General features: G+C 40.0%; 3 protein-coding genes and 1 pseudogene across 3 annotated transcripts; 1 reads left to right on the forward strand and 3 right to left on the reverse strand.

Annotated features, from left to right (window-relative positions):
* Positions 1-6,776: 6,776 nt before the first annotated feature.
* On the forward strand, positions 6,777-21,696 carry HHLA2 (HERV-H LTR-associating 2). Its single transcript, XM_052649683.1, has 7 exons — positions 6,777-6,840; positions 8,600-8,935; positions 9,914-10,183; positions 16,057-16,374; positions 18,707-18,832; positions 20,837-20,895; positions 21,646-21,696. Exons 1-7 carry the CDS (start codon positions 6,777-6,779, stop codon positions 21,694-21,696), a joined length of 1,224 nt encoding a protein of 407 aa, XP_052505643.1.
* Positions 21,697-23,567: 1,871 nt separating this feature from the next.
* Positions 23,568-177,604, reverse strand: MYH15 (myosin heavy chain 15). Its single transcript, XM_052644929.1, has 41 exons — positions 177,517-177,604; positions 166,578-166,684; positions 163,454-163,597; positions 161,688-161,844; positions 161,023-161,050; positions 159,404-159,497; positions 157,282-157,374; positions 154,225-154,288; positions 154,039-154,134; positions 145,648-145,751; positions 144,282-144,420; positions 133,481-133,599; positions 128,653-128,802; positions 127,895-128,065; positions 120,170-120,349; positions 118,967-119,099; positions 115,328-115,395; positions 114,431-114,518; positions 110,788-110,905; positions 109,729-109,852; positions 106,965-107,101; positions 101,343-101,598; positions 92,459-92,701; positions 91,257-91,433; positions 89,193-89,338; positions 85,705-85,795; positions 83,011-83,400; positions 72,665-72,791; positions 61,562-61,680; positions 58,801-58,997; positions 55,271-55,620; positions 53,049-53,173; positions 49,888-50,003; positions 43,785-43,977; positions 43,319-43,522; positions 39,155-39,280; positions 36,866-37,036; positions 34,264-34,368; positions 27,494-27,589; positions 26,516-26,659; positions 23,568-23,612 (listed from the first exon to the last, which is right to left on the reverse strand). The coding sequence occupies exons 1-41, from the start codon at positions 177,602-177,604 to the stop codon at positions 23,568-23,570; spliced, it is 5,823 nt and encodes a 1,940-aa protein (XP_052500889.1).
* On the reverse strand, positions 168,614-170,612 carry LOC128052742 (kinesin-like protein KIFC1; annotated as a pseudogene).
* A 36,611-nt stretch (positions 177,605-214,215) lies between the features above and the next one.
* On the reverse strand, positions 214,216-239,583 carry CIP2A (cellular inhibitor of PP2A). The gene is made up of 21 exons (XM_052643485.1): positions 239,482-239,583; positions 237,581-237,728; positions 236,643-236,755; positions 235,703-235,797; positions 234,362-234,458; positions 233,358-233,480; positions 233,061-233,206; positions 232,614-232,689; positions 229,636-229,854; positions 228,060-228,219; positions 226,669-226,810; positions 225,246-225,345; positions 223,689-223,807; positions 222,569-222,764; positions 221,824-221,898; positions 221,619-221,729; positions 219,758-219,954; positions 217,002-217,115; positions 216,682-216,764; positions 215,599-215,738; positions 214,216-214,386 (listed from the first exon to the last, which is right to left on the reverse strand). The coding sequence occupies exons 1-21, from the start codon at positions 239,581-239,583 to the stop codon at positions 214,216-214,218; spliced, it is 2,727 nt and encodes a 908-aa protein (XP_052499445.1).
* Between the last annotated feature and the right edge of the window lie 15,206 nt (positions 239,584-254,789).

Raw genomic sequence — 254,789 nt, forward strand, 5'->3', positions numbered from 1 at the left:
CTGATATAAAAATGTCATCTTGCATTGTCTGAGGTGAGAAGTCACAGTATCATTTTAGAGCTTTCATTATTTAGTTGAAATCCTTACATCGGACATAATCAACCCCAGCAGTTAGTAAAGTTGAAAAGAAGTGAGATACCCATATTACATATTTAATTTTTTTTTTAAGTTAAAATACACTGCTGTCCATTCATTTTCTAGATTTTTTGAGTGGAGGGCACCAAGGCCTTGCTCTGAGTATGGGGCCACTGTTTGATCTTCTATATTATCTTTTTTACACAAACTAATCAATAAATAACTCACCATCTGATATTTCCAGTTTTTGTTTCTTGAAAGTGACTGGAGAACTTTGTATTCAAATTGTTAAAAAGAATCCAACTCCTTCTAGAGCTTTACAGTTTGTTTTCAGTCTTTCTCTATTGACTCTCCCACACCTAATCCAAACAGCTGAATTTTCATGCCTCCTTTTTTGTGCTTTATTTAGCTCTCCGAAGCATTCATCTTATTTACCTTAGTTGTTGGAGAAACACCAAGTATGCCTTGTCCTCCCATGTAGTCAATTAACATAATATTTAGTTAGATTGTTTAGTGATGACAACATACCTTCTGAACTGAAGGGAGAAGAAGTGGACTGGCACAGCCAACTGGCTCCCCGAGGCCTTTGATGTGTCATGGACATCTATTCAGGGTCTGTTAAAGAGGGAGAGGTGACTATTTCCAAGAAGTTCTTGGACTTATGTCTGCACGTGTTCAAAACTCACTTTACTTAATGGAGTCTTGTTCAGTTGCTTACTATCTTTATGTGACTGACAAAACACCTGCTATCTGCCTTGTTAACCCTGCTGTTTTTTTTTTTTTTTTGCCTGTTGTCTTGGGTTTGCAGCCTTCTTGCTAAAAACAAAAGACTCCACTCAATCCAGCTGCATTCTTTCTTGTATAGAGCACAATCTAGGGGGATTTATAATCTGCACTTTTGGCAAGAAGAAACATTCCATGACAGAATTCTGAACTGGAAAATTGTCTTTGAAGGTTAGTAAGTGCCCTGGCCCCTTCGATGTAGTGTGTTTCCCTTACACGTGCTTTGTCTAGGGCTCCGCTTCTGGGAGAGCAAACCCTTTGGAGATGGGGGTTTGTGGACAAGTAATGAGGTGGTGTTTTCAAAAGAAACCTGTGAGGAAGTGTGGGAAGCAGGATGGGACAGAAGATGCTAAGCAAGGATAGAGCTTTAGGTGGAGTCTCAGCCATGTTCCCACAGTGGGGCTCTGGACCACACACGGCTGAGCGACTGAACTGAACTGAGGCCGCCACTAGGGCACAGAGTAGGGAAGGAGTGTGACTCCCAGACCGCAGCTTCCATTATCTCAGGGCGAGCCTCTGAAAAGGCTGCAGTGATGTGAACAGGTAGCACCAACTGAGCAACGTGTGCATGAAAACTGAATGGTTAAAAGTGATCCCAGGGGATCTGAGCAAATGCCAAATGGTCTTGTTGCTGTTGTTGTTTAGTTGCTAAGTTGTGTCTGATTCTTTGTGACCCCGTGGACTGCAGGCCACCCTGCTGCTCTGTCCGTGGGATTTCCCAGGCAAGAATACCGGAGTGGATTGTTACTTTCCTCTCCAGGGAATCTTCCCGACCCATTATACTTCTGTCTCCTGCATTGGCAGACAGGTTCTTTACCATGAAGCCATCAGGGAAGCTGTGCTAACATACAAAATATCAGATATTAAATATGTGGCATTTTTGATATAGCTACTTTCATTGGGCCTAATTTATGAGCCTCCCTAGATTTTCTCGGCCTTGCTTACTTCCTGAGCCTTCAACTGGTTGGACAAAGAGAGCCCCGTCCCCAATGCCACTGCCTCCAAAACATCAGCAGCCTCCCCTGGGGAGGCCAGCTTCAGCACATGCCCCACTGATGCCTCCACAGTGAGAGCTGCCACCATTACAGGGTGCAGACATGACCTAAGGAGACTCCCAGAGATGGTAGTCTCCTTTGCCCCATATTTCCATATTCAAGGTATGATACTGGGAGGCATGAGGTCTGGCTTCCTGAGTGGTAGCCCAAGGGGACCAGGAAAGAGCCTGGGGGTTAAAGCCCCATGGGGAAAATTTGGCTATGGAGAAAATCTATCGTGAATCCCTTTTGCTCTCTTCCTCTGATGGACTGTTCTGAGGTGCTGTGGTTCTGCAGAGGAGGCCTGGAGAGTGTCCCTTATGAGTGAGCGGGTGGCCTTGTGTTCTGTTCTAAAGCTGAGGCCAGTAGGGCAACCACCACCTAACGCCTGCTTTTCTTCCTTTCTTGTTTCGCTTCGCCTTTGCCTTCACTCTTGCTGCTCTGCAGCTGCACCTCTTCACCTCCCTCCCAGATGTGTTGAACACACTTTTAACCTGGTTTCCAAACAAACCAAGAGCTACTCCCTACACCTACCTGCACCCCGTACTCAAAAAAGGAGCTTGAAGCAAAGACAGTACATGTCGAGATTCAAAATTTCAACCCAATATGTAAATCCTCAAGTGGAGGATTTTCGCTATAAAACAGCAAGGGAGATTTCTTTTGAGTAAAGAGTGGGTAATCCTAAAATTGTTCTTTTGCTCTTTTTTTCTAACTAAACAAAGTCAATCCTTTTAAAATCTAAGTGGATGCTAAGGAGAAATCCCTACGATGCTGCAGAGAGTTTCCCCTTATTATGACTTCTTTCCCAAATTGGCGCAGTGCCCTGAGCATTGTGAGAGGCACTGAATTTAAAACAATGCAGAGGAGAGTGGAGCTCCCTGGAATCCATTTTTCCTGGAGGAATTCATAATGTGAATAGCATGATGCAAATGATGTGAAACATTCTTGTTTATTGAACAAGACAACTGACCTTCTGTGTGCGTCTGGTCATATCTAGGCCAGCAGTTATGAGCCAGGACCAGTCTTTAATGTTACTGATGTGCGGGCTGGAGAACCTGACCTGAACACAAGTAGAGTCTGTTGCTGTCACAATTAGTGCTGAAGGCCTCAGTCAGTGTGCTGTGCTGTGCTTAGTTGCCCAGTTGTGTCTGACTCTTTGTAACCCCATGGACTTAGCCTGCCAGACTCCTCTGTCCATGGGATTCAGAATACTGGAGTGGGTTGCCATGCCCTTCTCCAGGGGAGCTTCCCAACCCAGGGATCGAACCTAGGTCTCCCTTATTGCAGGCAGATTCTCTACCATCTGAGCCACCAGGAAAACCCTCAGTCAGTGTGGTCTGTAGCTATTAAGATGAGCACAGAGGTAGCCATTCTGTTCTCCTTATTTTATGCTTGTAGAATCGCTTCAGCTTTTTCCTCTGTCTTGATTAGTCTCAGCATCTGGATTTCTTTTTGCCATGTTTCATTACAGAGTCTGCTTCTTTGCCTTCTTCCCCCACATCTGGAAATCAGCCACAATGTATCAGAACAAGGCGCTTCTAACATTTGAGCCCTTTTGTAAGGGTGCTGATTGCAACTTGGGTAGCTTCAGTTTAATCCAAGGTGGAAGATTTCGGCTGCTTTGGGGGAAGAAAATAAATGTCTAAAAATAAAACTTAGGCATAAAAATAGGGCCAAATACTCATTAACTGCCTCACTTAGCTGAATGCTGAAATTATTTCAAAAGCACTAAATCAAGCATTTGTGTAGAAGAGGTTGAGTATGTTTTTTTATTCATAGTACTTCATCTTAGATGATAAATGAGTTATGGCAATTTGTCATTTTATCCAAAAGACATGAATTAACCAGTTTTCAAGGGCCTAATTTTCAGCTCATGCTGACCCTTGAATTGGAGCATTTGTGCTCACAAGTCTTTTGGAATGGATTTTGTGGGCTGTTATATGAGAGGCTGGAGAGGCAGGCAGGACCAGGAGCCAGAGAATCCATCCAAGGCTTGATAGGCTAGGGTTAAGAATTTGATCTGAGTGTGATGGGAAGTCACTGAAGTGATTTAATTAGAAGGCTATTGTAAACTTATTTATATTTTTAAGATAGGACCTTGAATGCTGCATTGACAGTAGATTATAAGAAGGCAGGGGTAGAAGAGTGGTAACCATCCAGATAACTGTTTTTGATATCCAGGTAAGAGATGATAATAGCCTTGGGGTAGAAGGTGATGGCAGAGTTGGAGAGAAGTGCACAAATAATGGGAGTTTTATTTCATTAACAAAAGACTGATTAGTAGATTAGATATGGGACCATGAGGGAAGGGAAGAATCCAAGTTGATTTCTAAGTTTCTAGACTAACCAGCATGGAGGATATTGAGATAAAAACTGAAGGAGAAATGGGGTAATTTTTGTTGTTTTGTTCAGGGTGGACCAGAGAACAACTGTAAAGGGAATGAGGCATAAACCAAAGGCTCATGTTTGTTCTGTGATGCCTATAAGGCATCTAAATGAACAGGTCAAATGGGCAAATATGACCTTGACTCAGTAGATAAATCTAAGAATCCTTGGTGTACAAATGTCATTCAGAGCCATGAAACAGAAGGACTTGTAAGCAGCTCTTTGCAGGAAACCACACTCAGCAGGAAACCCCTTGGTCTTGTCACCTTGCCTAACCTGGTGTTTCTTTCTGGAGATCAAAGGAGTAGAAATGTAGAATAAGTAACAGATGACCAGATCTCTTTCCTAGCTTCCCCTTCAGTAATCTTATAAACAAAATGTGTGAAGAAGATAGCATCTAAATAAAGATCACAGTGCACACAGTGGGGGATGGTGATGACTCTGGCCCCACCTCAATAATTAACTGAGATTGTTACTTTCCATTTTCCCTTTAAAAATTTTCAGGGCCAAGCAGAATCTTCGGAGTTGGTTTTGGGGGGATACGAGTCTGCCTTCTTCCCAAATTGATGGCTTTCTAATTAAAAGCAGATTTCTTTTCTACCAACACTTGTCTCTCTCTCAGGTATTGATTTTCAAATTGTGAGCAGCTGGATCTGGTGGGTAACAGGCTTACCAAGGGAGTGAGTACAGAGAAAGCCTAAGTCCTGAGAATGTCCTGTACAGAAGTGTCCCATCAACACTTACTGGTCATATCACTTGCAAATGTTTTCTCCCATTTGATAGGTTTTTTCATTTTGTCAATAGTTTCCTTTGCTGTGCAAAAGTTTCTAAGTTTAATTAGGTCCCATATGTTCATTTTTGCATTTATTTCCTTTGCTTTAGGAGACATCTAAAAATTATTGCTATGATTTATGCCAGAGTGTTCTACCTATGTTTTCTTTGGTCAGTTTTATGAGTCTTGGTCTTATATTTAAGTCTTTAATCCATTTTGAGTGTATTTTTATGTATGACATTAGAGAATGTTCTGATTTCATTCTTTTACATGTAGCTGTCTAGTTTTCCCAACACCGCTTATTAAAGAGTGTGTCTTTTCTCCACTGTGTATTCTTCCTTCCTTTGTCATAGTTTAATTGACCATATGAGTGTAGTTTTGTTTCTGGGCTCTCTATCTGTCCCACTGACCTACGTGTCTGATTTAGCGCCAGTATCATACTACTCTGATGGCTGTACGGTCTGAAGTCAGAGAGCATGATATCTCTAGCCCTTTTCTTCTTTCTCAAGATTATCCTGGCTACTCGCGGCCTTCTACATTTCCATACACATTTTAAAATTAGGTGCTCTAGTTCTGAGAAAATGCCCTCAGCATTTTGACAGGGATTGCAGTGACTCTGGGTTGCATTTGGTCATTTGAACAGTGTTCTTCCCACCCATGAGCATTGTGCATCTTTCCACCTGTTTGTGCCAGCTTCGGTTCCTTTCACTAGTGTCTTATAGTTTGCCACGCACAGGTATTTTACCTCCTTGGGCAGGTTCGCCCCTAAATATTCTATCTTTCTGATGCGGTGGTAAGTTGGATTGCTCCCTTCGTTTCTGACAGCTCGCTATTTGTGTACAGGAGTGCAGCAGACTTCTGAGCATCGATTGTGTCACAAGCTCCAGTAGTTTTCCGCTTGCTTCTTTAGGGTTTCTGTGTATGTACCAAGTCATCAGCAAATAGTGACAGTTTTACTCCTTCCTTTTTCGTCTCAGTTCTATTTCTTTGTCTTGTCGGATTGATGTGACTAGAATTTCCAGTACCATCTTGAATAAAAGTGGCCGGAGTGGGCATCATGATCTCAAAGGAAAGGCTTCCCGCTTTTCACCATTGAGTATGATGCTAACTGTGAGTTTGCCATCTATGTACTTTATTATGGGGTGGTATATTCCCTTAATGCCCAGTTTCCAGAGAGTTTTTATCATAAATGGATTCTGAATTTTGTCAAAAGCTGTTTCTGCATTTATTGAGATGATCATACAGTTTTTATTCTTCAAATATCCAAAGAACCACCGTTTAATGTACACCAAATCTTTATTCATTCAACAGCCATTTGTCAGAATCTGTTATATAGCCGGTACTGCCTTAGATGTGAAATCTCTTCTTCAGAATTAACATCCTGCTATACATTTAGTGATATGTCCTGTTGGCCTCCTATGTGCAGAAATGTGTGCACTTTTAAAAGGGGATTGTGCTACTTAAAAGTTGCCTTGTAATCTGATTTTTCTCCTATAACATTAGGAGCTTCTTTCCATACCATTGAACTGTCTTTTACAGTATTTAATTTTAAAGATTTAATGGTTGTAGAAGAATCACTTGTGTGAATGCACCAGAGTTAATTTAATGATTCTCCTATAGGCAGAGACATTAATTCTCTCTTTTCCAATTCCTGTCTGCACTTAAAATCTGTAACTTGCATATTTTGCTTCTCTTTGATAGTATCAGTAATATGGTCTCCACAAGACATGAAGGCACAGGCAGTGCTGTCTTTCTTCTTCACTCTTATACCATCTCTATGTGGATCTCAAGGTAAGAGCCTTTATACGACATCCAAGTGTTAGTTGTTTGTATCATTAGATAAGAACATGAGCCACAATACAAGGGGCCTGTTTCTTCTGTAGCCATAACATTGTCAACTTTTCTAAAAGATTAATTAATAATAAACGGGAAGCAGATGGAAGTCTGCATGAAAATTAAAAATGTTTTCTTCTGTCTACTCTGATTAAGGCTCTTTCTAATCTGTTATCTGCTACCAGATATAAAATCACTATAAAGGCAAATTTGATTGGTTGGTTGATTGGTTTTTAAGTGTTAGCTTGGTACTTGACACAACAAAAGATGCTACAGCTTTGCTAGGTCCTGTGACAGGCATTTTTAATTACCCAATAAAATATTAGAGATGTTTAGTAGAACAATTAGGGAAGTCAACAAAACCACTCCTTTTCTTTCCCACCTTTCCACATCTTTCAGCTTAATGCCACATTCCTCTAGCCTTTGGATAGACTGTTTCTCTGAGGCAAAGAGAGACATGGCAGAATGGAAAGAGCCCCAGAGGGCCAAGGAAAAAGACTTTGTGACCTGGCCACATGAACACCCAGTTCTCCCATCTCAGGTGGCTTTGGCCAAGGTCAATGGGGTTTACCTCATTATAAGTAAAATAATGTCCTTTCCAGTGAAAATATCACAAAATTCATAGATAGGGCATATGATCTACTTTTCTTTTTGTTCAGGGAAAACTGGATACTACCTGCAGTGATTATGAGATAATAAGTATATTTTCTTTGCAAAAACCTGATTGTGATGAGTCCATTTGCTTTTTAAGATCACCTTCTGAAGTTGACTATATGTGGGCTTCCCTGGTAAAGAATCTGCCTGCAGTGCAGGAGACCCGGGTTTGATCCCTGGGTTAGGAAGATCCCCTGGAGAAGGGAATGGTTACCCATCCAGTATTCTTGCCTGGAGAATTCCATGGACAAAGGATCCTGGCAGGCTACAGTCACAGACATGTCAGAGTCAGACATGAGTGAGTGACTAACACTTTAACTTTACTTCAAACACATATATAAACTTATATGTATTAGGAGGATTGGACTTCTACATTTATATCTAGAATAATATTTCTTAACTGTATTTTAACTGACTCATAGGATACCCTGTGAGTTGTCCTAAAGCCAAAACAAATGAGTCACTTCATGTCCCCTTTTGGACGACTCCTCTGTGTGCCATTTCTTGAAACTAATGTCTATATATTCCCAACAGATCCCTGAATGCAGCATTGTCTTTACATGTCCCAAATATTTCCTAACCCAACCAAGTTAAGATTTTTCTATTCTGTAAGAGTCTGCTGGCTCCAGAAGCTGAATAAACTATTTAATAATTTGTTATTGTATAGTAAGTATTAAAGGTATATGTTCAGGGATAAAAATCAACAGGAATCTTTAATTTATGTAATATAATTTCCAGCAACTGTGTAGGACAAGATCAGAGGAGAAATGAGACTGTTGATCAAGCATCAAGCAAGGTTTCTATGCTTTACACTGTTGTCAATTCTAATTGTTACATTGAATCCAAAAGATACTCAATTAAAATTGCAGGCACTCAAATACAGAGCTTCATGGCTTGTTTCTGAGAATTAGACTAGCAAAGGTTCTTGATAGATAGATGATAGATGTTAATGATCAGGCTGCTGACCTAGGATAGTTCTAGGTAGCCCTGATATAACCCTTGATAAGCACCCATCACTAATTCACTTCATAACTGCTCTTGTTTTTATATGGATCCTTTTTAGCTTCCTTCAGTCATGTTAGTATGAATGAGCAAATCGTCACTGGAAGACTAGGTGAAGATGTAATTCTCCCTTGCTCATTTGATAGTGGACCCAATGTTGTAATTCACTGGAAGACTCAAGATACCAATGTTTACTCATACTACAAAGACAGCGACCAGTTGGAAAACCAAGATCCCAGATATGTAAACAGGACATCCCTCTTCCGTGGTGAGATTCACAATGGGAATGCCTCCCTGTCTTTCAGAAGATTAACCCTTCAGGATGAAGGAATTTACGTATGCTATGTGGGAACATCACTTGGAAAAATCACAAAGAAAGTAGTACTCAAAGTGGGAGGTGAGTATACATGTAAGCTCTAACAAAACATGACAGTGGTACCATCCTATGTTGCCTGGAATGCCTTCTTGTTAATTTAATAAGCTGTGGACTTCCTTCTAAGACAACGTATACAAACTACGTCATTATTTTTAATGCATAGTATTTTAGAGTATAAAATTGATACACCCATTATTCCATTAATAGGTATTCAGGTATTCAGTGTTTTACATTACAAAAAAATGTTGTGATGAACATCCTTATATTTAATACTAGAAAATGGTCTGAAACAAAAGGGTCAGGAGTAAAATTATAATATGGCCCATATAGCAGCAGCATAAGAGTATCCATTTCCTCTTAAGTCTTATATCAGCACCTAATATTACCAATTTTAAGAAATTCTGCCAATATGATAGCTTAAAAATATTGAATTATTGTTTTAAATTACATTTCCTATTTTCTAAATTGTTATTTTTAATATTCTATGCTTTCCCCTATCTTTATTCACTTTGCTTATCGAATCATTTATTTGTTGGGGGGAGGGGCGTTTTCTAATAGGCTTTGTTCTTTCTCCCTCTGTTCCATTTAGCTGCTTCAAACCTTGACTCAGAAATCTAAGAATTATGGGTAAATGAAGAACCAAAAAGCCTCTGAGTCAGTACCTGAGGAGTACAGAGTGCTGCATGAGCTTCAGTTTATCAACTTCTGACACTCACATTTTAACTGCTCACTGAGGCCATTTTTTTTCTAGAATTCTTTCTAGAGTAGAGCTTGCTAGTTGCTGTGTAGCCATGCATACTTTTTTTTTCTTGTCGATCACCAGACTATATCCTAAGATTCTACAGAGTTTTTGTTGTTTTTCCTTTCAAAAACTGCCAAGTTTTACTCACAAAGCTTGGCTTTTCAGTTCATAGGTATTAAAATAATAAGTGTTCTGCACAGGTGGCCTAAAAAGAAACTAATGAGAGTTCCTCACATGCCCCTCTTTTTCCCTCATAGCTTTTGTCACACCTGTGATGAAGTATGAAAAGAACACCACCAACAGCTTCTTAATATGCAGTGTGTTAAGTGTTTTTCCTTATCCAATTATCACATGGAAAGTGGATAATAATACATTTATCTCTGAACACAATGGGAAAGAAGTTGGATCTTTGGGTCCTTTTCATATAAACAGCAGAGTAAATATCACAGGATCAAATTCATCTTATCAATGTGCAATTGAAAATCCGCTGCTGAAGCAAACATGGACAGGGAGATGGACAATGAAAGGTAGGCTTTCTGTGTGAACATGCTGTCGGCGGATGGGAGGGAATGGGGATTGATTTACAAATAAAGAAAGGAATACAAAAAGGACGGAAATGCATTTGCAGCAGTCAGAAGTCCAGACCAGAGTCCTAGGCCTACTATTAATGGCTCTATTGCCTCAAGCAATCATTTTTATTTGTGAATATTGGTTCCTTGTTGGTAAAATGGAAGTAATCCTTACCTTGCAAGGTGTTTATGAGTTAAAGGAAAACACGTGTGAAATGAAAAGTAGCAAATATATTTGTGTGTATTACTGTATTTCTCTATGGTTCTTCTACACAGAATTTTCTACCTGCATTGCACTTTAAAAGATCAGAGGAGAAGGAAAGGATGCTTATCTACTAGCAGGTCACAAACTGATTCTTGCCAGTTTTTCAACCAACAAAAATTAGCATTGCTTCTGTTTCGTCTCCTTAGTAGCATTAGCCCATTAATCTTTATCAACAATTCTACACCTTCCTCTCTATATTTGAACAAACCCAAACTCTGACCAATCTATCTATAGCATACTGTTTAAGAAGAGTTTAAAGAGAAGAAAAATTAATTTAACACCATTTATCTATTACTGAGGAAAATTATTTGTTTTATAGTTCACTAGAAGTAAAGCAAATTTTTTCTGTAAATCTCCATTATATATAGAGTGTAGAGGTCAGCTATCTTTTTTTGGCCTTCCCCTGGATTTTTTTAACTTTCAAATATATTGAAGTACAGTGGACTTACAATATTATTTCAGGTATAAAATATAGTAATTAGATATATTTATAGATTACACACCATCAGTTCAGTTCAGTCTCTCAGTCGTGTCCGACTCTTTGCGACCCTATGAATCACAGCACGCCAGGCCTCCCCGTCCATCACCATCTCCCGGAGTTCACTCAGACTCACGTCCATCGAGTCAGTGATGCCATTGAGCCATCTCATCCTCTGTCGTCCCCTTCTGCTCCTGCCCTTAATCTTTCCCAGCATCAGGGTCCTTTCAAATGAGTCAGCTCTTCACATCAGGTGGCCAAAGTATTGGAGTTTCAGCTTCAACATCAGTCCTTCCAATGAACACCCAGGACTGATCTCCTTTAGGATGGACTGCTTGGATCTCCTTGCAGTCCAAAGGACTCTTCAAGAGTCTTCTCCAACACCACAGTTCAAAAGCATCAGTACTTCGGTGCTCACCTTTCTTCATAGTCCAACTCTCACATCCATGCATGACCACTGGAAAAACCATAGCCTTGACTAGACGGACTTTTGTTGACAAAGTAATGCCTCTGCTTTTTAATATGCTATCTAGGTTGGTCATAACTTGCCTTCCAAGGAATAAGCGTCTTTTAATTTCATGGCTGCAATCACCATCTGCAGTGATTTTGGAGCCCAGAAAAATAAAGTCTGTCACTGTTTCCACCGTTTCCCCATCTATTTCCCATGGAGTGATGGGACCGTGATCTTCATTTTCTGAATGTTGAGCTTTAAGCCAACTTTTTTTCTCTCCTCTTTCACTTTCATCAAGAGGCTCTTCAGTTCTTCTTCACTTTCTGCCATAAGGGTGGTATCATCTGCATATCTGAGGTTATTGATATTTCTCCCAGCAATCTTGATTCCAGCTTATGCTTCCTCCAGCACAGCATTTCTCCTGATGTACTCTACATATAAGTTAAATAAGCAGGGTGACAATATATAGTCTTGACGTACTCCTTTTCTTATTTGGAACCAGTCTGTTGTTCCATGTCCAGTTCTAACTGTTGCTTCCTGACCTACATGCAGGTTTCTCAAGAGGCAGGTCAGGTGGTCTGGTATTCCCATCTCCTTCAGAATTTTCCACAGTTTATTGTGTAGAGTTTTTCTGAAACTCTCTTGCTTTTTCAATGATCCAGCAGATGTTGGCAATTTGATCTCTGGTTCCTCTGCCTTTTCTAAAACCAGTTTGAACATCTGGAAGTTCACAGTTCACGTATTGCTGAAGCCTGGCTTGGAGAATTTTGAGCATTTCTTTACTAGCATGTGAGATGAGTGCAATTGTGCGGTAATTTGAGTATTCTTTGGCATTGCCTTCCTTTGGGATTGGAATGAAAACTGACCTTTTCCAGTCTTGTGGCTACTGCTGCATTTTCCAAATTTGCTGGCATATTGAGTGCAGCACTTTCACAGTGTCATCTTTCAGGATTTGAATTAGCTCAACTGGAATTCCATCTCCTCCACTAGTTTTGTTCATAGTGATGCTTTCTAAGGCCCACTTGACTTCACATTCCAGGATGTCTGGCTGTGGGTGAGTGATCATACCATCATGATTATCCAGGTCGTGAAGATCTTTTTTGTACAGTTCTTCTGTGTATTCTTGCCACCTCTTCTTAATATCTTCTGCTTCTGTTAGGTCCCTACCATTTCTGTCCTTTCTCGAGCCCATCTTTGCATGAAATGTTCCCTTGGTATCTTTAATTTTCTTGAAGAGATCTCTAGTCTTTCCCATTCTATTGTTTTCCTCTATTTCTTTGCATTGATCACTGAGGAAGGCTTTCTTATCTCTCCTTGCTATTCTTTGGAACTCTGCATTCAAATGGGTATATCTTTCCTTTTCTCCTTTGCTTTTCACTTCCCTTCTTTTCACAGCTATTTGTAAGGCCTCCTCAGACAGCCACTTTGCTTTTTTGCATTTCTTTTTCTTGGGGATGGTCTTAATTCCTGTCTCCTGTACAATGTCACGAACCTCCATCCATAGTTCATCAGGCACTCTATCAGATTTAGTCCCTTAAATCTATTTCTCACTTCCACTGTATAGTCATAAGGTATTTGATTTAGGTCATACCTGAATGGTCTAGTGGTTTTCTCCACGTTCTTCAATTTCAGTCTGAATTTGGCAGTAAGAAGTTCATGATCTGAGCCACAGCTCCTGGTCTTGTTTTTGCTGACTGTATAGAGCTTCTCCATCTTTGGCTGCAAAGAATATAATCAATCTGATTTCGGTGTTGACCATCTGGTGATGTCCATGTGTAGAGTCTTCTCTTGTGTTGCTGGAAGAGGGTGTTTGCTATGACCAGTGCGTTCTCTTGGCAAAGCTCTATTAGCCTTTGCCCTGCTTCATTCTGTACTCCAAGGCCAAATTTGACTGTTACTCCAGGTGTTTCTTGCATTCCAGTCCCCTATAATGGAAAGGACATCTTTTTTGCGTGTTAGTTCTAAAAGGTCTTGTAGGTCTTCATAGAACTGTTCAGCTTCAGCTTCTTTAGCATTACTGGTCAGGGCATAGACTTGGATTACTGTGATATTGAATGGTTTGCCTTGGAGACGAACAGAGATCATTCTGTCATTTTTGAGATTGCATCCAAGTACTGCATTTTGGACTCTTTTCTTGACCGTGATGGCTACTCCATTTCTTATAAGGGATTCCTGCCCACAGTAGTAGATATAATGGTCATCTGAGTTAAATTCACCCATTCCAGTCCATCTTAGTTTGCTGATTCCTAGAATGTCGATGTTCACTCTTGCCATCTCCTGTTTGACCACTTCCAATTTACCTTGATTCATGGACCTAACATTCCAGATTCCTGTGCAATATTGCTCTTTAGCATTGGACCTTGCTTCCATCACCAGTCACATCCACAACTGGGTGTTGTTTTTGCTCTGGCTCCATCCCTTCATTCTTTCTGGAGTTATTTCTCCACTGATCTCCAGTAGCTTATTGGGCACCTACCGACTGGGGGAGTTCCTCTTTCAGTATCCTATCTTTTTGCCTTTTCATACTGTTCATGAGGTTCTCAAGGCAAGAATACTGAAGTGGTTTGCCATTCCCTTCTCCAGTGGACCACATTTTGTCAGACCTCTCCACCATGACCTATCCATCTTGGGTGGCCCCACACGACGTGGCTCATAGTTCCACTGAGTTAGACAAGGCTGTGGTCCATGTGATTAGATTGGTTAGTTTTCTGTGATTGTGTTCTTCAGTCTGTCTGCCCTCTGATGGAGAAGGATAAGAGGCTTATGGAAGCTTCCTGATGGGAGAGACTGACTGAGGGGGAAACTGGGTTTTGTTCTGATGGGTGGGGCCATGCTCAGTAAATGTTTAATCTAATTTTTTGTTGATGGGTAGAGCTGTGTTCCCTCCTTGCTATTTACCTGGGGCCAAACCATGCACAAGGGTTCCCTTTTCTCCACATCTAACCAACAGTTGTTATTTATTGGCAATCCACTCCAGTATTCTTGCCTGGAGAATCCTATGGACAGAGAAGCCTAGTAGGTTACAGTCCAGGGGGTCGCAAAGAGTCGGACACGACTGAGCGACTTCACCTTCACCTTGTTTGATAATAGTGATTCTGACAGGCGTGAGATGATAGCTCATTGTAGTTGCATTGATTTGTATTTCCCTGATGATTAGTGATGTTGAACTTTTCAGATACCTACTGGTCATATGTATGTCATATTTGGGAAAATTATTCATTCTCCTTATATGATGTCAATAGTATGGGCAGCTAATATTCACTGTTCATCAGCCAAGTAGCAATGGAAATGTGGGAAAGGGTTGAAAATATTAAACTGTAAGTATTTTATATGGAGAATCATAATTTCTCTTGTTTATTTCAGAACTGAGTATCCTGAAGTTCCAATGGTTCCTTACGCTTAGTGCTGTTTTGTCTTATTGAGGATCTGTTATGTGCCAAACTTTGTCACTCAGCCTGTGAACCTCAGAACTAGGTGTATATTAGATGCTGTGGACTCTTACTCACTTATGGATCCACAGTATCTAGTACAAACATGTAAAAATAAAACTAAACCAAGAAAGTAGCATACAAAGAGAGTGATTAAATCTGTTCACTACGGTTGGGTATAGATCAGGTTGTTATAGAATATATGCTTAAGGAGTTGCATACAAGCCAAATTTTAAAGGAGTAGTAGGAAATTTCAGGAGAAGATAGGCATTCCAGGTAAAAAACATACTAGATGCAAAAGCAGAGATGGAGGTAATTATTGCCTGAATTTCTGGAAGTATAAATGGTTGAGAGTGAAACTGAAGTATCAAGAGTTAAGCCTAGAGAGGAAGGCAAAAACCAGATGAAATGCCTTCATCTTGCTAAGGAGCTTGAGCTGGCCTGGAGGTAGTATGGTGCCAAAGAAGGATATGAAGCATTGGAGAGACTGGAAGTTGTATTTTAGATGGCTTCTCTGGTATCACTCTTTCACAGGTGGACTGTTGTGTTTTAGATAGCTTGCTTTGGCATCACTCTCTCGCAGGTGGACTGCAGAGTAGGTGAGTCTAAAACCAGGGAGGATAATCCATGGTGGTCCATAGAAGTCAGCTGGCAGAACAGGAAGGACAACGTGGTGCTAACTCTGGAGGGGAAGCCGAGAATACCCAGCAGACTCCCTGCTCTAAAAGATCGGTCCAGTGGGGAATTCCTGCCCATGGTTAGAAATATACTCATGTGCTAGAAAAAAGACTTTGTCCAGAAGAGAGATTAAGAAGTGGTTGAGACCGCGGACGCAGCAGAGACTCCTAGGTCGTACGTCGTGACAAGAAGGCAGCCTGGGTAACACCAGCATTCAAGAGGTCAGCAGAAGACTGCTGAGTTAAAAACGCTGGTAACTGGTAGCAGCACTCAAGCGATCATGCTCAGGTTGTAGGAGCTGAAAACCAGGTGTGTCATCTCCCTAGCTGGCCCAGGCTTGGGCCTCCTTGAAGCCTAAACTTAACCTTGGTGGGCGACTTTAAAATAGCGGTGTAAAGCTTTTAAGAAACTCCACAGCACAAATATCTCACTGCTTTCCAAAAAGTGTTTTCAAAGATATTTCTAAGTATAACTTAGAAAATTCATTTGAAAATGTTTTCATTTATCTTTACTTTTCTATCCTGTTGTTAGATGTCCTTCATAAAATGCAAAGTGAAAACGTTTTACTCTTGTGTAAACCTGAAAACAGTCTTTTCCCAGCAAATCAAGACTTCACAGTCACTTGGTCCAGAGTGGAAAGTGGGAGTTCCTCGCTCCTGGCTTACTTTAAGAACTCCTCACAAGAAACACTAATCAATCAGCCTCGACTTTCATGGAAAGAAGAGCTGATAAACTCACATGACTTCTCTTTAACTGTGAAGGATCTGCGTCTTTCAGACAGTGGGGAGTATTTGTGCAATATTTCATCAAACAAAAGTACCTTACTCACCACCCAAACACTGCATGTAGGTAAGTTACAAGTAGGGCTGGACATGGATTTCAGGTACAGCAGTAGAAATTGTGAACATCAAATAGGAAATTAGGTTGGCATTTCAAGAATACCTTTGAATAGAATTTCTGAAAATACTGTTTACAGGGATACTTCCAGTCAAAATGGTAGACAGTTTCCTTCCTTCAACCACATGAAAGCCTTGCACTGAAAAATAAAAGGAAATTACTCCCAGAAGATTTCCCTTTTAGGGTTTCAGAGCTTCAGAAATGAAGACGGAACCTCTATGTTTTATTACTCTGTGGGCTGAGCATCTTCAATTCCTGCTTACCATTGTGCTGATATGTGCCTTAGGGTCTGGGTTTGGGGAGAGAAAGCTGTGCAGACATGGTGGGAAGTTAGAATTGAAGCTTCTGCTGCAGGCTATTGAAGCATGGTCTGTAAACCTGTTGAAAACAGTCATCAGAGGACATTTGAAAAATTAAGGTTGTGCCTGATTCGGCTCATTTTTTACCTCTGCTGCTGCTGCTAAGTCGCTTCAGTCGTGTCCGACTCTGTGCGACCCCACGGACTGCAGCCCACCAGGCTCCCCCGTCCCTGGGATTCTCCAGGCAAGAACACTGGAGTGGGTTGCCATTTCCTTCTCCAGTGCATGGAACTGAAAAGTAAAAGTGAAGTCGCTCAGTCATGTCCAACTCTTCGCGACCCCATGGACTGCAGCCTACCAGGCTCCTCCGCCCATGGGATTTTCCAGGCAAGAGTACTGGAGGAGGGTGCCATAGCCTTCTCCGTTTTTACCTCTAGTGGTAGCTAATTGCCACAACTCATTGTTTAAAATATTTCTAGTTCAGTATCCATAGAGTCAAAGAATGTGTACTCATGAAGTTTACTGTCTAGGGGGGCTGATCACCCTTATCCTTCAGCAGTTGACATCATGGGAGACCATGGCACCTCTCTGTATTTATTAAAATGAGTCAGTGGAACATATGTTTTATAAATGTTCTTGGTATTCTAGTTTTGAATGTCACGTCCTTTAATACAAATTATAACAATTCTAGTTCCAATCAAGAGGCTGAAAAGAGTTCAGGCTCCAGTTATTCCTGAGGAACTCCAAGCACCATTGGTTATCTTGGTGGTCACCTGTCACTTTTTACTCAAGATCATGACTCCTAATGAGCTTTTCTCATCATCTCTGCACCTCTTATCTCTATTTCTCTGGGATCCTGCCTTTTCCAAGCCAAGGGTACACTGTGCCCCACCTTCATCCCCCAAGGAAAACACTAGGCTGCGGTTAGTTTGTAGTCATAATTACTCCTTTGTAAAAGGGCATGGCAACCCTTCTAGTACTCTTGCCTGGAGAATCCCATGGACAGAGGAGCCTAGTGGGCTACAGTGCATGGGGTCACAAAAGAGTTGGACACTACTGATGCGACTGAGCACACACACACAAAAGTATGTTTAATTCCCTTATTACAATATAAAACAAAGACTTAAAATGCATAAAAAACTCATTGCCTCTCAAGTTTTCAGAATTTTTCCTCTCTTGACTCCTATCCCCATTATGCCCCAAATTGTTTAATATCAGCTTTGACAGATTCCCCCAATAGATATATATTAGATGGGGTGATGTGCTAAGTTGCCTCAGTCATGTCCAGCTCTTTTCGACCCTATGGACTGTAGCCTGCCAGGCTCCTCTGTCAATGAGATTCTCCAGGCAAAAATACCGGAGTGGGTTGCCGTGCCCTCCTCCAGGGGGATCTTCTTGACCCAAGGATTAAACATTCATCTCTTATGTCTCCTGCATTGGCAGAAGAATTCTTTACTACTAGCACCACCTGGCGGAGAAGGCAATGGCACCCCACTCCAGTACTCTTGCCTGGAAAACCCCATAGATGGAGGAGCCTTGTAGGCTGCAGACCATGGGATGGCGAAGAGTCGACACGACTAAGTGACTTCACTTTCACTTTTCACTTTCATGCATTGGAGAAGGAAATGGCAACCCACTCCAGTGTTCTTGCCTAGAGAATCCCAGGGACTGGGGAGTCTGGTGGGCTGCCATCTATGGGGTGGCACAGAGTCGGACATGACTATAGCGACTTACCAGCAGCAGCACCACCTGGGAACTGGGAAGTATTATTTACACTCATGAAAAACACTGACCCAGACAGGGCTGTTGTTTGTATCTTTAATGGGTCTTTTCATTACGAAAAGTATTTTCACTAATACATCTGCTTCCCATGCAGAAAGCAGAAACAGCTACTTTGAATAAACATACTCACCCAGCTATACATTTTCTTTTGTTGTCTGGTAACTTTTCTTCCAGCTCATAGACTCTCTGTTTGTCTTATTTAGAAGCAAGCCCAAGAGCGCCTGCTGGGATAATTGTTCTAGTTTTGGTGGCCATCGTATCGGCAGTTTTGTTGTTGTCGGTGGCCCCTCAAGCTGTTAGATCACAAAGATGCATCGATTTCCACAAAGGTATCATCTCATGGAGGCTTTGGTCTCATGCCCAGGGGTTCAGGTGGAGGTGTATCCAAGATGACAAGTGAGTCCATGGAATTCTCCAGGCCAGAATACTGGAGTGGGTAGCCGTTCCTGTCTCCAGGAGGTCTTCCCAACCCAGGGATTGAACCCAGATCTCCCACATTGCTGGCGGATTCTTTACCAACTGAGCCATCAGGGAAACCCTTGTTAATAGTTGCTACTGCTCAAAACAGCATTGTCCTTGAAGGGCCATTTTATTTTAATCGTGTGAAGTTTTTAAAAACCTTTTTCTAAATTTTCTGCTAGAAAACTTACTTACAGTAATTTAATTACTTATAGTAATTCAACATGATACTAAGATTCCATGGTCACAGGACTTCTTAAAAGACTTTGCTTTTATCAACAAGTTTAGATCTGTGAAAAACTTAGATTTACTTATTTCCGCATTTTACAGGTCAGGAAATTAGAATCAAAAAAGTTAATGCAAATGCTAATAGGCATCTGAAACAGACTTACAGGCACCACCTAAGATGACCCAGCTAACTAGTGGCGGAGGTAGATCTCGGCCCCATGAAGCTCTCACTGATTTCATCATCTCTCTAAGAAGGCTCTGAGTGTCCTGGGAGGTTGAGACAGATTCAGTGTCCCTTCTTCTGATTGATATTTGCCTATTTCCCCTGCTGAAGTCAGGGTTATTTGGTCATCGTGGACACCATTATTGAAGGTAGTACTTTAAGGGTGATAGTGAGCAAGGATTTCATCTGTTGCAGCCCTGTGATTGTCTGTGTGGATAAGCAGGCCAGTGCCCCTGATGTTCCTGTCCCTTAGCTGCCGGAAGTAGGGAAAAATGGGAGGTTTCAGGTAGTCCAGTTTGCCTTCCACATGCAAACCCTAATATCATGGTGCTTGAGATTAGGTTCAAGTTCTAGGAGAGGGGGCACTACTCAAGAATGATGGCTTAGTTTCTCTAGTGGAAGCGTGCACAAGTGAAGTTCCAACACACAGCACCTGGCACACTCAAAACTCGAGAAAGGGGAGCACAGGAGAGACTGCACCCCTCCGAGCTTTGCTGGAAGCCCTCAATCTAAAGGGACGCCCAAAACCTGAAAGGAGAGAGTCACAGAACCAGCTGTGTTGTAAGGAAGGTGGCCTTCACATAGAGCACACAGCCAGATTAAGGTGGCCTGACACGGAAGGAGCTAGGAGAAGAAACACCTGATTTTGCCCCTCCTGCCCTCTGACCTCCACCCCAGATGAAAGCAGAGGGAAGGGAAGCCCTGCAGGAAGAACCCACCCAGGTCAGCATCCCATGGTAGAGAGCAGGATGGGTTCTGATTCTGGAGGAGCAGTCAGATGTCAGCAAAAACCACACTGGGGTGTGGGCCACTTAAAAAAATAAAACAGTGTGTTCCATAGTTTGTGGTCTGAAGCCTTCGGCGAGAAATGACATTATGCCCCCTTTTCCTGTCCATCACCACCTTGGCTCTTTCCTATTGTTTATCGTTAGTAGGCATCAGGCCAACCATCTTAGAGAGCCAGGAGCTGCTGGCTTGCTTGAACTGCCTTTATCCCTGCTTTGGAGCACCTGAATTTACTGCTGTGTGTTTCTGATGAAGTATTTCTACATTAAGGACATTTTTAATGCTGTTTGTTGGAAAAAGATACAAAGAGGGGAGTAACTAATGTGATTCTAATAACATAATCATACTCAGCTGGGGCATCCCTGGTGAATCACATGGTAAAGAATCTGCCTGCAATGAAGGAGACCTGGGTTTGATCCCTGGCTTGGTAAGATCCTCTGGAGAAGGGAATGGCAACCCACTCCAGTATTCTTACCTGGAGAATTCCATGGACAGAGGAGCCTGGCAGGCTACAGTCCATGGGGTCACAAAGAGGTGGACATGACTGAGCAACTATTTGTTGTTACTGAGGTGGGAATAAGGGAGAATTGGGGTTTGGCAAAGAGATGTCTTTTTAAGTTCTGTTTTTTTCCTGTAGAAAGGCATCCACCTACTAATCAGAACTCTAGCAGTGCTGGTACTGCAGAAGAAAATGTGGTAAGGCATTTCCTTTATCAAACTATTTATAAGAATGCTATGGTAAAAAGCTAATTGAACCTTTGACTGATTCACACATTATCTTGCAGGACTTTTACACAGAAAAAAGGCAGGAGGGGTTACAGGATAATAGAACAGGAAAAAATACACTTAGGCTCTTCCACTGTCTGTAATTAAACCGGTTCTAGTCACTTAAATAAGTGCTTGCTCATCTCATTTCCAACTGTTACTTGTAAAGATCTCAAATGGCACTATGCACCAATGTGCTTACTCTTCTGCTGGAAACACGGGGTTCCACAGAAGCGGAAGGAAAGACAGATAAAGTAGAGAAAAGCAAACTACAGTTTCTGCCCAGACTCAGACTACTGACCTTCTACACTTTTCCAGCCACTTCTAGGTTCCTTCCGAACTGATGATTCACTTACGAATTATAGCTTGCTTGTATACTTTTTTGCTGCACACCTTTTATTATTTATGACTTCCACTAATCAGGATACATAACAGCAAAGAGTGGGATAAACTTGTTTTTCTACTTGTTAAAATCTCAAGAACATCTAGCAGGGAAATTAAAATTGATAAGATCTAACTTCATAACTACTTATAACTGTCTCATGGATCTCTGATTACAGATGCAAACAGTAGCTTACAATTGCCCCCCTCCAAAAACACAAAACACTACCACCATTAATACTAAAATGGTTATTCTGACATAAACAACAACTATTTTGAGTCCCTGTTTCTTGGTTCTAGGCTCTTTCAGACTATCTACCCAATACAGAAAATGAAGACAGAAGTTTATAACAGAACACAAACATCCGTAATATCCTATGACCTCACCTCCCCTTTCTTCACTGTGATTCCAGCAATGGTTTGTCATGACCTGACAATTCTACCATTTCAAAAAGCTGTGATACTGTAAAGAGAATAGTCACATTGTCTCTTCAAAAACTAAGAATCATTCTCGGGCCCCCCACCTGCATCAAGATTATAAATGCCTGGATACCAAGGATTCCAATTCAGCTTGGATAAAAGAACTCTCTCATTTATTTACATTCCTGCTGCAACCAGCCCAGGAGGCTACAGTGAAGTTTCTGCCAAGAACTCAGAAGAAACAAATCACTAAGAGATGATTCAAAATCTGATCAACTAATGATGGGTGAGCAGTAGAAGCAAAAATCATCTGAGTGAAAAGGTGAAAAACCAGGGCCAAGAAAACAAAGCAATTGATGTGCTAAAGTATTGTACTCTAGTTTTACACGAATGGTTAATATCAGCCTAATCTACTAGATTTAGTATGGTGAATCTTAGGGATCCCAAAGAGTAAGAATGTCAGTGTCTCTAAGACAACCCAAGGTGCAAAAGGCCAAGGTGCAAAAGGTCAACTCAAGAATTGACATCCCAACACCAGGGTTTCATAGCTGAATGACCCCGGTTATTAAGATAATTTACTCTTTGGCTCAGTTGTCCTTTTGTTAATCAGATTTCTAATAAATTTAAATTTTCATATATATTTTTATGCAAGGAGAGAATGGATAACTCAGTTGACTGGATAATCTGTTCTCCTTAATTTTATTATCAATGTGTGAAAAAGGAAGCCTAACTAGGACTCTTATGACAGTCAAATTTTTAAGCCTATAGTTCATGGGAGAAAACCAACCCCAATTGTGTATTAATGCCACCTAGTCCAGTTTTCTGTATCAGCTGGACTTATTTCACAGTCTGTTTTGCACAGAGTTTTGTTGACCTCAGCTATTTGCTACAGTGTTGTGACCAGTGTTCATCACAAATTGTAGAGTACTAAGGACACACATGCGAAGAGCTGACTCGCTGGCAAAGACCCTGATGCTGGGAGGGACTGGGGGCAGGAGGAGAAGGGGACGACAGAGGATGAGATGGCTGGATGGCATCACTGACTCGATGGACGTGAGTCTGAGTGAACTCCGGGAGATGGTGATGGACAGGGATGCCTGGCGTGCTGCAGTTCATGGAGTTGCAAAGAGTCGGACACAACTGAGCGACCGAACTGAACTGACTGAAGGACACATAAAGAAAATCTTTAGAAAAGGACATAGGGCACTTGGTGAGGAGAACATGCTCAGAACTGTTCTAATCTTACTGTGATGAGGGTCACAAATTTAAAGACCAAAGCCAACACATTGAGGATGGCAGATAAGAAGGACCCTGTGTCTTTCAGCACTGCTGAGCTTAATCTTAGAGGCAGGTTGGATCGCGGAGGCAGACTGCTGAGAATGACAGATCAAGGATTTGTTATAGATGTTCAACATTGTATCACCGTGGGCAGCGGTGAAGAAGTCTGTGCCAGGCTGCCCCCTCCACATCTGGTGCTGTCCCTGAGGCCGCTGTTGGGCAGATGTGCCAGCGTCAGGAAGCAGAGCTGGACATGGAGTGAGGATGAACTGGAATTTATAAGAACAAACTGGATCCCGTGCTGTCCCTTGGAGCCTCTAGAGTCTATGCTGGGAGTGACCTGTAAGACAGGCCAGCGCCTACTGCCAAGGAGCCACAGGCCTGCCTGGCGAGGACTCTGACAGGAGCTGGGCCCATCCCAGCTAGCTCACCCTTTCAGCCTTGAGTAATATCTGCCAGCTATCACTGCACCTGGGACCATACATTGACCATACATATGAGCATAAAACAAAGCAGCTTCTCCTTCACTTCTGCCTCTCAAATCGGGTGCATTTTTCTTTTGTGACCAGCTGTAATCCAGAACCACACAGAGAAGGGAATTCTAGGAAACGTACCTCCAGCTTAGCCACATTGGTACAATACAGACAGCATACCAGTTATCACTAAACTGAGCGTCTCGCGTGGGAGGGTGCTTCAGTGTTGCACCAGCATGTAGCCTACATGGGTGTCAGGTAGGAGGGTTTTCCTGCACAAAGTGCCTAACTATGACTATAGGTAAATCGCCGTAGAACAGTAAGACTAGCCTGTTGTCTCCCACCATCAGTGGCTAAAAATAGACTCATGGATGTAGAAATGAGTCAAGCAGAACTCCCCAGGGACCATAACATAGCTCATGTCTTCTATAAATATTACTCATTAAGATGCAATATGGACAAAGTATTTTTTTTAACATCAAAATTTAAAAGATTCTTGCATCTATTTAATCTTTCCTGTGAAATGTTTACTTACATCTGAGGATCAACAAATTCCCCATTACACTTGAAAGCAACAATACTTCCTTTTATTATTACGTTTCCTGATCACCTTGTTTAAACTACTTTTGATGTAGCATGTTTTTAAAAATGTTTCCCAAATGAGTGGATACATCAAAACAGATTTTTAAATACAAGAACAAACTAGTGGTTACCAGTAGGGAGAGGGGTACCAGGGAGGGAAAGCGGATTAAAAGGTACAAACCACCAGGTACAAAATAAATGACACAAGAATGCAGTGTGCACCATAGAGAATATGACCAGTATTTTATAGTCATTTTAATGGGTATAATCAACAAATATTGAAGCACTATGTTATTACACTTGAAACTAATATAACATTGTAAAGCAACTATACATCAATCTAAAGGTGTATATTTCAAATGCAACTTAAGTTTCTGGTCAGAAAATAGTACCTCCTTGTACTTTTCCAGCCTCTGTCCTTTATAAACGAGGACTGCTCATTCTTCACGGACCTGAAAAATAGAGTATCAGCATGTTCTATGAGATTCCTGTGACTTTCATCAGTGGGACATACACCCAGAACGAAGCCCAGGCCTTTCCAGTCATAAGCAGGCCTTAGCCAACTCTTCATTAGCTTCAAAGGGAGGCAGGGAATTGAGGCAATTATCTGCATGAGAGAAAGCAGACCCCAGTAATTCACCGCAAGGGCGTGCTTAGTCACTCAATTTTCTGCCCGCCTTGCATTGCCAGTAAAGGCAGCACCCTCTGGAGAAGACCCCAGAAGGGAGAGATGACATGCATCACCAATTCGCTCCCCAGACCTGATGCACAATTCTATCAGAAAACCTTTTTCCTTTGGTTTATGACAGTGGAGAGATGTTCAGGCTCTCCTTCTGTGAATGGAAAACAATTAGTCATTGCATTGCCAAGGATGATTTTCCTATTCATCTCTGGCCTCTCAGAAGCAATTTCTGCTTCACTCATTTTATTCTTTGTTGGAAATAACTGTGACAAAGTCGAAAGCATTACATCTGTTTCCGAGGCCCTCCGACCTCATGCAGCTGAGTGCAATTGTAGCATGTGCGAAGCATTTCCCTAAACAAATCCATCACAGGGGGTTGCTGGGCAGCTTCCACACAGAAGACCCTGATCCCAGGCTGTAACACTCTGCAGATTGAGGCCAGAGTTCAAACCACTTAGCTGGACCTCTCAATATAGGCCTTCTCCCTGAGACTATTTGCTGATCAATAAGAAATGTATAGAGCCTGCAAAAGTCTCATATTTTTCATATTTGGATCCAAATATATTCACTATGACCAACTTTTAGTCTCTTCTTCAAGAGATCCTTTGACCTCCTGTAATTCATTTTTAAAACTTTACTAAAAAAGTTTACCAGTAATTCATTTTAAAAACTGAAATGGTGGTGCCTGTGCTAAGTGCTCTGTAGGCATTCTATGGAGTGTATACAACCTCTTTTAATTTGCTTCTCCTAAAGCCAGATCTCATTTAACAACTGTTTCTGGTAACAGTCTCAGTGAGGAAGCTGAGCTCACTGACATAGTATGAATGTTTCTGTCCCCCCACAAAATTCACATGTTGAATTCCTAACCCCAACCGTGATGGTATTAGGAGCTGAGGCCTTTGTGAAGGGATTAGGTCATGAGATTGAGTCCTCATGCCTGGGAGTAATGTCCTTAAGGAAAAAAGACTCCAGAGAGCTGCTTCCCTTCTTTCTACCATATGAGGTTACAGTGGGAAGAGGGTTGTCTATAAGGAAGTAGCCCTCACCTGATTCCAAATCTGCCAGCTCCATGACCCTGGACTTCATAGCCTTCAGGCCTGTGAGAAGTGTTTGCAGTTTGTAAGCCACTCCATCTCTGGTGTGACATCTCTGAACAGACTAAGATACTGGCCCTGCCAAGCCTACAGCTCCATGTTCTCTGTCACTTTCCAGGAAAATTAGGGCAGTGGCCCCTACTATTGGAACAGAATTTTCGTGGACACAGATGTAGACAGTTCCTTTCTCTGTTTTAGGGAAGAAAACCAGAAAGCAAGACTCTTGCATTTGTTCTTCATGGCCTCCACTTTAAACCTGTCCCCCTGGGATCTCCATATCAGTGTGATACTTGCCCACCACAGAAGAGTTTGCCTAGAATTTCAAGCAGATCCATCTGTGCTGCTTTAATCATCTTTTCCCCTTGGACGCCTGACTGTCCTGCCCACATGAATCTAGACCCAGGAGCTCAGAACCTGCACATTATCCTAGAATTAAGCATTTGAGAAGCGTAATGCAGTGCGCACCCCACTCACATGCTTCCTGTCTCATACTACCCAGACAAGTAGAATTGATAAACATGGGAAAATTTTATCAGAAGCTCTTTTTCAATGTTGTTAAAAGCCTCTGAAGAAACAATTTTCCATGTGATGACATGAGCCTGAAACACCAATGCTTTAAAAGTTACAGCAGAACTGAATACCTGACGCACCTTTTTCCCAAACTCTTTTGCTTTCATCTTGAGTTTAGTAACTTGAGATTCAGCTATCTCTGCTCTTTCCTTAGCTTCATTCAACTCGTGTTGCTGCTTCTTATACTTGGAAAGGTATTGACTAGCTTCTGCTTCCTATAAAAATAAAAAATGAAACAAATCCCTGAGCCTATATAATCATATTTTTTTTCTGCCCTGATGTGAGAAAGTTGAAAAATGTGAGAAAGGAATCTAAACTTCTGAGTATTGAATGAAATATCATAGTTTTGTATGATGTATATGGATTCAGACTTCCTAGCAGGCACCAGATCCATTTTATAACATTTTTTCCCCCTAGAAATTGAGAACATAGTCAGCACTTTCCACCAACAGGAGGTAGTCCAGCTTTCACAGATTTGGTATGTGATAGATTAAACGTAATTTGTTTTGTAATCAATTTAACATCCTATTCAGGGTAGAGGGTGTTTGTCTTTACTGTTATAAGGCTCCTCTTATAACAGGCTCCTCTGTCCACGGGATTTCCCAGGCAAGAACACTGGAGTGGATTGCCATTTCCTGCTCCAGGGGATCTTCCCCACTAAGAGTTAGAACCCACGTCTCCTGCATTGATGTTTCCTGGATTCTTTACCACTGAGCCACAGGAGAAGCCCCACAGGATGATTACCCAACCAAAATTTTCTATCTCTCCATGACACCATGCTCCTATTTGGCTCATATCGTGCCATGCATATGTTTGGGTGTAAGCAAAGGTCAAGGGAGAGAGCTTTGGCTCCCTGAAGGGAAAGTTGCACAAATTGTAACTATAGGTGACAATTCTAGCATACACATTAAAAAAAAAGAATGAGCAGACTGTAAGCTGAGCTGGTCCTCTCTGACAAGCTGCTTGTTTAGCTCAGGGCCACATATCTCCATTAATCAAATGTAAATGGCTAGGAAATCCATGAGGCTGCAACTGCCTCAGGTACTTACCACTGCCTCGATTTGCTGCTTGTAACTTTGTACTTTTAGCTGAAGATTATCCATCAGAGTCTGCATCCTGCTCATATTTTTCTTATCTTCCTCTACCTGCAAAGTACAGGTTTGTATGTGAAGGTGATTTGAAGGATCCAGCAGTTTGCACTGGGTGTAGCCTCACATGAGGAAATGAGTAAGGAAAATTCATTAAAGACCGTATGTAGAGCCATGATTTGAAAAATGAGTTTAACTCTATTCATCCCAAGTTCCAACAAATTAATAAACACAGCTCAGAGCAATGACACAGAACTCCCAGCCTCTGTTAAAATGGAAGTTAAAGCCACTAGTTTCAATTTGGTCTTCAGCCTTCCCAGCCCAGCCAAGCCACACCTGCCTGTGGTTTCTCAGTGCCCACCTGCAGCCCCCCATCAAACCAATTCTTTCCTTGAACTTTCTAACTGACCCTTGGCTTTAGGTAATGGAACTGTTAGGGGAAGCACACTGATTGAAACTGCCCACCCTGGCCAGGCACCATAATAACTATTTACATGAGTTGTTTTATGACAAGAGATCCTGATAAGGAATACGGAACTAATAAGCCACCACCAACCGGAAGAGTTTGGGAAAGGTCGAAAGGAGACACCGCATGTCCATCTACTTGCCAGAATCCCTCTTGCTAGCATCCATCTTGGCTGAGCGATGCGTGCGCCACCAGGAAAGACTCAGAATGATTGGCCAAAGACCACACGGAAACTAATCCCATCACCATGTGGCAGAGCAGTTCTCCTGGGTTCCCTTACCCTACTGCTCTCCACCCGGGTGCCCTTTCCCAATAAAATCTCTTGCTTTGTCAGCACATGTGTCTCCTCAGACAATTCATTTCTGATTGTTAGACAAGAACCCAGTTTCAGGCCCTGGAAGGGGTCCCCCTTCCTGCAACAGAACTATAAGAAAGACTAAGTTTACTGGAATTGTGGAGTGGGCATTAGCAGAGATAGAAAAATTCCATAAGCTATGGGGACCCTGTTTTGTGTGTTCTTATTGCTTCCATTGAAATCCAGGCTTGGGCTGGAAAAAGGAAATCCAGTGAGATAGTGTTTTTCAACCATGCTCTGTGATGTCCTGGGTATTCTGAGGAGGAAGGAGGGAAGAGACAGACATGCAGGAAGGCTCTGCATACCACCCCCTTTACCACACCCTTTTAACTAGAGTACTTCCACTTTGGAGCTGTTGAACTGCCCTGAAGGAGAGTATTTAGACTGATGGTTGAGATGAATGATTTAACCAAGACAAACACCTACTGCTCAAACATTTTTCCTAGCTCCATCTTACTTATTCCATCAAGTATCAACTTTTTTGGTGGCTTTCATAGTTTCCCCACTTATCTCCCTCAGCCCCCCATAAACAACCTTCACTCCAACCAGGCTCATCTCCTATGCCCCTATAGTTCTCCTGCTTGTTCCCTCCTTGCTAGGTTTAATGTTTAGCTCCCAGACACAGCACAGAGGCAGCAGACAGAAATGCTCAGTTTCCTTGAAAGAGACCTATTTGCTTATCTTAGTAGCTGCGGCCCAAGGGGGCAGTCTTCTAATTTAACACACATCTCTGGAGACCAGGGAGGCTGGTGGCACCATCTTCATACACTCTCTGCCTCACTCTAGGTTTCTGGTATCTCTTGGAAAGGAGCACATGTTTGGTGGCCCAGCTTTCATGGCTGCCACCCAGGGTACATCCCTTGCAAGCTTGGCTCTGGTGGTCAGCAGAACTTACATTCATGGGTCCTACAGGACTGCAACAGTTTTTAACCACATCCTCCCCTCAGCTTTGGCAGAAGACTGAAGTGCCTGGGAAAGCCAGTGGGTGCCATCTTCACATGCCCCACATAGGCTACCAGTATCTCTGAGAAAGGAGCTTCTGCACAGGTCTGGTGTACTGACTTTTGTAGCTGATGTCCAGAGGATAAATTTCTTACTCTGTCTCTGGGCTTGTGTTCAAGCAAGGGCTTGTGTTCACAAGTTCAATGAGATGATAGCAAACAGAGAAAGAGTTCTCAACTGCATAGCACATCATTCCCTGAAAGAGGTGTATTTGCATACTTTAAAAGCCCCTGCCTAAGGGTCTGGCCTCCAGTCAGCCCTGCATCTAAGTACTGACTGAGATCCTCCCCTTTGCAATATTATAGACAGTTTTTGAACTAAGCCCTAAGAACAAAGAAGGCTGCTTGGACAGTCACAAAGATTTCAGAGACAACTAACAGCTAGGGTAGATTGAACAATAAACATCTTTTACATGAGACTATTCATTTAAGATTGGGAGAGTTGTTTTATCTAATGGATAAACAACAACACAGAGATCAAAAGTTGAAGAAACAAAGTAATATGCTCCAAATGAAGGAATAAGATAAAACCCCAGAAAAGGATAAAGGGAGATGATTGACCTGATAAAAGGTTCAAAATAATGGTCATGAATCTGGTCACCAAGCTCAGGAGAACGATGCATGAACAAAGTGAAAATTTCAACAAAAAGAAAATATAAAAAAGCACCAAGCAGAAATCACAGAGATAAATATCTGAACAAAAATTCCAATATAGGCATTCAACAGTAGACTAGATGAAGAAAGGCTCAGTGAACTTCAAGACAAGGCAGCGGAATTCGTCCCATAAAAGTGGGGGGGGAGGGTGGGGGTGGGAAATGAGTAAATACAGCTTAAAGGACTTACGGAATAACATCAAGTGGACCAGCATTTGGATTACAAGGGTCTCAGAAGGAGAAGAGAGAAAGAGGCAGAAAAGTAAATTTTTAGGATACAAAATCATTATACAAAAATAAGTTGTGTTTCTGTATACTAATATAAACTATCAGAAATTAAGAAAACAATCCCATTTATAATTGCATTGAAAAGAATAAAATACTTAGAAATAAATTTAACCAAGGAGGGAAGGTGGAAAACTTGCACACTGAAAGCTATATGTGTGTGGTGGCCCAGGGGTGAAAGAGAGAGAACCAACCAGAGTCTTGGAATGCAGGAATGGAAAAACCAGACCCTTATGGTCCTTCCCTCCCCCATGTTGTAACTATTAATGGAAACAGTATAACTTGTCTCCCCTCCTACCCCATGCTGCTGCTGCTAAGTCGCTCCAGTCGTGTCCAACTCTGTGCAACCCCATAGATGGCAGCCCACCTGGCTCCCCCATCCCTGGGATTCTCCAGGCAAGAATGCTGGAGTGGGTTGCCATTTCCTTCTCCGATGCATGAAAGTGAAAGTGAAGTCGCTCAGTCGTGTCCGACTCTTTGCGACCCCATGAATCACAGCACGCCAGGGCACCCTGTCCATCACCAACTCCCGGAGTTCACTCAAACTTATGTCCATCACGTCGGTGTTTCAAGGGCCCCAATATAAGTGAAAGTCACTCAGTTGTGTACGACTCTTTGCGACCCCGTGGACTGTTCTGTCCATGGAAATCTCCAGGCCAGAATACTGGAGTGGGTAGCCTTTCCCTTCTCCAGGGGATCTTCCTGACCCAGGAATCAAACCAAGGTCTCCTGCATTGCAGGCGGATTCTTTACCAACTGAGCTATCAAGGAAGCCCCCCAAAGGGAGGCTAGCCCTCCCACAGGGAGGAGGTATTTGCCTTCCTCTTACCCCCACCCAGTATTTGTGCCCCATCCAGTCAGCAAATGAGCCACAAGACCCCAGTCCCACTCCTTGTAGCCTGGGTATAAAAGTGGACTAAGGACCCCTGTTCAACGTCAGTTTTCCCTTGAGCTGGCCCACTGTTCCAACAGTGTCTCCCACTCTAATGAACTTTATTTCCCTCTCATTTTGTCTTATGTCTGGAAATTCTTTTCCAACCTGCACCCAGAGCACGACAGTACAGCACTGATGAGAGAAACTGAAGAAGACACAAATTGGTGGAAAGCTGTTTTGTGCTTGTGGTTTGGAAGAATTAATGTTAAAATGTCCATACTACCCTAAACAATCTACAAAGTCAATGCACTCACTATCATTTTTCACAAAAATAGAATGGAACCACAAAAGGCCCTGAGTAGTCGGAGTAATCTTGAGGCAGAAGAACAAAGCTGAAGACATCTTGCTTTCTGATTTCAAACATATTACAAAGGTATAGTCACTGAAACAGTATATATTGGAATAAAAACGGACATGCAGATCAACTGAACGGAATAAAGAGCCCAGATATATATACATGGCCAATTAATGCAAAGGAGCTAGATATATAATGGGAAAAAGACAGCTAGTTCTTCAATAAGGTGTGTTGGGAAAACTGGGCAACCACAAGCAAAAAAGGAAATTTGACCACTATCTTATACCATACGTAAACGTGAACTCAAAATGGGGATCAAAACTTCAATCTAAGACCTGAAATCATAAAACTCCTAGCAGACAACACAGAAGGTAAGTACCGTAACATTGGTCTTGATGAATTTTTTTGACACCGAAAGCAAAGGCAGTAGAAGTAAAAATAAATCCGTGAGGCTTTCTCTGCCTCAGGCTGCTTGCTCTCCCCTGTATCTTTCCCAGGTGTTGCCTCCCATAAATCTCTTATACTTCTGACTCCACCCTGTCATCTGGTTCCTGGAGAGCCCACCTGAGACCAACTTTTTTTTTCTTATCCCTTGAAATGAAGATACTTTATCCATATTTAGATTACTAAGGATTAAATAACACCTACACACAGGTCCCTGAATATAGGAGGTACACCAATGTAAAGTAGAGCAGGTCGATAGAGGGTGGTGGTGGGGAGGAAAACTGTCTTTACCTCCTGTAAATAACATAGGTTCCTAATCCTATGTCCTGCTTTATAGCATACATTTCTAGAACTGGAGAGAGGAAAACAGGATGAATTTCCAAATGCTAGAGGGACATATGAGGGGAGATAAATTCTCAGTGGGGGACTGGCCTTAAAACTCTTGTGGATGAAGTGACACTTGGTTCCCTTTTCCAATGCAGTATGATTTTCCAAGAGGAATTTTTCCTAGGAAAGAAAAACCCTATTTATATCCCTTTCAAAATGACATTTTATAATGGCACCTATGATGTACTATCACAAAACACCCTGCCCCACGGTCCTGATGGTTATTTTGATGTTAAAGGAGAACAGATTGAATTGACTCAACATCTACCTTGAATATTTCAAAACCAGGTACTGATATCAAGGAATATGGAGGGCTCTCTAATGTCTCTTTAAAGTGACAGGGTCTAGCCTGTTATCTTGTAATAAAAGGTACTCAATACGTGTTACCTGAGTTGACGGCAGAAAATCATTGCATAATTGAATAGATATACTCTAAGCATTGTGCAGACACTTGGAAGAAATTAAAAAATACACTTCCATGCTAGTACAAGGGGAAGACAGATTATTGCTATAAAGAAACAAAGATAAAAGCACAATAGAATGAGACTGTATTCCTTGGGACAATGAAGAAAGTATAGCTTTAGTGCATTGTTGTATAATGAACCTGTTTACAGAAGAAAACTGTAAGAATAACCCATAGGAAAATAAAAAGAAAAAAGCAGACATAATTAACAAGCAGCATTTTGCTTCCTCATGTTTTCTTATCCTTGCTCAAAAGAAGCACAGAATAGCACATCGTTCACATTTCCCAGGTGTTTACTTCCTCCACCACACATACCATGAGTGCAGTCCCCAGTGGTTTTCATTATAATACCTAGCATGGTCTAAAGAAGTGTCAGACTAATTCGCCTTAGGAAAGAACTACTTATTCAGCAAAGAAGAACTGTACAAATAGCTCATTGCATCTTAATTAGCCCAAGATGGTGCTTCTGAAGCACTCTGCTGTCTTAACAATACCATCCTTCCTACTTTAACAAAGGAACACTTTGAGGTCTCTGACACCAACTCAGCCTCGGGGCCCACTATCAGGACTGGCAGATCTCGCTTGAGTGCTAAGTTGCTGTAAAGTGGGCACCTAGGGTGAGTTTGCCTTTTCACTGGAACAAGCTATATTGTGTGGCAGAGAGAGCTAGAGAGTAACCATTGGCATCTGTATTTAACAAACACACGCGTCTGCTCTGTGCCAGGAAGGTGCTGGGCCCAGAGGAATGAGCAAGACGTGCTATCGTGAGATATCTGGTTTTCTCTGTTTGAAGAAAAGGTAAGACAAGCTGGAAAATGAAAACACAAGTGAAGGAGTAGATTGCTACACTGGCAATGCATTAGTTACTGGTAACAAGTTTGCCCACTTCTTTTCAATTATTTGCTTAGACATGAAAACAGTCAGAAAGCTGCAGGGGGCCTCTCAGCATTTGCTGTATTTCCACCTGGCACCAACACCAGATAGAGTCCTCGGTGGCCTGGAGTGTGTGAGACCAGAAAACAAGAGTGGAAACGTCCCCTGCTCCAATTTAGCTAGCGTCTCATGCAACCTGCTGGCTGAGTCGCCACCCCAGTCTCCGCCAGTCACTTCATTTACACATCGTTCTCACTCAGCCTCTCACAGGAAGGCATCTTTCCAAAAGTGCTGCAGACATTACGTGAGAAAAAACAAGGATGGTATAAATAGCTCTTCGCTTCTAATTGCAACTTGTCACTCACATTGTGCTTCCTGAGCGCTCTAAAGAGGGACCGACCCAAATCAGTAATAGCAGAGGAGCTCTGGAAGGGCAAGTTGGTGTCTCCTGCTGAGGGAGAGGAAGGATGGAGAGAGAACTAGAGGAGTCCTAGGGGGTGGTTTCAGGCTTGAAGGAGCACATCCGCCTGAGGTAGGGTGCAGCCAGGCAAGCAGGGAGCGGCTTCTCAGAGTACCTGACGGGTCAGCTCCTTGATGCACCGCTCAAGCCTGTGGGCTCCCCTCTGGGCCTCCAAGTTACGTCGGACTTCACTCTCCAGTTCAGCCTCCAGTTCACGAACCTGCAAGCAAACCATGGTCTCAGATGACAGGTAGACAGCCAGCAAGCCAGGAGGGTATTGCAGTGGCCAACTGACACCATCACTTGGAACAGAGTGACACCATCAAGGGAAGATGTGTTTACTCTGGTTCCCATAGTGGTAGAACAGAACAAGCTGTCTGGGAAAACTGCCTGGCCAAGTGAGCTGGTCGAACTAGGTGAGCTCATAAAAGGACTGTTTAGACTCTGAAGGATGTGAAAGGCTAATCCATGCAGAGAAGATAAGTATGCCCTCTTGGATTACAACAGTACATACACATGTGCGTATCAGAAGGTACATAAGTATATATAGAGAATAAGCTATATATAGCTCTCTTTAAGGATTCAGCCAATATACTGCCTCATCATTCTCCATGTTCAGCTGTTTCTCTAAAGAAACCAGACCCTGAGTCTATGTCACACATATGTCACCCACAGCCCTGCTAGGTGGGAGAGCTGTAGTACAGATGAGCAGCTGGCCTGTAGCCTTATAGAATTACACGATCAAGGTTAACATAGCATTCATTCAATGAATATGATGCCTCCTATGCACCAGGGATACAGCAGGGAACAAAACACAAAAACCTCTCCCCTCTATAAGCATCCATTCTAATGCATGAAACACAAAGCAAAGTAAAATATAGATTATGTGTGCGGGGGACTGCCCGTGAAGGGTTAAGTCTTGGGAGCTGCTCGGCAGGTATGCAGAGCCTTAGGCATGTTCCTAAGCTCCCTGTCCCGCCACCCTCAAGAATTTTTATAGCCCTTAAGGCCCCAAGATGTCTTGTTCTTGCAACATGTCATAGAAGATAGATAATCTTATTGTGCTCTGTACACAATGGTAAGGGTCTGGTGATTGTATCCTGAGGTTAAAAAATAATCCTGTGCATGTCTTAAGTCACGTATTTTAGCCTATAAATATTGCAGCCTAATAAAGAAAGGCATCAGCCATTTGTGGTCTGATCCTCTCAACCCCATCTTTTGTCTCTATCTCTTATTTTTCTTAGCGGGGACACTCCGTTCTCTCCCTGTGCAGGTGCAACTCTTGCTTGTGCTGGCCGCGGCAGGATATAGATTATGTGAGATGCTGATAAGTGGAATGGAGAGAAATAAAGCAGGACACGGAGTAGGCGGTTGATAAGGAAGGGTGTCTTTCACACAATTTTGCAGTCAAACCAACTAAACAAGGTCCATTCAGAAGGCCTAACTTTCATCTCTGTGTTTTCCTCCTATGCGTAGTGGCTTTTATTCAGTCATTCAGTCATGTCCGACTCTTTGCAACCCCATGGACTGCAGCACGCCAGGCCTCCCTGTCCATCACCAACTCCCAGAATTTACTCAAACTCATGTACATTGAGTTGGTGATGCCATCTAACTAGCGCATTCTCTGTCATCCCCTTCTCCTCCCACCTTCAATCTTTCCCAGCATCAGGATCTTTTCAGATGAGTCAGTTATTCACATCAGGTGACCAAAGTATTGGAGTTTCAGCTTCAGCATCAGTCCTTCCAATGAATATTTAAGACTGATTTCCTTTAGGATGAACTGGCTGGACCTCCTTGCAGTCCAAGGGACTAGTGGCTTTTATTAGTCTTCATTTTATCCTGCCACCAATTCTTTTTGAAAATATAGGCAGATGTGTACATGTCTTCATATTTTCCCTCTTTCTTGCACAGAAGGTTATATACTCTCCACATTGCCTCTGCCTTTATTATCATTATACTACTAGGCATGAACTCCAGGACACTACAATGCTCTTCCTCACTCCTTTTTAATCAGTATGATTATACTGTCAATGTGTACTGGTATTCCATTATATAGATATATCATAAATGTGCAATAGCAATACTTTCTCAGAGGCCCTTCTGAGGCATGAAAATCCCAGTCAAATATTCTTTCCATCCTTATAGCATCTGTCACATGACCTGTAAATTGTCACTGAAATTGATTCAATAATTTAAAAAATCCTATTTTCAAGATAGGTCTTTCTAGTGTTCCTATCTTGAAGCTCCCTGAAGGCAGGTACTACATCAATTCTGTCAGTCCTCACTATATCTGCACTAAAGTCTTTTTGGTCCTTGATTTACTTGTTTCCCTCTGCTTTCTCTGGCTGTTAGGATATGGGCATTCTCCATAGAGCAGATAGTGGGAGCAAAGGCAGGGAATCAAGACTGTGAAAGAATGTTTGGAAACAGTGGGTCCCCTAGCCATAGGGAGCCTAGTGCCGGGGCGGGTGAAGCTCGGGGAGATACATTCTACTAAGCAGGAAGGCAGGTTTCACCCACTCCAAGAAGAGTCCTGTTTAGTGGCCCAAAGTCAAGAAGAATGAATGAATATACTGAGATCTGACACTCTCAGATGACTGCAAGTGCTACAAGCCCAAGTGAAGAGGGAGGCAGGACTATCTGCTGTGATATCCCAAGACATAAGGCTTTGAACTGGGAGTTGTCAAGACCCCATGATTACACAGGCAAACTCCTACCCTGGATTCTAGTTTCTGGATTTGCTTTCTGTTCCCCATTATGGCCGTCTGCTCAGCATCATTCAGCCTCTCTTGTAAGTCTTTAATGGTCTGCTCCATATTCTTTCTCATCCTTTCCAAGTGGGCATTAGTATCCTGCTCCTTCTTCAGTGCTTCTGACATGTCTGCTACCTAGAAGAGAAGGAAAGGGACCGAGGTAATCTGGCAGCCAACAGAGCTGAACATTTTTGTCCCTAGCCTTCAGTTCCTGATGTGACTAAAGGCCATGCCTCACCTCTGTACTTCATCTCTTCCCACCATGCTCTCCCTAACCTCTGTGGTCCTCGAGTTTGGTGACCATAAGGCAATCAAGATAGCAGCAGCTACTGGAGATCAGGGTGATGGGTGGTGGAAACAGACCAGAGATGAAACACCATGTGAACATTACTACACAATATCTCTATTCAAAGAAAGATGACCAGCTGAGGGCAGAGTTTTTAACTCAGTAAAGCAACAGGACATGTCCTGTGGCAGCATGCACCAGGAAAAGTGTGGTGTGCCTAGGAGAATCTTTTTCACATCTCACTTCTGTAATTCTATGACTTGCAACTGCAAACGAGTTTAGGCTCTAGGAATCTGGCAGCAACTGATGCTCTCGGTGCCAATAATCTGGCACAAAGATGGTTAATTCTTGCAAAGCCCGCTCTCGGCTTTGATCATGTATACAGGGGCTTGGTGTCTTGCTGCCATTATTAAGAACTGTTTCATGAATCTCTCAATGCCTTTAATGTAAGAAAACTGCCCTCTCAGCCAAAGTTTCTCTATCAGGTTACCAACCATCTGCATAATTCAAGTGTGAGACGTCTGTGCAGATGGTGAGGGCAAAGAATAAATTATGAAGGTAACTCTAGGTTTTGCTATGTGGGGCTGGAGCTCAGAGCTGAACTACTGGAGAATTAAGGCAGGGGAAGAGGTAGTGAGTTCATTTTTCAACATTGTCAAGAAGATCTTTTAAAGGTGAAGTTATGCAGATAGAATCTTCCTAACATGTGACTGCATAAATTTACCAAGCAGGAGCAAAAAGCTCTTTTTTCCCCACTTCTATGTAGATTTTCATAAATGTTTGAAATGAGCATATTATTTTTTCTTGGCCAAACACTTTCAAGCTTTCTCACGTCTCTTTTCCATCAGAAAGCGGAGTGTCTGCATTGATACAAAATGGCTGAATGCTAGGCATGCTTTCCCCATTCTTCTGGATTCTACAGTGACCTAGAGCTAGGATTTGGTGCAAGAGTTTTAACTACCCAAGTGCTTGATGATTCAGACAGATACAGACATAAGTTTTCCCCTTCTTTTGAATTTTAAAATGACTAATGTAAAACCTAACTGAATATCTTATCTCTTCGGCTCCCATATACTAGTTAGCAAGAGGATCAGCTTTCATTCTCAGGGCAAGCTCTGGGCTGCTCCATGTGTCTGTGCATCCGACGTACTGTGCAGAAGCACCTGATGGGGAAGCGGTGAGTGGAGGGTGAAATCAAGTCCAAGCTCTGCTCAGCAGATGCTGGGTCCTGCAAGGCTGGGGCCTTGACACACAGACTTTTCTCCCACCTCCCTCCTTCCATGGCCTTTTTTTTTTTTTTTTTTTGAGTACTGTCATCTGTTTGTCATGCCTTTTGAGAGAAATCTGCATCTATCCACAGTGCGTGTCCAGAGGGTATCCCTTTTCAGTGCCCACAAAGGTATAGTCAAGGCTGGCAGTCAACCCTGAGCTTGGTCTCATTCAGGAAAAGTACACCCATCAACAACTTTAAACTTGCAGATAAGGAAGGTACACCAATCCTGAAGGTCTTCCTAACCAACCTGATTCTGTTACTGAAGCAGCAGTATGGGCTGTAAAAAAGTAAGTGAAATAAGCATTCTTGCCAGATCATCGTCATGAAGCCATTAGAGGCCCCAGGAAAAATAGCTATGGGTAAGGAAACATAAGAAGAATTGTTTCTAGACACTAGATATATTGATTCACAAGTGGAAAGTGGTTTGACTATCTTAAAAAGTCTCTTGCTTTCAGAAGATTTTGCTTATGGTGATTCAGCTGCTTCTTTTCATTGTGTGGTTTGGGTGGAAGGGAGGAGCCGATTGGCCTAATTTCCAACATGGGGGCAGAGAGGCAGAGGGGTCAGTTAACCTCCCCTCTGGCTGTATGGAGAATCAATGGAATCCTTTCTGGCTGCAGCTTTGCCCCTGCCCCTTGGCTACTGCTCCTGTCAGCTCTGCAAGACAGGAGTGAGCATGCAGTTATGGACCCACCTCGGTGGCTGCCTTCTTGGCCTTCTCTTCCGCATTTTGACACCCCTGCATCGCCTCCTCAGTTTCCTTCTGCATCCTGGCTACATCCACCTCCAGTTTCTTCTTCTGGCCGAGGAGACTCGTGTTCTAAGGAAAAGCAGCATCCTCATTAGGCAAGTTGAGATCAGTGGTGAAACGCAAGCTGGTCTGTTCAGGACATGCAATGGGAGGGGCTCTGGCCAGGAGGTCACTTTCCTCTAGGCAGCCATACTCAGTGAAGCAGCACTTCCAGGGCCAGGAGACCACATTAGACTGAATGCATGGGATTTCATCTATGAGTGGTCCACGACTGGGGAGATGGCAGCCTGAATCCGAAAGGAGCAGTGGATCCAGACAACCTACGAGTCCCAAACACGTGTTTGGTTTTCCCCTTGTTGAGGAGTATGTTCTTCTGCCTTTTGCTCTTTGATGTGGAAAGCAGCAAGTGTCCCAGAGTAGAAGTCAGGGTCAAAAGCAGACATCTGAAAAGCAGGGGTCTGGGAAATAAAAATGAGCTTCCTGCATGCTGCTCCAGGGGGAAAAATCTTTCTCATCATCGACCTCCATTTCTATCAATTCTGCACTGATAGAGGCGGTGGGAAAAGCAATTCTGATGAGCCTCACCCCCCAGCCCTTAGAAAGCTCCATCACACGGGAGGGTTACATGTGTTCTTTGGCTGGTGCTGCCCTAATTCTTTCCTTCCTGGGTTGTGACATTAGAAACTGAAACTCCTTTTTGGTCTGTGTTTGTAGCACAGCTTTTCTGAGGGTGTGAAAGCTTAGCAGAGAGAATGTATTTAAAAGGCATCGCCTTCCTATTTTTAATTTCTCTTTTGTTTGTTCACTTTTCCTCTGGCTAGTGCCTCCCTCAGTGACAAGATTAAACCTTGGGAACAGGAAGAGAGATATTCCAGCCTCACAGGTTCTATCCTGCTTCCTCAACGGCAGGAAGCATCTTTGTCAAGGTTGCTATCCTCAGTCCTCATCAAGAGACAGGCTCTGTGTGCCCAGGGACTCCTACTGCCAGGGGTGTAGCCTGGGGGGTGGTGGGGGTGAGGGCATTTCCTGGAGTTTGTTGGGATGCTTACAGCACAAAACTCCATAGAAACTCTTTGTAAAGAAAGGTACAAGTGTAAATCTTGATTCATTTACACACAGAATCACTTAAAATCCACTAGGGAGTTGATGGTTAAAGTATTTTCAAGCTAAATGATTGGTTCTCTTTGGGAAGCAGAGGGTGAGGGAGTACTGTGAAGGGCAAGCTAGATGGTCACAGCTCAGGTTTGGAAAAGGACACGTAATCAGACAGGGATAACTTTGGCCTCATATGTCTGGTCTAGGTTAGAGGTCTATAAAATGCTCACTATACATCAATCAGAAGATAGCTGGTGTTCCCGGAATTGCAAGGGGTCCTACTTGCCCAAGGTAGGACCTCACAAGGGAGAGGAGTCCTTGTTAGCCACAGATCACCTAGATCAGAACTGCACCAAGGGTAGTTTCTGAACTGGCAGCGTCACCTGAAAACTCGCTTGATTCCTCTTATAGCAGAGATTCTGCAGTGGGTCTGGGGTGAGGCCTGAGAATGTACATTTTTGTGTTATTTGCTCTTTTACACATAAAGTTTCAGAAACTCTGCTCTGGAGGTCGAGTCTCTGTGGCCTAATTTTCTTTTTGTTGTTTTTCAGATCTATCTCCTCCTCTCTCTGTCTGCTTTTGCTCTGGTTGATGTCCTCATCTCTCTCTAGGCTAGTGCTTTATCATCATATGGAGACCCACCGGTGTATCATCAGTTATAACCATGCATGCAAATGATTTGTTACCAATAGCTATTAAGTACTACAGATTTACTTTTTAAAAATTCAATATTCTACTTTATAACACTTCTACTCATTTTATTTATTTAAGCTTTCCTGAGAGAGAAAGAAAATACTGAAGTGAGTTAGCCTGTCGGGAATTATGCAGAGCCTATAGCCTGTTTTATACATGTGGTATCCTAATAGGATCGTGTCATGCACATGGACACAAAGTCAGACTGTAGGCACAAACTAAATGCAGTGCCTTCCAGCTGGTGCATCTTTGGCTTATACTTCCTTTTATCCAGTGTTTCTCAGTTACAGTTGGCATCCCGGGAGGGGTAATTCTTTGTGATAGCGAATTACCTGTATTTTGCAGGAGCATTAGTATCTTTGGAACGTGCCTACTAAATGTCAGTGGCACTGCCCAGTCACTATGGCAACCACAATGATCCTACTTCTAAATAGCCCCGAGCATGGCACATCTGCCCCTAGCTGCATGAATCCATCCTTCCCAACAATCATCAGAGTAAACTTCTGAATATGCAAACCTAATAACTTTGCTCCCAGTTACTCACAATTCTTCAGCAGACTTCAAACTTCATCAGTTTCAAAATCAAGTCCCTGGGGACCTGGGTCTGTCTCCCTCTCCCTTAGCATCAATTCTGCTGATTTCTCCCACCCCGCCCCCACCGTATGCTGTAGTAAATATATCAATTTTTCTTAACATCCTAAATCCCCTCCTCTCCTCATGCCTCTGCCCTTGACTCTTCTCTCTACTTGGCTGACTTCTTACGTGTCCTTCACAGCTCAGATCAAGCAGACTGTGCACCTCCCTGCAGGGTAGGACCGTCAGGGAAGGCTTTCTATAGGGCTGTCCTTGCTCTGTCACTGTACTCCTGGCAGTGTGCTGCAGCTTGTTTACTGAGATCGTCATGTCTTTAGGATGATGGAGATATTCTGCATCTGTCTGCATCTATCTTCCCCAGTGGCTCAGTGGTTAAGAATCCACCTGACAATGCAGGAGACCCGGATTTGATCCTGGGTCAGGAAGATCCCCTGGAGAAGAGAATGGCTACCCACTCCAGTATTCTTACTGGGAAAATCTCATGGACAGAGCGGAGCCTGGTGGGCTACAGTCCATGGGGTCGCAAGAGAGTCAGACATGACTGAGCGACTAAACAATACCATGTACACCTGTCTAGGTTATGGTAGATGCACTAAGAATGTTTACTGAATGACCCATTTACTATATGCATTTGTCTAACCATTATGGTTTCTCCTGATTCCACAAGAATAGTAAAAATTCTAAAAATTCTTGTTTTGTGTCACTTACATAACCTTCCATGAGAAGCCAGACTCCTGACAATTCATTATAACTGTCAGGAGCCACTTAGAATTGTTTGAAATCTCTTGGCTGTTAGGCAGCTTTTTTTTTTTTTTTTTTTTTTTTCTGAATCCTGGGATTCTCAGGGAACACATGGCATAGAGGGAACAGGATAAACAGGCAAATGACTCTGGAACACTAGTGAATGGCTCCCCCCCAGCCTCCGCTCTCTCTCCCCAGCATCCTAGCTGTGAGTGTCCTGACAGTTCATTCTTCTGATAGGGCTTGATGTTATGGGTCAAATTGTGTCCCTCCCCACAAGAAACATAGGTTGAAGTCCTAACCACCAGTTCTCAGAATGTGACCTTGGAAACAGGTTCCTTACAGAGGCAATCAAGTTAAAATGAGGTCAGTCATGTCCAACTCTTTGTGACCCCATGGACTGTAGCCTACTAGGACCCTCTTCATGGGACTTTCCAGGCAAGAATACTGGAGTGGGTTGCTACACCCTCCTCCAGGAGATCTGACTGATGTCCTCATAAAAATTTGGAAATTTGGACAATGACAGATACAGAGAGAAAATTATGTTAAAACAGAGAAAATGCCATGTGAAGGCAGAGAATTGGTGTGACGCATCTACAAGCTAAGGAACGCCAAAGATAGCCAGTAAACCTCCAGAAGCTGGGAAAAGGCAAGGAAGGATTCCCCTACGAGGTTTGCAGGGAGTGCTCCCTGCCAATGCCTTTATTTCAGACTTCCAGCCTTTAGAACTGTGAGAGGTTACATTTCTGTGGTTTTAAGCTCCTCAGTTTGTGGACTGTGTTGCTGCAGCCCTAGGGAGCCCATGCATTTGGGGACAAATGAAGGATGCGGCCACCACTTTGCTGCCAAAGGCTCTCCCTGTCTCACCGGACACCCCCAAGGCTCCATGTGGCAAGTGCGTATGGTTCAAGACCAAGGCTGACTATGGGGAAACTGCTGCCTCCAACCAGCTGATGCGGCTAATGGGGAGTTTATGGGTCCCACCTGGGCATGGAAAAGATTGATTTTTTCTGTAGCTTCCAGGAGCTCCTCTTCTGCCAGCCTGCGACTACGCTCTGTCTGCTCCTGCAAGGACCTTAGCTCCTCGACTTCAGCCTGGAGAAGAGCATTGCGCCGCTCGGCCACCGCCACCTGTTCCTTCAGCTCACTGTTCAGGCATCTGCTGTCATCCACCTGCACCTGCAGGTCCTGGGAGAGAAAACTCCAGCCTGGGCATGGGTCCCTGGGAGTTCAATGGGACCTGAGTTTGTGTATGCACACTCAACAAAGTTAAACATAACATAAACCAGTTAAACATAAGCACATATTAATGTAAGCCAATTGAATGTAAGGTCTCCTGAAGGACTAGATTTGGTGTCCTCACTTTTATTATTGAACACAACCTGTTACTTGGTTTGCTCCCATAAGCAGAGGCGTCCCTGCTTCATCCCCATGTGACAATTGAAAATACCTTGATCTGGGTTTGGAGCTGGCCCAGGGACTTGGTGGCCTCTGATGCCTGCCGGCTGGCACAGCTAAGCTGGAGCTCCATTTCAGTGAGGTCTCCTTCCATGCTCCTCTTCAGCCGGGTGGCCTCAATTCTGCAACGAGCTTCGGAATCCAGACTGGACTGCAGGGAGTCAATAGCACACTGCTGCTTCCTCCTAATTTTAGAATACCATTCAGGGAGGAAATCATGCACCCAGGTTGAGAAAGGGTACCTTCTGTGTACACACAGCAGTTTAGGAATCAGGGGAAAACTTAAAATTCAATACAGATTCTGTGTAATTAACAAAATAAGTCTAAAGGGTCTTCATTTGGGAACCATGGAGGTTGAAGAGTTGATTAGATCAGTGAGCATTTGTACATCATATCAGATCAACTGTTTTCCACGTCAACTCCCCAGAAAAATCAAGAAAATCACTAGTGGGCTTCGCTGGTGGCTCAGTGGTAAAGAGATTGCCTGCCAATGCAGGAGACACGGGTGTGATCCCTGGTTTTGTAGGATCCCACATGCTGCAGAGCAACTAAGCCTGTGCACCACAATTGAGCCTGTGCTCGATAGCCCACTTGCCGCTTCTACTGAAGCCCATGTGTCCTGGAGCCCATGCTCCACAACAAGAGAAGCCACCACAATGTGAAGCCTGCACACCACAAGTAGAGAGTAGCCCCCACTCACTGCAACTAGACAAAAGCCTGCACAGCAATGAAGACCCAGCATAGCCAAAAATAAAAATAAATAAAATTTAAAAGAGAAAAGCACTAGAATATTTCTGAGATTCTTGTGGGACAGACTTTGCCTTGTCTAATACCTCCTCAAAGACAGTCTAAGGCAAATATCTGGATTCTCTATAGTGGCTAAGAGTGAAGGGAGGATGCTCTTTCAGATGGGCATAATATTTAAACACTTTCAATGGTGAAACATGTTTGAAGACAGCAAGAAACAGTCATCCGGGTTGAAACAAGTCCTGCACCAGCAATCCTGCTCTAATGGCCTGTGACAGCTAATTCTCCTAGAATAGCATGGTTATCTTTCTCTAGGAGTTTGGGAGTAAAACCAAGGATAGGCTGAGGAAACTAACTGCTGTGTGATATTGAATTTCTTCAACATGCCTTTATAACATCTATGCTGAAACCATTTTTGCTAAGTGCCAGAAGCTTACACAATAGATATGAGTTCAGGGAGACGAAGAAAAAATATGGGGAACCCAGAGAAATCATTTCCCAACCTTCCTGCAGAAAGTCTGGGACTGTGTCACTGAATTCTGACCAATGGATATAGGCAAAAGTGTTTCCAAGCCTCACACATACAACTTTTCACTCATGATTCTGTGCTCTCTTCCCCATCAATGGCAAACCTGATGGCCACACATGAACCATCTGGCATCAAAAGATGGAAGGAACCTGAGTTTTTGAATGACTTGGAAGAAAAGTGGCCCACTCTCCATCCTACCCAACCCTAGACTCTGACACAAAGTAAAAATACACTTTTAAGCCATTGAGACTGGGTGGCTGTGAGTTAGGACCATGTAACTGTTATAACTAACACAGGCCCTGTTAAGCTCACCCTATGAAGCAGGGCCTAATACTGGACAGATAAAACAAGACATACTCATAGAGTCTATCAGCCCAAATAGCAGACACATACTCATTTTGAGTCAGAATTAGGTTCCACACTGAGTTATTGCTGAGCCTGTGTTCTGAGCTCCGAGGCCAATCAGAAAGACACACAGCCTGCAGAGGAGTAAGAGTGTGGTCAGAGTTTTCAACTAGGTGACAGGTGGAGGTGCCACTTTTCATGGCCACACTTCACCCCGCTGATGGAAGGGGCATTCAGAAGTAATTATGCAAATGTATGAGAAAAAACTTCCTGGCCTCAGAGGCCAGAATTAGCACATCTCCTGGGCCTCCACATGCTGTGGTCAGCCTCTCCTGCCTGCCCTTAGGTCCTGGGCTTTTGTCTGGCTGCCAGAAGAGGATCCCACAGGGATGCCAGCATATAAAGTCACTAGAGACTATTATGACTGAATTGTGTCTCTCTCCCCACCCCAACCAAACTCATATCTTGAAGCCGTAAACCCCGGTACCTCAGAATGTGAGTGTATTTGAAGACAGGGCCTTTAAAGAGGTGATTAAGTTAAATGAGACCCTTAGGTGGTCCTAATCCAATCTGACTGATGTCTTTAGAAGGATAGGAAACGTGGACACAGAAACTTTAGGGATGAGTGTGCGCAGAGGAAAGAAAATGTGAGGATCCAGCAAACCAAGGAGAGAGGTCTCGGGGAACATCTCGATCTTAAACCTCCAACCCCCAGAAATGTGAGAAAATAAATTTCTGCTATTTAAGCCACCCAGTCTGTTTTGTTATGGCAGCCCTAGCCCACAAGTACTACAGGGACACACACTCAACATCACTGAGAGCTCTGTCTTACGTAAGGAAACTCATTTTTGCTGAACTGACTCTACTTATACAGGAACACTAAAGCATCACTAGGCTGGTGTCAAAATCCTCTGTACAGAGATATAATCTACTTAAGCAGACAAATGGGTGTTTCAACTGTACTTTTTCCACAGTTGTTTATGCAATTTCATGAGTACCTACAGACAAGTAGAAAGTGCTATGGTTTAAGAGGCTTCCATATAATACAGGCTTGGAGAATTGCCACTAAACAATCAGCACATTCCACGCAGAGTCAAGACATCTTCCAAATGAAAACTCCTCAAGCACATTTATTTTTAAAGAAAAATGAAGCAGTCAAGACCAAGGCAATATGGTAAAAGTTCCTTTTCTATTTTTCCCAAACTGTGAAATATAATTTGAGAAAAGAAAACAAATGCAAACAGAATCAGAATAAAAGCTTAAATTTTGAAAAAGCTAAGGATTTTAAACTGCCAATTCAATCAGCAATATTTTTCTCTTGCAACGTTGCTCATCTATATCACAGAAATGAAAGATTTTCCTTAATTCTAATACATATGATTCAGTTTTAAAATGATTAACAAGATATTTCACTAAGTGCCATGCCTGAGTTTGAGATCCTACATCTTGAAGTTGTGCTAAAATATTTTACTTAGACATGAGAAAAAATTTAAACATATTCTTCCAGAAGAGACTCAGACAATAAAAGAAATTAAGTTGGATAGTGCATGTAGATGAAGACCATGTGGCAAAGTTCAGTATCACTAAGTTCAGAGCAGTGAACCATATGGAAGGAAAAGATGATGGATCATTACTAGGAACCTGAGGTCACAGGCCAGGGTGAGCTAACTATGGGCTCTGGGCCAAAGTCGGCCATGTCATTTGATCTCTTATTATGGCTGCTTTCAAGCCATGGTTGCAGACTTGAGTAGCTGCAACTGAGACTCTATGGTCCACAAAGCCAAAAATATTTACCATCTGATGCCATAAATAAGAAGCTTGCCTAACCCTTCCATAGGTGATCAAAGCAAAGCAAACAAATGCATTTTGATAGCGTAGGGAATTTTGGTGCCTCACTCCCCAAAACTCCTTCCCCAGCACCTCTCTGGGTGTGTCTGGAGAGAGCAGAATGCATGCTGGGACACCCCAGTTTTGGTCCACTGAGAAGCCCCCACACATTTCAGCATGTTCATGAATACCGAGTTGGGAGGGTGATGTACTTAGCCAGTGGCCCTGGAAAATTCAGGACACACACCTAACTTATTTTCAACTCCGGCTGGGGCCTTGCAGCAGAGCCTGACTTAGATGGCAGTCACAGCCACCAGTTGGCCTTCAAGCTGGCCGTGGACATCACTCTTGCTTTCCTGGTAGAGGAAGGCGAGGATCAAAGCCCCTCCATCCATCAGTGACTGCATTATCACCTCTCTAACTCTAGCTCTGCTAATTACAACATTTGTAAGGAAACAAAAAAGCTGTATCGATTCATACAAGTTTGGGAAGCCCCTTCTAGAATAGCAGGCATAGCATGTTGCCAACAGGAAGTGCTCAATACTATGGAACAAGTGAAACATACAACGCACATACGAGCCACTCATTCTTTCACCCCAACAGGCTTCCAGCCCGGCTCATGCAGGATCAGCCCTCACCTAATGGAAGAACAGTTGGCTGGGAGGCAGAGAGTCAGTGAAGTGAATGAATTACCAGAGTTTGCAGCCCTACCAAGGGTTTTACCTTTGCCTCTGAGTCTCTCTCCTGTACTCCTGGTCCCTTCAGCATCCTGAGTCCTGTGTCCTATGCCTCCCTCAGTTTCTATGGAGTTATCCAAGGACTATGTGAAATAGGACCTTGAGCCTCATCTTTTCCTCAGGCAATATTTCCCTTGAGTTCTAGATTTTACCTGGCTTATCTCTGATTGCTCAAAATCCCATGTTTTGCTAGCATTTCCCCCTGGTGTTCTCTTCGTTAAGATCCCTTCCTCTCCTAGCCCTGAAGTCAGATTAGACCCTCTGATTAAACTAAGGGTTTCTGATCCAATCTCCACTGGCATGGGGCACTCAGACAGAAAGGGTCTACAAGATACTTGTGATATTTTGTTAAGATATACTCATCTTTCCTTTACGGATGTACCTATTACAGTTATTATGAATCATTAACTAAAACTCATGAAGAGCTCACTCCTCCTTCCAGCCCGCCCTTCTTTTTTCAGCCCCTTGACAGCTCCTGCCTCAGCTTCAATTCTTTCTTCTCCCAGCCCTAGCTGTTTGGATCTCCAGCTTCCTTTGCACTTAAATTATTATAATTGGTGAACAGCTCTCTCTACGACATTCAGAGGTACCTGACAAGACGCAGACTCTCTGAGGACTCATTTTTTCTTAGCTGGGTTTATTAATAGGCACAGGTTTGACGTTACCTGAAACAAGTTTTTTTTTTTGTTTTTTTTTTAATGGTACAAGGAGACATTCGTTTTTGTTCCTCATGGAAGGAAGTAGGGCAAATATCAAGGTCCAATGTTTTCGCCCTTTATCAAAAAAAAGTCTTTTAGGCACAGCCTCTTAAGTAGACCAGATTTCATCCCCACCGTCAGTCCTATAGAGGAAAGTGCTGGTGAGTGAGAGCAAAGATAACTCAAAGCATACAGAAGACCAAATTTGGCTTGACACCCTCATTAAAAAGATGACCCCCATGGGAGTTTTGTCTGAAGATGGGCTATGGGGAACAGGCCAGTTTAACTGAACATGGTAACCTTTTCTCTTAATGGTTTAACAAACATGTTGAAAGCAAATTGTCAGTTGAACCTCAGACTCAAAATTGCTTTTCCTTGCTGACATATGGCACTGACTTAAGGGAACAGATCAGATGGATAATACAATCATAGCTAATTCCATGTGTTTATAATGGTGCCTTTGATCTATAGAGTGTGAAGTGCTTTGCCAACATCGGCTTACTGATCTTCCTTGCCACCTTCTGTGACACGGATGGGGCTGCTTTCATCCCCTCACTTCACTGAGAAGCTAAGAAGTGAGATGTTTAAAATCATCAGCTTGTTATGATGAAGCTAAGAAAAGATCCTGCAACCCAGGATTCCTATTTAATTCAGTTTCCTGACTATTAAGACTCAGCTGCTTCAACAGGGATTCAATAAGCAGCTTAGCTCTTAGCTTCAGCCCCTCTCCAAACAAATGGCTACAGGTACAGTCATGGGGGAGGTGGAAACTTCTCTCTGATCTGACATTAATTTTAATGTCTAGCATCACTTTTTTTTTTTTTTTTTTTGGTTCTTTTCCTTCACTGTTCGGCATTATCAGTCAGTGTCTTGAATACTCAAGAAAGAAGCTTGTTGTAGGGAGACCCAGGCAGTATACACAGTTCTTGTCCACATACTTTGGCTTTTTTTGGTGTATTATCTTGAGTTTTGTATGCAAGCAGAAGGTGCTTGAATAAGAAAATCATAAACATTAATAGTAATCATGTTAGAGGTATTCCTTTATACTAACAGTGCTGTGCTGACTAGGAAGAGTCTAGTGTTGGGTCAGACCAGCTATCTCTGTGCTAATATTCCAACAAAGATTATAAAAGTAGCCAAACACAATGAATCCCTGTTCAGTTAAGGATCCTGAAATATGTAATTGTTGCTCATCAAAATAATTGTACATACCTAAAATTTTCTATTTCTTCATGTTTCTCTGAAAGCTTCCTTTCAAGTTCTGCTTTAGTTTCCGAGAGTTCAAGCTGCAAACGAAGAACCTTGCTTTCATTACGCTCCAGAGCTCCCTGAAATACACAAATAAAAAGCATTAAATGAAGCCCACTTTTGGACAAAAGTATTTTTTTCTCTAAACATATGTCACTAATGGAGCTCTCTTTAGAAGTGCTAGGAATAGTCAAAGTTCAAATCAGGTCCCTGAAGACTGGAACAGGATGAGAGGCAAGTGATTACCTTTCTTTGTCATGTTACTTACAGCTCTGGCATCCGGAGGGCTTTCAGCTGTAGTTCAAGAACTAGAATCTCAAGCATTTTTTTAAAATTTTCAATCTTGTCTGTGACTACATTTCAATTTTTAAATTTATTATTCTAGACTTTTTTTAGTGGTTCCATCTTTAGGATGAATCAATAAAAGTATGAAAGCTAAAACAAGGAAGGTGATAACTCCTACTTGGAAACTTCAATTTTGAGTATCACAGAGGGATAGAGAAAAAGTTGAAAGCATTTGGGGAGCAAGAAATAGAAGAGTGCTCAAATAAAGGAAACTGGGGTGTACCTGACACATAATGCTTGGTGTGAGCCATTATTATCATAACTATTACTGTTACTTCAAATGGATTGCTCTGACAGGCAGGGAGGGCTCCTGCTCCTTTGAATGTTAAATACAGGCAAGGCAATTACTTCCAGAAAGGTTATAAAGGTGTTTCAAGTTGAAAAGGGTAGGTCTGATTAAATTTGAAAGTCTGTTCCATAGATAAAATTTCATATAGAAGAAACAAACAGAACACTTGGAGGTGACAGAGGAGGATGTTTATAAAGGGGACAAGAGGTGACAACAATCTATTGGTCAGTTAACCACTGGCAGACAGTCCTGAGGGCAGAAGTCACTTTTGTAGCCTCTTCTGAGGAGTGCTTAGCACATAATATCAAAAGTGGAAAGTAAAACCAAGTAGCAGTTTCAAAATAAAAATAAGAAAGATGTTGGGAATTTAATATGGCTTAAAGCCTTGCTGCTGTTCTCACACAACTAACTTCAATATAGAAGAAAATTTTAAAAATGCTTGGACAGCAATTTCCTCTGCGGGAATGGTGCCTTTCCTTCCAAGGGAAACTGTCACCTCTAACCCTTTTGAATGCACTGAGAAAGTGAATCTTTGAAGGTGACCTGCAATAGTTTGAGTTTTGTGACTTCAAAAATAATCTGATAATGTTTTTCATTAAGGCTCACCCAGAAAAATAAATAACCCAGTGTTACAAATACATGTCCAAGTTGATGAAGTATTCATGGATGCAGGTGAAGACAAAACTTGAGAAAATGTGAATAGAATATAACGCCATCTAGTGCTACTAACGGAGAAGGCAATGGCACCCCACTCCAGTACTCTTGCCTGGAAAATCCCATGGATGGAGGAGCCTGGAAGGCTGCAGTCCATGGGGCCGCTAAGAGTCTGACATGACTGAGCAACTTCACTTTCACTTTTCACTTTCATGCACTGGGGAAGGAAATGGCAACCCACTCCAGTGTTCTTGCCTGGAGAATCCCAGGGACCGGGGAGCCTGGTGGGCTGCCGTCTATGGGGTCGCAGAGTCGGACGCGACTGAAGTGACTTAGCAGCAGCAGCAGTGCTACTAAACGGTATGAATGCTGTGGCCTTAACCATCTCCCTTCATTAAGCCAGTCAATTTAATTAAAAAGACTTCTACATGTTATGTAAGACTAAAATTAACCTTGCCCAATCATAGCTCTCATTGGCTTCTCATGTTGCTTGAAATTTCTACTGCAAAATTTACTTTTGGAGGTTAAGGTAGTGGCTTTAGAAAGTTCCTAGCCAAGGTGGCTGGAGAACCAAAGGAAACAAGTAAATGAAACAAAGTTCAACTGCTTTAGGGGACACCACACTGCCAACTGAAAGGATTCTATATACAATGGAGATCTCAGAAAACAATTTGCGTAAAAAGGCAAGTGCTCTGTCAAGAGCCATCCAGTTGACACATCTGCCTGGCAGATTTCTTACAGAAATGTGATGGTGAGATAAACTGACACTGCTTGACATAGAGCAATCCTTTGGGGTCTCATTTTTTCATTACAGCACCTTTCAAAAGGCCTGTGCCTGAAACTGACTGCTATGCCTTTTTAAAACTGATTGTCTCTGTTGGAAGGTAACTGGATGAGACGTGCATTTTGAATGCTACCTGGTGCTTGGTCAAAGGGTGGGTCAAGAAAATGCAATTCAACTGTGAGAACAGAAGCTTTGTAGGCCTTGTTAACTACTTAATGACCATGACAGGATAACTTCCTTCTAAGTTCAGCCTTTTTGGCAAAAAGGTTTTCTCGGAGGTCCCTTCAATTACTAGCTAGCACATGCCTAGGGATAAAGCCAGATATTCTTCCTGAACATTTAATCCATAACACTGAAAACACTATCAAACAACCTTCACAAAGATGAGTTTTCAGCAACAAATGAGAACAAAGCAAATGAGAACATTGCTTTGAGTTCATTTTTAAAACTACTCAAAGTTTTTTTTGGGAAAAAAAAAAAGGTTTTGACTGATTTCATTTAAAGAGAGAGTCAGGTATGAGGATATTTAGATATGAAACATGTAACAATATTTACTGAACTTCTCTTATACACCAGACAATGTTCTAGTCCAGTGCCTCTCAAATGTGAGGGTAAATATGAACCACTCAGGAATCTTGTTTAAATGCAGATTCTGATTCAACAGAGCTGGGGAGAGGGCTGAGAGTCTGAATTTCTAACAAGCTCCCCAGTGATGCCCATGCAACTGGTCCCCAGGCCACATTTAGAGCAGCAAGGGCCTAGGTACTGGGGAAAAGTCAGGGAACAAGATACACGCGGTTCCTGTTTTCCTTACAGTCAAGAGTCTTCATCACAATTGTTTATCCTGTTCTCTGAGCCTCAATTTCCTCATTTGCACAATGAGAACAACAGTCTGCTAGGGTGATTACATAAAATAGTGCATACAAAGCACTTGGCATAGTTCCAAGCATGCAGTTAAGCCTTAAGTGTCACTGTGGTGGTAGTGTTATTAGAATGCAGATCTTCCACACTGTCACAATGATAAAAGTCTTCTTTGCTCCCCAGAGGTAATACCTCAGCCTCTTCCAATGCCATCTGAACTTCAGTCTTTTCTTGTTCAATCTGTTTCTTGACCTTTTCCATTTTACTTAAGTTCTTCTTTCCTTCTCTCACGTGATTTGTCAGATTAGAAATCTCCTCTGGGGAGGAAAGAACGACAAAATTGGTGAAAGGAACCAGTCTCAGACCCATGCTATCAGGCACAACAGACTATTCTGGAAGGCCAGCTGGGACCCTGGTCATGCCATTCTTGGTAACTTGATGACAAGGCCACTGCTGGCACTATGGGATCTTTGTTTGAATTTGAAAAAAATGAATACCTTTTCAATATATTCTTTTAGAATCTGCCAGAAAGTTGTCGACAACCACTGGTGAGAATGGTGCTTCTTAGAATATTTGCATCAACCAATCTGTGCAACTGTACATGCCAACCCACTTGTCAGAGTCACACCAGATATTGCCTGGTGGGGCTCTAGGATATAGACCTGGAATCAGTATTTCAGTGGAAGAGCTTAGCTATCAACACCAATAATGGTGGCTGTCATGAGAGCGGTTGCAACACCAGGCTGGGAACTTACAGAGTGTCATTGTCTGCCAGGAGCCAGCGCATGAACCCTCTCATGAAAACAAGCCTTTGACAGAGCAAGGCATCCAGAAGTGATAAAACCTCCACCACCAGACACTGTTACTGTCAGTTCTGCCTTTTCATTAAGGAAGCCTCTGGAACCTAAGAGGAGCAGAGCAGGGCCAAGTGCTCTGGGAAAATTACCCACAGTCCAGAGGCAGTGGAAGGCGTTCAAGAGCCTGACTGCTTCTCTGGCTCTGAGGATATCTAGCTTAAGATGGGATGGGACAAGAAGTTTTAAGTTACAAAAACAAACCCAATAGACAATAATTCTCACGTGAATAACAGATTCTTGTCTGATATAGCCTGTCCAGAAGACAGGCTCCCAAGAGAAAACTCAAGGCAGTGATTCTCTACTCTGACCACACCTTAGAATTACTTTCAGAACTTCTGAAAAACACTTCTGCCCAAGCTCCACCCTAGACCAAGTGAGGTCTCCATTTGTATTTCTGGGAACTGACTAGAAATACAAATTCTCAGACCCCCTCCTAGACTTACTGGATCAGAAACTCTGAGGGAGGGGCCCAGCCAACGGGGTTTTAACAAGCCCTCTGGGTGCTTCTGACACCATCAAAGTTTTCTAACTGTTCCAGCACCCCTCACAGGCCCAGTCAGGGAGCTGATCACGGACTGTACAGATCAACAGAGAAAGCAGGTTTTATTTATGTCTCCAATAGTAATGAACTTATTCCCAGGGCACCTCAAGATTGTAACACATGTCACTGTTGGTGCTGCTATAAATTGGCAGCCCTCTTTGAAGGGCTGCTGGGAAGTATTTCAAAATTTAAAAATTCATTCCTTTAACCCAGCAATTTCATTTCTAGGACTTTATCCTACTGAAATATTTGTACATGTCCACAAATTTTTGTACAGGGATGTACAATATAGGATTATTTATAATTGTGGAAAACTGTATCTAAAATGACTAAGGTCTATTGAAATGTGTTAATTATCCTGATCATAAACACTCTGTTGCTAATAACAATCACGTGGTAGGCCTCCAGGTACAGGCCCAGTAGCAAAGCCCATAGTTAAGTATGTATGTGCCAGAGTCAAGCTGGCTGGGCTCAAATCTCATATCAGCTACTTAGCAAATGTGAATTTGGCCAAGTTCTTAACCTTAAATGACTCAATCTAATCTGCATTTTACAGACAGAGAAACTAACTCATAAGATTGTTCTGAGACTTAATGAATACTTGTATAAAGAACAGTGCCTGGCACACAGGATGGGCTTTTGAAGTATTTGTTAAATGATAAAATATATTAATAAATTTTTAAAAGGTACAGAATAATCTGCAATTTAAGTAAAAAAAAAAAAAAACTTGCCTGCATATGTCCATGGAAAATCTTGGTAAGGCTAGAGATATAAAGAAATTCTTAATAGGCTTACTTTACTGGGGAATTGGGGCTGAAGGTAGTCTTATTTTTAGAACTCATTTAATGAAAATAGTATCTGTCGTTAAAAATAAAAATCCAAAGGAAGTATTACAAATGGCAAAGTTAAGACCAGAGCAGGGCTGTGAAAATGCTGAGCCGTCTATGCCGGAGGTGGCAGCCAATTCCTCAGTGAGTGCACTTCCGGTGCCCCGCTGGCTTCTCAGCACAATGTACCTTTCAGGTGCTTATTCTCCCTCCGCAGGGCCTCCTGGCTCATGATGCTCTCCTCGTAGCTGTGCCTGAGCTCCAGGAGCTGGATGCTGAGGGCGCGGGCCTCCTTTTTTGAGGCATCCAGCATTGCCTGGGACTCCTCGTGCTTCCGCCTCCAGTCGTCCAGGCGCTTGTCAAAATGCTGCTGCTTCTGGTTCAGCGCGGCAGCTGCAGACCGCGCCTGCCCGAGATCAGACAGGGTGTCCCCGAGCTCCAGCTGCAGTCGGAGCCTGGCCCTCTCCAGGGAGGCGTTTCTGGCATTGGCCACCCCCATGGCTTCGGCAGCCTCCTGCAACCGAAGTGCCAGCTTCTTCCTGAGAAGAGGAGACCCAAAGGGCAAGTGAAGCCACAACTCTCATCCAGTGTGTCCTTATTAAACACAGCGCTGCGGTCCAAATAGGGGAGCCCCCAAGGGTGGTTTCATAGTATGAAGGGAAGTAACTTGTGTCTGAAAAAGACCTCCTTGTGCTGTAGAACCCAGATGTCTGCTGACCACCGCCCTCTGGCTCCTGTGTCCACAGGTCCTTTATGTTCCCCCACCCTTTGGCAACCTGGACTTGAGACTCAGAATCTCTGAATCCCTGTATCTGCTTCCCCTGAACCTTAAATAAGCAATACAGACATTATCCAGAACAGGAAACGGGAATAAGAGGAAGATGGTACTGAACGCCCAGCAGTAAGCAATTGTTAAAAGTTTCGTGCTCATCTAGTCTCTAAAGAGTTCCTTGGCTACCTTGCTTGCAAAGAGCCTTCTTCAGCTCGCTCCTGCTCACTGCCTCCCCCTCTCATCATGTGACTTTTAAACATGCCCAGATTCTCTCTTCTCTGAATTTCTTCTCCAACTGGGCTCCTCTTCCCCACTGTGTATACCCACATCCATCCCAGCGGTATGCTCACTTCTCAGGCCCCGCTGCTATTAGGGGTACTTTAGCCTCTGTCTATCCTCCCTTCAGCATACGCTGAGATGGAGCAGCTTATTAAAATGCTTCCCTTCCACCACACTTACAATGCAGTGCTCTTATGCTCCCTAATGGATGCAATGTGTTCTCTTGTTCACGTCTCCTGCAGGGACACTGGTAGTTCCATTCTTACTCATTCGTCACACCTCTTACATGAAAGGTACTGTATGTACCAAAGCTTTTTCCAATCTACTGTTATTAAACAGAAAATGGTCCTCAGGAAGTAATATGTGCCACATAACTAACCCAACAGAGCAATGTGGTCATAAAGCCCCCTTTAGGCAGAATCCTGTAAAAACCAGTCTGTGCTCAGTGTCCAGGAAGGACCTGGGCTCCAACAACTACTCCCTGCTCACTGGCTTTCTAGCCGTAGTCACTTCATGTCTTTGCTTCATTCTTCTTAACTGTTAAGAAAAGACTCTGATGTACTGCATGGTGACTGTTATTGATAATATTGTATTATATATGTGAGAGTTGCTATGAGAATAGAGCTTTAATTTTCTCACCGTAACAACAACAACAAAATGGTAATTCTGTGGGGTAAAGGAGGTATTAACCAACCATACTGTGGTAAAGATTTCACAATATATGCATATTTCAAATTATTATATTGTACACCTTAAGTGTACACCCTACACCATGGCATATGTTAATCATATTTCTATACAGCTGGATAAAAAATAGGAGATTCTGATGTTCTATCCTGCCTAAAACAAGAATCTTGTAAAATAATTACCCATATGTTAACTACTTTGGAAATGCTTCACTGGAACCAGAAAATAGGAATTTTACTTTGGGTGACCAACTGCTGAGGGACTGAGGGGTTGTACCAGGACACAGGGCTATCAGGGCTCAAATCAGGCAAATCCAGGGCAAACTGGACAACTGATCACCTTCATTTGACTGATAATGTTTTTCTACATTTACTGCCAACTGCAATTTTGGTCTTTAACTTGCCAACCATAAGCACCTACATGGTTGCCTAGAATATGCAAGAAGATGTGCGAGAAGAAGAAATCAAATCCCTCTCCTCGGGGAAACTCAGAGCTCAGAGGCACTAAACGGGCTCATGGGGGAGCTTGATTCCACTAAACTAACTCATCGTGTGAACCCAAGCCTGGAAATCTAAGCAGACAGATCTTCAACTTTCCAATTTAAAACAAAAAAATACAATCCTAAATTTTTTTGTAATTCCACCTCCCTGAGGGGATTTAGAGGCAAAGCACAATAGAGACAATGCTTTATTTATTTGATGTTTAAGTTTAAAGCAAAAAAAAAAAAAGTCTTCAGATATAATCACATTTGAAATTTCTCTCTAGTTGTCATCAACTATAAGACCATGATTTGTTAGTTCAAACAAATCTATGTGGTCATAAGCAACCCACATACTTTCTCTCTTTTCTGTCTCTCTCTCAGAAATCTTCAAACAGAATGACTGGTAGACACTTTCACTGGAATTCTTCAATTAGGAAAAAAAAAAACTTTAGAAGTAAATGCCATATTTTGGATATGAGGAGCTGTTTCAGTTCAAGGCCCCACTTTTCTGTGGTCCTGAGTTTTTAACACATTTTCCATGGGTATTTTTAGTATCTGTCATCACAAAGCCCTTTTAAAGTTATTGTGGCTACAGAGACAGATCTCTTGGTATCCCCCCTTTAGGGAGAGAACACAGCAGCTGTTCAGCACATGTACAACAATGTCTTTCAAAGATTTAGGTGAAGAACTGAAAAATAATATATTTGGTTGATACTAAAGAGAAACGTAATGATCTGCTCTGGATTTTTGCCACGCTACCAAGCCAGGGACATACTATTTTGAGTCAACTTTTAATGCTGGTTTGACACTGTTTCTCAAAGACAGACAGTTCTTTGACCTCTGAGCAAAAAGCTTTAGAACTATATCCTGGGACTAAGTCTTAATTCATGTAGGCCCCAAACTTCTGTAGTTCCCGGAAGAACTTCTAAAGCCTTTGTGTAGTGTTGGCTATAAAACCCATGTCCTAACCTTAGAGGTGGCCCAAAGGCGATTTCTTTTCAAAGGACACTTTGTCCCATAGCCAGGATGACAGATCCTAACACATTTCCAGCTGCCCCTGTCCATCTTCACAGACGACTTTGTAGTCTACAAGTTGTAGATCAGAGACATTTTTCGATAACTTTAATGTATGGAGATGTTTACAGACATGGACTCCATTATTCTGGTGTTCCAAATGTAACCCAGGATTTTACATGTTAGCCTGCTTTCAGACCATAGCTCAGTCACATCTGTGAAGACTTCTATCTCTAGAAAGAACCTCCTTTCCCCCCAGGATTTCTCTCTAATGTTTGTCACTCTGTATTATAATATTAATTTTTGAACCTTTCTAGAGTATGTGCTTCTTGCCAGTGGTGGCTGTTCCAGCTTTGGTCTTGGGCTTATTCACACAGTTGGTAAGGAGTTGCTAAGTGCACATGTGAATCCTTGAAGACAAAGCCACTATTCTCAGAGTCCTCTGCATAACTAATTCCAGGGTCAGGGTAGCCCTGTCCCACTCACTTGGCATCCTCCAAGTCCTCAGCATGCTGGATGGTGTCATCCTCGTACTTGGTCCTCCACTTCACCATTTCAGCATTGCCTTTGAGCAGGGCCTGCAGCAGCTCAGCCTTGGCCGCTTGCTCTTCCTCGTACTGCTCTCGTAGAAGGTCACAATCACGCTTGGCCGACTTCACAGCCTGGGCCAGGGCACTCTGTGACTGCAGGGGACACACACAGGTATAAAAAGGCACCACCACCATTAATGATGAAAGCTTTAGCGGTGACATCATCTTTTTTAGATAAGGTTAATAACCACCTGCCACAAATGCAAGCTGAACCTGAACCTAGTTAGTTAATACTCGGGAGAGAATTTGGGACAAGAAGAGAAAGGAGAGAGTATCTAATTGCTGCCATTAAAACAAGGAAGAGAGTTCTATTTAGGGAAATGCCAGCCTGACAATGTGGGCTTCAATAATAGACAGGCCTGGAGTTCTAGAAATAGTGCAGCATGCAAAGGTAGTAGGAACACTCACTATCACTTAGGTAGTAAGATTTATATTTAGCAATATACAAGACACTGGTCTTGTTTGGACTAGAAAGGACCACTGAGTTTAGTCTAGACTTTTCATTCCATTGATAAAGAAAACAAAATCTTTAATTTAACATGCAAATCTCTAAAATATTTATTACTTTAAAACAGTGCTATCCAATAGAAGTTTCCACAGTGATGAAAATATTCTATATATATATATATATATATATATAGTCCAATATGGTAACCACTAGGCATGTGGCTGCTAAACATTCAAAATGTGCCCAACTGAATTTCAATTTTATTTATTTCTAATTAATGTCAATTTAAATTCAGGTAGCCACCTGTAGCATAGTAGTGGCTTCTGTATTTATTGGACTGTAGAGCTAATAATTATTTGTCACTTAAGCATGGTGTGATTAACCTAGCAACATCATTCCCATGAGATAACCTAGTCTAGTGGGAAGAAGCAGGGTCTCTGCCAGTCCGCATGGGTCCTTAATGCAAATTAGGAAAAAACCTCTTCTCAGATAGATGCAGCTCTGAAAGCACAAGGCTTGATTAATGGTAGCCTCAGGCAGACACCTAGGGGCTATGAATGAGGAGCAATAATATTAATATATAGTTCCTTGGTGGCTCAGACAGTAAAGAATCTGCCTGCAATGTGGGAGAGCCGGGTTCAATCCCTGGATCAGGAAGATTCCCTGGAGAAGGGAATGGCAACCCACTGTAGTGTTTTTGTCTGGGAAATCCCATGGACAGAGAAGCCTGGCAGGCTATAGTCCTTGGGGTCACAAAGAGTCAGACACAACTGAGCAACTAACACTGAGAAGGACACAGGGATTGGAATCTTGGAAACTTGGCTTCAAATTGTGATCCTTCCTCTCATTTAATATATATTTAGTGAACACCTGTTCTAAGCAATAGTGTTAACCAAAGTAAATAAAATGGAGACAAACCCTTTGTCCAAAGAACCTAAATGGAGGAGGATATATGAAAACAAGTATGTACAAAAATTAATAAATAAAATCGCTGACAGCACTGAGATCATAAAACAGACTGACATGAGGACACATGTTTGGATTCTTCTCCTCATCCCCCAAAGGCCTCCAAGGGCCTTCAAACAGTAGGAATAGTCCTAATGATGCCGGCTTATTTAAGAGGCAGTGAGGCAGCCAGGGTGATTAGAAGTGAGTAAATGCAAGACGCAGCTATAGGAGGTAGGGTCACAGAAGGAGGCTTGGACTGAGAAAGGGGGGCTGGTATGCCAGTTGGAAGCCTGGCATACCAGAGAAGTCAGCCAGAGAGATCTTCTAAACCGTAAATCTAGTCATTTCAGAACCTGCTAAACTTCCTACAGTCTACTATTAGCTACATGACCTTGGATGAGTTATTTGTCTTCTCACAGCCTTGGTTACTTCATGTAAAAAAAACCAAAACTAATTCTACCAGTTTCATATGACTTAACATCTGAAGGTTCAGATGGCATGAAAGAAGCATCCAGCATGATGTCTGAAGCATGAATCATGGTAGTAATTTTTAAATGGACATATAATATAGAAAATAAGGAGAGTGTGGGGGATAAAAGAAAACATTTAAAAAGAGAAGTCTGCAGAGTCAATGACTTTTACCCTTGGAGTAGATGCCTTTGAAGTGAGATTATATACAAATGAAGTCCTTTGGGGTCTTAGAAGATGCCTTGAATATGAAATAAGAATAGACTTGAATACCAGGGCTCAAAGAATCCATCTCTCATTTTAGTCACTATGCTTTAACATTAAAGAATCACATTCACCGAGGTCACCTACTAGCAACATTATATATTCTCTTGGGAAGAAATAACTAATATCTATAATTCATTTGACAATTTAAAAGTAATATTGAATGAATCCAGTCCCATTCATTTTATTCTGGTCTTTTAATTAATTCCACTTCTTTGTGCAATTCAGAATCAAAAATCCATAAAGAACTTTGCTGACGTTCTGTTCAAGTAATAATGCAAAATGGAAACACATACTTTCCTTGCTCTCAATCTGACAAACTAGAAAAGCAATTTGAACTACTGAGGATGATCCTTCAGTGATCAGAGTCCTTTTCAGCATATCCAAGATCCAACAGGTCTTTTTCCCCTTAACTTCTAGAGCACTTACTCTTCTTCTTTTATATAAGAAGATATTCAAGCCAACCTAGCAAGCCCTATTAAAAAAAAAATACAGTGAAATGCCTGGTGAGAAATAATAGATGCCTTACTTTGGTTTCTTCTGCCAGTTGCCCTTTCAGGTCTTGAATCTGCAGAGTGAAGATACTCTTTTCCCTGGAAAGTTGGTTTATCAGAGCTTCCTTTTCTTCCAGCCTTTTTCGGAACTCACCTACAAAAAGATTTCACAAAATAAGTTAATCATGGTCTTTTTTCTCACCTACTCCATTTCCTACTTAACTTACTGAGTTTAAAAGCAACTAATATGATCTATATATATTTTATATTTAAAAGAGTACAAGAGTCCTTACCAGCAAATCATGACAATGATCCTTTCCAGAACTCACAAGAGAGCCCTAAAAAAGAACTAATTTTTGGTAATAAGCATGACTAGATAACATAATATTCAGTTGGGCAAAAAGCTTGTGCACGTTTTTCTGTAAGATGTTCTAAAAAAACTCAAATGAACTTTTCGACCAACCCAATATTCAGTTCAGTTCAGTTGCTCAGTCATGTCCGACTCTTTGCGACTCCATGAATCGCAGCACACCAGGCCTCCCTGTCCATCACCAACTCCCAGAGTCCACCCAAACCCATGTCCATCGAGTTGGTGATGCCATCCAGCCATCTCATCCTCTGTCGTCCCCTTCTCCTCCTGCCCTCAATCTTTGCCAGCATCAGGGTCTTTTCAAATGAGTCTGCTCTTCACATCAGGTGGCCAAAGTATTGGAGTTTCAGCTTCAACATCACTAACACCATTGAACACCCAGGACTGATCTCCTTTAGGATAGACTGGTTGGATCTCCTTGCAGTCCAAGGGACTCTCAAGAGTCTTCTCCAACACCACAGTTCAAAAGCATCAATTCTTCAGCACTCAGCCTTCTTCACAGTCCAACTCTTACATCCATACATGACCACTGGAAAAACCATGGCCTTGACTAGATGCACCTTTGTTGGTAAAGTGATGTGTCTGCTTTTTAATATGCTGTCTAGGTTGGTCAAAACTTTCCTTCCAGTTCAGTTCAGTTCAGACACACAGTCATGTCCGACTCTTTGCGACCCCATGAATCGCAGCATGCCAGGCCTCCCTGTCCATCACCAACTCCCGGAGTTCACTCAGACTCATGTCCATTGAGTCAGTGATGCCATCCAGCCATCTCATCCTCTGTCATCCCCTTCTCCTCCTGCCCCCAATCCCTCCCAGCATCAGAGTCTTTTCCAATGAGTCAACTCTTCACATGAGGTGGCCAAAGTATTGGAGTTTCAGCTTCAGCATCATTCCCTCCAAAGAAATCCCAGGGATGATCTCCAAGGAGTAAGCTTCTTTTAATTTCATGGCTGCAATCACCATCTGCAGTGATTTTGGAGCCCCCCAAAATAAAGTCTGACACTGTTTCCACTGTTTCCCCATCTATTTCCCATGAAGTGATGGGGCCAGATGCCATGATCTTACTTTTCTGAATGTTGAGTTTTAAGCCAACTTTTTCACTCTCCTCTTTCATCAAGAGGCTCTTTCGTGCTTCTTCACTTTCTTCCATAAGGGTAGTGTTATCTGCATTTCTGAGGTTATTGATATTTCTCCCGGCAATCTTGATTCCAACTTGAGCTTCCTCCAGCCCAGCATTTCTCATGATGTACTCTGCATATAAGTTAAATAAGCAGGGTGACAATATACAGCCTTGATATACTTCTTTTCCTATTTGGAACCAGTCTGTTGTTCCATGTCCAGTTCTAATTGTTGCTTCCTGACCTGCATACAGGTTTCTCAGGAGGCAGTTCAGGTTGTCTGGTATTCCCATCTCTTTCAGAATTATCCACAGTTTATTGTGATCCATGCAGTCAAAGGTTTTGGCATAGTCAATGAAGGAGAAATAGATGTTTTTTTCTGGAATTCTCTTGCTTTTTCGATGATCCAGCAGATGCTGGCAATTTGATCTCTGGTTCCTCTGCCTTTTCTAAAACCAGCCTGAACATCTGGAAGTTCACAGTTCATGTATTGCTGAAGCCTGGCTTGGAGAATTTTAAGCATTGCTTTACTAGCGTGTGAGATGAGTAGGTATCATTTATTGAGAATCTTCCACAGAGTAAGTATTTTATGTATATTATCCAGTTTAATTCTCATAACTATTTGATAATGTAGGTATTATATTACCCATTTTTCAGAAGGGAAAAAACAGCCGCCTACTTAAATGTGATTGAGACACAAATCTGCACAGCTAGTAACCAATGGATGTAGAGTCAAATTAAGCTTTTAATCCTGAAGAACACATTCTTTCTTCTGTGGCATGCTCTCTTGTTTATTATGCGTGATTCTACAAATCTCTGGCCATATAATTTTTAGATAATTACAACTTCTTTGCCTCATTTGTAAATTAAGGATAACAATAAAAGATTGTTAGTGAAAATTAATTGAGTGTGAATGTACTTTGTAGACTGAATTGCTAAATAAAGACTAGAAATTTTCATTAAAGAGTAGAGAATGTGATCAAGAGATGGGTAGATTTTATTTCACTCTAGTCTACCTTCCCAGCTTAGCTTATTTCTTTCATAATAGGTGAGAAATAACTTGGTTATTAGAAATGGCACTAAAGCAGAGCCAATCCTCAACAAAAAATGTTAATTCTATTATGTAATTAGTCCAACAATAAAAGCTCCAAATATTTATGACTCCCACTCCTCTTGATACAAAGAAGTTCTAAAACTCTCAGCATTATAAGAAAGCCTCTGTTTGGGTTAAAACTGCAATTGCCAAACTTTTTAGTCTTAGGAACACTTTATACACTTAAAACTCACTGAGGACCCCACAGAGGTATTGTGTATATGGGTTTTATATTAACAGTCTATTTGAAATTAAAAGAGAAATTTAAGATATGTATTTACTCATTTTAAAATAATAAAAATCTTAAAGACATGTTAACAGAAGTAACAGTTTTTAGAGGCAAAGCTATATATTCCAAAACAAACAAAAAATTAGTGAGAAAAATCAGCTTATTTTACATTTTAAAAAACTCTCTGGCTTAAAAAAGTGAGTTGGTTGAGGAATCCAACTGTTCTGGTTGAAGCATATGAAGAAATCCAGCCTCTCAGACATAAGTAGCTAGATATTTTGATAGTTTTTTCAGATAATTGTGATGCTTGTTTGATGCTATACCAAAACTCAACAAATAGAAGTTTCCTAAGGGTTAATGGTATAAACCAAACAAATGAAATTTTTTATTCTGTTCCATTAAAATTCATGGACTGGTCTTAAAAAACTTTGAATGGATCTTTTACCCATATATCATTTTTCAGCACCAAGTAGTGGTGATTTGAAAAATATATGTTTACTCAATTATGCAGATTTTTCAAATGTTAACACATTTCATCACACAATAAAAAAAAAATCATACTTGTTAACATCACTACTTATCTTATTTAAAAAAGCCTTTAAGGTTCAGATCAAGATGGAGGAGAAGGAAAATCCTGAGCTCACCTCCTCCCACAGATACACCAAACTACAACTAAATATAGAACAACTATCTCTGAGAATGACCTAAAGACTAGCAGAACAGATTTTCTATAACTAAGAATATAAAGAAAAGGTCATATGGGGAAGGGGAAGAGGGCAGAGACATGGTCTAGTCAGAACATGCACCCCCACTAAGGCCACCAATAAGTGAGAGGGATATCACAACTATTGAGGTCCCCACTAGGGAGTGAGGGGTCCAAACCCTCATCAGGCTCCCCAGCCCAGTGTACTTGCATGGGGAAGACAAACTTCCATAATTTCCGGCTGTGCAAATCAGCAGGGCTTAGGGCGGGGAAAGCCAAAAGGCAGTGGGAAACTCAAACACTGCTCACGTACAGACTCACTCCAGGTCTCAATGCAGAGGCAACAGCCTGAAAAACACCTGAGTCATAAAGAAGGAGATGGCCAGTATTGACTACTATTAGGATGTAGGAGGGCAGGATCTGGCAGAACTTTCCCCAGGGGCAGAAGCACTTGTGGTCACATTTTTATTCATTTATTTATTAACTCTTCTGCCACCTAGCTGGCCCAGAGCTGGTGGGCACCATTGCTGTTACTTTCAATCAACCTGGCTAACAGGGTATACTTGCACCCCAACATTCCCCTGAGGATCAGCACACCCCTCAAAAGCCACTCCATGACTGCCCCACCAAACAGGTGGCATGAGCTGCACCAATGCCCTTCCAAAGTGGCTCTTACACCAAATGACCTGGTGGGACATCTTGGCCAGCATCAGCACTCCTTTCAAAGGAGCTCCCACTTGGGGGTTAGCTCCATCCACAGCACATCTACAGCAGTCACAACCAAGTGATGCAGCCAGCCAGGCCTGGTACCAGTTCCCCCAACTAGTGTGCCCACAGCAGTTGTGGCCCAACCACAGTAAGAGAGTGAACACAGCCCAAAGAGGGAAAACCTCAGTAACAAGTGACTCTGGTGACCATGGGAATTGTGCCACTAAGCCCCACAGAAACCTTCCACATAAGGTCACTCTTTCAAGACTGGGATATGGAGCTGATCTATCTAATACATAGAAGCAAACACACAGAGTTAGGCAAAATGAGGAAAAAAAGGAATACTTTCTAAATGAAAGAACAAAACAAAACTCTAGAAAAAGAACTAAATAAAATGGAGCTAAGAAATATATAAGAAAATAATTCAAAGTAATACTCATAAAGATACTTACTAAACTCAGGAGAAGACTGAATGAACTCAGCGTGAGAACTTCAACAAAAATATAAAAAGAACCAATCAGAACCAAAGATTATAATAACTGATATGAAAGTACACACTAAGAGAATCAACAACAGATTAAAAGATGCAGAACAGATCAGCAGTCTGGAAGATGAGGAACTGGAAATCATCCAATGAGAACAGGAAAAAAGAAATAAGAATTTTTAACAGAGATTAGTTTAAGGGACCTCTGGGACATCAGGCATACTACCATTAGCATTAGAGAGGTCCCAGAAGGAGAAGTGGAGAAGGCAATGGCACCCCACTCCAGTACTCTTGCCTGGAAAATCCCATGGATGGAGGAGCCTGGTGGGCTGCAGTCCATGGGGTCACTACGAGTCTGACACGACTGAGTGACTTCACTTTCACTTTTCACTTTCATGCGTTGGAGAAGGAAATGGCAACCCACTCCAGTGTTCTTGCCTGGAGAATCCCAGGGATGGGGGAGCCTGGTGGGCTGCCATCTATGGGGTCGCACAGAGTCAGACATGACTGAAGCGACTTAGCAGCAGTAGCAGCAGAAGGAGGAGAGAGAGACAGAGAACATCATAAATATCATCTATGACAAAACTACAGCTAACCTGATACTCAGTGGTCAGACCTCTCAAAGATCAGAATCAAGACAAGGAGGTCTGTTTTTGCCACTTTTAGGCAACACAGTACTAGAAGTCCTAGCCACAGCAATTACAAAGAAAAAGGGTTTAAAGACATTTAAATAGGAAAGGGTGGAAAAAACTCACTATTTGCAGATGATATGATACTATGCATAGAAAACCCTAAAGCCTCCATCAAAAAACTATCAGATCTAATAAATGAATTCAATAAAGTTGCAAAATGCAAAATCAATATACAGAATCAGATACATTTCTGTACACTAATAACAAACTATCAGGAAAAGAAATGAAGAAAACAATTTCATTTACAATTACATCAAAAAGTATAAAATACCTAGGATTAAATGTAACCAAGAGGTTAAAAGACCTATTCTTGGAAGACTATAAAAAATTGAGGAAAGAAATTAAAGATACAAGTAAATGGAAAGATACTCTATGTTCATAGACTGGAAGAATTAATATCATTAAAAAATATTACTACTGAAAGAAATCTACAGATTCAATGTAACCCTTATCAAAAATGTTCTCAAAACTAGAACAGATAACCCTAAAATTTGTATAGAACCACAGAAGTCCCAGAAAAGCCAAAGCAATCATGAGAAAGAAGAACAAAGCTGGAGGTATCACACAACCTGATTTCAAACTATACTATAAAGTTATAGCAATGAAAACTACGATATTGGCATAAAAAATAGACACATAGATCAATGGAATGGAATGGAATACTACTCAGCCATGAAAAATGAAATTATGTCATTAGCATTAACATGGATGAACCTAGAGGGTATAATGTTATCAGACATGGAAACACAAAGACAAATAACATATTATTTCACTTACATGTGGAATCTAAAAAAAAAAAAAGAACAAACAAAACAATATAGAAACAGACTCACAGACACAGAGAACAAACTGGTGGCTGCCAGAGGGGAAGGGGATGGAGGAGTTAAGTGAAATAGGTTAAGGGGATTAAGAGGTATGAACTTCTTATTTTAGTTATAAAATATGGAGCTATGATGTATAACATAAGGGTTACAGTCAATGGTATTTAAATAATCTTGTATGGTAACAGATGGTTATTAGGCTTATTGTGTTGATCAATTTGTAATACAGAGAAATGCTGAATCACTATATTATATACCTGAAACTAATACTATACACGATAAAAAAAAGGGGGGGAGGGGAGTCTTCCATAATTGAGAGCCATCAAGCTCATGATGGCATATACATGTTTTCCAAAATCTAATTTTTACCTAAAAGCTCCACTTTTATTATTGGCAACAAATATTGTCAGTTGTTTTCCTTAGAGTGACAGGCTCACTTTGTACATTTTTGCAAAAATATCTGCCAAATATCTAAGACTGAATAAGCATAGTTTGTCAAATATTCTTTCAAGTAAATACGACTCTTCCTGAAAAATTGCTAGTTTAGCTCAGAACTTAAACAATCACACATCCTACTTTAGTATGAAATAGAAGTGCTTTATGCACACTTTGTTTTGTTACACAGAATATTAAAAAGATTATACTTGAGGTTTATATATAATTAATTTTTACTGTTTCATTAAGACATTCTTAAGTAAAACTGACTCTTTTTTAAACTTTTGAGAATATGCCAGCAAATACAATGATTAATACTACAGCATGGTGCTACTGCCTTGGTTTGTGATAAGGCTCCAGCAGTTTTAATCATCATTGCTTTTGCACCATCTAGAACAGCACCAAAAGAACTGAAAGAGCAAACAGCATCTTAGTATTGCATGAAAGAGCTCTAACCTCTCACTTAGTTCCCCTGAAAGAGCCTTGATGATTGCTGGGGTTCCATGGACCAAACTTTAAGAAACTCTAGGTCACACACCATATGTAAAAGTATTCTGAGGAAATGGCAATCCATTAAGGGATTGAGACTAACATTACACATATTTTACAGAACTAGGAGCCACTTAACATGGCTTAACTGATCATATCTACTGTTAGTCTCCTTTGAAAGCTGACTATAATCAGTGGACTGGACACGGCATGAGAAAGAAACTTTGGTAATAGTAGCTAAAAAGAAAAAAAGCAGCAAAAATCTGGACCATCGTCCTAGTGAGAGGAGGGGAGGTTTGGATAGGTATATACTTAAAATTTAATCCGTACACGAGCCAAAAGGTAAAGCCGAGAATAAAGGAGGACATAAAATGCCCTGCATCCTAAGCAGAATTATCATCTCAGATCCAATTTCATTTCACTTACCCACCAATTTCCTCATCAAAAAAGTGAATAGAAAATTAATACCAATAAGTAGAGGGAGGTAGGTAATGCCTATCAAACAAATTGTACATAGCACTTCCTTCAGAGCAGACATATAGTCATTCTGCAGCTTAGCCTCCAGACTGCATGGTCCCCACACAGACTATATCCTAAATGGCACCAAGATCAAATTAGGGGTTTTGTATTGAGGCCAGGTGTCACACACTCTGTCATCAGCATGAGAAGAGTCCTACTTAGTGTCGCTGCTAGAATCTAAAACACTTTCCTCTTTTGGAGTTCCAAATTGGTAGTTTGGATGGCATCATCAACTCAATGGGCATGAGTTTGAGCAAACTCCAGGAGATAGTGAAGGACAGGGACGCCTGGCATGCTGCAGTCCATGGGGTCGCAAAGAGTCTGACATGATTGAGCAACTTAACAACAACAACCAGATTTAGCATCTAGAAACAGAGGTGTCCACAGGCAGAATGATAAATGGTCTTCATTTGGAAGGATAGATGGCCTTCACTGTCCTTTTAAAGTGAGTGCCTCTGGGTATCAAGAACACAGTGTTTATTTTCACTGGCCTAGGAAGTCTATCTCTGGGAAAATATTACTAAAAATAATTCTAATTACAGACAAACAGCTAGCCACATGCTGTTCATAGCAGACAAGCCAGTTACAGGGCAAGATGAAGTAACCATTGTCCATCTAATTGATGGATGAGAAACACTCATAATGACTATACAAGATACAAAAAAGCTCATGATGAATTGAAAAAGAAAAACCTCAAATAGATTGCCATCATGTAAAAGATAGAGGGGGAAAACCTCATTAATAGTGGTTGATGGTTAAGAATAAGCCACGGAACATTGTTCTAATTTTAACTGGTTGAATGTTTGTGGATCCTCAATAAATGGCAGGCATTGCGCTAGATGACTAACATATCAGTGAACATAATAAAGGCCCCTGCCCTCAGGTAGCTTACACTGTGGCAGATGGAGACAAGACAAACTTTTTTATTATGTCAAGCATGTAGTTTCTTTGAGGGTATTAAATTCTATGAAAAAAGAAGCACATGGAGAAAACTGGTTGAGAGAACTCAAATGTCACCTTCTCAACAAGGCCTATCCTGACTTCCCCCAGATCTATTTGATTAACTCTCATCTTTAAGTTTTTTCTTGATGAGTAGGGTACTCTAGGCAGAAAAAATAGTCAGGGCAAGACACTAGGGTGGGAGTATGCCTGATATTTTCAAAACATAGCAAAGAGGTCAAAAGAGAGTAGGTTCACACTATCCAAGGCGTCTACAGATTCAATGCAATCCCTATCAAATTACCAATGGCATTTTCCTCAGAACCAGAACAAAAAATTTTAAGATTTGTATGGAAACACCAAAGACTCTGAGTAGCCAAAAGAATCTTGAGAAAGAAGAAGAGGGCTGGAGGGATCATGCTCTTTGACTTAAGGCTATACTATATAAGTTGTGTCTGACTCTTTGTGACCCCATGGACTACAGCCCGCCAGGCTCCTCTGCCCGTGGAACTGTCCAGGCAAGAATACTGGAGTGCATTGCCATTTCCTCCTCCAGGGAATCTTCCCAACCCAGGCATCAAACCCAGATTTCCCAAATTGTAGGGAGATTCTTTATTGTCTGAGCCACAAGGGAAGCCCCATATATATATTTTGCTGAGTCACATCAGTTGTGTCCGACTCTGTGTGACCCCATAGACGGCAGCCCACCAGGCTCCTCCATCCCTGGGATTCTCCAGTCAAGAACACTGGAGTGGGTTGCCATTTCCTTCTCCAATGCATGAAAGTGAAAAGTGAAAGTGAAGTCTCTCAGTCGTGTCCAACCCCATGGGCTGCAGCCTACCAGGCTCCTCTGTCCATGCGATTTTCCAGGCAAGAGTACTGGAGTGGGGTGCCATCACCTTCTCCGCATATATATATTACTTGGCCATAAAAAAAGAATGAAATAATGCCACTTTAAGCAACATGGATGGATATAGAGATACTCATGTATGGATGTGAGAGTTGAACCATAAAGAAGGCTGAGTACCGAAGAATTGATGCTTTTGAACTGTGGTGTTGGAGAAGACTCTTGAGAGTCCCTTGGACTGCAAGGAGATCAAACCAGTCAATCCTAAAGGAAATCAGTCTGGAATATTCATTGGAAGGACTGATGCTGAAGCTGAATCTCCAATATTTTGGCCACCTGCTGTGAAGAGGTGACTCATTAGAAAAGACCCTGATACTGGGAAAGGTGAAGGCAGGAGGAGAAGGGGATGACAGAGGATGAGAGGATTGGATGGCATCACCAACTTAATGGACATGAGTCTGATCAAGCTCCAGGAGATGGTGAAGGACAGGGAAGCCTGGCATGCAGCAGTCCATGGGGTCACAAAGAGTCGGACACGACTGAGCAACTGAACAACAACAACAACAACAAAAGCAACAAGGATGGATATAGAGATTATCATATTAAGTGAAGTAACTCAGACAGAAAAAGACAAATATCATATCAGTTCAGTTCATTTCAGTTCAGTCGCTCAGTCGTGTCCGACTCTTTGCGACCCCATGAACTGCAGCACGCCAGGCCTCCCTGTCCATCACCAACTCCCAGAGTTGACTCAAACTCATGTCCATCGAGTCGGTGATGCCATCCAGCCATCTCATCCTCTGTCGTCCCCTTCTCCTCCTGCCCCCAATCCCTCCCAGCATCAGGGTCTTTTCCAATGAGTCAACTCTTCACATGAGATAGCCAAAGTACTGGAGTTTCAGCTTTAGCATCAGTCCTTCCAAAGAACACCCAGGACTGATCATATGATACCACTTATATGTGGAATCTAAAAAGAAAAATGGTACAAATGAACTTATTCACAAACCAGAAATAGACTCAGACAGAAAACAAACCTGTGGTTACCAAAGGGGAGAGCAGGGATCAAAGAAGGACAGAAATTCAGAGTTTGGGATTAATATATATACACTACTGCATATAAAATAGGTAATCAAAGACCTGCTATATAGCATAGGGAACTACACTCAATATCTTGTAATAACCTTTCATGCAAAAGAATCTGAAAAAGGAATATATACACATATACATATATGTAATTGAATCACTTTGCTGTACACTTGAAATCAATACATTATAAATTAACTATTCTTCAATTTTTAGAAAATATAAATATAAAAAATAGGTGTGGGCTCATCATTGGAAATTAGGGGAAATGCCTATTTCAATGAGGCAGACATGATAAAGCAGCATGTCTTATAGACTGTGCGGACAGTCTCTACAATTCTTGGATCATGAAAGCTATTCCAGTCAACTGCATATTGCTTTTCCCCTTCATGGAACAGAGTTGGGCAAGGCCTTTCAAGGTGGCACAGAGGTGATCCTTCCCAGACAAGAGCATGTTTTGGAAAATATAACATCAAGGGCCTCACCATGCCCCTCGAATTTTTAAATTCCCACCCAGACTCAGTGATTGGTTCATCATTTCAGTGGTTCCTCCACCATTCTTCTGGGCTTGAGACTTGTGAGTGAAGCAACACTGAAAGTTTACTTACCATTCTCACTCCGTAGCTTTGTCTTCTGCGCTGTCACGTCGTTTGCTAATTGAGTCACTTCATCCAGTTTTGCATTTGCTTCTTTCAAGCGTTCCTCATACAGACTACAGAGCTTCTCAGCATTAGCCTACAAGTTGAGAAGGGAAGGTTGGACATGGTTTATAGAGAACATGCTGAATTAGCTGCATAAGGAAGGGAGGGAGGGGTGGTTCCTAGGATCCTTGTGCTCTCCTCTGCCCTGAAAGTCACAGCTAGCATTGGAAAACCATATCTTCTAATTTTAAACAGCACGATACACTCAGAGTCTGGGCCCCTAAGGGGCCCAAACTTTTCAAATTATAGGTATTAATGGAAAAACAAGTCTCTGGTATTGGGGAATGTCTCTTAGAATTCTTTGCTTTTCAGAAGAAGGAAATGTGTCAAACACTGATGAAGTACATAATTACTTCCTGACATTATATATTTAACCATCTTTCTTCTAGACTATAAGCTTCATGAGGATAGAGATTCCATCTGATCACAGATTATACCCCCTATGTCTAGAATAGTATCTAACACATATTAGGAGATCAATAAACAAGGGGGTAGTTCAGAGGCATGAGAAAGAAAGGATGGGAAGGATGGAGGAGGAAGGAAGGAAGTCCAGAGGGTTAACCAAGAATTATAGGAGAAAGCAGATGAATCTGAGATACAGTAGCATAGTAACAGAAGTTTGAACTGAGAAAACTGGACCCTCCCAATCACTAAGGTTGTAGGCTCATGATTACCCTGTTGGGTTATCATTTCAATCCCAAACTCCACCTTCTCAGAATTGGTTGTTCATGTTTAAAGAAAATGATATGCTAAGTGACCTATCCACTTTTACCTGGTTTAAGTAACCAATCTAATCATCAAATTTTTGCCACACTGAAAACTAATGCCAATGACTTTGAAATTCAATATTTTCAGGACCAAGAGCTTCCAAATGTAAGATGGTGCTGGCCCCTTTACATAGCTGTAATTTTCATTCTTATCATTAATATGGTCGGAAATCATAAAATGACACTGGCAGTACTTCAGAGTTCTATGGATTTTACATTACTGTTTTTGTGTTTTGTTCTTTATGTGTATTAACTCTCAGTCCATATGAGACTTTCATCTCTATAAAGAAATAGTGCTATGGAAAAAGGAGGGGAGATGTAGGGGAAGGGATAGCAAGAGAGAAGAAGGAGAGATGAGGAGATAACTTTGACAAAGAAAGGATCACATCAGTGGCATTTCAAGAAAATGGTGAAAACTGTGAAATCTGGTGGTAAGTCTGATAGTTTTCAACGTTAAACTAATTTTTATGATATAGCAATGGCCAAGGAAGAGAAACATCTCCAGGATGATGCCAGGTTTGGTCCTTTGGGAAACTTCTGAGTCAGCAAAGACTTTGGAGCTCTCCAGCTGGAGCCTGTGCTGTGATGAAGATTGTTCTCTGTAAACTTACACTATTTTATACTTAGAAATGACTATTCTAACTTTTTTTATGGAAGACTCCTAAATTACATCTTATATCCCCAAGGCCAAATACAGTGCTTGACACAAAATAGGAAACTCAAATTACTACAAACTTCAGTGAGAGGTTGGCAAACAGACCCACTAAAGTTTACTTAGAGGTCACATTCAAGCTTTCCCTATAAACCTCAACCCCCAAATTGTTTTTTTTTAACTGGGTTGGTATATTATCCACTGATTAGCAAACAAGGGAAGAGGCCATTTGGAGGCTGACAAGAAATATCAGTAATTTTACTCACAGATATTGCACACCCATGCCAGGTGGTGGATATGAAACTAGACCCGGCAGAGACTCAATCAGCTTTCTGTACATCACAAAGGTTAGAACAGTGATGTTCAATGCCAGGCACACTCAACTACCCACAATCTCCACTCATCACTAGAAGCTATAGAAACAACACAGGCAACAATTTCTAAATGGTCTGTAATTTCAAATATTTTGATTGTTGAATATGTTTGCTTTACTACTTCTGAAAGTAATCTGACAGTCAAAGTTGGCACACTCATTTTCCTCACAGTATTCCTCAGGAACTCAGATTGCCTCTGTTTTATAAATGAGGAAATGGTCAGAAAGGCTAAATACCTTGCCCAAATTTACACAGCTAGTATGTGTTGGGTTTAGGATTCGAACTGGTGCAAGAAAAGAGAAAGTCAGACACTAGATTCCTAAGCATCTGTTATATGAAGTAATAACAAAGGAAATGTTAAGGATTAATTGACTTAACATTTTAGTTGATTGAAATTGTCATGAATCCTGTGTGAAATTGGACTCCAGATCCAACTGATGGATTCTGGAAGAAACTGAATAAAAATATGACTATGTGAGCCATTTTTGCTTTATGTTCTCTCCAATAATAAATGACCCGTGAATTGGATCAGGAGGAAGACAGCCAGATGTGAGAAATGCCACTTCTGCTTATGACCAGGAGTGTGCTCTACGGCACACCTGCTTGCTGAGGGTGAAAGAACACAGATCTCCATAAGACAGCTTAGTCAGTGTTGGGGGAATGGCAAGCAAAGGAGCCAGAGAATCCCCTGGTTTCAAGAGAAGCCTGTGTGATTAAGCCCTGCATGGCCCTGCACAGCTGCAGAGTAGGCAGCTACTGGGCAGGCATAAGACATTCGCCCTCAGGCACAGCCATGGTAGTTACCCATGGGCACTAACATTGGCATTGTGTTTTCAGTTGAAAAAGTGTTTTCATAAGCAGGATCTGCAAAGGCAATGTGACTGTTTTTCTAAAGGTGGCCTGGACAGGGGCATGCCATTCAAAGGGTGGTACCCTCAAAAGTACTTCAAGTTTCAGCCTAAAATAGACACTAAATTTGATACCAAGAAGGAAGGGGTTAATGGAATAATGCATATTTATTCTGAAGCTGGTTCTTAAAATGACACATAAAAATGCTGCCTCCTAGAAATTCAGGAACCAATGGGAATTCAAAATAATCAAGATAATTGTGAGATTGCCTATAACTTCTAAATTGCCCTGGGCCTCTCTGTCAGCCTAATATGCTTTCGAAAATGCTTCGGTTTCCACTGTACCACTGAGTATTGGCATTTCTGGCATTATAATTCAGGAAAAGATGAAGTAAACAATTCAAGATAAAGTTCAGCAAAATGTATATGCCTATGAGAGTGAACAGAATCAATTTATCCCACCAAGAAATATGTAAGGCAGCAACAGAATGCCATCACCCACAGAAATACACAGGATTAGGGGTTGAGGCCCATCTCCGCCATATAATTTTTGTGACCCTGGACAAATGATTAAATCTATGAGCCACAGAAATCCCAAGAGGCATATGTAGGAAACTGATGCTAGTAACTGAGTGTACAGATTATGGAAAGCACTTAGTAAACATGAGTAAAAGAAGATCTAGTTTCTGCCTTAGAGATGTCTTCTACAGAAGCAAACTGAAAAGATTACAATGCAGCAATACAAAGGGGATGCCAAAAGGGCTACAAGAATTCAGAAAAGAATTCAGGTAAAAATTTCAATAAGGGAAGTTGAACTTGAGCACTCCAGAGAGACAGTTTAGTTTGGAAAAGGCATATTGGTGGGAAAATGGATATTTGATGGAAGGCAGGCATTCTAGCATGGCTGAAGTAGAGGGAATAGAGAGTCTAGGAAACAAAGTTCTAGAATCTAAAACTGGTGGGAGGAGTAGAGTCAGATCTTGGGCTGCAGGGTACCTTAAAGGGCAGAAGTGTGGATTTCACTCTGAAGCAGGGACATGATCCCACAGAGCCATGCATCTCTCAAAATATTAATATGGGCACTATTTTTAAAAGATTGGGGAAAAGAAGATAATTTAAAAAACACTGCAATAATCCAGTTAACAGATAATGAAATTTTTACATATGAGTGGGAATGGAATGAAAAATTACAAGACAGTACAAAATTGACCTTCTGTAAGAACTGATTGGAAAGCCAAGAACAGAGAGGAAACAAACAAACAGTTCTAGGCTGAGAGTCTGGGTGATGGAAGGAACAGGGTGCTGGTGGCAAAAATATCCATAGGAATTATATGTCAGCTTCAGGAGAGGCAAGTATGGCTTTAGACATGCTAATTTGAGGAAAGAGAGACATTACTGATCTTTGCAAGAACCAATAAAGAAACTACTTTTGAGATGTGTGCTTAGTCACTCAGTCATGTCCAACTCTTTGCAGCCTCATGGACTGTAGCCCACCAGGCTCCTCTATCCAGGGGATTCTCCAGGCAAGAATACTGGAGTGGGTTGCCATGCCCTTCACCAGAGGATCTTCCTGACCCAGGGATGGAATCCAGGTCTCCTGCATTGCAGGCAGTTCTTTACTGTCTGAGCTACCAGGGAAGCCCAATCAGGGGAAATAAAAGACATTGCAGGAGTTAAAGGAGTGAGGAGGTAGTGAGCTATACACTGACTTGTGGGAGCTAGTTTCCAAACAAGGCACAGCAATGAGCCACACTCTCTAGTATCCCCACCCATGTGTACACCCTATCCTATGACTCATCACTGTTGGGAGTCACACAGAATCACTCCACCATATTGCAAGCCAACCTCACAAAAGTCTTTGCAGTTTCTGGTCTCTTGGAATACTTGCTTTTAATGCCCTGAATTACCATGTAAGAAGTCTAACTCCCCTATGACTACCATGCTGTGAGGAAAGCCAAGCTAGCTTACATGGAGAGGTCACAAGGAAAGAGACATTTCCAAACAGCCCTCAACTGTCTAGCAATCCCAGCCCAAGAGCCAGACAGGTGAGTGAATAAACCTTCAGATGATTTGAGTCTCAACCACCATCTGCGCTAAGCCTGTCAAGCCCCAGAACCAAGAGAGAAAATGATAAATTACTGTTTTAACTTCAAGGTTTTGAGGGTGATTTGCTACATATCAATAGATAAACAGAACATTACTCTTTGGTCAAGGAGTCAGATTAAGACAGACATGGACAGGTTTTGCTTTTCTCTCAAAATACTACCCCTAATATGGAAAAGTCTGTTGTTGTTGTTTTTTTAATATGAGAATGATGGTTATGTGGAAGAATATTTTATTCTTTGGAGCAAGAATGAAAGAAGTGGCTGAGTGAATATCTTATAAGGTGAAGAGAGAAGTTATAATAAACGGTCTTAATCTTATCAGTTAAGTGTTAACAATTAGCAAAAGGATGGATTCAGGAAGGCAGGGTTGGAGTTTGAGGAAACATTTTTGTTTCTTTTTTAAAATAAAACAAGTTAGAAGAATAAAGAACTGAGCAGCAATGAAATTCCAGAGGAAGCTGGTAAGTATAAAATTAAAACATAATTAGTATGGATTTATGGTGAATCTATCAATGCTCTTATGATTTTATGACTGCTACTCAAATGTATAGCAACAGAAGAGTTCCTGAGGATGAATGAGAGGCAAAGAGTAAGGTCTTCTAGTACTCACTTGGACTGATAAAGGAAGATAAAGCCTACAAGGGCAAGGAGTGAGAATGTTTTCATTGCTGAGTTGAAGACAGAATCCAAACAAAATGCAGCATACAGGAGAGACAGAGGAAGAGAGGTCCGAAGTCCTCACTAGATTTATATTTTATGATAATTAAAGGTGTGATGGCAGGGACAGTGGAGAGGAAAAAAGAGAAGGAAAAGCAGGGTAGTTGTGCTTCTTTCTAATTGATGTGCTATTTAAAGGAAATTAATACTAAACATTTCAGGAGTCACTCAGTATCTCTGAAGAAATTGTACATTTTTATGGTTGCAGTCCTGAAAGATCAAGCTTTATTGTTGGTTTGTCTTCCCAGATGACTACAGATTCTGCTCACAGGAAGAATCTGGCACCAGTTATTTGCTCTGCATGGCCTCAATCAAGGCTCCTCTCAGCTGCCAGCAGGTAAGGAGGTTCTTACCTGTGAGCTGATACTAGTCATTTGAGATGAGAGCTGGCAGAGTAGAGATTAATGGGCTCGGTGAAGAAAGAACATGTGAAAATTCTCCTAATGTTGGCTTATTAAAGAGATGCCAGAGGACACAAAGGAGAAAAAGTTCTTAACTTCCCCCAAAGCTGTTTGTACCACCATTTGTTCGGATGGATTTAAAGTTCCTGAGCCCCGCTTGGAGTGCTCCCAACTCAAAGCCATCCCTCAAGAGAGAAACACCACTGATGAATCTATTTGCAAAGCAGGAATAGAGATGAAGACATAGAGAACAGACTTGTAGACAGTCACAGGGAGGGAAAGGAGAGGGTGGGATGAATTGAAAGAGTAGCACTGACATATATACACTACAGTGTGTAAAATAGACGGTTAGTGGGAAGCTGCTGTATGGCACAGGGAGTTTAGCTCAGTGCTCTGTGATGACCAGGAGGAGTGAGATGGGGTGGGAGGGGGAGGCACAAGAGGGAGGGGACATATGTGTACTTATAGCTGATTCTGGTTATTGTACAGCAGAGGCTAACACAACATTGTCAAGCAATTATCCTCCAATCGAAAAAAGAGAGACACACACACCACACACAAGTTAGTGGCATCCCTTGTCCAGCCTACTTACTGTGTCATCACCAGAAAGACCCACAAGGAACACAGACTGGAATTCCAATAAGGTCAGAAGCCATTGTCAGGCTACCTTCAGGGGATGGTCATGGGACTTTAGCAATGCCTGAGATTAGACCTGATCTAGAGAGGAGCTGCCCCACGCACGAGGTCAGAGGTGGCGGTCTAGAGGAGCTACTCCATGCCTGAGGTCAGGGCTGCAGCCAAGAGGAGCTACCACACACCCAAGGTCAGGGGAGGCAGTCGAAAGGAGCAACCCCACATCCAAGGAGCGGCAGCTGTGCAGGCAAAGGAGGGCCGAGAGGAGCTACTCCATGTTCAAGGTCAGGAGAGGTGGCCGTGAGGAAATGCCCCTCGTCCAAGGTAAGGAGCAGCAGCTGTGCTTTGCTGGAGCAGCCTTGAAGAGATACCCCACGTCCAAGGTAAGAGAAACCCAAGTAAGATGGTAGGTGTTGCAAGAGGGCATCAGAGGGCCGATACACTGAAACCATAATCACAGAAAACTAGCCAATCTGATCACATGGACCGCAGCCTTGTCTAACTCAATGAAACTAAGCCATGCCCTGTGGAGCCACCCAAGATGGGCGGGTCATGGTGGAGAGGTCTGACACAATGTGGTCCATTGGAGAAGGGAATGGCAAACCACTTCAGTATTCTTGCCTTGAGAACCCCATGAACAGTATGAAGAGACAAAATGACAGGATACTGAGAGGGGAACTCCCTGGGTCGGTAGGTGCCCAATATGCTACTGGAGATCAGTGGAGAAATACCTCCAGAAAGAATGAAGGGATGGAGCTAAATAAAAACAATACCCAGTTGTGGATGTGATAGAAGCAAGTTCCGATGCTGTAAAGAACAATATTGCATAGGAAGCTGGAATGTTAGGTCCCTGAATCAAGGTAAATTGGAAGTGGTCAAACAGGAGATGGCAAGACTGAAAGTCGACATTCTAGGAATCAGTGAACTAAAATGGACTGGAATGGGTGATTTAACTCAGATGACCATTATATCTACTACTGTGGGCAGGAATCCATTAGAAGAAATGGAGTAGCCATCATGGTCAACAAAAGAGTCCAAAATGCAGTACTTGGATGCAATCTCAAAAATGACAGAATGATCTCTGTTCATTTCCAAGGCAAACCATTCAATATCACGGTAATCCAAGTCTATGCCCCAACCAGTAACACTGAAGAAGCTGAAGTTGAAGACCTACAAGACCTTTTAGAACTAACACCCAAAAAAGATGTCCTTTTCATTATAGGGGATTGGAATGCAAAAGTAGAAAGTCAAGAAACACCTGGAGTAACAGGCAAATTTGGCCTTGGAGTACAGAATGAAGCTGGGCAAACGCTAATAGAGTTTTGCCAAGAGAATGCACTGGTCATAGCAAACACCCTCTTCCAACAACACAAGAGAAGACTCTACACATGGACATCACCAGATGGTCAACACCGAAATCAGATTGATTATATTCTTTGCAGCCAAAGATGGAGAAGCTCTATACAGTCAGCAAAAACAAGACTGGGGGCTTACTGTGGCTCAGATCATGAACTCCTTATTGCCAGATTCAGACTTAAATTGAAGAAAGTGGGGAAAACCACTAGACCGTTCAGGTATGACCTAAATCAAATCCCTTATGATTATACAGTGGAAGTGAGAAATAGATTTAAGGGACTAGATCTGATAGATAGAGTGCCTAATGAACTATGGATGGAGGTTCATGACATTGTACAGGAGACAGGGATCAAGACCATCCCCATGGAAAAGAAATGTAAAAAAGCAAAATGGCTGTCTGAGGAGGCCTTACAAATAGCTGTGAGAAGAAGAGAAGTGAAAAGCAAAGGAGAAAAGGAAAGATATATCCATTTGAATGCAGAGTTCCAAAGAAGAGCAAAGAAAGATAAGAAAGCCTTCCTCAGTGATCAATGCAAAGAAATAGAGGAAATCAACAGAATGGGAAAGACTAGAGATCTCTTCAAGAAAATTAAAGATACCAAGGGAACATTTCATGCAAAGATGGGCTTGAGAAAGGACAGAAATGGTATGGACCTAACAGAAGCAGAAGATATTAAGAAGAGGTGGCAAGAATACACAGAAGAACTGTACAAAAAAGAGCTTCACGACCCAGATAATCATGATGGTGTGATCACTCAGACATCCTGGAATGTGAAGTCAAGTGGGCCCAGAAAGTATCACTGTGAACAAAGCTAGTGGAGGAGATGGAGTTCCAGTGGAGCTATTTCAAATCCTGAAAGATGATGCTGTGAAAGTGCTTTACTCAATATGCCCCCAAATTTGGAAAATGCAGCAGTGGCCACAGGACTGGAAAAGGTCAGTTTTCATTCCAATCCCAAGGAAAGGCAATGCCAGAGAATGCTCAAACTACCACACAATTGCACTCTTCACACACCCTAGTAAAATAATGCTCAAAATTCTCTAAGCCAGGCTTCAGCAATACGTGAACCGTGAACTTCCAGATGGTCAAGCTGGTTTTAGAAAAGGCAGAGGAACCAGAGATCAAATTGCCAACATTCGCTGGATCATGGAAAAAGCAAGGGAGTTCCAGAAAAACATCTATTTCTGCTTTATTGACTATGCCGAAGCCTTTGATTGTGTGGATCACAACAAACTGTGGAAAATTCTTCAAGAGATGGGAATACCAGACCATCTGACCTGTCTCTTGGGAAACCTATATGCAGGTCAGGAAGCAACAGTTAGAACTGGACATGGAACAACAGATTGGTACCAAATAGGAAAAGGAGTACATCAAGGCTATATATTGTCACCCTGCTTATTTAACTTATATGCAGAGTACATCATGAGAAATGCTGGGCTGGAAGAAGCACAAGATGGAACCAAGATTGCTGGGAGAAATATCAATAACCTCAGATATGCAGATGACACCACCCTTATGGCAGAAAGTGAAGAAGAACTAAAAACCCTTTGATGAAAGTGAAAGAGGAGAGTGAAAAAGCTGGCTTAAAGCTCAACATTCAGAAAACTAAGATCATGGCATCTGGTCCCATCACTTCATGGCAAATAGATGGGGAAACAGTGTCAGACTTTATTTTTCTGGGCTCCAAAATCACTGCAGATGGTGATTGCAGCCATGAAATTAAAAGACGCTTACTCCTTAGAAGGAAAGTTATGACCAACCTACATGGCATATTCAAAAGCAGAGAGATCACTTTGCCAACAAAGGTCCCGTCTAGTGAAGGCTATGATTTTTCCAGTGGTCATGCATGGATGTGAGAGTTGGACTGTGAAGAAAGCTGAGTGCCAAAGAATTGATGCTTTTGAAATGTGGTGTTGGAGAAGACTCTTGAGAATCCCTTGGACTGCAAGGAGATCCAACCAGTCCATCCTAAAGGAGATCAGTCCTGGGTGTTCTTTGGAAGGACTGATGCTGAAGCTGAAACTCCAGTACTTTGGCCACCTCATGTGAAGAGTTGACTCATTGGGAAAGACCCTGACGCTGGGAGGGATTGGGGGCAGGAGGAGAAGGGGACGACAGAGGATGAGATGGCTGGATGGCATCACCAACTCGATGGAGATGAGTTTGAGTAAACTCTGGGAGTTGGTGATGGACAGGGAGGCCTGGCGTGCTGTGATATATGGGTGGCAAAGAGTCAGACACGACTGAGCGACTGAACTGAACTGAGCCTATCTGAAGATGTCTAGCTTCCTTTAGCAGGTACTCTGAGTCACCAGTTTACTTTAACTTTCTCTCCCCTCCTGTCCTCTGCTTACTTCCATGTCCTAAATCCTCAAGGAGGGCTTGTAAATATTCTTTACCTTAGCTCTGGTCATCTGTTCAACTTGGGTCAGGAGATCGTTCACTTCCAGCTGCAGGTCACTCTTGTCTTTTTCCAGTGTCTGCTTGACCTGTTGTAAATTTTCTACCTGGCTCTCCAGCTCAGCCAGGCTATCTGCGTGTCTCTTTTTCAAAGAGGCAGAGGTTGCCTCAAAGTGCAGTGTGGCCTCTTCCAGGTCTCGGCGGAGCCTCTGGAATTTTGTTTCTTGTTTCTTAGTTATCTCCAGCTGAGCCGAACTGACACCTCCTGCCTCCTCCAGCCTCTCATTCATGTCTTCCAGCTCTCGGATGAGGTTAGCTCTCTCCCTCTCTACCTTGGCTCGAGTGGTCCTTTCAGCTTCCAATTCTTCTTTCAAAAGTTGTATCTGAGTCTATAGCAGTAAATAACTTTAACTTTCACTAAGCACTTGTAGCATATTTTATATTCAAGAGCTCTACTGTATTTTTTTTTTATCACAACTAAGCAAAACAACATAACACTTTTGGTTCTCGTTTATAGCTAAAGAAGATAGAATACAGAGAAATTAAGTAATTTGCTCCAAAGCAGTACCGAGACCAGAATTAAAATTTGTAATTCCTCCCAATTTCCCAGACCATGGTGATGAGCAACCTCATTAGATTATATACATGAAGAGGACATTTTAATAAAAAGCTCTTTGCAAAGGACTAGAAAACATCTTTCATATAACAAGGAAACACTTTAAGGAAAGCTTATAAAAAATAACTTGATGAATTTTATATACACTACCTCATTTATCTGAAATTTATTTATCTGAAAACCTTAACTATCGCCAACTTGGGCAAAAATCTCATCAACAGATTAAATACCCCTGAGTTCAAGCAGCTAACTCATAAGAAACAGCATCAATTTAATTTTATACAAATTCTGACAAACTTGGTTACTTGTCTCTTAGTCTGAAGGTGATTTCAAGTAGCAGGAAAGTTGAAGTAACAAATTAAAATTGGTGGAGGAATGGGATTATTAATTGGGGTAGTAACCTGATATTATTAGAAGCAGAATTACAAGACAAAGAAAAGCAGTGATAGGAATTCTCAAGAGTGCAAAAGTCTTTCGGTGTAAGGGCAAAGAGCTTTACAAATCTTGGTAGCATCATTGTGGGACAGCACAGTAAAGCTGATGATGGTCATTAATATCACCTTAAACAACTGGGCATAGGTTAGGGCAGAAGGAAAAAGGAATGACATATTTTAGAATATACTTTTCTTTCCATTAAGTAAGAGTATGATTGCTAAGAGGAAGGTAATTTTTAGACCGAACCAAATAAATAAGGCTATCTAATCTGGATGAGTTGTGACAGAGGTGCTAAAAAATTTATGATTTCCACACCCAACTAATCATGATCCCCTTACAATTAGTTATCTTGAGATACAATACCTTCATTCCAAACAATACTCTAACCAGGTCAAACATTTCTGAAACATTTCCTTAGAAATAATCTTTGGAACATTATTTTAAATCATCAGGGTAAGAAAGTTTGTATTTTGGATTAATTGAACATTTTTTTGGATCAACTATCATTTGAAGAGAAGTCTGGTAAATATGATAGACAACTGCTTGAAGATTGATAATGTCTGAAAGCACATCCATAAAGCAGGGAGACTGGCTGTATTTGACTCAAATGTCTCAGAAAGTAATAATCAGGAAAAAATTCCAAAATTATTTTGAGTAATAGTTACATTAATGAGATAACTATCTAGCTCCAAAGGAAAAGAACCCATCTCCATGTATATGTGAGGAGTTATATGGTTTAAATTATTTTATAATGTGGAAAAGACTCTTGAGGATCCCTCAGACTGCAAGGAGATCAAACCAGTCAATCCTAAAGGAAATCAACCCTGAATATTCATTGGTAGGACTGATGCTGAAGCTAAAGCTCAAATACTTTGGCCAAAGTACTGAAGCAAGGAGCTGACTCAGTTGAGGGCAGGAAGAGAAGAGGGCAACAGAGGATGAGATGGTTGGATAGCAGCACCAACTTCCTATGAGTTTGAGCAAACTCCAGGAGAGAGTGAAGGACAGGGAGGTCTGGTGTGCTGTAGTCCATGGGGTCGCAAAGAGCTGGACCTGACTTAGCAACTGAACAACATAATATGGTAATATATAATATACACTATGTGACTGTGTATAAAACAGTCACATAGTCTAAACTTATAAATAGCTGCTCATTATCAAATAACGTTTTGAGGCTACAAGTAGCTACAAAACAGATTTTCAGTGTAACTGTCTTACAATTACAAAGGCTAATCATCATGAAAAATTAAATTGTTAATACTGAATGCTTACCATGGGTCAGGCACTGAGCTTACCACTTAAATGTAGTTTTCATTTTCGTTCAAACGTTGTCAGGAAGATTAATGAGTAAAAATACAGATGTCCTGTGTTTTAGTACAATGCCTAGTTTATGTCAAACATTCAACGTCTTAGCTATTTGTTTTTATTATCTTCATGATAAGGAAATCTAAGCTTAAGTAATATTCCCCAGAGTCACCTCTCTGTAGAATGCCAGGTTACCTTCTCAACCAGCGTTCTTTCCTGTTTCTGTCGATAGTTGGCTAGGGTTATGGCTACCTTGGCAGAACATTTGTCACCAAAGCACCAGTCATCAACCAGGGATTGAACTACAGATGCACACAGGTATTTGATAAATGATCACCTGGAACTCTTTAACCATCTTCTGAAGCTGAGCCACCAGGTTTTTCTCATTCTCCACCTTCGACCTCATCTGATTCATTTCCAATTCTTTCCTGTTAGGGAAAGAGTCAAATGAAATTGCTCAGAGTAATAACATTTTGTTTAAATAGTCTTCAAATTATTGTAATAATATATGAAGTCATGCATTGTAAAAATTCAACTATTACATCTAGAGCTGAAGTCTCCTTGGCTATTATACCCAGCCTCTGTTCCTTCCCTAGAGGTAACCACCATAATTAATTTGATGCGGCTCCTTCTGGACATTTTTCTAAGTATTGACATATGTTTGTGCTTATGTATCAGTAGGAATAGTTTCATTTTCTTTACTGTGAATGGTATAATATTATATACATTTAGATTTATAATTTCACATTTTTAATATTTATTGTATTTATTTGACTGTGCTGAATCTTGGCTGTGGCACTAGGAATCTTTTGTTGCAGTGCAGCTTCCTAGCTGTGGCTCACAGGCTCCAGAGCCCAGGGATCAGCAGTTGTGGTGCCAGGCTTAGTTGCTCTGTGGCATTTGGGTCTCAGTTCCCCAACGAGGGATCGAATCCACATCTCTTGCATCGCAAGGCAGATTCTTAACCACTGAACCACCCGGGAAGTCCCTGTACAACATTTTTAACCCAATAACACACGGAGATTTTTCCACTTGGGCCTACACATAGATTTGTTATTGTTTTGTCACCAAGTCATGTCTGACTCTTTTATAACCCCAAAGACTACAGCTAGCCAGGCTCCTCCTCCTGAGGTTATTTCTCTACGTGGGCTTTCCTAGGCAAGAAAACTGGGGTAGGTTGCCATTTCCTTCTCCAGGGAATCTTCCTGATCCAGGGATCGAGCCCGTGTCTCCTGCTTGACAGTTAAGATTCTTTACCACTGAGCCACCACAGAAGCCCACACGTAGATTACTTCACTTAGACATTAACTGTGAAATACTAGTCTATGACTTAAATATTATGTGGTTTTCTTATCCACTTCCCTATTAATAAGCACTGAGTTTTCCCCCTAAATTTTACTTTTACAAATAATGCTGTTCATCTGTGTGCACCCTTGTGTACATGTGAGTGTTTCTAGAGTGGGTACTGAGCAGGGAATTGCTGCGTCAGTTATAGGTATGTATCTAAAAACTGTTAACTTTGGCCTCCAATAGCAGTGTGAGGTTATTTCTCTACATTCACATTTAATATTAGCACATTTCTAGTGTGTCCTTGTTTTATTATGAATGTCCTTAAACAAGTGTCCTTGTTTACTAGTAACTAGCATGTTATCAACTATGAGGATTTTAAAATGGGCAATAAAACAAATGACCTCACCTGTGTCCTTTGTCCATTTTTCTGTTAGGTTGTTCATCTAATTATTGAATTACACATTTTCCTTTAATATCCTTGATATTTATTTTTTGATATCTGCTTCAAATTTGTTCCAATTTCATTTATGTTGGCTTTTGCCACTAAATGTTTTAGATGCTGATGTATTAACATCAAGTTTATCAATACAGTCCTTTTATGCCTTTGGATGGGGTTTGTGACTTATTCAGGAAGTCTGGCCTGCCAATTTCCTAAGACTTACCACCCATATTGTCTTAATTGTTTTTTTTTTTTAACTGAAGAACATTTAACATGAGATCTACCCTCTCGACAAATATTTAAGTGTGCAGCGCAATATTAACTATAGGCAGAACATCACACAGATCTCTAGGACTCCGTCATCCTGCCTAATGGAAGCTTTATAACCACTGAACAGCAACTCCGCATTTCCCCTGCCTCCCAGATCCTGGCAACCACCATTCTACTCTCTGTTTCTAGGAGTTTGACTGTTTTTAGATGCCTCCTATAAATGGAATCATGCAGCATTTGTCCTTCTGTGGCTGACATTTAATTTAGCATAAAGTCCTTCAGGTTTATCCCTGTTGTCACATAGGGCAGGAATTCCTTTAACAAGTGGCCGAATAAGAATCCATTAAATGTATACATCACATTTTCTTTATTCATTCATTCAATCAATGGGCATTTAGGTTGTTTCTACATCTTTGCTATTGTGAATAATGCTGCAACTTCTAATGATTTTATAGCTTTATTTTTGCATTTAATTCTTTAATGCAGTTGGATTGTGTGTGTGTGAATAGCATGATGAAGAAATTTAACTTTTATCTCATAAGATGAATAGCTAATAATCTTGGCACTATTTATTAAGTATTCTATCCTCTCATCATCATTTGAAAATGCCACATTTTCATATATTAAGTTTTAATATATACACAGGTCCATTTAAAGAAAAGGTTGTATAATAAATTCATAATTTCCTCAAAACACAGGTTTCTAAAATGCCAGAGCTCTTTGACCTGTGGCCTACAAGGACATGGAGTATCATTTCACTTTGCCAAACTGAAACACAATCTTCAAAATTAAATGCCGAAGGAACTGTATCATCATTTTGCCTTTCACTATTCCACTACATTCATAGGGTTACTTATTTCATCTTTTCCAAACACCTACCAAGTTCAATAAGTTATTAATAAGCTATTAATCAAGTCTACAAATACCTATCAAGTTTAGTAACTTATTGATAGGCTATTAATCCAGTCTGACCACAAGCATGTATCATGGAAACTTGTATACACAGATGGGAAAACCAGAAGCTCATAGCTGCTCATTGATTCTCTTCACCAGTATGCTCTCCACTTCAGACAAGTTTTATCTTACTCTTAGATTTCACTGTTTCCCTTTCTTATTTGATTTATTTAAAATAACTTGAAAATCCCTAGTTGTTAGAAGAAAGTCTAGCTAAACAGAGGGAGACAAAAGGGACAAGGTAAGAAAATCTGTTTCAATGAATAATGAAGTTCAACTGAGGGGGCCATCTTGCCCTGAGCTCCTTGGGAATCTGCGTGAACTGAAGGTCTATTCATTTTGATCATGCTTTCAATTTTAAAGTTTAATACTTAAAAAGTAAATTACTAGACCAAAAAAGTTGTATAAATGTCTAATGAAGTTACATCTGGCATATAAGTTTTGTTTTGTTTTTAAAAATGATCAGAGGGTATATGGGACTTCACATTAGAATTTACTTTTGATTTATTTTTTAACTTTAGGCCATTGATCTCATGAGTAAAAGAAGTGAGCCTCTTTTATTTTTTGACTTGTAACTTCAAATTTTAATAATTTGCATCTGCTATGTCTTACACCTTTCATTCACATCTGCTAGTCAGACTTCTCAATCACTTTCTTGTAGGCTATTATATAATTATAAAATGAAGAGTAATCTCATAAAGTCTAGCAAAAAATAAAAAACCCTCAACTTCCTAGGCTTGTTATCCTTCTTATCCTCCCCTGCAGGTCTTGAGATATCTGGCTCTAGGGTCACCAGGATAAGCACCATGAGAGAACTGTCTCCTTCAATATAAGATCTCCCAGAATCTTGTGTCCACAGAAAGGTGGCTCACCTCCTCAGCTTTTCTGCTAGTTGCAGTTGCCTGCTCTCCAGGTCCTCCATGCTCTCCTGGTTCAGCTTTAACTCGCCCTCCACTTTGCACTTTTCCTTCTCACAGTTCATTCTCGCTTTGCTCTCCTGCTCAAGGGCACCCTCAAGCTGACAAAAGGAGATGTTATTAAGCCCAATATATAGGTTAAGTTTATACTTTACAGATGTGTTCATTAACCACTTACCTTCTGGAAAAAGAAAGAAAAATATAAGCAGAGTCTGTAAACGATGCCCAGTCATATAGATACTTTAAAATAAATGTTGCACACATCAATGGGATTACAAAACAATCTAGAAGTCAGTGACAAAGGAAATCTTTAGAGATTAAGGAATATGTGCTCTAGAATACAGAAAAAACAAATAATAAATGCCTAGTGAGACCCTGTTTGATAGCTTTCCACTGATGAGAAGCTCACTTCTTCACATGGCAGCTCATTTCATGGGTGGATAAGTCCATTTACTCAGGAGTGCTTCTTTGTAAGAGGCCAAAATAGTCCCTGTAAATCCATCCCACAAATCTAGGCTCTGCTCCCTGGAGCAACACCAAGCAAATCTGTCTCCACGTGACTATTCATGAATATTAGGCAGCTGTCCTGAGTCTCCCAACTCAGCATCACTGACCATTTCAAATGCACCTCATACAACATAATTTCCATACTCTCCTTCACCACTCTGGTACCCTCTCTGGTCCATAGCATTATGTCATCTTCTGGTACCTCCAGCAAGGTGGCCACAATACTACAGTTCTGTCCAGATTAGTGTTGCCAACAATTATATTGAGGTCGGTTTAGCCGGAGGCAAAATAATAGTTACAATATGGCTATTTTCCCCTGATATATTAACTTTGCCACAATAGAAGCTATTTCCTGTAAGCAGTGAAAGATATAAAATTCAAATGGGGAGAAGGGAGAATTTCTGGAAGGTGTATGCAAAACCAAAAAATAAATGAACTCTAGGAGAGAACAAGTGTGTGACAATACATGTGTGAGAGTGTGTGTGTGTTGTGTACACACACCAACAAATTCCCATATTGAGGCTTTGTCTCAGTACTTTGGCCACCTCATGCGAAGAGTTGACTCATTGGAAAAGACTCTGATGCTGGGAGGGATTGGGGGCAGGAGGAGAAGGGGACGACAGAGGATGAGATGGCTGGATGGCATCACTGACTCGATAGACGTGAATCTGAGTGAACTCCGGGAGTTGGTGATGGACAGGGAGGCCTGGCGTGCTGTGATTCATGGCGTCGCAAAGAGTCGGACATGACTGAGCGACTGAACTGAACTGAACTGAAGATATATATCCATGGAAATAGGAAGAGAAGTGAGACAACTAATAGGTAACAGAGGAAAATTGATAGAGAGGCACGAGGAAAAAGAAGCAGATTAAAAAAAAAAGCTAACCACACTTGCCAGCAATTTTATAAAAACTAAGCTTTGAGGACTAATAAAACAGTGAATGCATACACTCTTTGTCAGCTGGGGAGGAGACAGGAAGAGTGATGAACCTACCCACTGAGACTGGTCTGAAACATCTTTATTTCACAGGGTTTTGGAAGCAGAACAGAAGCACCATCTCCAGAATCTTACAAGTATATTCCGATAGCGTTGGTAGAACACAGCTTGCGACTTACATATCTTTCTTCTATAACAAACCTCAGTGCACTGCTGGAGACATGGGGCCTTTAAGCAATCCTTCAGTGCTAGCGTCAGATAGAGCACCAGCACATTTGCGGGGCAAAACACCAGGTTCTGTGGGGAAGTCAGTCATGTAGAGTGCTCCCGCCTCACGATTCATCTCAGTATTCTCCCACTGCCCAGGGTTGTTATGAAAGTTTCATTTAACAACAGACAGAACACATACCAGGGCCTCTCTTCCACTGTAGCGGTTCACCTCTGTTTCTAAATGAGGGAAATGAACCATGCTACTAAGTTTTCATGAAAATGTCAAGATAAATTAACTAAGTAAAAAGTGAAAGTTTCTATAGATGTAGACAGGCAGCTAACTAGGCAGACATATCACTCCTGACCTCATTCACTCGCTGCTCCAGTGTCAACTTGGCCTTGCTCAGGGTGTGGAGTTTCTCCTCCTCATTGTGCAAGTCCTCCAGGGTCTGCTGGTGGGTCTCCTGTGCAGCCCTGGCTGCTCGATGCAGTTTGCTCACATCCTCATTGAGAGACTCCACCTCCTCAGTCAGGTTCTTGACCTGCCGGGAGAAAACAACAGCTCCATGAGAACCGCTCCTGGAAGCAGGGGCATAAATGCGAAGGGCCATCTCCTCTCTTTTCTAGGACCAAAAATCTCATGACATATCCACTGTCATAAGGAATCACATGCAGCCAAATTTCTGTTGGACGTTTTAAAACTCTAAATTCGCATTTTCTTTTACACACAGACACGAATGATCTGTTATCTCTCATAGCCAGGGAATGGGGTGTTCTGGTTAATCAAATATCAGCGTAGGTCCATGGATGGCCAGTTTTCAGTGTCATGCCATTGTATAACAAGAACACTACTAATTTTGCTTTCTTTTAAGTATTCAGGGCACACATTAATCTTGTTATGCCTCAGGATCCTAAGAAAGTGGCAGTTAGAGAAGAGGTCCAGCGGATAAAATAGGCAAAAATGAAGCCATTTATATCAGGCCCATTGGCTTTTTATGAAAGGGACCCATATACAAGAGTTGCTATTTAATCATCTGCCAAAATTACGCTATTATTCTGGATGCTTTTTTCAATCAAATGTTTGATACAGATTTCTTAGCTAACTTCAATCTATATACAGATACACAAGTTAAAAACCTCAAAGAAAATGAAAAAAGTTTTAGCTGGAATTAAAATGACATCTGAAGGTCAAACTCCAAGTCAACAACTGAGGTGGGGACTAAGATACATACCAAACCACCTTTCAGTAAGCTGCATCCTGCTCCCTCTCCTCCCAAAAAATAATTCTTAGAGGCCCAGTGAAACTGTTTTACTCTTTCTATCAGATTTCAGATGCAATAAGATCAGAACAAATGAAAATGTTTCATTTGGGAGATTAAGCAGGGTTCCATAAATTCAAGCTGGAAATTTGAATTAGGTCCTCATTCAATGCCAGTTCTGACTTCAAGGGCCATAAATTGCAGACCACTATGTTCATTAATTTAAACAAAGCAAGCCTGGTTCCAGAGCCCAGTTGGGAGTCTGGAATTGAGGCAGCTAGACCTTCCTGACATCGTAAGAAAAGTACCTTGAGCTCTGTAGCGTGCTTCTCCTTCTGTGACTTCGCCAATAGCGTTTCCAGGTCATCGATTTCTTTCTTCAACTCAGAACATTCATCTTCAAGTTTCTGCCCCCTGGCAGTCAGCCTGGAATTTATCTCCTCTTCTTCCTCCACCCGCGCAGACAGCGCCTTGACGCTGGCCTCCAGCTGGATCTTGGATTTAATCAGCAGCTCGCACTGCTCTTCAACATTTGCCAGGGTCTCTCGCTCCTGCCATGATGAGGAGAAAATTGTTGCCAACAGCTGGAAGTAATTTATCAGCCAGGAGAAATGCTGCTTAACACATAGCAAAGAGATAATTGCCTGCCCTCTGTCCAGCACTTTCACCTATCTTTCCTAAGCAGTTGAAATAATATTCCCAGTTCCCCAATCCTATTGTTGACAAGTGGAGGAGTTGCTTGTGTTTGGAGGTGCTTTCAATCTTTCAGGCCATTCAGTAGATTAGATTACCTCTTCTAAAGCACTTAATAGAATCCTAGTGGCCTAAAGGAGCTAACATGCCTCCAAAAATCAGCAGTGTGCTGATTAAATCACAGCTACTGGAAGCATCCCTGTGGGCATATAGTTTGAGGGTGGTACCTGCTCAGAATACAGTCTTTTTGAGGAAAGCTCTGTCCCCTCAGACAATAGAATATTTATCGTATTATTATAAGGGTCCGGATGCACTTGTTTAGTATATAAACATCTTCTAATAAATAGAGCTGGGCTGCATATTATTCATAGGTTGAATTTAGAATTCATGACGTTCCTTGCACATCACTAACTAGATTTCACTATTATTTCCAACTAAAATCTTTTTCTCAATGGTTCTGCCAGCAGTAAATTCCACAAGTTATATACAGAGAGTGCAAAATCCTCCTTCCTTTCATCTTTTCAAACATACTGCCTCCAACCCTTGCTGAGTGGCCCACTGTTTCAGTATTATGGACTAAGTCAAAAACGAAGGGGCTGAGTCCTTTTGCTACAAAAGCACCTTTTGTAACTTTGAACTCCTCTCATTTGTCTCCATTTAGAGGCTAAATGAAATCTCTTCTCTGTGAGCAAGTTCTTAATTACTGTAGGTCTTGTTGAGATATAACTTCACTCATATCTCTATCTTCCATCTCTAGACCTCATCCATCCTCTACAGTTTTGATAACCTATCACCTAACTAGTTGCTGCTAAGTCACTTCAGTCGTGTCCGATTCTGTGTGACCCCATAGATGGCAGCCCACCAGGCTCCCCCATCCCTGGGATTCTCCAGGCAAGAACACTGGAGTGGGTTGCCATTTCCTTCTCCAACCTAACTAGTTGCTTGGCATAAATTGTTGCATCTACTTAGACCAAGAGCAGAAAAAAAACAAAAATCCAGGCTACTGCTTTCTGGCTATCTCTCATCCTATCTGTCCAACAGGTGGGGCTCAAGGAGGCACAGATGGGAGACATATAGTATAGTGAATCTCCAACATCACTGAAGACCAAGAGAAGGGCTAAGTAAAAACAAAAATATGGAAGCAAAAGGATTCATGCGAATCAGAGAAGTTCCAATGCTTGAGCAACAAGGGGGACATTTGATCTCAGTTCACCCCAGTTGACAAGTAGAACAGCTGTTTGCTCTCTTCCATTCAGCATGTGTATAGGACCTGTCACCATCACCAAATGAAGAGGACAATCCAATCGACCATCATCGATCCCTCATTAAACATGACAGCGTGTCTGAAGCCAGCCAAGCAGTGGTGTAACAGTTTAACAGCAGGGACATCCTTTCCCCTGTAGTAATTTTCTCACGTACTTGCTAATTGAAATGGGTTCACTCAGTTTTGAGTTAGTGAATGATTTTAAAAGAATCTTTATTTCCTTGATTTGTACTGTATTGAGCTGTGTTTCTTAAAAATTAACAATAATAAAATATTTCATAGCCAATTCGGCTTTTTAAATTAATTACAATTTGAACCCATCTCAGCCTTCCTGGATTTGCCCTGGAATTGGCTTCATGTATTTCCTATGCACTTTGATCATATATCCCAGACTTTTACCCTCCACTCCCTTCAAAAGTCGAGTCCTTTTCTATTCCTACATCAGCCCAAGTAGCCCTGGCCACTCTCTTTGTTGAGAGGAAGAATGATGGAAACTAAGAGGCTGGGTCTTATTCAAACCTACCTTTCTCTTATTCAAACCTGCCTTTCTCCTATTCAAACTTACCTTACTCTTACTCAAAACTGTATTTCTCTTATTCAAACCTGCCTTTCTCATAAGCCAGACAAAATATGACATTACAAGCTTTGATTCTCACAGTATGGATCTTAATGTAGGTTTGAGTGGGGCCCAGGAATTTGAGTTCTAACAAGAATTCTAGGTGAGGCTGATAAACACAGAAGTTCTAGAACTACTGTTATGATAAATATGCATCAGAAGTGTGAGTCTGAGTGTAAATTCTCATATAAAACATGGCCTATTGAAACATCAATGGGTAGCACAGCCCCAAAGAAAAGAATGATTTTTAGTCTAAAATTACTAAATTTTCTGTTTTCAATAAGTCCAAACGGCAAGAAAAACTTCTATTTATATAGTTGTATTTGAACCCAGTATTTTTTTTTAACTTAGTACTGTTCTAAGTGGGGTGGAGAATACAATAAAGATGGATACAATTTCATACCTGCCTTTGGAATGTTTGGGGATAACAGTGGTCTGGGTAGCTAGAGAACAGGAATACTAATAAAAGGGGATGAGTAATGGCACTTCAATTTAAGTCTGAATTTGGCAACAAGGAGTTCATGATCTGAGCCACAGTCAGCTCCTGGTCTTATTTTTGCTGACAGTATAGAGCTTCTCCATCTTTGGCTACAAAGAACATAATCAATCTGACTTCACTATTGACCATCTGGTGATGTCCATGTGTAGAGTCTTCTCTTGTGTTGTGGGCAGAGGGTGTTTGCTAAGACCAGTGTGTTCTCTTGGCAAAACTCTGTTAGCCTTTGCCATGCCTCATTCTGTACTCCAAGGGCAAATTTGCCTGTTACTCTAGGTATTTCTTGACTTCCTACTTTTCCATTCCAGTCCCCTATAATGAAGAGGATATCTTTTTTGGGTGTTAGTTCTCGAAGGTCTCGTAGGTCTTCATAGAACCATTCATCTTAAGCTTCATCAGCGTTACTGGTCGAGGCATAAACTTGGATTACTGTGATACTGAATGGTTTGCCTTGGAAACAAACAGAGATCATTCTGTCATTTATGAGACTGCATCCAAGTATTGCATTTCAGACTCTTCTGTTGACCATGGTGGCTACTCCATTTCTTCTAGGGATTCTTGCCCACAGTAGTAGATACAATGGTCATCTGAGTTAAATTCACCCATTCCAGTCCATTTTAGTTCGCTGATTCCTAAAATGTCGATGTTCACTCTTGCCATCACCTATTTGACCACTTGCAATTTGCCTTGATTCATGGACCTAACATTCCAGATTCCTATGCAGTATTGCTCTTTACACCATCAGACTTTACTTCCATCACCAGTCACATCCACAACTGGATGCTGTTTTTGCTTTGGCATCGTCTCTTCATTCTTTGTGGAGTTAGTTCTCCATTGATCTCCAGTAGCATATTAGGCACCTACCAACCTGAGGAGTTCATCTTTCAGTGTCCTCTTTTTGCCTTTTCATACTGTTTATGGGGTTCTCAAGGCAAGAATACTGAAGTGGTTTGCCATTCCCTTCTCCAGCAGACCACATTTTGTCAGAACTCTCCACCATGACCCGTCCATCTTGGGTGGCCCTACACGGCCACTCATAATTCCACTGAGTTAGCCAAGGCTGGTCCATGGGATCAGATTGGTTAGTTTTCTGTGATTGTGGCTTTCAGTCTGTCTGCCTCTGATGGAGAAGGATAAGAAACATGTGGAAGCTTCCTGGTGGGAGAGACTGACTGAGGGGGAAACTGGGCTTTATTCTGATGGGCAGAGCCATGCTCAGTTCAGTTCAGTTCAGTCACTCAGTCATCTCCAATTCTTTGCGACCCCATGGATTGCAGCATACCAGGCCTCCCTGTCTATCACCAACTCCTGGTGTTTACTCAAACTCATGTCCATTGAGTCAGTGATGTCATTTAACCATCTCACCCTCTGTTGTCCCCTTCTCCTCCTGCCTTCAATCTTTGCCAGCATCAGGGTCTTTTCAGATGAGTCAGTTCTTTACATCACGTGGCCAAAATATTGGAGTTTCAGCTTCAGCATCAGTCCTTTCAATGAATACTCAGGACTGATCTCCTTTAGAATGGACTGGTTGGATCTCCTTGCAGTCCAAAGGCCTCTCAAGAGTCTTCTCCAGCACCACAGTTCAAAAGCATCAATTCTTCGGCGCTCAGCTTTCTTAATACTCCAACTCTCACATACATACATGACCACTGGAAAAACCATAGCTTTGACAAGACAGACTTTTGTTTCTGCTTTTTAATATGCTGTCTAGGTGGGTCATAACTTTTCTTCCAAGGAGAAAGGGTCTTTTAATTTCATGGCTGCAGCCACCATCTGCAGTGATCTTGAAAGTGAGGTCGCTCAGTCGTGTCCGACTCTTTGCGACCCCGTGGACTGTAGCCCACCAGGCTCCACTGTCCATGGGATTCTCCAGGCAAGAATACTGGAGTGGGTTGCCATTTCCTTCTCCAGGGGATCTTCCCAACCCAGGGATCGAACCCAGGTCTCCTGCATTGCAGGCAGATGCTTTAACGTCTGAGCCACCAGGAGCCCCCAAAATACAGTCTGTCACTGTTTCCACTCTTTCTCCATCTATTTGCCATGAAGTGATAAGACCAGATACCATGATCTTAGTTTTCTGAATGTTGAGCTTTAAGCCAACTTTTTCACTCTCCTCTTTCACTTTCATCAAGAGGCTCTTTAGTTCTTCTGCTTTCTGCCATAAGGTGGTATCATCTGCATATCTGAGGTTATTGATATTTCTCCCGGCAATCTTGATTCCATCTTGTACTTCCTCCAGCCCAGCATTTCTCATGATGCACTCTGCATGTAAGTCAAACAGGGTGACGATATATAGCCTTGGTATACTCCTTTCCCTATCTGTAACCAGTGTGTTGTTCCATGTCCAGTTCTAACTGTTGCTTCCTGACCTGCAAAGAGATTTCTCAGGAGGCAGGTCAGATGGTCTAGTATTCCCATCTCTTGAAGAATTTTCCACAGTTTGTTGTGATCCACACAGCCAAATGCTTTGGCATAGTCAATAAAGCAGAAGTAGGTGTTTTTCTGGAACTCTCTTGCTTTTTTGATGATCCAGTGGATGTTGGCAATTTTATCTCTGGATCCTCTGCCTTTTCTAAATACAGCTTGAACATCTGGAATTTCAGGATTCATGTACTGTTGAAGCCTGACTTGGAGAATTTTGAGCATTATTTTACTTTATTGAGCCATGCTCAGTAAATCTTTAATCCAATTTTCTGTTAAAGGGCAGGGCTGTGTTCCCTCCCTGTTATTTGACCTGAGGCCAAACTATGGTGGAGGTAATGAAGATAATGTCCACCTCCTTCGAAAGGTCCCATGCATGCACTGCTACACTCAATGCCCCCAACCCTGCAGCAGGCTACCGCTGACCCATGCCTCTGCCAGAGACTCCTGGACACTCATGGGTCAGACTCAGTCAGTCTCTTGTGGGGTCACTGCTCCTTTCTCCTGGGTCCTGGTGCACACAAGGTTCTGCTTGTGCCCTCCAAGAGTCTGTTTCCCCAGTCCTGTGTCAGTTCTGGAGGCTCTATGGTAGGTTAATGGTGACCTCCTCCAAGAGGGCTTGTGCCATACCCAGGTCTACTGCACCCAGAGCCCCTGCCTCTGCAGCAGGCCACTGCTGACCTGGATCTCCTCAGGAGACACCCAACACAGATCTGTCTCAGACTTAAATTCAGGCTTAAATAGAAGACAGTAGGGAAAACCATTAGACCATCTGGGTATGACCCAAATCAAATCTCTTACAACTATACAGCAGAAGTGACCAATAGATTCAAAGGATTATATCTGATAGACACAGTGCCTGAAGAACTATGGATGGAGGTTTGTGACACTGTACAGAAGGCAGTAATCAAGACCATCCCCAAGAAAAACAAATGCAAAAAGGCAAAATGATTGTCTGATGAGGCCTTACAAATAGCTGTGAAAAGAGGACAAGGGCAAGGCAAAGGAGAAAAGGAAAGATATACCCAACTGAATGCAGAGTTCCAGAGAATACCAAGGCAGAGATAAGAAAGCCTTCCTCAGGGATCAATGCAAAGAAATAGAGGAAAACAATAGAAAGGGAAAGATAGAGATCTCTTCAAGAAAATGAGAGATACCAACAGAATATTTCATGCAAAGATGGGCTCAGTAAAGGACAGAAATGGTATGGACCTAACAGAAGCAGAAGATATTAAGAAGAGGTGGCAAGAATACACAGAAGAACTATACAAAAAAGATCTTCACTACCAAGATAACCACAATGGTGTGATCACTCACCTAGAGCCAGACATCCTGGATATGAAGTCAAGTGGGCCTTAGAAAGCATCACTACGAACAAAGCTAATGGAGGTGATGGCATTCCAGTTGAGCTATTTCAAATCCTAAAAGATGATGCTGTGAAAGTGCTGCACTCAATATGCCAGCAAATTTGGAAAACTCAGCAGTGACCACAGGACTGGAAAAGGTCAGTTTTCATTCCAATCCCAAGGAAAGGTAATGCCAAAGAATGTTCAAACTACCACACAATTGTACTCATCTCACACGCTAGTAAAGTAATGCTCAAAATTCTCTAAGCCAGGCTTCAATAGTATGTGTACTGTGAACTTCCAGATGTTCAAGCTGGATTTAGAAAAGGTAGAGGAACCAGAGGTCAAATTGCCAACATCCACTGGATCATCGAAAAAGCAAAAGAGTTCCAGAAAAACGTGTATTTTTGCATTATTGACTACACCAAAGCCTTTGACTGTGTGGATCACAACAAACTGTGGAAAATTCTGAAAGAGATGGGAATACCAGACCACCTGACCTGCCTCCTGAGAAATCTGTATGCAGGTCAGGAAGCAACAGTTAGAACTCGACATGGAATAACAGACTAGTTCCAAATCAGGAAAGGAGTATGTCAAGGCTGTATATTGTCATTGTGCTTATTTAACTTACATGCAGAGTATATCATGTGAAATGCCTGGCTAGATGAAGCACCAGCCGGAATCAAGACTGCCAGGAGAAATATCAATAACCTCAGATATGCAGATGACACCACCCTTATGGCAGAAAGTGAAGATCTAAAGAGCCTCTTGATGAAGGTGAAAGAGGAGAGTGAAGAAGTTGGCTTAAAGCTCAACATGAAGAAAACGAAGATCATGGCATCCGGTCCCATCACTTCATGGCAAATAGATGGGGAAAGAGTGGAAACAGTGACAGACTTTATTTTAGGGAGCTCCAAAATCACTGCAGATGGTTATTGCAGCCATGAAATTAAAAGATGCTTCTCCTTGGAAGAAAAGCTATGACAAACCTAGACAGCATATTAAAAAGCACAGACATCCCTTTACCAACAAAGTTGCATCTCGTCAAAGCTATGGTTTTTCCAGTAGTCATGTATGAATGTGAGAGTCGGACTATAAAGAAAAGCTGAGTGCTGAACAATTGATGTTTTTGAACTGTGGTGTTGGAGAAGACTCTTGAGAGGCCCTTGGACTGCAAGGAGATCCAACCAGTCAATCCTAAAGCAATCAGTCCTGAATATTCATTGGAAGGATTAATGCTGAAGCTGAAACTCCAATACTTTGGCCACCTGATGCGAAGAGCTGACTGGTTTGAAAAGACCTTGATGCTGGGAAAAAGTGAAGGTAGGAGGAGAAGGGGACGACAGAGGGTGAGATGGTTGGATGGCATCACCGACTCAATGAACATGAGTTTGAGTAGGCTCCAGGAGTTGGTGATGGACAGGGAAGCCTGGTGTGCTGCAGTTTATGGGGTTGCAAAGAGTTAGAGATGACTGAGCGACTGAACTGAATGGCACTTTAGCATCAGATTGGAGAAGGAGGCTCAGATGCCAAGGCCGAGTTCAGATATTCTTTGATCTGAAGTTTGTTCATCAGGGAAACAACACGATATTTGTTCAAGGCAGAGGTTCTTAATCCTGACTGGATATCAGAATCCCCCATACAGATGATTTAGACCCACACAGGGCCTGTTTAACCCAAATATCTGAGATTCAAGTCTAGGAATCTTTCTTTTAATTGCTGCTGCTGCTGCTAGGTCGCTTCAGTCGTGTCCGACTCCCCCATAGATGGCAGCCCACCAGGCTCCCCCATCCCTGGGATTCTCCAGGCAAGAACACTGGAGTGGTTTGCCATCTGCTAGTGTTTCACAAATGAGTTTGAGCCAAAGTCAAGGTTGAACACTGCTGTTTTAAGAACTCAACTGATTATAATGCTGATTTGGACTGGGGAAGGGCAAATAGGGAGATCAAAATCAGGAAAACCAGTTAGAGGCATACTGCAATAATCCTGAAGATCTCAGTAAAGCTTTTCTCAGGACCTACTAAAATCCTACCTTTTGATTTGCTAATGGGTTTCCTGCTACCTACAGAATTTAAATTAAGATCAAGAGCTTCCTGGCTCCCAAGATAGATTTATATGTTTACACAGTTAAAAATCTATCTAATAAAATCCATCCCCTTTTCAAAGGCATCTTCCCAGTGAAATCACTTCACTATAAAACAGGGTGTCTTGTTAAGTGTTCCCATTGTCTGTGTTGGATGAAATCCTATAGTACTAGAAAAGCACATGTCTCTATTTTTTCAAGTCAACACTGCCTGCAAAACAAAGGAATCTAATTAGAAACTTGATTTGAAGAAGAAATGGTGGGGCCACTCACAGCCTGCAGCTGAAGAAGCAGGTCATTCTTTTCCTGGAGGAGGGAGACTTGCTTTGATTTCAGCTCCTCCCTCTGAAATTCTGACTTCTCCAAGGCTTTTTGCAGCTGCATACACTCTTCCTTCAGTCCAGCTCCCTCCTTTCCCATTCCAGCAGATCTAACAAGAGGCTTGATCTTGAAGAAGAGCCTCATCCAAGGCCAGCTCTTCACAGCCATGAAAGCTCTTATGTTCCACTGGATCAAAAGAAGTGCATCCCTAAATCGAGGGTTTGGGGGAAAAAAAGAACAGCAAGTTAACCTAGACTATAAGAGAGTTATTTTTCAAATTAAGATCCTTAATAAGCACATCTTTTTAGGAGTCATAAACTCTCATTAGTCTTCAAAGCACTTCTACATCCAAGCTCTCGTTTGATTCTAGCAAAAACTCTTTGAGGGACTTTTGGGGCCAACAATGTTGTAGACTAGGTGTCCTGAAAATGCTTCCACTACAAACATTCTATAATGAGAGGTGACCCTTAAAGAGGGTAAGAAGTATAAAGGGAGCTTAAAAAAAAGGAGCAAAAAGTGAATGCTTGTGCAGCCTGACCATCCTCACGGAAGGAGGAAGCCAGGCTTGGTATTGTAGAGTTTGTATTTTTATATCCTTGTGGATAAAGAGACAGGTTGAGATTTTCAAAGAATTTCACTCTTAATGAAAAGTAGGATTTAAAAATTCACCCACTGGCACAGAGAGAAGTCAAAGAGAAGTACATCTGATTTGGTCTGGGCTCAGGGTGAAAAAAATTTTTTTACACTAGGAATTTTTTTTGAAAACTATGAGCCAGCACCACTCAAGTGTTTGAAGTTTAAATCTGATTGGTGCAGAAATACACAAGAAATTAGCATAATCATTTTTTACACTGGTAATAAATACCCTTTGGGTCCCTGGGGGGAAAATGCAAAAGTGCACTGAAGAAAATACTCTAAAATCAAGCACTAGAGATTTTCTTAAAGTCCCCTTGAAGATTAGCTTACAATTCAAAATTACAAAACACATATAGAAAAAAATTCAACCATAAGTGAGGATTCAGTTCAGTTGCTCAGTCGTGTCCGACTCTTGGTGACCCCATGAACCACAGCACACCAGGCCTCTCTGTCCGTCACCAACTCCCGGAGTCCACCCAAACCCATGTTCATCGAGTCGGTGATGGCATTCAGCCATCTCATCCTCTGTCGTCGTCTTCTTCTCCTCCCCTCAATCTTTGCCAGCATCAGGGTCTTTTCAAATGAGTCAGCTCTTTGCATCAGGTGGCCAAAGTATTGGAGTTTCAGCTTCAGCATCAATCCTTCCAATGAATATTCCAATGAATATCCAGCCAGGAAGAACTGGCTGGATCTCCTTGCAGTCCAAGGGCCTCTCAGGAGTCTTCTCCAACACCACAGTTCAAAAGTATCAATTCTTCGGCGCTCAGCTTTCTTTATAGTCCAAGTCTCACATCCATACACAACCACTGGAAAAACCATAGCCTTAACTAGATAGACCTTTGTTGACAAAGTAATGTCTCTGCTTTTCAATATGCTGTCTAGGTTGGTCATAACTTTCCTTCCAAGGAGTAAGTGTCTTTTAATTTCATGGCTGCAATCACCATCTGCAGTCATTTTGGAGCCCCGAAAAATAGTCAGCCACTGTTTCCACTGTTTCCCCATCTATTTGCCATGAAGTGATGGCACCAGATGCCATGATCTTCGTTTTCTTCATGTTGAGCTTTAAGCCAACTTTTTCACTCTGCTCTTTCACCTTCATCAAGAGGCTCTTTAGATCTTCTTCACTTTCTGCCATAAGGGTGGTGTCATCTGCATATCTGAGGTTATTGATGTGGACACCCACAATAAAGAATTTAATTAAATCCCCAAGAATTTCAGAAAATGGAACCATCTAGTGGAGACCATACAGTAATTACTAAAAGTTCTTAAAGACATAAAAGAAAGAACTGAAAAAAAACAAAACAAGAAAAGAATGAGCCACTATGGAAAAAAAAAGGTAGACAGATTTGAAAGAGGTCCACATAAAATGTCTAGCACTGAAAAGTATAGTTGTTGAAATAAAATACTCAATGGAAGAATTAAGCAGCTGATTAAACACACTGAAAAAAAAAATTGTGAATTAAAATAAACCCAAGCAAGTGGAAGGAAGGATAGAATGAAGCTGAGATCAGAAACTAATGAACTAGAAAACAAACAAACAAAAATTTTAATTCTTTAGATAAACAATTTAAATGCTTTAAAGTATTTAAATTTTTAACTGAACGAAAATTTTTATTTTCTTCCCTTGTGGCTTAGCTGGTAAAAAATCTGCCTGCAATCTGGGAGACCTTGGTTCATTCCCTGGGTTGGGAAGATCCTCTGGAGAAGGGAAAGGCTACCCACTCCAGTATTCTAGCCTGGAGAATTCCATGGACTGTATAATCCATGGGGTTGCAAAGAGGTGGACATGACTGAGAGACTTTCACTTAAATTTAAATAATCTAATTAAATAAACATCAGACATGAATAATCAAGAAAAATAAAGAGCACAAATAGTATTAGGAATGGTAATACCTAAGAATCCTAAGAATATAATAATCTATGATTATGTTCTAGAAACATAATTATAGATATGACAGAGATTAAAAATTATAATCTAGCAAATTGGAAGATTTTTTAAAAATGTAAAATTTCTTTTTCTAGAGAAATTGATCTAAACTGATCTAAAACAGAATCTCAATAGGCTTATAACTATTAAATAAATTAAATCAAATCTGTAAAATCTATCATGAAAGAAATACCAGATCTGGACGGTTTTATAGGCAAATTTTACAAAAAACTCAAAAATAAATAATCAAAATAAATCATTTCATGGTTTGAAAAGAGGAAACACTGCCTAATTCTTTTATGAGATTAAGGTAACTTTGATTAAAAGTCAGATAAAAGCAAGGGAAACAATTACAGGCCAAACTTATTCATGAACATTGATGAAGAAATACTATAATGTTATAACCAACCCTACAATGTATGAAAAAGATCATATTTCATAAACAAAGTGGGTTTAACACTTTTTAATCTATTAATTTAACTTAACACATTTATGAGTTAATGGAGAAAGAGTGAAAGTGAAAGTGTTAGTTGCTCAGTTGTGTCTGACTCTTTGCGACCCCATGGACTGCAGTACACCAGGCTCCTCTCTCCTTGAGATTCTCCAGGCATGAAAACTGGAGGGGATTGCCATTCCACCCTCCATGGGATCTTCCTGACTCAGGGATCAAACCCATGTCTCTGGTGTCTCCTGCACTGGCAAGCTGGTTCTTTACCACTAGTGCCTCCTGGGAAGCCCAACCATGTAATTATTTCATAGATGCAAAAAAAGAATTTAATCATTTCTTGGTAAACATGATTAACAACATAAGATGGCACAAATGTCCTCTATATAACATTTCATATCTACGAAAAAAAAATATAGAAAACATGATATTGAGGAAAATTATATCTTCCCCCAAAGTCAGAAATATGACTCAGTCTGGCAAAAGTCTTTGAAATTGAAATGCCACAAGTTGGTGAGGATATAGAGTCATGGGACTTACATAAACTTCTGGTAAAGAGTAAAATGAAAAGCATTTTGGCAATATCTCATAAAGCTGGAACTGTGTATAGCCTAAAACCTAATATAATTCATACCTAGAGAAATGCCACTCAAAGTGTGAGCCTTGGCCAACTGCTACCTACATACTATCAGCCATTGCACCAGCATTTTGAGTCACACTACCCTCAAGAAGGGCTTCCCTTATGAGGGAAAGAATCTGCCTGCAATGCAGGGGATCCAGGTTTGATTCCTGGGTTGGGAAGATCCCCTGTAGAAGGAAATGGCAACCCACTCCAGTATTCTTACCTGGAGAACCTCATGGACAGAGGAGCCTGGTGAGTTACTATCCATGGGGTCACAAGAGTCGGACACAACTTAGTGACTAAACCACCACCACTACCACCATCACCACCACCCTCAAGAAACTCTTGCATATGTGCAAGGGGAGACATTTACAAAAATATCACTGCAGAATTTTTTGTAATATAAAACATAATAAATAAGTTTACTTGAGCTGGCAAGTGAATAAATAAATTGTAGTATATTCATGCAACAGAATACTGTCCAACAGTTAAGATCAATAATCTATCATAGATTTATCAATATCAACTAATTTCAAAACTAGTACTGAGTGTAAAGAACAAATTTTAAGATAACACACACACAATGTTTCCATGGAGACTAAAAACTTGCAGAATCATGTAACCTTTTAAGGATATCTGCATATCTCTGTAGAACTTGGATCAAGGGAGAAATACACAAGAGACTTCAACTGTGTCTGTTTATTTATTTTTCAGAATATATTGTGAGTAACTACAGAAAAATGTTATATGTTTTTCTGTTTTATATGTGAAACATGAATGAAACAGAGTGACAAACACAAATTCAGGATCTGGGGAGCTAGGAATAGGACCTGGATCAAGGAAGAAATACATGAAAGGCTTCTACTTTGTCTATTAATTTAATTATTTATTTTTAAGTTGTAAGGAATTGCAGAGAAAATGTTAGGAATTGATATACTTTGATGACAGCTCCATGAGTACACATTATAGTATTTTCTCTATTTTAAGTGTTTGAAATATTTCATAATAATTCTTTTAAAGTCATTCTTTAAATGTCTAAAGTCAATTAGACAGGATGGATAGTAAATACCTCATTTTAGAGATGAAGGAGGTAAACTGAGAAAATTAAGAGTCTCATACACGTTTACAAAACCTGTCACAGAAGTCATATCTCCTGATCCCTGAACTCTCATAAACTCCCATACCATGTTGGATACTATATGGGAGTCATGGAAAACTCTTAGGAGATGTCTCTCTGATATCTGTGATAATGTAACGGTTTCTCTCTTCTTTGGGGAAACAGAAGGAATTAACAACTTTCAAGTATGCAAATCATACCAAGACCTGTGGACCTATCTACAGTAAAAAGTGAATATGACAACCACAGAACCCCTTGCTCAAAATCCCTTTGTTTAGAGCTTGCTTTTCCATAATTCTACTAAAGGATTAACAAAACATACACTCAGTGTCCAGAGGTGGTGATAAATGTCCCTAATGAACCTGCCCGAATTGAAGTAAGAGAGTTATGGTTACATGTCACCAAGAGTCAGTTTCTGACTCAGGGGATGCTGTAAAGTGGTCAGAAAACCTACCTACTTGACAGCAGATTTCCCCACAGAGTTGGCTGTGAGATGCCTGCCAGCCCTTCTAGGTCTGCCTCTGTTTTGAATTATGAGTCACACCACTCTCAGAGAGCCACACTTTGCCAACTATAAAGAATCCCTCCAAAGGGAAGACTGGAAGCAATGCAAGAAATATCTGAATTATGCTTATTCTTAGTTAGGGAAATAAAAGCTGTTTGTGCTCTGTTTGGTGTTCCATAATTTTAAAAATTTCACATTAAGTCCCAGACTAAGCAAAGGTGGCAGAGCTCTTTACCCTGACTCATTATAAGGCAGTGAGAAGTCGCCTAGACTGAGGCACACTGTTGCTCTAGCAGTGGGGGTGCAGGGTTGGATGTCATACCTCTCTTCCAGGATCCTTTGGAATTTCATTTGCATCAGTTTTCCCCGTACTCTGGCTTGGAACAGTGTGAAGACTTTTGATAATCTCTCGTCTCTCATGGCTTCCAGTTTGCCCAGAAAACCAGCTTTTAAAAGCACCTAAAAGAAATGTCAAATGTCAGTTCCAGTCCTAGTGGGCATTCAGTAAATGTCTACTGAATGGCCATATGAGCAACTGATGTATTTGATGATCAGTTCTATTTCTTGTTAATTTTTCATAATGTGCAAAATGTAAATTCTAGAAAGTTTGGTTTTATAAACCTAAAGCTTGCCAAAGCAAAAAACTTCATTTAATCCTGTGGTTGTATTAGTTCCTTAAGAACTTAGACTCTCTTCCTCCTGATCTATTAGCTATGTCTAGGTTGTTTAAGGAACTTGGTTTTAATTTTAAGCTAGGCCCAGGCAGGTAAAGTGCCAGATAGTGAAAATTTTTAGGCTTTGCAGGCCACACTCAGTCTCTGTAGAACCTCTACTCCCACACCACTCCCTCCCTCCTCCCCGCCTCCTCTACCTGTGCCTCCTCCTCTTCGTTTATTTTTTTTTCCTCTTTAAAAATGCCAAATCATTTTTAGCAAGGGGGCCATATAAAAAATAGGCCTTTGATATGGCCCTTAGGCCATAGTTTGCTGACCACTGCTCTAGAGAAAGTCACCTTCATCTTAGACAATAAAAAAATATACACACAATTTTTTTTTTAAAGAATCATTAGTAAGGGTCAAGATGAGGTGAGTGAGGTACTTAAAGCACAAATTTTAAGGAAGCACTCACTTTCAGGGTTGTACAAGTCAGTACTTATACCACCCTACGAGTGAGTGCTGCCTCAGATTTTGTGCTTTAGGAGGCTCTCTCAATTCATGTTGTGTGATTCTTTGTGACCCTATGGACCACCATGCTCCTCTGTCCATAGGATTCTCTAGGCAAAAATATTGGAGTGGGTAGCCATGCCCTTCCCCAGGGGATCTTCCCAACCCAGGGACCAAACTCAAGCCTTCTGCATTGGCAGCTGGATTCGTTATCACTAGTGCTACCTGGGAAGCCCCTCAACTCGTAATAGTCCTAGCCTAGGTAAGTGGTACACAACAAAAATAACTAAACATACAAGGAAGCAAGGTACCAGGAGTGAAAATCAGCAGAAACAGGTACTCAAAAGGTAGGAGTTGAGTAACATTTTATAAGCATGTCCAACAGAGTTCTCTTTCTGTAAGCTCTCTATCATACATCCTGCAATTCTCCTTTAAGTAATCTGGCCCTTCTATGGCTTCCCCAGAGGCTCAGCAGTAAAGAATCTGCCTGCAATGCAGGAGACACAGGAGACTCGGGTTTGATCCCTGGGTCAGAAAGATCCCTAGAAGGAAATGGCAACCCACTCCAGTGTTCTTGCCTGGAGAATTCCACAGACAGAGAAGGCTGGCGGCCTACAGTCCATGGGGTCGCAAGAGTCAAACATGATTAAAGCAACTTGACACATGGATATCATTAGAGACAACCTGATACTGTCAGGTGGAAACCAAATGTGATAGAGGTTTCCCAAAACATGAGGATCGTGCCAAAACTGCCAAGATGGAGCAGAATTTAGCGAATCACATTTAAGGAAGTTAGCTTTGGACTAACTTTTTGGATAGTAGGGTTGCTCTTACTGTTTTTAGTTACTCAGACAGTCTTTCAGAATTAATTTCCTGAAAGCATTCTTATGGATGAATCCGTTCACATGCAGACAGGCAGTTATCTCCAGTAAGCTGATTCAATTTTGTCTAGCTCTGATGTGTATAAACAATTTTTATCACCCTAAAGGTGATTTATTATTTTATATCTTGGCACAAACTTGCTTAGATAAGTAATTATAAAGATGTATTAATAAATATAATCAAGGCCATCATTAAGAATCTACAAACAATAAATGCTGGAAAGGGTATGGAGAAAAGGGAGTCCTCTTTTGGGGTAGGAATGCAAATTGATATAGCCACTATGGAGAACAGTATGCAGATTCCTTAAAAAACTAGAAATAAAATTATCATATAGCCCAGCAATCCCACTACTGGGCATATTCCCTAAGAAAACCATAATTGAAAAAGACACATGTATCCCAATGTTCATTGCAGTACTATTTACAATAGCTAGAACATGGAAGCAACCTAGATGTCCATTGACAGAGAGGTGAATAAAGAAGTTGTACACAAGGGAATATTTCTCTACGACAGTCTAGAAGGGTGGGATGGAGTAGGAGGCAGGAGAGAGGTTCAAGAAGGAGGGGACGTATATATGTGTGTGTTCAGTCACTAAGTTGTGTCTGACTCTTTGCAACCCCATGGACTTGTAGCACACCAGGCTCCCCTGTTCTTTACTATCTCCCAGAGTTTGCTCAAATTCATGTCCATTGAGTGATACTATCTAAACATCTCATGCATATACCGATGGCCAATTCATGTTGATATATGGCAGAAACCAACACAATATTGTAAAGCAATTATCCTCCAATTAAAAAAAAATATATATATATACATGATAGAGCAAAAAATGTAATCAAGGCTAAGTTTCAAAGAGCATTGACTTTCAAATTTTCTCTCTCAACAAAGCCAAAGTTTTCACTCTCAACAGAGTTCTGTTTGTATTATTTGTGGTCACAAGAGCTGTAAAAGCCTTATAATTGCATTTTCATGGGTATTTTAAGATATACAGACTTTCCTCCCACTCTTTTCCAAATGCATTCTTTGTGGTTCTCTGGTTACCTTAGTGATTCCAAAGCGGTACTGGGTATGGTCTGTCTCTAAGGAGTCAAGTAATTCTTCAGCTGCTTTTCTGTTGCTTGCAAATTTGCTCTTTGGAAACACCCTTGGGTTCAGAATGTAGTACCTAATTTAAGCAAAAAACAAATCCAGGTCAGGGGTGCAAATAAAGAATAATTTGGACAAGTAAGGCAAAGGAAAGTGTGTGTGTATATATATATATATATATATATATATATATATATATAAACTTCCACCTCTCCTATCAATATGTTCAATTTTCACAAAACTCTTGGCAATAATAATAGGATACAAGCAATAATTCTTTCCTTTGGTATAATAGTTTATACTTTTCATTGTGCTGTCAAGACCGCCTCACTTGATTTTATGCTCAAGAGGAAGGAGGGAGAGAGTGGAGTAGGGATCAGAGGAAAGACAAACAGACAGGCTTAAGTGTCTCTAAGTACAGATAAGGACACTGAGAAGCAGAGACATTAAAGAACTTTTCCAGGATTCCCTCATCCTAATGGTGAGTTGCTGGAGAGCTAGAAATATGCTTCTTAATACTGACACAGGTACTCTTTCTACTCTACTCTACTTTGCTCAAATTAGCTTGATGACTTATAATTGACACTTTCAGAATTCAGGAAATAGAAAGTAAAAATGCCTGTCTTGCCTCCTGCCGCATACCCTGCTGGCTTTCTGCCTTTCACAGGCTCTGCTAGGAAAGAAATAGCCCACTTGGATGGCAGCTACGATTAAGTACCAACAACATTGCAGAGATTCAATTCAGCCCCTGTATCGTTCTTCTCTATATATTTCTTCTATATGTGGGTCTATTATCCAGTAACAGAGATTTAAGGATATTACAGCTACATGGATGTTGGATTTAAGGGGAAATAATAATGGAACTCTATCATCATATATCTCACCACCACCAAAACACATCGATCTGTTGTCTGGAGGATATCCACCAACAAACAATGCATGCCTAAGTACTCAGAAAGAGAGAGGGGAAAGAGAAATGCTCCAGGCTTCTTGAATCCCAGGATGTATGTTTACCTTTGCTTAAAATCAGCATACAGCAGTCGGTGTGGAAAACCTTCACGGCATATTCTGATCCCTTCTACGACACCATTACAGCGCAGCTGCTGTAGAACCAAATAAGGGTCCATTACACCTGAAAAATGAGGTTCACTGTGAGTCCATGTCTAAAATGATGGTTACCCTAGATTCTGTCCTAGCTGCTGCATCTTGAGTTAAAAGAGTCTGAATCTGCTGTTCTCTACACGATAGTTCAAAGGATTCAGTCACTGTCAGCCTGATGGCTCTCAAAGTCCCCACCTATAATGTAGGAGTCTCTAAGTAGGATTTACCTGGGATGAATCCTTTAGTTCACATTTAGTCAAGATTATATAAGCAAATACTCCTAGAAGGTGAAAAAATACATTTTTGTCCTAATGTAAATGGCTGGTATGATATCCATTTGCCAGTCAAAAATCAACTATAGTGGGGATAAAACACAAAAGAGAACTGGCACCTCCAAGTAGGAAGGGGAAGGGATTACAAAAAGGGAGAATGCAAATAAAGGGGAAGGTAAGAACAGCCACAAAATTCTGTTTACTGTTTGGCATTTGGGAAGAACTGGCCACACCCAGTCTACATTCTCTTCCGGTGATCTTGAGAAAACTTAAGTTGTGTTCTAAAGTATAAGCCTTCTCCTAGTACCCCTTTGTTCCTGAGATGAAGCCCACTAGAGCTGCAGCTGCAGTCTCTGATAGAAGCCTTTGAAAAGCCAACCAATAAGCCATTGTATCTGGCTCTCAGTAAGGCATCTGGAAGAAGCCAAATGGCACTCTCCTAACAAAGACCTGCTAGAATGTTATAAGGAAAATGGGAAAGAGATGATTTTTTGCTTCTGCCCAGGGTCACAGAAATAAACGGTAGGACATATATCCATAGTCCTGTACTCCCATCCCTGTCACAGACAGAAAGAGATCATCTGTGAGAAGGAGCGAAAGCCGAGTTCTGTGACACAATAGCATCAGGCATGCTTATTCCCTTTAAGGACATATGAAGAACTGTTCTGATTAGATCATGAAGCTTTTCTTATGACTTTGTCTTCAGAATTAAAAAAAAAAAAAACCTGCTGATATCAGAGCTGGCTCGATGGGAGGCAACTCTAATAGGTAACAGATTTGCTTCAAAATAGAGGCAGCTAATTAGATTCCTTGCTGGATGGAAGCAGTGTCCCTAGATGCATTCAGAAACCCAGCTGATGAGAAACAATAAGGCAAAAAACATACAGCGTGAATGAACATGAAGTGTTTGCATTGCAAAAACTCAAACTGCAGCATCACCGTTTAGCATCACATTTTCCCCAATCAGGTCACAGACTGTCAAGACTGGGGTCTTAATTATAGGATGTTAATAAAAATGCAAGGTTTTACAGAACCTCAGAAATCAGGATCAGCAACATTTGGCTACCTAATCCAAGGATGATTAGTGCTCTGAAGACAGTAACTGCTTGTCACATACACAGCTTCGAGGCTGACAGCCTCCGACCAAGCTCCATAAAAGCCAGTAATTCAAGAGAAGGCTGGGAATCTTCAAATCCAGGAAGTAAGGAAAGCAATCCCTGTAATTAATATCTGTAGAAACTTTGCTTTGTTAATTAAAACATAAATAATTCACCACCACCTATCTTTCTCATCACCCCCACCCCAGCACTATCCATTTATTAAAAAGTGTCCACTACAAAAGCCAAGAAATGGAAAAATCTAAGTGTCCACTGATGGATGAACAGCTAAAAGAGATGTGGTACATATGTAGAATGGAATGTTATTCAGCCATATAAAAGGAAGATATCCTCCCATGTATGAAAACATAAAAGGACCTTGAGGTCATTATGCTAAACAAAATAAGCCAGAGAAAGACAAATACCATACGATCTCATTTATGATTCTAGATATTTTCATCCTAAATGTCTTTCCTGAAAGCATTCTTGCCACTAGTGTTTTCATTGCACAACTAATTGGCCATGCAGCAATTTTGCCATAAAAGATAAAATAACTGGTTTCAACTGACTGACAGTTTGCTTTTATCTCTCCATTGACACAGTACTCTCATTCTCATATTACATGAATCTGAAAGAGGCCGAGGGCCTCCACAGTGCAGAGTTGAACCCACATTTTCCATAGAACTTAGAACATCTACCAACAGACATGTGACCATATGCCAAGAATAAATAGTAGTGTGGAAAGCTTTCACAACATGATACAAAGCTCAGTTACAAACATCTATTTTAGTACTTGTATTTAGTGACAGCTCTCTCACTGAGGCAAGAAATTTTTGCAAAAAATAAAAAGTGTAGTGCAGAACAAAAAGGTGAGTCAATAAGCCAAAAAAATGTCTAATGAGCTATGAACAAAGACTTGGAAGATAAATGGTTAGGGTCAACCCGCAAAGTAAAATCAGTCATGTGCACAGCGTCGCCATGGGTCTGTACACATTTTAAGTACATTCAAAGATTCCATATTTCACAATAAAGTGTTTTTAATTTTGTTATTCATTTTTCGTGTTTAATTATATTCTTTTAATGCCCCCTTTTTTTGTTGTTGTTTTATCTTTTATGACAAAATTGCTTGATGGCTAATTGGTTCTGTAGGTGAAAGTTTGCTGCAAAAATGCTTGTGCAAAGATGTTAATAGCAAAGAAGCTTATGGTGAAAATATCACTCACTTATACATGAAATCTTAAAAATACAAACAAACAAATGTATAAAAAAAGAGATTCAATTTTGTGGTCACTGGAAGTGGGGTAGGGGAGGTGAAACTGGATGAAAGGTCATCAAAAGGTGTGAGCTTCCATTTTTAAGATAAATAAGTCTTAGGGGTGTAATGTGCACCATGATGACTATAGTTAACATTGCAGTATGGTATACCAAAAATTATTAAGAGAGTAAATCCTAAGAGTTCTCATCACAAGAAATATTTTTCTCTTTGTTTTGAATGTATAAGAGATGATGGATGTTAATTAAACCTATAATCATTTCATAATGTATACAAGGCAAACCATTATGCTGTATACCTTAAATTTGTAGGTGCTGCATGTTAATTATATCTCAATAAAATAGAAGAAAAAAATAGAACATTTTAAAAAAAGTATCTACTGCCCCGGAGTACATAACTAAAGAGATGGGTACTATTAAGGAGAGGGAAGATAGTAATATGATAAAGTAAGACTAGAGGGAGTTCTTAACAATTAGAAATGGATTTAGAATCTCTCTTTATGGTCAATTTAGATAATTTAGACCAAATGATTTCCTTTTTGCTGAAATATCCACCTTAATCCCCCAACTGATTATTCAATCCCTTTTTTTTATACTTTGCCCTTGTAGACAATGGCACAGAAGCTCATCCACATTTTAGCATGAAATTCCAGGAGGAATTTAAATGATAATATCAACTATTCTAATGTTACCCAACTGAGTCTGCTTTGTGAAATCCTTCTGCATATCCACCTGAATCTTAATTCAAAGGCAATCTTGAGGAAGTTTTGAAAAACTCACTTTTAACTTATTTTAGTTTTCTTTATTAAAATCTACCCTTATATAAAAGAGACTGGTGAATGCTTCTTTGAAAGATGTTCAACACAGCTTAAATCAAAAGAATTTCCTAGTGTAGATTACAAGAAATCTACTTACCTGGTGTTTTGTTCACATTGGGATTTATGCATCTCACAAAATGAGGTGCAGTTGATTTCAGATTAGTCATTAATTTATTTAGGTTTTCCTAAAATGGAGAACATAACCAACACAAAATCACTTAGAAATCACTAAAAAGACCAATCCACCTCACAAGAGTCTCCATGATGATCAACTTAATCTTAAAACCAGATACAAACCAACAAAGAAATAATGAATTCAACATTTTCCCCTGCTTACCAAAGTATATTATTTCCTTCCTATGAGAAGTCAATATTTATCTAACTGTTCTGTTGTGAATCATATCTACCTGTTTGGTAGCAATTTGGTAGCAATAATTTATGGAAGGGCAGTAAAATAACTTGAAGAAAGAAATTGTTTCTCAAGTATTCTATCTGTAAAAATTTTATCTTCATCTGGAAGCAGAATCTGAGATGGAGCTTCTGGTTCAAGAGATTTATCTGGAGAGGGAGGAAAGCCAAGCAGGGCTGGGGAAGGAAAAAGCAATGGCATGGACTCAGTTTAGTCTGAGTCCTACAAAAGCTCTGAGCATAAATGCACCAATTATACTACAGTTGGTATCTCCCTGAGGCAAGGGAGGGACCAAAGTCTGGAGGGGCAGGAAAGGAGATTACTTAGCTTTCCATTCTGGCAACTGTGAGTTGTTATGAGCCTATACTTTCATCAGTGGTAAGATGAGTGGCAGGTTGATAAGTGGGATCTAAGTAGGAGATAAACATTGTCCACTAAAATCCATAAATACAAGATAATATTCAACTTTTCCAACTTGGTTAACTTCAGATACTTTATCCTCATATGAAGATGTAAAATTACAAATAAGTAATATATGCAGATTGTGAAGTAGCTAATATATGAATAGATAAAATTAAAAATTACTTTATGCAGAGATGCAACCATTTGAAACGAAGCTCCTTTCTTGCGTTTCTTCTCCCCAAACTGTAGAGCTAAAAAAAGAAGAAAAAAGTACTAAAAAGGCTCCTTTTGGTCACATTATCAAACCCTGGTGATGAAAGCATAAATGTGTCAAAGTTCTAGAAGCAATAAGGCAATGTCTACAAAAGCTTTAAAAATATTTATGTCTCAACACAAAAGTCTATTTCTCATGCTTTTTCTCAAAGAAATATCAGGCAACTGTGCAAAGATACTCACTGAAGCATTGTTTAGTCATTACAAAAATATTAAGCAAAATTTAAATGTCAACAATAGGAGATTGGCTAGTTAAAGTATAAAAAAAGAGTATGCATACAATGAAACACTGTGATCTTTTAAAATGATGATGCAGATCCATATTACTGATCTGGGAAGATTTCTAGGGTTTATTTTGAGAGGAAAAATTAGGTTACAAAATATCTGTATATTATGATCCTAAGTGTATATATATATGTATATATAAGTGTAGCTGTATTATGGCTGACTATATACATAAAAAATGTTGGGTACAGTGTATACTAAAATGTTAGCCATTGTTATCTCTCTCTGTGACATTAGAGGTAATCTTTATTTTCCTCTTTTTAGTTTCTCCATATTGTCTTTGGGGCAACACTCATGCATTATTTTTGTAATTTATAAAAAACAATCCATCCCCATTTTCTTGAAGCAAACAAATCTATGCTAAGCCAAATTGCTTTACAAACATTTATGTAGTGCTAATTCATTAAGAGGTACAAAACCCATAGGCAATCTGGAAAAAATGGGCCAGCTAACAACATAAAAAATTGATGAAATTGCCGAGGCAAGGATCAGAATTTAATCACTGACGTCCTCTTGACATGCTCCATGCCCTCTAAGGGAATCACTCAACTTCTTCGTACTTCCACTTTTTATCCAGGGAAAGGGAACACTACTACCTCCCATTTATTGTTTTAAAGAATTGTAGCTGCTTTACAGTACTCGGATTCTCCAGAAGAAAGTATGGTTATCATGAGTAATTCAGTGTTTGGATGAATCAGAAACTTGGAGGCAAGTGTTTTCCAGGGTCCTAAAAGAATTATGAAAAAGAATATTCTGGACAAGTCTTCTCTTCTAGTTCAAAAGAACACAGCATACCCTGAAGAGTCAGAAGATAATTTCCTCTCTCAAACCACTCTCTGATTTCTTATGATCAGAGAATTACTCATCTGGGAGCCATATATTTACATGGTCACTATTTATCAAACTTCTCAGGGGTACTTCAGAAGCTATTAGAATCAGGCAAATGCACTGCCTGAAGATTTTCAGGGTCCAAATACAATCGCTGCCATTTCTCAGTCTCCTCTTGAGGTGGGCCCATGGGACTTCAGACATGCTCCTAAATTATGTCATCATGTGCTTTCAGAGTCGGGAAGTGCTAAATTTCTCCATTCCCTGACTAAGTTGATCAGGAGTCCCAAAACAGGTGACAGGAGACACCTATTGAAGCTCGGAGTAAGACAACAGCAGGGTGAGAATGTCAGAAAGTGAGAGGACACCCCACACTTAAAGAACTCTTTGCCCCACTGCCACAGGGCATTTGAAATCAGGTTGGCCAGATTTTGTTGTTGTTGCTGTTCAGTCACGCGGTTGTGTCTGACTCTCTGCGACCCCATGGACTGCACCACACCAGGCTTCCCTGTCCTTCACCATCTCCCGGCGCTTGCACAAACTCATGTCCATCGAGTTGGTGATGCCATCCAACCATCTTGTCCTCTGTTGTTCCCTTCTCCTCCTGCCTTCAGTCTTTCCCAGCATCAGGGTCTTTTCTAATTGGTTGACTCTTCACATCAGGTGGCCAAAGTATTGGAGCTTCAGCTTTAGCATCAGTCCTTCTAATGAATATTCAGGGTTGATTTCCTTTAGGATTGACTGGTTCGATCTCCTTGCAGCCCAAGCGACTCTCAAGAGTCTTCAACATCACAGCTCAAAAGCATCAATTCTTTTTTCACAAGAGCATCTAAAACGAGGTTGGCCAGATTTTTTATTTTCCCATAATTTCCATTTTTCAAAGGAAAAAGGAAATACAAATGTGTACATCTGATTTTTTTAAACCAGTGTAGACCAACCATGTTTGAATTCTAGGTTCTGCTCAGGGACTGCCAATTTGGACCTTTGCTATGAACCATGGTGCACTTTCCCCTGCAGCAGGCAGCAGTCCAGATGTGAGGCTGATGGCAGCAACCTGGGCTTTGTGTCCTCAAAAGCTTCGTGTTACACTGCAGAGGTCTGAATCAGATCCTGAGTCCAGGGAGTCTGTCCATCTCTCTGTTTTCTTTGTTTCCAGAAGGCAGTGAGAGTGAAATAAGCATGAGGCTAGTAAGCACAAGTTCTGTCTCTGACCTCAACTTTGCCATTTAACAGTGTTAAATCAATGAAGCAAGCAGGCTGTCAGACTGAGGTGGCTCCAATGCTGTGGCAGCCTGTGTAAGCCAACCAAACTCTATGCCTCTGAAAGTCTCAAGGTTACAAAATTGAAATTAAGGACAACCAATCACAAACAGCCACGTGGGCTTTAGATATAGCTAATCACTAGTTTCCTCACTTTGCTTCCACCTTTTCTCTATAAAAGTCTCTCCTTGAGCTCCTGTGAATGGAATGCCCTTAACCCATTCTGGTTTGGTGCTGCCCAATTCAAATAGCTTTTTGCTCAAATAAACTCTTAAAAATTTTAATATGCCTGGGTTTATCTTTCAAAGTAGATTTGTGAGATCTGGGGGTGCTGTTTAATTCTTCTGTACTTGTTCCTGTAAGATAGGGAGAGATTTCTGGAAAAGAGTCATGACAAGGATTGAGTAAGATAACGTATCTAGAAGTGTTTGGAAACTGCTGTTGTTTGTTGTTTAGTCACTAAGTCATGTCAAATTCTTTTGCAACACCATGAACAGCAATCTGCCAGGCTCCTCCATCCATAGGATTTTCCAGGCAAGAATACTAGAGTGGGTTGCCATTTCCTTCTCCAAGGGATCTTCTCAGCCCAGGGATTGAACCCATGTCTCCTGCGTTGGCAGGCACATTCTTTACCACTAAGCTACCTGGGGGGCCCTGCTTTGTAAATTACAAACTACTAAACAAGATTAGTTATTAGTTGGTCAACAAGTATTTATGGAGTGCCTGCTAAACAGGCATCTGTTACATGCTTGAGGCCACACTTGAACAAGTGAGACATAATCTCTGCCCTCAAGAAGCTCATAAAAATTCCATTACTGCAATATAAAAGCACTGTGAAGGAGAATTCCAAGATATTTGGGGGATATGTATTAAAGGAGCTTGTTATTTCCCCAAAATCATTCATCAAAACATGGTTTGCTGCTCTCTCTTTGCAACTTGGTTGAGTAGAAGATAAAAGCAGGCTGGAGCAATCTCCTTGAAATCTATCTACCTTAGAGCACCGTTTCCCCGAAGAACCACCAGCCTGAGGATGGAAAGGCTAATAAGAGGGGATGACTCAGGCCACGGGGAGCAGACACACATCTCTCAGGAAAGAAGCCAGGATTTTTATAAGCGCTGAGGCAGACGTGGGCTCCATTCTAAGGCTGAAAAATTGAGGAAGAATGTCTGACTCACCAGTGTTGGTACTGATGTAATTTTCAAAAAGATTTGCCAGGAGTCTGTTGGATGACTTCTGAAATATAGCCACCACTGTTTCATTAAGAAAGTCTTTGTTCTTTTCAAGCCAGCCACTGATGTTATAAGGCACCTTTGGAAAGGCATGTAGTTCAGGTAACAAAAAAGGAGAATGCATAAGTTCCTTAGCAAATTATGTAATTCTTTTTAAAAAATCATACATTGTGTACGTCATTTGAATTTAAATCAGTTTAATGTAACAGTACTGAATAAATACTCCAGAAACCTGTGTGCAACCCAAAGAGCTTCTCAGGCTTTACCGTTTACATTGTGGAAAAAAAGGAAGAGAGAGGGAGGGAGCAAGAGGGAAGAAGCAGGGAGGGAGAGGAACACTAAACCAGAGTGGGTGGAAGAAATAGATGGTGTTTCCAGGACAAAAAATTCACATCAGCCCTCCTTCATATAGGCAAAAGTAGATGGAATAAAACAACTGCCTCTGACACAAGGTGAGCACTCCATAAATGCTATAGCATTTCACTGTAAATATTGTAATTAATATTCAAGGATATCAGAGAGTTACAAACATATCTAGGTATAATTGGCAGGTCGTTTTTAGGTCTAGTATTATTTTATCCTTTATCAGTTCTCTTTGTTCCACCCAGAATCACTGACCAGAATCATAAAAGCAGAATGAAAGAGCACAGCACACACACGTATGTGAACACACACACACACATATACCCCCAGTGGGGAAATGAGGAGAGGGAGTGAGGGGCATTAGGAATCTTTGTTGGTCATAGTTTAGAGACTATTACCTCATAGTGACTCTTTATGAAAGAATGAAAAAAAAAAAAACTTCAGTGAAAAGATCAGTTGAAATCACTCATTCACACAATGTGCAGTTGAAAGAAAGGATGAATAAGGAAAAGCCCATGCCTTTGATGGTCTCTGAGACTTTCTGAAACTGTCTTACTTTGAATTGGGTGAGAGAGTCTACTTTTGAAAATTTTGACCTCTGTTATTATAGTATGGTATTTCATTTCCTAAGTACTAAAAGTCTACACCAACTTTTTTGGGGAACTGAGATTTATTTAATCTAAACTTTACAGATATATTTACTTATATATTATCTAAAGATTTGGGCTGAGTACATTTGAAATAGAGGCAAGATAATTCAGGGCTGAGGGTCTAGAAGTAACTTACCACTCCTGCATAATGGACAAGTTCAAAGTGAGCTTCATATTTCTCCTTATTGTCAGCCTTGGGCTTCTGGAAATGAACCGACTTTCCAAAATGGTTGTCGAAAAGTTTGGTCTTGAAAGTCACATCTGTAGCCTGATGAAACATACATTCTTCTTCGAGGATGGAAAAGATGCCCATTGGCTGCTTGGAGATACAGATGAACAGTAGATGAAAAAACAAAACAAAACAAAAATACTAATAAACAGTATTTTCACTAGGGGATGAGTGTAAATCCTTCCCCACAAACCTAATTAGTTGACAAGGGATCTTCACTACATATAACTAGACCTTCATCCATTCAACAAATATTTATTAAATATCTACTAGGTACTAGACACCAGCAGGAGCTGTCAATGTAGTCATGAGCCACATACACAAATTATCTGTCCTCGAGGTGTTTACCTTTTAGTGGAGCTGACCGGCAATAGACAGATAAACACTAAATAAATAATTTAGTTTGCTATAAGCACCCTGAAGAAATCATGCAAAGTAAAGAGAGAGAGAATGACAGAGGCTATGTGAGAACTCTTTTAGTAGGAGAGTTCAGTAAAACCTTCTGAATGAGAAGAGCAAATCCTGAGAAGACATGTATACAAGTATTCTGGGCAGAAAAATGAAGAGTGCAGAGGCCCTGAAGCAGGAACACTCTTAGCAAGTTTGAGGTCCTGCCAAAGACAAATGTGGACTGAGCAGAACTAGTCGGAGATAGCGTGTGGAAAGAGAGGGATGCAGTACTGGAGCCTAGAGGCTTTCCAGGCCATGGTAAGACATTTGGATTTTATTTTAAAATGAGATGCCTTTGGAGATGTTTTACAATAAAGTGATTATGATTTAATTAATGCTTAAAAAGGATTATTTGTTTTGATTGGCAAAGAAAAGCCTATTGGCCAATACTGACTGTGGTTTCTATTGGAAAGCCAGTGAGCTAAAAATGGTTTGAGATACAACCAGTCCATCCTACAGGAGATCAGTCCTGGGTGTTCTTCGGAACGAATGATGCTAAAGCTGAAACTCCAGTACTTTGGCCACCTCATGCGAAGAGTTGACTCATTGGAAAAGACTCTGATGCTGGGAGGGATTGGGGGCAGGAGGAGAAGGGGACAACAGAGGATGAGATGGCTGGATGGCATCAGCGACTCGATGGACGTCAGTCTGAGTGAACTCTGGGAGTTGGTGATGGACAGGGAGGCCTGGCGTGCTGTAGTTCATGGGGTCGCAAAGAGTCGGACATGACTGAGCGACTGAACTGAACTGAACCGATTTAAAAAAGCAGACAAGAAAGGATATGTGATAGGAAATCGAGGACCCAGTCAGCAACCTTTGTCTCTTAAGGGCCTTACAGTAAAGCTCTTAGACTTTGTGGGCCATAGAGTCTCTGCTGCTCCCTGCCATCAACTCAGCCATTTCAGTCCTGAAAGCAGCAATTGACAATATGTAAATAAAATGAGTGTGATGATGTTGCATTCAAACTTTGTTTCCAAAAACAGGCTACAGGCTGGATTTGGCCTGCAGGGCCGCAGTTTGCTGACCCCTGATCTAAACAAGTGATAGCGTTGGAGACTGTGAACGGTTACTGAAACGTGACGTGGGTGTTAGTGGAGCTGGGTCACAACTTGCTGATGGATACAATGTGGGGTGTAGTAGAAAGAGGAAGGCTGACTGCGGTTTTGGTTTGAGCAAATGGGTAGTGGATGTTGCCATTCACTAACATAGGGTACATATAGGGAAAAAACAGCTTTGGAGAGGGAAAGATCAAGGATTCTTATATTTGCAAATCTACTTGTGTGTTTATATGTTCGTTTATCTCCTTCACAAATATTTTTGAAATGCCTTCTATGAGCAAATCACTGTACTAAACACTTCCGGTTAAAACAGGAAAATCAGACGTGGGCTCTGGCTGTAGAGCATCTAACTGGGCAGACAAGACATGCAGATAATAAATAAGCAGACTATAAAGCAACAGAAAATGTCATGAGAGTTCCAAGATAAAACCATGATTCCTTGGCCCAACAACATAAATTTCGTGATTCTCTACCAACCCATTCTACCCAAGAACCACAAACTCTCGGATTTGGGAGAGACCTTACAATTCTCGCCCAACCCACCTAAAAGCTCATTGAATTCCTTTTACAATTTCCCTCTAAAAAGTAGGCTAGCTTAGGCTTTAATATTTTCATGGAAAGAGAACACACCAACATCGAGTTAAGGCTCTGGCTGGGTGATATACAAGAAGAAAATTTGTTTGTAGTTTAAAATCCTTTGTTTGAAATTATGCCACTGGAGCCATACGAATGGGTCTAATTTGGGTGATGAGATACTTGAAGAACATGCTTTTGATCCACCTGAGTCTATTGTTCTAATGCATGGATTATGGTCTTCTACCTCTTTTGTCTAATCTCATAGACTTAGAACCTGCATTGTACAGCAAATGCATTCAACGACATTCCATCAACAACTCTTGGTCATCTGGCACATATTGTACAACTCTTGCACTCTAGCAGGGAAGATGTCTTCTTCCCTCCCAAGTATCCAAGTGGGGAATGATGCAGTGAGCAAATATGCAAAGGCTTGCTCCTGGCAGCATTGACCTGGTGGGTTCTTGACAAAATGATGAATGTGGAGGGGAACAAGAAGGAGGGAAAATCTGATAACACTAAATAGTCGAGTCACCAAGTCTTGGAGGTGTGGACTCCATTTCGTATTGCATATTTTCCTGCCACAGAAATAGTCAACCTTTCATGAAAACTAGAATGAATTGTTTAAAAAATGTAAGCATCTCCTGGGGTAGTTCATGTTAACAAGAAGGACATGCCAAAGCCTCACAGCAAGCAGCAGCCCATCTCCAGCAGAGCCACCTTCCATATATGAGGACTGCCATGTTCCTGGGACTCAAATGAAGCCATCTTCCATTTGGGGATGAACGGATGCTTTATGCAAAGCAAGTAGATATCACAGCTCAAAATGTAACAATTAAACCACTGAGGAGGGAAAAGCTCTATTTCTTCAGGGTCTTCTCCATTTCTCCAATGCTTAGGAAGTATAAAACTTCTAATAAACATCAAGCCCTCTAGCAAATTAATCTCCAAATAGGTCAGGGAAAGAAGTAATTATGTTCTGCCTCATAGCATCAATTGTCCTCTATTGCACAGTAAATGGTCTGAGTCAGTTGCCCTGACTCTGAACATTAATGCTATAACCTCTCCCTCTTTAAATATTATCAATTCAGCCCTCCTCTCTTTTACATCTGTCACTTTCTTGCTATTTCCATTTCCGCTATCCTGATTCAAGGCCTGTTTCTCACTTGCTGTAACAGCTTTTTAATCACCCTGACTGTAGCCTTTTCTCCCATTCCTGACCCCATACACAAACCCACCAGAGTAAACCCAAGCATCTCTGACTACCCCATTACCCAGTGTGGAATCCTCTCTGGCTCACCATCACCTAAAAATAAGTTATAAATTCATTAAAATCCCTTCACAGCCTGACTCCCTTTTTTCAAACTTCCAAATCCTTCCCTCTGATTATTTTTAACTATCATCAGATTTTTAAATGCATCCATTACTTTCCTGTCTCTAAGCCTTTGCTCTTGCCCATCCCTCCGCATGCTCACTGTCGTCTTCTTTTCACCTGTTGAAATCATGTCCATTTCTTCAGACTCAGCTGAAATTTTACCCCTTTCCCACCAGGCCTTCCTATATTCCTGCAGGCAGAGGTGACCTCTGCTCTTTTGAGTTCTGTGAGCCTTTGTGCCTTTACCACATTTATCCTAACGTATTTTTACATTTATTAGACTTACAAATCTCCTGTTTGACTGCATATGTCCTAAGGGCAAGTGCTATTTATAACAAATGCTTAAGTTTTACACAGCATTTAATTCAAAGTTTTATAATAGTAATGAGTTATTAGGCCTAAAATTAAGGTCCAACATTTTGTGGGCTTTGACATCTGGGGAACACCAGGAGAAACTAATCACAGGTTCCCCTCCCCACATGCTCCTGTGGGTTATGTCCTCCAGGCTTGCAACATACTTTCTCATGGGAACAGGCACAGAGCCCGCTGATTCTTGAGTAAGGGACTTCAGTTCCCTACCAGCCCATGGAGTTATTTAAACAAGCCAATCACATCCTCCAGTGGGAATCACTGGTCGCCTCACCCTATTATTACTACAAAGCCTGCTTCCCACAGCTCTCAATTATTCATTCTGCTCCTAAGTGCAACTGCTGTGCAGCCCCATATGGCGTGCATGTCCTCGTCCCCAGTCTGTGAGTATATGTGACTATTAAGCCGCTGTCGATCTCATCTGTCCACTGACAGGTGTCTTGTGGTCAGCCATTCCCATAACCCTAGGAGAGGAATCTCTCCCTCACCACTGGGGTAACAAGAAAGTGATCAAAACAAGTAGCTGCTGAATACACTTACTTGTTAAAAGCTGAAAACTAGTAAAAGTTTTGGTCTTCAGACCTCTTGCTAATTATATCCTCAGTTCCTTGAGTGCCAGGATGATGCCTCTGGTTTGTATTTCTCCCAACACTTAGTAGAGTAGGTCCTGAGGTGACTAAAATCTAGGTCCTCAACAAAGGAATTAATTGATAAGTGAACACTAAGACTTACAGGTTTGCGCTTTGGGATGGGCTGCTTTACTGTGGGCAATGGTTAGGCAGAAAGTAAAAGTTGTGAGCAAAAAGACACAATGCAATATGTTTAAAGAAAATCGTCATATGCATTCAAGGGATAACTAATGAGATATTAATGTGATTAATTTTATAACAAAAATACCAGAATTAGCTTATCTAAAGAACTCTGTTAGGGAAGTGGCAACACTCATTGCCAAGATGCTACCAGAATTCAAAATTATTTTAGAACCTACTGTGGGATATCTGACACCTTTGACTATTGGCACATGGAAATGACCTGTAGTCTGACTGTGGATTATTGCAAAGAAACAATTATGAGTTATTTAGCTAAGTTAGACAAATTATGTGAAAAATAGGTAATACAGTTAGGATTCAAAAACAGTTAAGATGATTGGTATTGAAGTCAATTTTCTCCTGAAGACAGTAAAAATCTAACAATTTATCCTAATCCCCATCCTGTGAGGGACTTTTTCCAAGATGGCTGAATTATTGAAAGAAGGATGTAGCTTCTCAAGGTGACTCCACTGCAGGGGAAACAGTTTCTAAACGTATAATTTTGGATGTATTTGTTTAAAAAAATTAAAATACTCTCTTTACCAATACCTATGTAAAATCATAAATATGTAATCATATGTTAATATTTAATATGTTGATTACTGATGTTCAAGTTCTAAACAAACTAGAATAATTCAAGTAATGAGGTAAGTGTAAGTTAATCCTATAATAGAACTGTTCACTGCATTTATATAAGGAGGTTACTGTATGCTTGAAGACCAAATTAACAAAGTTGGCATGAAAATGTGTTTTTTAGCTTGATATAAACTTTTTTATAAATATAAAAACTCAAAACTTATATGTATAAAAACTTTTTCCTTATAAACACACAGATGCATTCTTTATTTTATATGTAGTGATGTATTCTAGTTCCTTCAAACTTTGAAAAGTTCCCATGATGAAGTCTGTTTCAAGGAGAGAGTTTGATCATTAATATTTGAAAGGTCAGGGCGAGGTCAGGATGAAAGGTCAGGGCGAGGTCAGGATGAAAGGTCAGGGAAAGGTCAGGTGTGCTGAGGCATGCCTGGGCATGTTGGGACACGTCCCGGCAGAGGGTGCTGCAGACAAGCCCCGGAGACGGGCCAGCAACCAAGCCGACCAATCAGGAGCCGACAGGAAGCCCTCGCCGTCCAATCAGGAGCTGACACGGAGCCCTTGGACACCAACCACCGCTGAGCCCGCATTTTCTTCCTTATATGGGAGCCCCGGCCCGGGCTATAAAACCCCTTCCCCACCCCTCACACCTTGCAGACTCCACAGACTCCTTTTCCCCGGCAGACTCCCTTTACCCCGCTGACTCCCTTTGCTTCGCAGACCCCCCTCGCTTCCCTGCTTACCCACCCCCGGGAGTTCTGCCCGAGAGCGACCGCCCAATAAAAGGCCCTGTTCAACGGTCCATAGGGGTGGTTCCTTCTTCCCGCGGCGTTTCTTACAATATTTACTAAAAAGTTCCTTCATGTAGACTGAACAAACACAATGATCTTTTCAAAATATAGAATCATTTCAAGAAAGGTTTTAGTATTCCACATTTGCCTGACCTGAACCTTTGAAATAACTCACAGGAAACCAAACACTTATCTTTTCCTTTAATCATTTACTCATTTTTCCCCTTGTTTTATCATATCACTAGAAAGTACAACAGGAAATTATATCAATGTTGCTGGTGTCTTAGAATAAGTTTGATTGTCATAAATAAGATAATAGGCTTCAGATCAACTACAAATCTGTAACACTCACAGACGTATCAGGAGTTGAATAATGTCTGCATCCCACCTTCCTGCCTGAATACAGTGTTTTATCATATTTAGAGTAAGTAGATTTTACAGGTGACAACTGCCCAAAGTTAAAGCTGTCCCTTGAAGGAGCTCCAGTTCTCTTGTTTCGTTTCTAATTAGAAAACTGTAACTCTAATAATGCCATCAAACATTTCCCAGATCATGGGCGGGTCATTATTATCATTATTTTTAGTCAACTCAAGAGTTGGTTCATTATCACCATTTTTTGAATCAGCCTGTCCCCTCCCCAGGAAGTGGTTATAAAATAAATAAAATCAATGTGATGTCCACTCCTGTTAAGAACAATGGCTATTTTCAAAGAAGATTTAGTTTCATCTAAAGATCTAACATGTAAAATGGATGGGACAGTGATTGATAAAATCTGAGCCCCACAAAAGACAGTGAGAGGTTAGTCATCCTCACCCCTTTCTAAACAAGGTTGCTGAGAATCAAATGTGAGAGCAAAGCATAGTTGTCCAGACAAGTGCAGAATTCACTGCAATCCACAACTATTGCAAAAGATAAGGCCACATAGCTGCTCACACCTCATCATGCTTGCTCCCTTGGACAAAGCCACAGAAAAACCATATTGAATTCCCCTGGCAAATCTGGTTAATCTTTTCTAGAGCACATGGAAAGATTTCAGTGTATGGGAACATCACTGAATTTGGAAACCATACACTGCAGCTAATTTACTAATAAGCCATGAAGTATTGTCATAAATTACTTAAACTAACTGGTACTTGTCCAATTAAATGAACAAACTACATCCTGCAAGGTAGTGGCCTTGAGGATTTATGGCGGTTGTTTGTGTGCATGCTAATTTGCCAAATTTCGTTAAGCTGCTCTGGGTCTACTCATTCACCTTATGTTAATCAGCCAAGCCCTACAGTGGTCATATTTTCAGCTCTGTGTTTTTCCAGTCAAGAGCGTGACCATTTTTAATCTCAACAAGCTTCCTCACGCATTAACAGTGGAGGCCATGCATAAGCAGTAAATGTGTAGCGACAGTGTGAGTTAGAGATGATGGAGTAGGTAACTAATGTGGGAGTTTAGTTAGGATGCCACAGGGCTGCATAGAAAAACCACTAAGAGGATATGTGCAGAGCTCTTTACCCTATTTCCCATCCCCTTGACAGAGCCAGGGTCCTGACACGGATCAACACAGCAAGCAGGGCCAATTCTCCTTAAACAAAAATGGATGGGGGAGAAACATGCCTCACCTTCTCAACAAGATCCACACAGGCTTGCAAATCCAGGCCAGAGTCGATGGACACCCAGTCAATGCCTTCTCTCCTATATTCCTCTTGCTCCAAAACCAACGTATGCTGATTGAAGAACTGTTGTAACTTTTCATTGGTAAAATTAATGCAAAGTTGTTCAAGACTGTTATACTTCACGGTTGTGATCAGAAATAAAATTGAGAAAATAGTAATTATTGGAGGCGATGGATATGTTAATTAACTTAATTGTAGAGATTATTTCACAATGTATATGTGCACTGAATCAAGCTGTTCTGCTTAAATATATATTTTTAATTGTCAAACATACTTCAATAAAAAAAATAAAATAGAGGTTCACTTGGAAAATATAAAGAGAAAACCACAACCACTATCATATATTGGCAAATAAACCCAATAAGTAAAAATTGCTCAATTATATTCTTAACCTCCTTCATATATATCTGAAAATTAAGATTATGATAGGAAATTAACATTTAATGATATTACAATTCAAAATCATAAAAGATGTCTTAATTTACCTTTATTTAAGGTTGAATTAATTTCCTAGCACTATTAATCATAATGATTTTTATTGTTATTTGTTAATATTAATAACAGCTTTTTCCAACCAAAGTAGCTGTTTAAGTTTGCACAGAATGATTCTCATCATGCTCTGACTACATCTTCTGGCATTCAATTCACATAGTCTAATCCTCTTGTAAATATACATCAACTTCACTCTTACCAGATATACTTACATCAAGCATCTCAAAACCAGTGATGTCAAGAATGCCAATGAAGAATTGTCTTGCCAGCTTGGCCTCCAGGACCCTGTTGATACGTGCCACCAGCCACTTAAACATTCTCTCATAGATTGACTTAGATAAGGCACCAACAGCATAGGTCACCTGAAAATCACATCAAAAGTAGTCCTTTGCCTGACAACAGTGTTCATTTTGACCCTGGGCATTCTCTATCAGTAACCACCTTCTAGTAAAACCAGCATATATTTATCTGCTTTCTGTGGTTATAGCTTTATGCTGAAGATAAGGGGAAAGGAAGAAAGAAACAAGGACAAGAGTAAAGCGAGAAGGAAGGGAGAGAGGAGGAGAAGGGAGGAGAGTTACGGGAAAGAAGGTGAGCTGCCTGGTGCCTCCCCACCCAACACTCCTGTGAGAGATTCAAGTTCTTACCACTAAAGGACCAAACCTCCTGGGGTAGGGTGGCAACATGTTCTAAAACCTTGCTGTTTAGAGTGTGGTCCTAAGACCTGCAGCATCAGAATCACGTGAGAGCTTTTTAAAGATGCCGATGCCCAGCATCTCATCCCAGACCTATGAATCAGAATTTGCACTGTGGCACAATCCCCTCTGACTCCCACGCACCATAAAGTTTCAAAAATGCTGGTAGAGTAGGTTAGGAATATGGAATCTCTAGCTCTTTCCTGCTGCTGCTGCTAATAAATTGCATAACTTTTGGCAAGTGACCCAATCTCTCTACGGTGCAGTGTCTTCCCCTGAGTTATGCTCTTGAAGATTCTTTCCAGCCTCAGGTTCCACCTATTTTATTAGTTCCCAGGGCTGCCCTCAACTCTGCATAGGGAGAATGGCAATTTAGTGCATCGTTCTGACTCAGAGTCCTCTACTGTAAAACTGAGGCCACATTTCACCTCCCTGGAGGTGTGGGTCAAAGGCGCTCTCCTAACCTACTGGGGAGGGCTCCAACCTCTGCGTGTGATGCTGCTGCTTTGCGGATGTAGATCCTGCTGCCGTGTTGCGCAGGCGCCGCTGTCGCAGCAGCTTTCTGACAGACTCCAAGGAGGAGTGAATTTCAGCTGGACAGTCTCCAAGCCTGGCAGGGGAATGCGCTTCAACGACTTAACATTTAAAATAGGCCTATCACATCCATCCTTCGGCTGCCCAGGACAGTGCGCACAGCAGGAGCCAGTTGGTGTCTGGCGGTGATTTAGTTATGAGTCACCCACTCCCTGATCAGTTATCTTGAGTCATTTCCACAGTAATCCATAAGCCGGATGGCATCACAGTTTTTTATTATTGGCATCAAGAGCAGACATGCACAAGTGAAGCACTGAGAATGATTTTTATTCTTCAGCGCATCTAGGAAATCACTCTATGTCTACAGCAGTCACTTTGAAAGTTTAAAAAGAACGTGACTAACTTGCTTCCCCCCCCCCCCCCCCCCCCATTAATTCCCTAGATACTTGAGAAGTTTGAGTGAGAGAGAAACTGGCTGCAGCTGGGGAGTAGTGAAAAACAGGAAGAAAGCCTGAAATTGTAGCAGAGGTTAAACAGACTCATGACTGAGCTCTTTTAAAAATAACCTCAAAGACTTTGATTACTTGGGGGTCAATAATATAGGATAGAAAAAACAAAACTGAAAAGGAGTGGAGTCAAATAGCTGTATTTTTAACCACCTTGATCCCTGCCTTCCTCATTTGCAAAATAATATTAAAATGTGCTTGTCTCATGGTTGTTGGAAGAGATTTAAAGAGACAGAAGATGTAAATATACATAGCACAGTATTTGGCACTTGGAGTCAATCCAATAAATGCTAACTCCCCCTTTCCTATCCCTTCTCCACTTTTATCACTTCCTCATCCTTGATCCAGTATTGACTATCCATGTTGCTTTCAGCAGTTAATCGTTCTAAGCTGACTGTTTTTAATACAATGGAAGCATAAATAAGATCAACTTTGGAGACTTGCTGTTTGATTGAATGAACCGTGCATACAAAGCACACAGCACAGCATCCACAGTGAGCATTCAATGGCTACTGATTACTATTATTGTCTGATCATTATTAATCTTTTTAAAGTAAAATAACCTATTTCTGATAAGCATAGTTAGAACTCTCCTAGAATCTTAAAATACTAGACCTGAAGAGCCTTGGTTCCTGATAATCACGTATGCTGCGGCTGCTAAGTCATTTCAGTTGTGTCCAACTCTGTGCGACCCCACAGACGGCAGCCTACCAGGCTCCCCTGTCCCTGGGATTCTCCAGGCAAGAACATAAGTGGGTTACCATTTCCTTCTCCAATGCATGAAAGTGAAAAGTGAAAGTCACTCAGTCGTCTCCGAGTCTTGGCGACCCCATGGACTGCAGCCCACCAGGCTCCTCTGTCCGTGGGATTTTCCAGGCAAGAGTACTGGAGTGGGGTGCCATTGCCTTCTCTGGATAATCGTGTATAGTGGCTCCCAATTCAAGATGGCACACCCCCCACCCAAGGGAAGGGGGCACTTTGGAACAGGATGGGCATTTCCACATCATCAGTGACTGAGAGTGTTGCTGGCACTTAGCACCTGGGAACAGGAATGCAAAATCTCCTTCACTGTGTGGGACACTCTCATACTTGAAGAATTATCTCCTTTAGATGCCAATCATTGTTCCACTGAGACCCACAGAAGAATTTAACCTCTTCCTGCGGTGCTCAGAGAGATGGAATATCTGACCAAAGTCCCAGAGTTAGATAACATAAGAGCTAGAACTAAGTTTTGTATAAAGTGTTAACACTGCAAGAATTTTTGCCATCTTTTGCAATTGTCATCAACAGAGCATATACATCTCTATTCTTAGCAGTGACAATTGTCTCTATAAAGTCAGTAAAATTCCTAAGAAAAGAAAAGCCTTACAGTGTGCTTTCTTACTCTGTTTTCAGGAGATGGAGGAAAAGACAGTGCTCAAGCAAGAAGGTGGGTAGGGGAGGGGGGCATGGAGGATGAGGGTTTCTTTCTTTTAATGTTGAATAATAATATATTAGCTTGCTTCACTGATTCCATTATAGTAGAGGCTGGTGTGGTAACTCAGTCCCCGAGAACACAATATTAAAGAGACGAAGGTTTGATTTCAGTCCTCCTATGGGCTCATTAGTTTTACACTGAGCAAGTCCTTGTTCTATAATCATAGCATGTCAAGCATGCATGTGGTGGTGAATGTCTTAAAAGGCAAGAAGCTGCCAGACATCTCCAGCCTCACTATGAAGAAATAGCTCAACTACTTGTCCCACTGAGCATGGCTTAACGTCAGCCAATATTTCATTTATTTTAACATTTATGGAGCACCTGCTGCTTGCAGGGCACTGTGCTAGATGCTGGGGTACTAAGATGAATTAGACACAGTCCATGGCCTCAAGAGCTCAGGTCACCAGGGAGGACAAAAATGCAGGCAAATTGTTCCCATAGAGTTGATATTATGGTAGAGATAAGCTTATTTAGTTATAGAGTAAGCTGAACTAGGAAATTGATTTTGATTAGTTGTTGAAATGTTTTAAATGACAGTCACACCAAATGCCTGTCTACCAACATATCAAAAGAAAGAGAGTTTATTGTTGTCAAAATAACTGTCTTCTGTCACAAAGTTGCACGTTTGTCTATCTCATTTTCAGATTTAGGATGTCTACAGAGCAAGACAGTCTAGGTGTCACCTGAATACTAGCTGGGTATCCTTTGGAATGTTACTTATGTACCCTAACCCTCAGTTTCCTCAACTGGAAAAAACATGAGTATCCTTGCTTTACCTACCTCTGAGTTTTGTTGTAGGAATGGAAGGAGATAATATGAATGCTTTTTACATGTTATATGTGATCAAACCACTTTCTCTTTCCAGAAAGACTACACTTCTCAGCCCCATAGTAGCTAAGGAGAGAATTTGACTAGTTTTCACCGATAGAATCTTACTGAAAGTGATATCACTCCTAGCCCCAGGCAGTTAAAGTGTGTGTACTTCCTTCACAAATAATTTTTTCCCCTGTGCAGCAAACACTGGAGACCATGCATTTCAGATGGCCTGAGGACAAAATTGAAGAAGGTGGTCTAATCTGTATCGGGCTTGGTGTGAGTAAGACATAAATGCCTATTTTATTGTCACCAGGATTTTAGTGTGCATGTTACTGTAGCAGGGCTTGTCTCATACTAGCACATTCCAGACGTCAATTATTATTTTGAAATACACTATCATATTTAGATGCTCATACTAGTTGACTGTCCTGTGACTATTTACTGCACAGCCTCAGGATCAACACTTCTCAGAGCACTCATTATTCTATCATTAAAATATTCTCCTGGATACTGAACAAAACCTATATGACCTTCCATCTCTCACTTTAGTTCTCATTTTTCCCCCTCTTTGAACGCTAAAACTTCAGCATATGTGCTGAAACCCTTTCTTAATGAATGCATCTGATAGCCTAAAACGTCAATATTCCAAATAGGTGATAGATTTCAATTTACCAATTTTATTCATGTCAGAAACTATATTTTTAAGAGCCTCTTAGCTAGACCACAAAGATATTTATTATAAAATGTAAAGGACTTCCCTGAATCTGAAGAGACTTGTTGCTTAAGGGGAAACTGATAAAATGGTATCTTTCAGACTAGAAAGACTCTTAACACAAGAGCATTTACTGTGGTGTGCATCACAGATGAAAACAGAATACTCATCACAGTAATTCTCTTTCACTTTTTTATAGAAGGCCTTGTTACAGACATCAGAAGTTGAAAAATACACAAATAAAACCTGTGTACAATTAGTACAAGAGGATAGAATCATAATACTCTGGAAGTAACTTACCTGTTCTACATTTTGACTTCTAGTAACATATTCATTACCAACTTTGATTCTAGGATGGATCAAGCCCTTCACCAGCTCAGAGGAGTTAATGCCCATGAGGAAAGCAGCCTTGCCAGCATCTGGTCAGAAGAAAGGAAGGAAAAGAAGAAGAGAAGGAGGGAGGGAGAGAAGGAGAGAGAAAAAGTAAGAGAAAAGAGGGAGGAGGAGAGAAGAAGGAAAACATTGTCAAAATTCAATCTCCACATGAACCCAATAGACAGCCCAGAAGACGGAAAGATGGTGTGGTTAGAATGATGTAGCAAGGTAAATTGTAGTTCTGAAATAAATGCATGGACCCTAAATGATCCTAAAAGACTCTATGTCTTGTAAATGCAAATCAAAATCACAGTGAAATGCCACTACACACTCACTAGAATGGCTATAATCAAAAAGACATGAGTGTTTTGGTGAAGAAGTGGAAAAATTGAAAACTTCATACACTCCTAGAATGTAAAATGGTATAGCCACTGTAGGAAACTGTTTGGCAGCCACTCAGAAATTAAACATAGTTACTGCAGGATCCAACAATTCCACCCCGAGGTATACATCCAAGAGAAATAAAAACATATGTTCACACAAAATAGTTGTACACAAATGTTCCTAGCAGTATTACTCACAATGGTCAAAGAAAGGAAAAAACACAAATGTTCATCAGCTGATAAATGGATAAACAAAATGCAGGATATTAATTCCGCAGAACATTTTTTTAACTACAAAAAAGAATGAAGTATTGATGTATGCTGCAACATGATTGAGGGTTGAAAACATCATAGTAAGTGAAGAAGCCTGACACAAAGGCCATATATTATATGATTTTATTTATATGAACTGTCCAGAATAGGTAAATCTAGAGAGACAGAAAGTAGATTTGTAGTTGCCAGGGGCTAGGGGAAAAAGGAATGGAGAGTAACTACTTTTGTATACAAGATGTCTTTTGGGAGTAATGACATGTTAGTCAAACCACCTTCTGAATATGCTTAAACTCACTGAACTGTATATTTTTAAAGAATAATTTTATAATACGAGAATTATAGCCCAATTTAAAAAAAAATCCATTTCTTGATATTGCCCCTCTTCTGAAAAGAATTGTTCATCTGAAGAGGATGAAAATCATATTTTCATTATTTGCCTATTTTCCCCTTCTACGTATATATTTGTAGCTCCTTTCAATGGAACCAGAACTTGGACCATATATTCAGGTAATTCAAGACCTATCAACAGAAGCCAGGACACTTGCCCAGTATCTCTCACCTTTCCTCTCCTGTGAGTCTCTGCCCCACAGTGCCCTCTGCTGCCTAACAAGAAGACTTACAACCCGCACAATTATTCTTATATAGAATGGTATTTTCATTTTCTAAGGAAAGAAATGAAGAATGAGTGTTCTCAGAAGGAAAAGTAAATAAGCATGTATCACATCAGGTGTTTAAAAAATGACAATAACACGAAAGAATGCCACAGGCGAAAAGCTATAAACACATTTTAAACTGCGTGTTTTTTTTCAGTTATCAAACAAAAGGAATATTTTGCTCAGTTGAAACCTCTCTGCTGTCTCCCATTTTAAATGAATCCCGAGATATATATCTGATGTAGTCACTCCATAAAGTTAATGTCTTAGAATAGAAGGAAATGCAGTCTTTCCTTACTTCATTAAGAAGTACAAAATTTCCTGAGCAATGACCACAAATAGAAAATAAATTAAAAACAAAACACAATTAAATAGCTATATGTCATCTGTGTTAACAATATCCATTTCCTTTTTGTGGGGCCTTTAAAGTTTTCACAAAGACTAGAAAAGCTTGAAATGTTTGATTTATTTGTTAACTAAAGGAAAGAGCAACCCACTCCAGTATTCTTGTCTAGAGAATCCCATGGACAGAGGAGCCTGGTCAGCTACAGTCCATAGGGTCACACAGAGTCAGACACAACTGAAGTGACTTAGTATGCAAAGTCAATATATATTATACATTCTAGAAATGTATCTACAAATTCTACATCTACTCCTAATCAGTGATAATGGCCTACGAACTCCATTGCTATGAAATCTTTCAAAATGCAAAGACTGTTTGGGAAAATAAGTGGAAAAACCAAAAGTAGAGCAGACATTCTGATCCTATACTGAGTTATTCTTGTTAAGAGCACCATGTTTGGAGACAAAAGCCTGATTATTTCAAGTTGAAAAGCCAAGGGGTAGGAATCAAAGACTTTTTGAGCCAAAGGAGAATTTAAAGAGCATCTAACCCAAAATGAAAATATTTCAAAGGAAGGGAGAAATGCAATGTGCCTGATGAATCCGAGTGGAGCTGAACAGTAACCAATGATGTGAAAAATGAACAATTCCACAATATCCATCCAGGAAAAATAGACAGGACTTCAGCTCTCTATGCTTTGGAAGCATTCAGATGGACAATGTAGGTAATAATAGTCTCAATTTCACACAATCTTTTTCCACTGTTAATGACAGTTCTTTGAGTCTATTTTTATCCATGAACAAAGGAAACCCAAATTCTCTTAAGGTAGTATCCCACCTTAAGCTCTAACAGAAATAGCCTTCAACATTGCAGAATTATTTCTTTCCCACTCCAGAGACATTCAATGATCTGCAGACAGAGGAGTAGTGTGCCTTGGATTTATCCCAAAGGCGTACATTAAACATCACATTTATTCATCTTCTTTTTTTTAACAGAAAATAACAGTTGTCATGTTCCACTCCTCAAAATTACTTCCTTTGCATTAAAAGTTTATAGTGTTACAACCTAGATGAAAATAGTTTAAATTGGTGAAAAAACATCCTTCTAACATTCAGGAGATGCCATCATGAAGACAGCACTGCCTATAAACATATGTTGATTGTGTGTGACCTGATGTATTCCCAGAAGAAGCTTTATAAAAATCCCACCAAAATAAACATCATTTTCTAGGACCTGGTGGATAAAACCATGAATTTTAACCAGGTTGTATCATCTTACCTGGGAGAGGTTTAGCTAGAAGGGTTCTTGTCACTGGTATGGATCAGGATAGCCTGGAGAGTTCATAAAAGAACAAAGTACTTGCCCACTAGAGGAGGTTAGGGTTTATTTTTAGCATTTCACCAGGTGATTCTGATACACATGAGGGTATGAGGGTTGGAGAACAGTCCTCAACCTTGGCTGCACATTGGGGTCACCTGGCAAGTCGTAACCACAAACCTTGATGCCTGCATCCACCCTCAGAGATTGATTTCCTTTGGTCTGGGTAAGGCCTGAGCTTCAGGAATAGAAAAGCTCCCCCGGTGATTCTAATGTGCAGCCAAGTCTGAGAACTACTCTCTAGAGAATGGTATCCAGATTTGGTAAGTATAATTAGAAGATGGAGAGAATTCTGATGGCACCTGAAAACAGATAAATAAGTAGAGAAAAACAAAGGGACAATTCTATCCCAGTACAGTCTGATGTATAAATAACAAGATATAAAGACAGAAACAAAATTCAGTTTTGTCAGATTGCAATCTGGCTAATGTGAAAAAGGGTTTTGAAAATGACCTTCAATTCATCTTATATATAAGGTTATAATGTGGTTTCTGAGCTGTTCACCCTTTCTTAATTTATTGAACAGTTTCTGAGCACTTGCTATGTTCAAGGCCTGGTACCAAATGCTATGGTAAGAGGACAGATAAACAAGACAAAAATCCTTGACAGCAAGGAGTTTATAATTCACGACAGTAAATAAAACAGACAAAAATAGCAAGTCAATAAAACAACTGTTATAAAGAGACAAATTATGAGTATCATCAAAGTTTGAAAGAGAGAGAAAGATCTCTTTTGGACTGTATGAACAGGGAAGATTTCAAGAAAGAAACAACATTTGGTCTGAGCCTTGAAGGATGAGGAGGGTTTTGATGGGCAAATATGGGAGAACAAGCATTTCTGAGACAGAGAACAACATGACTTAAAGGCCCAGAGGCGGGCAGTGCAGTGATGGTCAAAGATGGCAGACTGGACCAAGAAGTTAGAAAGTGAGATAAACAGAAGAGCAGGTGACTTGTGGCCACAGGAGACATCTGATACTTCTGGAAGGTATTATTTAAATAATGGGGATATATTAAAGGGACATTTGGCAGAGAAATGGCAAATTAGAACAGCAAATTAATCAGTATGGCGAATTAATGGCAAACTAATCAGAAAGATTAATTTTGTGGAAGTGTGCAAAGCAGACCAGAGGGAGGCAATTACAGAAAGTGAACCTACTGTGGGACAGGGGAGTGCAAGGGGCTGAAAAGTCTAAACCAGTAACAAGAAAGAGCAAAAGCCTGAGAAACATGATGAAGATGTTTCTAGTCTGAGAAGCAGAGAGAAGGACAGTACTGTGAATATGAATAGAAGAGTCAACAGCGAGACATCACTTGAAGATGATACACTGCGTTTTCGCCATGCAGAGTTTAGGGTAGCAGGAGAACATGCAGTAGAAAGTTAGAAATGTGGGACTTGAACTCAAGAAAGAGGTAAAGCTAAGAATGTCCCCTTTGGTTTGGGGCCCTTCCTCTTTTCACTTTCTTCTCCATCTGTCCAACTCCTTCAACTATTTCGTAAATGATTAACCGGAAGAAAATTACCAAGGCTTAATATATTAAGAGCCCTTAGAAATCAATAAGAAAAAAATCTGTGCCTCAATTTTAAAAATGGGCTAATGATGGAAACAAAAATTTAAAAAAGAAACAATATAAATAGTTGATAACCTACACAAATGTTAGCTTTATTAATACATAAAAATAAAATAAAACCTGGCTAATTGACAAGTGGAAAACAACTGCTAATATTGATGAGTATAGTGAGAGTCACTCAACTAGAAAAAAAAAAAAAACACAAAGGATATGTCCTATGATATTAACTGACTGTTCCTGAGTAGGTAGGATTTATTTAACAAATAATTAATTACTACTATGGTAAATGCTACTATAATACAGAGCCAGACACTGTATTAATGCCTGGAAATACAGCAGCGCACACCAAATTAGACCCCTGCTCTTTTGGAGCTCGCATCTGATGAGGATTGGGGAGTAAGACAGCCAATAAAGAGCAGCTAATATGAGTAACACAAACAAAAATATTGAGAGTAAGGAGACAGAGAATGATAAGAAGGAGGTAAGGGTCGTCAGGGAAGAGCTTTCTGATAAGGTGACAGCCAAGATGGCGCCTTGACAAAGTGAGGGAGTGAGCCATGAGGATGCCTCGGAAGAGTTCCAGAGAGGAGGAGGAGCTGGTGAAACAGTCCTGCAACAGCACTGCTCAAACACTCCCAGAGGAGCCAAGAGATCAGTGGACTGAGTGAGAGGAGTGAGAGACTGGGGAAAGCGTAGGTGGGGGCTCTGCCCCTGATTCCACAGAGGTGGGTGCATCCACACCAAGCAGTTCTGTGGCACCAGATGGAAGTCCTATAGTTCAGCACAATTCTGACACCGACTACCTGAGACAGCATCAGAGTCCACAGGTTGAGTGCAGTCCTATTAATACAAGACTGCTTCCTCCACTTCAAAAGGCAAATGAAAGTCCAGGTTGTTGCTTAGGCTATTGACCAACCAGCTATAGTTTGGAGGTTCCAACGATACCCTACTTGAGTTCAGTTAATTTGCTAGATTTAATTTGCAAGGGATTAGATCTGATAGACAGAGTGCCTGAAGAACTATGGACAGAGGTTTGTGGCATTGTATAGGAGGCAGGGATCAAGACCATCCCCAAAAGAAGAAATGCAAAAAGGCAAAATGATTGTGTGAGGAGGCCTTAAGAACAGCTATGAGAAGAAGAGAAGCGAAAGCCAGAGAAAGAAAGAAAAGATATACCCATTTGAAAGCAGAGTTCCAAAGAATAGCAAGGACAGATAAGAAAGCCTTCCTCAGTGATCAGTGCAAAGAAATAAAGGAAGACAACAGAATGGGAAAGACTAGAGATCTCTTCAAGAAAATTAGAGATATCAGGGGAACATTTCATGCAAAGATGGGCACAATAAAGGACAGAAATGGTAGGGATCTAACAGAAGCAGAAGATATTAGGAAGAGGTGGCAAGAATATACAGAAGAACTATACAAAAAATATCTTCACAACCCACATAATCACGATGGTGTGATCACTCACCTAGAGCCAGACATCCTGGAATGGGAAGTCAAGTGGGCCTTAGAAAGCATCACTATGAACAAAACCAGTGGAGGTGATGGCATTCCAGTTGAGCTATTTCAAATCCTAAAAGATAATGCTGTGAAAGTGCTGCACTCAGTATGCCAGCAAATTTGGAAAACTCAGCAGTGGCCACAGGACTGGAAAAGGTCAGTCTTTATTCCAATCCCAAAAGAAGGCAATGCCAAAGAATGCTCAAACTACTGCGCAGTTGCACTCATCTCACACACTAGTAAAGTAATGCTCAAAATTCTCCAAGCCAGGCTTCAATAGTATGTGAACAGTGAAATTCCAGATGTTCAAGCTGGTTTTAGAAAAGGCAGAGGAACCAGAAATCAAATTGCCAACATCCGTTGGACCATCAAAGAAGCAAGAGAGTTCCAGAAAAACATCTACTTCTGCTTTATTGACTATGCCAAAGCCTTTGACTGTGTGGATCACAACAAACTGTGGAAAATTCTTCAAGAGATGGGAATACCAGACCACCTGACCTGCCTCCTGAGAAATCTGTATGCAGGTCAAGAAGCCATAGTTAGAACTGGACACGGAAAAACAGACTGGTTCCAAATAGGGAAAGGAGTACGTCAAGACTGTATATTGTCACCTTGCTTATTTAACATATGTAGCGTGCATTATGAGAAATGCTGGACTGGATGAAGCACAAGCTGGAGTCAAGATTGCTGGGAGAAATAACAACAACCTCAGATATGCAAATGACACCACCCTTCTGGCAGAAAGTAGAAGAACTAAAGAGCCTCTTGATGAAAGAGGAGAGTGAAAAAGTTTGCTTAAAACTCAACATTCAGAAAATTAAGATCATGGCATCACTTCATGGCAAATAGATGGGGAAACAGTGGAAACAGTGACAGAATTTCCAAAATCATTGCAGATGGTGACTACAGCCATGAAATTAAAAGAGGCTTACTCCTTGGAAGAAAAGTTATGACCAACCTAGAGAGCATATTAAAAAGCAGAGATATTACTTTGCCAACAAAGGTCCACCTGGTCAAGCTATGGTTTTTGCAGTAATCGTTTATGGTTGTGAGAGCTGGACTATAAAGAAAGCTGAGTGCCAAAGAATTGATACTTTTGAACTGTGGTGTTGGAGAAGACTCTTGAGAGTCCCCTGGACTGTAAGGAGATCCAACCAGTCCATCCTAAAGGAGATCAGTCCTAGGTGTTCATTGGAAGGACTGATGCTGAAGCTGAAACTCCAGTACTTTGGCCACCTGATGAGAACTGACTCATTTGAAAAGACCCTGATGCTGAGAAAGATGGAAGGCAGGAGGAGAAGGGGACAACAGAGGATGAGATTTTTGGATGGCATCACCGACTCAATGGACATGAGTTTGAGTAACCTCTGGAACTTGGTGATGGATAGGGAGGCCTGGCATGTTGCGGTCCATGGGGTTGCAAAGAATCGGACATGACTGAACTGAACTGAATTTGCTAGAGCCTCACAGAACTCAGAAAAACACTTTATATACTAAATCAATGATTTATTATAAAAGAATATAATTGAATAATAGCTAAATAGGAGAGATGCCTAGAGAAAGTTATGGGGAAAGGGTGCAGAGCCTCCACACCCTCTCCAAGGATGCCAATCTTGCCAAATTTCCCCAAGTTCAGCCACCCAAAAGCTCTCTGAACACTATGCTTTTAAGATTTCATGGAGGCTTCATTACATAGGCATTGACCACTGGTGATTGAACCTCATCTCTAGCCCCTCTCCTCTGTCCTGACAGAGATGGGACTGAAAGTTCCAACTCTCTAATCACATGGTTAGTTCTTGTCATGACCAGACCCCATCTCTAGGCACAGTCCAAAAGTCACCTTGTTAACATAAAATGCACCTTTATTGATCTCATAACTCAGAAAATTCCAAATTAAGAGCTCTGTGCCATAAACTAGGACAAAGACCAAAGATAAATTTCATATTATTGGTCACAATAGGGAGATAAGATTAGATTTGGAGAGATATCAGAGAAGACAAGGAGGCTATACTGAGGACTCGGAGCTTATTTGAGTAAGATGGGAGCCATTTGTGAGAGGAGGGGATATGGGTTGGCTTATACTGTGAAAAGGTCATTGCTGGCTGCTCTGTGTGCAGTAATGGGGTGAGGGTGGAGGCAGGGAGATCAGGAAGGAGGCTCTCTGGATTGTCTGGTAAGAAATGGAGGCTTAGGCTAGGTGGTGGGAGTGAACATGATAGCTGTGGATGGCTGCGAGTTTTACGTATGTTTAAAGGTAGAGACAATGAAAAAGAGAGGAGTTCAGGATGACTCTAAGCTACCCATGATTTGAGTCAGGGCAACTGCGAGAGTCCAGGTGACATTTAGTAAGAAGACTGAGAAATGAAGAGCTGGTAGCAGGGGCAGGAAGAGGTGGAGAATTCGGTTCTATACAAGTTGAGTTTGAGATAATCAGCTAAAAAATGAGCAGAGAAAAGTGTCAAGAGTTGAGACCAGCAATTCTGGAGCAGTTAGAAGTAAGGAAGATGAGGATACACCAGCAAAAAAGCTGAGAAGGAACCACCGGGGAGATTGGATGAGATGACTTGCTTCATTTGCTTATCTTTATTTTCTGCTTAATAATTATATCCTGCTTTTGTAATAAAAATAATTTTTAAAACTTTGTTTCAAAGATGGAAAAAGCAAAAAAACAACAACAATGACAAAAATAACAAAAAAAGGCAACAAGAGACCATGAACGTATATATTAATATGTTGGTACCATGTATATATTGCACTAACAATTGACACAACTGAGTGACTGAGCAACGAGAGCGACAGAGTACATTCTCTCACTGTATTCTCCTCTGAGCCCCAGTCTCCTCTTCTCTAAGGGGACTTTTTGCCCACCCTATCAACAAAAACCTTCAATTCCTATTATTCTTTATTCTTTTATTCTGCCTTTCATTCTGATTTCATGCATGTATTTGTCCATTTATGTGTATATTGTCTATCTCTCACACTAGACAGTCAAGACAGAGATGACATGTTGTTCACAGGTATATCTCTAGCATCAGGTATAATCCCTGCACAGACGGGCCTCAAAAACTATTTGTGAAACAATAGAAAAACAAACAACCCAATGCAAAAACAGGCAAAGGAATTGAATAGATAGTTCTCCAAAGAAGATATACAAATGTCTAGTAAGTCCATGAAAGATACTCAACATCACTAATCATTAGGGAAATGAAAATAAAAGCACCACTGAGATACCACCGTGTACCCATACAGATGGCTCTTATCAAATACAAAACAAAACAAAACAAAACAGAAAACAGCAAGCGTTGGTGAGGATGTAGAAAAATTGGAACATTTGTGCATCACTGGTGGGAATGTGAAATGGTGCTGCCACCACAGAAAAACAGTATGGTGGTTCCTCAAAAGATTAAACATAGAATTATCATTTAATCCAGCAATTCTACTTCTGGGTATACACAAAAAAGAATAAATGCACAGGCTCAAACAGATATGTGAACACTAATGTTAACAGCAGCATTACTCAGCAGTGAAAAGTAGAAGCAACTCACGTGTCTGCAAATGAACAGGTAAACAAAAAGTAGAATATACATGCGATGGAATATTATTTCGCCTTTAAAAAGGAATGAAATTCTGACACTTACTGCAACATGTTCTGAAAACATTACGCTAAGTGAAATAGATCAGACACAAAAGGACAAACATTGTATGATTTCATTTATATAAAGTATGCATAATAGTCAAATTCATAGAGGCAGAAAGTAAAATGATGTTTTCTAGGGGTTAGGGGCAGGGAGTAATAGGGAGTTATTGCTTTATACAGAGTTTCAGTTTGGGATGACAAAAAGTTCTGGTGATTAACAGCAAAGGTGGTTGCACAGCAATGTGAAAGTACTTAATGCCACTGATATGAACACGTAAAAATGGGTAAGATTTTATGTTGTGTATATTTTACCACAATTGAAAATACAAAATTTAAAAAAATATTTGTTGAAAGATTTGAGTGAATATTCTTTTTTGTTTTTGTTTCAGATGCCAGGAATTTTATTAAATGAAGTCATTATGACTATTATTCCTCCTTTTCATAATTGTAATTTTCTATTTTAATGATCATTCTAGACAGATCACTCATTATAGATCTTTTTGGTAAATAGGCATGACTATAAATTTTTATAATGTGAATAAAAAGCAAAGGGAAAAGAAGCCATTTTGTTTTCAACTTAGTGAACACTCCAGCTTTAGAATTCTAAAAATCTTTGTTCACACCTTCATTATGTCACTTCATACATCTCATAGTGATTGGTTCCTTTTTCTGTTTTTCTCCAGAGTCTATATGCTGAAGGCACACTGAATCTTAGTCAATCCTGTTATCACCCAAGTTTAGCAAATTTACTGGCATCATCAATAATTAATTAAGGAATGTGTCTTATTCTGAGATACAAGGACTCTACAAAGAAATGATGTCTGAAAAATATAATATTTGGGGGGGCATCAATTGAGGGAGATCACTGATTAATTTCAACATTTCCTAAAAACTAATAGGTGAGGCTAACTGCAAGGAAAGGGAGTAGGTCTACCTAGGGTCAGGGATTTGAAGCGCCTGTATGCCCTGTTTACAGAAGTAATCCTTACTTTCTGTGCCATCTGCTTCCACTTGGTCTTCTCTGGGTTTCTGCTTAAATTTCATGTTTCCAAAGTGCAGGATGGCTCCAGTGAGTTTATAAGATCCATACTTCTCATCAGAAAGAAAGCCTAAGATGTCCATGGCTTGCTGTAAAAAGAGAAGCAGATGGCCAAGTATTCATTTGCTTAATAGCTGTAGTAAGCACCTCACCTCCGCTGTGTATCGCACCTCCCTCCACTTGCGGGCCATGGGCTGCCTGCCGGAGGGAAGGAGATGGATTACCACAGCCCTGAAGTGTGACAGTTCTGTTCAAACTAATGCAAATTGGTTTGAAAGTGCCCTGTTGGCTCTTGGTCACCTGTAGCCTGCTCATCCCTTTAAAAGAGAATTAGGAAGGCATATGACTTGACTTGTTTAACTCAGTAGTTTTAGAACTCTCCTCAGATGCCTTCTCCTCTCCTGTTCCTCTCTTCTCCCTTCCAATAATCTATCATTAACTGGCTATATGAGCTCAATTATTTTGCCTTCATGGTTATGGGATAAAGTAGCACCATATCTGATGGGTTGCTTATTTCTGGGATCCCATATGTTCTCCCATATTTATTCCAGATTCATTTTAACAACTGGCAAAAGGAAGTATTTAAGAAAAGAAGAACTATGTCACCAAAGAACAGCATCCTAAGAAGCCCCTGCACATGGTAAGAAGTGTGATCTCACACACTCCAGGAGGGTGGAAATTGGTAATCCTTCTAGTAGTTAATTTAGAATATGTATCGAGAGGCTATAAAAATTTCATAATCCTACCTTTTAGAAATCTAGCATAAGATGAATCTGATATACAGGAATGTACTCACCTACAAAGGTATTCACCATAGTAGAAAAAAAACCCTCAACCTTGAGTCTAACAATAGGAGAATGGTTAAATAAACTACAGAACAAATGTCTGATAAAATATTAAGTATCCATTAAATGTTTATGAAGAGTATGTAATAACACTGAAAATGCTAAACGTTAATCAAAAAGCAAACAATATATCAAATAGCATTTGTAGAATGATTGTGATCCTTGATTTTAAAAAACACCAAAACAACTACATAACAGCAATCCCAAAGAGAAAGAAAAATAAAAGAATGAAAACAGTGGTTATCATTGCATTGAAGCATCTGCCTACTTTTTTATATGTATCAAAGTTACTATACTGACGAAATAAATAAGCATAAAACTCTGGACAGAAGCAGTCCTATAGGGGCACCTTCCACTCTCCACCCCTAGGTCACTTCTCCAGGACCCTTCAGAAGAGAGGAGATCTAAGATGCTTTCTTCCATGTCTCATTGTCATTACCAGACTTTGCTCTGATAACTAACAAGCCTTACATCCGTGGCCAGCAGTTCTTCAGCATCATCCAAGCTCTCCACAGCAACTGTTCCATGAGAGCAAAAGTGAAAGTCAGAGGGATTTTCAGACACCAGGCACATATCTGCAGTGGGAAAACCATCAGTTAAACAGCTTACAGAAATCCACAAGAGTTCAGAAAATAATTGACCAATATTCACAGTTTACTCTTACGGCTTACAGCATACTTGTAAACAAGCCAAAATAAAATCCATATTCTACACCCAAACCTCTGCAATCAATTTCTGCCCTCTATTAACTTGTCAGTCATGCATCCCAAGAGAAGATCAGACAGGCCAAATCGGAAAGCAGATTCAATTGCAGCCACTTGAATTGGTGTGAAAAAGAAAACAGATAATGCATGTTGGCAAAACTTGAAAACAGGAATTTGGCCTAGATATGTGGTTGAGGGCCAGAGAACAACAACAACAACAACAACAAAACATGGTTTGTAAAATTTTAAGTATAACAGGCCTGAGCTTCAAAAGCTAGGCAGCAGGCAGAAACTTGGGTCAAAACCCAGGGAACATTAGCAGTATAACCCTGTCACATCATGTCCTCCCTATTAGGAGGCTGAGTCTGTCTTTCAAGGGATCCATAAATCAGCTAGTGTGTTCACTGCTGCACCTCTGATATGTCTAAGACTCCTGACATGATTCACCTAGTCAGGAAGCATAATGCAGGCTGAAGCCAAGGCAGGCCATCAGCAGCATGTCTGCAGTCAACTTGGCCAAATCACATTAACCTCTTAAAGCCTGACACTCGCTCCCAGTGAAGTTTTATAGAGCCCATCTGAGTTTTCTGTTTAGCACTCAATGAAGTGAAGTTCTATTATCCTGAAGTTAGAAACAAAGAAATTGGACTATGTGAATGTTCCAAATGCTCTATTTGGAAACAGTCCAAGCGTCCATCATTAATTATTCCTCAGCAAACAAAAGCATGCACTATGAACATGTGCTACAGCATGGAAGCATCTCAAAATAATTTGCTGAGTGAAATAAGCCAGACAAAAGAGTATCCACTGCAAGATTCCATCTTATAAAATTCTAGAAACATTAACTAATTTGTCGTGACAAAGCACATTAGTGGTTGCCTAGGTACTGGGTTGGGAGAGGAGGGCTTGAAGGAGTCAGAAGGCGCAGGAGGGAGGGATTTCAAGAGATCAGAAAACTTCTGAATGGATATATGCATTATCTCAATTGTGATGATGGTTTCACCTTATAGATACACACATCAATGTTCACACTTAGGTCAATAATACTTCAATAAAGCTATTTGATAAAAGTAATTGGGCTAACCCAAAAGAAATCAGGCTGAATTCAAGTATAATATATATTTCAAATAGAAATATAATTCATAATAATTTTTAAAGTATTTATTTCAATGGAGATTTAAATGTCCTTTACATGTTAATACTTCTCAGGAATCTCCTATATTATTCCTCATGCCTTACTTTATATCAATATCTATTAGAGATCCAGTAATATGCCAGGAATTATTGCAAGTTTTATGCATACATCAGTGAAAAAAAAGTCATTCCTGCCCTCACAAAGCTTATATTCCAACAGAAGACAGAATTAAAAGTAAATTAGTAAAAATATGACATGTAAAACAGTAGTAAGTGCTAAGGAGAAAAATAAAAGGGAAAAGGAAGAAAAAGTCTTGGATATGCAGAGTTTCCATTTTTAACCCAGTGATCAGAGAAGGCCTCCATAAGGTGACATTTGCGTAAAGAGAGTTACAGGAGAGAGTCATAAGTACAGGAAGAAATTTCTAAGAAGAAAAAAAGCAAATGAAAAGGCCTTGAGGTGGGGTGCTTGCCTGGAATTTTGAGTGGCTAAGGTTGGTAAAAGAGAGTAGGCCATGAGGTCCAAGAAGCATCCAGAGGCCAGATTATAGTGCCTCACAGGCCATGGCGAGGATATGGGCATTTCTGCTCTGTGTGAGATAGGGTCACAAGAGGTTTTTGAACAGAAGAGTGACATCACTCTTCTGATTTTTTTTTTTTTAATTTACTGTGGCTGTGGTTAAAGATAGAGGGAGAGGGTGGAATCAGGGATAACAAGAAAGTTAATGGTATTTGACTTGGGAGTAATAGCAGACATGGTAAGAAGTAGCCAGGGCTTGGATTTTGAATGCAGTAGAGTCAACAGGATTTGCTGATGAAACAAATGAGAATAATGTGGGAGAAAATTCTGATCAAGCATAACTCCAAGGGTTTGTGCCCAGGCAAGCAGAAGGATGGAGATGCCTTCAGATGAGCCACTAAACACTGTGGTGGGAATAAGTCTGGTGGGGTGGAGTTTAGGAACAAGGTTGTAGGCATGTGAAGTTTGAGACGCCTATTAAACATCCAAGTGGAGACATAAAAAAGTCTGTTATCTGTGAGTCTGGAATGCTAAAGAAAAGTCTAGACTTAGGATCAAACTTTGCAAGTCATCAGATAGAAATGATCCTTAAAGCTGTCAGTCTAGATGATCTGTCACCACAAGACAAAGCCAAGGACTGAGCCCCAGGGCCCTCTAAGTTCACGTGCTGGATGAAAGAGAGCAACCTGCTACACAATGCCCAGAGGTTTAGGGGAGAGGCCAAGGGGGAAGATTTTCAGGAAGAGGGAGTCATCAGGGGTATCAAATACTGTCCTGACTATACACTATCAAGACTCTCTCTGTATTTTATGCAAGATTCATTCATGATTTTACTGATGACCCTCAAATCTATATTTTCTGAGCTCCAGACCTAGATCTCCAACTTCTTGTTAGACATTTCAAGGTGAATGGCCACAAGTAGCTCAAACCCAGCATTACCACAATTGAATCAATGATGTTTACTGTGTCTGCCCTGAAGCTATTATTCTGTGGTTTCTTATGCAAGTGAATATCACCAACACACCAGGCCAGACACCTGGGTGCCACAATGCCTTGTCCCTTCACTCAGCTCAAATGCAGACATCATCTCCATGTCTTTCAAATCAAAGCATTTATTTAACCTATTTTCTCTACTGTAGGCATATGCTATGGGAGGAGGAAAGGATACAAAACTGAAATAGTCCTTTCCGTCAAGGAGGCTGGAGGAATCATATACCTAAACCATACAAAAACGGGGAACACGGGTATACCTGTGGCAGATTCATGTTGATGTATGGCAAAACCAATACAATATTGTAAAGTAATTAACCTCCAATTAAAATTAAAAAAAAAAAGAAAATGCTGTACTTTAGGGTGGAGGCATGTTTTAGTTGGCTGACATTAAAAAAAAAATCTATTTTCCAAGATTGGTCTGCCAAGATTACCTTTTAGATCATTCTAAATCCACCTTTTACAGAATTTTTAGTTTACTCGTGTTTATTATATCATTTTTTATCATTTCATCCTAGTCATGATGATCAAATGTGCTATATCTGACATTATTTTCTCCATGTTAAATATAAGGAAAATAAAAGGCTAGAAAGGCATCCTAATTGCCCAGAGGCAAATTAATGATAAACTGAATTTAGAACATAGTCTCTAATGCTTCTGCTAGACTATGCCACCCACTGCTCCAACCTGTGTGAGTGACTATGACAGGACTCCATTTCCTCCTTTGTCATAGACAGAAGGAGGGTCTTTCTTCTGTGCAAGCTCAACACTGGACAAGCACAGAGGGAGATGGAGCAGAGAGCAAGAACACTGTGTGCCTGAGGACTGGAAGACCAGGTGGAGGAAAGAGCCAAGATTCAGGAGGGGGCTGGTAATAAGCCAGAATGTTGGGCCCAAGTGCTACGTGTGAATTCTCCCTCAATCTCCCCTCTTCCAGAAGCATCATTTCTAGAAGTCATTTAGCACACCCAATGGACTTTTCTTCTATCTCCTTACAACCAGAAATATGGCTGCTGCACTGGAGTAACCATTCCCTGGGGCAGCTGCCCTTGGCAGGAGGTGGCCGCTCTAGAGAAGCAAGAGTGTTTGAGGAAGCCAAAAAGGCCTTTAGCTCAAACATCTTCCCCACTGGGCCTTATCAAAACTTCTTTTCAAGGAGCAATAAATTTTAATTGGGTTGAGGATTGAGGTTTTCTCAGAAGAGTATCATGTAAACAGGGATTCTTTTATTTAATTAATTTCATTTCTACCATGAGAAATGGCCTTGAGAGAATGAAAAAAAGTATATGCATTTCATGAGATACTGAGTCAGAGAGACTGTCTAGGCCAGAAAGGTCCCATATAGAAGATTGTTAACAAGGCTGTGGGCATGTGGAGGATAGGGATGGGAGGGAGGTGAGGTGGGGGAGCAGAGAGAGAATGGATGAGAGGATGCTAACGGTAAAAGTTAATTGCTTTACACTTTCAAAAAGTATAGGTGTCAACAGTTCATTTCTAGAGCCCAGTGTCCAGTTGGAGATGCCTAGAACCCGTTAAGAGTGAGTGTTTTATCATTCAAGGCATTGTTTCACATGTCATCCTAACATTGCACTTTACTTTCAGAATGGCTGAATGTTCTCCAAGATTGTGTTTACTATGAAAAACAGTGAAACTGACAGTGGGCCGAAAGAAGTTTATCATCTTAGGAACCGAGTTCTGTGGCTAGGCCTCTATGCCCCATCACCCATCATTAGCAGTTCCTCAGTGCTGCTATGTGCAGCTGAAGAGGTCGTGCACTGCCCAGCTCCAGAGAGAGTCATTCACATAGGTTACGATTTGAATAACATTCTCTGGAGTTGGAAAGCATTCAGATACCTTGCATCCCCTAATAACCAATGCGGGGAAAGGGAGTAAAGATATGAGGCTAGTTCAAGAGAGATCTAATGGATAAAGAGGGTAAACTGAATAAGCTCCAAAACAGGCCCAGATGCTGACCATTCCCTTCTCCAGGGGCACTCGGGGTCCCAGTAGACAGATCAAGGGCAGCTCTTGGCTGCCACCGCTGTGTAGTACTGTCTCACACTTTATGGAGTTCTCAGGGCATGAGGCAAAGTGTCAAGGATTCCAAGAGGCAAAGATTTGTTTCCTGACCTCTTCTTCTGGAGTTTACACACCAGTTGAATAGCAAGAGTGGGCACAATAAATGAATATAAAGAAAAAAATCAAAGAAGAGATAAAGGAAGATAAGTGGTAGACCAAGCTATATAGATGGCGTTCAGAACTAAAGGATTTTGGGACTTCTCTAGTGGTTGGTGGTTAAGACCTCCCCTTCCAATGCAGGGGGTAGGGATTCGATCCATGGTCAGGGAGCTAAAAACCTACATGCCTGTAGACCAAAAGCCAAAACATAAAACGGAAGCAGACTGTAGCAAATACAATAAAGTCTTTGAAAATGGTTCACATTAAAAAAAAAAACTGAAGAATTTTAAGGAGCCATGTCTAAGGGAAGTGGGGGAGTGAGTTTTAGCTGTGCCTGGAACAAGAATCAGCACTAACCGAAGAAAAAAAAAAGAGGAGCAGGAATCTTCCAGGCCAAGTAGAGGCTAAAATGGGGCTGGCTCTTTGGATGACACATCACTCCATTTCCTTGGCTCCTTCTGTGGGAGGAGCCACTGCTCCCACAGAGCCTCCACCCTCTGCTGTCATCTTCCACACCTGATTTGCTTGTCATACACAAATGCTCCTATTTTAGGAAATTTGGACACAATCTTCACAGGCTAAGCTCTACCCTCTTGTGTCACTCCTCAGGATACTCAGAAGCTCTTCTTTGGCAGCGATGAATACAAACAGTTTAACATTTTTAAATATTCCAAAGAATGATCATTGGTGTCATAAACAAGTGAACCAACAATACTCAGCCTGAACCACCAGATGTCAGCCTTTATACACTAATCAATCTCAACAGGCCACAGACTCAACAAAGTACATGAGCTCGTGAATTCATGATAGGAATTTTCCATAGCAGCCCAGGGTCTTCAGACTGTTCTATTAGCAAACAGAGATGCTCCAAAAAATCTTGCAGTCACTGCTGTACCCACACTGGACCCTACATGTTAGCTGCTCTATATTGTATAGAAATGAGTGTCATCTGGCAGAGCTACTCAAAGGAAAACTAAAAAAAAAATTCTGTTCCAGGTTGAGATAGAGGGAAGATAGTAAGGAGAACAGCTGCTGCTTTCATACCACCAACTGCACCTATGGCAAAATATAACTGTCCAGTTTGTAGAGCTTTCTCTATTTGCTGAGGGCACTTAGGAGTTAGAGACCAGGTAGTTAAAACCCTGCTGGATGCATACCATACTTCATCTAAGCAGGACAGTCTGAGGGGATTGTTTCCCATCAATTTGTTCATCTGGATCTCCAATCACCCCACAGTCCCTCCTGTGGGAGCACTGTTGTCCTCAATGGCAGATGTAATACCTTTGAAACCCAATCAGCTTGTCATTCTTCCCTTCCAGTGACTTTCCGGAGCAGTGGAGACATAAACTCTCTGCCGTGCCACGCGAGGTGCTGCTTGGCCTGGCCCTACCTGTCTGCCCCTACATTACCCCCTCTATTCCCCCACTCTGCCCGCAACAATGGCTGTTATGCTATTCCAAGCATAAACCAAATACACTCCTGCCTCAGGGCCTTTGCACTCACTGTTTCTTCCCTCAGGAAGTTTCTTCCTGGAAGTCTTGGCCTACTTGTTCCCTCATTCAGGTGACTGGAAAAGCATAGCCTTCTTCCCCACCCCCCGCCCCCACCCTCTGGCTTCACTGCACAGCTTGCCAGATCTTAGTTCCCCAACTAGGAACCAAATCCAGGCCACAGCAGTGACAGTGTCAAGTCCTAACCTTTGGACTGCCAGGGAATTCCCAAAACATTGCCTCCTTACCGAGATCTCAGCTGACTCTTAATATCTAAAATATAACCACCTGTGGAGATTCCAGGCTTTCACTGCCATGTGGCCCCATTTCAGTCCCTGGTTGGAGAACTGCAAGCCACATGGTGTGCCCCCGCAAGAAACAAAATTAAATAAGATATGAACTTTCATTGCCCTACCAATTCCTAATTCACTCCATCCCCTCATCCACCTTATTCTTCTCTATAGACCTACCATTGTCTGAAATTATATATTTTTTGTTTACTTATTTGTTATTGTCTTTCATACTAGAATGTAAGCTCATGATGGCCAGGACCTGTGGGCCCTGTTTACTTCCCTATCACCTATCCTTTAAGAAGCAGTGTATACTTAGTGACCCCACAATAAATATTTGTTGAATGAATACATGAAATTCATTCTCTTACCCTATAAGTTACTTTTCTATTTCCATTCATGGCACTTCTTTTATCTTGGTCAAATTACTGAATTTGGGAGTATTTTTGACTCATCATTCTCATTTTTGTGTTCAATCATTGCCAAGACTTTTCTACTCTTTCATGCGCCCACCCCCTTTTCCCTCTATGCCCATAGTGTCTTAGATCAGTGGTCTCCAACCTTTTCAGCACCAGTGACCTGCATCATGGAAGACATTTTTTCTACAGACTAGGTTGGGGGGTTGGTTTCAGTATGATTCCGGTGCATTACATTCATTGTGCGTTTTATTTTTAATCTAATGCTGCTGCTGATCTGACAGGAGAGACGAGTCTGAGGCCTGGAGGTTGGGGACCCCTCCCTTAGACTGTTGTCTCATCATCTTATCCTAAGACTGTTGAATCACTTTCCTCAGTATTTCTGCCTCCAGAGCATCCTGCCTATCACACCAGCTTAACTGCCACTGCCGTCAACAGATCATGACCTCCCATTACCCCATCCCCCTCCACAAAACACCACACCCCACACACTTACTCACACACATGCATACAACACCCCTCAACTTCCTGAGTTTAGAAACCATCCAAATAAGACCTCTACTAGTCTTCTATGAAAACACTTTCCTATAGGTCACCTGCTCTCTCTGTTCCCTGATTTTGCTTTGACTTTTCCTGACATTGTGTACACTATTCCTGCTACCAGAAATGCCCTCCACTCATCACTCTGGTTAAACCCCATTCCCATTCTTCATATCACAATACAAATCCTCCCTTCTATATAGAACTCACATTGACCACTACACACCATAGTAATGTCTCCCACCTCTGGCCTCATCTCTACTACCCACTTAAGGGATAAGTGATTTTAATCATTTAAGGCCTTAAATTATCTAATGCCTTTTAAACACACACACACATACACATTCATTTACCTCTGCTGGGAATCCTACCCACCTCCAAAAGTGTTTGACAAAAGAAAAGTGTTACCATTTACTCTCTACCTATATAAAATTATAGAACATTGGGTCTATATTTGGTTCAATTTCTTACATTTTAGGATAAATAAACTGAGGTCCCTCTAAACAGGCTAGTAGACATTAAACAGTACTTTTCCAGGTCTGATAATCTGACAACTGTCTTGTTTTAGAATGACACTCAGCCCCAGAATAATACACTTACCACGAAGTTCTTTTTTTCCAGACAGAATTTGATAGAATATGTGGTAGTTCCTCTCTCCGGGCTGCTGGAAAATCACCCGGGATTTTTCAAGCAAATCTGCATAATAAGGCATGAGTAAAGATTCAAATGTAGGTGTTCTTGCAAAACTTAGAAGAAAAGTGATCAGACAGTGCAGTGCCTACTTACAGATGTCGATATCTGCAGATGACAGCTTGCCTCTGGCACAAAAGTGCATCCTGATGAACTTGCCCTGAGTGAACACAGAACATAGTCTCCTATTTAACATGTCAAACGGCTGCAATGGTTTCATTATACACATCACTCCCAAAGTAACTATTTCCTCCAAAGTTAAAAAAAAAAAAAATTCCACATGGGGTGTGATGGCACCAGTTAATGTCAAGAAGCAGCCAGAGTGTCATCAGGACTGGCAGTGGGCCCAGAGTCTAGCCTCAGATCTGCTTATCACTGGCTGTGTATTCTTCTGTTTTTTAATTTTTTTATTATTGAAGAGTAGCTGATTTACAATGTTGTGCTAGTTTCAGGTGTACAAAGAGATTCAGTTTTATATATATAAATGTATAATTTTCATATATATAAATGTATAATTTTCATATATATAAATGTATAATTGTTATTTATATAACATATATAATTTCATATATAAACAATTTATTTATATATAATTTACATATGTACATATTTTTTTCAGATTTTTTTCCATTACAGGTCACTATAAGACATTGAGTATAATTCCCTGCACTGTACAATAGGTCCCCATTGGCTATCTATTTTATATATAATAGTGTGTACATGTTAATCCCAAACCTGTAATTTATCCCTCCCTTCTCCTTTTGGCTGTACATTCTTATGTGCATTATAGAATCTCTCCAGGCCTCAGTGTTCTTATCTAAAAATGAGAAAAATAATATCTGCTTGGTATATTCTTTCGTTTACCAGCAAACATTTGTTGAACATCTACTATGATCCAGAAAACCTGCTAGACACTGGAGATACCACATTGGAAAAGTAGGTGTGCCCCAAATCTAAATTCTAGGTGTAAGAAGCAAATGCAACAGCTCTGACTGAGGAATATTTGATGTGTTTTGAAATCAAAAGGAAAGCCAGATGTGAAGGAGTGGAGCAACTAAGAGAAAGCAGAGAAGAAAGCAGAGTCTGAGAGTAGGCAGGCAGCAGGCACCATATTAAGTCAGCCATGTGGCCACAGGAAGGAGTGGGGTTTTACTTTGTGTGTGCTCAGAAGGTATTGGGAGGTTTTAAGCAGAAGAGCAACGTGATGGGACTTAAGTTTCAAAACATCACCTTGGCATGATTATGTATGAGGCTCCCTTCCTTCCTTGTCAATGAAAAGCCATAAGACAGTGTCTGATGGGACAGAAAGTCTGCCCAGAGGTTACAGAGCCCAGGTGCATCAAGACACAGTCAAGGAGGCAGTCCAGTGGGCTACAGCCCCCAGGATGAGGAAGTCAATGCAGAAGGGAAGGCAACCTGGAGGAGGTGAATCCAGGCAAGGAAAGAATCACAGCAGGATGCAGACTGGCAAGGGGAGAGCAGCCACATACATACAGGGTGAGTAAGCCGTTAAGTTAAAAAATGCAGTCTAACAGGATCCATACACACAAACACACATTTGTACCTATATACTCACAAACATGTACATAGGTGTCCCTGCATGTGTATGTGCATTTACACACATATACATTTATGTACTGTCAACTGAAAAAAACTCACAACCTAAAAGTTGAGAATTATGTTTATTCAGTGGACTTACTGAGGACTTAAGCCCGGAAGACAGCCTCTCAGATATCTCTGAGGGACTGCTCCACAGAGGTAAGGGAGGTGCCTGGGTATACAGGAGTCTTTGCAACAAAAACCAGGTAATCAGAACATCAAAAGATGCTGCTAATCAAAGAAAATAGCCCATCTCAAGTTAATGAGTTTAGTGCTTAGCTATTTATGGGAAGATGCAAGAGTCTGGCTCACTGAAATTACTCCTTTGATATGCTCCTTAACTATCTAGGGCCAGTATCCTGCTTGTCTCCAACTTCATGTATGGAGTATTAATCTAAAGAATTTAACCTGGATTTCTTGATTTTTCTATCTCCCCTTTCTTTCTCTTGTCCTTCCTTCCTTCTTTCCAGTCATCCATCTTTGTTTAATTCGCTTTGCTACTTCTTTCCTTCCATCCTTCCAAGGTTTTTCTTGTTCTTGGTCTTTTTCAATTGCTTTCTTTCCTTATTTATTTTTCTTTCCACTTGCTATTCTCTTCTTTCTTCCTTTTATTCTACTCTTTTCTTTATCTTCTTTTGCTTCTCCCTCTTTTCCATCCTTCCCTTTTCCCTCTCTTGGCCTTTTCTCCCCCCAGTTTTATTCTTTAGTATTTAAGCAGAAATTCTCACCACATTCTGACAAATCCCAAATCTATCCGTTGTTTTCTGGACCAGTATTAGTACCTGCTACACAGCCAGATACCACAAGCAGAGGTAAGTGTGGTCAGGGCAGCTCTAAGGTTTTTGGAGGGAAAGCAGTCAAATAAGCAGGAGGCTATTATTTAATCATGCCTAGAGACTCAGCAGAAGCAGCAGCAGAGACTCAAAAGGAAGCCTTTTACAAATTTCCTTGTAAATTATATAATGGCTCCCTGACACTCATTCTTGGCATAAAATGGGTTAGTGACCTTAACCCAGATCGTTTTATCTTGGGACTGTTAGTTATCAAAAAATACTTTAAAAAGTGTTTTTTTTTTTCCCTGTCAAAAAAATCTCCAGTGAAATATATCCAGGGGCAGGGAGTTCATAGGCAAAAGTAGAAACAATAATTGTAGTAAGTGAATTTGGAAGTGCTTACCAAAATGACTTTTACAAGGAGTATAGGAAATTACAAAGAAGAAATTACTTTCAAATCTGTAAAATGTAGTAAAATATAAAACATCATTAGAGTTTGCTGAGTGAGCTTTCCTACTGGGAGTGGTAAGGAATTTTAAAGTATTAACGTATTTTCTTCCTGAAATTGACCACCTAGTAGAAGCTTCTCAGGTACTCATCTTAATTGTATTAATGATGAAGCTAGTAAAATTTTTTGAGGAATCTAACAATATTGTGTACAGTCATCAAAAACCTTTGATGTTCTAGAAAAAATTTTTTTCAGATCTGTGTGCTCAGGCATGAAGTTAACCATTCGCTAAAAATTAAAGATTCCAATATACTGCTCAATTCAGTTACTTACAAAACGAGAAGAGTTGTCATTTCTCAGGGTTTTGGCATTTCCAAATGCTTCCAAGACAGGATTCACTTGTTTGATTTGATCTTGTAGAGTTTCCTTGGATACAGGTAAGAGAAATACAACTGATGAAGTGTTCAGCAGAATTCTGTAATGTGGCAAGCCCTCCATACCAAGGTCAAATCTCATTCTTGTTTTGATAATAAGTGGCCAAAAGCCACTTCCGAATTTGGTAATAAAATATTACTTTGGAATGGGAACTTAGAAAAATAGATGGAGGAAAGACTGACAGTATATGATGCCCCTAAGAGTATAGGTTGGAGGTCATTTACTTGCCATGTTTATTTTTTGGTTGGCATTGGTATGAGTAGGAAAAGAAAGTTGATATTTTACCAAAGTAAATAATAACAAATACCATAGTCTATTTCCAAACTTCATTCCATATACTCCTCCTCATTGCTAATATGCCACCCTTCCCATTCAATCCTTACACCTAGAAATTTATTCTAAGATACTACAGCAGACTCTTGGCACTATCAGTTACATTTTTGCTTGCTATTATTCCTAAGTAATCTAGAGGTTTATACCAAGAAGTGACTTGAAACAGTATTTATTAGTCTTAAGTCTAAATCCTATGTGCTCAGGCTGATGGGGCAAAGCAGGTTATCTACTTTGGGCAAGTCTTTTTTCCCCTCATTGAGTGAGTCTTAATTACCACTTAGCACCTAAACTGCCACTGCCTAAACTTTCCACTGAGTCCCAAATACTCTTTGTATGAGGAGAATTTCACAGTACGTAGTATTTCAGAATCTATAGACTTATAAATACTATGTTCTTTCTATGTATTGTGGGTTTACTTTAAGTAATTGGACTATATGAGCAAAATTTTTCATAAAAGCTTTTGTATTATGTATTGTGTTATGTATTATCACAGGGCTCAATGGTTAGACCAAACAAATGCACACCAAATAACTTAAAATGTACACAAAAATAAAGTATCACATAGTGGATAATAGAATTCAGAGATAACTAAAGAAATTAATCAAATTCAGGAATGTGGTAGCTGGAAAAGAAACTTTCTAAGGTTTGAAAATTGGACTAGATTGCTATTTTGACATACTTTTACTTTGGAAAAACAGCAGGAAACATCCAGTATCAAAATGAAAAGCAAGATAGCAAATTCAGGCATAGAAAGACGAGAGGCTCCAACAGCTCAATAGCTCACTGATTCTGAGCACTGCTCAGCATTGGCACCCCAATCCAGTACTCTTGCTTGGAAAACCATATGGACGGAGGAGCCTGGTAGGCTACAGACCATGGGGTTGCTAAGAGTCGGATATGACTGAGCGACTTCAGTTTCACTTTTCACTTTCATGCATTGGAGAAAGAAATGGCAATCCACTCCAGTGTTCTTGCCTGGAGAATCCCAGGGACGGGGAAGCCTGGTGGGCTGCCGTCTATGGGGTCACACAGAGTCAGACATGACTGAAGCGACTTAGCAGCAGCAGCAGCATTATCTAACCTTATTTTACAGACCAACTCTCATGTCTAGGTATCCTTAGATTATTACCAGTAAGCTAAAGCAAACATTACCAAGTATAAAAACATTTAAATAGAAGGTTAAGTTTTTCAGAACCTAGAATGTGGTTAAAGTTGAGGGTACATCCACTGAGCGTTTGGAATTTGAACCAGAAGGTAGGGGTAAAGGAAGCAGAGTTCTCAGTGCATATTTGAGGAAGTCTGACATCTCACAGTAGCTAAAGGGATTAAGAAATAGTAATACCAAAAGTGGCCATTCAAGGCATTGGTGACCATAGTTTGAACAGAAGATGCTGTGGATCTTAAGTACCTAATTCTCAAAGAGTCCAACCAAGAAAGATCAGGCCAATAAGGGCCCCTTGAGGCAATCTGAAGCAGATTACATAATTTCATGGTTTTGGATGATTGGTTCAGAGCACTTGATGATTTTCCTGAGAGGAAAATATGGGGAAAAAAAGACTTTTCATAATTTTTTAATTGTTCTGTGGCATTGTCCCCTCCTTTCTCCCCATAAGTGATCAGGGCAGAGCCTCCATCATTAGTGGATAGGGCCACCTCACCTTTTCTGCCAATATGCATAAATGCTTACCAGCTTTTCCTTGGATTCACCCGTGGTTGCTACAGTGGCAAAATACTGGATAATATGTTTGGTGTTCACTGTCTTTCCAGCACCAGATTCTCCTCTATGATCAGAAATTCAATGACAGTTAACTGGTTCAGATTACAAATGCAATGAAAAACAAATAATTTTAACCACATTAACTAAGAGGGAGAGTTTTATGGAAATGTGGAACTTTAGAGGGAACTTGAAGGAGAGGCAGACATTTAATTGGTTGGGAGGGGGGGTATATCTTAGGCTAGAAATGCAGCATTAGCAAAAAAAATCTGGAGTAGAGAAAGATCAAAGACTTTTATGAAAATAAGAAGCCTGCCCTTCTTGGTCCCGTTAACCAAAAGGTTAAGGGTATCTTTGCTAATTAGATAGGTCTCCTCATTACCAACTGTTCAAGAGATTGTCACATATGAAGGCTATGACCACATGGCCAGGTCCAACCCTCTCCCTCAGAAGAGAACCAATCAGTCACTCCACCAGGATGTTGAGCTTTACACTCCCCTTTCACCTTTGACAGTCAGCTAGCTTTGTAATATGGGGAGAACACCATGGTGAATTTATAGCCTCACTGCCCAAAGCATCATAGGTTTAAGCTCTGCTTTTATCTGTCTGAAACTCTAAAAAATAAGTCTGTCCTCTCTGGAAAGGATTGAACTCTGACCCCTCTTCTGGCTCTAAGTTTCTGAGACCCTATTATTTTTCTGGGGATGACTAAAGCCAACAGATACATGAGCTGGCATCATCATTGCTTCGGAAGAGCAAGAACTTGAGCATTTCCCTGCCTCTCGAGTCCTAGCCTCTGCCTCAGTCACTGTGCTGACAGTTCACCTGGCCAGCCAGTGCTCCTCCCTGCAGATTAACACACAACATGTTCTCAGTGAAATCCTTTCCTTCCTTCCTCTTCACTCCCTTTTCTTGCCCCTCCAAGCACCATCTTCAATTCCCACTACCTAATGTACGGGGCTTCCCAGGTGGCACAGTAGTAAAGAGTCCACCTGCCAGTGCAGGAAACGCAAGAGGTGGGGTTTGATCCCTGGGTCGGAAAATCTCCTGGAAGGGGAAATGGCAACCTGCTCCAGTATTCTTGCCTGGAAAATTCCATGGAAAGAGGAACCTGGCAGGCCCCAGTCTATGCGGTCGCAAAGAGTAGGACACAACTGACAGACTGAGCATGCAGGCATGAAACACCTTGGCCTGCTCTAGTCTGGCTGCTCGCAATAGCATGTCATCTGTTCAGTGGTCATACCCACTGGACTTTCAGTCTTTCAACCCAATTAGCCAACCAGGGAACTCTGAAAATGATCACTGGGATAGGGAGCTCTCTTCATCAGGAAGATGATTAAGACCAGCGTGTGCACTGCAGGTTCTACAGGATCTTCTAAAATGGGAGGCAGCCTAGTGGGTACCATATGTGGCTAAGCACTGACTTACGTGTTATGACAATTTCCTGAGTATCTTACTATTGCCTAGCCTGTATCTGGTATCTGAAGAACAATTCAAAGGCAGTGAATTTATGTTTCATATCCAGTGGAATGTAGGTGTCTGTTTTGATGGAAAGTCTCACTGCTGGCCAAAAAGTAAAAGCAAGCACTTACGTGAAGAGTATAGACTGATTCTCTCGACCTACAAAAGAAAGGAAAATGTCAGAACATTCTTCTGCTAGAATTTCTATGTATGGTATGAATTTATTCAAAATTTCCTTGGTTACAGTTCGAGAACAGGAGAAGGATTTGCTCAGTATACAGTCAGAAAAAAGATACTATTCAAATGGTACAAAGTAAAATAGATTTTTCTCTTGACCCTATGTAGGCCAGTCATAAGAACATACAAATTCCATCACCATTTCCTTGCTCCAAATATAAATGATAAATGACAAACGGTTGACATATCACTATTTTAAGGCTTTTATTAAGCCTGGTATAAAAATAACTACAGAATAACTTCTTTGTGCCAAACATTCTAGCAGGTGCTTTTTGTAATAAAAGCTGACAGCTACAGGGGGCTCACTCTGGGCCTGCCACTGGGCTGAGCACTTTCAAGGCATTATCTCCCTTAATTTGACATGTGAGCTAATCGTCCCCATAACCCTAGGAGGTAGGCCCTATTTTGCCCATGTTTCATCTGGAAGGAAACAGGGCTTCAAGTGATGAGGCAGCTGTAAAGGCCATGCTCCGTTCACAATGCCTACCTGCCTCTTAGCGACGTGGACAAAAACTAGATCAGATATTTTTACCCTTCATTTTGTAGGGCAGACACTTACTGTGAAGCATATCCTGAAAGGCATTACTGGCCACAGCGAAGATGTGAGGGGGAGCGTCTGATCGCCTCCTGCCTTTATAGGCTGCCGCCACTGCTTTGTGATACACTGGAAGCTGCTTGTGAGGGTTGATGCTCACACAGGAGAGCCCTGAATATGTCTGATGGAAGATCAGAAGAGATTTCTGAAGATAGGTTAGGGATACTTGCAGGCTTGTCAGCTCTTTCACTGTCGGGTAACATTCGCTTGAATATTTACTTACAAAGGAACGAAGAGGAAAAGGGCTTTTGGATTCTAACAGAGAAGGGACTTCGAACAGAAAGAGACAGAACCAGGTTAGAGTAACAGGGGACCTGGGATTACCTCTTCCCTGGGAGAGCTGTCAGCCACGAACTTGTCTGACACACACACAGGCCTTTCAAAGACAAGGAGGATGCTGGCAGCAGGCCTGCTGATTTGAGGAACCCACTCTCAGGCCTTGAGGCCTGAAGGGAATCTGTGTCCCAGCAGGGTTAGGAACGTGATGCTTTAGGCCCTGAGGGGAATAGCTCAGGTGGGTCACTCACAGCAGTGGTTGCATTGTGGCTCCCCAAAGGGTATGTCCACATCCTAATCACCAGAAAATTTGATCTTATTTGGAAAAAGGATCTTTGCAGGTATAATTGAGGCAAGATCTCAAGATGATATCTGGTTGATCCAACAGCTAAAGACCTCATAAGAGACACACAGAGGAGAAGGCAACGTGGAGGCGGGGGGCAGAGACTGGAGTGATGCAGCCACTTGCTGCCCAAAACCAGTACAGGTGAGGACTGCTTCTCCCCTTGAGGGTCTGGCGGGAGAGTGAGAGCCTCAGATCTGTTTATCTGATCTTGGACTCTGGCCTCTAGCATTAGGACAGAATAAATTTCCTTTGTTTTAAGCCACTCTGTTGGCGGTGATTTTGTTACAGCATCTCAGGGAAATGAAGACAGTCATGCAGCAAATCAGAGTGCCCGGGAGTAAGCCAGTCGCATGGCTAGGCTTCCACAGTAATGGGTCCCAAAAGCCTTTCTCTTTGCCTAATCCACTCAGTGTTGCTTTGGCTGGATGCGTCCTGAGTGAATGAAAGGAGCTGAGCAACGAATCCTCCCCAATTCAATGATGATGGGGGAAAAAATCATTCCATTTATTGAGCACTAACTAGATAACAGGCACTGAACTACATGTTTTACCTACATTCTTTGTTTTATCCTTCAAGCTACCGTGAAGAGACAGGCTTTACTGTCCCACACTACTGATAAGGTCACTCCAAGAAGAAGTAACTAGGGACTTCCCTGATGGTCCAGTGGCTACAACTCTGCACTCCCAATGCTGGGGGCCCAGGTTAGATTCTTGGTCAGGGAACTAGATCCCACATGTGGCAGCTAAAAGTTTGCATGCCGCAACTAATTGTTTACGTGCTGCAACTGAGACCCAGCACAACCTAAATAAATAAATACTTTAAAAATAATAATAACTAGTAAGAGACCAAGTTGGAATTTAAAAGGCACTGGTCTATCACTCTCTAAGCCTTGGGCCTTTACTTTAGGATGAATATCTGTGGAAAGGGATATATATATACTAACAAAACAAAACTGGAAAAAGGTAAGGTCCCTCCCCAGTGGGCATTTTGCAAAGATTATCCTTATATGAGTATGCTTAAACTCAGTATCTTTTTTCACCTAAGAGAGGGCTGGGACATCACCAATATGATGCCAGCATGCTGTCAGCAGAGAGGTACATACACGTACATAGATCATCCAATGGTCATAGCGCCTCCTCAGGGCATGCAGCACAGATGCTTCATTGAGGTGAGTCAGTGTTGCCATGTCTTCAATCATTCCAAACTCTGGAGGATTCATCTGCTGAATTTCATCCTCCTTAACACTCAGATGCTGCACAGAGGAGAAAAATATAAGATATATTCCCCTACTGCTTCTGTGCGCATTCATTTTTACCAGGCATTGGGAAGAATATTCAAAGAGTTAAGAAAAAGATGCCTCATCAGAGGATGGAGCCCAAGGAAGTTAAGCCAACCTGTTTCTTCCAAGAAACAGGTGTTCCTCCTACTCATGTTCTCTCTTTGCCCAAAGACAAAGTCTTTAAAAGGGCTTTGGTTGAATCAAAATGTTCTAAATCGCATCGCCCTGATTCTGCGGCTCCCCACTGACTGACGGCCCCTGAGATAACTCACATTATATTGCACATGATCTAGCCCCTCCCTGGATGTCTCAGCATATCCTGAATGTCTAAAAGGAGGAATTTAGGGTAATGGATCAAGCAGACAGACTCAGCCTTTCAGACTTACTTTAGACCTACTCTCTTCCTCAAGCCCTCCCCAACTTCCCCAGCTCATTATTTTTCCATCCTTAAGTCTTTTTACCATATATACAACCTGTACTATCTTGATATTATTAACTCTTGTCTGTGTTTTAATAATTGGCTGTGTGTGCATGCTAAGCTGCTTCAGTCATGTCCAATTCTTTGCAACCCTATGAACTGTAACCTGCCAGTCTCCTCTGTCCATGGGATTCTCCAGGCAAAAATAATGGAGTGGGTTACCATTCCCTTCTCCAGGGGATCTTCCTGACCCAGGGATAGAACCCAGGTCTCTTATGTCTCCTGCATTGGCAGACAGATTCTTTACCACCAGCGATACCATCGGTACTTCTTGAGTACCTTCAATGTCCTTAGCATTGTGATAAGGGTTTTGATAATTATAGAAGAAGAAACCATCAAGATCCCTTCTTCAGATGCTTTTCAGCTAGATTATAAGCATCTGAAGAAGGAATCTTGATGGTTTCTTCTTCTTATCACAATGCTAAGGACATAGAAGGTACTCAGAAGTGTTGATACCTTGATTAACATTGCATTGCGATGCATTGCAACTATCAAATTGTTGCTTAGAGTTACTCTGATAAGTTTCCTAACCCTATTTCCTGTAGCCCCTTTTCCTTGATTAATACATATTGGTATCAGCTAATTGCTCCATTTAATCCCAGTTGGTAATACTTCTTCTAAGGCTCCCACACTTTTCATATTTTTTTAAATCTCATTCCTATTAAGTCTTTTTTGGCACTGTTCAAACAATAACCCCTTTTCTTTTGAGTCCCTTTCAATTTCCATATTTCATGAACTCCTTCTCTCCTGTAGAACATCATCAGGTCTCTTACATAAAAAACCTCCCCTTAGCTCTGATTCAATTTTTCTCTCTTCTTTCAATGCCAACTTTAAGTATTACTCCCCACCCACTGGCTTTATTGCCTTTGTTAATGTTTCAAAGATGAGATGGTTGGATGGCACCATCAACTCAATGGACATGAGTTTGAGTAGACCCCAGGAGTTGGTGATGGACAGGGAGGCCTGGTGTGCTGCAGTCCATGGGCTCACAAAGAGTTGGACACGACTGAGCGACTGAACTGAACTGAATGTTTCAAAGACCAAAGGTGACTGGAAGTGTAGTTACTTCTAATATCAGGAGGAGGAAGCCTGGAGCCAGGGGGATGCAGAGTGGGGCTGGGGGAATGAGACTTCCATTTCTATCATATTGTAACCCCATTATATGCACAAATCACCTTAACTACTGTTTTAAAAGACAGCAGTTTTAAAAAATGTACTCCGAAGAACAAACTTCTCATCTGGAGGCCTAATAAAATTGAACCAGACACAAGAAAGTGCAAAGACAACACACAGATTCGGAGGTAATAATTGAATCCTTCTGTTTCCTTATTTAAGACATTCTAAATTTAACCTTGCCTGCATGTGTATGTTCCTATTGATAAGGACCAAGCTCTCCCCTTAATTCCATTAATTAGTTATATAAAATTTACCTAATTTGTGATTTTTTTAAGTGTAAAGATACTGCAAGGAAGGCATATTAAGACACCATAACGGTAGTTTTTGAGTGGCCTCCAGAATTTTTCATTTCAAATGATGATACTTTGAATCATAAACTGTCCAAATACAAAGATAAGGGTATGAAAAAGATAAACTTTCTTGATAATGATTGTAACTGTCTGTTATAGGATGTGGCCTGTTATGGAGTTGGAATGGGCAGAATTGGAAGGAGACTGGAGAATTACATATGGGCAGGAAATCACCTGTAAAATCCAAAAGGATATGTTAATTGAGTCAGAGCAGAAATAGGCCCAATTCTCCACCATGGAGCTGGCAGGCACCTGAGGTCAATGATATTGACAAAGGTGCTGAGAATGGGCTGTCTGTTCAATGGGCTGTCTATTGCCTGTGGTTCTGAGTGCCTAAGTGACAGGGCGAAGGGGCTGGGGACTGTTACAGCCTCACTACACATTCTCTCTAAGATGCCTCACCATCTAACTTATGCCCCAACATTTGACCTAAGTTCCTCTTTCAAAGGTCATGGGTGACCTCCTGATTCTGAAGTCCAGGGCTTTTCACAAGCCCTAAATCTCTTTCTCTAGCATTTAACATTACTGACCCTTGCCCATTTCTTGGTTCCTCTGACACTGTTCTATTCTTATTCAAATTATTTCCTGATCCTACTAACATAGCTTGCTTCATATTTCCTAAGAAGGACAGTATTTACTCAAAGTAAATATTTCCTAAGGTTATTACTTATTCTAAGAGGTACTTTTAAAAAGAGCTTGAAATATGATGAAAAAAGTGGGAAAGCTGCGCATGCTAGCTAGCATCAGTGAGATTTACCACTAGTAATTGGTTTACTCTGATTCTTCAATGTTTACCATTAAATCTTTGAGAATAAGTGGAGGAGTTTCTTAAAGATGAATGAGTTTTCTAAAGTGGGTCAGTGGCGTCTCCTACCCCAGGTTATTAACAAAACTTAATTATTGAACAGCTAACTTAGTCACCCCAGGGATGAAATAAAGATTTCTTTACCTTTCCGTCTGTTGTCTCAACAAGTAGTCTGCCATCACCTCCACTCCCTTTAATCTCAGCCTCAATATAAGCATTCTTCGCATCATGAATCCAGCACTTTTTCTTCCCTATGGAGGAAAAAAATGGATTCCTAACTACAGTTCTTATAGGAAATGTACATTGGACAGTTTCATACTGACAGATATGGTCTCATTTCTGGGGTGTGCTTATTGACCAACATAGGAAATTGCAAAGTTAGATAAAATCATGAAAGCCCATCCTGAAGATAAACCCACCTAAGGACTGTATAGGACCAAGAAATATTTTAGCCAGTGGAGATTGGAAACATTTTGCTATGTGACAGTTAAGTGCCAACCATTGCCCACCCCTCCATCCCCAGCATTTACCTCCCACTAACAGCTCCAGGTGCTGAGCGATTGGCCTGGTGCTCTTACCCTTTCTAGCTCCTCTCCAAAAAACATCACTCAAGAAAAGTCTGGTTACTACTAAGTGAAAATTTAGGTTACTGTGCATGTCTGTCTGTCAGGGTTTTTTTAGACCTTATTTTGGAATGAAAGCATTAATAATAAAGACTATTATATGGTAGAATTGGAGGCGGGGGATGATTGAAGAGAGAGAATGAGTTATTTCTGTCATACATCTTAACTGATTGATATTTTCCCCATATATTATTTTTTTTCTCTCTGCCTCCTCTACTCCATGTCTCACACGTTAGCAAAGCAGCCCTATAAAGGGATTAACCAACAAGAGGCACTGGGTGAAACAAGCCAGAAATCTTACGAGCAGCTGAGGCAGCTTCTCTTGGCCTCACTGAGATGCTTCTCAACTCCTCTTCCACCTGAGGCAGATAGCCAGGGAAGATGAATAAGAAACGCACTTTGAAAAGAAAGTGAGTCTTTTTAACTAATGGATTTTATTTTTTATTTATTTTTTGTTTTTATATTTTTAATTGGAGTAGAATTGCTTTACAATGTAGTGTTAGTTTTTGCCATACAACACCATGAATCAGTTATACGTATACATATATCCCCTCCCTCCCTCCATCACACCCCTCTAGGTCAACACAGAGCACTGAGCTGCCTGTGTTATACAGCACCTTCCCACCAGCTATCTTACACATGATAGTGTATGTATGCCAGTGAGTCTTATCAGAAGCTCAGGTAGATGGGGAGAGGTAGGAAGGAGAGCATTTGGCTGGAAGAAGGAAAATCCAAGTCCATGGTGGTGGGAGGCATAGAGAAGGCGCCACTGCAGCCTTGGCATTGGAGGGTAGTGTCAACTCCATCCCAACTCCCCAACCCAGGAACCACAAAAGCTGGGAAGCCTCACTCCTGCAGGACAGGCAGCTTCACCAGACAACCCCCCAGAGATAAACGGTAGGACTTGAGGATAGAGTGTGTGAGAAAGAGTTGAAACTGGGCAGCATGCACCCCTCTGCCATCACGTTTGTCTCTGAAAAGAATCTCTGCTTCCTACTTCCTTGCTGTCACAACCTCCACTGTACTCTCTTTTTATTTCCCTGATTACAACCAATTCACCCCTCAAACTGCTGGGCAAGAGAATTTTTGTTTTCCTCTCTGGTTGATTTTGCATTTGCTTCTACTTGCTTGCATTTTAAATACTGCCTTTAATTGTATCTATCATTGGATCTTCTTGCAAAAACTAATTTTGCTTTGTGTTGTGTTTATGGTTAGATGGCAGCACCGACTCAATGGACATGATTTTGGGTAAACTCTGGGAGTTGGTGATGGACAGGGGGCCTTGCATGTTACAGTCCATGGGGTCGCAAAGAGTTGGACACGACTGAGTAGCTGAACTGAACTGTGTTTATGAAAATAGGCTTGTTTTTGAAAAGCACCATTTGCATATATTGTGTGCATTTAAGGGAAAGGTACTGTATTTTAAAATTCTCTTCTTTATTTGATAGACCCAGGTCTCAGTGCTCTCTCCCAATAAAACACCCTCCACCCCACCCCCTATGTGTCTCACACATACACACACACACACACACACACACACAAAATCTAGATCCATCTTCATTTCTTATTGACCTGGGCAGTACCAATAACACACTGGTTCACCTAGGAGGCAAAGTGTAGGGAGTTGAGGGACTTGGAGACATTATCTTCTAGGGGAGAGATGTTTACAAACATGAGCATCTTAGCACTGCTGCCCAGAGAATTCTAAAGCAGGTAGGTGAGCTTGCTGTTTCAGTAAGGCCCATGGGACTCCTTGTTGCTCAAGGCCATGGTGACCAGCCCCAGCGTGGACAGGCTGCTGTTAATGGCATGCGTTTCCCGAAGGTGTTCCTGCTCCGCAGGGCTGAGGGATAAGCCAGGGTCTAGCTGCTCACTCCCAGCCAAGTCCACAAGGCTGAGGGGGGCTGCACACTGCAGGCCTCGGCCAGCATGTTCCCCAGAGATCTGCAGCTGGAATACGCTGTGATACATGAGGAGCGCTCCTTCTGGACTATACGGGCAACAGCCCAGTTCTGGTGGGCTAGTCTCTCTCTCACAGGAGACCGGAACATAGCACATGTCAATGACATTAAGCTCCTCGTAGCCTGGCCCTGCCTGGCCCTGCCTGGTGAATCACACATTCACCTCCTTGGCCCTTCTGGGTCCCAGTGGCCAGTAGGTCTCAGACAGTCTTGTAGATCTAAGTAACTTGCCACAAAACTGTAGGTCCAGCCCTGGCCACTTAGTTCCTGGGCCACAGAAAAGAGGTGCCGCAGGGCCCAAGGGATCAGCCCCTCCATCTGCGGGTCTCCCCTAGGCCCACCCCCCATGGTGAAGGTCTTACCACTGCCTGTCTGTCCATAGGCAAAGATGCACACTGGATAGCCATCCAGGGCTGACTGGACAAGCATAGAAATTTCCTTAAACACTTCATCCTGTCCACTCCCTGGTGGGAAAACCTGGTCAAAGGAGAAGTCATGGTGGGTAGGGGCAGCTGGTGCCCCACTCAGGGTCCCACACTGCTCGTCAGACCAGGAGAGGCTGAGGCGGGTTGGAGGGTCAGAGGGCCCACAGGGGCCAGAGGGAAACTGGAGAAAGCCAGGGGGTGGGGTGGACTCCCCTGGAAGGATGGGGCGGACCCGGCAGAACACACAGATGTTGCCTTTGAGTTCCTGCAGTTGGTTATGTAACCGCCGGCTCGAGCCCGTGGAGACATTTTTCCCGCTCAGCCAGTGGGGCCTCCCAGACTGCAGCCTTCCGGCACAGAGATGCCACCTCCACTTGGCTGTCCAACAGGGAAGCTTCTGAGGTCTGCAGGCTCCTCTTCCGCTCTTCCAGCCAGGCAGCCAGTCACCTCCACTCCTCCGACCATCTCAGACGTTCCTTCTGGAGCCCTTGCACTAAGCCCTCCTTTGTGCCCAGCCACCTTTCCAGCTCCAGGACCCAGGCACTCAGGTTCCCCAACTCCCATTGGCCTGCTTAGCCTGGGCCCACACCCGGTCAACTCCAGTGTCCTGGACTCTGCCTCCAGGGCCAAGGCCTGTTGCTGGGCCTCTCTGACCTGGTCCCACAGCTGTTGGTTCTCCTGGTCCAACATCTGCTTCCTCTCACCATAGCATTTCAGCTCTGTGTTGAGGTCACATAACTGTCCATTTAAGTCCCAGACCAGACATTTGGGTTTCTTCCCTTCCACCATGGGAGGGGCAGCTGTTGTTCTAGGCTTCTGGGCAAGAACAACAGGACCTGGCTTCTGAGTCTTCAGCACTGTGGCAACAGCTGTGGAACATCAGGGTCCTGGCTTCTTGGGAGCTTTGGGCACTGCGGTCTGGCCTTATGTCTGTGGCACAGAGGTGAGGGCTGCTGCTCTGGGGTGGGTTGTGGCCACTCCGGTGCCCAGGCCTCCTGTTATTTTCTTCTCAGGCTTCAAGGCCTCCTCCATCTGGTCAGGCCTCCTCTCTAGCCTGCCTCCCAAGAGAGACAGCCAGGAAGTGGCCTTGGGTGGGGGTCTCTTCAGCTCTATGCTCCCCTTCACTTCCACCAATGGGGACCTCTGCTGCGGCTCCATGTCCAGCTTGGTGCCACACACACTGGGCAAGCGCAATGAAGAGGACACAGAGCCAGGGCTCCCGGGAGCCACGTTCGCTTGAGCGCTCGCAACACAAGAGTACGTACGCACACTCCATGCTCCTGAGCTGCCTGCCCCGCCTGTGTTTATAAACCAAGTGTTATTACTTGAAAGAAACAGGGGTACCATCTGGCAGAGATTTTCCTTTTGTTATTTATTAGAAAAAGAACCTAGGAAAAGAGATTAAGGAAGTTGTCCACAGTCACATAGATAATCAGTGGCAGTCATGAAAATAATGACTGTAGAAATTAGATCATTTACCTCCCAAGTCAGAGCTTTTCCACTAAAACGTTCTTCCTCTATCTTATATGCTGGGCTTTTTTCCCTCCAATTTTTCCCTCAAAAATAAGGTTCATGATTAGTTCTTTCTTTTATCAGCCTCTTGATTAGTTCTTTCTTTTATCAGCCCTGGAAACTGTGGAAGAGAAGAATTTTCAGAAGCACTTAACTACCCAAGACCCAGTCTCAGGGCGGGATGGTTTTGAAGATGAAGTAAATGAACTCAGTCAACTTTTCTTTGCATTCTCATGAATAATTGCAAGGATGGAAACAGAGGGCAATGGCTTTGATTCAGGCTGCCTGGATTTTAGGCCTGGCTTAAAAATATGTAAGACAATGGTCTCAACTCTTTGAGTGTTAGTTTTCTCATCTGAACACTCAGGAGTTTTATCTCTATGATTTCATATTTTTAGATGATTAAATACCTTTTCCAAGATAAAGGGAACATATGTGTATTGCAAAAAAGCTGTAAAAGAAGAGAACTGTATCAAGAAAAAGAAATTAAATAATCATCCATAATGGAACTCAGAGATAACAACTGTTATCTATCCGAAGCATTCTTTTCAAGTCTGTTTTCTATGATACTGATTAAAATTGGAGCACTATATTTAGTTTTGAAGTTATTTAAATAGTTTACTTTTTCTATAAAAATCACTTGCCTTTACCTTGAAATGGTGTTTTGTTTCTATTTCTGAAAGCACACTTCCTCCCTGATAGCCAGTGATTCCGGCTTTCTTTCCCAGGTATTATAATGTGTTGTGTTTGTTTTTCACATTATTGTCTTTATTTGATCCTCATGGAGGAAGGTAGGCAGAGAAAGCAGATGGTCCCATTTTAAAGATGAGGAAACTGAGGCTCAGTAAGGTAAAGTGATTTGCTCTAATTAGACTGCCAGAAAGAATCAAGGACAGGGAATTGAAAGCAAATTGAAAGTGTTAGTCACTCAGTTGTGTCTGACTCTTTGTGATCCCATGGACTGTAGCCTGCTAGGCTCCTCTGTCCATAGAATTCTCCAGGCAAGAATATTGGGCTGGGTTGCCATTTCCTTCTCCAGGGATCTTCCTGACCCAGGGGTGGAGTACCAGGTCTCCTGCATTGCAGGAAGATTCTTTACTGTCTGAGTCACCAGGTAAGCCCTACTTGGCAAATACTCTTATCACACTGCTTCCATTTGGCCTGAGTTCAAAAAGCATACTCCATTGTCTACTGGTCCAAAGGGATGGAAAACTTCTGCTGACTCTCTTTGTGCTTACAGTGCATTTCTATGAGAAAGGATTGTTTGACCCCCCCCCCCAAAAAAAATTAATTAGAAATTGTGTGGACTGTGATATTTTAAGTAATTTTTACTGTGCTGATTTTAAATTGTATCATCCAATTATCTCAGATGCTTTGGCATTTTGATTTTCTCCTGGCACTACTAGGATCTTGTCCCTCATTATCTAACTACCTGTGATGAGCTTCTGCATGACCACTTCTGACCTCAGGGGTAGTTCTGTTATTGTATATGATTTGATGGATTATAATTAGCTCCTATAAATCCAATCACAGAAATGAAACCCAATGACTGGAAACTGGGAACTGATCCAGGACTGGTCTACGATGGAAATAGAATATCCTGCCTAACTGGCTTGAATTATAATTGGTTATATTAAACTCTAATGTTGACTAATTCAGAGTACTAGAATGACTCTCAGTCAGGGTTTATGCTGCACTGATGAACACTTTTTTTTTGAATTGAGATATATAAGTGTCTTGATGCTGGATCACACTCTGAATCTGACTCTAAATCTCCAAATAACCAAAATTCAGAAGACGACCACGTAACCCAGACATGTCAAGAAAGGCAGCGGGGGGTGGGGATGTAACATTTAGAGATTTTAATGTAGTACTCAGCCTTTATCTTATGGGCATATCCTCATTAACCTTTGTTCTTGCTGTAACTACCAAGAAATTATTCATCAGGGAGAGCAAGTCTCCCAATTATCTTCTGTTTAGTGTTGGCTGAATGACCCTCCTGATCTAGAAGACAGCCAGGGGGCAAAGTTCCAGCATCAGCAAAACCTGAGGAGGGCCCGGGACAACTTCTGCCTCATCCACCTTCCTGGAGCCTCTTCCTTTATTCTTCTTCCCAGTGCACCAACCCCTAAGGTCTAACCTCAGCCCCTCTCTTTACCCTGCTATTTAACCACACAAAGAGGCTTCTGAGAAAGGCTTTATCTAGGGCCCACCTGGGCATATCTGTGTTGTAATCAGTTCAGTTCAGTAGCTTAGCCATGTCTGATTCTTTGTGACCCCATGGACTGCAGCATACCAGGCTTCCCTGTCCATGCCGAGTCGGTAATGCCATCCAACCATCTCATCCTCTGTCATCCCCTCCTCCTCCCACCTTCAATCTTTCCCAGTATCAGGGTCTTCTCCAATGAGTCAGTCCTTCACATCAGGTGGTCAAAGTATTGGAGCTTCAGCTTTAGCATCAGTCCTTCCTATGAATAACCAGGTCTGATTTCCTTTAGGATCGACTGGTTTGATTTCTACTTAGTCCAAGGCACTCTCAAGAGTCTCCTCCAACACCACAGTTCAAAAACATCAATTCTTTGGTGCTCAGCTTTCCTTATAGTCCAACTCTCACATCCATACATGACCGCTGGAAAAACCTTAGCTTTGACTAGACCGACCTTTGTTGGCAAAGTAATGTCTCTGCTTTTTAATATGCTGTCTAGGTTGGTCATAGCTTTTTTTCCAAGGAGTAAGTGTCTTTTAATTTCATGGCTGCAATCACCATCTGCAGTGATTTTGGAGCCCCCCAAAATAAAGTCTGACACTGTTTCCACTGTTTCCCCATCTATTTGCCATGAAGTGATGGGACCAGATGCCATGATCTTAGTTTTCTGAATGTTGAGTTTTAAGCCAAATTTTTAACTCTCCTCTTTCACTTTCATCAAGAGGCTTTTTAGTTCTTTGCTTTCTGCCATAAAGGTGGTGTCATCTGCATATCTGAGGTTATTGATATTTCTCCCTTCAAAGCTTGATTGCAGCTTGTCTTCATCCAGCCTAGTATTTCACATAATTTACTCTGCATATAAGTTCAATAAGCAGGGTGACAATATATAGCCTTGACGTACTCCTTTCCTAATTTGGAACTAGTCTGTTGTTCTATGTCCAGTTCTAACTTTGGCTTATTGACCTGCATATAGATTTCTCAGGAGGCAGGTCAAGTGGTCTGGTATTCCCATCTGTTTCAGAATTTTCCACAGTTTGTTGTGATCCATCCATACAGTCAAAGGCTTTGGTGTAGTCAATAAAGCAGAAGTAGATGTTTTTCTAGAACTCTCTTGCTTTTTTGATGATTCAGCAGATGTTGGCAATTTGATCTCTGGTTCCTCTGCCTTTTCTAAATCCCACTTGACTATCTGGAAGTTCATGGTTCATGTTCTGTTGAAGCTGGCTTGGAGAATTTTGAGCAGTGCTTTGCTAGTGTTTGAGATAAATACAATTGTGTGGTAGTTTCAACATTCTTTGGCAATGCCTTTTTTTGGGATTGGAATGAAAACTGACCTTTTCCAGTCCTGTGGTCACTGCTGAGTTTTCCAAATTTGCTGGCATATTGAGTGCAGCACTTTTACAGCATCATCTTTTAGGATTTGAAATAGCTCAACTGGAATGCCATCACCTTCACTAGCTTTGTTCGTAGTGATGTTTCCTAAGGCCCACTTGACTTTGCATTCCAGGATGTCTGGCTCTAGGTGAGTGATCACACCATCATGGTTATCTGGGTCATGAAGATCTTTTTTGTATAGTTCTTCTGTATATTCTTGCCACCTTTTCTTAATATCTTCTGCTTCTGTTAGGTCCATACCATTTCTGTCCTTTATTGTGCCCATCATTGCATGAAATATTCCCTTATATTTCTAATTTTCTTGAAGAGACCTCTAGTCTTTCCCATTCTATTGTTTTCCTCTGTTTCTTTGCATTGATCACTGAGGATGGCTTTCTTATCTGTCCTTGCTATTCTATGGAACTTTGAATTCAAATGGGTATATCTTTCCTTTTCTTCTTTGCCTTTAGCTTCTCTTCTTTTCTCAGCTATTTGTAAGACCTCTTCAGACGACCATTTTGCCTTTTCACATTTCTTTTTTTGAGGATGGTCTTGATCACTGCCTCCTGTACAATGTCATGAACCTCTGTCCATAGTTCTTCAGGCACTCTCTCTATCAAACTAACCCCTTGAATCTATTTGTCACTCCCACTGTATAATCATAAGGGATTTGATTTAGGTCATGCCTGAATGGTCTAGTGGTTTTCCATTCTTTGTTCAATTTAAGTCTGAATTTGGCAATAAGGAGTTCATGATCTGAGCCACAGTCAGTTCCCAGTCTTGTTTTTGCTGACTGTATAGAGCTTCTCCATCTTTGGCTGAAAAGAATATAATCAATCTGATTTTGGTATTGATCACCTGGTGATGTCCATGTGTAGAGTCTTTTGTGTTGTTGGAAGAGAGTATTTGCTATGACCAGTGCATTCTTTTGGCAAAACTCCATTAGCCTTTGACCTGCTTCATTTTGTAGTCCAAAGCCAAATTTGCCTATTACTCCAGGTATCTCTTGACTTTCTACTTTTGCATGCCAGTCCCCTATAATAAAAAAAGACATCTTTTTCAGGTGTTAGTTCTAGAAGGTCTTGTAGGTCTTCATAGAACCATTCAACTTCAGTTTCTTCAGCATTACTGGTTGGGCCATAGACTTGGATTGCTGTGATATCGAATAGTTGGCCTTGGAAATGAACAGAGATCATTTTGTTGTTTTTGAGACTGCATCCAAGTACTGCATTTTGGACTCTTGTTGACTATGATGGCTACTCCATTTCTTCTAAGGGATTCTTGCCACAGTAGTAGATATAATTGTCATCCCATCTATAAGATGGTGGAGTAGAAGGATGCGCGCTCATCTTCTCCTGAGAGAACTCCAAAATTACAATTCGCTGCTGAAGAGCCATCAGCAGGAGAATTTTGGATCCTACCAAAAAAAAAGATACCCTACATCCAAGGGCAAAGGAGAAGCCCCTGCAAGATGGTAGGAGGGAGGAAATCACATTTAGAATCAAACCTCATAACCGCCAGAGATGCTCAGAGGGATCAAACAAACCTTGTGTGCAACAGGACCCAGAGACCCCACAGAGACTGAGCCAGCACTGTTTTTGAGTGTCTCCTGCAGAGGTATGCATCAGCAGTGGCCTGCCACAGTGGCAAGGGCTCTGGATGTAGCAGACCTGGGTATGGCATAAGCCCTTTTGGAGGAGGTTGCCATTAATCCCACCATAGAGCTTAGAACTTACACACAACTTGGGAAACAGATTCTTGGAGGACACAAACAAAACTTTGTGTGTGTGCACCAGTATCCAGGAGAAAGGAGGAGTGACCCTACAAGAGACTGACCCAGACTTGCCCGTGAGTGTCCAGGAGTCTCCAGGAGAGGTGTGGGTCGGCAGTGGCCTGCTTCAGTGTCGGGGCACTGAGTGCAGCAGTGCACGCATGGGAACTTTTGAAGGAGGTCTCTATTATCTCCATTACCTCCACCATACTTTGGCCTTAGGTCAAACAACATGAGGGAATACAGCCCTGGCCATCAACAGAAAATTGGATTAAAGTTTTACTGAGCATAGCCCCTCCCATCAGAACAAGATTCAGTTTCCCCCACAGTCAGTCTCTCCCTTCAGGAAACTTCCATAAGCCTCTTATCCTTAGCCATCAGAGGGCAGACAGAATGAAAACCACAGTCACAGAAAACTAACCGAACTCATCACATGGACCACAGACTTGTCTGACTCAATGAAACTTTGAGCCATGCCCAAGGGCCACCCAAGATGGATGGGTCATGGTGGAGAGTTCTGACAAAACATGGTCCCCTGGAGAAGGGAATGGCAAACCACTTCAGTATTCTTGCCTTGAGCACCCCATGAACAGCGTGAAAAGGCAAAAAGATAGGACACTGAAAGATGAACTTCCCAGGTTGGTAGGAGGCCAACATGCTACTGGAGATCAGTGGATAAATAACTCCAGAAAGAACGAAGAGAAGGAGCCAAAGCAAAAACAACACCCAGTTGTGGATGTGACTGGTGATGGAAGAAAAGCCCGATGCTATAAAGAGCAATATTGCATAGGAACCTGGAATGTCAGGTCCATGAATCAAGGCAAAATTTGAAGTGGTAAAACGGATGGCAAGAGTGAACATCGACATTTTAGGAATCAGTGAACTAAAATGGACTGGAATGGGTGAATTTAACTCAGGTAACAGTTATATCTACTACTGTGCTGTAACAGTGCTTCCTTAGAGAGAAAACCTGTCATAGCAACCAGAACCAGGGTCTCAGCTGCCTCACAGGCCTCCTGCTCTTCCTCACAAACCCCCATCTTTACCCTCCACACCCTGAACTCCTCAATTGCTCAGAGGTTCACAGAGACAGACTGCACTCCAAGCAAATAAGTTAGGCTCCAGAAATGACAGCTCCTCCACTCTGATATCTCAGTTGCCACCCAGAAGCAGTAAAATAAAGTGAAGCTAGCAGCTGCCGCAAGACTTACCATCGAAGGCCATGGCCTTAAGCAGAAGCAGCTCATCCTTGCTTATCCTGAGGAAGGCCGCAGCCTCGCCAAGCTCCGACAGGTCCATCCTTCTTAAAGTGATCCTCCCAGTCAGGCCGAGACCTTAAAGTGAGCCGAAAAGATTCACTCTGCAGAAGAAGGAAGGAACCAGGGGAAAGGAGGCATCAGGAACTGAGGGGATAAATTATTCACCATAGACAGACAATCAAGGGTTGAGTTTTCTTTTTAACTACCTTTCTGCCATGTCTCAAGTATATTATGAAGCTGTACACAAGGAGTCTTACTCTAGCAGGATCCATTTATGCAGGTGGCACAGAAAGTTCAATGCCTAGAGTCCACAATGCTTTTAGGGGGCCACAAAAATATTTTAATTTCTTCTAAAAGCAGAAGAAAAAGGGACTTCCCTGGTGATCTAGTGGCTAAGACTTTGCCTTCTAATGCAGGGGGCGTGAGTTTGACCTCTGGCCAGGGAGCTAAGATCCCACATGCTTTGTGGCCAAAAAACCGAAACATAAAATGGAAACAATATTATAACAAATTAAAGACTTTAAAATGGTTTAAAAAAAAACAGCAGAAGAAATATGTGAAAATAATATTAATGACATATAATGATGAAACCAGCCTGGATTATATTAATCAGTCTTTGTATCAACCAACACGGTTGTAAAATCCAATTTTTAGCACTTTTTGTGAAGGAAGGAACCCACAAAGACAAAAATGCCCACAGCCTATAAAAGTCATCATGCAACCCTGAAGCCCAGAGCTCTGACCCTGGTGGGTGGTGGGATAGAGGAGACTGAGAAACATAGGGTTATGGACACTAGGGCCCTTGTAGGAGTAGAGGAAAGGCTTGCAGGTATCCAGGTACACCCAGGAAGATGGTGCATTGTAGCCAGATCATGGCAGCAAAGAGGGACGTTTTTCAGACAAATGCTCAGCATTAGTGAATAAAGGAATAAAAAGGTGAGTACTGCAGCAGAGGTGAGTGTCTGGGAGCAGGCAGTACATGAAACTGCTGGTAGACATTTAGGGAGCTGGTAGGCTGCAGTCCATGGGGTTGCTAAGAGTCAGATACGACTGAGCGACTTCACTTTCACTTTTCACTTTCATGCATTGGAGAAGGAAATGGCAACCCACTCCAGTGTTCTTGCCTGGAGAATCCCAGGGATGGGGGAGCCTGGTGGGCTGCCGTCTATGGGGTCACACAGAGCTGGACACGACTGAAGAGACTTAGCAGCAGCAGCAGCAGCAGATAGGACAGCACATGCCAGAGGAGGGAAGCAGGCTTTGTGGTGAACAGAGTGAACAGAGTAAGGAGTACATCAGCTCGAGCAAGGCAGTGTCCAGTCTTGGACGGACTGGGTTGCTGGGCAAATTATCAGGACTAAATTCATTGCATGTTCACGCTATACCCTACACTTTACTTATTTTATCTTTAATCTGCACACTTCACATTTGAAAATGAGAAGAAAAAAATCTAGGCTGTCACAATCCCAAATGAGAGGTCATTCTAATTGGACAAAAAAGTTCTTAGGTTTTTTCCTCTCCACTCATTTGCATGAGCAAGTCTTAGTAGCCCCGTTTTATAGATGAGAAGGTAGAGGACTTTCCAAGGTGGCTTAGCTCTGATTTACCTCGTGACTGAAGAGCTCCATGGTCTATTCCCTCCTGAATGAACTGCAAGCACTTGCTACTTCACACATGCATGAAAATTAACAAACCTAATCATATATTGTCGCCCTGCTTATTTAACTTACATGCAGAGTACATCATGATAAACGCTGGGCTGGAAGAAGCACAAGCTGGAATCAAGATTGCCGGGAGAAATATCAATAACCTCAGATATGCAGATGACACCACCCTTATGGCAGAAAGTGAAGAGGAACTCAAAAGCCTCTTGATGAAAGTGAAAGAGGAGAGAGAAAAAGTTGGCTTAAAGCTCAACATTCAGAAAATGAAGATCATGGCATCCGGTCCCATCACTTCATGGCAAATAGATGGGGAAATAGTGGAAACAGTGTCAGACTTTATTTTTTGGGCTCCAAAATCACTGCAGATGGTGATTGCTGCCATGAAATGAAAAGACACTTACTCCTTGGAAGGAAAGTTATGACCAACCTAGACAGCATATTCAAAAGCAGAGACATTACTTTGCCAACAAAGGTCTGTCTAGTCAAGGCTATGGTTTTTCCAGTGGTCATGTATGGATGTGAGTTGTACTGTGAAGAAAGCTGAGCGCCGAAGAATTGATGCTTTTGAACTGTGGTGTTGGAGAAGACTCTTGAGAGTTCCTTGGACTGCAAGGAGATCCAACCAGTCCATCCTAAAGGAGATCAGTCCTGGATGTTCTTTGGAGGGACTGATGCTAAAGCTGAAACTCCATGGCCACCTCATGCGAAGAGTTGACTCATTGGAAAAGACCCTGATGCTGGGAAAGACTGAAGGTGGGACGAGAAGGGGACAACAGAGGATGAGATGGCTGGATGGCATCACCGACTTGATGGACATGAATTTGAGTGAACTCCGGGAGTTGGTGATGGACAGGGAGGCCTGGTGTGCTGCAGTTAATGGGGTCTCAAAGAGTCAGACATGACTGAGCGACTGAACTGAACTGAATCATTTATTTTATGGCACTTAATCTATTTTCTGCTTTGTGGTGAGTTTGGTGCATCCATGACAGCATTTCTGGAGTGTGGTTTAGAGCAAAGTCTACTAGTCCAGCCCAAGAGTTAGTTTTATTTCTGCTAGAATATAAGCATACAGTTTATGCTGTAACAGAAAGTCACAGTTTCTCTATGTTCACTTTCCTTCCCTACACAATGCAAGGACTAGTCATAATCTGTAGGGACATTTCCCAAGATAGAAGTACTCATCAGAAGTCCATGAGCCAAAGCCCAGAGATAGGATCAGGGGTGATATTTTCCAGGAGGAAAAGACAAAATTGACCTTTCTGCAGGTAAGCGTTCAGATTCAGGATTTGTAACAATAATACATATTAAGCACTTGAATAGATAAAATAGAATAGATAAAATGATAAAGGAGAGCTCTGAAAGTTAGGCAGAGAAGTTTGGAATAGACTCTAGGAAACATCATAAACTCTGGGCAAGGGCATGAGGGGAAGCAGTATTTTAGGAAAATGGTTCTGGCAGCACATTCAGGGTGGATTGAAAAAGAGAGAAGCTGTAGTCAGGGAGACGAGTTGTGAGTCTGTATCCGTGAGAGAACTGAACCATATCCTCCTCTCAATATGTGTGATTTCCTGGTGACTTGTATGCAATAGACAGTAGAGCTCAGGAAGTATACTTTGAAATGGAAGAAATCCATAAATTTCCTGGAGTGTGAGTGTGTGTTTGTGTGTGTATGTACGTATTTCCTGGAAAGATACTTAAGAAACGGATATCTGGGGAGTGGGGACAGGATATAGGTTGGGGGAGGAGACAGTTACTCCACACTTCATACCATTCTGGTCTATTTCAATTTGTGGAATGTGCATGTACTTTCATATTTAACAGATTTTTTAAAGTAGTTCTTATTATAACACCAAGGATAAAGAGCTCACATTAAGATACAGATCACATAGCTGTGTAAATCGTTTTCCTAGTCTGGACCACTTAGCATAATTAAAGATGTAGAAAGGAGCCCTATCCAGGAGGAAACTGCATTGCTAGGAGTATAACTGTTTGGAGGTAAGTAACTAAGGCCAAGAGGATGACCCACCTGAGTGCCTTTGAAGTGAGTACAAAGTCCACATTATACGTATTCATTATTTACAGGGGTGTTAGTCACTCAGTCATATCCAACTCTTTGTGACCCCATGGACTGTAGCCTGCCAGTCCCCTCTGTCTATGGAATTCTTTAGGAAAGAATACTGGAGTGGGTTGGCTTTCCCTTCTCTAGGGGATCTTCCTGACCTGGGGATCAAACCCAAGTCTCCTGCATTGCAGGCAGATTCTTTACTGTTTTAGCTACCAGGGAAGCCCATTTACAGAGTACTTAGAGAAGGGAGAAGGCAATTGCACCCCACTCCAGTAGTCTTGCCTGGAAAATCCCATGGATGGAGGAGCCTGGTAGGCTGCAGCCCATGGGGTCGTGAAGAGTCGGACATGACTGAGCAATTTCACTTTCACTTTTGACTTTCATGCATTGGAGAAGGAAATGGCAACCCATTCCAGAGTTCTTGCCTGGAGAATCCCAGGGACGGGGGAGCCTGGTGGGCTGCCATCAATGGGGTCGCACAGAGTGGGGTCACACAGAGTCGGACATGACTGAAGCGACTTAGCAGCAGTAGTAGCAGTAGCCAATGTTTCTCTCAGAAAGCTGGACTCAGAGAGAGGCCTTAGATACTCATACATGTTTGTTGTACAGCCAAACAACTATTCCTGCTCTGTTCTAGCCTTCACTTTTTCAGGGACAGAGTAAATAAGTATACAAACTACCATGACCCCATTTACATTCACATGATACAATTTCCTGAGTTAAACATCTTGGTTACCAAGTGAAGACAAGGAGTGGGAAGGCCTTATGTGAAAGGGAGAGTTGACATGTGAGCTTTTCACCTTAGCCTGGAAAGGATCATGCTGGTCAAAACCTAGCTGCCCTTGGCAGAGGGTAAGTTAACAGCTGTGTGAGAAGTGACACCAGCTTGAGTGATCAGCCATTCCAGAGTGGCTGGGGATTGAAGCATCTCCCAGGATTTGGGACTTTTAGTGCTCAAACCAGGAAAGTCCCATGTAAGCTGGAAAAAGTTGGTTACCCTCCTTTTAAGTCTAGAGTAATCCAGTAATTTTAAGAATAAAACCACTAGTTTGAAAATCAGCTATTTTTATGATTGCTGGTGGTATTTTCTGTGGTTCTGTCTCTCTCCAGGTATTTTGTCAATAGCTTTTTGAAAACATCCATTTATTCTCCACTCAATATATTCATATTGCCCATCAGTAACTGCCCATACTAGGTTTGGGCGCTGCAGGGTTGAGCAGGATAAACACACTCTTAGCTCTCTTAGACTTAGAGATTGGAACTAGGTCAGGCAGGGTTGGGTGAGGGTATTCCTTCCATCTTGAATTATGGTTACACTTAGTCAAATTTGCTGAGGAAATCTTCACATCCCAGGAAGGAGTAGTGCTGGCTATGCAGCAGAAGCCCAGGAGATGGCGGAAGCCAGGGGAAGAGGTGTTTGTGTGGCCATGCCTCCCACTCAGCTAAAACCTCAGGCTGGGTTATGCTGTTCTTGACACTGTTCTCGGACAGGTCCCATCCCTCCCCAGTTATCCCCTGCCTGCTGCTTCAATAGAATGGTTCCCATCTTTCAAAATGAACCCTGTGAGTCATTTACAATTTCTATTCTCTCTTGGGCCCACATTCAATTGATCCTCAAGTCCTATTGATTCTATAATTATTTAGATTTTAGCTACTTTTAGCAGACACGATTTTGCATACCCACTGAGCCCACACACTGCTCTGAGGAGCTCCTGCCATCATCCACAGGCAAAAAAACACAAGCTGTTGTGTCTGTCAGGTGACACTGTTGTCCTGGCCCAGCAAATACACTAAGTCTGAGTACCGGATCCAAGCAGGGTGTCTGTTCCTGGAAGACAGATTCAGGACTTAGATGCCACTCTCATCCTGGGTCATTTGCTTGAACTGAGTGGTACAGACTTTGGGGTTGAGGTAGGCATTGTGGTGCGGGCATGTGGTGCCACATGCATGCTTATCAGCAGAAGCTTCAACAGAGAGGGAATCATAAAAAGGAGGGGAAGGAGCAATAAGGGACTGAGGAAAGGGAAAGAGAGCCTGCTTGCTTATATGCCAAATAACTTTCACAGTTACAGACATTTTGAGACCTAGATTCAGTCCCTGTCTTTGGTTTTCAAAAAGTCTTTCAATCCAGAAAATCCCTAATTCTTTCCTTTAAACTCAACCTTAAATGATCTTAAGTGTGTTTCTGGCTTTGCCATCAAAAATCCTTAATGAAGACATGATGTTCCAGTCTTTGTCCTAATACAGATTCTTACTTAATCTCCTAAAATGATGTGAAGATTATATACAAATAAAAGTCAGCACAGTGTCTGGTGCATTGTAAAATTTCAATGTATGTTAACTACTCTTATTACTATTCACAAGCATTTGTTCTGGGTTTCAATGCTAAATTGATTAGAGAATCTGAGAGGTGTGAAACCATAATAAAGGACAATACCTTTGGGAAGAAGAGAGGGGGGACAGAAATTCACAAAGTGGCAGCTGTATTTGGGTGGACGCAGGTGAGTCAAGGGGATCATTTACTTGGGTGGTGCTCTGGTCACACTGACTAGGTCACACTGACTCTAGTCCTCTCATGGATGACCACAGTAGATGGTCTTTCCAGCAGTCTTTCCTCTTTCAGTCAGGGTTAGAGGATACATTTCTAGAGGGAGGGAACACAGAGATCGTCTCCTTTGAAATCCTCACCACCTTGGCATTTTATTGCCCTCACTGTAAGCAGAAACTCAATGTCTACTAAGTAATTTGTTAAAAGAGGTAAAGTGTTAGCAACCCCAACAGTTTTCAAGTTGGTTTCATCATAATTGATTAATTCACTTGAGTTCTTCATGAAGTTAGGTTATTATGTGTGTTTACTTTCAAAGGCTTCGACTGCTGGGAAACCGTGATGCAAGTAATAAGAAGAAATATTAATATTCCTCTGAGTAAACAAACACTAAGAATCTCTCAACAAAGCCTCTTCCGTTATTAAAATTGGAGACAAAGTGCCTGCAAACGAGAATGGATTTATCTGGATGTCAACAGAGGAAGGGGAGAATTATCAAGCACTTAAATGATTCCCAACAAGCTGGAACATGTGTCTCAAGGCAGTAAGTGAAATACATTTACTTACAAGGCCCACTGAACACCACAAATCTGGGGAAATGCTACAAGATGCTCTTAATTAGGGGCATGACTGGAGAGACAAACAAAGATGCTGCTATCTCCTAATATTCATGCTGCTGGGATAATCTGTTACATGCCTCAACTCAGCAAGGTTTACTTGGTAGAAAACTGCTGATGACTTTGTCTTTATGCATAAATCCACCACCCCTTAACCAGTTATAATACCTACATTTTATTTATTTACATGCAGATTAGCTTTCTAAAAAAGCTGGGTCTTAGGAGAGAAATGTTAAAGTATTGAGGTGAATTAATTATAAATCAAGCATGTTGCGCAAATTATTACTTGGAGCACTCCAAGAAGTGATAACGATTCCAGCTCTGCGTCTCCGGGTGGTCCAGAGCTCACTTGCCATTCTGCTCTCCCTCCTCCAAGTCTCTCTCCAGCCTACCACCTCCCATCACGCCACAGAAACTGTTCTTTCTAATGATCTTCTTTCAAAGAACAGATCCTAATGGCACTTTTTGGTCTCTAATCCTACTCCCTGGTTCTGGGATACCTTCCTCTTTCTGTTCTCTTCCCCTGTGCTAATTAACTAATCAAAGACCCATCCCCAATAAACATGGTGCTTTTTATCAGTGACATTCCTCTTGAGCACCCCCCTTCCACTGGTGCCCCCTCCCAGCTTCTGGGGGCCCCTTCTATCCTGTCCAACACCACCTTGCCACCTTGTCTCATTTCTTCCTGTCTCCCCACCTTGGATCAAAATTCTGATTCTCTGTACTCAGCTATTTGCTATTTACCCAAAGGAAAAAATTCTAAATAAATTCTGTTATGTATTCATTGTCAAGTATGCCCTCTTAGGCACTATGTGTTAAAAGAGTAATAAGACCTTAAGAAGGTCCCATCCAACTGAGGGCTGGGCTACAGAGCTGTGTATCAGTTCTTATACTCCCCCATGAAAAATGCTAGGATAGAGCTGTACACAGGGTGATGCAGACCATGGAAGCATGCCCCTCTCACTTCTAACTGTATTTGAAAAATAAAAGTTTCCAAAGGCAAGAATCTCAAATGGCCTTAAAATGGTACCCATGGAGTCAGTAGCAACACTATTTTATAAGAGCAAATAATAGCTATATAGATGGTTCTGATCGATACTTAGATAAAGAGTCAACAGAGCTTGCAAATGATTGGATATGAAGGTGAAGGGAGAGATAGGAATCAAGGATGACTTCTGTGTATCCAGATTCCCAACCAGAGACATCACTTACTACCTCTCCAAGTCTGTGTCTTTATAAAATGTGGGTTATTTCTGAGGATTTATTGGACACCATTTTTTTTCATACTGTTCATGGGGTTCTCAAGCCAAGAATACTGAAGTGGTTTGCCATTCCTTCTCCAGTGGATGACATTCTGTCATGTATGGATGTGAGAGTTGGAATATAAAGAAAGCTGAGTGCTGAAGAATTGATGCTTTTGAACTGTGGTGTTGGAGAAGACTCTTGAGAGCATTTGGACTGCAAAGAGATCCAACCAGTCCATTCTGAAGGAAATCAGTCCTGGGTGTTCATTGGAGGGCCTGATGTGGAAGCTGAAACTCCAATACTTTGGCCACCTGATACGAAGAGCTGACTCATTTGAAAAGACCCTGATGCTGGGAAAGATTGAGGGCAGGAGGAGAAGGGGACGACAGAGGATGAGATGGTTGGATGGGATCACTAACACAATGGACATGGGTTTGGGTGGACTCCGGGAGTTGGTGATGGACAGCAAGGCCTGGCGTGCTGCGCTTCATGGGGTCGCAAGGAGTCGGACACGACTGAGTGACTGAACTGAACTGATTGGACACCAGGCCCTGGCTTATGTGCTTTACATATATTAACTCTTTTAATCTCATAGCAGTTCTATGAAGACATTTATAATAACCCACATTTTATAAAGACACAGACTTGGAGAGGTAGTAAGTGATGTCTCTGGTTGGGAATCTGGATACACAGAAGTCATCCTTGATTCCTATCTCTCCCTTCACCTTCATATCCAATCATTTGCAAGCTCTGTTGACTCTTTATCTAAGTATCGATCAGAACCATCTATATTTTCCCATTCTCCACCAGCACCCAATCAAGGCCATAATCATTTCTCTCTTGGCTTATTGCTTTACTCTCCAGTTTGGTCTCTTGACAGCAGCCAATCCAGAGTGAGGTCACATGTACAGGGGCACAATCATACTACTATCTTATTTAAAACCTTTCCACTCTTTCTTTCTTTTTTTTTTTAATTTAAGATAAAGTCCAAAATATTAACAGGGTTTGCAGAGCTCTCCAGCATTTGTCCTGCCTGACTTCCCCAAACTGTCTCCCATCCTCTCATGACAGATAAGCCCTGGTTGGTGTATTCCTAGGAAGCACCAAGGAGTACTCTCTGATCTCTGGGCATTCACACAGGAGGTGACCTTTGGCTGGAGCACTCAATCCTTCCCCTCTGCCTCTGGCTAGTTCCTCATTACTCTTTGGGTCTCCATTAAGCAGTGTTTCTCCAGGAAGTGTTCTCCAGGCTGTGCCTCTCTTAGATATGTTCTTAGATCCCTTTACTACATGTATCATGGTAATCTTCATTCTGTATTATCTGTTGAAATTCTAGCTTCCTGACCAAATATAAGTGATCTTAGGGCAGGGAGTAGGTCTGCTCCATTCAGAGCGGATGCCAGACATCTGCACAGACTAGGGCCTTCATAAATGCTTAGGAAATGAACCAACAAGCAAATCAGACCCATCAGTCTGACTCCTGAGCTCATGCTCCTAAGCATGATGCCAAAGAGCATTCTCGCTGAGCTTCAGCTTAGGAGGCATCATGTTCTTGGTTAGAAAAGTATCACCACCCCATTCTCTACTTTGGATGAGAAATGAAAATCTAGGTCTATGGTATAAAAGGAGTATAATTGGGATAAAAAGTAACTGGTTGATTGTATTAAAAAAACTGAACTTGCAGCTACTGCTGCTGCTAAGTCGCTTCAGTCGTGTCTGACTCTGTGCAACCCCATAGAGGTTTAAATAAATAGCTTATTTTTTAAAGAAAAATATTAATAACTGTTAAGAAGTCAAAACTATGTTCCAAGATTTTTGAATAAATGGAATTTTAGAACTAAAAGTTATTATCAGTTCACTCAGTGCTCCGTAATTTAGAGGTGAGCATGAAAAGGACCAATAAAATAAACAATTGGCCTAAATTCGCCAGCCAGTGACGGTGGGGCTAGGCTGAAAGTGTGGACAGTTCTGAGCAGAGTTTAGAAAAAATACTCATGATAGATCTATGAAGAGGAACTGAAGAAAACTAAGATTAAGGGTTGTATCTTTGTGCTTCAGAGTTGAAGGCAAATATATTCTCCCATAAAACACTAGTTAAAACCACACTCAGAGAGTAAAATATAGATAGAATAGAACATTGTCATAGTCTAGTAAAATATTCCTTGGGGTCAGTGACCAATAATTGGCATAATAGCTTAACATCTAGTTTAGAATTTCTAGTGATATTATTACCCAAATGATATGCATTAAATATTTTAGTAACTCTAAAAGTTGATGTATAATATAAATCAAAGGTGTTATTTGTATTATTCTCATTGATTTTGTATTTTTCTAAATGATATGACCTTAACCCAGGATAATTATATGAATTTCAACTATGTATAATTATAATCCAATTATAATCAACATCTTCACATGATACTCAAAGATACACTTCTCTAAAATAAAACTGGAGTATTATGTATTCTAGTTCAATAAATTCAACAAATACTTTTTGAATACATGGTACACGACAAAAATTGGCAAAATACTTGGGATACCTGAACAGTTAATACGTGGCTATTGTTCTCAAGATTTAAATCTACTAGGAGACAAGACTTGTCAACAAATTGTTTCCAGCATAAATGCAATAAGGAATATACATTTGCTAAGAGATTATAATGAAAATAAAATTGTTAAAATTCTAATCCCAGAAGGATTCTATTCAATAAACACATTTTTTTTTCTCAAAATATTTCGTTTCATATAATGAATAACGCCCAAGGTAAAAAGAGCAGTAAAGATAGCAAATTGTCTTCATACTCATCATTCAGCATACCAGTGGAAAAGGAAGAAGAGAAAAACCTACCTTGAAAAGAGCAAAGGAAATGAGCAGGCCAGTGCTGAATCAAGACTTTATACACTTTTGTAAAGGTCAACAGTGACAACTTCAGACAATTTTGCCATTGTTTCTAAATTTGTCTGCTGGTTTTTGAGAAGTTGAACCCATGGATCTGGATTTGGCACCCAAAATGTCTCTGAGGTGTGGGTGTAGGATGTCAGAAAACTATTCCATTTCTATAACCAAAATCCGCAGCCTAATTTAACTCATTCTTTAAATGCTTGCTGCATAATAGGATTAGACAATATTAATAAGAGAAGCAGCAATATCCCTCTCTTGTGACATCAATTTTGGAGTCTTGGGGTTAGTGCTATTTCTCCCAGTGACTTTGAACAATCAAGCTATGGGTCTCAACATTTTTCACATTTCCAAGTTAACAGTTAAGCAATAGTTTTCTACTATTTATTTAGGCCACTCTAAGAATACTAAGAACACATATTAATGAGTTTCTATATTCTAAGCACTGTTCTAAGTACTCTGCATATATGAATTCATTTAAGCCTCAGATCAACACTAAAAGGTAGGACTTTCATTATTCCCAGGTGCTGCTGCTGCTAAGTCGCTTCAGTCGTGTCCAACTCTGTGCGACCCCAGAGACAGCAGCCCACCAGGCTCCCCCGTCCCTGGGATTCTCCAGGCAAGAACTCTGGAATGGGTTGCCACTTCCTTCTCCAATGCATGAAAGTGAAAAGTGAAAGTGAAGTCGCTCAGTCATGTCCGACTCTTCACGACCCCATGGACTGCAGCTTACCAGGCTCCTCCATCCATGGGATTTTCCAGGCAAGAGTACTGGAGTGGGGTGTCATTGCCTTCTCCAGAGGCAGAGGTGATAAGCTAGTAATTTTTGGAGACAAGATTTGAACCTAGAATGTTCCGGCTTCAAAAATCAATTCTCGCAATCATTACGGTATACAATTATTCATTCTTAATTCTGATAAAGTTCTTTAATATCTTCCCCCCCAAAATATAATTCTACAGAGTGTCCTTTCTATCCAAGGAGATATATTGCTATCTTCTTCTTCCAACTGCCAGGACATTTTCTCTCAGTCTCTAGGTGAAGCAGACAGCTAGCTGATTGCTATAAAGGGGAAACAGCTAGACAAAACTCTTGGCTTTGAATCACTTTTCCAGGACTTGAAAGCCATTTATAAAACCTGAAAATGTCTCCTTGGAGCAAAGGACTTTCTGAACTATGTTTAAAATAATTTGGGAAGTAATGTAAAGAAGTGGAATTCTCTGAGGTTATAGGAAACAGCTCATGCAATTAGTTCTCAGCACTGATGGGCCAGTTCTGCATAACTCTTACCCCAAACCAGTTAATTCACCATTTCCCACTGAGGAAAAAAGAGGCCTATTACACAGTGTTGCAGGCAGAAACGGACTACTAATAAATGCGGAAGCAAGTACTACATAATTATAGCTAGTCAGTTATGCTAAAGTGAGCCAATGTGGCAGCCTAATTGAGATGATCCTTGTTACTTCTTACAGGAATGCAATTTAATTAGAATGGGTAAACTACAGCAGTAACCTCACAGAATCCCAGGCAATATGAGATGAGTAAGAGAAATATCACCCTGGCTGGCTTTCAATCTGTAGTACATGGACATTGAAGGTATTTACTTGGCTTTTGGCAGACTGGGAGCCCTTTACCATGTGTGTTTGGGCCTTGAGAAAAAGGGTGTGTTCTTGTGTATAGAAATTTAAAGAAGAATCAATCCACATAAAATGGACAAAACAGTTTAATGTGCATTTTAAGGAGCTCTGAGGTTTCAAAATATCCACATGCAGAAGAAGCTACCCAGATTGGATTTGCAGGAGGGTCTAATCTGGAATAAATAAGAGACAGCTGTTGAAAGTAATAAACAGTGAATAGTCAGGAGGAGAGGCAAGTTCCTCTAGACTCTGAGGGCAGGTAGTGGGGAGCAAAGGTGGATATGCTGAGAGGAGGGGAGTATTCTGATCCAGTCTATTGGGAAAAAAATCCCAAGAAAAGGCAGGATCAGGATGCTGCTGATTTGGCTCAGTTGGCATTTGGTAATTGACTGGTCTACAGGGTTAGATAGGCAGGCCAGCCCTGGAGATTCAAACGTGGCTCTGATATCATTATGATAATTCCAGGAGAGTGAGGCAGGGTTGCTGATTCTCTGGCTCAAATAGAGAGTGGGGATCAAAACAAGAGCCTTCTTGTAAGTTGTATCTTAAAAAAATAAAGCAGATGAGAGTTAAATTCTGTCAACAGCTGCTATATTCAAATGGTCAAACCCCACACATAATTGACTGGACAATCACATTAAAGTAACCATGTACTCCCAACAGAGAAATCTCTTTGAAGATTTGTTGTATATTGATGATAAGAAGTCATTCTACTTAAAATGCAGCTAATCAAATACTCTAAATGTAGCTTGATCAAGCAAACTCCAGGAGATAGTGAAGGACAGGAAAGCTTGGTGTGCTGCATTTCGTGGGGTCACAGAGTGTTGGACACGACTTAGTGACTGAAAAACAACACAGTACTCTAATATACAGACCCAGAAGTCACATATCAAATCTTACTATAATAACTGCTGAAGACAAAATGTTTGCAACACTGACCACACAGATGTTACTAAACCATTTGAGATCACAATTTATAACAAGTTGGTCTGTTTTTAACTTAAATAGAAGGGTCAATATCATAAAAGATGTTAGAGTATGTTAGGGAGAGAGGATGGAGAGGAGTTTGCTGCAATTTAAAAGAAGGAAAAAAAAAACAAACCAAATTATCAAGTCCTCTCCTTTTCAGGGTGCCCATCTTTTCCCTTCCCTACTCTGTCGATGTGATTTGACAATGAGCACATTTATCAGAGGACTTGATGTGTGGAAATAGAATGATATGTTCACATTTGTTAGAAAATAAGATTGTAAGTTTATGAGGATAATTATTAAAGAAGTGGCATTTAAATGAGAATGAGTTATAAAAGTATCATAGTATATTAAAAAATTACTCAATGGATCTAAAAACAGTGGCTGTCTCTGGGTGGTCAGATTATGGATTCTTAAAAAATATATTTTACATCTCTATATTTTCTAATATTCTATAATAAACATACACTTTTATATAATAAAAAATTAGAATAAGATGCTGGTCAGTATTTCTGGGTGTAAATTAGGGTTGTTAGTAGGTTATGTCTTTATATTCATATATATAATGTATACTATATGCATGTACACATATAATTAATATATAAATGAGTCAAACATATTATACACTTTTTATTTTTTCTGGCTTGCCTTTGGCCTCTTGCCATAATCTGTATCATGCATTTTCTTATACTTCACTCACATCATTTTTCTTGCTTTTCCCTATCGCCCCATACAATGACCCAGGTTCACAATTTAAAATTCAAAATTTGAGTTTTCTCCATGCTGATATGCTCATGTAGATATGGAAACACATCACACATTGTTCCTGGTTGTTTAACAAAATGGGATCAGTTATACACAGGTATCTAGGTCATGCTTTCTTCACTTAATAATGTCATTGAAAACCTGTTAAACTAATCAAAGGAACTCTATTCCTCATTTTAACGGTTGTGTTATTCCATGGTGTGAAAGTAGTGAAAGTGTTAGTTGCTCAGTTGTTTCCAATTCTTTATGACCCCATGGACTGTAGCCCACCAGGTTCCTCTGTCCATGGAATTCTCCAGGCAAGAGTACTGGAGTGGGTAGGCATTCCCTTCTTCAGGGGATCTTCCTAACCCAGGGATTGAACCCAGGTCTCCTGCATTGCAGGTGGATTCTTTACCATCTGAGCCACCAGGGTTCTGAGCCATTCAGCAGTTAGCCTACTGAAGTTTCTAGATTTTTTTGCAACCATAAAAAATACTGTAATTGGCATCTTTGTACATGTGTCCTTATGCATAGTTTTATTACTTTGGGAAAGTGTCCCAGGAGTGGGAATATTAAGTCAGAGAAAATACATCTAAAGTTGTAATAGATATGGCCAGATTGCTTTCTGAAAAGGCAGTAATGCTTCACAATATCACCAGGCATGCATGAAAGTACTCTTGACAGTACTGATTCTTTTTAATTTCTGATAATCCAACAAGTATAAAGTAATATCTCATTTTTAACTTTAATCTCATTCCCCTGTTAAATAACTTGAACATGTTTTCAAAAGCTTATCAGCCATTTGAATTGATGCCTGTTTGAGTTGTTTATTCTGCCTGTTTATTTTGCCTATTTTGGGGGTACTTGGTTTTTCTTGTCAGTTTGCAGTTGTTCTTTGTACATTTTTTATCCTAATCCTTTGTCTGCCATCTGTATTATCAGTATAATTTATCATATCATTTGTCTCCTGAATTTGTTTGTGGTAACAGTTGTATTATACTTTGATACAGTTAGATATACCTATCTTTTCTTTTTATAACTAACAATATTTTTGTCTAGCTTTGGGGGATTATAAATGGTTATATTTAGCCAGTATTTCTTGGTAGTCCCGGTATTAGTTGCCATGGGGAATGACAACAATAACAAAATTGCCCTTTGCAAATGAACAAGTTGGGAACAGAAAACTCCAAAATAATGACAAATAAGATAGAAGTTTATTTCTGTCATAAAGTGAAGTTAAGAAGGAGTTCATCCAGAGCTTGCATGTATATCCCAATGCAAGGGGTCAAGTTTCTTTTCCCTGATGATATTTTGTGCATGGCTTCCATTCCCCACATCAGCTCATGTCTCAAGATTCTGTTGGAGATACAGTCATTTTGTCCATTTCCAGTTCAGAAGACAGAAGGAAAAAAGAAGGGCCAAGCCCTTTAAGGATTTTTTCTCAGAAAAAAAGAGAGAGGAGAGTGAAGAGAGACAATGAAACAGTCTTTACTTCACGTGGCCTCGTGCTCAGCCAAAAACTAGGTGTCTCAGTACTTTGGAAGATGGGGGAACGCTCACCACAACAGTTTCAAAACAATTAGTTAAGAGATTTTGGGGAAAATATATCTTTTATAAAGACTTTATACTACTCTAAATAGATACATAAATGATGAGTAAATACATTCATGAATTCACTTCTAATATTTTTCCAGAGCTCATTTACTTTGCAGAACTTCTCTCTTCCAACATAGCCACTCTCCAATAACCTTATTCCCTAGCCAAGTGGGAATAGACATTTTATTGCAGATGATGCCTACTTATTTGGAAAATTGCTATCAACCAAAAGTGAGCAGGCACCACTACATAAAAAAGACTTTTTTTTATCACCTATTGCTCAGGTTCATCAATTGCCTAATGCTGTCAAGAATCTGGAAACTTCTTTCATGAGTCTGGTTGTTGTTGTTCAGTCACTCAGTCAGGTCTGACTCTTTGCAACCCCATTACTGCAGCATGCCAGGCTTCCCTGTGCATTACCATCTCTTGGAGCTTCCTCCAACTCATGTCCATTGAGTCCGTGATGCCATCCAGCTATCTCAACCTCTGTTGTCCCATTGTCCTCTGCCTTCAATTTTTCCCAGCATCAAGGTCTTTTCTAATGTCAGCTCTTCACATCAGACGGCCAAAGTATTGGAGATTCAGCTTCAGCATCAGTCCTTCCAGTGAATATGCAGGATTGACTGGTTTGATCTCTTTGCAGTTCAAGGGACTCTCAAGAGTATTCTCCAACACCACAGTTCTAAAGCATCAATTCTTCAGTGCTCAGCCTTCTCTATGGTCCAACTCTCCCATCCATACACAACTACTGGGAAAACCATAGCTTTGACTAGACAGACCTTTGTTGGCAAAGTGATATCTCTGCTTTTTAATATGCTATCTAGGTTTGTCGTACCTTTTCTTCCTAGGAGCAGTTTCATGGCTGAAGTCACCATCTGCTGTGATTTTGGAGCACAAGAATATAAAGTCTATCACTGTTTCCATTGTTTCCCCATCTATTTTCCATGAAGTGATGGGACCAGATGGGATGAGACCGGTGATGAATCAGATGCCCTGATCTTCGTTTTCTGAATGTTGAGTTTTAAGCCAGCTTTTTCACTTTCCTCTTTCACTTTCATCAAGAGGTTCTTTAGTTCCTCTTTGCCATCTGCCATTAAGGGTTGTGTCATCCATCTGCATATCTGAGGTTATTGATATTTCTCCTAGCAATCTTGATTCCAGCTTGTGCTTCATCCAGCCTGGCATTTTGCATGATGTACTCTGCATGTAAGTTAAATAAGCAGGATGACAAAATATAGCCTTGATGTACTCCTTTCCCAATTTGGAACCAGTCCATTGTTCAATGTCCAGTTCTGCTGCTTCTTGACTTACATACAGGTTTCTCAGGAGGCAGGTAAGTGAAAGCAAAGTCACTCAGTCGTGTCCGACTCTTTGCGACCCCATGGACTGTAGCCTACCAGGCTCCTCCCTCCATGGGATTCTCCAGGCAAGCGTACTGGAGTGGGTTGACATTTCCTTCTCCAGGGGACTTCTCAACCCAGGGATCGAACCCAGGTCTCCCACATTCCAGGAAGACTCTTTAACCTCTGAGCCACCAGGGAGGCAGGTAAGGTGGTCTGATAACCCGGGTCTCCCACATTCCAGGAAGACTCTTTAACCTCTGAGCCACCAGGGAGGCAGGTAAGGTGGTCTGATACTCCCATCTCTTTAAGAATTTTCCACAGTTTGTTGTGATCCACACTTCAAAGGCTTTAGCATAGTCAATGAAGCAGAAATAGATGTTTTTCTGGAATTCTCTTGCTTTTTCTATGATCCAACAGATGTTAGCAATTTGATCTCTGGTAAAAAGGATTAAAGAAAGAATTCACTGGGAGGAAAAACATTTTCCAGTTAGAGGGGGTTAATGCTACAGGTTTTTAAAAATGAGTGGCTACTGGCTCGATTCAAAAGAGTAACTTCTGCTTAGATGCTTTCATGTCTAGTTTATTTTTTAATAAGACTGCAAAAGAATGTAATAAATTTTATCTTTAAGAAATAGAAATAGAGGCAATACAGATGACATGGTTTGTGATGTGGGTCTGTTATCTGGCTGCCTTTTGAATCTAAGAGATAAATTCCAAAATATATCTCACCACCATTTGCTACATATTGAAAATAATGCAGACTTTTTGAACAAACCAACTCCCTAATTTTAAAAGGTATGTGTTATTAAATATATGGTCAGGAATTAGAATTAGAGCCACATGACAGGCAGACATATGTCTATTTTATCCTTTGATCCTGTCCAATAGTAATAAAAGAAAAAAGGAGAAATAAATATCCGGTGCTGAGCTGCTCATTTACAATTCCACTGTCTCTGAAATCTTCTGGATCTGTTATTCAACAGTATGATTTTTTCCCTTGTAGATTGAAACTGAACTCAAATGCACGAAATGGGCCAATATAGGCACTGATGCTTCGATAAACTCTCCAGTAGCACTTTATTATTAATCAATTCATGCCACCAACAAACATGTTAAAGTTATAAATCAAGCAGATCAGAGTTACCTGATTTTGCAGCTGTAAGGCATACAGTTCTATTGATCCCCATAGTAAAGTGAAAATGGCAAAGTTGTCAAGTCTGAAATTTTCCCTGTTCTGCTTTCTCTTCCTATCTCTGTCCGCTCACTTATGAGGGTAATGTTCTCTGATCTTTTTACTCATTTCCAGTCAATCCAGCTCATGCCCTGATTATTGGGCTATTGGGCATAGGGTTATGTGCCAGTCACGAGGTGAATACTGGTAAATAGGCCAGGAGCCCAGGCCCCAGAGCAAGACTGCACAGCCCTATGGTGAGGCTCATTACAAGTTATTTTAAACAGAACAATAGTACTTGTAGTGCTTATGTTTTCCAGAGATTTTTCTTTTAAAAATATAAATTAGAATATGCAGAGAATCAGTGATATATAAATGTTTGATATTACAAATATATATATATATATATATATATATATATATATATATATGAATTAGAACAGGTTTTAAAATACATATTACTTGCTATCACTCACATGTTTTCTCCAATGGAAGCATCTAGTTGACACTGGTCATAAATCCCAGCCTATCTGATCTATGCTACAAACCCTAAGCCTTGATGTTAGGAACATTAGTCATGTATGTGATTGAGGAGAGAGGTACGGATTAGACTTATCTGATATATTTGTCTCAGTCAAACAGATCACAGGCAGTGAGTTAAACTTCATTTACATTATCTGTAACTAATTCATCCTGAAGAGCTCTCAACTATGGTTTTACACCTTAATACTTATTTTTAATTGGGGAGTTCAAAAGGTATCCTGCTAGAAGTATCTATCAAAATGATCTAGAGGGTTTGTTAGAAATCAGATTACTGTGTGCCATCACCCATTTCTCCTTCAGTAGGTCTGAGGTGGAGCCTGAGGATTTGTATTCAAAGAAGCTTCCAGTTGATACTGATGCTGCTGGTCTGGGTACCTCACTCTGAGAACTGTGCTAAAGGAATTTCCTACAATAGTAAGCAAGTGGGGAGATTTTGCTAGCCTACCAGGGCCTACTCAACCAGCTGTAAAGACCAGGCTCACTTAACCTCTCTGTGGTGACTTAAGACACTGGTACACACTAGTACTTCTACATACTCCGAGAGAGGAAAGTCTTCCTCCCAGGGTGCCCTGCCCCCACACAGGTCTACCTGGAAGCATCCTTCTTGACCTCCCATTGCAAAGGCCTCTCAGCTGCATAGCCTATGTTCTATGAGAGAATTTATGCTATTCTAGATAGCTTTTAATTTTCATTTTTAAATCATCACCATCCAATCTCCAAGTAATGTCTGGAATGCATTTTTCACCATTCCTATATTGTGTTGACCATGTCTTAAAACTCCCCAGTATCTACACTAGTCAGGCCAATTTGAGGTTTGACAAATACCTCACCTTACATAAAAGCTTGTCTTGATTTATCAGAAGAGTCTATAGGTTAAGTGATGGGCTCTGAAGTCAGACTGCCTGAGTATGAATGCCAATTCCACTCTTATCTCACCAGGGGACACTGAGCAGGTTCTTTATTCTCCCCGTGCCTGAGTATTCTCACCCATATTATGCCTACATCTTAGGGTTTTTATTTTAAATAAAATTTTATCTATAAAGTCCTCAGAATAGTACATGGAAAAGAGAAGGTATTCAATAAGCGGCAATTATCATTATATTAGTAAAAGAACTATAACTACATTGGGGCATATAGGAGTAGAATTGTTTCTCACTAATTAAGAGTGGTCATATCCTGGCAAGACTAAAGGCAGGCATAAAATGAGTTTCTTTGGATCTTCAACTTCTTGTAATAGTTTTTGTGGTAAAAGAGGTTGAGTTCACAGACAAACTAAAATTGGGGATAATGGCTGTGACTTTCTCCACTCAGTACCATGGGTTTTGAACATGGTATGGAATTTTGTCCTTAAAGAGCAATGACCCAGTTTAGGATGTTGAGCATATGTCTCAATTCATTTCAAAAGCACTAAACTCCCACTGAGTGTGGTAGGAAGATCTATGTTCCTACAAGACTCTCTACTCTGGGTATGATCTCCTGTTTTATATATAGGGGCAGAATTGAGCCTGGGGGAGGGAATGACTGCACAAGGTCATGGTGCTAACATCCAGCAGAACCAGTACTCAAGCATCAGGCAGGATGACACCAGTCACCGTGCTCTTTACCCTCTGGTCCCTTGTCTCTGGGTTGGTCCCAGTGACAACTACTCTCAGTAAATAATTAGGATTCATGTAGATTTGGGGTCAGTGAAAATTAGAGGTGACATCACATACCTGTCCTACCATGTACAGAGAATAGACTTAGGAGAGTGGAAAATTTCAGCACCATGACCCTTGGTGTCTAAGAAAAGGGAAGTGAGAAGTTGTCTGTTGCTAGATTGGACAGAGCACACAGAATAAAATCAGATGGAATGTTTTACCATCTGTCTGGATTTTTTAAAAGTAGGCTGATTACATTTATAATGTCATCTCGTGATTACTCAGAAATTATATCATAGCCTATTTTTATTCTGTCATATAGTAATTTGTGTGCTGCAAATTAAGACTAGCAAGAACAAAACTAGGTTCCTGCTGTCAGGCTATTCAACATTTAGTTAGACAAATTACAAACATATGCTGAATGTCCACTCACTGCCCAGTCTTGGTGCTAAGCTTTTGGAAAAATCTAAAAATATCAGACATAGTTCCCATATTAAAAGAGCATATGATCTTATTGGTAAGATGAGGTAAATGCAACTAAAATTACTAGACCAAAATAGAGGATCAGACATGAGGAAGACAGCCAGGAAGACAGAGATGTGTTGACAGCCTGGGAGCCCTGTGAATAAAGAGGTGGAGACCCACAGCTGTATTTAGTCATTCTGCCTGCAACAGAACACACTTGAAATTCAGACTGAGGGCAGACTGTGGCTTAGACTCTGGCTAAGGAGTTTAGATTTTACTCTAGATTTTAAAAATATTCTTTTAAGGGACAAATACATTTTTCAAACAAACTACAATGCAAGCATCTTGACTCAAACTTATGCCTTCAGCAATATGGAGAGATGGAGTAGATCTGCCCTCTCACCTAAAACAACTGAAAATATTCACAGAAAATGTGATTCAGTGGTTTTCTAGTCATCATTCAACAAGCAAGGAAGGGCAATGATCCTTGAAACACAAAACAGAGGTGAGCCTCATGATGGTCCCAGGCGACTGCTTGGAGTGTTGCCAGGCCAGAACATGGGGAGTTCTCAGACTAAGTCTAGCAATACCCTTGAGTTAAGAAGATGGATCTGGGAGTCTGAGGTGACCAAGGTGGCTAGTGTTCATAGAACGAAGCACTGGAAAGGACAGAGCTGCTCAGAGAGAGTCCTGGGCACCTAAAGGGTACCTTCCTCAAGTCCTCAGCTGAGTAGTGATCAGTACATGTCTGTGAAGAAAGAACCACCCAAAAGGACTAGAGGGGAATCCTCAGTGCCCACAGGAAAACAGTTCCTGTTTTCCCAAGTCAGAGTGGAAAATCTTACTTCATGGAAGATAAGGAAGAGCACTCAAAAATTTTTGCCTCATAGTAGACAAAATTAGGCCTAGCTCTTCCTACAAAGCTTCAACTCAGAATTGAATGAATTAGTTTCCAAATAACTGTACACCAGAACAAAGTTCAAAAATATTTATAGCAATATAAATATGTCCAGCAACCAGTAAACTAAAATTTCTGGCATCCAGTTAAAAATTACCAGGCATTCAAAGAAGCAGGAAAATACAGCTTAAAATGAGAAGAAAAATCAGTCAATCAAAACTGACCTAGATATGATATGATGAAATGAGTAGATAAGAACATTTAACTGTTGTAATGTATTCCATATGTTCAAGAAACCAATAGAAAGATTGAATGTGATAATAGAGAAATTGCTGCTCCGGTAAGAAATATTAATGCTAATGAGTAAAATCATACGGTTCAGTGAAGCACAGTTTGAGAATTATTGCTCTGGGCTGTCAGAGCATTGAAGACTTCTCAACAAAATTTGACATGAAAATAGTGGTATTTTGGGAAGACTGAATGGCTAGAGATTCAGGATGGAACTGATGGAGAAATCAGGGGCAAAGATTTGAGAGATAACTGTAGTAATACAACAGGGAAATGAGATTTTTGGCCTAAAAGAATAGCAGTGGAAATAGAGGTAGGGGATGGTTTTGTTTTTTCAGTTTACATTTTGTTACTAAGGGTACCTAGTGTGCCTGGCAGTTTATTTGCAGGGAAGGATCAGTGGTGCTGTCTCTTAGGCTGATGACTCGATAAATCTATAGGACAGCATTCAAGCCCATTGGATGAACTATTAGAGCTATACAAGGTATCCTGGAACAACGTAAATAAATGGCATTATCTTTGAAACTTCATGAAGACTGGGTCTTTTTAGATATAAGGAACAGAATTCATATGGTGTGTGAAAGTTAGTATTGTGATGGTGCTTGGTTTTAAGTGTGAGCTGGTTAATAGAATGAGGTCAAACTCTCTGATAAGCAAAGTTATGAAGGAGGAGACATGGATTTAAGCAGGAGAAATGTTATGTGCAAAGACACAGAGAAGGAAAGAAGCAACTTAGGAAATGGAAGGTGGTGAATTAATGCCTAGGAGGAGTGCTGTCTAATGGCAATGGAACTCAAGCCATGTGAATAATGTAAAATTTTCTAGTTGCCACATTAGGAGAGGTAAAGAAAAATAGGTGAAATTAATTTTACTAATTAAGCAGGTGATATGTTTTATTTAAATCCATATACCCAAAATGTGGAGGCAATCTAAAAATGACTAATGAGAAATTTCACAATTTAATACGACACACACACTAATTTGGTGTGTTTTTTACCCTTATAACACATCTCAATTCAGACGAGTCACAATTCAAGTGCTCATAGCTGCACATGCCAAGTAGCTCTTGTATTCAGCAGTGGAGCCCCTGAACATCAGGCAGCCAGGCTTTCTCTCCTCTCCAATTCTTCTTTCCCACCTCTAATCCTTTCAAGCATTTATTAAGTGCAAGAGACTCCCCTTACCCAGGTAGCTTTTGGTATCTCAACGCAGCATGCAGTCAGATACACTGCACAGAATAGAAACCCATAACAAGTATTTTTGTGGAAGTGATTGCTTGTACAAATAAAGGATGGAATAAGTGGAATAAAGCTCATGATTTTAATAGGGTCAAGGTAATAATAAACGTGTGTGTGGAAGAAAGTGGGAATGAGAATATATGCAATTTGATTCCACTTTATACTTTGTACCCCTGCCTGAAATACTTAATGTCTCAAGTGCAAAGAAACATGCAAAAATACTTGGAAAATATCAAATGATATAAAACCAAAGTAGTAATATTAGTTTTCTCAATTACAGGACATTTTATTTATAAAAAGTTAAGTGAGTCGCAGTTGGAAGGAATGTTAAGGGATGCAACCATTATGCCCAATTTACTGGGGAGAACATGTCGCTGAACACTCCACAGGGCCTGATCTGCCTCAGGCTGGTATCATGTCTCCTGCCCAGAGAAGTCAGGCAATTTACCTAAATCAACAAGCTGGCATCAAGAATTGTCTTTAGATATTCTGCTTCCCAATCCTCATCTCACTTCCCTACTCTTCTCTATCAGTTCAGTTCAGTTAGTCAGTCGTGTCTGACTCTTTGAGATCCCATGGACTGCAGCACACCAGGCCTCCCTGCCCATCACCAACTCCTGGAGTTCACTCAAACTCATGTCCATTGAGTTGGTGACACCATCCAACTATCTCATCCTCTGTAGTCCCCTTCTCCTCCCGTCTTCAATTTTTTCCAGCATCAGGGTCTTTTCAAATCAGTCAGTTATTCACATCAGGTGGCCAAAGTATTAGAGTTTCAGATTCAGCATCAGTCCTTCCATGAATATTCAGGACTGATTTCCATTAGGATGGACTGGTTAGGATGGACTCTTCTCTATATTCCTTCCCAAAAGATGTGGACTTGAGATGTGGCCAAAGAAACAAAAAAACCTGTATCACAGAGAAAGACTAACAGATGCTATAAAGGTGAAGACATGAAAAATGAAAAATAACTCAAGATTTGATAGAGGAGCTCCTCCCTCACCTTCCGTCACTTGGCTTCAGTTCAGTCGCTCAATTGTGTCGGACTCTTTGCGATCCCATGAACTGCAGCACACCAGGCCTCCCTGTCCATCACCAACTCCCAGAGTCCACCCAAACTCATGTCCATTGAGTCGGTGATACCATCCAACCATCTCATCCTCTGTCGTCTCCTCCTCCTCCTGCCCTCAATCTTTCCCAGCATCAAGGTCTTTTCAAATGAGTCAGCTCTTTGCATCAGGTGGCCAAAGTACTGGAGTCTCAGCTTCAACATCAGTACTTCCAATGAACACCCAGGACTGATCTCCTTTAAGATGGACTGGTTGGATCTCCTTGCAGTCCAAGGGACTCTCAAGTCTTCTCCAACACCACAGTTCAAAAGCATCAATTCTTTGCTGCTCAGTTTTCCTTATAGTCCAATGCTCACATCCATACATGACCAATGGAAAAACATAGCCTTGACTAGACAGACCTTTGTTGGCAAAGTAATGTCTCTGCTTTTTAATATACTGTCTAGGTTGGTCATATTTTCCTTTCAAGGATTAAGCGTCTTTTAATTTCATGGCTGCAATCACCATCCGCAGTGACTTTGGAGCCCAGAAAAAGTCAGCCACTGTTTCCCCATCTATTTGCCATGGAGTGGTGGAACCAGGTGCCATGATCTTAGTTTTCTGAATGTTGGGCTTTAAGCCAACTTTTTCACTCTCCTCTTTCACTTTCATCAACAGGCTCTTTAGTTCTTCTTCACTTTCTGCCATAAGGGTGGTGTCATCTGCCAAGTAGCTCTTGTATTCAGCAGTGGAGCCCATGATATTTCTCCCAGCAATGTTGATTCCAGCTTGTGCTTCCTCCAGCCCAGCATTTCTCATGATGTACTCTGAATATAAGTTAAATAAGCAGGGTGACAAAATACAGCCTTCACATACTCCTGTTCCCATTTGGAACCAGTCTGTTGTTCCATGTCCAGTTCTAACTGTTGTTTCCTGACCTGCATATAGGTTTCTCAAGAGGTAGGTCAGGTGGTCTGCTATTTCCATCTCTTCCAGAATTTTCCACACTTTATTGTGATCCACACAGTCAAAGGCTTTGGCATAGTCACTAAAGCAGAAGTAGATGTTTTTCTGGAACTCTCTTGCTTTTTCCATGATCCAGCGGATGTTGGCAATTTGATCTCTGGTTCCTCTGCCTTTTCTAAAACCAGCTTGAACATCTGGAAGTTCACCGTTCACATATTGCTGAAGCCTGGCTTGGAGAATTTTGAGCATTACTTTACTAGTGTGTACTACTGCTAAGTCACTTCAGTCGTGTTCGACTCTGCGACCCCACAGACGGCAGCCCACCAGGCTCCCCTGTCCCTGGGATTCTCCAGGCAAGAACACTGGACTGAGTTGCATTTCCTTCTCCAATGCATGAAAGTGAAAAGTGGAAGTGAAGTTGCTCAGTCATGTCTGACCCTCAGTGACCCCATGGACTGCAGCCTTCCAGGGTCCTCTGTCCATGGGATTTTCCAGGCAAGAGTACTGGAGTGGGGTGCCATTGCCTTCTCCGTACTAGTGTGTGAGATGAGTGCAATTGTGCAGTAGTTTGAGCATCCTTTGGCATTGCCTTTCTTTGGGATTGGAATGAAAACTGACCTTTTCCAGTCCTGTGGCCATCACTGAGTTTTCCAAATTTGCTCATCTAGTGAGTGCAGCGCTTTCACAGCATCATCTCTCAGGATTTGAAATAGCTCAACTGGCATTCCATCACCTCCACTAGCTTTGTTCATAGTGATGCTTCCTAAGGCCCACTTGACTTTACATTCCAGGATGTCTGGCTCTAGGTGAGTGATCACATCATCGTGATTATCTGGGTCGTGAAGATCTTTTTTGTACAGTTCTTCTGTGTATTCTTGCCACCTCTTCTTAATATCTTCTGCTTCTTTTAGGTCCATACCATTTCTGTCCTTTATTGAGCCCATCTTTGCATGAAATGTTCTCTTGCTATCTCTAATTTTCTTGAAAAGATCTCTAGTCTTTCCCATTCTATTGTTTTCCTCTATTTCTTTGCATTGATCACTGGGGAAGGCTTTCTTATCTCTCCTTGCTATTCTTTGGAACTCTGCATTCAAATGGGTAAAGCTTTCCTTTTCTTCTCCCGTCTTTTCACAGCTATTTGTAAGGCCTCCTCAGACAGCCATTTTGCTTTTTTGCATTTCTTTTTCTTGGGGAGGGTCTTGATTCCTGTCTCCTGTACAATGTCACGAACCTCATTCCATAGTTCATCAGCGACTCTATCAGATCTAGTCCCTTAAATCTATTTCTCACTTTCACTGTATAGGGAATTGATTTAGGTCATATCTGAATAGTCTAGTGGTTTTCCCCACTTTCTTCCATTTCAGTCTGAATTTGGCAATAAGGAGTTCATGATCCAAGCCACAGTCAGCTCCTGGTCTTGTTTTTGCTGATTGTATAGAGCTTCCTCATCTTTGGCTGCAAAGAATATAATCAATCTAATTTCGGGGTCGACCATCTGATGATGTCCATGTGTAGTCTTCTCTTGTGTTGGAAAAGGGTGTTTGCTATGACCAGTGCGTTCTCTTGGCAGAACTCTATTAGCCTTTGCCCTGCTTCATTCTGTACTCCAAGGCCAAATTTCCCTGTTACTCCAGGTGTTTCTTGACTTCCTAGTTTTGCATTCCAGTCCCCTATAATGAAAAGGACATCTTTTTGGGTGTTAGTTCTAAAAGGTCTTGTAGGTCTTCATAAAACTGTTCAGCTTCAGCTTCTTCAGTGTTATTAGTTGGGGCATAGACTTGGATAACTGTGACATTGAATGGTTTGCCTTGGAAATGAGATCATTCTGTCGCTTTTGAGATTGCATCCAAGTACTGCATTTTGGACTCTCTTGTTGACTCTTATGTTGATGGCTACTCCATTTCTTCTAAGGGATTCCTGCCCACAGTAGGTTTTCCACTTAACCTACCTAAGTGGAAAAACTTAAGTTTTCCAGTTAACACAACAGGAATCTCTGTCCATGTACTCATGTATTTCTACATCTTTTTAAAAAGGCTATACATTATTCTATTGAATGACAGTACTTTAACTGTATACACTGGTTATTTCCAATTTTGTACCACAATAAACAGTTCTGTAATGAATACTACTTTAAATCTTATTGCACATCTATATTTCCTTAAGATAAATTCCCAGAAGTGAAAGTGCCATAATAAGTGTTTTTAAATTACATATCAGTTTGCATTTGAATCATAGGGTTTCTTATCTGAAAATGCAATATAAAGCTTAAACATCTTTGTAAAACTCATAGGGTTTGGACTCACTGTTCTTTAAGAATCCAGAGATCTAACATGCTGATTAACTGTGAGCTAATTAGTTTGTAGTAGTTATTACTAGTCTTTATTTGTGGGTAAAGGAAAACCCTGCCTAAATGAACATGAACAGTGCTGTGTTTTCTAAAGGCTAATCACAAGTCTTTTTATTTGAAGTTTGAGAAAAGAATAAGGCTACTCTAATACATTGTTATCTTTTGGCTTTCTGAGATAAGTGAGATGAAACATCACTCTTAGAATAAGAATGTAGACAATGTAACAGAGACAGAATCACATTCACTACTAAATCCCTGCCAAATGCTTAGCTGCTTAGTGAAAAATTAGTTTTTAATAACATAATGAAACTATACCTCAACCTACTCTACTGTGAAATGTCATTCTCTTAGGCAGCACTGTCCAGACTTTACATATAAAAAGCCCTCTGTGGTATCCACATTGGAAGGGAAGAGGTAAAACTGCCATTATATGCAGATGAGGACACTATACATAGGAAACTTTTTAAAAAAATTTTATTTTACAATACTGTATTGGTTTTGCCATACATTGACATGAATCTGCCATGAGTGTACATGAGTTCCCAATCCTGAACCCCCCTCCCACCTCCCACCCCACATCATCTCTCTGGATCATCCCCGTGCACCAGCCCCAAGCATCCTGTATTCTGTATCGAACATAGACTGGCGATTCGTTTCTTACATGATAGTATACATGTTTCAGTGCCATTCTCCCAAATCATCCCACCCTTTTCCTCTCCCTCAGAGTCCAAAAGTCCATTCTATACATCTGTGTCTCTTTTGCTGTCTCACATACAGGGTTATCATTACCATCTTTCTAAATTCCATATATATGTGTTAGTATACTGTATTGGTGTTTTTCTTTCTGGCTTACTTCACTCTGTATAATCGGCTCCAGTTTCATCCATCTCATCAGAACTGATTCAAATGAATTCTTTTTAACGGCTGAGTAATACTCCATTGTGTATATGTACCACAGCTTTCTTATCCATTCATCTGCTGATGGACATCTAGGTTGTTTCCATGTCCGGCTATTATAAACAGCGCTGCGATGAACATTGGGATACATGTGTCTCTTTCAATTCTGGTTTCCTCTGTGTGTATGCCCAGCAGCGGGATTGCTGGGTCATATGGCAGTTCTATTTGCAATTTTTTAAGGAATCTCCACACTGTTCTCCATAGTGGCTGTACAAGTTTGCATTCCCACCAACAGTGTAAGAGGGTTCCCTTTTCTCCAGACCCTCTCCAGCATTTATTGCTTGCAGACTTTTGGATCGCAGCCATTCTGACTGGTGTGAAATGGTACCTCATTGTGGTCTTGATTTGCATTTCTGATAATGAGTGATGTTGAGCATCTTTTCATGTGTTTGTTAGCCATCTATATGTCTTCTTTGGAGAAATGTCTATTTAGTTCTTTGGCCCATTTTTTGACTGGGTCGTTTATTTTTCTGGAATTGAGCTGCATAAGTTGCTTGTATATTTTTGAGGTTAGTTGTTTGTCAGTCGCTTCATTTGCTATTATTTCCTTCCATTCAGAAGGCTGTCTTTTCACCTTGCTTATAGTTTCCTTTGTATACATAGGAAACTCTTTTAAAGACAGACCCCACACAAAAACTGAAACTGGTAAATTCACAAGGTAATAGAATACATGATTAACATCCAGAAATATGTTGCATTTCTTTATAGTAACAATGAGACATCAGAAAGTAAGAAATAAATTCATTTAGAATCACTGCCTGCCTGCTCCCCCCACCAAAAACCCTTAGGAATAAACTGAGCCAAGGATCTGAAAGACTTATATGCTGAGAAGTATAAATCATTGATTAAAGGAAACTAAAACTGAAAACTGAAAGAAAGGCAAATTTTCCATTTAAACAAATGGAAAGATATCCCCAATTCTTGGATTGGAAGAATTAATATTGTTAAAATGGCCATACTGCCCAAAGCAAACTACAGATTTAATGCAATCCTTATCAAAATATCCACTACGTTTTCCACAGAACTAGAACAAATAACCCTAAAATTATATGGAGTCACAAAAGACCCACAATTGTTGAAGTAAACCTGAGGAAAAAGAATAGCTGGAGGCATAACTCCAAGACTTCAGACAACAGTACAAAGTTAGTCATCAAAACAGTGTGGTACTGGCATAAGCAGACATAGGAATCAATGCAACAGAATACAGAGCTTAGAAATAAACCCACACACCTACGGTCAGTTAATCTTCAACAAAAGAAGCCAGAATATACAATAGGGAAAAGAATCTGTATACTAACTGGTATTGGGAAAGTTGGACAGCTGCATGTAAATCAATGAAGTCAGAACACACCCTTCACATTATGAACAGAAATGAACTCAAAATAGGTTAAATGTAAGATAGGACACTATAGGACTCATAGAAGAGAACATAGGCCAAACATTCTCTGACAAAAATTGTAGCAATGTTTTCTTAGGTCAGTCTCCTAAGGCAAAAAAAAAAAAAAAAAGTAAAAACAAATAAATGGGACCTAGTCAAACTCATAAGCTTTTGCACAGTAAAGTGAAAAGTGAAGTTGCTCAGTTGTGTCCAGCTCTTTGTGACCCCATGGACTGTAGCCCACCAGGCTCCTCCATCCTTGGAATTTTCTAGGCAAAAGTACTGGAGTGGGCTGCCATTTCCTTCTCCAGGGGATCTTCCCGACCCAGGGATTGAACCCAGCTCTCCCGCATTGCAGACTCTTTACTATCTGAACCAGGGAATCCCAATGAAAGTGAAAGTTGTTCAGCTGTGTCCGACTCTGTGAGACCCCATGGACTACAGTCCAGGGAATTCTCCAGGCCTTAATACTGGCATAGGTAGGCTTTCCCTTCTTCAGGGGATCACCCCAACCCAGGGATCGAACCCAGTTCTCCTGCATTGCAGATGGATTCTTTACTAGCTGAACCACAAGGGAAGTCCAAAAGGAACCATAAACAAAAAGAACAGACAACTCAAAGAATGGGAAAAAATATTTGTAAATGATGTGACCAACAAGGGCTTAATTTCCAAACTATATAAACAGCTCATACAACTGAATAACAAGAAACCAAACAATCCAATCAAAAAAGGGCAGAAGACCTAAACAGAAATTTCTCCAAGGAAGACATAAAGATGGCCAACAGGCACATGAAAAGATGCTCAACATCGATTATTAAAGAAATTAAAATCAAAACTACAATGAGATATCACTTCACACCAGTCAGAACTGCCATCATCAAAAAAGTCTACAAACAAGTATTGGAGAGGGTGTGTAGAAAAGAAAAATCTCTACACTATTGGTGGGAATGTAAATTGGTGCAGCCACTATGAAACCAGTATGGAGGTTTCTTAAAAAACTAAAAACAGAGTTACCCTATGATCTAACAATCCCACTCCTGGGCATATATCCAGAGAAAACTCTAATTTCAAAAGATAAATGTAACACTATTTACATATTACTCCATATTAAACACAACTTACATATTACTACATGCAGCATTATGGAACATACTGCAAATGTTCATAGCAGCACTACTTATAACAGCCAAGACATGGAAGCAACCCAAGTGTCCTTTGACAGATGAATGGAAAAAGATGCGGTATACACCCACACATAATGGACTACTACTCAGCCATTCAGTTCAGTTCAGTTGCTCAGTCGTGTCCGACTCTTTGCGACCCCATGAACCGCAGCACACCAGGCCTCCCTGTCCATCAGCAACTCCCAGAGTCCACCCAAATCCATGTCCATCGAGTCGGTGATGTCATGCAACCATCTCACCCTGTCGTCCCCTTCTCCTGCCCTCAATCTTTCCCAGCATCAGGGTCTTTTCAAATGACTCAGGCATTAACAGAATGAAATAATGCCATTTGCAGGAACATGGATGGACCTAGAGATTGTCATAACAAGTGAAGTCAGAGAAGTATAAGCTATCAGTTATATTCAGAATATAAAGTAATAAGGCATAAATATATTTACCGAACAGAAACAGACTCATAGACTTGAGAGAATGAACTTACGGTTACCAGGGAGAAAGGTGTGGGGGAGGGACAGGAAGTTAAGGAAAAAAATGTGCATTTAGTTGGGAGGAAAGATACTCACATTCTCTCTTCACATTTAGTATCTTTATGAAGGGTTATTTGAAGCTCGATGTACAAAAGAGCAATGTTCTATGAATTAAGGTACTCCTTCATTCATGATGATCATTGTTTTTTCTGTTATTTTTGAAATGCTTAGATAAAAATAAGCATAAACAAAACAGGCCTTTCTGTATGACAGGAAGAGAGCCCATTAGCTACAAAATGCTAAGCAGAAGACTGTGAAAGATTTCAAAGTAAATTGCAGATTCAAAGGAATCCATGATTTTTTTTAATTTCTATACTGTTTCTTCCCAACTTATGGATTACAGAGACTCACAACTTCAAGTACTTATCAGGCTCATTATCAATAATGTATTATAATAATAAAATTAACTAATTTTAATTTTCTTTGGTTCTATGACTTGCCTTTCTAAAAACCAACTAGCTTTTAAAGGCATAAATCATATTTTCTGTTCATCTTAGTTGTTTTTTAAAAATCTATTGTCTTGAGATTTCCCAAATGGTCTAGCGGTTAAAAATCCACCTTCCAGCAGAGATGACGCAGGCTTGATCCTTCTGGGAACTAAGATCTCACACGCCACCTGTGTACAACTACTAAGCCTGTGTGCTTTAGATGTGCCCTCCAACAAGAGAAGCCTGTGCTCAACTAAAGTCCACATACTACAACAAAGACATAGTGCAGGTAAAAAAAAAATCAAGTATAAACCCAGTGAATGCTGAAAATATACAATCAGTTTCTTAATCCAAAACACTTAAAAAAAATCATTATGGGTAATATGCAATTATTTATTGGAGATCACTGAGAGTGCCAAGGCAAATGGCTGAGACAAAATGTTCATTATCCTGTTTAAAAAGCAGAATAGTAAAGAAAATAACCACTTAGCAACCATCAGAGTAACAACTGATTGAAGTGAGACTCAGTGTATTTTCTGGGGGGCAGTACTGAGTCTTCATCGCTGCGCGGGCTTTTCTAGCTGCAGCAAGTAGGGACAAGCTCACTGTAGTGCCTGAGCTTCTCACTGCAGTGGCTTCTCTTGTTGCAAAGCACGGGCTCTAGGGCATGTGCGCTTTAGTAGTTGCAGCACATGGGCTCAGTAGTTGCAGCTCCCAGGCTGTAGAGCCTGTTGTGGCACACAGGCTTTAATTACTCTGTGGCATGTGGGATTTTCTTGGATTAAGGATTGAACCCATGTCTCCTGCAGGTGCATTCTTATTTCAGAGCCACCAGGGAATCCCAATGGACACTAAAACTAGTAGATGAAAGTTAGAAGAAACAGGTATTTGCAGTGTCTTCCCATAAATTACTTAATAAATTATTTTCAGAGGGACAAATAGTAATGCTACATTGAAGATACTATCTTGTGTATATTACCGTGTGCAAAGAGGTAAATATATTATGATGTTGAAAGCCAGGGTATGTATACATACTTGATTAAAGCAAAAAAATACAAGTTTGGGGGTCAATAATGTACATATACGTGTCAACTAAAATGAGTAAAAGAATCCATACAGTTGTAAGGTTTCTACATTTTCTATTAAGTAGTACAACATTAACTCCAAGTGGACTTTGACAGTTAAGGACTTATTTGTCAAAATAGGTAGGAAAAAAAAAAAAAAAAGCAAACCCAACTATATACTGTCTACAAGTCATGCATTTTATAGATAAAAAGGCTATATTAATATCAAGACAGAGATCACCAAAGATAATGATACATTTCTTAATCCTAAAAGGGTCAAATTATTCAAGAAGATAAACCATTCAATAGCAAAGTTTTGACTGTTTTTGTAAATAAAATTTTATCAGAACAGAACCACACACATTTATTTACATACTGTGGATGGCTGCTTTCATGCTGCATTTGCAGATTTGAGTGGATGTAAGAGACCAGGCTGCATGTCTCAGAATGTCTAAAATATACTACCTGCCCCTTTACAGAAAATGTTTGCTAAGTCATAAACAGGACATGTGTTTTATCTAACAGGAGGCAAGTCAAAAGTAAAGTGGTAAATACAATTCATAACTAATAATATTTGAAACGAGGAAAAGAAAAAAATCAAAGTAAAATAAGGTTATGTATTTTAGGGAATATACCTTGATTAGAGGTAACAAAAATATAAGAATAAGCCTCAAGCAGAAGCTGAAATTCAGTTATATTTTCATTTAATGAACAGTCCTAGCTCAAGACAGAACCTCAATATATTTTTAACACAGGCAACTAGTTTTTGCAACACACAATAAATGAAACTAAAAGGATACCAATCTGACAACGTTTCGCTAAAACAGAGCATTAGGTTTTCATGACTTATTTTTTGCCCTGACATTAAATGGGTGACAGTATAGTATAAACTCCAACCAGCCAAATTTTAAGAAAACTCTATTTGTTCAAGTAACAAATGTAAATAAATGGTTACAAGGAACTGTGTTAATGTATACTTGAATTCAAACTTCATAGCAAAATTCTTAAAGAATATGAATAACTCCAATATGATATATTTATTCACTTACTTGTATTCTTCATCAGAAAATGAACATACACAATAGGAATCATTTGTAAAACTCTGACTATAACAGAGATTCAAATTTGCTTAAGATAGATTAATATTAATCTTTTTTACAAAAGAACATATACACCATAAACACACACACTTGGTTTTTGATTGAGGTGTATATAGAACCAAAAAGCAAAAAAAAAAAAGTATCCAACATACTAAGGTTAAGACAAACAACAGGAATATGAAACATGCTACAAGAGACAGAAAAACTAGGAAAAAACAGAAATGAAGATGGATGACAATTAGTACTCACTGTTAAATCTGAAATATGGGTTTTTTTCTTTAGAAAGAAGAGATTAACAGATTAAAACTATTTTATTAAAAAAAAGGCTGAAAACTACATGAAGTCTCTGCCTACACAGGTTTTTAAGAATAGGCAAATTGAGTGGCTTAAATAAACAAATACTTGCAAAAATAGTCTATATCTGAACTGTGCAGTAGGATGGAAATTAAAGTTACAATCAATTAAAATTAAATAAAATTAAGAATTCAATTCTTCCACTGCACTAGACACATTTTAAGTGCTCATTAACCACACATGGCTAAAGGCTATGGTACTGTATAGTGCAGACAAAGAACATTTCCATCATCACAAAAAATTCTACTGGGTAGCACTGGGCTAGGCTCAGTATCTTGAATAGACTATAGCCCTTAAGGAATGCATAGCAATTTAAAATGTAATATATGACACGATGCTTTTTGAAAAATTTTCAGAACTATACAAAATGCATACAAATATATGAAACTTATTAGTTTGATATTGTTTAGTGTAACTAGTAAATTACAAAAAATGTATTTTCTAAATAAAAATTCAGATATACTATGGTTAAAAAACAGAAGTAAATCTAAGTTTACCTAAGTCAAATAGAGATACAAATAATGAGGAATACACCAAGTAAAATCAATGGTTGTAGTAGCATAGTAATAAAATCAACCAAAATACAAATATACAAATTCTTCTTAAAGACTATTTAAAACATTCAATTCAAAATAAAGTACTAAAAAATTCCCTTGTATAAAAGAAATACATAAATGAGGATAAAGTTATGCTTTAAAATTAAATGGCCTAATGTAAAACTATTTCAATAAAAGATGATATATTAAATGAAATTTAAATCAGAATTAACAATAAATTTCTGAATATGTGGCAAAGGTAGAATCCAAGTTATCTGTATGTTAATAAGAAATTCATAACTGACTGAAAATGATACTGGTGGGCGAACATGTAACATTTTAAAGAATAAAACTAAAGGTATCCATAAATAATTCTGTAAGTTACTACAGGTTTTTAATGTGACAATATAGACAATACAACAGCTATTTTTTAATATTTATACATTATTTCTACAAATATTTACTGTATTTTTAAAAAAAATTTAGAACTTACACCATGTATCTTACTACATTTTAAATGCAGTAATAAAGTTATTTTACATTCACTGAATAGGGGTAAAGGGAGACTCAGATGAAGGTGATCAAAGGATATACATTTCCAGCTGTAGGTAAGCAAGTACTGAGGATGTAACATACAGCATGATAAAGAGAATTTACACTGCTTTCTTTAACTTACATATTAAAGTTGTTAAGAGAGTAAATCCTAAGAGTTCTCTTCATAAGGAAAAACAACTTTTTTGTTTCTTTAATGTTGTTTTTATATAAGATAATGGATGTTTACTAAACCTATTATGGTCATCAGTTCATAAGGCAAATTATTATGTTGTATATCTTAAACTTATAAAATGTGTCAACTATATTTCAATAAAAGGAGAAAGAAAAGTTCACTGATGCCTGATTTTAAAAACCTAATCACAAATGAGAATAAACAAGCAGAAGACAGTGGAAAGCAACTAACGAAGAGGAAAAAAAAAACCTTAGAAAAAATAATGAAGGTTAAGAAGAATATTCTGAAGAACTAAAGAAAGTTTTAAGCAGTAAAATACAGAAAGAGGAAGTAAAAAATTTAAGACCAAATAAAAACACATGTCAGATCAGGTTCTTTACTAAATTAATAATTAGATAATAATTTGCTCTTGTTTTGGAGTCACAGATTAGCTTTCCTCCCCCACCCTGCCAGTAGATAAAACACATAGTGTCTATATACTGAGATTCACAGTTTCTGGATTTATTTTCCCACCACTTAGACTATGGATCATTGCTATCATATGAGAATGTTTGTTTAACTCCTCTTGCTGAAGTTTTACCAGGGACTCTTTCTCTTCCAAACGACCTTCTAATTGAGCCTTTTGAACTTCCAGGGAGGAAGCCTGAAAAAAGGGGGCGGTAGAGAGAAATTGAAGAAAACAACTTAGCATGTTTTCTCTTCACAGAAACCTGCTTTAAGAAACCTGTCCTTATGTTTTATTTGTAAGACAACCATATCAAGGCACATTAATGTAATATACTTTATTTAACAATTATATGGTAAGTTTAAGATCTGTAACTGTTAAACAATAATAAACAAATTGGGAAGACATGATTCAATTTGTCTTTTTAAGTCTGTACTTCTGCAGAAAATACTACATATTACTATTTAGAATTATATTAAGATAAACATATTAAAGCTAATTGTATGCCTCTCCTGTCACTTATATTCTGTAGTTGTTCGGTCTTTTTAATCTTGGTCTGTTCTATCTTCCTTGAAGTAGATGGTCCAGAAAGCATTATTCATAGCTACCACACTCAGTGAAATTGTTAGTTGCTCAGTTGTGTGTCACTCTTTGTGACTCCATGGACTGTAGCCTGCCAGGCTCCTTTGTCCATGGGATTTTTCAGGCAAGAATACTGGCGTGGGTAGCCACTCCCTTCTCCAGGGAATTTTCCCGATCCAGGGATTGAACCTGTGTCTCCTGCATTGCAGGCAGATTCTTTCCTGTCTGAGCCACCTAAATAGCCCACACTGAAGCAATCATGATAATGTAGAAAGAGCAATGAACTTAGAATATATGCCTACTATTTCACATAGCTACGTGACAAACTTGAGCAAGTAACTTAAGACTCAGTTTCATTTGTAGGATGAAAATATTTATAAATACTTATATATTAGTATAGTTATTAAAGTGAGGAAGATTAAGAAAAATATTTCAGAGTCCTTTGTAAATTATGAAATTTTACATATATGCAAACTTCTATTATCACCATCCTTGTAAGCAAAAAGATGCGGTTATATACATATATACAGGTAGCTATCTGTATGTGACATTATGAACTGAGAATCTCTTTCTGTATTCTTTGCCCTCTTGAAAGCAGCAAGTGCTGGAACACAGTATACATTTAATCAATGTGTAACAATTTTAGAAAATACAAGTTTTCACACTGTGAGAGCCCTCATAACAAACAACTGTCAAATCAATTTGAGCTTCTGGTATCTTCTAAGCAAAATTACTGAAGAAACAGAACACGAATTTATACAGATTTACCTTTTTCACAAAATAAGATTTTATCATTTCATTGCAAATGAGAATGCAATAGATTCTTACCTTAATGCTCAATTCTTTTCTTATCTGATCTGTTCTATTTAATTCTTTTCTAAGGACACCAATGGTTTCCTCTTTGTCTTCTTTTTCTCTTTGTAAGACTTTAATCTTTTCTTCCTGTACTTTTATTTTTTGTTCTAGGTCTTAAAGCAAACAGTCAGCTTTATATTTAAAGGTCTTAAAACAGTCAGCTTTATACTCAAAGGTCCTATACTGACATTACCCTGAAAAGGTTTAGAACCTATTATGTTATAAAAGACAATTACAAAGAAAAAAGAAACATCTTGCTACATATAAGTTATATAGCATTTGATGAATTTAAAAAAATCACGAAACTGTCCTCCCATGCCAGGATTCTATGGTGGTGGTTTAGTCGCTAAGTTGTGTCCAACTCTTGTGACCCCACAGTAGCCTGCCAGACTCCTCTGGTCCATGAGATTCTCCAGGCAATACTGGAATGGGTTTTCATTTCCTTCTTTATGGGATCTTCCCAACCGAGGAAATGAACCCAGGTCTCCTGTGTTGCAGGCAGATTATTTACCAACTGAGCTAAAAGGGAAGCCCAGGATTCTATAGAAAATGCTAAATTGTCCCTGTCTTTCCCTCTTCCTCTGTTCTAAATACAAGATATAGTAATGAGGGGAAGGGCAATCCTTATAGAGTTTAAGGGTTAGAAAAGAAAGGGTAAAAGAAAATTATGAACAATTATATAGGTAGATGTCTGTGCTTTAAGGCAAGTGAGTCAGAACAAACATTTTTGTAGATCACTTTAGAGTTACTACCATTAAGAAGCTAGCAACTGTAAGTTACCTAGCACTGCCACCTGCTGTTATTTTCTTTAAAAATTTTTTTATTTTAAAAAGGGCAATCATTTCCTGTAACTCCTGATTTCAGAAAAAATGTATTGCTTTTTTAGTTTAACTAAACTGCTTTGTGGCAAGAAAAGGAGAACTTTTAAGATATGATTTAAGGATTAAAAAAAAGACAGAAGTAGAAAATGAAACAGCAAACTAAAAACCACTCATGCTTTTTCTTCCAACATAAGATTTATTAAAATATAGACAACTGATTGAACAAGCTACTTACTTGCTAGCTTACATTCTCTGTCTACTAGTTGGTTCTGTACTTCTTTTCTCTGTTCTTCTTTCTCTATCAATTGGGCAATAGTTCTGAAGTTGTAAGACAATACAGAAGAAAACATTAGTGAACCATATAATTTCTTTTTCTCTCCAACAAGTATTTTAAGAGGAAATTTCTAAGACTAGTAATTACTCTTAAATTCTGCCAAATAAGTACTTTATAATAATTCTGTTAATATTATATATAAAACATAATGTTCTATATATAGGGAATCATTTTCTTTTTGAAAAATCCAAATAATTAAAGTAAAAAACTGTAAATTTTACTTTTCATTTTGTTGCTTGAGTGACTCATTCAGCTTTTTCACAGTCTCAATTTGTTTATGTAGAGAATCACAAGTGACCTGTAAATCTTTGTTCTTCTTTTCAGCAGTTTCATTCCTGAAAAGACAAGGAGATATTTTTAGTAGAGGAAAACACAGAGAAAAAGAAACTGAGTGTCTTCTTTCCTACCTCTTCTGACTAAACTGCATATACTACAGGAAGAGTTGGAATGCTATGCGAACAAGCAAGACATAAATAGGTTAACTCTAAAAGACAACAAAGGTATGTTTTGGCTGACTGAAGAGGTAAAAAAATACTATGAAATGGAAACATGTGGGACATTAACTTCAGATTTATTGATAAAAAGTTTTATTTACAGAATGCTGCATTACAAAATTTGCTATTAAAATACATGTCTTTTTCCTTACAGTCAAGTCCAGAAACTGGAACAGTTTCTCTTAAAGGATAAGGTATTAAAAACAAAAAAAATTAAACTTACACCTATCATCACTAGCCTGTTGGGCATAATACATGTTCAAGGAAAAACATCAAATTAATGAATTAAGTGGTTGAAGATTTTAAGTTTCTCTTGCCTCTTTATAGTTCTGCATCATATATATAGTCCTGTGCTTATTTTACCTGTAAGGTAAACATATAAAAATTCCTTTCCAAAGTGATACTTTGACACCCAACTATCTTAAGCATAAAATGTCCTTTCAGAGGATAAACAAAATGGTGGCACTGGACAAATGTGGCCAGCAGAAGTTTTATTGACCCCACAGAGAGTTTGTAAAATTCTGAATTTGAATGCCTTGAGATATCCCTACCATTACAAATAAACTTTCCCAGCCAGCTTCATTTGTTATCCACCAGGCCCCTCAAGGCTGGAGTCTCCCTTTCTGGCCCACTCCTCACCTACTATCTGGAACATAAGCAAATCCTAGGAAGTCTATTTTCTCTTGGAGCACTGCCTACTTTCTTTTACATCCTCAGTTCAGTTCAGTTCAGTCGCTCAGTCGTGTCCGACTCTTTGCGACCCCATGAATCGCAGCACGCCAGGCCTCCCTGTCCATCACCAACTCCCGGAGTTCACTCGGATTCACGTCCATCAAGTCCGTGATGCCATCCAGCCATCTTATCCTCTGTCGTCCCCTTCTCCTCCTGCCCCCAATCCCTCCCAGCATCAGAGTCTTTTCCATCGAGTCAACTCTTCGCATGAGGTGGCCAAAGTACTGGAGTTTCAGCTTTAGCATCATTTGCTTCCAAAGAAATCCCAGGGCTGATCTCCTTCAGAATGGACTGGTTGGATCTCCTTGCAGTCCAAGGGACCCTCAAGAGTCTTCTCCAACACCACAGTTCAAAAGCATCAATTCTTCGGTGCTCAGCCTTCTTCACAGTCCAACTCTCACATCCATACGTGACTACTGGAAAAATCATAGCCTTGACTAGACGGACCTTAGTCGGCAAAGTAATGTCTCTGCTTTTGAATATGCTATCTAGGTTGGTCACTGAACACTAATAGTCCACATTATCAGGGCTGCCTCAAACAATCAGACTTAAAAGTTGCCGGGGGAGACTATCCTATTTAAAAATCACCGTGTCCTCACAAATTTTGTAGATGATATACATTTTCCACCCTTCATTTTTATTGATGGGCAAATAAAATAAGGGCTTCTCAGGTGGCACGGTGGTAAAGAACCTGTGCTTTCAATGCAGGGGGCAATTCCTGGTCAGGGAATTAGATCCTGTATGCTGCACAGTGAGGGAAAATAAAAAATAAAAAGAAACATTATCTTGCTTAAAAAAAAAAAAAGAAGTTAAAAAAATAAGCACACGGACCTGTAAAGTTAAATTTTTCTGTATCTCTATATTAATACCAGAGAAAGGAGGACACTTTTTCAAGTCTTAACCTATCTTAAAGTATATATAAAGAAAAACAAGTTAACCACAGTGTAATTTTTGTTTGGCAGAAGTAAATAACTATTATTGATCTTCCTTATAATTAGTAAGTTAAAACTGGCTTAAAAGATAAAAAGTGACAAGGGGGTAATAATCAATCTCATACTTTGTTAGTGAGTGTATAAATTGGCATTGGTATAGCCTTTCTGAAGGTAAACTGGACAATCAATCAAAAATTTAAAAGCATATAGCCTTTAAACCAGCAATTCACCTGTAAGAATTTATCTTGCAGATACAGTCATACATATAAGTAAACTACATTCAAGGACTTTAAAGAGAAATACTGACTACAAATTCCAAGGTGAGTAAAACACTAACATCCAAATTTCTATGCTATTAGGCTGATGATAGGACAACTGTTAACATTCAACCACTTTTGATCTGCAGAAATGGCCAATTCATATGCTTCAACCTAGTATGAACTGCGACAACTAAGGTCATGCAACAGTTACTTACGCTGTGCCTAACCATGTATCCAGCACTATTCTAGGCTCTAGAGACCTGTCGGGGAATAAAACAGGTGAAATTTGTTCTTGTGGTGCTAACATCCCAGACGACTGATGACTGAATAAATGAAACTGGAAAGAGACACTTATATTCTGTTTCCACCTGTGGTACTGAATTTGAGTAAACAATACTTCATTTCACTATGACATAAGTTTCTTGCTAACTACTTATATTAATAGTATTATTAGAACATATGAATGTTCAGAAAAGAACTTTAGGGACAGAGAAGAGAAATGCTGTATTTTCATTCTAAATTCTAACTTTACACAGAAATTTTTACTTTATTAATTTACCTCTGAAGAAGTTCCATGTAGGATTTTGTCAGAACTTCGTGTTCTTCAGCCACAGACTCTAACTTCCTATTATGTTGAAAGAGATGCTCAATATCACTCTGGGCTCTTTCCGATTCAACCTGCTGTGACTTCAGCAACACAGCAAGCTCTTCGTTTCTTCTTTCAACTTCTCTCAACATATTAGCAAGTGTCCGAGCCTAAAAGAAAATGGAATACTTTTCTACTATCATTTGTATAATATGCTGTTTCTATAATTTAAAAAATTAATGAAACCAATCTGCTTATTGTCAATTATTAGGCCAGTCTAGAGTGACAGAGGGAAAATTTTCCTCTTGAACATCAAGGGTGACAGTGGGGTCATACAATTCTCACACGGTGTGAGAAGTACTGTAAAGAAGGCAGCACGGGGAGGAAGGGTCACCAAAGGTGTGGGAAACAGAAGACCAGAGAAAAGCTTCCTGGGAAATGGAGGAAGCTTTTAACAGATTTAATTTATTTGATAAATTTAGTAATCTAAAGGATTATTAAAAGACAGAAGAAAAGGTATTCGAGATACAGAAGAGCAAGCGCAAGGGCACGAAAACATAGAAGTATGTCAAGTTTCAGAAACTGCAAAGCAATCTAATATATTTACCTGGAAAGAATGCAAAGTAGTGCAAGGAGATGGGGAATGAGAAGTAGTTAAAATCCTTGTGCAGTAAGTTCTTAGGAATTTAAATTCTCTTTTGAGCTAAAAGGTGAGACACTGAAGGATATTCGGCAAAGGAGCAGTAGGATCAGAGTACTGCCTCAGCTATGACCGTGAAGGAAGAGGAAAGAGGATGGGTAGACCCAAACACAGCCCTCTACTGTATGTAGAGGGTGGATGAGAGGAGGGCCCTAGACTGAAGCAGGAAGACTAGAGACTCTGCTGTCATTCATGTGAAAAAATAAAAAGGACCTGGCCTGTAACAAATGGCCAGAAGAACAGAGACAAGGCAAAAAGTATTATGTAGAAAGTAGAATCAACTGAATGTGATGAATGACTAACTGTAGAAGGTAAACTGTGATTTCCAGATTTCTTGTTTGGAGAACTCTAAGAACAGTACAGGGAGTACATAAGAAAGAATACATTTTTTAAAAAGGGAGGGTGAAGAGTTCATTACTGGTTCTATTGAGTCTGAAGTATTTGCTGTGTATTTAAATGGAACTACACAGAAGATACTCAGTGCTTAAGGAAAAAGATCTGGTTCAGCATACAAAATTTGGTGAATAAACATTCTGGTAATGAGTAGAAACCATGAATCACCTAAATAAAGGAAAAGGGCTTAGAATATAATCCCACTCAACATTTAAAGGGTGAGTAGTAGATAAAAAAAGATTTAGGAAAAGAATATACATTAAGGTAGAAAAAAGATAACTGTGTAACCAAAATTAAAGGGGAGATAGTCTTAAGACAAAGGAAGTAGTTGTGTCAAATGCTAAGGATAACTTACTTCAATCAGAGTAATGAAGGTAAAACTAATATTTTGTACATGTTCTAGTCATTTATTTTTCTACTAATCAGATGTCTTTATTGGAGAAGGCGATGGCACCGCACTCCAGTACTCTTGCCTGGAAAATCCCATGGACGGAGGAGCCTGGTGGGCTGCAGTCCATGGGGTCACCAAGAATCGGACACAACTGAGCGACTTCCCTTTCACTTTTCACTTTCACGCACTGGAGAAGGAAATGGCAACCCACTCCAGTGTTCTTGCCTGGAGAATCCCTGGGATGGGGGAGCCAGGTGGGCTGCCGTCTATGGGGTCGCACAGAGTCGGACATGACTGAAGTGACTTAGCAGCAGCAGCAGCAGCAGCAGATGTCTTTATATTGTACACACCTCAGTCTCAGCTTGAGTTCTTTGACAGCGATACTGAGCAATCAGTCTATCAGCCTGTGCAAGGGCTAGAGCTTTTGCTTCTAAGAGATCCTGTAGCCTGCTTTCTTTGGACTGTAAGAAAACATACCATAAATCTTCTTCAATTGCTGGAAAATATCTCTTAGGGTTTAATTGATACACATAATTAAAATAAGGTTGTACTCACAGCTAATGTGGATAGTTTCATCTCATACACATCCATTATGTCAGATAGTCTCACATCATTAATTTGATCCTTTACCTGGTTTTAATAAAGTAAAAATAAATCAGAAATCATTAGAACTCAATTGAAAAAAAAAAAAACCCTACTGAAACCAAATAATTGAAACTCAATAACAAAGGGAAAAAAAGGGTGTCATATGAGGCAGGTCACAAACATTTCATTAACTTGACTATTGCAGAATATCTTGGTGATCTGCTTGTGGGAATTTAAAGTATATTTAAACTGGGGGTGATGGGGCGGGGGTAGGAACGTAGGCTCGTATGGGAAAACTAAGGGAAAATTGATAGCTGTATTAAAACGTTGGAATTTTATGACTGAGTTTTTCCTCTTTCCAAACTTTCCAGAATACTGCTACTTTTTATATTAAATAATGTTTCAATGATCAAATCTGTATCTAAAGCTGTTTAAGTAAATGTTATAATAAGAATTGATATTTAGTTGGTATGTTGTGGCTCAGCTGGTCAAGAATGTGCCTGCAATGCAGGAGACCTGGGTTTGATCCCTAGGTTGGGAAGATCCCTTGGAGAAGGGAAAAGCTACCCACTCCAGTATTCTGGCTAAGAGAATTCCATGGACTGTATAGTCCATGGGGTTGCAAAGAGTTGGACACGACTGAGCAACTTTCACTTTCACCTTAGCTGGTATGTACCAGGCAGAATCCCACTTTTCATGGCTATTTATCACTCACCACAACTCCAGATTGAAGTTTCTCTATTAATTCCTCAATGTTCAATCCAGGAACTCTATCTTTCAAAAGTGGAGGAGTTAAACATTTTACCGATGTTGGAAAACTGTGATTTAATGACTGCAAAGGCACTCTTCTAGGCATATGTTCTGTTTCCTGTTGTCTATAGGCATTGTTTGCTGCTATACTTTCTCCAAGTCTGAGTGGGAATCAAAGTAAAAAAGAGAAATAATTATATGAAAATAGAGCAAATGGCAGAGTTAGTACAGAATCAGGGACTCATTTAGAATGGGTCCTTTGGGAATTAAGTCTTCAAATATTTCTGAAATAATCTTGGACTATATGATGAGGCAGAATTTGGGGAAATACCCAAAACTTGCCAGAGGAAAACTTTTCTATTTGCAGCCCTTTACAATGACAACTCCACCTTTGGTTTGGAGCCTCTAGAACTAGTTTGTGAGTATGGATTATCTGTAAAAATTAAAGTTATTGTTATTGGTAAGAACATCCTTCTAACCATGGGCAATAACACCTGGCCTTTAGTTTCCTTTCACTCTTCCCTTTTCTCACTCAATATTATTCTTACCAACCTGACCACCATTCTGCCCCCTGCTTCTGAAAATACCATCTCAATGGTTGAAACTGATGAGTACAGTAGATAATTCTGTCTGGCCATTATCCTACCTTCTTTAATGACAGAAGTTTTCTTTAGGAATCCTTTCCATGGTAAATGACCCAGATCTAGTCAATGAAAGCAATACTCAGATTTAACACTCAAACAGCTGGGAAGGAAAAGCTCTTTCTATGGAGAAACTAAATTGGTAGGATGTAAGCTTAGTACAGAAGCTACTGCATTAAACAGAGGTGTTGAGACAGGTATAGCATCTGAATAATAAATTTAATCACCTGAATGGATCTAGCTATTTTCTAAATGAGTATACATCTGGTCTTCTGATTTGTTGAAATCAAAACATTTTTAATCGAAAGTTTTTTTTATTTGAGGAATGACTATTACAATGAAGTCTTCAATTCACTAATTTTCCAACTTGTCCATACTGAAGACTATTAAAGAAATTGGTAGGATATTCTAACACCACAAGAGGTGCAAATGATTATAACTCACACTAATGCAGGAAAATCTGGCAGTGGAGAAGCTTCCAATAATATTCCCAATCCAGACTGCACTTGTTCTCTATTATCTGATGTTAAAGCAAAAGCCAAGGGAGTAATCAGGCGAGGATCCTATGCAAATCAGAAACCAGAAACCAAAAAGTCAGGTCTTTCAGAGTAAGGTGAATAAACAGACCTAAATCATAAAAAATTCTAGGCAAATTCTAAAGTATTTCTAGCTGATGTCTGAATGTATTTATTAGTCTTTACCTAATGTTAGTTTAAAAAAAATCTGGCAAAAGTTTTGAATCCTTTTACTGTGCCTGAGAAAATCATATCTTAAATATTTTGATTTATTTAAAATATCATCTACAACTGATTGATGTTTTGAGTTACTGTTTTCTTTTTCTAGCTACCATTTAAAAGAAAAACTGGCTAGAAGAAAAATGGTAAATCATTTGCAAATTAAAGTAAAAAAATAAAATTCAAATTAATTTCATAAAATATTTTAATTTAGTGAATGAAACAATTATACTTTAAAGTATATATCAGTAAATATTTCCATTAGTACTTTCAGCCTCAAATCATCTATTGTGAAAAAATTTTTACTGACATAAAATCACTGTGACTCAATTTAAAATTTGAGTAAGTTGCTAACAGAGAAAAATATTACAATATAAATCCTTTATAATTATCAACATTTTAAAATGTTAAGTATTTTATAGGTACTCAAATATAATCTAATGCCACAGAACCATAGGAGATGGCTTTTACCTCCAAAACCCTCATGGTAACCCTTCATATCTCCTCCTTGAAGGGCGACCATTATTTCTACTTTGTAGTCAAGAAAACGAGCTCACAGAGGTGAAGTAAGTCTGTACTAAGAAATGGTGGGGTCAAAATCTGAACCCATCTTTTAAGCCCCGTGCTCTCAAAGTATACAAGTACGTTCCAGTTTTGGCTTCTACCCTGTCTATACAGGCACTGGAGACATTTGTGTTATTATAGTAACTTAATTCACACGTTTGTTAAATATCTGTTATAAGCCAAATTTTGTGGTTATCAAGGAAAACATCTAGAACTCGTGTTTAGTTACTACGGTCAATAAAGTTGGTGAGTTAGCTATTTTCTGCACACCTATCAAATTATCACTCACAATCAAGTTCTTTTCTTCCAGATGTCTTCTTCCTGCCTTAATACTCTACCTCATCAACCTTAACAAAAACCAAACACTCCAAAATAAATACCACTACCCCCTACCATAAAGCCAACAGAAACAAATGAAGAAACCAGAAATATGACACAAGAAAGGAAAAAGCTGTGGAAGCACGGCTATCATGAATATCCCATACTTCAGAATCAGAAGCACTTAGGTTTAATCCTTGTGAAACTCTATAAAATAACTGTAGTGAGAATATTATATCAATTAACAATTTTCAAATTTTTTCCAATGGCCAGTTCTAAGAAAAACACTAATCTTCTAAAGATTATAAGAATATTAAAACAGAAACATCTATTAGGAAACATTTATATATAAATCAACTTCAATATTTTAAGAGTTTAAACTCACCTGAAGGATTTTGTAGAAGCTTACTTCCATACCAGGAACCAACTGTTTAAGTTTGTTCATCAAATCAAGAGTTTTCAAAATCACATCAGCAGCAAGTTTGCTTTAAAAATAAGCCATATTTAACTTAGATAACTCAAAAATTGCTTACAGCTTATTTCTGTCCATAAATCTAAAGAAAATAAAAACCCAAAACCTTTGTTCTTAAACCTCAAGATTAACCACTGTTTGCCATGAGAAGTAAAAATATCAGAGACCAACATCCTTATAACCCAAGATCCAAAAAGAACTGGTATTAAGTTTAAGTTTGGACAGTGTTTCTTTTTCTAATCTCAAATACCAACATGTTTCAACTTTTGCTTGAAATTACTAGTAGTATTAGCAACAGGACTCATTTAATTCTTAGTTTTGTAGCTAGAATATTAACAGTAGAGGGCAATTCTGCACGTGTGGGTGTTGTCGTTTCAGTGTGTCCAACTCTTTGTGACCCTGTGACTGTAGCCCATGAGGCTCTTCTGTCCATGGGATTCTCCAGGCAAGAATACTGGAATGGGTTGCCATGATCTCCTCCAGAGGATCTTCCAGACCCAGGGATTGAACCGGCATCTCTAACGTCTCCTGCACTGGCAAGCGGGTTCTTTATCACTAGCGCCACCTGGGAAGCCTAAGAGGGCAACCTTCAGCAATGTAGAGTATCTAACATTTACTGAACAAATTATACTAAGCTGTTTTACACAGCCTTTTAATTGAAAAGGAGTACAAAAAAGTAAAAAGAGATCATTGTTATTCTTGAGTATAATTACTGACAATTATGACATTTATGAAAATTGGAACAAATTATAGTGTTTAGCATTCAGTGGGTCCTCAACAAACACTTGTTAGATGAACTTAATTCATAGGGGAGGACAGGGATAAAATAATCTCATTACTATCAGTGAAAATCCACATTTAACTGCAAGCCTTAACATGCTAAAGAAGAGTTGTCTTTATTACTAGAAACTTTCAGCAGTGATTGGTTTCTTTGAAATAAAAATGATTTGTTTTTTTCATGCTTTGTCATTTCAAAATATAAAATTAAATATAAAATAATTACTGAGTCAAAGTCAGGAAGGAACTCTAGAAAAAAAAATGCACTGAAGCATAAAAGACTCGTAGATAATCACAGTAAATTAAAACAAGACAAACAAACGTAAACAATGAAAAACAAATCACAGATATTAATATCTCTGTTCAGAAGCACATGATCTATGACTTAAACAAATTTTTTAAAAAATTCATTATGAATATATTTAAAATTTTCTTCTGTATCTTGAGTTAATAGAACATACCCAAGGATGATCCTCTAAAACGAACGAGAATCACTACATCTTTTGATTTTTATTAAGTTTGGACTTACCATTTTGCCATTTGTATTTCATATACTCACCATAATTCAGAATCTGCTACCTTTGTTCCAAAGCCCATATCAATCTTGCCATATGTAAACTGTTGTTCTATCAGAGTGGTACACTTGATAGTAGTAAGAATTTTTGCAACATGCATTTTTAGAGTATCATCTCCACACAGAGGTTAAGTTTTGTTAAGAAAAACAAAAAATTCTCAAAAAAAACCCCTTATATTTATATAGCACTTTACAGTATTTAGGATGATTTCAAACAAATTATTCTCGTCACTGAAATTTGGTGTAATTAATGATACATTAGCTCAATGACAGATTAGGAATTTAGGAGCTCAGAGCCATTTAAATGACTGACAAGTGGCAAGAGATGGGACTGCCACCGAAGTTTCTGACTCTAAAGTAAAACGGAGAAAGGATCTGCTTTTCACTGGATGTTAGTTTTTTATTAACAGGTTTCACAATGGGTCAATAAATACTTGTTGAAATAAAGGAAGTTATTTTCTCATTTGTTTTTTTCTCGATTTCTCTGTAAGTTAATCTGAATATCTATTATTAAAAAGGGGCTAAGTTTTGTACTATTCAATGAGAGGAGGCCTAAATATTTTAGAGTATCTCAAGGTCAAGCAAAATAATCCTGCCTTTACAGCAGTGGTTTTCAACTTTGGCTGCATGTTAGAAGCATCTGCATAGTTTAAACAGTCACAAACATGCCTTCACATCCCAAGGTTCCACATATATTTTAACTGAATCAGTCTCTGGAAGTAGGAGTCAAGCCATCAGTATTTTTAAATGTGCTCCAGATGATTTTCATACATAGCCAGAATTGAGAATCACTGCCATCAACAAAGAAGAAAATTAAGAAGGAGCAGCTCAGAAAAGAAATTAAAAAGATGCTGAGTTTGCTATAGGGCAGGACAAAATTGGCTGCATTCTTGCTGCTCTGAAATACAAGGTTATTTTTTTTATAAGTAACTGTGATGTCATCTTTATTGACAAGCTAAAAAACTAAGCTAAAATAATAACTACCAATATATTTTTCTTCTCTGATATAGTCCATCACAACATACATTATCCAGGGGCAGCAATCAGCATCAAAAGAGAATATCAGGAGAGTTATTTATGTATCTACTAACCTCCAATTATGATAAAAAAATGTACAAACCAAACTTAAAAAGCATTTCTGAAAATGTCTGAAAGTTTTACACAGAAAAAAATGGGAAAAAAGACTAGGTAACTTTTTCTAAGAGACTCTTCTGTGAGTATCAGCTCTTTAATTTAAACTTGAGTTCAGTAATTCTGTACAGATTCAAGCATGAGAAGTATAAAATTATAAATAAAGACATAAAGACAGTAAAAATGCAGAAAATAAATTCTAAAAAATATAAGCAGTTAGTTTCCATGGTTAAACTGAAGGATATTTAACAAAACTTCAATGGCCTTGACCATTCTTGCACATTTTTTCCTTATTAAGGCTTCATCTAGATTTTGTTCTGTGAACTGAAGCTGATCAAGGATTGTAGGCAGCAGAAGAGTCACAAAACGATCAGCTGAGGAACAGTTAGCAGTATCTATGACATCCTGGAGAATTCACCACCACCAAAGATTAAAAAAAAAAAGAGAGAGAGAATACAGAAGGCACAGTCATCACTGAACTGCAACTCTCTTTAAATTTCTTATACAGATGATCCTTAACAGTGTGAAGGTTAGGGGTGCCAACCTCACCATGTAGCTGAAATCTGAGTATAATCTAGTTGGCCCTGGCCTCCTGTATCTGTGATTCTGTATCTATGGATTCAACCTTGCAGACTGTGTAGTACTGTAGTATTCACTATTGGAAAAAAAAAAAATCTACATATAAGTGGACCCAAGTAGTTCAAACCTACGCTGTTCAAGGGTCAATTGTAATTACTTCAGATATTCTTGACCTGTGTCTCCTATTTAAAATCTACCCTTTCATCCAGTCTTGAGGGCTATGACGACTTTTTTATCAAATGGACCAGTCTCAAACAAGACTTTTTAAAGTGGGCTCTGTGACTTAAAAATTATTCTAAGTACGTACTGAAAACAAACATCGTGAAGATACTAAACGCAATTACAATAACAAAGAGACACTGGTATTAACACTTTACAACCACAAATAATTCCCATCAGGAATCTCACAGGCCTTTTTCAAAGCTAAACTGATTGTTAAGTCAACATCAACATGAAACAGAAAGAATAATTAGTGGATAATCCTTAACAAATTATGTAATCACTCATACACATTTTGGTTTGTGCACAGGATCTAGTCATGGCAGTCACGAGAGGGTAAACATCCTAGGAAAATGCTGGTATAGACAGAATGGGTGCAAAAACAGGGAACAGTAGAGAAAACACAATGACCTGGGTGACAGAATCTATCAGAATTTAATGGACTTTATGAAAAGGACTGTTTTTCAGCCTGCACTGCATGGTATGAGGGATCAGTTTCTGGATCCCAGATTCAACCCATGCCCCCTGCAGAAGAAGAGCAGAGCCCTAACCCACTATACTATAAGAATTCCCAGTAAAGGAATTTTGTTTATATCCTTAAATACCTGACATGTTCTACTCCATTTGACTGACTTAATTCAATGTTCCTATATATCCACTCAATAAAAACAGCATACAGTATCTACTGAGATGGAGAGACAGAATATAACTATTGCCAAGTACAGTCATACACCAACAAACCATACAAATCTTAGTCATACCTTTACTTATTACACTGAAAGGAGTATATGTAAGTTATTTAGTGAAAACACAGAAGTCTCACTAATTTTTGGGACTTGGCCAGAAAAACGAAATTCAGTAACTAGGGAGTTACTACTAGAGGCAGGGAGTGCAGTAATTGCTAAGTTTTCCTAAAGGGTATGAACAATTGGAATTTTTTATAAACATATAATAAACATTTTAGAAAACTGTCTACTGAGAATCATAAGAACGGAATAGTCAATTTGTTAGTCACTCTAGTACCTCAAATATTTCCTTGAACAACTCCAGCACTAAAATAGAACGGTTTTCTGATCCATCCAAAGGTTGGCTTGACCAACGAAGCAGAGCTACAGTAGGTTCTAAACACTTAGAACGGGTTCCCAGAATGGTGCTGCCAGATGGAGTTTGCTCAAATATCATCTGTGTGAGCACGTGGCGCAGCTGAGTCACTGAACAGAAGGCAAGAAGTAATTCTAAAACCTGTGCAATATAAAGTCTTCATTAAGGTCTATTTCATTATACTTCTATGCACAAAGCAACCAAAAGATGAAGTTGGAAATGATATTTATTTTTAAATAAAATAAAAATTAAAAGTTGCTTCCCATTTTTCTGAGTACTGTTTCTCAAAACATGTCATCAGGTTCCAGAGGTTACAAATAAACTGGTTAATGGTAGTTACTTCAGTTAAGAGGACTATGGGAATTGAAGAAGAGCAACTTCAACTAATGTTAAATACCTTCCATAGTACTTAATTTTTCTTGAGCACAAACATGTTGTCTCATGCTAAGATTTATGAACTGCTATAAAGTGTACTTTAGGATAATATTTAAAAATGGCATCCCCAAACTTTAAAACTTTAAGGATGGCTATTTCCACAGTTTACATAATGCTGGCAATATGCCCCTCAGCCTGCTTCCCTGGTCTACCACACTTCTGCTTCATAACTGAGCCTTATGCCATTACATAACATTCCACATCAACTTGTTTATTAGCTATTCTACCTTATTTAACATACTACCAATTTATTTTTTTTTAAAAAAGTATTGGTATCTCTTTGTGTACTTATTTCCACCTTTATCTGTTCCTTGTAAATGACATACAATTGGGATTTGTGTTTTAATCAACCTGACAGTGATTTTAATAGAATTCAACTCATTAGCATTTACTATGTTACAAATGATAAACTCTTTGACTTATTTTCTTTTAAATACAAATTGTAGTACTTGTTTTTGAATAGATAATACATTCACTTGGTTCCAAAGTCAAAGGTACTGACTTGACCTCTACCTAACATTCCCTGGAAGCAACAGACACTATCACCAGTTTCTTATTTACCTTACCAGAGATTATGTACTGCACATAGAAGCAAATACTCTCATTTACAATTTCTCTGTAAGTGTAACATAGAGGGAAATAAAAACATCAATAGTTAATGCAAAGCTAAATGTTTTCCCCAAAGTGAATTACCTGAATTAGCAACTAGATCACGAGAATTCCATCAAAACTCCTGAATTCCCTTGAGTCCCCTTCCAGACAATGCCTCAATCACTACTTTGACATCAGATTTTTGATACCAGACATTATCTTGGATCTTTGCATTTCCATATAAAATTTTCAATCAGCTTGCGATTTTATATAAAAAGCTCACATGGAACTTTATATACAAATACAATCTTACAGTGTACACTTTTACATCTGTTTTAGCTTAGCATTGTTAGTGAGATTCATTTATATTTTCACATGCAGCTTCACCTCACACATTCTCGTTGTTGTATAGTATTTCAGTGTATAAACATACCACAGTTTATTTGCCCATTCCACTGTTGTTGGCATTTAGGTTGTTTACAATTCCTGGCTATCGTTAACAACACTGCTGCGTTTTGTACATGGGGAATACACGTAATCAACTCTGAGGTAAATAAAAGAGTGGAATTGCTGGGTCATAGTTTATACATGTATCCTATGTTAGTAGATAATACCATTTTCATAAAAGGTTTTACCAATTTTTAGCCCATGAGTATTTCAACATTCTTTACATTATCTATGTTTGATAGTATCCATATTTTAAATTTTAACCATTTTGTGGGTAATGGTATTGTATTACCATTTAAATTGGCATTTCCCTGAAGATTAATAAAGTTGAGCATCTTTTTCACTCTTTAAATGAAGTGGGCCCTCATGAACTGAAAAGCTCTTAATTATAATGTAATCTAACTTACCAACATTTTTTCCTACATAGTTCATGTTTTTGCTTTCTGTTTAAGAAAATCTTCATCCCAAGGCTATGCCGATATTCTGCTAGGTGTCTCTTTTAATCTTTTAAAGTTCACCATTTTCCTTCCACATTGAGAGCTACAATCTTTATAAGACTGATTTTTGCATCTGGTGTGAGGTAAGGGTTAAAATTCAGCTTTTCCCCATATGGATATCCAATTGACCAGTATCATTTACTGCAATGATCTTATTTTTAAGAGTGTACTGTTATCAATCAGGAGGCTATATTCTGTGGGTTTGTTCTGTATTGTACTCTGTTCCACTGAGCTAGCTGTTTATCCTTATGACAATATTGCACTATTTTAATTACTGGAGCTTTGCATTACACTTTAATATCTGGTACTATAAGCCCTCTAGCTTTGTTCACTTTTTTCAGAATGCCTATATTTAGACCCTTGCATATCCATATAGAGTTTATAATCAGCTTCCCAATTTCCATATACACCAAAAACAAAAAAAACCTAAAGCTTGCTATAATTCTGACTGACCTCTAATATGGTAAACTCGTCCAATCTATGAACTTGCTATATCTGTGTTTATTTAGGTTTTTTCTATTAATGTTTTGTAATCTCAGAGTAGAGGCCTTGTACATGTTTTGTTGGGTTTATACCCTAGGCATCTGCATTTAAAAAAATGAGTAAATAGTACCAGTTTTAAACTTTCATTGTCCATTTAACACTTTCTACGTCTTTTGTGAGCTTACTGACATATCTCTCAACTATGTAGATGGGAGTGTAATCTGTGTCACAGGATTTACATTGTTCGACAGGCACCATGAAAACAGTTTTCCAAAACGATTATGCCAGTTTATGAGGACTCAAGGAGGCTTCTAAATATTGGTAATTTCTGGTTTCTTGCTTGAGATCTTGGCTACATGGCTGTGTTCATTTTGCAAAGATTCAGAGATCTGTGCACTTATATTTTTCTGCATATTGTAGTTTTTAGAAACAAAAACCTATATATACCTTTGAAGAAGAATCAGGATCCTTTCCATTAAGAAGACCTAATACTTGATTAAGACATGAAGAAAAGTGCTCATACCTAGGTTTAAAATAAAAACATACATCAAATGATAAGTATGAAATTGATACATTAAAAGGATTTATATATAATCATACTGTTCAGATATAAAACTGGTTTTGCACAGATTAATCAAGATATGTATATTCTGGAGAATGCCACAACCTTATTTACCTAAGACAAAGTAAAAAATACACACATACCCTTGTTATACTTTCACATTTCAAGTCAGAAAAACAAAAAGAATGGGAACATAAAGCACATGAAAACATTATGATTTTAGTCTATTGTAAATAAGTAGAGTCCAAGTTTACTAAGTGTAAAAAGGCAGTTTTATTCATTACAAATACATTTTGGTTTATAAAAGTCCTAAATGTGTCAGATAGCCATACCTGGTAAGATAATCAGCAATTTTAGGATTCTTAAGAAGATCCACCAGTAGATCAACTGAATACTTTCTGGTCAGTGTGCCATCCCCATTTATGAGAATATTAAATATTAGCTGAAATGTCTGATGAATATTTCGTGCATGGAACAGCTTAAAAACAAATCAGGAAAAGGATATTATACAAAAAAGAAGTTTAAGTTGACACCACACTAAAACTCAGAGAGAGAGTCTCAATAACTTTTAAATTATCAGAGAATATAAACTTTAGAATTAGTTTCATAAATTGCAAAAAAATTTTTACCTTTTCCCCAACCTCTTCGTTTAATGTCAAACTGGATAATATTGAAAGTGCAAACACAACCACAGTTAAACTACTATGGGCCAAGAAGCTTATAAGAGTTCGATAAAAAGATTTCACATTATTCTGAGGAAGAAAAAAATTTAAAAATAGATTAGAATGAAAAAATTATGAGTCTTACATTTTGTTTTAGAAAGTTTATCTTGCACAGAATAGGTAAATTTTTATCAAATATTATTATCAACTTAGAGACCATTCAAGGTGTAAGTGGTACTTTCACAAACTGCTTACAGTAGTATGAACAGGTACAATCTGAGTAAACAGCAGTGTGTAGTTCGAGTTTATGAGCAAATGCTTACCTTTCTCAAATACTTCCATGGCTCAAAATAACCTCCACCAACAAAAAAGGACAAGGCCAGAAAAATCCAGCACATGAACAAATGAGATACTGTTAAATTTAAAACTAAACAAGTAATACTGAATATTGTACAGCAAGGGAACTGTTCATAAAGCAACTTAAAGAATCAATGAACTTTCCTGATTTAATATATTTCTAACAGTGGTTCAGATAACCTCATTTGAGTTCCTTCACTTCTCACAAGTACTGGTAATGATGCTAGGTACTTATAAATCTTTTTGGGAAAGTTGTAATTGATTGTGAGGAAATACAAGACTGAGGTAAATGCAACTGCCAATGGCATGTCTCTCCTCTATTAGCACAAAACTCAGCATTTCTTATATTATTCAACAAGATATGAGACAAAGATTTCAAGACAAATAATGAGATGCCACAGAAGAAAAACTTCTAGTATATAAATTAACATTTGTATTAACTCTTCTTAATTAAACATATATAAAGGCTAGAGTACTTCAAGTTATTTACATCAATCTGATGCTTTGTTAACTTTGATGAGTCAGCTAGACAACACAAATTCTTGTTGAATTTCTTTTTAAAGAAAAAGGTGAGCCTACCACAAAACAAAAGAAACATTTTATAAACTTCTTACCAAAGTCTTTATATGCGTTTGAACAGAAAGATTGTGCCGGCAAAGATTTGCCAATAATCCTAGACAAGGCATTGTCAACTCATCTTCAGAAGACTGACTGTTTCAAGAAAAATAATAAAAGATAAATATATGAAGTTCCTTCTAAATTACTCAAAAACAGTCATTTACACATTTAAATTCCTTCCTTTTTATAAGCAAAAAGAAGAATCTGATTAACATGTGAAGACTGCCAAGTTTTGAATAGTATTGATCATTTATTTCATGTTTTGAAAGTAAATGATCCTGCTCAATTCAGCATAAAAATACAGAAATAACCTGTCAATCTCATCAGTATATTCCTTCAAGAAGATTAAATATAAACATAATTTTCAGTTTCAGTAAGTTTTTCTGTCTCAATTCATTTCATAAGTTTGTTATAAAAATTGAAGCTGTTTTACACTATTTGATCCTTGAAATCATCCAATGAGTAAACAGGAATCATTATCTCAGTTTAAAAATTAGGGGAAAAAATTATTTAAGAAAAATTGAATTATTATATATTTTAGTTAAAAATAAACCAGTAAGTCAACACAATGGGTTCCTGAAAGTGAAAGCCGCTCAGTCTCGTCCAACTCTTTGTGACCCCATGGACTATACAGCTTATGGAATTCTCCAGGCCAGGAATACTGGAGTGGGTGGCCTTCTCCAGGGGATCTTTCCAACTCAGGGATTGAACCCAGGTCTCCCACATTGCAGGTGGATTCTTTACCAGCTGAGCCACAAGGGAAGTCCAAGAATACTGGAGTGGGTAGCTTATCCCTTCTCCAGCGGATCTTCCCAGCCCAGGAAACGATGGGAAGATGGCATTCTAACATGTATACTATCATGTAAGAATTGAATCGCCAGTCTATGTCTGACGCAGGATACAGAATGCTTGGGGCTGGTGCATGGGGATGACCCAGAGAGATGTTATGGGGAGGGAGGTGGGAGGGGGGTTCATGTTTGTGAAATGGTTTTAAAAAGAAAACTTGGGACTACAAGTTGTACAGATGTATGTTTTTACCTGACTGTTATTCCATAGGTAGACTGTTTAGTAAAATTGATAGCTTGCATTTGTTTTTAAAGTTAAATTAATCCTGGATAAGAGTTGTTATTGTTTTTTTAAAGGAGTTAGTCCTTGACCACTAGTTTGACACCATCTCTATTTTAGGTGACTTGTTTCACGAGCACGCCTGTTACTCTCAATGACTAATTGTGTAAGTGCTTATAATGCAATCAACTGTTTTTCTACATTAAAAAAAACAAAACAAACAAACCATAAACCAGAAGATTATTTGATTACATGTGTGGTTGCATACTCACATATGATCTATCAGGAATGTAATTAATTCATCTATATTGGCACCAGAATGCAAAATTTTGATGTTGTATGTTAACCTCTGCAGAAGCTGAATGCACTGAGAGTAAGAAAATAGCAATGAATATAAACACATAAAAATATATTTGCATGATCACAAAAATGAACTCCTACACATTTTCTGAGCATGTAACCATTTTAGGAGGCATTTAGAGTAAAAATCTTTCCATATCTTAGAAAGGTTCTATTTTCACATGCAAGTAATGAGATTTTACTTAAATATACACAATTAATGAGACTTTAAAAGTTCACCTCCTGATTCACACATTTCTATACATTCTATCTCAAACATAGCATTGTGTCATCAACCTGGCTTACTTAATCATCTTAAACTTACATGCAAGTTGAGAATATATTCTATCAATTCTAAGATATATATTATTCATATTTTGCCATCTTTAAAACTGCATGTCAGTTTAATTTGCAATGTTTTTCTTTCTTACAACTGATGGCATTTTAGGTTCAAAGAAATATGAGTATAAGAGCTTTCAGCCTATGTTAAAGAAGACTAAATCTATAGCTTCAAGTTTTATGGAATGTTTCCTCAACAGTATGAGACTAGATGCTAACTTTAAATTATAATTTTAATACAAACAGCTTACACCTCAAAATGCTGACATCTATATTTATAAATCTGTCAAAATAGTTATGTGAATTTTCCTTCAATCATAGTGCTAGATGTAAATTTTCTTCTTTAGAATCTCTTAAGTGGTAGTACATGTGACTAACAAGTTTTTAAATTTATTGATGGTGAGAACTGTGCCTAACTATGCCGTATTAATGCCAGCATGCTACACTGCATGTCAGCACTTCATAATAGATATTATTAATTCTGATTTGAAAATAAGGAAGAATAAGCATGAAGTGGAAAGTAGGTGCGTATACCTGCAAAAACACTGAATCATTGTGGCAAGTACTACTCCGACAAATCACTCCTGCCAGCACACTATTTAGGTTGTATGTATTCTGAAGACAGTCTCTGGTTTCATTGTCTACAGCTGTAAATTAAAATAAAATGACACGAAGTAGATCATCTTTATATATGGCCTTCATGGATAAAAGACAAACAATTTAAAACTTATTTCATATTAAATTTACCATTATATAAAAAATATAAAATATGATGTGGCTATTTTATTTACAAATACCTCCTAATTCAGAATTTCAACCATGGTGGCTACTATACTGGACAACACAGATATAGAACATTTTTATCATCTATTTAAAATAACCTGTTACCACTTCTGTATCAGTTTTTTTTTTTTAATAAGCATGTATTAAGTTTATAACCACACACAGAAATATCTCCCTTGTACCCCCAAACACAAATCAGGAAAAATGTAACCAGTGAATTAAAATCTAAAAACTAAGACAAGGTAGGGAAAAACAAAAAAAGCAACACTTGCATTTTTAGCTTTTAGCTCTAGGTTTAGTATAGTCTATCAAAAAAAGGATGATATTTTGATCACTAGTTATGATTTTCTAATACTGTTCATACTGACACTTGTGCATGTATTTTTAAAATTTGAAAGTAGGCCCACATTTCCCAAGGTACATTTTTTTCTGTAGACCACTGAACCCTTAATATGCTTCAGATTCTCTGTTCCAATAATCTTAAAAAAGGATGCCTATAATATTCCCTTTACAAGAGAGCCACAACAAGACAGTTCCAAGAGGTCCTGCAGCTAAGAAATCTTTTTTTTTTTAAGAAATCTTTCAAATGTGAATTATCCTCCAAAAGATTCTGTAATGGAACCTGTCCTTTAAGAAAATACTAAATTCATGAATCTTCTAAAAAATAAAAGAGAAACTAAATACATTACCTAGTTGAGATAGCAAATTGATGATACTTAAGATCAGTGGGGCACTTATGTTTGGGTCTTCAAGGAGCTCTACAAGGCAACTTAAGCATTCACTTGGTAGTATCTGATTTGATGTAAACAATCGAGTGAGCTTCTGTCCAGAAATTACCTAGAAAACAGTTATTAAAATGTGTTAGTTAAGAAATGGCAATTTTCACTTCTCCATTTTACATAAAAACTCAGTTCTTCCAAAGTGGTACTGCTGCCACACTCTTTTCCAATTTAGAAAATTCATACATGCTGTTCTCTCTACATGGAAGATCACCTATCCCTTCACTCACCAACTAATGTAACTGTTCCAGTCTCAGTTTTGTTTCCTCTACTAAGCTTTCTCTAATTCTCTTCCACTAATTAGGTTAGGTTTGCCTGTTCACTATCCTATAGGACATTATAAAAAGTACATATGAATCCACTTATCTGGACAAGGGACATCGGAACAATCCATGTAAGGGACAACTTATGTAGTGCTAGAAATGTTCTATCTCATGATAACAGGTCGCAGTTCCTCGAGAGTACACTTTAGTTTAAAAATAAATAAATAAAACTACCAAGCTCTTCATTTAACAGTAACGCACTTCATGCAATGCACGTGTATTATCTTTCAATTAAATGGTAGAAGAGTTTTTGGTAAACCTCTTGAAAAGCCTGGGAACAGAGTACATAGAAGTCAATCTCTAAGCCTCAAATTTCTTTGAAGTCTCTTTCAATTGTTGATAACACTCTGTTCAGATTCATAACATAACTGTTTATTCTCAAAAATAAATAATGTTTCAGATAATCTAAAATTATCTAAAATTCTTAACTTAATTCTTAAAACAAGTATTCTTAGGAGACAGGCAGCTCAAGTAGTAAGAGGAGGAGCACCAGAGAACCTTGAGAGTTGCACACCAGTTAGAACAAAGGCTGATGTTGCTGGGCCATTCACAATAGCCTTCTTGGTAGCAGTTTCTAATCTTTGCAAATTTAGCCTTTTATCATAGGGTTAATATAACAAATAGGATATATTTCAAAATTATGTTCAATTCTATGTTGAGAAGTTGCAACATAGAATTAAGAGTAACTGAGCTTAATTACTTTTTATTAAACTGATGTCAATATTAACTGGATTTCCATTAAAGTATAACAAATGACAGCCGGAGTTTAAGAGTCTAAAAACAAACAGGATCACAGAAAGCTGTGATTTTATCTTTTAACACAAAATAAGCACACTCTAGAGGAAGTAACGGAAAAAGTGACAACAATTCAGCATTTTAGGACTGAAAAACTGTGAGCAATACATTCTGGTAAAGAAAAAAGGATTATGATTACTAGTAAAGAAGATTGGTCCTCAATCCAGAGTAAATTGAAATAAAAATTTTCAAGCTCGAGATCAACATGAGTTCAAATAAAAGCAATAAGCAACAGGTTCAGATTGCAAACTGCCTAAGGGACAAGACATAAATCAAATTTTAATCCTTATTCTCTAGCATCTCCACCTCCGAGAATTGCTGTACCTCTGAAAAGGCCTGTTACAATGGAAAAACGAAAATAACAAGCAAAGGAAAAGATACAGCTCGGAGCTCTTTCCTCTACCAACTCCAAACACGCTGAAATCCCCCACCTTTTGTCTCACCCTCCCTCTTCCTAGGGCTTTCAGTACTCTTTCCTCACTGCAGTCAGCTGAACGCGGAGAGGTTTGGGGTTGGGTGGGAATTCAAAGGTGACAATCACTCGCTTTCTATAGCAATACAAAAAGACAGCGGAGGGAGCGAGGAGTTGCCCTTTCTTTTCGAAGCTAAGACCGCTACCATCTCGGATACCAAGTGAACGAAGGCTACAAGGGAAGTCCGTATTGTCCGCCACCCCCGTAGTCCCTTACTTACCTCCAAGTGCCGCAAAAGCTGAGCGGTGTTCGCCTCGGATTTAACGGCTTTATACTGACTGATGGTCAGAAGCAAAGACTTCAAGCAGGCGGTGGAGTCCATCCGGACCCGCCGTAGGGCGCTTGGAGCGGGTACAACCACCGTCCTCCAGCTTTTACCGCGCTTTTTTTGATTTTTCTTCTCCACCCCCTCGCTCCCAGAAGCTTCCGATTCCGGTTGAGCTCCGGAAGTCCCTTGGCAACTTGAGGAAGGCACCCTACGAAGGAAAGGGAGGGCTGGGATGGAGGTGGGGGATGTCGAGGCCCAGTGTCAGTCCGTGAGGCGGGATAGTAGTTGTCCTTTCAGACCCCCGATCTGAAAAGCCGCGAGGTTTTAGTTCGAGATCCCGTGAAGCTGAGAAGTCTCGCGAGAAGTCAATTGCGGCTCCACTGGCGTAGGGGGTGGTTGGGTAGCAGGGGGTCCCTATTCGTCTGTGGGCCCTGTTTGCGTTTAGTTCCTTGGCCTTCACCGTGGGTAGCCAGTTTTTTCTTTGTGCGTCATCCTCTACCTGAGAAATGGTCGCTTTCCCCTAGTCTAGACACGGTGAGGAGCTCTGAGGAGGAGACTCTTGGGTTCTAGATTTTGAGGCGGCCTGGGAGAGGCCTGTTTTTAAAATCGCTTGTTTGTCCACCGCTTCTACTGAGGAATGTTTGTTTCTGAGAGTAAACCTGTGGCCGTTCGGATTCGGTGGCAAGTTAGTCATGCGCTTATGATAGTCGTTGTCAATTTATTTGAGAAAGCTGGCCCAGGTGACTCCTGTGCCAGGTGTTGCTCCGAAGGCTGTTCTTATTAGCGTCAGTTTTGTAAGTGAAGGTATCTGCTTTTATTTGACGTGATTGATTGCTTTATAAATCTTGGTGTCTCAGGAAATGGCACTGTTTGCGGTTTTTGTTCAGAAATAGTATGCATGTGAATATCATGAAATGAGTCAGACTGGTTCTGGAACTTTTTTGCTTAATGTATGCTATTGTTGAATGAAGCTTTAAAAGCGAGTTTGGAGAAAACTAAGAACTGGGTATACATCCTTTTTATTAAACCATTTGTCAGAAATTGTGTTTTGTCAATTCAAAGAAAGCCTATTTTGCGTCACTACATTTTTAAAGACTAATTATTTTTATATTAAAAAGCAATTTCATTCTGAAAGGTTAAAAAAAATTTGAGGCATAAATCATTGGGTAATTAATGTGTTTATGCATTTATTCATTCTGTAAACAATTATCGAGTGTATAAAGTACCCTAATCCTGCTAGTTAGGGACCCTGCTGGGAAGGAATTAAATGTACTGGATAATAGTACATACAAAATTCACCAATTAGAGGCATCATCCGATTATGGTAACGAGTGGAGCTAGGCTAGGCTGTTTGCTTACAAATCCTAGGTCTACCTTTTACGATGTGACCGTAGGCACATTCTCACTGTTGCGATCTCATCTTGAAGTAAAATCTGACTAACAGTAGCACCTATTTCATAAGATTGCTCACTCAGTAAATACCTGGAGCCTGCATTCTGCTAGGCATTGGTCTAAGCATTAGATTCGCTAAATAAAAATCCTATTGTTATGAAACAAAAATCCTACCATTACATTCTGATGGGGGGAAAAAACAGTAAACAATAAACACAGTAAAGAAAGGGAGATGGAGGAAAAGAGAATTACTCTTCTAGATTAATGGTTTAAAAAAGAGAAATGGGAGGTCAGGATAGAGAAAGCATCATTTGAAAAATACTTGAAGAATCGAAAAAGACCTGTGCTTTCTAAGGGGAGACATTTCTAGATAGAATAGCAAGGGGAAAAGCTTTGAAATGGAGCCTGATAATACAAGGAAGCTTATATTATCAAGCCAAGCAAGGACCTTGCTATGGCTGGAGTAGAAAGCGAGGGTGAGAGAGAGTGGTAGAGATGAAGTCATGTCAGGTTATTATAAAATGAGCTAACCAATGAGGAACAGTTGTCTGGCATAATTATGTTCTCAGCAAGTGTCAGTTACATCTTAGGTCCTTGGCAATACAGTGATAACAGTTTGAGAGCATTAGACTTTTCATTCATAATGATAAGTGCCTCACCATTGTCCCCATTTAGATCTGAGGGAAAGGGTCAAAGCTGTTTGCCCAAAGTGCTATCCTTTGAAAGCTTGCATTTTAACTTGAGGAGTCACACACATTTTGCATCTCCATATTTATTTTAATGTAAAATAACATCTTTCTAAGAAAATCTTCACCAAAAATTGAGCTGTAAAAAGGTCTGACATCTTTTGTCAGAGATGCTTGTGTATCCCAATATGAGAAACAGCCATATTTTTAAGACCCAAAAAGGGGAAAAGGAGGAGGAGGAAATGGAGCTGGGTCCAGATGACTGAAGGCTGTACTAGCCTTTGAGCTGGGACTCTATCTTGAATTAAGTGATGATCTCTGGTTTCAAACTGGGTCCTGAAAGTTAGGTTTGTGTTTTAGATTGATTACTCTGACACTCTGAGGAAGATAAGCCCAGAAGTAGGGAGAATATTTATTTGACTGGAGTCTTTCCAAGGGATGGCTGAGATAATTGAAGTGGAGTTAGCAAAAAGGTGACAAATTTAAGAAATATATATGAAGTGAAATAGGACACTGAATGATTTCAAATGGACGAATGAGAGGGATGAAACTAGAAGGGATTCCAAGTTTCTAGTCTGGCTGATAGAGAAGATATAGAAACTGCTGAGGTAGTCAACATTTTAAGTATTCACGTATTTTATGTTTGGTGAAATATTGTATAGCTTATCATGTCTTGTACCATTCTCATTAAATTTATTCCTGGATATTATATAATTTTTGTTACTGTGAGTGGGTTCTCTTTTTCCCCTAAAAATTTTTAGTTTGTTTTTGCTACTGGTAAAAGAGAAACTGATTTGTGGTATATCTTTTACTCAGTTTAGTGACTGAAATATCCTTATTGATTCAGTTTTGCTTCCTCTCTTAAATTTTCTAGCTATGTATCACCTGAAAATAATAATTGAATCCCTTCCAATATTTGTTGTCTTGCTTTATTTCATCAGTGTAATTTCTAAAATATGGAATAATCATAATGATACTGAACATTGTTACTTCATTGAATGAGAATGACCAGTATTTTAATGCTTTGTATAATTTGAGCAACAGTTGCCAAGAGATAAGTACTCTTTAAAATGTTTAGGCAATACCAGTGTTATTTAAAGAATGTCTGCTAAAAAGTTATCAAATATTTATATATCTTATTTTTCCCTTTAAAATGGTAGTGCAGTTGATTGTAACAGCTAACACATATTGAACATTTATCATATGCCAACCACTGTTTTAAGAACTTAGCTAATTGATCTTTATAATATCCTGCTTTACATACTGTTATGATCTCTGTTATGATCAGATGGAAAAATTTAAGAGAGGTGAAATAATTTGCATATGATCACACAAGTAGTAGTAGCGAACCTTGTATTTGTTGTGCTGCAGATATTTTATTCAGGGTTTTATATTTATTTTTGGGAGAATTTAAGATAGCTTTTTCTTTATTCTCTCTTTTGGAATTTGGGTTGTTTCTTTTGAAAAACGAATTGGAAATTTTCCATCTTTTTTTCTTTGCTATAGATTAATGAGTCACATAGGAATCATCTGATTCTTGTAGATTATGTACAACTAACCTATAAAATCAAGTGTGATAGCTCATTTAGTGGTAGATTTCAGAAGACATTTGAATTTATAATATGGTTATTGATCTGATAATTTTTTCTACCTTTTCTTGAGTTAACTTTGGAAATAAAAAATTTTAACATACCGACTATTTCTCTAAATTTGAAAATATATTGATGTAAAGTTGCATCAGTATTCAATAATTCTCTTAATCTATTCTTTGTAGATTTAAATTTCCATTTAGATTATACATTATCTGTTTTCTTAGGCTTTCCAGGTGGTTGTCTGTTTTATTCAGTTTTTCAAGAACCAACTTTGATTTTATTAATCTTGGTTTTTTCTCCTTCAGAATCAGTAGTTTTACTTTTCTCTTTAAAAATTCCATCCATATACATGTATTTTTCTTTTATTTGTTCTTTTTTTAATTTTGTAAAGTTGAAGGCTTAGTATATTTCCAATACTGTATTTTTTATTAAAGATTATTCATTCCAGAAAATTTTTAAAAGTCATTAGCTAAAGTGAGTGTCTGCATTGTACTTAAAAAAGGTTTATTTTAATCAGGTAAATATTTTTAAATGCTAATATTCATTCATTTATCAAATATTTACTGAATGCTAGTTATTTTGCAAAGAGCTTAGAGTCTTTTGCGGAATAGACAAATTCAAAGTGCTTTTCAAGAGACATAGAAAGCTGTAGGAACACAGGATATCTTTTAAGGCAAAATACCAAGTATCCAATTCCTTTATCAGGGATTGGCATGAAATCTCTCCATAAATTTGTATTGCTGTTTGTTCTTTGTATTTGATGTAGATATTTTCCCTAATTTATAGATCAGGAAACACATTTAAGGGAGTTAAAACTTGCCTAGAAGCTTGCAGCTCAAGGGCTGTGAAACTCCTTTATATCTTTTGGAAAAACTTAAAGAGCCTATCTTCAAAGCTAAGTAGTAAAATGGAAATTTTTAATCTCATGACCAGGGTTTAAGTTGTATTAGATGGATCATATTGAACAGAGATATGAACTGTATTTTTTGACAAAAATGCAGAGTACTGAATATTGTAATAAAGGAATTATATCGGAGGTGTGAATACAGAGCTAATAGTTAATTCATTTAATCATATATTTAATGAGTGCTTGAGTAGCAGGTACGTTTCTAGGTTCTGGGGATAGAGGAGTGAATCAAATAAACAAAAATGTCTGTCCAAGTAGAGCTTTTATTTTAATGGGAGATATAGCAAAGAAAAAAGAGATATAAGTAAAATATATGAGTGTTAGTAATAAGTAACCCACTCCAGTACTCTTGCCTGGAAAATCCCATGGATGGAGGAGCCTGGTAGGCTGCAGTCCATGGGGTCGCTAAGAGTCGGACACGACTGAGCGACTTCGCTTCCACTTTTCACTTTCCTACATTGGAGAAGGCAATGGTAACCCACTCCAGCACTCTTGTCTGGAGAATCCCAGGGACGGTAGAGCCTGGTGGGCTGCTGTCTATGGGTTTGCACGGAGTCGGACACGACTGAAGCAACTTAGCAGCAGCAGTAATAAGTGCTATATAGGAAAAGAAAGAGAAGGGAGATAGGAAACATGAGTCAGGATGGAGAATTGCAATTTTAATTAGGGTGAAGTATTGATCAGTATTTGCTGCACACCAAATCACCTCAAAACTCAGTGGTTGAAACCGTGAAAGTTTCTTTTTTGGTCTGTGGGTTGACTGCAGTTAGTCTGATCAAGGCCTGACTTGGCTGAGTGGGTACTTCAGCTGTTTTCTAGGGAAGGGGAGATATCCAGAACTCAAGCTCAGTTATGGTGAGGTATCTACTAGACATCTGGAAGCTGTTGAGTGGGCTGTTCAATATATTATTTGTAGTCAAGGGAGTGGTCAAGGCCAGAGATAAAAATGTAAAGCCTCAAGACTAAATGGCATGGGGTGAGTAGGATAGAAAAGACTGAACCCCAAAGAACTAAAATATTTAGAGGTTGGAGAGATGTGGAAAAACAAACCAAAACACTGAGAAGTAGTTGCCAGAGGACAGGGGACGTATGTTTACCCTGTGGTTGTCTGTAGGGATTCCTGTTACCTGTAGCATTTGGGGTGCTTGCAACTTGTGAAGGTGGACTCGAGGTCAACAGAGAAGGAAGTCTTTATCTGTATACAGGTTTCACTCTTTATTTCTGCCTTCAGAGGACTTGAAGTATGAGGAAGGATCGGTTTCTTTATTCTTTATATCAGTATTGAATGCTTGAAGTATGCCAGGTACTAGGCACTGGGGATGTAGCAAGGGATTTAGAAAAAGAAAAAAAAAAAAAAGTTGTGACTCTGTGGGACTTCCATGATAGAGCATGAGGCCAAGTCTAAAACTGAGAGATTATTCAATAGGCATAAACAGCGGATAGAAAAAAATCCTATTGGCCCAGGTTCCAAAGATACAAGACAAAGAAATCAATGGTAGAAAATTGGCAGAGGTCTAGACATGAGGTCATTTGGAAACTATGTCCCCAGTACAATTGAAACAATTCAAATATGTACTGATATTAAATTGATTTTAGCCTTTATACAGAGCCAGAAAACGGTCTGTACAGTTAATGTCAACTCTCATTTTTACCTTCTATCACAAAGCCAGGAAACCTAAATAAACCAAAATTATTCTCCATTTACAATTATTTTTCTTCCTGGTTTCTTTCCCAACCATATATGATTAAGCTAATCTGTAAATGACTTACCAAACCATAAAATTAACTTTCTCACTTTTCAAACAGTTCCTGATTTTATTTAATGTACATTTCACAGACTTCAACTCGAAGTTAAGAATACAAGGAGTGGATAATTTGGGTAAATGTTTTGTCCCGCATTTTCACATCTAATGTCATATCCCCAAAACTTTTGATTTTTTTAAAAGTGCTATCCATTGTTTCTGAATCTAATTTTATAGATAAGTAAACATGAAATGGCACACTTTTAAGTTAAGTTACAGTAATCATTTTTAATTATAACTAGTATTTGTTGAAAGCCTCTGTGCAGAGCAGTGTCTTCTGCATATCTCATTTAAAATTTTCTAGTCTTTTAGGAACTAGAAATTATCAAGATCATGAAAGGGGTATATATTTGTTTTCTGAATTAAAATGTGAAGTCATTTTCTGAAACGGGAGTTCAAAGTAGAGTATGCACACCTTAGATATGTGAAACTGACTATTACAGTGTGGGAACAAATATTAGAACTTTTGTTTTTACTTATTTTAGTCTTACTCTTTTTATTTTATAGTAATACTTACAATAGCATTAATAGCATAAATGAGTTGCTAGCCATACATTTTCATTGTATTTTCAGATTTGCTTCTTTAGAAGTATGTGATCCGAAAAATTGGAGACTTCTCCAAAATTTGTAACCTTGATGGAGGATAAAGTTAGATTTGGGTAGGTTTGTTGGTGGTGGGAGAGTCAAGTATATATTGTATTCTCCATTCCCTGCTTGATCGTCATCTCTATATGCGTCATGTCTTAACAGTCTGTCATATCTTTTTTTTCCATTATTGTCTAACAACTGTAATGACAATGTAATATTTTTAAATGACTGCAAATGTCCCACTTTTGGAGAGTTTGCTTAACAAATCGTCCTTCCAACAGTCCTAGCTGCATTTTTGAATAGCATGGTTTTCATAGTGCTACCTGTAAGTAACCTGAAACTGATGGATTGTTTAATATTTGGATTTTTTTCAGGTGAATTCTAACCTGTTCATATTTATAATAGATACATTCCAAATATTTATAACATATATATATATTCTGCAAATTTGCTTGTGTAAGTTCAGGAGTAAATGACTGAATAGGTCTGAAGAGAATTAAATACTGGCTTCAGACAAGATGCTAATTTTGGCAAGGTTGTTCCCTATATTGGCAGATTTGTAAGGATGGGGCATTGGGTGTGCATTGCTATTTTCTTGTGTCCTGGTGTGATCTGCCAGATAGTACCAATAATGATCTTTGCTAAATAGCTAGAGCTGAGTAGTACCCTGATCTTTTGGGACAGATAATATCTTTGGTTTCTGATAACTTTTGCAAAGATTTTCCAACCATCATCAATCAGTCTTGGAGTTTACTTAAGCAAACTATATATTTTTTCCTTGGGGGAAAATGATATTTTGGCTTCCCTTGTGTAGGTATGTTCATTTTGAGGCCTTGCGAAAGTGAAAGTCGCTGTTGTGTCTTTGTGACCCCATGGACTGTAGCCCCCCAGGCTCCTCTGTCATGGAATTCTCCAGGCCAGAATACTGGAGTGGGTAGCCATTCCCTTCTCTAGACGATCTTCCAAACCCAGGGATTGAACCCAGGTCTCCAACATTGCAATGGATTCTTTGTCTTGCAGATGTTCATTTTGAGTCTTTGCCAAGAATCTAAATAAATACAAAATGGAAGAAATAAATGGAAAATTAGAAAATCAAATAAGCAGTATATTTTGGCCATTCTTCAGACAGCTAATAACAAATTAATTGTACAATCTGTTATTCTTTGAGTTTAAACTGATGTCTTTAGCCCTTCTTGTTTACTATCTCACATGTGAGAGTGCTGAAGCCACAAAACTCCTGCTTTACTCTTTCCAAAGCCACCAAGAATAACTGTTTCTATTTGACTAGCAGACATAGATTAATAATAGTTAAAATTTTGGTTCAAAGAAACTCCCATAAAAATGTCTTGAGTTATTCCTAAAAAGTGTCCTCTTCATAGTTTTTTCAGCCTTGGAGTGGTTACTGTACTGTATGTGGCCAGAACATCTCACATCTCCACTTACAGGAGTGTTTTAAAATTCTTTTGGTAAAGTCTAGCAGAAGTAATAACTAGCATTGTCAGAATTTGCTTTAGTAACAGACCTGAAATACATTTACTTCAGTGCTGAAATAGAAACCCAGCTTTGTAAAGTAGCTTTCAAAATTTGACCAAGTTGCATGTTCAGGATTCTTTATTGCAGCATTGTTTATAATACAAAAAAAAAAAAAAAAACACCCACATACAAACACAAACTGGATACAATTGAAGTATTTATCAGTAGTGGTCTGGTAAATAGATTCATTTATACAATGGCATATCATGCAGTTTAAAGAATATGGCAGATTCATATGTGTTGATATGAAAACTGCAAGGTGCCAAATATATGCAGATTAAACTGCCAGTTGTTATCATGTAGGATATATTTGAAAGATGTTTTTGACCCATTTTCTTAAGTCTCATTATTACTATTCCTTTTCATATAATAGCTTTTCTCCAAGGTAGAGAATTGGAAGGAAAGTGAACTGATTTTGCCATAAATTTAAATGAAATTAAATGAAGATGATGATAGTAACAAATACAGTCCTTACTATGTTCAGTTACATGCTTTAAAGCATTTACTCTTTGCAACCACCCTGTGAATCATGGATCAACTTTTCCCCTATTTTTCAGATAAGGAAACTAAAGTACAGAGATGTTCATTCCACTTAAGGTTTCATGGTTAATACATGTTGAAGCTGATTTGTATACTCCTGTAAACTGGCTGCAATGTCTCTTGTGCTCTTAGCTACGAATCCTGTGCAACCTCTCAACTTTTCACACTGCTGGAAACTAAATGAGATACTTTATAATTTCTCCTTCTTGTAAACAAATGATTTGTTGTGTTTATACATGGTACCTGAGTCCAGAAGATCCCCTGGAGTAGAAAAGGGCAACCCTCTCCAGTATTCTTGCCTGGAGAATTCCATGGACAGAAGAGCCTGGCAGGCTACATTCCATGGGGTGATAAAGAGTCAGACGTGGCTGAGCACACACACACATACATGATACCTAATCACAGGATTTTTTTTTTAATTGCTGAGAACAATCTGTGTTCATTTAGTTTTTTAATTAGATAGTTTCGTTAATTCATTTAATTAGATAGTTTCTGAGCTGTGGGCAGTTTTGTCCCCGAAAGACATCTGGCAGTGTTTGGTGACGTTTTTGATTGCTACATTGGGGCTGAGAGGTGAGAGAGAGTTGCTACTGTCATATACTGGCTAGCTAGGCATGTTTCTGAACATCCTAAAAATGCATAGGACAACTTCTCATAACCAAGATTTACCCAGCCAAATTTTTTTTTTTTTCAAGCTAGTAGCATTAAGAAAAATGAACTTTATTTTTACTGCTTTTTTTACACTGTTCTTATGCACTTTTCCCACCTGGCAATGTGTTATCTGTAAGTGCCACAACTGACAAGGCTAGCAAATTCATGGGACCATAGGACATCCACCCATACGTTGAGATGTAAACTTGTTGGCCAGGTGGAGCCTCTAACTTGGTCAGGTAACAGAGTTAAGTGGATTTAAGTGGATATAAAGACAGTGTAAGTATATACAGTTTAAGGAGTTGACAGTGCTACAAGGTAAATGTTTAAATGAATGATTAAAAGATTATTAACAATAGTTGTACCTACTTTGATGTGAATAGCAAAGCTTTAAAAATAGGGAAAGGAAACTCTTAAATTTAAAAAAGCTTGTTATAATTCCATGAGAGAAAAAGTGGGAACTGGAAGTTCAGAAAGGGGGAACAGTAAAAAAGATATTTTGCTGCCTCAGGATATGGATGGCAATATCTTATCTTCAACCAGTATAGCAACATGCAGATAAAATCATTTTAGTTAGTGGATAAAGGTGTGCTTTAGATCAACACTGAACTTTAGCTTGCCCTGTGGTCAGCCACCCAGAACTGAATAGTTCCTGTTGGAAGGGCAGTTTCTCAATTCCATAAAGGCAGAGTAAATGTTTCATTTCCTGCTGACAAGGAAAGTCTATTGAAATGAATACACATGGGGAAGCTGGATTCACCCTATCCCCCATATTAACCCTGATTTTATAAGTTTCCTTTAGCCCCTTCTAGAAAAGTGAGAAGTTTTGATTATTTCAGAAGTACAGTGGTAACTTTACAGGCTGGCTGCTTCCTTTCTGTTGCTAGGCATTTATACCTTCCTTCCCAGGAAAGGCTGTAAAGTGCTGCTGCTACTGGTGTTGCCTGTGGGGCTTGCCCACATGGCAGCTCAGCTCCTGGGAAATGATGGGATTAATGATCAATTATCCTGGAAAACCTTTCACCATAGAAATTAAGAAGAGGTGGCAAGAATACACAGAACTATACAAAAAAGGTCTTCATGACCCAGATAACCACAATGGTGTGATCACTTATCAAGAGCCAGACATCCTGGAATGTGAAGTCAAGTGGGCCTTAAGAAGCGTCACTACGAACAAAGCTAGTGGAGGTGATGGCATTCCAGTTGAGCTATTTCAAATCCTGAAAGATGATGCTGTGAAAGTGCTTGACTCAATATGCCAGGAAATCTGGAAAACCACAGTGGCCACAGGACTGAAAAAGGTCAGTTTTCATTCCAATCCCAAAGAAAGACAATGACAAAGAACGTTCAAACTACCGCACAATTGCACTCATCTCACACATTAGCAAAGTAATGCTAAAAATTCTCCAAGCCAGGCTTCAATAGTACATGAACCGTAAACTTCTAAATGTTCAAACTGGATTTAGAAAAGGCAGAGGAACCAGAGATCAAATTGCCAGCATCCACTGGATCATGGAAAAAGCAAGAGAGTTCCAGAAAAATATCTACTTCTGCTTTATTGACTATGCCAAAGCCTTTGATTGTGTGGATCATAACTAACTGTGGAAAATTCTGAAAGAGATGGGAATACCAGACCACCTGACCTGCCTCCTGAGAAATCTGTATGCAGGTCAAGAAGCCATAGTTAGAACTGGACATGGAACAACAGACTGGGTCTTAATCAGAAAAGGAGTACATCAAACATCAAGGCTGTATATTGTCACCCTACTTATTATATGCAGAGTGCATCATGTGAAATGCCAGGCTGGATGAAGCACAAGCTGAAATCAAGATTGCTGGGAGAAATATCAATAACCTCAGATATGCAGATGACACCACCCTTATAGCAGAAAGCAAAGAAGAACTAAAGAGCCTCTTGATGAAAGTGAAAGAGGAGAGTGAAAAAGTTGGCTTAAAACTCGGCATTCAGAAAACTAAGATCATGGCATCTGGTTCCATCACTTCATGGCAAATTGATGGGGAAACAATGGAAATGGTGAGAGACTATCTTTGGGGCTCCAAAATCACTGCAGATGGTGACTGCAGCCATGAAATTAAAAGATGTTTGCTCCTTAGAAGAAAAGCTATGGCCAACCTAGACAGCATATTACAAAGCAGAAACATTACTTTGCTAACAAATGTCCATCTAGTCAAAGCTATGGTTTTTCCAGTAGTCATGTATGGATGTGAGAGTTGGACTATAAAGAAAGCTGAGTGCTGAAGAATTGATACTTTTGAACTGTGGTGTTAGAGATGACTCTTGAGAATCCCTGGACTCCAAGGAGACCCAACCAGTCCATCCTAAAGGAAATCAGTCGTGAGTATTCATTGGAAGGATTGATGCTGAAGCTGAAACTCCAACACTTTGGCCACCTGAGATGAAGAACCAACTCATTTGAAAAGATCCTGATGCTGGGAAAGATTGAAGGCGGAAGGAGAATAGGATGACACAGGATGAGATGGTTGGATGGCATCACCGACGTGGTGGACATGAGTTTGAGTAGTTTCCGGGAGTTGGTGAAGGGACAGGGATGCCTGGCGTGCTGCAGTCCATGGGGTCGCAAAGAGTTGGACATGACTGAGCAACTGAACTGAACTGAAAGATCCTGTCTCCTGGAAAACCTTTCACCACAGAGATTGATATCAGGTTGTATTTTAAAGCAGGCTGAAACAGAAAGCCATTAGCTTTTTAAAACTCTTAATTTAGGATCCAAATACATTTTAATTTATTGATTAATTTTATAATTTTTCTTTTTCAAACTGAACACTGAATAGCTTAGTAGAGGCCGTCTATTCTCTCTGCCTTATTGCCAGAGGATTTTCCTCCTTTTCAGCCTCACTGTGATCTATGCAAACGGCTACTAACTGAAGGAGAGCTTACCAGAAAGGGGAATATCCAGGCCTGAGCTTTTAAATTCAGGAAATGAGAGGATTATTTTTTCTGGGAAAGGTATACTTTATATGCTCTGGCTATGAAATAATGTCAGTTTTTCCTTTTTTTTTTTTTTTTTGTAATTAAAATAACAGGGAAGTTAAAGAAACCACTGGAGAAGGCAATGGCAACCCACTCCAGTACTCGTCCCTGGAAAATCCCATGGGAGGAGCCAGGTAGGCTGTAGTCCATGGAGTCGCTAAGAGTTGAACACGACTGAGTGGCTTCACTTTCACTTTTCACTTTCATGCATTGGAGAAGGAAATGGCAACCCACTCCAGTGTTCTTGCCTGGAGAATCCCAGAAACGGGAGAGTCTGGTGGGCTGCCATCTATGGCGTTGCACAGAGTTGAACATGACTGAAGCGACTTAGCAGCAGCAGTAAAGAAACCATAGAATCAGTTTGATCACAGTCCTACAATTTTCAAAGCCATGTCCTTTTCTGTACAGCTTTATTAAGAGATAAAGCAGATCTGAGTTTGTGTGAAAGAATAGCAAGTTTTATCTAACCTTTCTCTGCTTCATTATTGGCTTTAGTTTATATCTTTGTATTTGAATAGAGAATGCAAATTTTAATAGGCATATGACTTTGTATACAGAGTTTTTGAAATAAGACTAAAAGTACAAAATAATATATCCAGGAGAACTATATTGTATAGGCAAGTTATGTAAATACTGACAGCAAGAAGTGTTTTATTAGGTATGTTCAGGAAATGGGTGTTAGAAAGCTCCATTTTAATGAGGAAGTTTAGTGGAAGTCTGTGTAAATCTTTGCATTTGTAGTTGATTAAGAAATATCAGTTAGCATTGAATTGTTAGAGAATTATCCTTGTTTCTCAAGCCTTTTTGTGTAACTGAGAGTTGGTATGTGTTACTCGCTCATTCGTGTCTGACTCTTAGGAGCCCCATGGACTGTAGCCTGCCAGGCTCCTCTGTCGATGGGATTCTCCAGGCAAGAATACTGGAGTGGGTTGCCATTCCCTTCTCCAGGGGATCTTCCACATGCAGGGATCGAACCTGGGTTTCCCGCATTGCAGGCAAATTCTTTATCATGTGAGCCAATAGGAGGTAAAGTTGCTCGGTTGTGTCCGACTTTTTACGACCCTGTGGACTGTAGCCTACCAGGCTCCTCCCATGGGATTTTCCAGGCAAGAGTACCTGAGTGGGTTGCCATTTCCTTCTCCAGAGGACCTTCCCTACTCAGGGATCGAACCCAGGTCTCCCACATTGTAGGCAGACGCTTTACCGTCTGAGCCACCAGGGAACAGGGAAGCTAAGTCAAATACAGAATATAGATAGAATCATTTCTTTCTTTGTCCCAGAGCACCATGCTCTGATGTGAAGAACTGACTCATTTGAAAAGACCCTGATGCTGGGAAAAATTGAAGGTGAGAGGAGAAGGGGACGACAGAGGATGAGGTGGTTGGATGGCATCACTGACTCAATGGACATGAGTTTGAGTAATCTCCAGGAGTTGGTGATGGACAGGGAGGCCTGGCGTGCTGCGATTCATGGGGTCACAAAGAGTCGGACTCGACTGAGGGACTGGACTGAACTGAACTGAACCATGCAATAGTTTTATATACTTTTATTGTAATACTTTTACTCAGCTTGTGTGTAGTGGGACCAGAAAGGGAAGCCAGCATAACAGATGGCAGTATATTTTGGAGACCTGAACCCTCAGTAAAATAGATCAAATGGGACTGATTTTGGAAGAATTGGCTTTGGGATAGTTAAATTAGAGAGCAATAATAAAGGATGTAGATATGCTAATGATACTTTATTCCCCTTTAGTTTTCATTTATTTTGCTGCAGTATTTTTTTTTTTCCTCAGGAAACATCCACAACATCCAATGATATTTGAATCAGAGAATATGCAAGAGTTCTTCACATCTCTCTTCTCCTGTTAATGGAGATTCATGCAGTTGTGAAGAAAAGTAGCTAAATGTTATTTTTTCTGTCTTTCTGTGAGATCACTCAGTCCTGTCTGACTCTTTGCGACCCCATGGACTGTAGCTTTCCAGGCTTCTCCATCCATGGGATTTTTCAGGCAAGAATACTGGAGTGGGTTGCCATTTCCTTCTCCAAAGTGTTATTTTTAGACTAAGAGAAATGTTGAGGGTTGGCAGAAACCAACATGATTCTGTGAAGCAGTTATCCTTCAATTAAAGAAAAAGAAAAGATTGTGTTAAAGAGGTACTTCTTATAACTGGGAAATAAATTATTACAAATCATTTGGGAAGCCATTTAGCAATATGCACCTAGTAGCTTAAAATATTTGTGTCTTTGACCTAGGAAATCTATTTCTGAGGATTTATCATAAGGAACTAATCCCATTACAGGCAATGGAGTTTATCACAGTACTAATTACTTATATTGAAAAAAATGGGAAACACTAAATGTTCGACTATCAGGAAATGACTAAGGAAACCACAGTCAATCAACTGTTATGTAGCCATTGAGAATGTTTACTAGGAGTATAAAATAACATGAAAGGTGCTTTTGATATAATTCAGTGAAGAAGCTACTATGGTGTATTCCATATTCAATATGATTACGAATTGGTAAAATATACTTATGCTTGGAACAAAGTATATT

The sequence above is a fragment of the Budorcas taxicolor genome, chromosome 1 (genome assembly GCF_023091745.1).
Source record: "Budorcas taxicolor isolate Tak-1 chromosome 1, Takin1.1, whole genome shotgun sequence".
Classification (NCBI taxonomy): domain Eukaryota; kingdom Metazoa; phylum Chordata; class Mammalia; order Artiodactyla; family Bovidae; genus Budorcas; species Budorcas taxicolor.

What these genes read in the sequence shown, in the direction of transcription:
- MYH15 (XM_052644929.1), bottom strand. Translation starts at nt 177,604, where the DNA reads ATGGACCTGTCGGAGCTTGGCGAGGCTGCGGCCTTCCTCAGGATAAGC. An exon ending in TAAGGCCATGGCCTTCGATG is followed by an intron (nt 166,685 to 177,516) that starts GTAAGTCTTGCG and finishes TTTCCTCCATAG; the next exon opens with GGAAGAAAAAGTGCTGGATT. An exon ending in GGAGAATAAGCACCTGAAAG is followed by an intron (nt 53,174 to 55,270) that starts GTACATTGTGCT and finishes TTTCCTCCCCAG; the next exon opens with AGGAGATTTCTAATCTGACA.
- HHLA2 (XM_052649683.1), top strand. Translation starts at nt 6,777, where the DNA reads ATGAAGGCACAGGCAGTGCTGTCTTTCTTCTTCACTCTTATACCATCT. An exon ending in AGTAGTACTCAAAGTGGGAG is followed by an intron (nt 8,936 to 9,913) that starts GTGAGTATACAT and finishes TTTCCCTCATAG; the next exon opens with CTTTTGTCACACCTGTGATG. An exon ending in ATGCATCGATTTCCACAAAG is followed by an intron (nt 18,833 to 20,836) that starts GTATCATCTCAT and finishes TTTTTCCTGTAG; the next exon opens with AAAGGCATCCACCTACTAAT.
- CIP2A (XM_052643485.1), bottom strand. Translation starts at nt 239,583, where the DNA reads ATGGACTCCACCGCCTGCTTGAAGTCTTTGCTTCTGACCATCAGTCAG. An exon ending in AGCTTTTGCGGCACTTGGAG is followed by an intron (nt 237,729 to 239,481) that starts GTAAGTAAGGGA and finishes ACTGTTTTCTAG; the next exon opens with GTAATTTCTGGACAGAAGCT. An exon ending in GCTTCTACAAAATCCTTCAG is followed by an intron (nt 223,808 to 225,245) that starts GTGAGTTTAAAC and finishes TGATTTGCATAG; the next exon opens with GATCCTCGCCTGATTACTCC.